Source organism: Microcaecilia unicolor, chromosome 5, assembly GCF_901765095.1.
Source record: "Microcaecilia unicolor chromosome 5, aMicUni1.1, whole genome shotgun sequence".
In the NCBI taxonomy this organism is placed as follows: Eukaryota; Metazoa; Chordata; class Amphibia; order Gymnophiona; family Siphonopidae; genus Microcaecilia; species Microcaecilia unicolor.
In genome coordinates, this window is record NC_044035.1 from 233,624,887 (window position 1) to 233,913,244 (window position 288,358).

Here is a 288,358-nt window from a genome sequence, read left to right on the forward strand (position 1 = left end):
TCTTCTCTGTTTCCTTAGAGACTGCTGCTGCTGGAACTGGAGCTGAGGGCAGAACAGAAGGTGAAAAGTCAGAGGCCTCCTTTACACTTTCCCTGCCTACTGTACCTGTGGGATATTCTTGGTCGTAGAACTATCCTTCCTACTTCTTCACCACTTAGAACATAAGAGTAGCCATACTGGGTCAGACCAATGGTCCATCTAGCCCAGTATCCTGTTTTCCAAACACTGGTCAAGCCATGTCACAAGTACCTGGCAGAAACCCAAATTGTGGCAACGCTCCATACTACAAATCCCAGGTCAAGCAGTTGCTTCCCATGTCTGTCTCAATAGTAGACCAGTGGCGTAGCCAAGGGTGGGCCCGGATGGGCCCAGGCCCACCCACTTTGGGCTCAGGCCCACCCAGTAGCAGCACACCTATGATGTGGCTGGCAGAGATCCCCAAGCCCCACCAGCCAAAAACTCCCAACAACCGTCCCTCCTGCATATCATGTAAATAGCAGATCTTTGCCTGCAGTGAGCAGCGACTGATACATACTGGTTTCACCGGCCCCATATCCTTCCCTCTGATGTATTCCCACCTATGTGGAAACAGGAAGTTGCATCAGAGGGAAGGCTGTGGGGCCAACATGAGCAGTGTGTATTAGTTGCTGCTCGCTGCCACTGAAAATCTGCTATTTAAAAGGTATTTGGGGGAGGGGGGATGTTTGAGAGACCACATGGCATGCAGGCGAGAGAGGGAGAGACCAAATCACTTGTGGGTCAAGGCAGAGTTTTGCCCACCCATCTTGGGCCCAGGCCCACCAAAAATTGGGTATCTGGCTACGCCCCTGTAGTAGACTATGGACTTTTCCGTCAGGAGTTTGTCCAAATCATTTTTAAACCCAGGTCCCGGGCTTTTGGACGTTGCTGGAAGTGGGACATGCGGTGATGGTGTCTCCCCTGCTGGAGCCACGACGAAGGAATTGAGTACTGGGAAGGGCGTGAAACTGTCTCTCCCCATGGTGGTAACACTGGATGGCCTCTGGAAGGCAATTGAGAAGTCAAATACTTCTGTAATGAAATCAACTCAAGAGACTGTGAACCTGGTTAACACAATGGGACAGCTTTCTCAGTCAATGGACCAGTTGAAATTGGATTTTGTGGATCAGTTACAGAAATCATAAGCTGATATTACCACCACTTTTAAAGATAATGTAACAGTGCTTATGAAAGATAATTTAATAATTCATGTGATCTGAAGGGTTACCTTCAAAAGCTAATCAAAAAATGTATTGTTAGTCCAATAAAAAAGGTATCTTATTTTCTTTTCTATAATTTATCTTAAAATTGAACAGATAGAAAATTTCAATAGATGTTTGAATTTAGGATTTTGAATTTTGAATTTCCCAAGGCCTGCAGGAGTCCTCCCTTTGGATTTGTTTAAGAAAATTCTTATTGAAAACTTAAAATTTTCCCCAGAGCTTATTCTTCTTATTAATAAAATAATTTCTTTGTAGGCAAGTAATATATCAGAGAGGCTCCTGAAAAATGTGAGCAAGGTCAGGAAGAAGAAATTAATGATTTAAAAGATATCTCTTTGGTTTGGGAGGACTCATTGTCAGATGTCCTTACTAGAATCACGTTACTTCTTTCGTGGCTCTATTAGGGACATCCGACAATGAGTCCTCTAAAACCAAAGAGAGATCTTTTACATCATTAATTTCTTTTTCCTGACCTTGCTCCAAATCCAGGATTTCAACATGGTTCTGAGAATGTACTTTAAACATGCATAGCAAATGCTTTGTGGGCAAAAGTTGTGGAAGTTCCCAGATGTTACCAAGTCCACCCAGGACAGATGGAAGCACTTCCTAGATATGAGGGAAGAAGTTAAGACACTGGGGGTGACATCTTAGAACATAAGAAAAGCCATACTAGGTCAAACCAATGGTCCATCTAGCCCAGAATCCTGTTTCCAACAGTAGCCAAGCCAGGTCACAAGTACCTGGCAGAAACCCAAATAGTGGCAACATTCTGTGCTACCCAGGGCAAGCAGTAGCTTCCACATATCTGTCTCAATAGCAGATTATGGACTTTTCCTCCAGGAACTTGTCCAATTTTTTTTTTTGGGGGGGGAAACTTATCCAAACATTTTTAAACCCAGATATGCTAACTGCTGTTACTTTTCTGAGAAATTCTGAGAGAAGAGGACATTTATGTAGGTAAGTGACATTATTTTATTATGTGATTGGTAACTTAAAGGTTGGGTTTAAAAGAGGCATTGTAGGATATTCATAAACACAGCTAGAATTTAAAAAAAAAAGGCAAACTTTTATTAGCTAGTCTCCATACCCTATTCCCCATAGTTTTAAAACTTAAATTTTCTGCCACAGCATTAACAGTAGGGCCTAGTTCAGTCTTAAGAAAAAAAGTTAAAAATAAAAATGAGAGAAGCAAGCATTAACTAGTTTTCATATAGTACAACCCTTTCCCCTCTAGTTTTAAACAAACTTTCTCTAGAGGTAGAAATTTAACAGCCAATAGTATAAAAAGGGTAGTAGCAAAGCTTAACTCTCCTAAAAGAAAGATATTTTCTGTTCTACCTGCTGGAGAGGTAGCACTGCTACTGACTTGAATTAGGTATTAATTAAGGTGTGAGGAAATGAAATATTTGCAAAGGTTACCAAGGGCAATCTGATTATTGGACTAGCTTCAAATCCAAACCATATAGAGAGGGAAGGTCCCACTTAACGTTCTTTCTGAGAAGTCTGAGAGAAGAGGACATTTCTGTGGGTAAGTGACATTGTTGTATTCTGTGCTTGGTAACTTAAAGTTTGAGTTTAAAAGAGGAATTGTAGGATATTGATAAACACAGTTAGAATTAAAAAAAAAAAAGTAGTAGACTTTATTAACTAGTCTCCATATCCTTTTCCCCATAGTTTTAAAACTTGAATTTTAACAGATAGGCCCTACTATGCCTTCTAGAGACTATTTTGGTCCTCATTCCCACCTACCCCTAGCTCAACTCTTCATTTATAGTCAATTATTCTAATTAGGACAACAATAGGGGAATTTTTATTAGTGTTTTAATTACATTTAACTAGTTTGTGAGAAGCAAACACTAAATAAAGTACTTATTACACCAAGCTTCAGGCTCTTTATATTCATCTGATATCCCTAGTACCTTAAGAAGTTTTAATTAAAGAACTCTATAATACTAAGATGCAGACAGTAGTACAGTAGCAAGAGGGGTGCTATCCAGTCTTTTGCACTGAGTGTCACATGTATGATTACCTCCCAGTTGGTGAGAGATCATATGTGTGTGCTCAAGGCAAAGAGCTCCTAGCTCTCAGAGAACAAGTCCTTTCTCTTGAGGCTAGATTAGCACACTTGAAGGAGCTGAGAGAGACAGAAAGGTACACAAAAGAGGCCTACAGGGAAGTTGTAGAGAAGGCAGGAGAGAATACAGATAAACTGTCTGACAGGGGGTGTGTAAGCAACACAGGCACCTTGAATGGATACACCCCTGAGGGCTGAATATCTGCATTTATCTGGTTATGTGCTGGCTGGCCTGACATTTAATATCTGGGCATAATTTCAGCAGCAGTGGTCAGTGTTTAAAAAAGCTGACTGCCATTAGCTGAATATTATCCCCTTATTTACCATATACAGTACTCTGATCTTTTGGAAATTTCTGCTGGGTAATGGACTGCTCCTATTTACAGTCAAATAAACCCATTATTCAGGCACATATTCCACAGGGGGCGTAGAAGCAATTTTCTTTTTGGTTTATACATTTTGACGGTAAGCAGCAGTATTAGTACTCCCAGGTCTTTGAATGCTCTGTTACAGACATCATATACCAAGGACTAAGGTGACGATGCACTAAATTTAACAAGCCATTAACGAGCAAGTAGTAAACCGTGGCATGCACTAAATGCTTCTCTGAACCATTTTCTGATCATGGTAGCAGCTAACGAAAACGGAATGCAGATGAGCAAATTAGTACCCCAATGTGCATAAATCGTATTGTAATGAGATGCACTACCGTTTTCCGATTGCCTAACCGTGGAAAATCTAACGGGAGGTCTGTACCTCTCGTTGGGGCTGCGCAGCCTCTAAAAATTTCTATTAATGTAACAAACAAAAAAAAATCAGGAAAAAAAAAGTCCAAGTACTATTCAGGGACGTCTAACACAAGCTGGACGTCTTCCTGCAGCTTTTGTGATGTGTGTCCTTCTTGGACGTGTTTTTCTTACCTGCAATTAGGAAGGACTTCTCTGAAGAAGAAGAAGAAAAAAAAAGGACATCCCTGTTTTTCTTACCTGCCTGAACTGACCACAACCACAATTCTTTCAACAGTCCCCTCCAAGGTTGTTTTCATCTTGTGCCCCCCCCCCCCCCACAAGATCGGGACATGCGAGGATGTCCAAATTAAAACATTTTGGATGTCCCTCCCTCCAGGTCTCTCTCAGCCAATCGCAGTGCGCTTAGCTATTACCAGTATCAGCCAATACCACTTTTTCTTCTATTTATAAGCCACTGCCAACAATGGTGGGGTGGGGGAGCTCATGGCTCTCTAGAACACAGTACATGTATATGCAGCTCAAAGTTGAGCAGTAGGTATCATTGAGTTTTGCTAATTTTTATTGATATATTGTAAATACCAGTTATTGGCCCCCAAACCTTGTTCTGGTGGAGCAGGTTTTTAGGATATCTGCAATGAATATTCATGAGATTGATTTGCATGCAGTTGCCATTGTATGAAAATTTCTCTTATACATATTGTGTGAATATCCAGAAAACCTGGCTGGTTTGGGAACCACCAACTTCAATGAATGGATTACAAGCCAGTTTCTTAGACCTTAAGCACACCAGTCTTACACCACCATTTTGTAAAGTCAGGTCTTTTCCCCTTGCCTAATAGCTTTTGAGTACAGCTTCTGTAGCATCCTCCCATGGATTAGAAGCCAGGCCAAGAAACTGAACCCAGATCTGCATGGCAGCATGCATTCAGTTATCAAGGCTTGAAAATAGTAGTGTTAATCATACACCAATTCTCTGAATGAGCTGCTCTTTTATCATTTGGTATCAGGATTTTCTTCATCTCTGTATAATTCCTTAAGCCATGGGCTGATGCTCAGAACTCTGACACTGTAGAGAACAGTGCAGCAAAATAGCTTGCCCCTGCTCAATACTAATAGGGAAGTTAAGGGGGTTTGAACATGCCTGGCACATGCGCACAAGTGCAGTAAAAGCACAGCTCTTGTGCACATACCCAGTCAAACTGAGGAGCAGGGAGCCCATGCACAGAAAACAGACATCTGCAACAGCTTATGGGAACAAAAGGACCAGACCTACAAGACATTCTTCAATGGGATTTCATGGAAAAATTTTTCAACCTGAGGCACAAGGAAGTAATTCTCTTAATAACCAGTTTATTTTCAAAGGAGATTATGCCATTTTTGTGCTTCTGGACTTATAATTCTCCTTTGATAAATCCTCTGTTGAAACAACCCAACGCCAGCTCTGAACTGGCATTAAGTTTCCAGCATTAGGGCAGTGGATTTTTGTGTACTTTTTCTCTGAGCATTATAGAAGGGGGGGGGGGGGGGATAGCTGATAACTGAATCTGACTACATTTTAATACTATTTTTGCCATCTTTGGCATGCACAGTCTCCAGCATTGGTGACCTCTAAACATCCTGCACACCCTAATGCCAGAGCTAATCTGGCGCTAATCGGCTCTAGCAGTGGTGTTAGACTGAACGTGCTTCTCAAACCAGTCCTGGGTCACACTTAGTGTTAAAATCTGACAGGCTAAGGAGGCAGTGCTCACAAATCTCTCTCATACATACTCATTGCGAATATCCTAACAAGCAGACTGGGTGGGTATGTTCAAAGGATCCAAATCTCAGTATCATGTGGATGAAAAGATCTGTGTGCTAACACAACTCCTCAATCCTTCGCAACTAAACCGTGTGAGAGACTGAAATCCTATGCCTACCCTGATGACCTAGAAAAGGATGTGTTCATGCCATCCCATTATGAAACCCGGTGTCTTTACAATAAAAATTTTCTGATGCAAGGCAATCCAAGCCAATAGAACCTCCAGCCCCATCTCTGCTGCTTCTATAAGTCGTTTCTCTAGTTGCTAATTCTTTAGGTATCAAGCAAGGTTTATGCCCTATTTAAGGAATTTCAACAATAAACTCAAGACTTTAGCTCAGCAGTTATGGTCCATTTAAAGATATCTTCCGGCTAAACTAATTAGACATGTATCAATAAAATGCAAGTTTAAAAAAAAAAAAACATGGCTATTTTTCTAGTTTGCCTCTGATTAACTAGAGGCAGCATATTGCAGAAATTGTATGGATTAGGAGGAAAGTTGTGGGCTTTTCTTAATAGTAGGAAAGAGTGGCAGAGAAACCTTTACCTGCCTAGTTTTACCATGTATTTTATGTTAAATTTTGTCCTTTTATGATTATGCTAGTGCAGTCTATCTTGAATCAGAGTGTTCTGGATAAAGAGTAATATAATGACTATTTCAATAATAAAAGTTACAGTTTATGATATTACTTTAAGTTTAATGCAGTATCGCTCACTTTATATTTAATTTCTTTATTAATTTTTCATAATTACAAAGACATAAATCTTTGACTGATATACCAATATTACATAAAGCCTACTATGTTATTTAAACACAAAAATATCATATTTATACAAGAAAAATATTGGATCTTGATAGTCCACAAAAATATCGCTCACTTTAAATGGCTAGTATGCCTGCATTATTCCCGCCATGGGAATTAAGAGGACAAATTGTTTGCTTTATTTGTTCTATTTGGTTTTGCAAGTACTTCTGTCCATGATGTTGCTTGTATGTTATCTGCACCTTCATGTTGCTTTGCTTTTATTTACAGACAGTGCTTTGATAGTCTGACCCTAAGTGGGTAAACAAACACCACCTTTGAAGTGCAATTAAATGCACATGCTTTTAGTCAGAGAAAGGATCTTGCAAAATAGTTAAAACAAGGAAATGCAGGAAGGGAAAAAGGTTACGAGATCAAGCTGGTTTGGAAAATGGCAAAATATTGCACCTACAGTTTCCCAGAGAACCTCAGAATTGCTTACATCAAACCACCTATGACAACACCTCTAACTAAACTGTATTACAGTGCATAAGTGATGCTTTTATGGAGCCAGAACCCTTTGGCCTTCATAAGAATACCTCTGCAAGATAATACCTATACTGGTAAACAGCTAGATAGGCCCTTCATAGGTGTAACCTGCTGCAAGGAATCCATCATTAATGCCTTTAAACAACTTCCCGAAAAAAATCCAACAGCACCAGCCAAGTCTGAACAATGCCACTCTAATTTGCCCTCTTATGAAACTAACTCTCCTTTTCCAGGTGACTCAACTGTACCTGAATGTGACTCACCTTGAGCTACTACTGAAAAAGGTGTGAGCAACAATCTAAATTAAAAAAAAAAACAAAAAAAACCCTTTACCACATGTTGCCAGAATTGTGCAAGCAGCAATCTAATGACTAGCCTATGGGAAGAAAAAAAATAATCAAACTGTGGAACAGTTTTGTGTTCTCATAAATAGATCAATCTCCTCTCTGCATGTGGAAGAGAGAAACTGCCCCCACTTTACTTGGGGTAGTTTACCATGGTGGAGAGGGTTGGGATGAAAATAAATACCAAGTAATTATTTTCTCCTATGTCTCATTCCTTTCCTTCCCACAGCATGCAGAGAACTCAACACTACAGCCTCCAATTTGCCAAGAGTGTGCACATACAGGTGGATTAGATAAGTGGAACTAAGTGATTTATATTTCAACCCTATGGATTCTGTGCTTATTAGATTATATCAAACATTATCTGGTTATCTCATACATATAGTCCAGTTGAACCTCCCTAGAACAAGTCAACGGCCTAGGCCTCATTACCAAAGCTATCACTCTAGAGCTAGAAACATCCTAATATCTTAACTTGTCAGCAAGCTACAGTAGGATCCTTAGCAGAAGTAGGAGAAAACCTCCAGAACTTGACCTATTAAATTGTTGCATCGCATCAGACTAACAAGGACTAACACTGATATTTTCCTATCAAAGTTACACAAGATGTCTAGAAGATACATACTGGTTATCAGCCTACAAAAATTCAAGAGACTTTTATGAGGCAAGGCTATTCTTTACCACATCTGAGAATGAAAATATTTAGTCCAGTGCTGTCTTGGGTCAATGCAACATAAACCATCTTTTCCACTCATGCACCTTTCTAGGCTTGTGTTGTGTGTGTGTGTTGTTTCTCAGCCATTTGAAGGCTTTTTAGCACATTTTACTTAATACTGCCAACAGCAATGACCAAATGAAAGCAGTGGTAATACACTGGTTCAGAGCTAATTTCTTCATGCAATACTTTTGGTAATACACTGGTTCAGAGCTAATTTCTTCATGCAATGCTTTTTGTTCATAAGTATATAGATAGCTTGTGTCCGAGGGTAAAATGTAGCCCGGTTCATTTGTAACAAGAACATCCCATGAGAACAAACAGAATAAGGCATAGCAAGTCATACATTTCTGTAACATTTATTTCAATTTTTTTTTTTATTTAGGCCAGAGCCAATATAAAGGCATTTGTTTTTACAATACTTGATATCACAAAGGTCCTGTACAGCACTCAGTCTGAGTGCACAGCACAAGCTATAGAATTTCAACTTACATATAGCATGCTGGCTATTTCTTTTTCATCCTTCAAACTAGTCAGATTACAGTTTTATGAACATTTTGGTTTTTGAGGCATGCAGGTGCAAATAAAGATTCATGTTGCCAGCAACTGTCACTCTACTACTGTGCTTAGAGTTGCACAAATAATTCAGTCTTTATGCGCCCTGATTTACTGAGGTACGTGAACAGGTCATCTTCAAAGTGGTTCATCCCTTTCTCAGGAATTCCAGTCTAATGCAGCCTCCACCCCATAGAACAGTCTTTGCTGGTGGTTTGACATCTTGCCTATTATTATTATTATTATTAGACAAAATATAAGGCTAACACTTCAAGCATACTACATGCCAGTTCAGAGTATGCCTTATTTTGGGCAAGAACCAGATTCAAACATAAAGTCAGGAAACCTGGTGACTCCCATTTGATTCTCTTCTTTTTGTGACTTCCAAGCACATGGCTCAATAGGATTATGCTCCAGATAACCCAGTTGTACATCTTACAGCAATAGGAACACTTAACAGTGCCACATAAAGATTAAACAAAAGACCATAATTTTATATTCGTATAAACTGAAAACTTGGCTGGCAAACTCAGAACATGCAGTATCAACCCAACAGGTTAATTCAATTGTTAGGTGACATACATCACAAGCTAAAATGTCATGGGATGGCATGTTCCAGCAACATCTGCTGTGGGGAGTACAGAAGTAGCAATAGGTTACTCTAATAACCTCAACAAAAAGCATATCAGGAACAATTCCCCATCTTTGCCCTAAAGCACGACTTTTCAATAGTGACCCTCATGTGTAGTTGGAGTCTCAGGATATCCATGGTGAATACAGATGAGAAATTCTCAATCAAGAAGACCCAACATATGTAAATTTCTCATGCACATCCACTAGAGGCCTTTGGCCATTAGGAAAGACTAATATTCTGTACTTCTGTCAGCTGCTGTTGACCACCTGGAGATGCTTATGACTGATGATTATTTCACTTTAATAATGTTAACATTTTTGTATGTGTTATTAACAGGCCTGTTTGGTACATAATATAGTATTACACAATAAGGTCGACAGATTATTTTGTTTTGCGATTAAATTTGAAAGAAAATTTTTAGAATTCACAAAATATAGATTCACAAACTGTGGACATTCTGAAAACCAAACAGGCTATGGGAGTCACCAGGCCAGGTCTGGAGAACCCTGTCCTATGGCATTGTACTGCAGAGCAGAAAGAAAGCCCCGTCAGGAACACCACAGTTCATTCTGATACCTTTATGTACAACTATCAGCAGCAATACAGGGAATTCTCTACCCTACACAGCATGCATACATCACCACCTCCTCTGGAGGAGTGCACATCATTCTATTGCACATTTATGAAGGAAAAGGATTTAAAAGCAGCAATGCCTCTTACTTGGAGCAACTTGTATTTTTATATATAAAGCCATTGCACTCTCTAGACATGGTGAATAATCTAAAACTCAGTTCCAATATAATTACTGAAACTAAGAAAATGTCCTACCCCATGCCACCACCCACCAACTGAATGCAGAGTACCACAATAAAATACAACACCCAACTTGCTCCAAAAATTTTACATTTTGTTCAAGTCTGAGGCATTGCAATTCTAGGTGTTAGGCAAACAAAAGCAAAATGTTCTTAAACATTTCCTATTCTAACTCCTACTTTAACATGTTATCTGGCTCCCAGTCAACGGCTGCCTATGCACAACACTGCCAGAATGCTTTTTGAAAACTAGTAACAGCTAACTTCGGTTTATTGAGATATATATATATGTATATATATATAAATAAAAATATATATTCCCCAGGTCACACCATTCTATTGAATGGAACACGCTAAACCTTGGAAAACAAGTTGTTCTCTATGGAATGCATGCTTTATTATTAAATAAATTTATGGGCTACTTACAAGTACCAACTCCCTACCCCTCCCCCCCCAAACAAAAATCCTAAGAGAAAATCCCTAAAATCTCTGCTACTCCCCAAAGATTTGGTTACATGCAGTAAACAGGGGTGCAATAAGAGGCAAATTGGTTGCAGTGCATTACTGAGCTATCTCAAACAGAATGAAAAACTGTCAGTAGCATAAACAAGGGCCAATGCTTCTGTCAGCTCAACGCAAACCTGAGTGCGTTACTTTACCCAATACCACCTCCCCCACTCCTTTCAAAAAAGAAATCAAGGGGCAGTTTAGAGGCAACAAAATTATGGTACTATGTCTGAAGGAGTAAAGTTGCCCGTGTTTTGCAATGCCTTTGTTGCACCTTACTTGCCAAAAATACTTCCCACTGTACCTATAAACAAGCACAAGCAATTCAGGGTTGAGAACGCTTCACTATTCCCCTCTCCCACCCATATATCTGAATTTTGGTCAGTCATCACCCAGTGTGTCACTAAACCCTTCGCCTCCCCCCTTTATGTACTAGCAGGAGTCAGGCAATCATACAACAAAAAGACTATTCATACAGTTCAGCCAAACTGAAATGTGTTGTCGGAAAGACACAACTATTAAAACAGCATTCATCCCAATTAATGAGGCAACACAGCTGTGTTTTATAAACATAAATACACAACCAAAACAAAAAAGCATACAGTTATAATCCAACTTTATTTGTAAAAATCCAGATATAAAATGTATCTTTCAGTTTCTTTCCTTTTACAAAACAAAAAGGCACATAAAAATGTTACTCCCATAGACTGAAGTGCTGGACACACTGTCCAGGTTCCAGCAGACCTCCCCATGCTGCTTTGCTCCTTCGTTCTGGGCCAGGATTTTGAGCTCATAGGCTAAAGTACACAGAGGGGAAATAGGAGGGAGGAGTGTTTGTGAAATGTTGAGACGTACAGAAGTCTTCAATAATAAGTTTCCCTTTCCACCCAACCTGCAAAGGAAGGAGACATTTAAGATTAAACATGACACACCCATGTACATACCAGAGGCCTTGTACATTTTCACTTAAATGTGACACAAGCATTGGTAAATTTTCCAAGATATTTTTGGATTTCATATTATTGGGAATAGAAATAAACTAGATTTATTCATCTCGGATACAAAACAGCTTTATAGAAGTGGTGACCACACATACATATTCAGCACCACATAGCAATGCTGAATATACATAATACTGGTGCTTAAATTAATCTGCTTACAGCAGTGTCCGAAAATTGACCATTAAGCATTTGCCTTAAACTGGCTTTCCCTGCCATTTTAACAGTTTGTGGTTAACATTCTGCATATAAGCAAAAAAAAAAAAAAAAAAAAACCAGCACAAAGGGCCTTTAAAAACACAGGGAACATGGTTCCTTCATTTAAAATATCCTTTAATAGTAGATATTTTATATGAAAGAACCGTGTTCCCTGTGTTTTTAAAGGCCCTTTGTGCTGTGTTTTTTTGCTTGGACTCTTTTTGTACTTAGCTCCCTCTCTTTGTCACATAACATTCTGCATATAGCATATGCAATATGTGGCTTCAAATATGAGACTAACTATGAAAACCACAAATGACAGGATTTAAGAGGCAAAGGCTAGCAATGAAGCTTATGTATAGTTACTTCTTTCTGCGCTTTGAAATCAATAAGGCACTGTCATTCTTTGACAATTCCCTTGCAACATCATGGTCCATGTTTGTTAAATAAAAATGTATCAAACCAGAATGAGTACCTTCCATTCCTCCTGTAGAGTTTAACCAAACAGAAGGTGTAACCTAAGTTCCAGTTGCAAGCCACATTGTCTGGACATCACCAAGAGGCCACTTTTTCCCTAAACAAAATCCCTATAGGGGATACTTTATGAACTTAAGAGCAACTGGCTGAGGCGTTTCCTCCTAGCCATCTCTATAGTACAGCCTGTCTTCTCTGCTGGACTTAGTTGTAAATTTCTCAAGAGAAACCACCTTTCCTTGAGATGCACAGAGTAGTTACCTTAAATAAACAGATGGGGGGAGTAAAGGGTAGGGGGAAAAAAAAAAGTTCAACTTACCACCAGGACTACGTCTGATAATCAACTTTCGGATTTCATCATACACGAAAATTATTAAGGAGTATGGAAAGGCACAGAACCACCAAGACGGCCTGTTGAAAGGGGAATAAAATTGCATTAGATGTACATGTGAAACAGCAGATGCATAATAATCTAGGTGCTGAATTATGAAGAGGTACAACTAGACTGACATGACGACTTAATTCTCAATTACATTACTTTGCACATTCTCACACAGGCAATAGTAGGTAGTATTCATGTGCTACAGTTAAGTGCTCTCCTTCCCTGCTCCCAAACAACTTGATAAAACAATGTACTCTGAAGTGAAATGTACAGCTACTGAATCACAAAGGTTCTGAGATGTCTGTTACAGACCAAGCTTAGACAAAACAGATGTTATTTTGCATCAGTATGCTTTTGTCAGACTGAATGTGTCGTCTTCCACAGACACTAATGGATTGGTACCTTAAGCTGTCAGCAAAAGAAAACCAAGCACAAACACAAGCATCACTCGAACTTGGAGCATAACAATCTCTCTATTGAAGGTACACTCACATTCATATACACAAGCCATGATCTTTGGGAAAGAAATCCAGCAGTAAGAACTGTTGTTCTACACTCTACTTGTGTTGGAGCACTGCAGCCCAGGAACAGTAATTCTGCTTTAAAAGCAAGCACACTGCACATGAAATTATTTCCCAACTGCAAGAGCTACAGTAGCACAAAAGCAGGAAAACTACAAGACTAACTCACATCTTTTAACCACTACTCATTTGGGAAAAGCAGGAAAACTTCAGGATCTGCATCTACAACAACACTAAAACTGTTCAATCATAAAATCTGCTAAGAATTAATACAAAAGTGAGGATGTAAACTTTAAATGGTTAACTATTTAAAGGATAACTATGAATACATAACCTTAAGCCAACTGTATATATTCAGGTATTTATATACCAACTTTCAAGAGACAAAGCAGTTTACAATTTAAAACAGAAGAACTACAAAATCAGATAGGACAAGAGAAAATCCATTCAACAGATAGGGAGGTGGATAACAGAGAAGAGGAAAGCCCAGTCTGTCCCTACGTATGGAGACACCCAGTACTTATCACAAGCAAACTTGAGCAGGTCCCCAACTCCCTACAGTAGTGCAGGAAATATTCTAGAGTTAACTGGAGATTAAGCAATAAAAGTTACTTACTGTTTAACAAATGGCTAAATGATTAAACATCTTATGCACAAAGACATGAAAGAAAGATATGCTGTCAGACACCCTGCCTTTTAATCTGAGAGCCATACTATAGTGCAGTGTTTCCCAAGACAGTCCTGGAGTACCCCTTGCCAGTCAGGCTTTCAGGATATCCACAGTAAGATAATCTCCACCCAGGATGTCATCGCATGCCTTGTAGAATTAGCAAGATAGCTCTGAGGACCCTGCTTCCCCAAAGTAAATAAATTGACGTGATAGTCTCCTTCAGCCATCTAGCAATTATGGGCTTGGAAGCCATGAGGCCAAGCCTCTGCTTACCAAAAAAGCATAGTCTAATTTACGAAACTCAATTGTGACTTCCAGATATCTAATGAGGACTCTAGACACATTGAGAAGCTTCAAGGAATACTGAGCCTTTGTCCTCTCAGCAAAAGGATGACAGCTCCAGAGACTGGTTGAGAAAGAAACATAGAAACATGGTGGAAGATAAGGACCATCCGGCCCATCCAGTCTGCCCATCCTCAATAACCACTAACTCCTCCTTTTCCTAAGAGATCCCATGTGTCTGTTCCACGCCTTCTTAAATTGACACAGTGTCTCCACGACCTCCACCAGGAGGCCATTCAACACATCCACCATCCTTTCCATGAAAGAATATTTCCCAAGATTCGTCCTAAACCTATTGAGCCTGCCATGAGTGGGAAAGCGCAGGGTACAAATGTAACAATTACCTCTTAACTTCATCTTATGCCCTCTCATTGCAGAGGTTTCCTTCATTTGAAAAAGGCTTACTGAAATGCTGATACCACTTTTGGAAGAAAGGAAGGAACTGTGAACAGGGAGACCCCGCCTCCAAAAAGTGGAGAGGGTGATCCCGACAAGAGAGCCTGAAGCTCTGAAACCCTATGTACCGATGCAGCAGCAATCAAGAATGCTGTCCATAGTGCAAGATCTTTCAAGGAGACCTTCCAGAGTGGCTCAAAAGGAGGCTTCTAAGATACTGAAGGACTAGATTAAGGTTCCACTCAACACAACGTGTGAAAGGGATGCCGCAAGTGGCCCACTCCCTGCAAGAATTGAATGATAGCCAGGTGAGCCGCAAGAGACATCTTCTTTAATCGGCCCTGCAACAGGCCAAAGATGCAACCTGAACTTTAGAGAACCTGATGCTAATCCTTTCTGAAGGCCTGCCTGGAGAAACGCTAGGATGTGTGTGGTCTGAGCACAGAAGGGAGAAAGTTCGTGCTCAGAACACCAGCCCTCAAACGTCCCATCACACCCTTGCATACGCAATGGTTGTAGAGTGTTTCCGAGCCTGAAGCAAGGTAGCAATGACCGAATTGGAATAACCATTTCATCTCAACTGAGCCCTTTCAATGGCCAAACCGTAAGACCAAAGGGGCAAAGATCCTCCATGAGCACTGGACCTTGCTTCAGTAGGCTGCGCACTGCGAAGGACAGAGAGGATCCCTTCCAGCAGTTGAATCTGGGACCACAAGAATTATTCAACCCCAGTGCAATGCAATCCTTTTCAAGATTCAGCTTACCATGGGCCAAGGAGGAAAGACCAGTAGTAGATAAGTCTCCGGCCAGGCCAGCAGTAGTGCCTCGATCCCCACTGAGCCCGGTTCTTTCTGATAGCTGAAGAACGTACACACTTTGGCATCCCTTATTGTCGCCATTGTCAGGATTGCGGGAGGTCAAAATTATTGCTGGACATACTTATATTAATATGAAACCGGCTTGACATACTTAGATTAATAGTAGACCAGCTTCTGACCTCTGAGAACTCTCCCCCTCCCTGAGGAAGCACTGAGGATGGCACCAAATGGTGGTCAGAGGCCCGATAGCCCTTTGGTTTCTCAATTACTCTTGATTAACATACCTTTTGTTCCATCTCGGAGCACGGCTTCAGAGCAACCAAAGCCAGACAGTGAGGCTCCATGACTAGTAACTTCAAACAGGACAACCTGTGAAAGTTGTCACCTTTCCTGACTTCAGAAAGTATCTGGAGTTCTGTAAAGGAAATAACTGGGAAGGAGAGAAGTTTTTGATCTCTCTCCGCTCCTGTTCCCGCTCTCTGTTCTTAGTAGGTATAAAGCAGAGCACAGGGGGGCACTTCTCGCTTGGTCTCTGAGCCCGCAGGGCACAGGACTCTGCTGGGCTGCCTTTGTTTCTTCTTCTTCTTCTCTCTGCACACCTCCATCTTTAGCCACCAGAACACAGAACTCTGGTGGCTGGCAGCTTCTCTCGCTTCCTTTCCCTCTGCAAACATATATACCTCTTGCAGCACAACTCCAAGGCTTCTCCCTTCCTCTGAACAAACATCCTATCCTTTCTTTCTCTTCCTAAACACACACAGATACAGCCCTGTACCAGTTACCTGTACTAAGTGCTGTGAGCCAATACATATATGCAAATATAATATACTTTATATATCCAAATCCGTGTGGATTGCATATTCTTTGGGAACCCACTGCCTCTGTGAACTGGACCCGGGGACCACCCTAGACAACGATTGCTGACAGCCATCAAGTCAGGAAGCAGAGAACCCCATTAGTCCACTATCAGCTAGTCCCAGACCCTGGGCCTGCCTTGAATGACAAAACAAATCCGTTGAACCAGCTTCGACCTCCTGGGTTCCGTGAGGAAGATCCTCTATTTGACACAGCAAGGGAGAACGTTCTCCTCGAAATTGAGCACCCAACCCAATGACTGCAGATAATGGAAAACCTTTGTCCATTGCTGCCACGCTGTTCGAATAGGACAATGCACAAATGAACCGGGTTGTTGAGATACTGGTGAAATAATTCCTTGACACTGAAGAAAGGCCACCACCAACCATAACCTTGGGAAACATTCTTGGTGCCATGTTATTTGGTCTTCCTGTTTTATTATAAAGATGCATATATATGTATATATTTAATATGCTTCAGCATTCTGTACCTGTCTCATAACAGAGGTGCATGTTCATAGATACAGTTGTGCAAGCATTTGGCTCCATTTAGGTATTTTGTTTTGTTGTTATCCTCACTGTATCTAGACATCTTTTTTGATCTTTTTAAATCAGTGTTTTTCCAACCAGTATGCCGTGGCTGCTCCCCAGGTGTGCCACAGGAGTTTGGGCCCGTGACACTGCCTGATTTTTTTTGTTTGTTTGTTTGCAGCCACATCTTATTGCCCTCATGCTGCATTTCTCCCTCCCTCCTCCCTAAGTGCGAGTCAGCAGCTCTTCTGACACACCCCCTCCTCCCCAGGTCCAAACACCTCTCCCTCTTCTTCCGACACCCGTGGTGCTTCACACTTTTCTCCAGCAGCAATAAACACATGCTTTCTGCAGTTGGCACTGGAACATTTCCTCTGCATGTCCTGCTCCCTGCTGATGCAATTTCCTGTTTATGCACGAGCTGAGACTTGCAGAGGAAAGAGTCAGCTGCAGACAAAGTGTGTTGATCACTGCTGCAGCAAAGGGAAATGTTTGAAGTCCTGCAGGCATGGGAAGAAGTGGGAGAGGGGCGCATCAGAAGAGCTGCTGACTTGCACTCGGGGAGGAGGGAGCAAGGAGAAGCACCACAGGGCTAGGTGGGGGAGGGACAGCTACTGAATTTGCGAGATGGGGGAGGGCAGGAGAGATGCTAGACTGGCAGGGGAAGGGGACAAAAAGAAAATCTGGACCGGCAGGGGCTGGGGAGGGGAAATGCAAAGCTACCCAGAGGTTGTGATTAACTAACAGGGGCCAACTGGGCAGAGAGGGGGAGATGCAAAACTACCCAGGGGGTCCTAGAGAGAGGAAAAGATGAGATGCCATAGTGGGGAGAGATGTGGGACTGTGGTCTGTGGGAGATGCAGGGAAGGGGGGGCATGCTGGGCAGAGAGAGAAAGAAGCTGGACATGGGGAGAGATAGGGACACAGAAGGGAGATGGTGGGCATGGAGAAGCATAGGGACAGAGGGTCAATGCTGGATAGAGAGAGGGTGGGACACAGAGAACCAATGCTGAACTTGGGGGAGGGGTGGTTAGGGCCACAGAAGGGAGCCTATGGTCAGGGAAAAAGGGTGATGCTAGACATGGGGGGATACGGATACAAAGGGGAGACAAAGAGGGGGAAGGGATACAGAATGGAGATGTTGGGCAGCGGAAGTGAGATGCTGAACATGGGGGTGGGACAGGAACACAAAAGGAAGATGGATAATGAATATGGAAGAAAAGAGGGGAGGCAGGCTGCACATATAGGGAAGAGAAGAGGGGAGGCAGGCTGCACATATAGGGAGGGGAGACGGGAAACGGGCTGCATATGTAGGGAAGGATAGAGGAAGATCCTTCTGTAACACTAAATATCTATTTTCTAATGTATTTCCACTATTCATGATGTATTGTAAGCCACATTGAACCTGCAAAGAGGTGGGAAAATGTGGAATACAAATGCAATAAATAAATAAAGAGGGGAGACAGACTGCACATGGAAGGGAAGAGAAAAAGAGACAGGCTGCATATGAAGGGAAGGGAAAAGGGGAGACAAGATAAATCCGAGGCGGCGGTAGAGAAATTGAAGAAAGCTGAACGTGAAAGGTAAGTGCCAGACATAGGGCAGGAGGTGAGAAAAGAAATTGCAAATAGAAAGGAGGACCTAGAAACAGAGTTAAGAGGAAAGCAAAACCAAAGATTGGGAACAAGATGATTTGAATAATAAAATCACCAGACTACAAAGGTAGGAAAATGATTTTTTTTTCAATTTAGTGATCAAATTATATTGGTGTTGAGAATTGGCATGGGTCGGTTTTATTTTGCACTGTACAGGACACACATTTCTTTGTTTCTCTGGTGTTGCACAACATGCAGAGTCCTATTTCTCTGCTTTCACTTTGTGTGTGCATGTTCCGTATTTTGTATCAGGTGAGAGTCGTGTTCTGTACTTGCAGCTGAGGTAAATGATTCTGCTGGCATGTTGTGTCTGTGTAGGTCCATCTTGTTTCAGTTTCCCAGTAACAGGTATACTAGTGCCATAGGAGCCAACTTTTCAAAATTATTGGGGGTGCTAAACCCAGTGGAAATAACCCCTCCCTGGACACATACAAGGAATTTTCTCAATATTGGGGGTGCTCAAGCACCCACAGCACCCACAGAGTCGGCTCCTATGACTAGTGCTATAATGTATTTCAGTAGCATATTTAAATGAAATAACTACTTCTGACGGTTACAGGTATGGGGATAGAATGGATCTTACCAGGGACAGGTAGCTATGGGTTAGATTACAGTGGTGTGCCTCAACAATGTTTGTACCTTGTAAGTGTGCCGCGAGATGAAAAAAAGTTGAAAATCAATGTTGTAAATAGATCACTTTTTACTGTTTCCTTGCATTTTTTCCACATTTTATTTACATAAACTTTCACATTCTTCTTTTTACATATATTTTCCACATATAGTTCATCTTTTCTACAAGCCTCACAATGTGGTTCACATTTGTATCACATCTTTCTCAAATATATCCTATGATTGATAGTAAATATACTATATCACAAATATAAAGTGTGTAATAGTATTTTATGTGTACTCACATTTATACTTGCTATTTTCACACACACACACATATATATACAGTGCAATCTGCTTAAGTGCAAGGGTCTGGGACCAAAGAAATACATGCAGTTAACTGGAGCGTGCACTTAACCGTTGTGACCCAAAGAAGCTGGACATCTGATAAACATATGTACAGTACTGTTTATTATACGTACAGTATACAGTCTCCGTTAACTGACGTTAGGCTTACTTGAAGTAATCAGTCAGACCTCTGTACACTATTGTGTATGAGTTCCATAGACTATGTCTGCTAGATGGTAAAAACTGTCATAGAACTGACATCCAGTGCATATATTTGTGTTATGGTTTTTATTATTTATGTTTATTTTCATGAGAACCCCTAACGAAGGCCACCGTGCTGAAAAATGGCCTGTGTTGGGTTTCACCTTTTATGTACCATTGATGAATATTAAAGAACCGAAAGAAATCCCACATAGAACGTAGTCAGTAGACAAGAGTGGGAAGTTGGAGAGGGCTTGAAAAAAACCAGGGCTGCAGGACTATCAACAATAATAAAAACACTTTACTGCCGATACATGCAAGATCATGCAATGCCATTGATGAAGGAATAAACATATTGGAACATTAAAACTGAATGTCCTTGGAATTTGTCATCTTTGGACTTGTGATTTTGGTGTTTCCACACTTTTTGGCTTGTATGGGCAAAGGCTAGTCTCAGAACAGCCTTGGGAAACACTGATTTAGGGCAATGCCCCCTTTCCAATGGCAAAGTGGTCTTAGTCACTGCCATAAGAAGGGAGTCCACCCAGGGAAGCTGCGATTTCTCTTTCTCCTCTGGACAGAGGCAAGGGCTCTTCCTGCTCTCAGCCCAGTATCCGATGAGACCCATTCTGTTATAATTGGCTCTTGAATGTCTGAATGCACTGGGAAGGCCTTAGGACCTCTAAGCCCACTCAAGATTGACAAAGACGGATCTCCTGACACCAAAGAAGAAGGATCCTCAATGGAAAGCACCGCCAAAGCATCAGAAATAAGAGTACTAAACTCCTCTTTAAGAAACCACCTCAGTACTTTCAGTATCACCCTCCTCCTGAAGAGAGAGCTCCCCCTCTTCAAACAGCTCTTTCAATGATGGCTCTGCTGAATAGACTGCCACATCAGATGAGGGAGAAGCAGACAGACCTCCAAGACTGGACAGATGAGGCTAAACAAGATCTCTTAGAAGCTGAAGGGGCAGTGGGGTGAAAAACAAACATTCTGCAACAACTGACTGCCCCTGCTTCAGCAAATAGGTCTGGTGTAAGATCAATATGAACTCCAGAAAAACACAAAGATCCCGATGCAGCTGAATGCTCTGTTGGGCCCAGAGGTTGCAAAACAGCAGCTGTGCACTGCGTGTAATCAGACTGTTCCTTACTGTCAGTCGGCCCTGACAAAACGGCATTTGTTCCCATGCTCTCCTGCCTCAAACTGCACACCAGCCCTGCTGGAGAGCCTGAAGTCCTTGGTATATTTGGATGCTGCACCAATTCTAAAGACGTGCTGCCGGTGACCATTTCCCCCACATCCTGCAGAATTCCTGGCTTGCACGCACTGCCCCGACACCAGCCAGTGGGTCCCACAGTGGGAAGACTGCTTAACTGCCTCTGCGGGAGTTGCCGTTCAACCTGAGTGGCAACGGCAGAAGCACAAGCACACAGAACAGTCCCAAGTGGTAAGGATCCCTCTCCCGCACCAAGTAGAACCTCCAACCCTCCAAGCGGTTCCGAGTCAAACTTTTGTTAGACTTAACATTGCCTGCTGCTCCTCCCAAATTCAGTCTCTACAAGTCTTACACCAGATGAGAAAGAATCAGGACCGATGCTCTGTCCCATTTGTCCAGAAACTTTTTTTTTTTTTTTTAAAGGTTGCTGTGCTGGAAAAGGAGGGAGGAAGTAAGTTTATAGGACACCAGATATGACCCTGCAGACTCAAGCCACCCACAAAGTTCAACTGAGAACCAGTTGACCAACTGGACCAATTGAACAGAGGCTGAAAAGTGTGACCATCCACCTACTGGATATAGAAAATACTGAGGAGCTGGACTGGATGCCAAGAGATGCCTCAGCTCAGTTTTCACTTCTATCTTCAACTGCTATCAACTATTCCACAGGTTCTTGAATAGTGGGAAGATACGTCATGGAAAATGTTTAACATATTCTAATCTACTAACAACCCCTACTCTGAATTTGTGTGTGTGTGTGTGGGTGTGGGGGGGGGGGGGGGTCAGGAACAATGCCAAGCCTCCTCTGATAAAAGAACACAGATGATTAGGCTCACTGATTCTAGGTGAATACCTATCCCAATCCCGCAAGTATGTCCAGTACTTACTTAAGAGGGTACATCCTAAGGGCCACATCCATTCCAGGACAGTATGACAGAAAAGCAGCAAGGGCAGTCTCTTCAAAGAGGCCAAATATCAAGATCTTGTTCCTACATAGAACAGATGAAATATTTCATTAATGAATAGCTGTGATAGCTCAGCTACACACACTATCTCCATCAGTATAATTTGTAAAATACAGTGGTTACTACATGTCATTCTAGCTGTGTGCAAGGTGCTATTTTAAGATTAAATTCTAAATGCACTGAAATCTTAAAAAAAAACCCAAAAAACAAACAAAAAAAAACAACCTCTAGTATTTATCAAAACTCCCCACAGCCAAACTGATTAAATTACATCTTAAAAACAAAAAAAAAAAATACATAAACACAAAACTCCCATCAATCCTGGGCTCAGAAATAATGGAACAAATGTCTAAGTCTGGTTTTAGTGCACACATCAATCAATTATGCAAGTTTGTGTTGCTCAACTCAGAGGATGGGAAAGTAATCATTTTTGACTCAGCAGTTTCCTCCTTCACATTTATATTTTCAACCCATTTGGAATCAGAACTGAAATCTAGTAGTAAGCCTTCATCTGCCCCTATTTTATATCTACCTTCTCTCAGCTCAGTCACTGAGCTGGCCCTGACCCAGGATCCATGCCAATCACAGGCCTTAAATCCAAGCACTAACCCCTAATTCTATAAAGCACTTAAAATTAGTGGAGGAGTGGTCTAGTGGTTAGAGTGGTGGACTTTGGTCCTGGGGAACTGGGTTTGATTCCCACTGCAGGCATAGGCCGCTCCTTGTGACTCTGGGCAAGTCACTTAACCCTCCATTGCCCCAGGTACAAATAAGTACCTGTATATAATATGTAAGCCACATTGAGCCTGCCATGAGTGGGAAAGCACGGGGTACAAATGTAATTAAAAAAAAAAAATTGGGGCATGTACCCAAACTGCACATGCAATTCAACTGAAGCTAATTAGCACCAATAACTGGCTTTTGGCACTAATTAAAGTGGCCATGTACTCGCCTAAATTTTATATATGGTCTAAAAAAAAAAAAAGGGAACATGAAAATGGGTCATGGACCTTTTGGGGCAGATTGGGGGTGTGGTTCAGTTATACATACAATTACAGACTATGGGGGCTACGCGCATAAATTTAAGCACAGGCATTTGTACTAGGTATTCACTGATACAAATGGCTACGCTTAAGTTTACATGCAACCCCTGTGCTGTTTATAGAACAGTGCTGTTTTCTGCTCCATATATAGAATTCACCCCTAAATGTCCTCATTAGAATTCAACCTCCTTCTTCCTAGCCTGGAGGCCTAACAAATGTTACCACTGCAGCCTCCTACATCCCTAGCGATCTGGGCAACAGAAAACTTGTTAGGAATCTAACAGGCCCCTGTGCATGAAATACACACATTAGTACCACTGAAGTAGCTTTGAGCATCAACATTCCAAAATCTACAAATGTCATTCCATGATGTGGCAGAGGTGGTAGTAAAGTAGGGTAGTTTCTTTCAAATGCAGATAGACTCTGCAAGCTTGTTTGATTATGCAGGAGATACTAACTTCATTCCTTGCTGGAAGACAGAGTTTCTTCTGGTCTTGCAAATAATCAAGTCAGCCCACTGTACCACCACGATACTGACAAAGAAGGATGTGTGGCAAGTGAATTCCACAATTTTTCTCTGTTCATAGGTCTGAAAAAAAAAAAAAAAAAAAAAAAAAAAAAGGAAGGAAGGTGTTAAAGGTCATTTATGATTTTTAAATCCTTTACAAGCTGAACCTTACAAGAGATCTTCTATACAGAGGACAAGTCTTAGCCTAAACACAGTTTATGCAGATTTCCTAAGCACCAGCACATCACAGATGACAACCATGAGCTCTGTATGCCAACATGTTAACTTAAGTCTACAACCAGATTTTAACTATACTTGTAATTTATGGGTAGATGATCAAAAGCCCCGCACTGTTCCAAGCAGCGCTCTAAAAATAGCGCTGGAACAGTGCGGGGGCTTTACCGCACCTATGATCAGAGATAATTGCACGCAAATTTAAGCACACAATTCTCTATAATCATGGGGAAAGGGAAATGGGACTGGATATACCGCCTTTCTGTGGTTTTTGCAACTACATTCAAAGCGGTTTACATAGTATATTCAGGTACTTATTTGTACCAGGGGCAATGGAGGGTTAAGTGACTTGCCCAGAGTCACAAGGAGCTGCAGTGGGAATCGAACTCAGTTCCCCAGGATCAAAGTCCACTGCACTAACCACTAGGCTACTCGTAGAAGTATGGGAGGATTGTGCCTGAGCATGTGCTCAGGCCCAATCCTCCCGCACTTGTTTGACAGGTCTGGGCTGTCAAACGCCCAGACCTGTCAAATACAGGGGCTGGAGGTCCATGGGACCACCAGACCCCAAGTACCCCCGCCCTGAGTCAGGTGCAACAGGGGCCAGCAGACCTCTGGTTCCTCAGACCCCCCCCACCCCAACACAGATGTCCCTGGTGGCCCAGTGGGCCGCGGGTCAACCCCCCCCCCCCCCCACACCTGGGGGTCTAGCGGCCCTTCCCCACCCGCCTACCTTCAGTTGGAGGTGGCCTCCCCTCCTCTTCCATCAGCACTGCCTGGAAAATGGCGGTGCCCAACCCAGTACATCCTGGGATGCACTAGGCAGGGCTTCTCCCTTATATTGCGCTTACAACAAATTGTATATTCTTCTACAACTTTGTAATTCTTTATATTGTTACTATGTAAGCCACATTGAGCCTGCCATGTGTGGGAAAGCGCGGGATAAAAATGTAATAAATAAATAAATAAATATGGTGTGAAGCCCCTTCCCAGTGCATTCCAGGATGCACTGGGCATGGCTGGGCACCGCCATTTTGCAGGCGGTGCTGACAAAAGAGGAGGGAGGCCACCTCCTTCCTCCAACAATGCAGGAGGGTGGGGAAGGGCCGCTAGACCAGCAGGTTTGGAGCCACCAGGGACATCTGAGGGATGCTCGGGGGGGGGGGGGGGGGTGGAGACCCTCCGGATCTCCAGCCCCCCCCCCCCCCCCAACAGGGCTCACCATTCCTCCCCAATGGTCTGCAAACACTAACGCCAGCTCTGAGCTGGTGTAGGGTTTGCCGCGGCCAGCAAGCCAATCTTTGGCGCGCTGGTCGCTGATTTTTGGGGCTGAATAGGTTTAGCATGTATTTGCATGGTACTTGCGCTAAGAGCCCTGTTTTGCATGCATTTCCATGCTAGTTGCGTTCAGAGCCCATGAACGCATTGTTTCACGCGCGCGGGGGCTCTGATCATAGGACGGTACCAAAAGCAGGTGCTAGCAGCCTCTACCGCTTGCTTCTGATCATCGGCCCATTACAGTTTAATAGGCTGACCTTATTAGTCAAGTTCTTTCCTCTGTTTGAATGCTGGAACCAAGTTATAGTCAGACCACACGGCAACACAGATACCAATGAAAATATTACTCTAATAATCCTCATCTATTTCAGTTTAGTTATAACTACTATGAAGCAACTTCCAACCATCTACTCAGCCAATGTGGCAACATGCTGCTTTCTGAAAGCCCACTTGCTCAGTGAATACTGGATATTTAAACAGCATTGACATGTTCTCTTTGTATACTGGGCATAAATGGGTTGAATGGGCCCCCTATGAGTATATGTGCAAAGTTTTAATAAAACTTCAATACATAAGGGTAAGCTATTCCTAGCACAGCTGTTGCAGGGTACATGGAAATAATGCTCCCGCTTTTATACACAGAACTTAACGTGTTCCCCCATTCTCACAATGTATTCATGTTTGTTGATAACATGCAAACACATACATACAGCTCAGCCTGAGTTTCTTACCCACTGCTGTCCATAGCTATCCTCCACATCATTCATCCATCGGTCATCCCAATTGACTCTTATCCCCAGTAGAGTCCAAGGAAGGAATCCATTCTCCGCTAGAATCACAAAGTAGGTGAAGAAGCCACCAAGTGCTTGAATCATACCTGTGGAACAAGAATGTATACCATTTTAGACTATACAACTAACAGAGCAACAGAGTCTGAATAAACCAGAATTCCTAAGGCTGCTTTAAAAATTGAGATCAGCAGCAGCACTTTATACTCCAAATGTCTTAATCCAGCATTTCCTAAGTCAGTCCAGGAGTACCCCAATTCCAATCAGGATTTCAGAATACCCATAATGAATATGCATATATACAAATCTCTCATGCACATTCATTGCAGATATCCTGAATACCTGACTGGCATCAGGGTACTCCAGGACTGAATTGGGAAACACTGTCCTAATCAACGTCTGGATTCACTGCTCGCAAAGTTCATATGCTTTCAAACTATCACATCCTCTTACTTTGTATATTGTTAACTGTCTACCAGTAAAATAAAATTAGCTTCTTATTCCACCCAGGCTACCGCTTCATTCTTTCCATTCTAGGGCAATTTGTTTTATGGTGATTACGTGGTGATAAGGTTATGGAAAACATAGCAAGACAACGTATTTGACAATAGAAAATTGTTTCATAGTAGTGCTAGATTGTTGCCGCAAATATGCAGATGTATCAAATCATGTGCCTTCTGTATCTTTCACACTTCATCCTTCTTAGTTTGTAATTATCATTGTATTGTACACGTAATCTATACTGAATTAGCATGTGCTTTATTATGTTAATTTTAAAGGTAAGATATTTATCTGTGGGGGGCCAGAAAAGCACCATGGCAACGGCAGATGTTTGGCTCTGCACAATTTAAAAACTCTGCAATCTGCACTTTAACCGCTGCTGTTCCCCAGTAGGGAGGTTGCTGGAACGGAACAGACCCTTTGACTCATCCCTACAATGCCATCTAGCCAGATAAGTATCAGGGCACCTGAAATAGCATATCTAAGGGACAGTGCTTGGTGAATGATAGAGGGGAAGGGTGGGGAGGAGGAGATTGTTAGGAAATGATTTTTGGGGGAGGTGTTGGTGAGTTGTAGCTTTAATGGTTTTTCATGTCTACTATATAAATGAAGAGTGACCGACGTGCCGCACATCACACATCTCTCCCGACGTAGTTAAACTTAGCAGGTGAACGACGGCGAGCACTGGGCGGGGATCGTCCGACAGCGCCTCCGTGACCGCAGACCGGCCTGGGAGCCGGCACTTCCCTCTGCAACTTTCCTGGGCAGGGGCTTGGCTGGACCCGGCGGGGCTCAGACTGCTTTCTTGACGGTGCTTCTTTTGCCCGTTTTAATGGGCTCAACGGCTTGTTTTGACTATATTGGAAAAGGGTCTATCAAGGAGGTTACAGGAGCTCAAATGAATGCCAGTGGGGTGTAATTGGAGGAAAGGGTAAACCAGGGGAGAGGACTGCAAAAAGGGTGAATTGGGAACAGAAAGTGATTGATATGGTCTCATTGCCTACAGCAAGCAGCAAAAACAACATAGAAGTACTAAATGTGCCTATATTAATAAGTAGTAGTAGTATATATGTGGCTAATAAATCTATATTTATTAAGTATGTGATACAGAGGTGATGGGGGGGGGGGGGGGGGGGGGAAGTGGTTATGTTTAGGTTGATTCTTGGTCTGGTGAAATTAACGATTGAGAACTTGCCAAACTAAGAGACTAATATGTAGTTGGATGAGCTAGCTTACTCCATTACAGTTAGAAACACAAATGAGTCAGTTTTGGCCCGACACTAAGCAGATTCTCATACCAAATGGCACAGATTTGGTTATAAATGCCAAACAGTTGAAAGAGGAGAAAAGGTGTCTCAAGCAGAAGTATTAGTATTAATTTGGTCGTATCTCCTGCTAATTTGCTTGTTGCAGGGTAATTTGTGGAAGCAAATATAGAAGTATCATACTAAAGAATTTAAAGAAACATGCGAGAAAGGTGGTCATAACTAATATGGCTCAGTCTTCAGAAGAGATGTGGGAAGGATTAGGAAAATAAAGATGACCAGCTGCTAACATGAAAAAGTAGAAATGCTGTGACAACTGCCCAGATTTTATTATCCGATGTAAAGTAGTGTGATAGCTGTTATTAGTCCACTTTTAAAGTAGAGAATGACACGGGGACCCACAGTAACCACAGGGATGGGGGCGGGGACAGATCCCCTTTAACACTAGACTGGAGAAGCAGTAGGAGAATTTGGTACCCAGGAGTGTCTTTCACATAGAAATCCCTATGGCCCGCTTTATGGACTCCAGCATATGAAAGAAAGGAATTTAAAGAGTGGAGTAATGTATTGAAAATATGGACTAACCATCAACAACACTGAGCAAAAGTAAATTTATGCACTAGAACTTCAGAGATCTGGTTTATGTTTATAGTCTTGTTTCCTACATGCCATGAAGACCTTATTTTGTTCCATCTCTCCAATTCGTAAAGAACAGACCTATAACACATTCTGCCCTGTTGCAGGCCTTAGGAAGGGGTTTACATTTATCTTTGGGCCTAGATTAGGCAACTGGCATGCAGTACTGCAGTAGTTAGACAATTATATCAAGCAGAATAACCCACTGTGCACGCTCCATTCTAAAAGTACTGTGTAATAGTGCAGACTCAGGACATATTTTGCATGATTTTTTTCCTCAGATACTTTTGCTTACGTCTTCATAGAAAATACCTTGAAAGTCTTACTGTGGTTATTTCTTGTGTTATATCCCTCTACTACTGTACTGTGTCACATGGGTTAAAAGTTGTTGCTCTGGCAAACAAAGCAGCTCCAGCCCTCGTCTAAGGCAGTTTTCCAAGAAGAGTAATTAAAATTAAAGAAAAAGCAAAGCAATGTGTCTCAATGTGCCCGAGGATGGCATGCACACTATCCCAAAAGGGTCGTCTGCTTAATGAACAAACCTCTGCCTACAAATTAAAATGTGCAGCTTATCTATCTACACATATAAATCTATAAATGCTCTTGTTCGCAAACTGTTATTTTAAACTTGCTAACATACCATTCCAACTACAAAACTATCATAGCAATTTACAATCTATACAAAACATAGCATCAGCTATTTCCCTTCCGTGCGGAGAAGTGAGCAAAAGCCCCAAAGATTTTTTTTTTCTCAATCATGCTGGCAAAGCAACCTACACAAACACTAGTACGACCTGTGCCCTGAGAAAGGCAAGGACAATCAAATTCAGGTATACATATAAAGTATCACATACCATGGAAAATGAGTTTATCTTGTTGGGCAGACTGGATGGGCTATACAGGTCTTTATCTGCCGTCATTTACTATGTTACTAGTACGTTACTCTTCCTCGGACCAGGATTTAATACTGAATATTAAACAGTTAAGTTACCATGCAGCATTTAACTTCTGGTCTGAGGTGGACTAACACCCCCCCCCCTTCAGCAGATTACTGTGTCAGCATGACTGAATTCACCTACTTCTTCCAGAAGTAGATAAGCAAGTCAGACCCCTTTCCAACTCCCAATACAAAAATATATACCCGCTGAGTGGGGTCCCCAATCCCTTACACTTTAAAAGGTAGCAGGTGAAGTGGATCCCCGTCCCCAATCCTCAATATATTAAATGTCCATCAAGCTCAATGGGGAGGAGAGGCCAGTGGGCTGAATGTTAATGCTGTTTAATATTCACTGCACCTTAGTGATGGTTGCTCTCTTGTCAGTAAAGGGAAATCATTGCTTTGACACAGTGAATAAACTGACGTGTGCAGAAAGAATAGATGCAGAAAGCTGTGTGCATGTTATCACTGGCTGCTTTGTGTACACATTCTTATAAGCCATAGTAACTTGCACATCAATCAAAATATCACAGCATAAACCAGCAATTGAAATTTGAATTTTCAATTGCTGGTTTATACTGCGATATTTTGATTGAGATTTAAGAGCTCTGTGCTTCACAAAATTAGATTGCTGCTACCCCCCCCCCCCCCCCCCCCCCCCCCCACAATATAAGAATTTGTTTGTTATTACCATATTAAATAGTAACATGCATCATAATTTTCTTTTAATTGTGCCTGTGAACTGATTTTTCTGAGTACATTCTTAAACCCACAGCTTATTACATCATCCCCTGAGAATAGGGCAGGGCAGGAATGAGATATTACTTACCAATCTGCCCATATGCCATGCTGATCAGTCTTTCATTCACCAGCTTATCTGTCTTGGGGTTTCTAGGTTGCCTTTTCATAATGTCACTTTCAGCTTGCTCATAAGCCAGCGAAATAGCAGGAACCTTGGTAATTCAAAAAAATACTTACTAGGCTTTTTGCAAAAAAACAGTCGACACCACCCCACCTCATACCTGTGTCAGAATGAACACAAATGACATTTTGGTAGCGTAGAGCTTTCAGTGATCTCAGAAAACAGGAAATGCATGGATACAAAGACACCCATGACAATTTCAGTGCCTTTGTGTTATCTACACTTTTGAAATTTTAGCTTCTTGGTGTGACTGTTGATAGCTTAGTGAGAGGCCTGCACAGTTGAAGTGCAGGCTTGCGCTTACCATATCAGTGCCCAAGTCAATGCACAGGATAGTGACTGTTCCCAAGGGTAGAGGAATGTTGGCAATGATGAAGATCAGGAATGGTGTAATCTCAGGGATGTTACTGGTCAAAGTGTAAGCAATGGACTTTTTCAGGTTATCAAAAATTAGGCGACCTGAATAAGAAACATCAGAAGCTGTAGTCAAAGTGTCTCAACATACAGATTAGAATAAAATCAGTAAGAAGCAAAGGTTCCTTTCAAGTCAGGGAACAGCAGGAGTGCAGAGGCAGACAACCTTTTGACCTATAAGCCACCCAGTCATGAGCGAGTTTTATTTCCCGTATTATCCAGTTGATCTAAATAGGTAACACACATAAAACACGAGAAATAAAAGAAAAAAAAACCTAAAAAGAAATATAATAAACAAACCAACAATCAGCCACATCTGATACAAACCGCTTATCCATAATACATTTTAAATACGCCTTTTGAAATGTTTTAAGTTGCTTTCTGAATAGCATTAGTGAAGATATCTGCCATAACTCAACGGGAAGATCATTCCACAGAGTTGGGGGGGGGGGGGGGGGGGCACGTGGAGGTCTAAAAAGGCTATATGTAGTCTTATCTTTCAAGCTGCTCAAAGTTCCACACAGAGCACACACACCGCTTTAGCAGATCAGGTATGGTCACAGCTGCCTGTGCTCCTTTCCACCCCTCTCCCCCCAAAGCTGTGAAATCAGATTGGGACCCAGTAATCCTATTCAGAATGCCTCAAACTTGTTACCCAGCAAGATATTGTGTTGCCCTACAATTCCCATTGCCAGTCACAGCTCTCCTATGGAGCAATCCACTTTCTGCAAACATTGCAGTAAATGCTGGTGCCACAACCCATCAAAGAGCAGCACACCAGTGAGCCTCATGGTCACTGTCAATGTAACTCAGGGCCCAAATGTCCACCATTTAGTGATGTACCAATATTGTACGTCATTAAAAGGTTGTCATTTCAGGTTCTGGGTGATGTCAGCCAATGGAGCAAAATCTAAGCACCTAAGACTCAGATTTGGGTTAGAACAGTTGTGTCTATGGGCCCTTCACAGCAACCGTGGGCCATGTACACTTTTTACATTATTTCAGATATACACTGCTTCACAGCCTCTATGGCCTAAAGACAGAAGAAAAACTCGGGCCATGTCCATAACTACATATAAACAGATTAAAGCCAATTCAGGCACCGTTTGTTCTTTTTACTGAAATGTATACTGCACAACTTAGGTGGCCAATATCTTTCACTAACAGTGGACATGGGCCACTTTTGTTCTCGGGGTCTCAAATGGCACATGTTATTACTCAGATTATCAGCTTGGTTTATTGGCTTCATCCCTTGGTGAAAGCAGGCTGGTTATACAGAACACAGCAGTGATAGTTTATGGGACAGCTGTTAACATGTGGTTTCACTCCAAAGATTAGAATATGTATTTGCCAGCATTCTATCACCCAGGATTTTGAATTTCTGTAATTAAGGGAAAGAAAAATAAGTCAAGTTACCGTCTCTACTTGCCTACCTGATGGCCATCAGATATCCCTTTAAAAAGGCTTTCAGATAGGATTATAAAATAAAGGAACTCAGTTGTCCTAGCTTTTTAGAGTACTTTAGAATGATTGTGCTAAAAACAAGAGGTGATGAGGCTTAATTTAGGTGGGCAAAGAAGTAACCTATGAAAGCACCTACTCAAAAAAAGGATGCTGGATGGACAGAACTTCTTTCCATTCAGGGAACAAGAAATTAAAATCGAGACTGGCACATACATTGCTTAGATGCACAAGGAAGGATAAAGACAGACCAGTAAGTGTGGTATTGCAGCAGGCCTAGAAAACGGACTTGCTGTCATTAAATTTCTGTATGGCTTTTACCAGGTGCAAAAGATACGTTACTACTTACACACCTTTCAAGATGTTTTATCTTTCAGATCTTATCTGGCAAGAAACAGATATGCACAGAATGTCATGCCGAGACCCTCACCTTCTTCTACACCAGTTACAATGGAGGCAAAATTGTCATCTAACAGGATCATGTCAGCTGCCTGTTTAGAGACATCCGAGCCAGCGATGCCCATGGCAATGCCAATATCTGCCTTCTTCAAAGCAGGGGAATCATTCACACCATCACCAGTCACAGCTACAATGGCACCCTACAAGAAAAGCATCGGTTGGTCATAAGAACAGATGGTCCTAGATATATACAGTGGTTCTCACCTATGCTTCATTTATAAGAATCAAGAATGTTGCTTTCTTTTATTGCAATGTTTCAACTTTTTGGGAACCTGTTAACAGTTCCCAGTACTAACCACTCAATCAGAACTTTTACAACAACACGTTGCTTTAGAAAGAACTGACTTGTGAGAGGAATATGAGACACTCAGAACCGACCACATAAACCTCTTCCCTTCTTTGAAGTGACGAGTTCTACCAGTCTGACAAAATCAAAAATAGTGTAGTAGCTGAAATTCTATGGATATATACAGAGGACAATTCTATAACCGAGTGCCTCCAATTAGGTGCCCAAGCAATTCTATATTGGAACCTAGGTACTTATGTTCTGTTATTGATACCAGTTACAGCTTAGGTGATCGCATTTATGCCAGTGTAAGTGTGTGAACCTAAGTGAAGAAGGATGTGCCTCACAGTATTCCTCAAGTTACATACTGTACCTGGGAGCCCCGCCTATGTCCCACCTTTCCTCCGCCCCTGTGAATGCCCCTTGCTTGTTAAAAGTATCTGCAGATAGCACAAGTAGAGTAGCAGCCTAAGCAGGCAGAGAATTAGGGATGCTTTGTTCAACTCACTGTGGCTCCTTGTGTTCTTGGGGAAAAAAAATCACCGCCTGAGGCACAAGCTTAGATTGTAAGCCCTCTGAGTACAGGAAAAATACCTACTGTACCTGAATGTAATTTGCCTTGAGCTACAACTGAAAAAAAGGCATGAGCTAAATCCAAAATCCCTTTCCTTCCCTTATCTTTTTGAAGCTGGCTCACAGGAGAGAAGCTGCTGGGTGTCCTCTCACAAGGTTAAGGGTCGCTATGTTACACAAGCCAAGCATGGTACACATGGATTTTATATATTCACATTACCAAAACATTCATAGATTGTGTCAGGAATATATGCAACTGTAACACTCCCCCCCCCCCAAAAAAAAACAAACAAAAAAAAAAAAACAAAAAAAACCCCATACATTCACCTGTTTTCAAATCAGGAATGCAGGCATATCTCAGCAGTTTCTTTTCAAGTTTTGAGCCACAAAAACCCAGGATAGACTCCTGGAATAAACAAGCCTTTCATCCTATTCATCCCTCTCCCTATACCTGTCTCTGGCAGCCTTCCACAATGATTAGCTTCTGCTGGGGAGATGTCCTGGCAAAGACAATCTCTGTGTGGTGCTTCAGGATCTCATCTATTTGATCAGGGGACATGTCCTTCAGATCAGTACCATGAATCACACAGGCTTTTGCATCCCTGAATTGAGGAGGAAGACATTGCATTATAAACCTCGGTTAACCTTTATCTGGAGAGAATCCATTCTTCTCTATGCATAAAAATGCATCATGAAATTAATTGCTAAAATTTATGTACATCCAAACATTTTACACATTTGACTACATGGAGGTTTTGACCTTGTGAATATCAAAAGTATGAACATACGAACAGCCGTACTGGATCAGACCAATGATCCATCTAGCCCAGTATCCCAGTAAACTGCCATACATTTTTACACTCCAGGAATTATGCAGTGATGTGCATTCATGCTTTCACACATGGTGCACACGTAGGACCCGACATAAGGAAGCTGGTCTGAGCCTCATGGATGGCTACAGAGCACAGCAGGGATAGATATGTCTAGCTGTTAAAAACCAATCAACCTGCCAAATGCTCCCACTGGTATTGACAAAGGACTACCACACAATACAGCAGAGTAGATGTGGAGCAGGGGGAAGAGGCAGCCCCAAGGAAGTGCTCCAGCTGCCATGTGAGCATGCCCCAATGAGGGAGGGTTACTAAACCCATCTGCTGTGGAGACCCTTGGAGCCAAAAAGTGGGTTGCATAAACTGGATGCTGGGGGTGGGGTGAGGGAGAAGAGAAGGTATTCTGATGGCAAGGGAACCTGAAAGAGATAAGGTGCTGAAGGGTGGGGGGCCTGGATTGAGGAAGAGGGATCTCTGCTGGGAAGGGAGAACCTGATGGGATACGAGAAAGGGAAAATGGCTTTAGGGGGCAGCAGGCATCAAAGTCTCAGCGTAGTTGAGGTACCACAAGTAGTGGAAGGAGGGCGAGAATAAGTCATACTTTGGGGTGCAGAGTGAGCAGAGAAAAAAAAGGTGGCAGCTGCAAAACACACAAAAGCAGCTTAATCACTGTCCCAAGACATTCACCCACTTTGTCTCACTCACTTTAAACCACACACACAAAATACCCAAAACTATACTCGTCAACTCCCACCCAAACCTACTGAACTCATTTACCTTCAAACACCCTACCCACTCACATACCTGATGGTCACTCTGTGTGCATACAGCAGTGATTCACTACCCATGCAGTCACATTCACACATTACACCCACTTCTCCAGGTTGTCTCACTCCCCTGCACTCTCTTTCACATGCATAAGTAGATCCCAAAACACTGTACACAACACTAAGTAACCATCCCTCCACCTATGCAACCCTATACTGTCATACTTTTAGCTTGACCATGTACTTTTCCAACTTTTCCTATGCAGGGTTATTCTGTGGATTTAAATATGCGTATTTTAAGCTACTCAATGTTTGCGGCATTCTTGGTTAGAACTCTAACTGTAATGGCAAATTGTTTTGGTTAAACTATAGTTCCACATTTACTGGAACATACTTGAGGCATCTAGTTCCAGAATAATGTATTCTCATAATTGCTACAAAAGTACCTGCATCCATTTTGTAAGCAAGTTCTAGACAGGTCAGAAATTTAGTTTATTGTGTACAACACTTCATGTGTCTAGATGCACTACAGAAATGACAGGCAATAGTGGTAAAAATATATAATTTCCATACAATTTTGAATTTTTTGGATTGTAATTCCCTGAAGAGTAACAAGTCACTAGGAACGGCGCCAACTATGAAGTATTTGCGCAGAGAAGATGAATTCACTGAAAAACTTGCTCACGAGGAAGCTTTTGAATTATAGTTGAGCTCAGATTTTAAAATTTCCACTTCAAATCTGTTTCAGTTCTTTGGTCCAGTTTCCAACTGCACAGTAAATTTTAATATGAGGGATTCCGGTCTGCAATGTAATTCAGGTGTCTGAGGGAGACACTCATCTCACTGTACAGTGGATTTGCAGTCCTCCCTGCTTCTTTCAAGTATCACAACGAACCAGAAGTGAGGATAAAATTGGAGGCTACTCAATCACAATGGTAAAAAATCTTCCAAATACAGACAATCCATTGCATGATTAGAATGTGTGCTCTCATGTCTGCAAACATTTTTGTGCAGGTCCAATTTATGCATTAGATTCTTTTATGTTAGGGAAACCTGCTTTTGCATAGGGCACCCTCAAAATTGTGCAATAAAGCCCAGCTCACTTTGCAATGCCTAGCACACTTTTTGCACTTGTCCCAGTGTGAATACCAAATCTGAATTAACTTCTGGCTTAACAGATACAGCCGTCACTGACCTCTGACAGAGGACACAGACGTTAACTACACACTTGTTTGGTATGCAGTTTAAGGTTTAAACACTTAAAAATCAAGGTGACTACAGAAACCTGAAATTTTGGCTATGAGAAACCCTGCATGTCTAGAGAGGTGCCATGTAACTTTCACATTTTCACTCTGGTCCAAACTTGAAAGGAAGGAGGAATTTTTCAGGCAAACTATACCTGGCGTTGACTTGATTGACAGGAATGTTCAGGCGAGCAGCAATGTCCTCTACTGTTTCATTGCCTTCTGAGATGATGCCTACTCCCTTTGCAATGGCTTTAGCTGTGATTGGATGGTCCCCTGTTACCATGATGACCTATAAAGGTGACAAACAGGGACGTGAGGAAGAAACACTAAAGCACCAGCTTGCTTAACAGGTGGTAATGCTGTTTGACGTGAACAGGCAGAGGGGTCATCGGAAACTCACCTTTATTCCAGCACTTCGACACTTGCCAACAGCATCTGGCACAGCAGCACGGGGAGGGTCAATCATGGAGATCAAGCCCACAAAGCAGAGGTTTTCAGTAGGAAAGTTCACATCATCTGTGTCAAACTGGAATCCTTCTGGGAACTTGTCATCTGGCATTGTCAGATGGCAGAAACCTGAGAAGAGACAGTTATATTAATGGCTGCTGTCAAAGCTGCACACTTAAGCATTGTTACTTGAAGTGACATTCTCTGTTTATGGAAAAAGAAAGACAAGCATGTTCATGATTGGAAGATGGACTCACAGAACAGATAAACACTTGTACAAGGAAAGCCTGCACTATTGCTATCTTTTAATGTGCCCTATCCCCACCAAGGTTTTCTTGGGTATAAAAAGCAAATACCAGTTAAGAATTGTGGAAATGCCACCTTAAAGAACAGGGGGGTGTACAACCCCCTCCCTCTCCCCCTCAAAACTGTTCTCTATATTGCTACAAACTAGTTCAAGTCAAAATTCTTGAACCACTTGTAGGCTTTGATGATCCTAGCAGAATTCTAGGCAATGCCTAATTTTGCATAGGGACCAGGATGTGGCTGCAATGGCTCCTACAGCTCCCTTCCCCCTGAAGCAGCTGATGTACTCTCAAGCACACCGTATTTCCTGTAGCTATCCAGAGTCTTATGGTCCCACTGTGGGAAAGAGAGAGAGACAGGGACTGAATTTGGTGCAATGGTGCACAGAGATAAATTTTGAACCCATCAAAAGAACAAAAGAGTAACCACAATGGGTCAGACCAATGGTCCATCTAGCCCAGTATCCCGTTTCCCAACAGTAGCCAAGCCAGGTCACAAGTACCTGGCAGAAACCCAATTATTAGCAACATTCTATGGCTACCAATCCTGGGGAAAGCAGCTGCCTCCCCATGTCTGCCTCGATAGCAAACTTTGGACTTTTCCTCCAGGAAGTTCTTGAAATCTTTTAAAAACCCAGAAACACTAACCGCTGTTATCATACTCTCCAGCAGAGAGTTCCAGAGCTTAACTATTTGTTGAGTGAAAAAATATTTCCTCCTATTTGTTTTAAAAGTATTTCCGTGTAACTTCCTTGACTGTCCCCTAGTCTTTGTACCTTTGGAACAAGTAAAAAAAAATAGATTTACTTCTACTTGTTCTACACCATTCAGTATTTTGTAGACCTCAATCCATATCTCCCCCTCATCCTTTTTTCCAAGCTGAAGAGCCCTAATCTTTTTAACCATTCCTCATACGAGAGGAGTTCCAGCCCCTTTATCATTTTGGTTGCTCTTCTTTGAGCCTTTTCTGATTCCGCTGTATCTTTGAGATATGGCAACCAGAACTGAACGCAATACTCAATGTGTGGTCGCATCATGAAGCAATACAGAGGCATTATAGTATTTTTGGTCTTATTCACCATCCTTTCCCTAATAATTCCTACCATCCTGTTTTTTTTTGCCACATCTGCACAAGATTTCAGCGTATTATCTACGACTACAGCCGGATATTTTTCTTGAGTGCTGATCCCCAAGGTGGACCCTAGCATCAGGTTAACTATGATTTTTAAGATTGTACTATTATTTAATTCTCTGTGTGCCACATTGCGCCTGCATGAGTGGGAAAATGTGGGATATAAGTAACGAATAAATAAAATAAATAAATAAATAATTTTGATTATTCTTTCCAACATGCATCACCTTGCATTTGTCCACATTAAATTTCACCTGCTATTTGGTTGCCCAGTCTTCCAATTTCCTAAGGTCTTCCTGCAATATTTCACAGTCCACACGTGTTAACAACCTTGAACAGTTTTATATCATCCGCAAATTTAATCACCTTATAGTTATTTCCATATCATTTACAAATGTGTTAAATAGCACCGGTCCCAGTATAGATCCCTGTGGCACTCCACTGTTCACCCTCCTCCATTGAGAGAAGTTACCATTTAACCTTATCCACTGTTTTCTGTCCAATAACCAATTCCTAATCCACACCAGAACCTCGCCTCTTATCCCATGACTCTCTAATTTTCTAGGAGTCTCTCATGAGGAACTTTATCAAACGCTTTCTGAAAATCTAGATACAATACATCAACCGACTCACCTTTATCCACACGTTTATTCACGCCTTCAAAGAAATGAAGCAAATTGGTGAGGCAAGATTTCCCCCTGCTGAACCTATGCTGGCTCTCATTAAACCATGTTTGTCTATGTGTTCTGTAATTTTATTCTTTATAATAGCTTCCACTATTTTGCCCGGCATTGATGTCAGGCTTACTGGTCTATAATTTCCTGATTACCCCTAGAACCCTTTTAAAAAACTGGTGTCATGTTGGCCAATTTTTAAAAAGGGTTCTAGGGGTGATCCAGGAAAGTGTTCACGCTGACCCACACTTGTAACATGATCCTCAAAGAAGGGGGAAATACTGGTCTCCTTTAAGGTCATGTTAAGAAGTTTCCACAACAGGTTAGACCAAAGTAGAGCTTGCAATGTACTTCTTTCAGTTCTAACCCAAGCCTTTGGTTGAAGTTCATACCAATCAATCAGCCCTTTAAACTGACACACCCTATAATATTTTAAAAGCATCAGAACTCCCAGGTCTGCCTGATGTCGCCTATTGTAGAGAGTTACTTCAGACACCCTTGGAGGATGTTTCTTACAAATATAGGAAAAGATTTGCTTTTGCACCTATTTCAGTTGTTGAAAAAAGAGAGCAATGGGCAACGCTTGAACTAGATACAGAAATGTTGGTAATACCATCACTTTGTATATGGCTATCCTTCCAAACCACACATGAGTCTATGCCAGCCATCTAAAGATTGTAAAACCTTTTGTGATCAATGTTCCATAATTCAGTTTATATAGAGCTTGCAGGTTAGACATTTATTTAACTCTTAACTACTGAATATAGTCTTTGGCCCATACAAAAGTCTAGACTTGAGACCTGTTCAGGTTCCAAAGTTATATTGAGCATCTGATTTGGCCCAAAAAAAAAAACAAAAGAAACTAGTCCTCGCAAAAAATTGACACCACCACAAAACAGCGAAGATGACCCACAAAAAAGGGGAAACAAAAAAAAATGTATAAAATGAAAAATAAAAAAATGATAAAAATAAAAAGTAAAAAATACAAAAAGTAAAAAAAAAAAAACAAAAAAACAAAAAAAAAAAACTCAAGACGACACACAAAAAGATAAAAATCCAAATTTTATTGAAAGGTGATATGACTCGACAGCTGTGTTTCGGCCCAACTGGCCTGCGTCAGGAGTCTTTACACCATGTATGTGTTCTCTTGTCGTTTGGAAATCTATATGGAATGTTCTGTCAAACAGCTGAACCTTATTAAACAAGCTGAACCTTTATAATCATACTGTGTAAACAGTCTTTCAAACAGTCAAAAATGCAAGGAAGACAAGGGTCCATCAAACAGCGTCTGTGGGAAACAGTTTTCCCCATGCTAGAAGCACAACAGCCTGTTTACACAGTATGATATAAAGGTTCAGCTTGTTTAATAAGGTTCCGTTTGATAGAACATTCCATATAGATTTCCAAATGACAAGAGAACACATACATGGTGTAAAGACTCTTGACGCAGGCCAGTTGGGCCGAAACACACCTGTGTCGAGTCATATCACCTTTCAATAAAATTTGGATTTTTATCTTTTTGTGTGTCGTCTTGAGTTTTTTTTGCATCTGATTTGGTGGCATTCATTTTGACACCAAATCACCACGTTTGTTTGGAGCTCTTCCACTATGTGTGGTAAATTCTGTTCAGCATTACCCCCTGTTAGTAAAGTGTCATCTGTGAAAAGGGATATTTCATACTCCTCCACCGACCACTGTTATTTCTTTAACTACTGGGTTTGTTCTAATTTGGGTCATCAAGGGGTTCTACTACTAGGGCGAACATGAGGGGAGTTACTGGACATCCATGGCAGGTCCCTCTTATTACATGGAATATAACAGAATAACCTGTATTAACCCTTATTTTAACTACAGGGTCCGAATAGAGGAAGGAGATATAGGCACAGAAATTACGGCCAAAGCCCATAAGCTTCAACACTGCTCCATTTCACCCTATCAGAGCGTTTTTTCACTATGGCCAAAAAGACTACTGGTTTCTGCCTAGATTTGTAAACCACCCCGATGGCCTCCATAGGGTGGGGTAGTAAATAATAAACTGGGAAAACAGATTTGGACTGCCAGGTTAAGTTCGTCTCACATTATCTCCTGTTCTACCAGGCACAAATCCAGATTGATCCTCCTTCACTAAATATGGTAAAAATTGAATTCTGGTAGCCAATATTTTAGCCAGCAGCTTGAAATCTAGATTTAATAAGGATATTGGCCTATATGAGGTGCAAAGGGTGGGATCTTTTGCCGACTTTGGAAACACTTATCCTAGCTTTCAACATGGATGGCAGTAAGACAGCGCCCTTAAAATGAAGTTATATGTTTCAGCCAAAATCAGAGCTATGAAATTTGAGAATGTCTTATAAAATTCTGCAGACAATAAGTCTAAATCCTGGTGATTTTCAGAGTTCAGCTAGCTCTCTGGACTTCTTTTAACATCAACTTCCCTGTTAAGTTGTTGAGCATCCAGCTCACCAAATTGCCTTAATTGGATTTTTTCATTTTTCCTGAGGAATATCTTGTACTTCTGAAGTATATAATTGTTTTTATAAAAATGTAAGAAAGCATCGTCTCAATTGACCAGACTCTCTAACAATGTCCCTCATCATTTCTGATATCTGTGTCTGTGCTTGTTTAGCTTTTGCCTGCTGTGCTACCAGCTTGCTGGCTTTGTTGCCTTCTTCAAAATATTTTTGGTTAAATCATATCTAATTCATGTTGCACTTTCCCGGTCCACAGGTTTTGCAGTTTAGACAAATTTGGTTTGCAATTGCTTAGTGGGCTGTCTAAATAATTCTTGTTCACATTGTTCTATATCTTGGTGCAACTGCATATCTTGCTGATTACGTTGTTTGTGCAGTCTGCTGGCCCATTTAATAAGATGCCCTCTAATGAAAGCTTTAAAGCCATCCAAAATAATACTCAAAAGATATGTCCTGAGTACCGTTATTAGAAAAATATTCTGGTATCAATTGAAATAAATCTGCAATTACTTGAATTACTTCTTTTTCTAGCTAGTATACTTTCAGGGTCTCCAGAACTAATTTTTAAATCTAATTTTCCCATTTTACAAGTGAGCCTGGGGCATGGCCTGATCACACTATAGATTCAATCACCAAACTGGACACACAAGACAATATCATTATCATCACAGAATATATAGTCTACACAAGAGTGTGTTTGTGAGGGGCTGAGTAAAATGTATATTGGAGAGTGTTGGGATTAAGTTCCCTCCATACATCCACTAGGCCCAAGCTATTTAGAAACAACTTAAATTATATGATTTATTTTACGATATTGTGCCTAGGAAGTGTTGTCCAAGTTGGAGGGAAGTGGGAGGTGAAGAGTCATTAAAATCTCTACCTATAATCCATTGTCCTGCCCGATTGTAACAGATTTTCCAGATCTAGATAACTCCTTCTGTTTCTCATTAGGTGCGCACACTGACAATATTGTAAAGACAACCCTGTGTATCAGTATGAATGCAAGAAAACATCACATGAGGTCAATTACAGTTTGTTTGTTTTTTTACCTGGACTTGAGCTCCCTTCATAATCAATATCCCTATGCCCCCCTTTTTTTCAGTGAGAAGCTAGTATGTAATCTGCAAACTTTTGAGCACGTACCAGTCTATTCTCTTCAAAATGTGTCTCCTGCACTAAACAAATTGTTGCAAGTCTCTCTTAACTTCTCTAAGACACTGGTGCCTGAGAGGGGAATTCAGACATTTAACATTGAGTGGTACTACCCTAAAACCCATGTCTTATCAATATAAGGTACACAATTTTCACCCCATAACTTCAATCCCCCCACATCCTCCTTTCCCCTCTACTTCCTTATCTCAGCTATCACCCTCACTAAAAAAAAAAGTGATAGACAAAAATCAGAGGAAGGGCCCCGCCTCACTTTAACCAAAACATGCAATCTGCTAGCCAATTGGAGATTGTGCGTTGGGATCAAAGCACCAAAACAACTGGGCAGACTGTCTTGAAGGGCTTTGTACGCTCCACATAATAGGCCAATGCTCCCTTGCAGTCCCAAGCTGCTTTCGCCAGGGTGGGCGTGAGGACGGGGAAAAAATGTTGGCAAGACAATCGAATGGTTCAAATGGAACTCCGACACCACCTTCGGCAGGAATTTAGGGTGCGTGTGGAGGACTACTCTGTTGTGATGAAACTTATAAGGTGCATCCACTACTAGGGCCTGAAGCTCACTGGCTCTTAGATCTAGGCTGTCGAGATGCCGGAGTGTACCTACACCTAGCATAGGAATAGGGAGCACTCCGCTTCATAGGAGCCAACTTTTCAAAATGATTGGGGGTGCTGAAAATTTTTTTTTACAGATGGTGCATTCCCCACCCCCCTTCCCTCTGCCCCTCCCCCTCTCTCCTCTCCCTCCGAGTTCCAGTCCCGCCCTCTCTCCCAGTTCCAGTCTCCCACCCGTCCTCCCTCCGAGTTCCAGGCCCTCCCTCCCTCCGTCCGAGTTCCAAGGCCCCCCTCCCTCCCTATCTCTGTCCGAGTTCCAAGGCCCCCTCCCTCCCTCCCAGTTCCAGGCCCTCCCTCCCCCTCTCCCCTCTCCTTTCCCTCCCTTCGAGTTCCAAGGCCCCCCTCCCTCCATCTGTCTGAATTTTAAAAGCCCTATTCTTACCTCGTCAGTGAAAAGAATGCACTGCAGGCTTGGCGTTCAGCCTTCCCTTCTGTCTCTCAGCTCTGGTCCCGCCCTTCATTTCCTGTTTCCGCAAGGGCGGGACCAGAGCCAAGAGACAGAAGGGAAGGCTGGCTAGAATCACTAGACTGAACCGGAAATGAAAATGAACTAAGGTTGTTTTAATGTATTTATCTCAGGCCTTTTCAGTAGTAGCTCAAGACAAGTTACATTCAGGTGCAGTGATTGTCCTGTCCCTGAAGAGCTTATGATCTAAAAGGAAACGTCTATAATGGGCATGTGCAGTTATGTGCAACCTGGCGCAGCTTCAGCGAAACAAGAGGCCACTTGGGTATTTTATCCACTACCAGCTGGACTGCATGCATGTATGCACTGAAGACTTCGGACTTAAGTTTGCTTTTTGCATAGCATGTGTTTTTGTGTTTCAGACCACTCTCCTGGTACCGTTGGCTTTTGCATGCACACTGGCTTGTAGTGACTTTTTTTGTTTGCCATAATGTGACCGTTCACACTTTTATGGTGGAGCTTTTTAATGTGGTTTGGCTTTTTTCTCCACCTGTATTGTATTGTTTCATGGTGACAGCTAGTTTGCCTGCTGTAGTCTATTGTTGAGACTTTGTCTTGGAGGGGCTTTTAGCTTTGAGGCTGTACTTCCTGTATTTTTTTCTTGCTTTTTTCTTCTGTTCACTATATTTGAGTTTGTGTATAGGTCACATATATGCCAGCAAGTTGAGCAGGGAATTTTATTTTTGATTGTATGGTAGTTTGCCCAGCTTCCTCTGTGGATGGTATATTTTCCTTAATTCTCAACCAGCTGCTCTAACAATTCCATGCACAACGCAGCACATATACATTTCAAGCCACCTAGCAGATGGCCAGGACTTTTCCTGCTACATGGCTCTGTAAACATTGCTTTCACAGCAGCCTCTGCCCCTGGCCAGTCCAAGAATCAGAACCTGAGGCAGGGGAATGAAACCCAAGTCACCTGCATAGCAAAGCTGCAGATTTCTCAGCACAATTCAGATCACTAACATCTTTATTTCCCTTGAATTATAGGCATCCATGTAAAATAAGACCTTCACCAAGTACTTGAAAACATTTGGTGATTGCACTGCCTTCTACTTAGGAAGTATCTACCATTTTTGTCTCTCTTATTGATAAAATTGATGGCTGAAATGTTAGGAAATGTGTAAAGAATAATTCCTTGGGGCACGTGGAATCAGTTTACATAAACTAAAAGGTCTCCTTAGAAAGGACGTAGCTAAAAAGGAATTTTATACAGTGGAAAACAGACTGATAAAAAAAAAAAGGTGATGAGAAATGGGAAAAAAAAGATACAGCCAGCTCCATTCCAAACTGCAAGATGCGTTTGGCAAACTCCTCTCGTTCTTCACAACCGGGAGGTGTTTGTTTTCCCAATGTCTATTTAATACAACATAGAGTTCTATAGGGATAATGGCTGTAATACTCCTCAGATGATGTTTAATGTGAGCAAGTGCAAGTCCATCCAAATTTTAAAAGCCCTCTTCTTACCTCGTCAGTGAAACTTCAGCCTTCCCTTCTGTCTCTTGACTCTGGTCCCGCCCTTCATTTCCTGTTTACACATGGGCGGGACCAGAGCTGAGTGACAGAAGGGAAGGCTGAAGTTTCACTGACAAGGTAAGAAGAGGGCTTTTAAAATTCGGACGGAGGGAGGGACTTTTAAAATTATGGCTGGGCTGCAAGGAAACTTCGGGTGCGTAAAATATTGGGGGTGCTCGAGCACCCACAGCACCCACGGAGTCGGCGCCTATGCTTCACTTCCCACCAAAAAACCTCCTAGTTGAGGAGGTTGTAGCAGAAGGCACCTTGCGAGAGAGAGAGAATCCATAGCATCATTATGCTTCTTGATCTGGTCTACAAGGTCTTCCTACCTTCTCTTCAAAAAAGGTTATTCCCCCGGCAAGGTACATCCGCCATCCTCTGCTGGACCGAATGATCCTGGTCAGAGACATGCAGTCATGAGAGTCTGTGCATCGCTATACCCCGATCAGCGATTCCGGATGCCACATCAAAAGTATCATAAGAACCCCTGGCCAGGAATTTACGACACGACTTCTGCTATCTGACCACATGGTGAAACGGCTCGGCCTGCTCTGGAGGGAGGGCATCGACCAAGGTAGACAGCTACCTCACCGAGTTCCGCAAGTGAATGCTCGTGAAGAGCTGGTAAGATTGGATATGGGCAGAGAACATAGCGGCCTGATACGACTTTCTCTTAAAGAGTCCAAGGTCCTATCTTCTCTGCCTGGGGGTGCCGAGGCATAGTCCCTAGTACTCTTGGCTCTTTTGAGTGCGAAGTCCACCACCACGGAATTGTGTGGTAACTGAGACCTCATCAACCCAGGTTCACCGCGGATCCGATACTGGGAATCAGTCTTCTTCGGGATCACGGGAGCAGACAGAGGAACGACCAGTTTCGCATAAGGCCTTCTTTGAGTACCTTATGCAAAGGAGCCGTCACAGCCTCCTTAGGTGGAGAGGGATAATCCAAGACATCGAGCATCTCAGCCCCGAGCTCATCCTCCACCGTCATAGGGAATGGATAAGCAGTAGCCGTTTCCTAGACAAAAAGATGTAAAAAGAGAGGCTCCCAGGAAGAGAGAGTCTCCTTCCAGGTGGAGGGGAAGGTTCAAGGGAATCCCAAAAGACTCATCGGAGGAAAAGTATCTGGGATCTTCCTCTAACTATCATGAACGCTCCTCTTCAGCATTTCCCTAAGGAAACTCAGACTGAGCCTGCCTTGATGCTGAGGAACGATGTCCTCAATGGCGATGTTCAGAAGCAGACGCCTGCATGGACTGCGGTGAAGCTTCCTCCACCGATGTCGAAGGGGAGTAGACCTGGGTGGCAGCCAACACCGGGGACGGGGACCTCTCCACAGGTGAAGGGCCAGATGCCGTTGCAGCAGACAGCACAGAAGGCACAAGCACCCCCGACACCGAAGCAGACTGGCGCAGCAGTTCTGGAAGCAGGGCCCCGATGTACTCATCAAGAGCCGCCATCGGAGAAGACTGCAGGGCCAGTGGAGCAACCGGAGGCATAATCTGCCGAGGTTCAGGAGCAGGTACCGGGCTGCCAAGAGGCCCACGCATCGGCACCTCCTGTATGGAGGGGGAGCGATCCTCTCGGCCCTGACGCTTCTCGGGTGCCGAATCCTTAAGACGCCCCAGAGCTCCTGGCACCATGTGTCGAAGATCAGTGACTGGATTAGGAACTGGTTGACGGACAGGCGCCAGAGGGTGGTGGTGAATGGAGTTCGCTCAGAGGAGGGAAAGGTGAGTAGTGGAGTGCCTCAGGGATTGGGGCCGATTCTGTTCAATATATTTGTGAGTGACATTGCCGAAGAGTTAGAAGGTAAAGTTTGCCTATTTGCGGATGATACTAAGATTTGTAACACAGTGGACACCCCGGAGGGAGTGGAAAACATGAAAAAGGATCTGAAAAAGCTAGAAGAATGGTCTAAGGTTTGGCAACAAAAATTCAATGCGAAGAAATGCAAAGTGATGCACTTAGGGAGTAGAAATCCAAAAGAGGCATATGTGTTAGGCGGTGAGAGTCTGCTAGGTATGGATGGGGAGAGGGATCTTGGGGTGATAGTATCTGAGGATCTGAAGGCGATGAAATAGTGTGACAAGGCGGTGGCCGTAGCTAGGAGGTTACTAGGCTGTATAGAGAGAGGTGTGACCAGCAGAAGAAAAGAGGTGTTGATGCCCCTGTACAAGTCGTTGGTGAGGCCCCACCTGGAGTATTGTGTTCAGTTTTGGAGGCTGTATCTTGCTAAGGATGTAAAAAGAATTGAAGCGGTGCAAAGAAAAGCTACGAGGATGGTATGGAATTTGCGTTACAAGACGTATGAGGAGAGACTTGCGGACCTGAACACATATACCCTGGAGGAAAGGAGGAACAGGGGTGATATGACACAGACGTTCAAATATTTGAAAGGTATTAATCCGCAAACAAACCTTTTCCGGAGATGGGAAGGTGGTAGAACGAGAGGGCATGATATGAGATTGAAGGGGGGCAGACTCAAGAAGTATGTCAGGAAGTATTTTTTCACGGAGAGGGTGGTGGATGCTTGGAATGCCCTCCCGCGGGAGGTGGTGGAGATGAAAACGGTAACGGAATTCAAACATACGTGGGATAAACAAAGGAATCCTGTGCAGAAGGAAGGGATCCTCAGGAGCTTAGCCTAGAATGGGTGGCAGAGCTGGTGGTTGGGAGGCGGGGCTAGTGCTGGGCAGACTTATATGGTCTGTGCCGGGGCTGGTGGTTGGGAGGCGGGGCTAGTGCTGGGCAGACTTATACGGTCTGTGCCAGAGCCGGTGGTGGGAGGCAGGGATAGTGCTGGGCAGACTTATACGGTCTGTGCCAGAGCTGGTGGTGGGAGGCAAGACTGGTAGTTGGGAGGCGAGGATAGTGCTGGGCAGACTTATACAGCCTGTGCCAGAGCTGGTGGTGGGAGGTGGGGTTAGGGCTGGCCAGACTTATACAGTCTGTGCCCTGAAGAGGACAGTACAAATAAAAAAGTAGCACATATGAATTTATCTTCTTGGGCAGACTGGATGGACCGTGCAGGTCTTTTTCTGCCGTCATCTACTATGTTACTATGACTGTGCTTCTTCGCCTTCGCTTGATGCCCGTCACAGACTCCTTGGTACCAACGAGGACAATATGGAATCCTCACGTCTCCTCGGGGTCAGGTCAGATGATGGTTGGTCCCGGGGGGGCCTGCATAGCAGGTCTCGAGACAGGTGGAGACCCACTCGACACCTCACTACTCCCAGCGCGACTTAGCCTCTCAGCAGCCATTACCTCTGCTCCTGACGTCGATGCGTCCCTCGATGTCGAAGTCGTCGACCTCGGTACTGATGCCAAAGGACCGGACTGAGCCCAAAAAAGTTCCTTGCGTTGGGCTTCTCAAGCTACTTGGGTCCGCTTCTTCATACGAAAACACAGAGCACAAGTAGCTGGGCTGTTGTCAGGCCCAAGGCACTGAATACACCAGGAATGGGTATTGGTACCTGAGATGGTCCAGTTGCATCGAGTACAACGTTTGAAGACACTGGGTCTTCGATGACATGGAAGGAAAAATGGCTCCAGTGAAATCAAAAGACTCGATTGTGTCAATAAAAAGGGCACAAAAAGGAGGAGAAACCCGTCCGCTTCGAAAAAGAAAGGAACTTATAAATGAGGAAAAAGATTAAGGATTTACACAAAAGGAAACAAACTTTTTTTTTTTTTTTTTTAAAGAAAACAAACGTACAGGAAAAACGAAGGGGGGGGGGGGGGGGGGGGGGAAATCGCTCACAGAAAAACTTTCCCAGGCCAGTACGAGAAGCACAGGAGGAACCTACCGCACCTAGTCATACACAGAAAAAAAAGTAACTGAGGTATGTGCTCATGCAGTGGGTGGGAAGTCAGTCTGCACACGCACCAGAAGACTCTAGCAAAGTTTTTTTGGTCTTTGCTATGGCAAAATGCTGGTTCCCAGGCCGACGCAGACATCGACCCACGTGTGAGAATAATGCAGCCTGTTGTCCTCAGAGAACTACAATTTACCCTGTTTTGGTAAAAAAAAAAAAAGGTAATAAAAATTTAGCTAAGACACTGATTTTCCAGTGATGGTGAGGAGCCACAGGATTAAGCTTCCATTTGGCACAGTGATGTCTCTTCCTCCTACATATGGTTTCTAAGATTTGTTTTGAAAATTCATGTAAAAGTATTTATACATTTAATTTGCTTTATACTCTGGCACTTTACTTATGCTGGGGGAAATCAAACACACAAAATTACAAATGGAATGTGCAGAATTTATGCAAATTTCCCCCAGGAGTTGATACTACCCTGTTTCCCCGAAAGTAAGACATCCCCCGAAAATAAGACCTAGTAGAGGTTTTCCTGAATTGGTAGATATAAGGCCTCCCCCGAAAGTAAGACCTAGCAAATTTTTGTTTGAAAGCAGGGCTGCTGAGAGCCGGATAAGGCCGCCCCCGGGCCGCCACCCCCCCATTCGAGGTCGCTGGGCCCCCACTCCACCCACTCTCCGTCGCTCCCGGAACTAAGCTTAAACGCCTCCTTTCACCTTCGCAGCAAGCAGCAGCAGGGCAGACCTCTCCTTCCTTCCATGCCCCGCCCTCGCGGACATCACGTCAGGCGAGGGCGGGACACGGAAGGAAGAAGTGGCCTGCCCTGCTGCTGCTTGCTGCGAAGGTGAAAGGAGGCGTTTAAGCTTAGTTCCGGGAGCGACGGAGGGCGGGTGGGCCAACCCCGATGTTTCCCCCAAAAATAAGACAGCCCCTGAAAATAAGACCTAACGCATTTTTGAGGGCAAAAATTAATATAAGACTGTTTTATTTTCGGGGAAACACGGTATATACTTGGTATCAGTATCAGGCAAGGTCCCACCTAGACAGTTCCCACCTACCAATTCCACCCCCCCCCCCACAACAATTCCCCACCAAGGACTTCTTCCCCCACCCCCCGTCATTTCCCACCCTCCCTAGCCTTTTTTTTTTTTTCCCTTTTTAACCCACTGCAGCTTCTTTCTTGTATCAGGTCTGGAACAAGAAAGAGCAGCATACGGATGTACACAGAGGACATAACAGAATAACTTTTCATAGGTAGAGTAGTAATTTGTTATAAAACGTAATCAGTGTGTCATTTTGAGGGCTGAATTAGGTTAAAACCTAGTTTGGGAACTGCAGTTTGAATCTATTTATTTATGACATTTAGTTCCCAGATTAAACATGAATTAGGTTGAAACTTATTGGGGGGGGGGGGGGGGGCATAGGTAGAGTAGTCATTTGTTATAAATTATAATCAGTGAATCGTTTTGAGGGACTGAATTAGGTTCAAACCTAGTTTGGGGAGTGTGTGTGTGTGTAGGGGGGTATTGTCTCTCCCCCATGAACTTCAGTTTGTATTTACCTATTTATTTACTTATTTAAGATATTTAGCTCCCAGATAAAAATGAATTAGGTTGAAATCTAGTTTGGGTGTGTGTGGGTAGGGGTAATTGCCCCCCCACATGAACTTCAGTTGGTTATCTATTTATTTGCTTATTTATGACATTTAGATCCCGGATTAAACAAGAATTAGGTTGAAACCTAATTCATGTCTGGAAGGGGAAAGGGATGTGTAAAAGATAATGTTGTGGGGGAGGAAATGTTGTGGAAGAGAAAAAGGAGGGAGATTACTTGCCTTGTGTGTTTCCTATTTTTTGGGTTATAGGTGGGAACTGTCTGGTGGGAACTGACCTAGAACCCTTGGTATCAATCAACTGGTTAATTTTATCCAAATTACAGCTATGCAGTGCTGTACAGTATCAAAATTTCTGAGGATAAACATCTGCTCCCAGTTGAAATCATACGACTGGTCTCTCATAAGTGAGCTCACTATTCAGTTGCAACTAAAACCATGGAAAATCAGAGTGATTATATAAAGAAATGACATGACAAGTCACACACCACAGGGAATCGTGCCAGAATAGTGAAAATTATGCATAAGCAATTGCTATAATTGTTTTACATTAAAACAGATTATTTCAGTATTCTTAGAGTTATTTTAATATTTTACACTAGGTAACAAGGCTTATATCAGTCTGAACACTTCTAGGAGCAAATGCCTCAAGCTACTGTCTACCCTGCTCACCTCTCATATGTACACAAAATCTCACACACTTCCATCTGGCTGTTATGAAGCTTCTGCACCAACATGATGCCTCAATGCTATCACTGCACACAAGAAAAAAAAATCCTGTGTTGCACTGAGTCTTTCCCACTCCCACAGCCAAGCTCTTTCCCAATTTCTTTCCACAAGTTCTCCTACGGACTTCTCTCCATCTCCTGAGCCTACAAGCACCCCTTTGTTCTCAAAGTTTCACAAACAGCACAGGACTGTATTACATTACAACTGCTCAACCTGATTGCTACTAGAGTTCCACGCTTTCTCCTTTTATATATTTTACCTATCGCCATTTGAAATTCATTCTCAAAGTCTAGGACCCTCAGCTTGAATTCTCTGATGTTTAATATGGAACCACACAGATACTTCATGATAAACAGTATTAATACTTCCATTTCTGCAGACCACATGTAGTCTCTCCTTGGTAGGCCTTTCTACTAGTTGGGAGTACCTTGCTCTATGTAGGCTATTCAGGATTCCAAGTTGCTCAAGTGAGCTCAAGTCCACATCTGGCTGAAGTCACCTGAATGTGAAATGTCCTCTTCACCAACCACCATGATAATGCCTCCTGTCTAAATTAAGCTCTTAACTGTGCTGATATACCAGCACCACATTCATACAGAAAGTCAAGTTTTTCTATAGTAAAATTTAGCTTCTCCTTGCTCTTCACACCAGCAGTAAAATTGTACATACCCAACACTCTCTCCCCCAGGCCTCCTAACTCAAGGTAAGCATTCTGAAAAGCATCTTTCAGCTCCTCATCCAGAGGCTGTTCCTTGCCCTGCAGAAGGATAGTGGAGCACCGGTCAAGGATTCTCTCAGGAGCACCCTTCATGACTAGCAGGTACCGGGACTCAGACGGGTTGGCATTCTTGTGGACTGACAGCTGGAAAAACAAGGACATGAGGTTGATGTTCTCTAATAGGACAAAAAAAAACCCCTCTAAACTTGAGTTACCTCCAAAAGCAAACAAGCTTTTAGAACCACCCATTAGAAACTATTTAGATCAATGCTGCACTCCATCTCCTTCTCCCAAAGCGAATGCTACATACCTGTAGAAGGTATTCTCCGAGGACACCAGGCTGATTGTTCTCACTGATGGGTGACGTCCACGACAGCCCCTCCAATCGGAATCTTCACTAGCAAAAGCCTTTGCTAGCCCTCGCGCGCCGATGCGCACCGCGCATGCGCGGCCATCTTCCCGCCCGAAACCGGCTCGTGCCGGCCAGTCTCATATGTAGCAAGACAAAGAGAAGGGAAGACACAACTCCAAAGGGGAGGCGGGCGGGTTTGTGAGAACAATCAGCCTGCTGTCCTCGGAGAATACCTTCTACAGATATGTAGCATTCGCTTTCTCCGAGGACAAGCAGGCTGCTTGTTCTCACTGATGGGGTATCCCTAGCCCCCAGGCTCACTCAAAACAACAAACATGGTCAATTGGACCTCGCAACGGCGAAGACATAACTGAGATTGACCTAACAATTTTTCCAACTAACTGAGAGTGTAGCCTGGAACAAAAAAACATGGGCCTAAGGGGGTGGAGTTGGATTCTAAACCCCGAACAGATTCTGAAGCACTGACTGCCCGAACCGACTGTCGCGTCGGGTATCCTGCTGCAGGCAGTAATGAGATGTGAATGTGTGGACAGATGACCACGTCGCAGCTTTGCAAATCTCTTCAATAGTGGCTGACTTCAAGTGGGCTACCGACGCTGCCATGGCTCTAACATTATGAGCCGTGACATGACCCTCAAGAGCCAGCCCAGCCTGGGCGTAAGTGAAGGAAATGCAATCTGCTAGCCAATTGGATATGGTGCGTTTCCCCACAGCCACTCCCCTCCTTTTGGGATCAAAAGAAACAAACAATTGGGCGGACTGTCTGTTGGGCTGTGTCCGCTCCAGATAAAAGGCCAATGCTCTCTTGCAGTCCAATGTGTGCAGCTGACGTTCAGCAGGGCAGGAATGAGGACGGGGAAAGAATGTTGGCAAGACAATTGACTGGTTCAGATGGAACTCCGACACAACCTTTGGCAAGAACTTAGGGTGAGTGCGGAGGACTACTCTGTTATGATGAAATTTGGTGTAAGGGGCCTGGGCTACCAGGGCCTGAAGCTCACTGACTCTACGAGCTGAAGTAACTGCCACCAAGAAAATGACCTTCCAGGTCAAGTACTTCAGATGGCAGGAGTTCAGAGGCTCAAAAGGAGGTTTCATCAGCTGGGTGAGAACGACATTGAGATCCCATGACACTGTAGGAGGCTTGACAGGGGGCTTTGACAAAAGCAAACAACTAAAGGCTGTCCCGAGATCGGCTTACCTTCCACACGGTAATGGTATGCACTGATTGCACTAAGGTGAACCCTTACAGAGCTGGTCTTGAGACCAGACTCAGACAAGTGCAGAAGGTATTCAAGCAGGGTCTGTGTAGGACAAGAGCGAGGATCTAGGGTCTTGCTGTCACACCAGACGGCAAACCTCCTCCATAGAAAGAAGTAACTCCTCTTAGTGGAATCTTTCCTGGAAGCAAGCAAGATGCGGGAGACACCCTCTGACAGACCCAAAGAGGCAAAGTCTACGCTCTCAACATCCAGGCCGTGAGAGCCAGAGATTGGAGGTTGGGATGCAGAAGCGCCCCCTCGTCCTGTGTGATGAGGGTCGGAAAACACTCCAATCTCCACGGTTCTTCTGAGGACAACTCCAGAAGAAGAGGAAACCAGATCTGACGCGGCCAAAAAGGAGCAATCAGAATCATGGTGCCTCGGTCTTGCTTGAGTTTCAACAAAGTCTTCCCCACCAGAGGTATGGGAGGATAAGCATACAGCAGACCCTCCCCCCAGTCCAGGAGGAAGGCATCCGATGCCAGTCTGCCGTGGGCCTGAAGCCTGGAACAGAACTGAGGGACTTTGTGGTTGGCTCGAGATGCGAAGAGATCTACCAAGGGGGTGCCCCACACCTGGAAGATCTGTCGCACTACACGGGAATTGAGCGACCACTCGTGAGGTTGCATAATCCTGCTCAACCTGTCGGCCAGACTGTTTACGCCTGCCAGATATGTGGCTTGGAGCACCATGCCATGACGGCGAGCCCAGAGCCACATGCTGACGGCTTCCTGACACAGGGGGCGAGATCCGGTGCCCCCCTGCTTGTTGATGTAATACATGGCAACCTGGTTGTCTGTCTGAATTTGGATAATTTGGTGGGACAGCCGATCTCTGAAAGCCTTCAGAGCGTTCCAGACCGCTCGTAACTCCAGGAGATTGATCTGCAGATCACGTTCCTGGGGGGACCAGCTTCCTTGGGTGTGAAGCCCATCGACATGAGCTCCCCACCCCAGGAGAGACGCATCCGTGGTCAGCACTTTTTGTGGCTGAAGAATTTGGAAAGGACGTCCCAGAGTCAAATTGGACCAAATCGTCCACCAATACAGGGATTTGAGAAAACTCGTGGACAGGTGGATCACGTCTTCTAGATCCCCAGCAGCCTGAAACCACTGGGAAGCTAGGGTCCATTGAGCAGATCTCATGTGAAGGCGGGCCATGGGAGTCACATGAACTGTGGAGGCCATGTGGCCCAGCAATCTCAACATCTGCCGAGCTGTGATCTGCTGGGACGCTCGCACCCGCGAGACGAGGGACAACAAGTTATTGGCTCTCGTCTCTGGGAGATAGGCGCGAGCCGTCCGAGAGTCCAGCAGAGCTCCTATGAATTCGAGTTTCTGCACTGGAAGAAGGTGGGACTTTGGATAATTTATCACAAACCCCAGTAGCTCCAGGAGGCGAATAGTCATCTGCATGGACTGTAGAGCTCCTGCCTCGGATGTGTTCTTCACCAGCCAATCGTCGAGATATGGGAACACGTGTACCCCCAGTCTGCAAAGTGCCGCTGCTACTACAGCCAAGCACTTCGTGAACACTCTGGGCACAGAGGCGAGCCCAAAGGGTAGCACACAGTACTGGAAGTGACGTGTGCCCAGCTGAAATCGCAGATACTGTCTGTGAGCTGGCAGTATCGGGATGTGTGTGTAGGCGTCCTTCAAGTCCAGAGAGCATAGCCAATCGTTTTCCTGAATCATGGGGAGAAGGGTGCCCAGGGAAAGCATCCTGAACTTTTCTTTGACCAGATACAGTGGGGGAAATAAGTATTTGATCCCTTGCTGATTTTGTAAGTTTGCCCACTGACAAAGACATGAGCAGCCCATAATTGAAGGGTAGGTTATTGGTAACAGTGAGAGATAGCACATCACAAATTAAATCCGGAAAATCACATTGTGGAAAGTATATGAATTTATTTGCATTCTGCAGAGGGAAATAAGTATTTGATCCCCCACCAACCAGTAAGAGATCTGGCCCCTACAGACCAGGTAGATGCTCCAAATCAACTCGTTACCTGCATGACAGACAGCTGTCGGCAATGGTCACCTGTATGAAAGACACCTGTCCACAGACTCAGTGAATCAGTCAGACTCTAACCTCTACAAAATGGCCAAGAGCAAGGAGCTGTCTAAGGATGTCAGGGACAAGATCATACACCTGCACAAGGCTGGAATGGGCTACAAAACCATCAGTAAGACGCTGGGCGAGAAGGAGACAACTGTTGGTGCCATAGTAAGAAAATGGAAGAAGTACAAAATGACTGTCAATCGACAAAGATCTGGGGCTCCACGCAAAATCTCACCTCGTGGGGTATCCTTGATCATGAGGAAGGTTAGAAATCAGCCTACAACTACAAGGGGGGAACTTGTCAATGATCTCAAGGCAGCTGGGACCACTGTCACCACGAAAACCATTGGTAACACATTACGACATAACGGATTGCAATCCTGCAGTGCCCGCAAGGTCCCCCTGCTCCGGAAGGCACATGTGACGGCCCGTCTGAAGTTTGCCAGTGAACACCTGGATGATGCCGAGAGTGATTGGGAGAAGGTGCTGTGGTCAGATGAGACAAAAATTGAGCTCTTTGGCATGAACTCAACTCGCCGTGTTTGGAGGAAGAGAAATGCTGCCTATGACCCAAAGAACACCGTCCCCACTGTCAAGCATGGAGGTGGAAATGTTATGTTTTGGGGGTGTTTCTCTGCTAAGGGCACAGGACTACTTCACCGCATCAATGGGAGAATGGATGGGGCCATGTACCGTACAATTCTGAGTGACAACCTCCTTCCCTCCGCCAGGGCCTTAAAAATGGGTCGTGGCTGGGTCTTCCAGCACGACAATGACCCAAAACATACAGCCAAGGCAACAAAGGAGTGGCTCAGGAAGAAGCACATTAGGGTCATGGAGTGGTCTAGCCAGTCACCAGACCTTAATCCCATTGAAAACTTATGGAGGGAGCTGAAGCTGCGAGTTGCCAAGCGACAGCCCAGAACTCTTAATGATTTAGAGATGATCTGCAAAGAGGAGTGGACCAAAATTCCTCCCGACATGTGTGCAAACCTCATCATCAACTACAGAAGACGTCTGACCGCTGTGCTTGCCAACAAGGGTTTTGCCACCAAGTATTAGGTCTTGTTTGCCAGAGGGATTAAATACTTATTTCCCTCTGCAGAATGCAAATAAATTCATATACTTTCCACAATGTGATTTTCCGGATTTAATTTGTGATGTGCTATCTCTCACTGTTACCAATAACCTACCCTTCAATTATGGGCTGCTCATGTCTTTGTCAGTGGGCAAACTTACAAAATCAGCAAGGGATCAAATACTTATTTCCCCCACTGTATTTGTTCAGGGCCCTTAGGTCTAGGATGGGACGCATCCCCCCTGTTTTCTTTTCCACAAGGAAGTACTTGGAATAGAATCCCAGCCCTTCTTGCCCGGATGGCACGGGCTCGACCGCACTGGCGCTGAGAAAGGCGGAGAGTTCCTCTGCAAGTACCTGCTTGTGCTGGAAGCTGTAAGACTGAGATCCCGGTGGACAATTTGGAGGTTTTGAGGCCAAATTGAGGGTGTATCCTTGCCGGACTATTTGGAGAACCCACTGATCGGAGGTTATGAGAGGCCATCTTTGGTGAAAAACTTTCAACCTCCCTCCGACTGGCAGGTCGCCCGGCACTGACAGTTGGATGTCGGCTATGCTCTGCTGGAGCCAGCCAAAAGCTCGTCCCTTGCTTTTGCTGGGGAGCCGAGGGGCCTTGCTGAGGCGCACGCTGCTGACGAGAGCGAGTGCGCTGGGGCTTAGCCTGGGCCGCAGGCTGTCGAGAAGGAGGGTTGTACCTACGCTTACCAGAAGAGTAGGGAACAGTCCTCCTTCCCCCAAAAATCTTCTACCTGTAGAGGTAGAAGCTGAAGGCTGCCGGCGGGAGAACTTGTCGAAAGCGGTATCCCGCTGGTGGAGCTGCTCTACCACCTGCTCGACTTTTTCTCTAAAAATGTTATCCGCACAGCAAGGCGAGTCCGCAATCCGCTGCTGGAGTCTATTCTCCAGGTCGGAGGCACGCAGCCATGAGAGTCTGCGCATCACCACACCTTGAGCAGCGGCCCTGGACGCAACATCAAAGGTGTCATACACCCCTCTGGCCAGGAATTTTCTGCACGCCTTCAGCTGCCTGACCAGCTCCTGAAATGGCTTGGCTTGCTCAGGGGGGAGCTTGTCCACCAAGCCCGCCAACTGCCGCACATTGTTCCGCATGTGTATGCTCGTGTAGAGCTGTTAAGACTGAATTTTGGCCACGAGCATAGAGGAATGGTAGGCCTTCCTCCCAAAGGAGTCTAAGGTTCTAGAGTCCTTGCCCGGGGGCGCCGAAGCATGCTCCCTAGAACTCTTAGCCTTCTTTAGGGCCAAATCCACAACTCCAGAGTCGTGAGGCAACTGAGTGCGCATCAGCTCTGGGTCCCCATGGATCCGGTACTGGGACTCGATCTTCTTGGGAATGTGAGGATTACTTAGTGGCTTGGTCCAGTTCGCCAGCAATGTCTTTTTTAGGACATGATGCATGGGTACTGTGGACGCTTCCTTAGGTGGAGAAGGATAGTCCAGGAGCTCAAACATTTCAGCCCTGGGCTCGTCCTCCACAACCACCGGGAAGGGGATGGCCGTAGACATCTCCCGGACAAAGGAAGCGAAAGACAGACTCTCGGGAGGAGAAAGCTGCCTTTCAGGAGAGGGAGTGGGATCAGAAGGTAGGCCATCAGACTCCTCGTCAGAGAAATATCTGATGTCCTCCTCCTCCTCCTCCCACGAGGCCTCACCGTCGGTATCAGACAAGTTCGCGGACCTGTGTCTGAAGCCGTGCCCGGCTCGACTCCGTGGAACCACGGCGGGAGCGTCGAGAGGTAGACTCCCTCGCCCGCACCAGCGAAGCTCCCTCCGCCGACGTCGTCGGGGAGCCTTCCTGGGAGGCTACTGCAGTCGGTACCGCAAGCGGCACCGATGTTGGAGACCTCACCCCGGGCAAGGGGCCAGCCGGAGCCTCACGGTACCGGAGGGGAAGGGCGCAACAGCTCTCCCAGGATCTCTGGGAGAACGGCCCGGAGACTCTCGTGCAGAGCGGCTGTGGAGAAAGACATGGAAGCCGATGCAGGTGTCGATATCAGAGTCTGTTCCGGGCGTGGAGGCTGTTCCGGGCTGTCCATAGTGGAGCGCAAAGACACCTCTTGAACAGAGGGTGAGCGGTCCTCTCCGTGCCGATGCCTACTGGGTGCCGACTCCCTCGGCGACCCTGAGCTCTCGGTGCCGACACGGGAAGGGGACCGGTGTCGATGCTTCTTCGACTTCTTGGGACGAAGCATGTCACCGGAGCTTCCCGGCACCGACGAGGAGGACGTAGAATCCAACCGTCGCTTCCTCGGGGCCGAGGCCGAAGAAGGTCGGTCTCGGGGGGGCTGTACCGCAGGAGCCCTCAGGGTAGGGGGAGACCCACCCGAAAGCTCACCGCCACCAGCAGGGGAATGGACAGCCCTCACCTGCACTCCAGATGAAGCACCACCGTCCGACGAAATCAGCAGACGAGGAGGTCCCGGTACCACTGACGCCGACGCAGCCTTCCGATGTCTCAGCCCCGATGCAGAGGGTCGATGCCTCGATGCACTCGATGCAATCGCGGCCGAGGATGAAGGTCTGGACGCTGGCGACGTCGATGGACTCGATACTCCCGGTGCCGATGCCGACGAAGAGCCCGAGAACAAAACGTTCCACTGGGCCAATCTCGCTACCTGAGTCCGCTTTTGTAAAAGAGAGCACAGACTACAGGCCTGCAGGCAGTGCCCAGCCCCCAGACACTGAAGACACGACGCGTGCCTATCAGTGAGCGAGATTACCCGGGCGCACTGGGTGCACTTCTTGAAGCCGCTGGGAGACTTCGATGTCATGGGCGGAAAAATCGCGCCAGCGAGATCAAAACTCGTAATGGCGAAGATGGCACCACAAAAAAGGGGAAGAAAAACTTCGAACCGAGGCCTCCAAGGGGCCTACCCCGACGACGAAAGAAAACTTAAAGGGGCAAAACTAGAAATATAGGAAGGGGAACAGACCGAAAAGGTCTCCTTCCGAATGTTTTTTTTTCGTAGCAGTCCAAAAAAGATGCGCGAGGTCGACTTTCGGGGCGCGAACGGCGTAAACACGACCGTACTGAGTGCGGACAAAAGAAGACTGGCCTGCACGAGCCGGTTTCAGGCAGGAAGACGGCCGTGCATGCGCGGTGCGCATCGGCGCGCGAGGGCTAGCAAAGGCTTTTGCTAGTGAAGATTCCGATTGGAGGGGCTGCCGTGGACGTCACCCATCAGTGAGAACAAGCAGCCTGCTTGTCCTCGGAGAAAGGACAGAATCACATATTTACCTGGTACTTGTTGGTGGAGTTAAATGGGATTTCTGCCACTTTAGTATTTTTCTCTCTCATATCTTTGACAGAGCCACAGCAAAGCTCAATACATTTCAGCAAGGCAGACTCTGATGCATCACCAGCAACATCTCTCTGTTACAAAAGAAAACAAACACACTAAGTCAACTTCATTTGGATTTTAAGTGTATTGATTACGAAGTCTGTTCTAAGAAAAAGCCTCCAACAAATTAGGAAAGACCTAAGCAGGGTTGGATCAGATGTGCTAGGTGTAAATAACATAAGGATCATTAACCCTGAGGAATATCTACAGTCTGACAGCTAGGATTTTAAATACTCAAGAAAAGCTGGGTCATGCTATTTCAGCTATAAAGGAAATTCAGAGGAAAGACTAAATACAGCAAAGGGTCATGAATTTGATACTGCCTTTCTGTGGGTACAACCAAAGTGGTTTGCATATAGTATATACCTAGTGGGCTCACAAATCTAAGTTTTGTTTTTTGTACCTGGGGCAATGGACGGTTAAATAATTTGTCCAGGGTCACAAGGAGCTGCAGTGGGAATTGAACCCAGTTCCCCAGGTTCTCAGCATGAAAGTGCGACATCCGGATATGATCATACGATCTTAAGGTAGTCATCAAATAGGTAGATACTGTAAGCCAATAGCCAAAACCAGAAGGATGCATGGGTGCAAAGGGAGGAATGTGCTCACAAACGTCCAGGTGGGTGCCCTTCTAGGCAATAGTGATCACCACAAGAATGAAAGCAGACTGCAGATGCACAAAACTCAAAAGTACTGGATTTCAGATGTGCCGATTTTGTTAAAATGGGGGAATACCTGAAGGCGATGAAGGCAAGGGTGGGTATTGGAGATGTGGAAAAGCGAATGATAGCAGGTATTCTCCAAGGACAGCAGGCTGCTTGTTCTCACGACTGGGTGATGTCCCGCGAGAAGATTTTTCCGGTTGGAGGGGGCTGCCGTGGACGTCACTCAGTCGTGAGAACAAGCAGTCTGCTTGTCCTCGGAGAACACAGTGGCACAAGCTAAAATCTTGTACAACGAAAGTAAAACAAGAGAAACAGGAAGCCTATATGGTTCTCTAAACAAGTGGCTGAAAAAAAATAAGGCAAAAGAGGCTGTGTTCAAGAAGTACAGAAGAACACAAGAGGATCGTGGAAAGATTACAAGAATAAACTCAAAGAAGTGAAGAGGAAAATACAGCTAGCAAAAGCACAGGCATAAGAAAAAAATGGCTACAAAGAGGCGATGAGACCTTTTCAGATATACTAGGAAAAGGAGAAAAGCTAGGAATAGAACTGGAAGACTGAAAGGTGTCAAGAATAGCTATGTGGTGAGTGATGAGGATAAAACAAATGTGCTAAATACTTCTCTTCGGTGTTCGTGGAAGAAAATCCTGGAGAAAGACAACGGTCGGCTGCGAGGGTGTATCTGGTAATGGAGTGGATATTGCACCGTTCATGGAAAAAAGTGTTTCTAAACAACTTGAAAAATCTGGAAGTGGTCAAAGCTATGGGGCTGGATGGGATACATTCCAGGATACTGAGGGAATTCAGAAATCCTGGCGGGACCTCTTAAAAATTTGTTTAAGACCTTTAGAGACAGGAGAGGTTCCGTGGGAGTGGAGATGAGTGCATGTGGTCCCTCTTCACAAAAGAGGGGATAGGGAAGAAGTGGGAAACTACAGGCCAGTAAGCCTCATATTGGTGGTAGAAAAAAAAATGGAATCACTGCTCAAGGAAAAGAGCTTTCTAGACTCCAACAGGTTGCAGGATCCAAGGCAACATGTCTTTACCAAAGGAAAACCCTGTCAAACTAATCTGATCTTTGATTGGGTGACCAAAAAACTGGATGAAAGACATGCGCTAGATGTAATCTGTTTGGATTTCAGCAAAGCCTTTGATATGGTTCCTCACAAAAGACTCATGAATAATCTGAGAGGGCTGAACTTAGGACCCAAAGTGAACTGATTGGAAACTGGTTGACCAACAGGAGGCAGAGGGTTGTGGTAGACAATCTGCTTAATGGAAAGGAAGGCGAGTACTGAAGTGCCTCAGGGGTCAGTACTGGGGAAGATTCTGTTTAATGTATTTGTGAAAGACATTGCTGAAGGGTTAGAAGAAAGTTTGTTTTTTTGTGGATGACATGAAGATAGCCAATAGAGTAGAACCATGAGAAGAGATCTCCAAAAATTAGAAGAATGGTCAAAGGCAAAAACGTAGAGTGATGCACTTGGGGTGCAGAAATCCAAAGGAGATGTACCAGATTAAAAAAAAGAGATTGATGAGGACAGCTCAGGAGAGGGACCTTGGGGTGATGGTGTCTGAGGATCTCATGATGATGAAACAGACAAGATGGTGGCCATGGCCAGAAGGATGCTAGGCTGCATAGAGAGGGGTATAACCAGCAGAAAAAAAAGGAGGTGTTGATGCCCCTTGTACAAGTTAGTAAGGCCCTACTTGCTATCATGTTCAGTTTTGGAGGTTGTATCTTGCTAAGGATGTAAAAAGATGAAGCGGTTCAGAGAAAAGCGACAAAAGTGGGGTTAGAATCGCTGGATGGACCGTACAGGTCTTTATCTGCTGCCATCTATTATATTACTATGAATGGCCAGCAGGAAGAAAGGACAATGCTTCTATTTAAGTCTCCGAGATCCCATGTGGGGTACTGTATGTAACTCTTGAGGACATACAACTCCTTCCCCCCTTTAAAAAAAAAAAATTGATGAGTTCATCCAAAGGACAATTAATCATAAACCATACCATATAGGTACAAAGATCTAAATACAAAGACTTGGGAAGAGACAGGATACAGGAGATAAGACTTTTAAATACCTCCAAACTATAAATGCATAGGAGGTGCAACACTCAAAAGGAAGCTCTGGAATATGGGGTCAAAATGTGAAAGGCTGTTTATTTCTATAAAGAGAAGCAAATGTATGAACAGCTTCCCAACAAATGCTGTGGATACAAGCACAGTATTTGAGTACATGGAAGCAAAGGACAAGTAGAGGATCTCTTCAATTCTATAATCCCTTTCTCTCTCACGAGTGGTCTGAATAGCAGACTGGACAAGCTCTGTGTTTACGACTGCAGTCAGGTTTTGTGCTTCTAACTGCATTAAGCACCAGCAGGTTCTTCCTATGCAGGTACAAAAGATACATGACTGACTTGACATTATCAAAGACTAAGGTGTGGATCCAAAGTTTAAGAAAATCCAGTGGGTGATGATTTGCTATCTCCAATTTACCATGAAAACTAGATCACAAAACCTTGAAAAAAAAAAAGCCACAGAGGTATTTTGTTATATCCATTCTAGACAATAGATTAGATGAGGCCAAATGGCACCATTCATCAATGCTTTTCATATGTAAGCAATGTTCTGCGATACAGATGAAGACAGACAAGAGGTGCTTATTTGGCTTTGTGGTAAAGGAGTGTAATTAGCCCAGTGTGACAAGGAATGGCATAGAGAACAAAAGGAACATACAAGGAGCACCAGTGTCTCTATTTGTGGCATTTACCATGCCGTTGTACACTTTAACGTCTCGTCTACAGATTATGTAATCTTCTAGCTTGCTAACACTTTACTAATACTAATCATTTCTATAACACTACTAGACATACACAGCGGTGTACATATTATATGCAGGTACTTTCTCTGACCCTAGGGGGCTCACAATCTAAGTTTTTTTGTACCTGGGGCAATGGAGGGTTAAGCGATTTGCCTAAAGTCGCAAGAAGCTGCAGTGGGAATCGAACCTAGGATGACAGGATCAAAGCCCACTGCACTAACCATTAGGATACTCCTCCACACCACTTTAAACTGGATATTACTTAAGTGTGAGACCAGCTAATTGTTTTAATTTCCCCTCTTTTAGACCTCTATCTGACTCCTTCACACGGGGGACTAAAGGTACTTATTCCATATAACAGGTTCTGTATAGTTTCTCTGACCTCCATTGTCACCCAATCCCAGGCTTATTAAAAATCTGTCTAAGTTTCTGTAAAGACTGAGTGTCACTTGTATGTGATCTACCTTGTAGGCTAAATGTTAGGTAAAGAGAAGACAGAATCTATAAAAATAGAGACAGAGAAAGGTTTAGATAGATAGGTACATTTTATTTCTTACCCAAAGACAAGTCTTCAAATTGGTACAAATACAGACATCAGATTCTGGTTTCAACCGCACAGAGCTTCGCCGTCTGACAGAAGCGTTGGAGAGGAGTCCTCTACTAAGGCAAACGTCTCCCCTCTTTTATACACAAACCTCTCCATAGAAGTGAATGGTGAGAAACCTAGCTCCTAATATGTCTCAACTTCCTGAGATCATACTTTCCCATGCGATCTGCTATCTGATGTGCCCACCTCCTTCCGTTCTCAGCTACTGCTAATTATCAACATGTTTTGGGAAGCGTTGAGATAACAGTTTCACATCTTCCGGCTGCAATACTTTTCATACCTTTCTCATGAACTCTGTATTACCTCTGTATCATTGTATACCAAAACTAATAAGCTCCATTTTATTCATCTGATCTTTCATTACAGGTGCTATATTTGAATTAAAAATTGTACCAATTTGTGGCAGGACTCATTGTTCAGACCTGCTTTTTGCAGATTCTCAAATATTAAATCACTTACTTGTTGTTTGGCCTAGTCAGTACTTTTTCAGTTGTTTTTAGGCTGCATAGCTTTGGCCAGCAATATTCCAGTGGTAGCCTTAAAGCTAGGCCATATATTAACATAATGTAAATCATTAACAGCCATGTTTCAACTTGGTTGACAGTTTTTAACCACACTTCTGTACAAGTCTGAGCCTCAGTGCAGAGAATAAGGGATCTCAATCTGCAACCATCATCTTCTGGCTTTAAGACAGACTCAGCGCTGAGTGACAGCAGTAAGTCCTGTAAAAACCTTGTGCGAGTCCTGGGTCTTCCCTTTACTGCACCCTGCCTCCTCTGATGCAATTTCCTATGGGCAGGACATGGCAGAGTGAAGTCCCAGGGCCTAGGTGAAGGTAGCCTGTTTTCAGGCTGCTGCCAGAAACTCACACAATTTATAGGACCGTGGGGGGAAAAAGGAGCATTCCTGGTGGGGGGGGGGGGGGGGGGGGGGTACTGGCTTAACTGTTTCACCAGGTGACACCAGAGGCTGGGAGTTTGGTGCCCTTTAAAAAAATTCTGCTGGTGTCCTGAGCCAATACCTCACCTGGTCCAATGTTTAAGCTGGCGCTGATGATTCCTAAAGTTTAACATGGAAAATAAAAGGAAAGTTTATTTTCCAAGTTTGCAGCTACAACTTGCTCCCATCACTGCTATTATGCCACTTGATCTCATCTGCAACACCTGATTCAGACAGCAAACGTTAAGCAGAAGTGAGGTGGTTCAGGGTCATACTCACTTTAAGGATCGGTACGTTTTCTTGGCCTGCCTGGAACACAGCACGATTGCAGAGACCAGCAATTCTAGACAGTGCAGTCCATGTAGCAGAACTCTTGTCGAAGGATGCACCTGCAGAAAATCAAATCAATGGAAATAAGATTTTAAAAATTTAAGTCAGTTGTTAGAATTTGACAATTGTACTTGAATTCCAGGCAACCTAGGCTCCTTGATGCAACCTCACCTTGAGTACTGAGTGCTACCCTGATCACCGTAACAAAAAAGAGCTAGCAGAATTAGAAAAGGTTCAAAGAAGGGCAACCAAAATGATAAAGGGAATATAAGAATAGCCATACTGGGTTAGATCAGGAAAAGTTAATGAGGTTAGGGATCTTCAGCATGCAAAATACAGCTTGAGGGGGGATATGATAGAAGTCTACAAAATCCTGAGTGGTGTAAAACGGGTAAACAAATCGATTTTTTCACTCTTTCAAAAAAGTACAGACTAGGGGACACTCAAGAAGAGCACATGGTACTACTTTTGAAACGAACAGGAGGAAATGTTTTCACTCAATGAACAATTAAGCTCTGGAACTTGTTGCCTGAGGATGTGGTAACAGCAGTTAGGATATCTGGGTTAAAAAAAAAAAAGTTCCTGGAGGAAAATCCATAGTCTACTATTGAGATGAGACATAGGGGAAAGCTACTACTACTACTACTAAACATTTCTAGAGCGCTACTAGGGTTACGCAGCGCTGTACAAATTAACAAAGAAGGACGGTCCCTGCTCAAAGGAGCTTACAATCTAAATAACGAAATGTCAAGTTGGGGCAGTTTAGATTTCCTGAGTAGAGGTGTAGTGGTTAGGTGCCGAAGGCAACATTGAAGAGGTGGGCTTTAAGCAGTGATGTGAAGATGGGCAGGGAGGGGGCCTGGCATATGGGCTCGGGGAGTTTGTTCCACGCATGGGGTGAGGCAAGGCAGAAAGGGCGGAGCCTGGAGTTGGCGGTGGTGGAGAAGGGTACTGAAAGGAGGGATTTGTCTTGAGAGCGGAGGTTACGGGTAGGAATGTAAGGGGAGATGAGAAGTAAGGAGGGGCTGCAGATCGAGTGCATTTGTAGGTTAGTAGCAGAAGCTTGAACTGAATGCGGTACCTGATCAGAAGCCAATGAAGTGACTTGAGGAGAGGGGTGATATGAGTGTATCGGTTCAGGCGGAGGATAAGACGTGCAGCAGAGTTCTGAACGGACTGAAGGGGGGATAGGTGGCTAAGTGGGAGACCAGTGAGGAGTAGGTTGCAGTAGTCAAGGCGAGAGGTAATGAGAGAGTGGATGAGAGTTCGGGTGGTGTGCTCAGAGAGGAAAGGGCGAATTTTGCTAATGTTATAGAGGAAGTAGCGACAGGTCTTGGCTATCTGCTGGATATGCGCAGAGAAGGAGAGGGAGGAGTCGAAGATGACATCGAGGTTGCGGGCAGATGAGACGGGGACGACGAGGGTGTTATCAACCGAGATAGAGAGTGGAGGTAGAGGAGAAGTGGGTTTGGGTGGGAAGACGAGGGTGTTATCAACCGAGATAGAGAGTGGAGGTAGAGGAGAAGTGGGTTTGGGTGGGAAGACAAGAAGTTCGGTCTTGGCCATGTTCAGTTTCAGGTGGCGGTTGGACATCCAGGCAGCAATGTCGGATAAGCAGGCCGATACTTTGGCCTGGGTTTCCGCAGTGATGTCAGGTGTGGAGAGATAAAGCTGGGTGTCGTCAGCATAAAGATGATAGTGGAAGCCATGAGACGAGATCAGGGAGCCCAGGGAAGAGGTGTAGATTGAGAAAAGAAGGGGTCCAAGGACAGAACCCTGAGGGACTCCAACAGATTGCGGGATAGGGGTGGAGGAAGAATCATGAAAGTGTATTCTGAAGGTACGATGGGAGAGATAAGAGAAGAACCAGGAGAGGACAGAGCCCTGGAACCCAAAAGAGGACAGTGTGTCGAGAAGTAAGTTGTGATTGACAGTGTCAAAAGCGGCGGATAGGTCGAGGAGAATGCTTTGCCCTGGGATCTGTAGCATGGAATCTTGCTACTAATTTGGGATTCTGCCAGGTACTTGTGACCTGGGATTGGCCACTGTTGAAAGCAGGATATTGGGATGGATGGACCATTTGTCTGACCCAGTATGGCTATTCTTATAACTCGGCACAGTGATCCCAACAGAAAACTTGTCAGTCAAATGGGGGGGGGGGGGGGGGGGGGGGGAAAATAACCTGGATTCCTCACTTCTGATGACTTCTAAAGCAGCCTACACAGAAGTTTCATCAGAGGAGGTAAAGCCCCCCCTATGACACACAAGGTTGCCTGTTTGAATCGCAGCTGGAGTGGATTCATAAACCAAAATAAGGAAGACTGCAGTGACAGAGAAAGAGGAGAGTGAACAGCAGGGAGCCCAAAGGCAACAGCCCTACTGCTGGCCTAAGTGGGAAAGGATGCTGGGGAGGAAATGAGAACCACAAAGTGGGAAAGGGAGAAGATGCTGGTGGTGCATGGAGGACCTGGAGTTGGGGGGGAGGGATGCACAGAGGTGCGCCTGGGTTTATAAAAATACACATTTAATGTGCATCTTATATATGTGTGAATATACAGTAATCAGGCATACAAGCAGGTACAACATTGATGGCACCAGGATAAATTCTCCCAAAGCTCAGAACTGGTGTAAAGTTCTGAGTATGTGCAACCTTACCCACACATCACAGCCCACTGAATTTAAAGCTCTGAATCATGTCTTGGGGCAAAGAGTGAAACTGTTTAATTGCCGTCTATGGGGAATACCTGCTAGAGGAAGAGTTGCTTACCTGTGCAAGCAGGACTGAATTATGGCACACAAGTGGGAGCACGAGTACCTGAAAAGTTTTCCTTACTACTGTAAATGGCTCAAGAGTCTGGGGTCTTTATCCCATGGCATACTGGTATACTCCCCACATTTAGCTTCACTGCCAATTCAACTGCAACAGTTATGTGAAGTTGTGTCTTAATGAATCTACAAATTGGTTACAGATTATACTTAAAAGGTTTGATTTTTTTCAAGAGGCTGGCTGCACAGGCACACAAGTCCACTACATATGAAGCCACTTTTCTTGTAGTAAACCACAGATCTAAATTTATAGAAGTTCTAAAGATAGCAGTATCAGCTCTAGGGTCTGCCTCCTGGTGCAGCAGAAAAAAACAACCTCCCTTGGAGATCCTCACTATAAACCTGAGTTAAGTTGTCTTCATGAAGAGATGAGTTTTTTTTTTTTTTTTTTGGGGGGGGGGGGGGGGGTAGATTTGAAGTGATTCATGTGATGTCTCTCGGGAATGTTCTGCAGATTTCTAAACTTTACAATACTGCCCGAGAACACTGAGGAAAAGGAAGTAAAGTCCCCATCCTGTGACTCAGGATCTAGATGAGATCACTGGTTCCTGAGAAATTATGGCTCTTTCTGCAACAGTTTAACTCACTCTTGTGGACTGAGTTTTGTGGCATAGCAGGACCGTGATACTCTCCTAAAATAACCTTTCAATATCCTTTGACAAGCTTATTTCACTGAAATGAGAACATTCTGGTATAAAGCAAACTAAATAGACTATCCATCACCAAAGTAACCAGAAATAGGTTAGCTGCTTTATCACGGATGACTTTGGAACCTTCTAGCACAGTAGTATTATGCCAATTAGCAGCTGATAGTAGCAAAGGGAGAGAATCACTGCAGGTGCACTTGAATATGCATCACAATTTGATGACTGCACTCGTCAAGAAGGGCCTCAATAGGACACTGGAGTTTTATTTACATCAGAAGTGTGAGAAGCTTATGAACAGATACACTATTTTCAAACTTCTTGAACTCTGGTATGACAACGATTATGGTCTTCTTCACTAAGATGACAGTGCTGTGCAACCACTATTTGTGGATTTTTCTAGTTCAGACCACTATGACCGCACTGGGAACTTCTGTGCTTCCAGTTATTTCATGATTGAACTTTGAAGCCACTGCATGAGGGGATGGAGGCAACACTGAGGAAGGACCATTTGCTGGACTGAACAGATGACTTTCATACTGAAGATTTTCTTCATTTTTAGGAGCCTCCCTTTTGCTTCCGTGCTCACAAGCTAGTCAAGACTATTATTCAGCTCATCCCATTTACAGCCCGACTAAAACCAATGGTTTGTTTCTGGCTGAAACTGAATCTGCAGCTGAAATATGTGGTTTGTTTTGGCTGGAACCAAAGCTGAAACCAAAAACATCATGCCTGGCCATGTACCAGAAGTCACCCCCCCCCGTGAGCATCCGTGGGCCCTACTTTAAGCCCTAGTGGTTGTCGCTTTGAGCAGCAGGCAACAACCCCACTGTTTCCTGCCCAGTGCCACTGCTGCTTTAAAATGGCTGCCAAGACTGTTGCAGGAGGTCCCAGCAGCCATACTAAGATTGGCACTAGAATAAGCAAGAGCAGCACCAAGCAGGACAGAGTAAGACTCTTTCCTCCTCCACTACATATATCACCAGGACAAGCCTACTGATGGTTATGGAGGTGGGGGGGGGGGGGGGGGGGGGGGGGACTCATTTCCATCGGGGGTCAGGTGGCTTGGGGGGAGGGGTGGAGAGTTTCAGTTTCAGCCAAAAATGCATCAGTATTTTTCAGCCAAAACCCAAAACTTGATTTCAAGCTCTGCACCTTAACGCATAAAATTATTTACGGTCTAGCTCTGGAATACATGATTCCTTTAATAGACCTCCCACCTAGAAATGCCATCAACACAGCCCGCATCTATCTCCAACTTCATTATCCGTCTTGCCGGGGTGTCAAATACAAGCTTCTTTTTGCCTCTACTTTTCACTACTCCAGCCCGAAGACTTGGAATACTTTACCTCTGAACCTAAAATCTCAATGTGATCACTACCTTTTCAAGAAGATGTTGAAAACGTTCCTTTCTGAAAAAACTTACTCCATTAGTAATTCTGCTGTTTAGTCACCCTAATTGCTGTTAGTGTTCTCTCCTAATTCTGCTGTAAAATTCTTGTGTTGTATTTCTCTACTTTTGTAATTCATGTAAGCCACATTGTGCCTGCATTTGTGGGAAAATGTGGGGTATAAATGAACCATAAATAGATAAATAAACAACTCGGTCAGCCTCTACATCCATCTACACTCATAACAGTCCTCCTGGTGTTGAACTAGACCCATACAAATACACAATATGTGGACCTCATTGCTGTCTCTCTTGCAGTGTGAGCAGGCCTAAGTCTGACTTTGCATGTGCCACAATCCTGCGATCTCAAAGCAGGAAATACATTTAAAAACAGATGATTTTAATAAAAATGTTGAGAAAGCTTTGTTTTTATGTGACTGTCAGGCAGATGATCAAAAGCCCTGCGCTGTTCCAAACAGCGCTCTAAAATAGCACTGGAACTGCGCAGGGCGCTATTAGACCTATGATCAGAGATAATGCATGCAAATTTAAGCAGCGCAATTATCTCTGATCATGGGGTAGAAGTGCGGGAGAATTGTGCCTGAGCATGCGCTCACACAATCCTCCCGCACTTGTTTGACAGGTCTGGGCTGGAGACCAATGAAAAGAGAAGAAAGCCCATCTTTAAATCGGAAGATGGAAGTCCTCAACTGCCCTTGTTGCAGGGACGGCCAAATTTCAAGGGCGTGTCGGAGGTATAGCGCCGGGGCAGTTGAGGACGTCTAAAATTTGGACGGTTCTGTGACGGGGCAGTTAAGGACATCCAAAATTAGATGTTTCTACGTCTTTCTCATAGAAAGATCCAAATTTTGGTTGTCCTTAACTGCCCATTACAGAAACGTCCAAAATTTGGACGTCCTCAACTGCCCCGTCACAGAACCGTCCAAATTTTGGACGTCCTCAACTGCCCTCGCTGACAGGTTTACTGTAGGGGGGAATGGGGGCCTGCCAGCATGCTGGACAGGGCTCACCATTCCTCCCCAATGATCTGCAAACCCTAACACCAGCTCGGAGCTGGCCTAGGGTTTGTCGCGGTCAGCGACCCAATCTTTGGTGTGTGTCGCTGATCACTGGGGGTGAATGCGTTAAGCGCTGATTAGCATGCATTTGCAAGCTACTTGTGCTAAGAGCCCTGTTTAGCATGCACTTGCATGCTACTTGCGCTAAGAGCCCTCGAGCGCGTTGTTTCATGCACTCGAGGGCTCTGATCATGGGGCGGTAGCTAGCAAACGCCAGCGCTAGTATGGCGCTAACAGCCTCTAGCACCGGAGTTTGCTTTTGATCATCTGCCTGTGAGCGATTGTGGGACTGCTATTTGAAAGAAGGCAGTGCGTGTTCAGAAATTTACACTAGTAAGGTTTAAGATTTATTGGAGCCGATTGACTATATTTCACTAACAGGGTTGTTTATAGTAACAGCAAATAAGTTCTGGAGAGCTGTTTTGTTCCGGTGTCGAACATCATCCACTTGTGTGCCTCATCAAATCCTTCTCAAATGGAGATAGTAGTATTTAATAGAAAATAAGATATCTAACAGGTTTCAATAAATACAAATACAGACGAAGGGCAAGAGATGAAAAAGGACTGGTGAAAGATTTCACAGAGTATGGTGGACACCTGAAACAGACTTTAGAGGCCGACTGAAACAAAACCAAAGTCGTGCCTACCCCCCCCCCCCAACGATGAAAGCCGCAGCCTCTTTGACAAATGAAAGATCACTGAGGGCCACCAGTCCCCCCCTTCGAGCAGCGCTGGTGCCAATCTCAATAGGGCTGCCGAGACCTCCCGTGACAGTGTCACGAGGCTAATGCAAGAAGTTTCAGCAGCTGTTTTAAAAAAGGTGGTGAAGGCAGCGGGCAGGAAATAGTGGGGGGTTCTGTCCGGCCTCTGAAGAGGCCTCTAGACCAGTTTTCTCTCAAATCTGGTCCTGGAGTACACCTTGCCAGTCAGGTTTTCAGGATATCCACAATAAATATGCATGAAAGATTTGCATAAAATGGAGGCAGTGTATGCAAATCAAGTTCATGCATATTCATTGTGGATATCCTGAAAACCTGACTGGCAAGGGGTACTTGAGAACTGGACTTGGGAAACACTGCTCTAGACCACCAGGGCTTGCCTACTGATGCTTGGGAGATCTTGGGGAGGGAGGGGGTTGTGGTTTTGGTCAAAATGCCCAGCATTTTCACCCAAAACCCAAACCTGCATTTTGGGCCATGCCAAAACCAAAACTTGGTCGGCCTCTAAAACTTCCAGAGAATAATGGCAGAATTCAAGCATGTATGAGGACAAGACCTTAATGGCATGAGAAAGTAGGAACTACCACTGACAGCACAAGAGGCAGACTGGGTGGACTAAAGTTTTCTAGGATGTACATTAGACATCTTATGCTTAGATTTTAAAGGGAAAAATAAATACTCAGAAACGGATGATAAAAATGAACTATTCCAACCTATATGCACAGAAAAATAGGAATACAGTAGAAAAATTTAAACACAAAAACTAAAGGAACGAATTTAAGAACATTAGAGAGGTAGCATAGTTACACAGCACACTGGTAAACGCCAATAAGATATCTAATATCCCTCCTAAAGAAAGTCAATTGTTCTTCTCAGTTTTCCTATCTACTTCAGTCTCTATAGCCGTTATGTTCTTTTATTAGATTGTTTTGTACACTGTTCTGATGTATCAAAAGGGGATCTGTCAAATTATGTAACCTGAATACAAGCGTTCACTTTGTACCCTTCTGCTCGGCACCTTCATTTAGAAAATGAAACTGCATGCTGTGATGTAGCAAGAATTGTAAAGGATTTCTTTTATGTCACATGGCTCAGTTGCACTACCAATTGAATCTCCAGTGTACGCTGCTCATGGGAAAAGTGTGGCATGTCAGAGCTGTGTTTACCTCCCTGCCCTTACCACTCTGATTTTCTGTGGTGTCTGCTTCATGGATCTGGTTGTCAAACCACATGTGGGCAACTGTCATTCGGTTCTGGGTCAGGGTTCCAGTTTTATCAGAACAGATTGTGGATGTGGATCCCAGAGTCTCCACAGCTTCCAGATTCTTCACCAAACAGTTTTTACGAGCCATACGTTTGGCAGTTAGTGTCAGACATACCTAAGAGACAAAGCACACTAATGCAAAAATTGATTCAGTGGAAACCTTCAATGAATTAATTTTACTAGCAAAGCTTAACTATGAAAATTAAGGGTCTTTTTACTAAGCTGCAGCAAAAATAGGCTTTAGTGTGCCTTTTCTTGAGCCTTTCCCACGCACTAAGGCCTTTTTACTGTGACCGTGAATACTTCAATTTTTTCCTAAATGGCCATGCACTAAATGTCAATTAGCATATGGCTTTTTTTTTTTTTTAATATTGCAGGGGCACTTACAAACACCTATTTTATAGGTGGTAAGGACTCCGGTATTATCTGTGCGCTAACCAGTTAACAAGTGGTAATGTAGATGGTCTAACTGGTTAGTATAGGAACATACACACCACCCCTGAAACATCCCTCAAAAAAATACAAAGAATTATTTAGTTCTTCATTATGCATGCGCTATTCTCAAAATACCATGGGACACTGTAGTCTGTTCCACAGTACTCCATTTTCTGCGAATTAGGCACACCTTAGCACCTAACGCAGCTTAGTAAAAGGGCCTCTAGATTTTGACTATAGAGTGTAATTTATCAGAGGACACCATTGCTTCCCCGAGTTATCTTCAGAACTGAGGCTCACTTTGGTCTCAACACTACAGCACCCATGAACAGCATGTGAGCATAGTAGAAGAAAAGAGAGACCATAACAACTGCTGTCTGAAGGCTTTTACCTGCAGTACCCAAAATAAGCTACAAATAAGATGTGCAAGAGCTCCACAGTAAGTGTTAGGGCCATAGGTGCCCAGTATAATAGGCTTGGGAAGAGCCCCAACTGTGACATTTCCCAGTTCACCTCCCACTGCCACTGATGCAGAGCCCAGTCTCTTCCCAGGTCTACGGCAGCACACCGGAAAAAGCAACGTGAAGAGGTGTGGTACCAGTTTCCTGCTCGCTGCCGCTAGCTGACAGTCACCTCCCTTGATGTAAACTTCCTGCATCAGACAGGTGTGAGACCGGGAGAGCTAGTAGAGGCGCACGTAGGAAGCTGGTCCCATGCATCTTCACATTGTTTTTGCCATTACTTCCAGTCTTTCCCCACTGAGGAAGGCTGTAAGAGGAAGAAAGTAGAGATTGACAGCAGGTGATGCTAGATTGGAGGGAGGGATGAAGAAAAAGAGGAAAAACATGGGGTAATGCTGGATGGGAGAGGAGAGACAATAATGGGGTAGTGATGGATGGATGGGGAGAAGACAGAGAAACAGGATAATGCTGGATGGGAGAAGAGACAAAGAATAGGGTAATGTGGCTAGAGGAAAAGAGATAGTAATGCCAGAAGGGGGGAAGAAAGACATGGGTGATGTTGATTGGCAGGGTGAGAGATACAGAGAGGTGACATTGGATGGCAAAGGGAGAGATGGAAAAGTAAATTAAAGACTGGGGAATAAGAATGGGAATGGGGGGCCTGGGTGAAGGAAAAATGCAGTAGATGTAGTGGAAAAAAGGCGATTGAATGAAATCAGAATCGACAGAGGCAGAAAAATAGAATACAAAGAAAAAGATCAGCGTCAGAGATGAATGCAATAGAGGAAGTAACGACAACAGGAGAGAGAGGAGAGAGGAGGAGAAGAATGACGGACATCATAGAATGAATGAAATCATAATGGATAGAAATCTGAAAGGACAGAGGCATTAAAACAGAACACAAAGAAAGATCAATGCCAGAGATGGATGTAGAGTGGAGGAAGCGAAGATGAAAGGAGAAAGAGAAGAACAAATGAACAGGACAACCTAGAATGAAATAAATCAGAATGGAAAGAAATCTGAATAGACAGTGGCAGAAAAAGATCAGTGTCGGAGGTGGATGCAGTGGAAGAAGTGAAGACGACAGGAGAGAGAACAACCACCAATGAACAGGACATCCTAGAAAGACATCTTAGAAGACAGGAAAGAAGTAACCAGAAACTGGGCCTTCACGACTGGAAAAAAAGTGACCAGACAACAAAGGTAGAAAAGAATTTTGTTTATTTAGGGTGAAGTATAAATTAAAATAAAAGCAAAACACAGAAAATAAGAGGATACCTTTTCAATAGACTAATTCAATACATTTTTGACTTGCTTTCAGAAGCCTAAACTTGACCTGAGGAAGGTGGTTTTGGCCTCTGAAAGCTAGTTAAAATAGGTGTCATCCCCCCACCCTATTTAACTAGTCTCACCATGCCACATCCCACCCCATCCTAGCCCCAGTCCCACCTTCTTTAGTCTCCCCAAACGTCCGAGTCACCGACTGTCTATGGCCCACACTTCTGCCTCGACAGTAGTGTCATAGCAATAATACAAATGCTTCTTGAAAAATCTCATTGTCTAAGACCAGCTCCAACATGTTTCAAGTTATATACAAGATATTTTTGCAGCAAGCCCAGTTTCAAGCAATCCTTCCATCTCAATGGGAGGAACCACTAGCTCATTTGTAACTTACGATACAATAAATACTTATGTTCTGCTGCAAACCAAAATAGCTGAGTGTGGAAAATAAAACTAGCTAGATCTAGAAAATTACATAACATTAAATATGTACCAACTTTCTAAACCTCTAGTAACAAATCTTAGACCTAATACTGAAAGGAAGGATGTTATGCTGTTTGATAAAGTATGTGGTGTAAAATCTCAAATTTTACCGACAGATAGCAAAGAGTCATAATCCTTGACCAAAAGGATTTTTTAAAAATGATAGCTCTACAAATTGAGAGAAATACCCTGTGCTTGACCCTGTAAGATTTTATGTGCTTGAACAGGAAGCCAACGCAGGCTGATCAATCTACATACTCCAAAAATCATCTTACACTACTACATTCTGCTTTATTTGGGTTGCTCTAAAAAGCCTATAGATACTATAGAATGTGACAGCTGTGGAAGAATGAATACTTGAAGAACAAGTTAAAAATGCTCTTACAGAAGTGTTTAATTCAATAAAGTAGACATTCTAAAAAATATTTCCACACTAAATATGTAATCTGCAATGTGATTTATAAATGTGGATCCAACAATCCCCAACACTCTCAAAGATTCCAATACAAATTCATACGTAATCTTAAATACAAGGATCCAAAGAATCCTACACAAATACAAGAAGGATCCACAAAGTTTTTAGTCTTTTAGAGTTAAGCTTCAACCAAAAATGATTTGCCCAACACTCCATCTTCCGAAAACAAGAATTTCTAACACACTGTCAAAGATACTGGAGAATGAACAAGTAATGTTATATCATCTGCATATGAATATAGGCTAACTTCAAAGGAAACAATCCCTTGAATAGAATTGGTTGAACATAATGTGTTTTATGTGAATTGTTTTTTTAGTATCAGATTTTTTATCGGATTACAATGTATTAATTATGATGTACTCTGTTCTAGGCAGAATATAAAACCAACCATAAACCACAATGCCTATTCCCCCTTACCGTGACTGTGGCAAGAAGTCCCTCTGGCACATTAGCCACAATGATCCCAATGAGGAAGATGACAGCCTCTAGCCAGCTGTATTCAAGTATGAGGGAAAGGATAAAAAAGAGACGCCCAAGAAGACTGCCACACCAGTGATGATATGAATGAAATGCTCAATCTCAATAGCAATTGGTGTTCGGCCACCTTCCAGCCCAGATGCAAGGGTAGCAATACGACCCATAACAGTGCGATCTCCAGTGTTAATGACAATACCACGTGCAGTGCCTGAAAAGAAGGAAAAGCAGATTCACATCAGTAATAACTGCTGCATGGCTCACATTCACTATAACTGCTGAAGATCAGTACATGTGATGATCATTCTACTGCAGTGTGAATGAAAATCTATTATATTTATTCATTCAGGTTAACTGCTTTTATGAAGAGATTCACACAAGGTGGTGTACAGCAGGTACAGTTTAACAGGAGAAAAAAAAACAAAAAAAACTTAGTTTTATTAACAGCGTAACATAGTAAAATGACCAAAAAGCATAAGTCAATGAGGTAAACTTCAAAATGGCAAATTAAAACCTATTAATAGGACTAACACGAAGCAGTATCAGAAAGATACACATTTAACAGCACTGTAGAACAAGAGGCTGATCACATTTCAGTTTTGGCGCCGAAAAAGATTTGATCTTTCAGTTTCAGCCAAAACGCTGGTGTATTTTTGACTGAAACCAACACTAATGTGCAGTCTACAATCCCCATTCCTCCACTCCTAGACTACCACTATAGGCCTGAGCGCCCCCCCACCCCACTGCCAGGCCTGCCATATCTTTGGTGGTCTAGAGGATCAGTAGCGATCCACAGTTGTTGCCTTGCATGTCAGCTCCAATTTCAAAATGCTGCTGGACCTCAAGCAATAGGCCCCACGAGATGGCTACCGGGACCTCCATTGGCAATTCTGTCAGCAGAGCTGGTTAGGTGCAGGAGAGACGAGGATGCTCCTTCTCCCTTTGACCAACAACTGGGGGCAGGGAGCGGGCAGGCAGGGCCCTTAGACCTACATCTAGGTTTCAAGAGAGAGCGGGGCTTAGACCTAGCCATTGTACTAACCATTAGGCTACTCCTCCACACAAATGAAACACCTTACTATGTAGCTGAGGGGCCAAGTGCAGATTATAAAGAAAGTCAATTGAGATAAATAGATGGTTAGCTAAACCGAAGGCATGAAGCTGGTCAGAATAGCAGCAGCACCACCTTCAGAAGAAATGTGACAAGCTGCTTAATTCTGATAGTTAAAACCTGAGCCGTATTACCCACCTTCCACACAGTTGGTAGAGAAGAAGGCAATGTTCCTAGTCTCCAATGGGTTTTCATTTGTGAAATCTGGTGAACGGGTCTGAGGCTCTGATTTCACCAGTAGTGAGGAGTTATCCACCTATTGATTAAGAATGTTGGAGCAGAGAGGCAAATATATTATAGGTAAAATACCATCTTGTATTTTCTTCTCTCATCCCACAAACATACAATTCACCCAATACCTATTAGTCCCCTTTTAGGTGCAAAATTTTGCTTCACTGCCAATTAAAAAAAACAAAAAAAAAAACACAAAAAAACATCAGCTGAAAACAACTACTCTACAGAATAGCCCAGAGACAGGTTGTGCATCATGAAGTTCATGTACCTTGCAACCATGAGCAGATACGATCCTGAGATCTGCTGGTATTCTGTCTCCTCCTTTAACTTCCACCAGATCACACAGCCACAACTGCCTCTGCGTTGATGCACATCTTCTCCCCGTTCCGGATCACAAGAGCTTGCTGGGAAGGATGAATCACACAAAGACTAATATTTTTCCATTTACTCACTCTTCCATCCACTCATTCATTCTGGCCCACCATGGATCTCTACTTCAATGCCAACGAAGACTAAGTAGTAGCCCACAATTTTTATGAATTGCTCCACTATTAAGTTACACGAAGTGCCAAAAATATTTCAAACTAGGAAACACACGAGTATTAACCATTATTTTCCCATTACAGAAGCCACATTATATAATTCTTATGTCAACCACTGCTTTACAAAGGAACTATTGAATTGACATTTTGGTGCCTTTGGGGATGGATAAGTGTCAAACGCCCACAAAGAATTAATGCTCATAAGGATGAGATTTGAGTTTCATTTGGAAAACGAACCTCTACCTGACAAACTTCCACTGAATGGAGATGGTTAATACGTTTGCCAAGAATACTTTAAACATTTGCCATGCCCTTTACTTTCAGCTCAACCGAGGGTACCAGGTTCTTGAAAGATTCCATGATCCTTGAACTCTTTGCTTCTTGGTAATAAGAGAAACATCCAGTGATGATGACAAACAGCAGCCAACACAACTCCAAGATACAACTGCAGGGAACAGACAAAACTGTATGAGAATTATTCATGACCAGGTGTTACTTAACCAGAAGAGGAAGCAGCAAGAAATGTCTTGCTAGTTAGGATAGCACAGACTGTACTTAATAGCACAAATGTTTACATCCAATGGTTTCAAGATACCAGAAAGCGACAGTAGTAGCAAGTCTTTCTGCCCCCTCTCACCTACCCCCTACTGTCTAAGAGAAAAATGCATTGCCTCAGCACATCCCACTTAGTATTTAAAAATAAAACTGCCAAACAGGAATTACTACTCAGTATTGTGCAGCTAACAGGCTACAGAATGTTGTCTAGACAAAAAAAAAGTGACTTCACTTTAGGGATATCTATATAAATAATTCTCACCTCCAATTCTGAAGCTCACTGTGTGGCAGGGAAACACTGAAGCCCTGTACTGTTGTAGGCTGTCAGCACCACTCACTTTCACTCATACACCCGCCCTCAGCCACGCCCCATCCAGACATAATTCGCAACCCCAACGTTCTAATGAAGCCCCAAGCTCCTCCCCACTTCCATGAAGGGTTCGTTAGTTCGTGGTGGTGAAGCCTCTCCACTGACCATGTCTCTCTGTCATGTCCTCGCGTCGAACGTGATGACGTCGAGGGCGGAACAATTTCGATGACCGAAGGAACGCAATGGAACGGCAGGAGTTGATGACCGAAAGGAACGCAATGGAAGGGAGGAGTAGGGAAACACGCGGAGCCTGTTTCCCTACTCCTCCCCCTGCCCTGACACTCAGCTGCCAGTGCGCCGACGAAACCAAAATGGCGCCCAAAATGACCATACAAAAACGGCACAAAACCGCTTCGGGGGGGGGGGGGGGGGGGGGGGGGGGGGGCAGGCAGCCAGAGAGACTCAATGTCGGAGGGTGCAATGGAGGGACTTACACTCATGCCGTCCCGCCAACACCTCAACATGGATGCCAGCGCCTCACAGGTTTGCCTTTCTTTTGAGTGTATGGCCATGACAGCTGCGCGGGGCAGGGAAACAGAAATTAACCAAATTGCCTTCCTTGCTTACACTGCACTACTATGCCTTACGTGTCTACAGAGGGAAGGGAGGACCACATGCAACTCGGAGGGCACACAGGGAGAGACCGGGGGAGGGGGGAACCTTGCTAGCGCCCGTTCATTTCACACAGAAACGGGCCTTTTTTACTAGTCAACAATTCACCTCAGAAGAAATCCAAAACCGAGCACAAGTACCATGATCAGAGTTTTAAAACCTGCTTAAGAGCACTGCCACTTGCCATTTCCTCCAAACACACTTACATTATCATTGAGGGGTCTTCTTCAGTTGCAACTAGAATACCATAAGCCAGAAAACAGAGGACAGCTCCATCCACAGAAGCATGGAGAAACCGCCGAACAGCTGTTTGCAGAATTTGATCCATTCAGGAGTAGTAGGAGGAGGGGTGAGGGCATTTGGACCATCCCGAGCCAAGATCTCTGCTGCACGAGCAGTTGTCAGACCCTAAGGGGCAGGGGGGAAAGGGGGGCACGGGTAGAGAAATACTTTATTCAAATCAACAAGACAGAATAAAAAAAAGTGTTTCCTGGGTTATATGATAGTATCTGTTTCTAGTTCAAGTCGATGAAGATACAACCATCCTCTGAGATTAGATAACTGCTAGGTTTGTGATCTCATTTGATTGACAGATTCGTCAAACTGAAGAGTTTCAAGCAAACCAACACCATACAGAAGCAAGGTCAGTCTACCAACACCTTACCAAGATAACAGCAATACCAGTGAAAAGAGTAGAAGCAAGAGTTAGCACAGGAGCTATGGACCTAAAATTTCAAAAGCAGTTTAGTTTGAAATTAAACTCCTTCATGTGTATATTGGACGCATTGTGTACAGATATATTTTAAGCTTTACTTTTGCACATTTTTTAGGTCCATGGGAATCTGTTTGAAAACATGGAGGAAAGCACAAAGCACATGGGAAAAGCGGGCTTCTGAAACACTTCCACAATGGGATCCCCAATATGGCGCAGAGCTGAGGTCATCTATCAATGAGATGAGGAAGTTCTTCCGTCATAACCAGACAACCAATTCTTACTCTCATCTGCAGAAAGTTCCCTCATGACCAGAGAGTCACCCTCCTCCAGACCTCAAAACTATTCACTCTCTCATGCTGTTGCACCCCAGCCCCCCTGCTATGGAAGGAGACTCTGGACCAGGCACACAGCCAGACCCAACTTGGGGGGTGGGGGGCACTGAGCCCAAAGTGTATAGGCACATTTTGCACCTGCTGCTCTCCACCCCCCACCTCAACCCCACAATACCTGGGCTGGCGGGGTCCCCAACACCTGCCAGCAGAAGCCTTTCTCCAGCACTGCTCATTACCACGTCGCCTGCCCAGTTTCCTCCCACGGTGTGTGAACAGTATGGAGGAAAACTTCTGCTAGCAGGGCTTGGGGACCCCCACCAGCCAACCAAGCAGACCTTGGGGGGCCCAGGCCCCCAAGGCCCTACTGTGGCTACCACTGCTCTGGAACCCATACTGCTCAACCATGCTCTTTTTGCCCACCCCCCCCCCCTTTTTTTAACAGGTTTTTTTTTTTCTTCTCTTTTCAGGGTCCTCTGCAGTGGTCCTGGGGTGGGGGGGGGGGTTGAAAGAAGAGAGGGAACCCCCCCCCCCCTTTAACTGCCAGAGACCCTGAGAAAAGCTGGATCCCTCTGGACTCAACTAGGGTAAGGTCTGTGAACTAAGCCCTAAGAGCAAATACTGGCCTAAAGGACAACCTCATGGGATGCAGGCCATAGCCTGTTCCCTGGGATCAGGCTTGCAAGAAGAAATCCTGCTGCAATCCAACTTGCACTATCTGCTGGAGGTAGAAAAATAATGAAAAGTTCCAGGCTGCAATGATCCTTATACTGGTGATTTCACTGAAGAGTTCAGTTTCTCTACCTCCATCAGTTGGAAGGAGGGCACAAGCCATTGGTCTAGGACTGGGTTAAGAAACCCTACTCTCAGGGAACCCCAAGCCAGTCTGGTTTTCAAGATATCAACAATGAACATGTATGAGATAATTGCATAAAATAGAGGCAGTGCATGCAGATCTCATATGCACATTCATTGTGGATATCTTGAAAACCAGATGTATTATAGACAATTTGGTGTATCATGAGACTACACCAGTCATTCCCAAACCTGTCCTGAGGAAACTCCAACCAGTTAGGTTTTCAGGATACCCACGATGCCTCCTTGGTATGCAAACCTCTCATGCATATACTACACAGATTACCATGCTCTAAAACGTCTTTGCCCAATACAGGAAAATTTGTGGCAATGCTTGCTAATTATTCAGTCATTGCTTCTATAAAGAGGATGATAGTGGGCTGTTTCCAAGAATCCTAGTAAAAGTTACAATTAGAGAAAGGCTTTAATACGGGAACACAGGTTTATTCATACACCCAGTCTAAAACATGCATGTATTATAACTCAATGGAACAGGCATATAAAACTTTTCAAACAGATTCTAAAAGCAAAAGGTACATAATACACTCTTTGTGGCAACTTTTAACATAGTAGCCTAATGTACATACCCGACTCAGGTCAGTCCCAAACTTTCGGTGGAGCTCATCTAGGGAGAGTTTGTGATCTTCCTGTAAGATGGGAATGAACAAAGTTAGAAATACGTCATTTGTTACGTGCACAGGAAGGCACTGGGGTTTAAAATCTCTTGAAATTTTACAAATCCACATAAATGATGCAGAGGAAAGAACTGCCTCAAAAGCGACGACAGCTGACCAGAGAATTTTAAAGTAAAAGTTGTCTGCTTTGCCTTGTTTCTGTATTTCTTGCCACCATTTGGCATTTACCGACTCTCCCACAGTGACATACAAATCCTTTTCTGACTTTAGTTCACATGCTGGGCCCCTTGTGACATGAGACATGACAGCAGAGGTGGTCCACCAGTTCACCCAAACATTTACAATTTAAAAGGAGAGTGGTAAAACTAGGAGGGAAAAGTTCATTAAGATAAATGGAATTTATCAAGTGCAGGAAGGGATGTTAATTCACAACATTACTTTTTTTAGCCTATGAAAGTAGCTTGGTTTATGCTTCAATATGTCAAGCTAAACAGATTAGTCCCAGTAATTAATGTAACTCACGTCAAACAGATTTATTGTACTTGAATACTCATAATGCTGTAAGCTGCCTTGAGCATTACTTAGAAAGTAGGACTTGAAAAATCAAAAAATCTAATTATAGAAATATGAAAATCGTTCAGCCTTTAATAGTCTGTTGCTGGAACATCTTGTACATTTAACACGGAAGCCCTCACCAACATTTTTCTCCTTCCATCTACACCAACACATCAGGCCAATGATTTAGCAACCACACCATCTTGGACTCTCAACAGCAGCTGATCCAGATCACCTGAAATACTTGGCCGATACTAATGGGGAGATCTTCTCCCAACTGCTCACTCAGAGCCGGTGATCCTTAAGATTATTTGGATCTGTCTTCCAGAAACAAGTTAAAAGGAGAAATTAGACCTTACCTGCTAATTTGCTTTCCTTTAGTCCCTCTGGACTGGCCCAGGATTGGACTGATGGGTTATGCACGCCTACCAGCAGGTGAGACTGAGAAAAACTCTGACTCTGGTGAGCCAATAAGAGCCCTGGTCATGTGACTGTAGCCTCAGTATTTGAATAACAAAGCAGAAAGGAAAAGAAAAACCTATATTCTGTGCCATAAGGAATTCAAGCAGCCAGAAAGCACAACATAAACAGGCTTGAACTACGACATAACTGTAACCGTGGGCTCACCAACAACTCGGAACAGAGCTGAGGTATGGCCAAATATGTACAAATGTATGCAACTCTGCAGTTGTTTAATTGCTTCAACTTTTTTTTTTTTTTTTAACCACAATATAAACTGAATACAGTAATACAGCCTTTAGCTTACAGAAGCAGAATTTCCTTAAACTGTCTAACTTGCAGAACAGCTCTGTAGCGGACAGTTGAATATATGTACACAGTAATGCTGGGAATAAATCAAGGGAGGGGGGCCTGGGCCGGTCTGGAGGAACTAAAGGAAAGCAAATTAGCAGGTAAGGTCTAATTTCTCCCTTACTTAGCGTCCCTCCGGACCGGCCCAGGATTGGACTGATGGGACGTAACAAAGCAGTAGTCCTAAGGGAGGGACCCCAGCAACCCTGCCGTAAGTACTCGGGATGCAAAGATCGCCTCCTGGCGCCGGTGGATATCCAGCGGTAATGCTTAGAGAAAGAGTGGAGAGAAGACCAAGTCGCCGCCTTACCAAATCTTCTCCGGCTGGCACCAAGGAGCACTCCGCCCACGAGGCTGCTTGCCCTCGTGTAGAATGAGCTTTAAGCGCCTCAGGAACTGATCTGCCTGCTAAAAGATAAGCAGACGCCTATCATCTGTTTGATCCACCGCGACAACGTGGGCTTAGAAGCTGACAACCCCTTGTGGTGACCAGCAAAAAAAAGAAAGAGACGATCCGAACGCCGGAAGTCCTTTGTAACTGAGATATCGCTTCAGAACCCTCTTAACATCCAGAGTACGCAACATCCGCTGCTCTTGCGTTCCCGAGGCTGATCCTAGAACCGGAAGAAACACTGACTGGGCCATATGAAATCGAGATAGCACCTTAGGCAAAAAGGAGGGAACCGGCTGAAGCACCACTCGCTCTTTCGAAAATTCTAGAAATGGAGATCTGCAGGAAAAAGCCTGCAACTCCAAAACCCTTCGAGCTGACGCAATAGCCACTAGAAACACTGTCTTAAGTGTCAAATCCTTTAAAGAACAGTCTTGTAAAGGCTCAAATGCAGATTTCGTTAGGGCCGATAGAACCAGATTAAGATCCCAAGAGGGAAAAATCGATCTGACTGGTGGACGAAGAAGGAGAACCCCCTTCAAAAACGGGTTACCTCGGGAAGACTCGCCAAAGACTTCCCCCGTATCCTACCTATGAAACAGGAAAGAGCTGCCGCTTGAACCTTCAGAGAAGAAAAAGACAGCCCTTTATCAAAACCTCGCTGTAGAAAATCTAAGACCTGAGCCACGGTCGCAGGAAAAGGTACAATCCCTGTCTCTGCACACCAATCCTCAAAAATTCTCCAAGTGCGAATATAGTTCAGAGACGTGGAGCGTCGACGAGGACCGCAGCATGGTGGAAATCACTGTCCCCGAAAAACCTTGCTTAGTCAAACGGGCTCGTTCAAGAGCCATGCCGTAAGACAGAAGCGAGTTGGGTCTGGATGTGCCACTGGACCTTGTACCAGCAAATCCTGGTGCACCGGAAGGCGAAGAGGAGACACCACCGCCAGACGTTGTAGATCCGCGGACCAAGGACGTCGAGGCCAGTCCGGAGCCACCAAGATGACCGGCCCCACGTGCTCCTCGACCCTTTGCAGGAGACGACCTATTAGTGGCCATGGAGGAAACGCGTAAAGAAGGTCGGAGGGCCACTGCTGCAACAGGGCGTCCACTCCTGCCGCCTTTGTATCTCTTCGGCGACTGAAGAAGCGAGGAAGTTTTGAGTTGAGGCCGGAGGCAAACAGATCTATGACTGGAAGTCCCCAACGTTGTATGATCAACTGAAACGCCCAATTGCTGAGAGCCCACTTCCCGGGATCGAGAGTGTGGCGACTGAGGAAGTCCTCTTGGACGTTGTCTACTCCTGCTACATGTGCGGCTGAGATGGCCGTGAGATGAAGTTCCGCCCACGCGAAGAGTCTCCGCTTCTCGAGACAGAAGACGACACTTCGTTCCTCCCTGACGGTTGATGTAAGCCACTGCCGAGGCGTTGTCCGAGAGAACTCGAACCGCTTTGCCCTGCAAAAGAGGACCGAAATGCAGCAAAGCCAATCGAATCGCCCTGGTCTCCAGAAAGTTGATTGAACTGCTTCCAACGGAGACCAGAGTCCCTGAGTCCATTTGTCCAAACAATGAGCTCCCCAGCCTCGGAGACTGGCATCTGTCGTTAACGGTATCCACTGAGGAGGCTCCAACGGCATCCCTACTGTGAGATTGTTCCTTCGTAGCCACCAAAAGAGAGAGCTGCGCTCCCGGGTGCGCAGCTGCAACTTCGTCAGAAGAGAATCTGTTTGAGCCGACCACCGAGACAGAAGGGACCACTGAAGAGGTCTCATATGAGCCCTGGCCCAAGGAACTACCTCGATCGTGGCTGCCATAGAACCGAGAACCTGAAGATAGTCTCGAGCACAAGGCACCTTCCGATGCAACAAATTCAAAATCTGAGACCGGAGCTTTAGAATCCTGTCCTGTGGTAGAAAAACTCGACCCCTTGCAGTATCCAAGGTGACCCCTAAATAGTCTAGTGACTGAGAAGGAACCAACCGGCTCTTGGCTATGTTTACTACCCAACCTAGGGACTGCAGGAACGATACCACTCGCTCCGTTACTGGACAACTCTTCTGATAAGACTTCGCCCTTATCAACCAGTCGTCCAGGTAAGGATGAACCAGAATCCCTTCCTTCCTGAGGGCCGCTGCCACTTCAACCATCACTTTGGTAAACGTGCGAGGAGCCGTTGCCAGGCCGAAGGGCAGGGCGCGAAACTGATAATGCTGTCCTAGAATCGCAAAGCGTAGATACTTGTAATGAGCCGGACGGATAGGAATATGTAAATAGGCCTCTGTCAGATCTAATGCTGTTAGAAACTCTCCCTTGCGAACTGCTACTAGGACTGATCGGAGGGTCTCCATTCGAAAACTGGTAACCTTGAGAGCGCGATTGACAGCCTTGAGGTCCAAAATAGGACGAAAGGAGTCTTCCTTTTTGGGAACCACAAAATAAATGGAATACCGGCCTTGCCTGTATTCGGAAGGAGGAACCGGAGAAATAGCCTGAAGATCTAAAAGCCTCTGGAGAGTCTCTAGAACTGCCCGCACTTTGAGAGGAGAGCGACAGGGAGACTCCAGAAAGGCATTTGAAATAGGCCTTGCGAATTCTAAGGCATAACCGTCTCGAACAACTTCCAAGACCCACTGATCTGTGGTAATGTGGGCCCACCTCTGATAGAACTGCGAAAGACGAGCTCCTACAGGGACCAGAGGAGAGGCCCGCGCACCTTCATTGTGAAGCACGTGATGGGGAGCAAAAAACTCCCACCTGAAATCTTCCTGCTCTGCGGTAACAACCAAAAGGACTGAATTCTGTTAGAAATCAAGACCTCTGAGGAGGCGGCACTCTATCCGCTAGAAAACTACGAAAAGGTCTGAATCTACCTCGTCCAAACAAGGCCCCTCGCCTAGAAAAACGAGGCCTATCTTCCGGGAGACGAGGTACCTTGGAATCCCCTAGAGAGTGGACTAACTTATCTAAATCCTCACCAAACAAAAAAAAAACCCAAAAAGGAAACTTACTTAACTTAGACTTGGAGGCCGCATCCGCCGATCAACCTTTTAACCAAAGAGAGCGGCGAGCCGCAACCCCCAAAGCCAAAGATTTAGAAGAAGCTCTCAACAGATCGTATAGAGCATCGGCGAGAAAGGCAGATCCTGTCTCAATCTTTGCCACTTCCAAATCTATAGTTGAAAGATCATCAGAGGATCTATCTAGAACTCTCTCCGCCCAACGAAAACAGGCCCTAGCCACCAATGAACCACAAATAGCCGCCTGCACTGCCAGAGAAGAAACCTCAAAGCTATGCTTCAAAAGGGAATCTAACCGCCTGTCCTGGGTGTCCTTAAGCGCCGTGCCCCCATCCACGGGAACTGTGTTGCGCTTAGTAACCGCCGAAACCACAGCATCCACTACCGGAAGCTTAAGAAACTCTCTACCTCTGGTCCTGGATAAAGAGAATTCATAGATCTCGTTGGACGAAAAGCAGCATCCGGGACCTGCCACTGCGCTTTAATAACATCCCAAATGTCCTCATGCATGGGAAAAGATTTAGTGGCAGCCCTAAAGCCCTTAATTAACAAATCAACCTTACGAACATGGGAGGGAGGAGGCTGGTCATCAAAATGTAAAATGGAAGAAACCATGTCAATCAGATCTTGCAAATCTTCCTTATGAAATATTCTAGCAACCGAGGGATCTTCCCCTTGAGACCCAGGCAGGGTGTCAGGGTCTAAAGCAGGAGAAGACTCCTGTTCAACCAAATCAGCAAGCTCTGCCTCGTCCTCTAACAAGGGCATATCTAGATTCTGGCCTGGAAATACATCTGCTTGTAACTCACCCACTCTAGGCCTTTTAGATGGAGGAACAGCACTGACAGGAGCCCCTGACATTGTGGGAGCAATAGAAGCCCCTGACGGAACTGCCCTGGAGCCTCTCGCTGCATCAGAAAGGCCTGGTACATTTGAAGGACGAACTCAGGGGGAAACCCCCCTACCTGAGTAGCGTCGGAACGTACCAGGGCCTCCGCATTCGACTGCCCAAAAAGCGCTGAAGTAAAGGGGCCCGACGCGCCAGGCGAGGCAGAAGGAGCAGAAGACAAAATGTCCGCCGTTCGCGCCTCTTTTGCAGCAACCACATCCTGACAAGCTCCCGAGGTCTCCGCACTAGGCGCAAGCGACTGCGACAGCGAAACTGTTGAAGCAGACACCAAAACCGGCGGAGGAAGGGGACTTTCGGGAACGTCAATCGCCGTACAAAATTTACAAACTCCAGCAGCGTTGACCCCCCTACGCTGACACACTGCACAACGCTTCAGCTTTTCCGCCATCCCGGACCGCGGCATGCACGCGTGTGCTAGCGCCAACGCAGTTCGCGCCTTTTTTCTTTTTTAACAAAAGAGTCGTCCGACGCTCAAGAAAATTAGAAAAATATATACCAGACCAAGGCTTCGCTTTAGAATCTCTTTTTTTTTTTTTTCCTTTTAAACCACAGACACAACAGTACTCACCCAGAAATTGAAATCAGAGCTGCTTGCTCGTTAGGTCAGAGGGGAACCACACTTGCTAGACTTTACTTTGATATCTTCTCTTTTTTTTTTTTTTTTTTAAATTACTGGCTGCCTCTCCCAGAGGTCATACACCTTTACAGTGAAAGGGTAGCCCTTCCCTTAGATATTGAAATTTAACCTGAGATTACAAAAGGGAGATGGGGAGGAAAAGGGGGTAGGGACTTGAGACACCCGAGTTTTACACCCCAGAGGCTGCAAGCACAGCGTCTAAAATCCGTAGTTATAAACAGAATTTCCTTAGCACAGAATCAAGAAGAAAGAATAAAGATTATAAACCAAAGCTATCCCACAAAGAGAGACTAATGGCTCACGTCCTACCTGCTGGGAGACTGAGAAAATACTGAGGCTACAGTCACATGACCAGGGCTCTTAATGGCTCACCAGAGTCAGAGTTTTTCTCTGTCTCCCCTGCTGGTAGGCATGCATAACCCAACAGTCCAATCCTGGGCCGGTCCGGAGGGACGCTAAGGAAATGGGTTTTGACACCACTATAGGGCTAGCTTTGACCAGACTTTTCAGCAACAAATCCCAATAATGTATTTATGCATGAACACAAATTGATTTTAAAAACTGGTGCCAGTTTCATGAAACTTCTTTCTTTGACCTTTTCTAGTTCTGCTGTATTTCAGATAGGATGACAAGAACTGTGCAGATTTAAGGTGTAGTTAGACCATGGGATGCAAGCAGAGGCAGTTTTTGCATTTCTTTTCAGGTAATTCTTAACTGTATTTGCTTTGACTGCTGTTGTACACCAAACAATGACTATATATTGACAATGATTTCAACATCCTTTTCCTCTGTAGTAACTCCTCACATGAACTCCACATTGTTTGCATATAGTTAGAGATATTTTTCTCCTTGTACACTTTGCACCTGCCTATGTTACAGGGGCGTAGCCACGGGCGGGCCCGAGTGGGCCTGGGCCCACCCAATTTGGGGTCAGGCCCGCCCAGCAGCACAGCGATTCCGGAGGCTCCGGTCCCCATCATCATCCCTTCCCCCGTGGCGTGCTGCAACTTTCATCCTCATTTTCCCTCACCCTCACAGGTCCGCCCAGCAGCGATTCCGATCGCAGGCAGCTTCTTCGGCTCGCACACGCTGCCTGCCGGCTGCCGCTCAAATCTCCTTGCAGCTACTAGCAGCGCTAACCCGGAAGCCTCTCCTCTGAGCTTCCGGGTTAGCGCTGCTAGTAGCTGCAAGGAGATTTGAGCGGCAACCGGTAGGCAACGTGTGCGAGCCGAAGAAGCTGCCTGCGATCGGAATCGCTGCTGGGCGGGCCTGCGAGGGTGAGGGAAGATGGAGGTGAAAGTTGTGGCACGCCACAGGGCAAGGGATGATGGGGAAAAGATGTTGGAATGGGGGAGGGAAGAAGGGGACAGCAGCTGCACGGGGGGGGGGGGGGGGGGGGAAGGATGGAAGGAAAGATGCTGCACAGGGAGGAGGGAAGATGGAATGATGAGGCATGGTGGGTGGGGGAGAAGCTGCATGGGGAAGAAGGGTGGAGGGGTCAGGAAGGGAGAAGTCTTGGCTGCATATGAGGTGGAGGAGAGGGAGACATGCTGCATAGAGAGGGGATAGGTGGTGAGAGGGGGAGAAATGTTAAACATAGGGGTGGAGAGGAGGGCAAAATGGTGGGCATAGGGGTGGAGGGAAGGGAGAAATGTTAGACATGCTGGTAGAGGGGAGGAAGGTAGATATGCTGTATGGGAAGGGGAGAGAGACGTTGGACAGTGGGAATGAGAGGGGGAGATAGACATGGGGGTGGATGAGAGGTACACAGTAGGTGGTGAGGGCCGGGGGGAAATGCTGGGCCATGGGGGAGAGGACTACTACTATTACTATTTAACAGGAATGAAGAGAGAAGGGGCAGGAAAACATAAGGCTACCATGGTGGGGTGGGGAGGGGATCAGATGCTGGTTAGAAAGGTGGAAGGAGAAGATGATGGGAATGGTGGAACCCTGTGGGAGAGGGCAAGGAAATGAATGAGAGAGAGTGATTACAGAGAGTAGAAATATGGTAATGGGAAGTAGATTAAAGATAAAAAAGAGAAAGTAGAGATGGGGAGGAGTAAGATGGGGAATAGGAGAGCAAGAAAGTAGAGATGGGGAATGGGAGAGCTAGTGGGTGAAAGAAGATGGAAATTTGATAGGTAGTTGAAAAGTAAAAAGGAGACAAAGAAGGGTGACAGAGAGGCAGAAAAGAGCTACAAAGGAATGACCAACATGTCAGAGGCAGGAATAGTGAGGGAACAGACAGAAGAGAGGAGAAAAGACAAATGGACTACAGCCGCTTGAAGAAGAATTAGCAGACGGCAGAGAGGAAAGCAGAAAAGAGAAATTGGAACCAGCAAGATGGAAAAATAAAATGTCCAGACAACAAAGGTAGAAACAAAGCATTTTATTTCGAATGTTTTAAATGGAATATCTTAGCTTTTGGAAATGTGCATAGGAAATGTCTTTGTATTGTGTTCTGTAGAAAAGGAAATGCATGTTTTGTGTCTCCAGTGTTGCAGTAATGCTATGTTTAACTTCTTGGGGTTCCTTTTCAATTTTTGTCTAAATATTTTTATTTCTAATTTGTGATCCCTTGTTCTGTATTTGGTGAGGTTCTGTTGGTGTGATAGTAATGGCAGGTGGGAAATTGGAAGGGAGGCAGAGGGAATTGGGGAGGGGAGCCCTCCTTTATTTTCTGACCTGGGCCCAAGCAGGTCTAACACCAGTCCTAACCCTTGCTGTATAGCTGGTGAGGATTCCCAGACATCCCCAGCTAAGGAACTCCTCCAAAGGCGGCCAGAACTCCCTTCTACCAAGCTCTCCCAAGAGCATCCTTGAGCCATCAACAGCTAAGCATGTGTGGGGTGCTGGCATCAGTGGCTTAGGGTCATTGCTGCTGTCTGCCAAGCTTGGTAAAAGAGAGTTCTGGCCACCTTCAGAGAAAGTCTTCAGCTGACTGAGCTTGAGGATCCTCATTAGCTAAAGTATTTATATTTTGAGGTGGAGGTAGGGCGGAGCAGAGAAAATTTTGTGCCCCCCCCCACTTTGGGCTCAGGCCCACCCAAAAGTGGCTGTCTGGCTACGCCACTGCTATGTTAAAAGAAAGGACGATATAGTAGATAGTGTAGATGGGCAGACTGAATAGGCTATATGGTCTTTATCTGCCATCACTTTCTACGTTAAATTTTGTCTCCTATTTAAAAGGCCAGGTTGCTGGTTTCATAAGGTCCTCCTGCAATTTTTAGTCTACTTTAGACTACTTTGAATAAAGCAAATTTGATTTATCATTGTTAACTTAATGATGTGGAAGAGGTAACACTTGTCTAAATATAGATCCTCAAGGTACTCCACTAATCACTCTTCGGTAGAAACCCAGACCATTTAATCCTACTATACAATTCTTTTAGTTACAATTTTATTTTATTTTTGTTACATTTGTACCTCGAGCTTTTTCCCACTCATGGCAGGCTCAATGCGGCAGGCAATGGAGGGTTAAGTGACTTGCCCAGAGTCACAAGGAGCTGCCTGTGCCGGGAATCGAACTCAGTTCCTCAGTTCCCCAGGACCAAAGTCCACCACCCTAACCACTAGGTCACTCCTCCACTCCACTATCCTTTTAACCTTGCTATCCTAGGTTTTAGTTTCCTCAGCAGTCTCATCAGGGACTTTATCAAGTGTCTTGAAACCCACTTGACTGGTTTATTTTAACAGTGCATTTACAATGTCAAATAAATCTAGTAGAGATATGGCTTCCATTTTCTAAATGCATGACAGCTCTTTCACATTAAGGCATGCTTATTCTACCTCCAATGTTTAAATCAAATTTGACTGCATCGTGATCACTACCCAGCTCCATCATTACCCCTTGAAAAAGGCCCTTTACTCCTCTTGCTGGTTACAAGACCAGATGCTCCATGAAGCAACCATTTATGGCATTTAGAAAGTTTACATCCTTAGCATGCCCTGAGACAGTCAGTGAATTGATAATGGTCCTTTATTTCTGCCATTGTGTTTCCAATTTTAGTAGCCTGTCTATTCTCTGCAAGCACCGTCGCATTGTTTCACTATACTGGTCAGGAAAAAAATAATGTACACCCACTTCAGCACTTTCCTCTTCACATGTGAAAGATTTTAAAATGCAACATTTCCTGCAAAAATATTATCCTACTTGACCTTGTGCTGTCTTTAGTACACCATCAGCTCAAGCTTTCATTTTGATATACTTGGTGTCATTACTCCACTGGACATCCTCTTAGGAGGTCTCCCAGAAACTTTGTCTATTTTCATTTAGAGTCATAAATTTTAACTTTCCAATCTTTTCATACATCTGGCATTTACATATAAACACCTCAGTGTATTCAGTATGTCGTGACACACCAGTCTACCCACCGATTACCTGTTTGTCAGATTCAAGGTTAGAATTCCATCCTTTGTCCATCATGCTCTGCACAACAGATCTCCAGTGTACCACTTGGACCTGGCAATTCTTTATATTCCATTTCAGATATTCTGGTCTACTCTGAGCAATCTCGTCCATACCCCACCCCTCCGCCAGAGGTAGCCTTCAAATAACTCCTGGAACACTACCTCAACTGCTGAGAACAGAGTTTGTATTTCTCTTTACATCTGGAATAAAGACCTGTTTTTTTCTCACTGGACTTCAGTTAGTCAGAGAAGTAGTGCTGGAGATGGTCTCGTCTCATTTTGACTCAGTTTATGCGTGCACACAACTGTTTGCAAAAAAGGCTTCTACCCTTTATAGGCTTTTCTCTTCCCCCCCCCCCCCCCCCATCTTGCTTCCTCTATGATGCCTTTTCCTTCACGTTTTTATATTTGATATGCTTTATGTTTATTCATAGTAACTGAATATATATGGCCGCCCTCGCTCTCAGTAAAATACAGGTCAATGGCTCAGGCTAAAGAGCTAGGCCTCTACAAGCAAATGGCTCATAATAAGAGCTGGGCTTCTCTTAAAAATCCAAAGTCATCTCTGATACAAAACACATTTTTCTGCAGCTCAAGCTGAACTGATTTATCAGGGAGCTGGCACGGGAGGGGGTCCTTTGCTCTTGTAAACATGCCTGGGAGTGGCATCGGTGAAGAGTCATGAGAAAGATGTTTTGGGCTAATGAATGTAGATAAAGGGGTAGATGTACCTAGTTTGAGAGTACTCAGAGGGAGGGGGGAGCTGAGAAGAGCAGCGTGACCGATGAAGTCATCTCGTCAGCTGTGCTTTGCACCCCTTTTGTGTATAGTTAGAACCTGGGACCCAATGAAGTCACCCTTATCAGTTCCTTATCAACTGATAAGGGATAGCAAGTTCTGCTGACAAAGCTGGATCCCATTGGAATCAATTGGGTTGAGACAGTATAAAGGAAGCACCCCGAGAGGTGTAAGATGCAGATGCTGATGGAGGAGAAAGACAGAGAACTACAGAGAGCTGGTGTGTCGTGTGATTCTGTTCCACTGTATGATTGACTGAATTGCTGGTATCCTCATTATTGGGTAATGTATCAATGCTAATTAATACTAATAAACTATATCTCTTTAGCTAATTAAAACTGGGTTCCTCTTTAATTCCAGACTTAGCTACGGCTGAGTCTGTACCGAACTGCCATGAGCAGATTCAAGGTTGGGAAAGCTAGATATTTGGAGGGCATATGTAACTTTGCCCAGAGAGATGAGACAGGCCACTGCTTCCGCTGCCTGATTAGTAAAGGCAGATTCTAAGGAAATAAACATAACATAGTAGATGACGGCAGAAAGACCTGCATGGTCCATCCAGTCTTCCCAACAAGATAAACTCATATGTGCCACTTTTTGTGTATACCTTACCTTGATTTGTACCTGTCTTTTTCAGGGCACAGACCATATAAGTCTGCCCAGCACTATCCCAGCCCCTCAACCACCAGCCCCGCCTCCCACCACCGGCTCTGGCACAGACCGTATAAGTCTGCCCAGCACTATCCCCGCCTCCCAATACCGGCTCTGCCACCCAATCTCAGCTAAGCTACTGAGGATCCATTCCTTCTGAACAGGATTCCTTTATGTTTATCCCACGCATGTTTGAATTCCGTTACCGTTTTCATCTCTACCACCTCCCGCGGGAGGGCATTCCAAGCATCCACTACTCTCTCCGTGAAAAAATACTTCCTGACATTTTTCTTGAGTCTGCCCCCCCTTCAATCTCATTTCATGTCCTCTCGTTCTACTGCCTTCGCATCTCCAGAAAAGGTTCATTTGCTGTAAGCCACTGTAGTATATGCAGAATAAATGGCAGTAAATCAAATTAATTCAACTGCCACCTGGACAGCTGAGTTATATCAGCAGGCCAGAGGTAATGCACATTTACCTAATGTGAGCAGAACAGTGAAAAAAAAAATCTGGATGACCAGCTCTGGCTAATGAGCCATAGTTTGGCTATCCCTAACTTAGATTAAAGCTGCCAAATTACTAAGCAACAGCGTGCACCGTACCCTTTTCAGCAATGCTCATATGTTAACAGTCAAATGTTCTTACCAGTACTAATTCCTTCTTAAGTTCATCCATATCTTTGTCTTTCTTCCCCTTCTTCTTACCGCCATTTTCTGAAGTGGCAGCCGGCTCATACTTATCACGCCCGGTCTGTTGGAAAAATTAAAAAAAGGTTATATTTTCTGAAACCACCACTCAATGCCCACAAACCAATACTATTTAAGGAAGCATGCATATGCAATCAAAAGATGCCACCTACAAAGATTAAACAGAAGGCTTGAGTTGTAATGTTTTTCTTAAGCATATGCATACATTTTAAGAGCTGGAATTTGGATTCCACACAGTTCCATACCCTAGACATTCTAAAGGACTGGACTGCCCAATATTGTAATACTCACAAGGTGTGGAATGGCACAAAAGAACTTCATTTGATATTACAACAGGAGCCAGAGCACAGGTGATAGGGACCAAGAATGGCTCTACTCTGTCACATTTCATACAAGCACTAAATTCTTGACAATACATTGCTCCTGTTTATCTTATGGTTCTTTCTTAAATCTGAAGAACCACCACAGCTTTGTACATAACTTCATTAAAAATAAGAAAATATAGGAAAATAAATACCAAAAAGCACCATTAAGTCAACTACACATATCCCTGTCCACCCAGTAGCCCTCCTCCTGACAAAAAAGGCAAAAATTACCCATGCTTTTAAAGCAGCTTTGAATTTTTATGTATGAAGACTTCTCCCTAAGAAAATAGGAGTAAAGAAAATGAGCTAGAGGCAGAATGCCTCATGCCCTTTATGTGAATCTTAGATGGATGCAGGGAACCAGCAGAGACCGACTAAAGCAACCATATACGCAGACGATGTCACCATCTACATAGTGTCACAGAGATACTGGATAAGGCCTAAAAAAAAAAGGACTCAACCTTGTGGGGAAACTGTCAAACTCAAACTGAACAGAGACAAAACCGAACTCCTGGTTCTATTCAGCCAGCACAATCCCACCACTTACTAAAACTTCACAATACATCAACAATCTTATACAATCAAAACACAAATAAAAATACTAGAAATCATTCAACATCTGACCCTTGAAGACCAAGTTGCTGTAATCACATCAAAAAGCTTCAGAACACTTTGGAAACTGAGAAGAATCAGACTATTTCCCAGTCATTCCGTCTTATAGTGCAGATGCTAATATTGTCCTAACTAGACTACTGTATGCAGCATATGTAGGCTGCAAAGAAAACCTACTATGATCATTGCAGATCATCCAAAACATAGCAGTGACATCGACATTTGAAAAGTTGAAATATGATAGAGCAATCCCACTTCTCATAATGCTACACTGACTCCCGATCAAGGCCAGACTATTTTTCAAAACTAGTACAATCATCTTAAAAATACTGTTTGGCATGTCACCAGACTACATGCTGAACCACATCAAACTATCACCAAGCAATGCAAACCCAGGAACCAGAGGTCACCTACTACTTCACCTGCCAAACTACAAAAACATACTATACAAATCCACACAGTAGGATTTAGCTACCTGGGCTCAAAATGGTGGAACTCAATTCCCATAGTTATAAGAAGAATCATAGACTACCTCCAGTTCAGAAAAGACCTAAAGACATACTTCAGAAAATTCTATGAGTAAAATATGCACTAATCATTCTGGAATACACAACCTCTAAATAAAACACATCTTTTCATTTAAGAAAAGAACTAAGACATACCTTCTCAAGAAACCCAATGAGTATTCCAAACACACTGTTATCTTGCCAACCACTATAAAACAAAGTATCATATAACCTTGTAAATGTAAATGAATCAATGTAATCTCTAACAACTGTTAAATGTAAGCCACATTGAAGCAAAACTCATTTTTGGATAATTGTGGGATACAAGTATGAACAAATAAAAATAAACCAACTAGGTCCATATGGTATCAATAGATCTGCAAAAAACATGATTCCTATCTAGAATTTCCATGTCTCAAAAGTAAGATTTTGAATTTACTACTGTATTCTAAATTGCAAATCTCTTAACTCCTGAAGACCTTAGTCCATTATACAGAGCATTACAATAGTCTACCATATATAAGATCAATGCCTGCATAAAGACTTGTAAATCTTTTCTTCACAAAAATAACTCTCTCATAGGATGGAGAAACTAGCATATTACAAAAAAAAAAAAACCTCTTTGGTCAAATATTAATGCAAAGTATTAAGGTACACCCAATCTTTTAACCAATGCAACACATCACTACAAGATTAGAAAACATGCTTCTATGCCTTTGGGCTTCTTCCACCTTGATACTCTTCAGGAAACTCCTGGATTTACATGAGTGATTCCCATTGCAGTTCCTTGCAACTCTGGGCAAGACACTCAACCCTCTAATGCCCCAGGTACACAATAAAACCCGTTTACTAAGCAGCGTTATAGGTGTGTTAGCATCTTTAACGCAGGTTAACCATTTACACGTGTTAACTGTATACGTGCCTACATGGTTAGCACGCACATTAATGGTAGGTGTGTTAAAAATGCTAACACACCTTAGTAAACAGGGACCTAAGTATCTGTATATAATATGTAAACTGCTTTAATTTTAACCATAGAAAAAGGTAGTATATCAACTCCCATCCCTTTTACAAAAATTAGTCAAGGAACAGCATGTTTCAAAAATCAAAGAGCCACCAAAAGGGTTATTTTACAAATCACATAGTAAACCCCATTGTAAGGCTTATTCTAGGAGAGCTCAGTATCAAAGTAAAATTTAACAAGGTCTTATGCGTGATAACATGGAATTTGTTTCCAGAACATTTTAATGCAGTCAGATTCTTGATAAAAACTATTTCAATGAACATTATTCCATTATTCTCTACCACACATATGAAAGATGCTAAAATAAAGCTCCATCGTTACCAACTTGAAAGGGCAAGAAGAATTAATTTCTCTCCTTAACAGATGTGTCAAACTTGTGGCCCACAAGGAACATTCTGTGCAGCCCGCATTACAGTATCTATGTGCACTGTAAAATTAACATGTGACCTTCTCTGAGAAAAGGTCACTAAAGTCACCAGAATCAAAAAATGAGGTTTTAATGAATTCTGTTAGAGCAATCTGTAATACAACAGTCCAAACCTCATTTAAGTGAAAATAATAATAAAATGTTACAGAAGTTCAAACATGTAATTTTTGCATACTGCTAATGAAGCCATGACTTGAAACAATGGCCATTCTCAACTTTTATCCGCTATTTCAGTCACCTTTTACTAGAAAAAAATTTCTATAGTGCTGGTCATACTCGGTGCTGTACACATTATGTGCAGGTACTTTCTCTGCCCCTAATGGGCTCACAATGTAAGGTGTTTTTTGTACCTGGGGCAATGCAGGGTTAAGTGACTTGCCTGGGATCACAAAAACCTTTTCTCAGAGATCTCGCATGATTACCTAATGTAAATTTGCCATCTAATTGTAATAGGGAGAATAGTGAGGATGAATATTTTAGTGGCCCATCAGCTCCTAAGAAATTGTAATGAGGATCGAGAACATGGGGACAAAGTCTATCCCCCCCCCCCCCCTCCATGGGCTCTGTCCTCATCGGCACAAGCCTTTCAAGTATAAAAAGAATAACATTCTAGTGCAACTGTCATAAGCCACAAAGAGAAGCAATTACAACCAACTATAATAACCCACCACCCTCTACCCTCCGAACTATAAGGATTTCTACTACCCCAAGGAACCCTAATCCATTTCCAAGAGAGCAAAATACAAGCTGCTCTGTATGCTCTAGCAGGGGAGACATTTATTTAATCTGTGGATGAATAATAAGTCATCAACAATCTCAGGATTCAGTCTAGCTCTGTCTTCCACAGTCCTTTCCTTAAGAGAAAATATCCTCTCAGAAGATGTGCTGGTAGCAGGAATGCACAGGATCCCCCGTACAAGTTTTGGCCAGTACTTTTCTGTTTCAAAAAAAAGCAAAAACCAAGACCGCCATTTGCATCACTTGAACATAAATAACTGTCCAAAGGAGGAATTGTTCCATAACAGTTGCTCATAAAACTGATATCCATTTTCATTCTTGTGGAGAGGGGCTCTTCCACAGATGTGACACTTCCTGGGAAAGTGGACTGTGGAGGATCCAGAATTATTGATGTTGGACTCGAGCCTTCCATTTCAATCTGGTTTTGGTACAACTGTTTTTACATCACCTGGGAAGACAGTTGGATTGTCTTTCAGATGTGGATGTAGCAGAGAATGAAGAAAATAAGTGTCAATTAAGTGTTAGAAATGCTCCTTGAAGCCAGCAACAATCTGTTGAAGTAAGAGTAAGATGCTTGAGCAACTGAAGCATGTGATGGAAGGACAGTGCAGATGGTAGGAGTCTGATCAGCAGAAAAGACTTGTTAGAATATAACATCATAAGTGTTGCCATACTGGGACAGACCGAAGGTCCATCAAGCCCAGTATCTTATTTCCAACAGTGGCCAATCCAGGTGACAAGTATCTGGCAAGATCCCAAAACAGTAACATAGATTTTATGCTGCTTATCCTAGAAATAAGCAGTGGATTCCACAAGTTCATCTTGCTTATGGACTTTTCTTTTAGGACATTATCCAACCCCTTTTTAAACCCTGCTAAGCTAACTACTTTTACCACATTCTCTGGCAACAAATTAGATTTTACACACCGAGTGAAGAAATATCTCCAATTTGTTTTAAATTTCTACTTAATAGCTTCACTGTGTGCCCCCTAGTCCTAGTATTTCTGGAATGAGTAAACAAGCAATTGACATCCACTTATTCCATTCATTTTATAGAATTATATCATATCTCCCCTCAGCAGTCTTCTCCAACCTGAAGAGCCCTAGCCGCTTTAGCCTTTCCTCATAGGAAGTCGCCCCATCCTCTATCATTTTCTTCACCCTTCTTCTGTATCTTTTCTAATTCCACTATATCTCTGAGATATGGTGAATTGCACACAGTATTCAAGGTGCAGTTGCACCATGGAGTAATACAAAGGCATTATAACATTCTCATTTTTGCTTTCCATTGCTTTCCTAGTACCTAACATTCTATTTGTTTCCGCTATACATAGAGCAGGAAGTATCATCAATGTATCACACCAAAGGCTGACAAGACAAATGTCATTTAACAGTGCTACATGCAAATCCCAAAGCAGCTTCTGCAGTTTTTTCAATGTTGAATTCAGCTGCCAGTTGTCTAAGATGTGTTAAGTTTTTACATTGCAGGTATGTAAAATCACATTCTCTCTCCCTATCAGTTTGTCCAGTCATGAATGCTCACCCTCCAAACACAATCTGCAGATACTTTCAGACTTTAGGGCTCTGGAATACAAAGCTTTCTTAGGACCCGTTGAACTTGGAACTTTAGCTGCAAACAAAACCATATTCTCATCTATTGACAAATAGTGCAGGCTATTTTTAATAAATGTAGTGTGCATTTTTTCAATAGTGTGCTACAATAATTTCCATTTTAAAATCAAGCTAAAAATAGTCACATTCTTGATGACTTTATCAAGTCAACCACCAGCACTAGAACACTCATCACTGACATTCCAGCAGAGGACACTGTACAGAGGGAAAATGTTAGTTAACAGCACCTAATAAGCAGTAACTCCTACACCAAGTCTCTAAAGTCCCTCAAAATATGTACAGACACTGCCTCATTTTTTCCCTGGTTAAAAAGGATGCAGATTTTAGCCTTTGAGCCCCTCAAGACTGCTAGGTTTTTCTAGGGATAGCCTAGTCTATAGGGCTGGCAGGATTGCTTAAAGTTACATGGCGGGGGGGGGGGGGGGGGGGGGACGCGGGTACAAGATAATACTGATTTGTATAGAAATGCTTCTGTAAGTAATGCAATTCTCTGTGGACAGAAGGAATCATTAACAATGCCAATTGGACTCCTCTAGAATAGCTCAGATCACTCCAATGTGGCAGTGCATCTCTGCCTAAAGGTATAACCCTTATGAGCCTTTTCATCTACTCAGTGAACTCAAAAAAGGATTCTACTACTTCAGAGCTTCTTGTTAAATTCAATGTCTCCTCTCAATTGAAACTAGCTCTCCTGTTCCCCATAGCAAATGAGAGGGGAAAAATAGTAAAGCAGGAATCAAAAGCTAGGTTAAAATGAACAAATCCATGTCTTGAAGACTGTAGGCAACACATGTGCTCACTGCTTGGGGCCTGAGCATGTAGTGGCCTGGGATACACACACACGTGTTTGCAGAAGCTGCAGCTACATCAAAACGGAACCCAAAATGGCTCTGTCTCTACCCCTAACGATCCATGCTTCGGAAGCTCCCTAACATGTTTCTGGACCCTCAAAACACAAGGTGCCCCTAATTTGTATCTCACTGGCAGCTTACAGACCAAGTTCCACCTGCACCAAAATGCCCACATGAGGCTTCCTCTTCCCTTCAGCACAGGGGCTACAATGCTGAAATATCAGCTTGGCACAGACATCATTCTTCCCAGTTCAGCCATAACTCCAGCAACTTCTATGTGTCCCAACTAAGGGATGCAGAGCAGAAAGCATGCCAACCCCAAGCTTAGTCTCTTGCTCCCGCCTCCCACTACCACTTCACACAATAGAAGGCACCTCAAGTCAGAGCGCATACATCGCCCTGCTAAAGGAACTACTCCAGGGCTACTAGAAGTCCCAGCCAAAGATGTTAGGAGTGGCCTAGTGGTTAGGGTGGTGGACTTTGGTCCTGGGGAACTGAGGAACTGAGTTCGATTCCCACTTCAGGCACAGGCAGCTCCTTGTGACTCTGGGCAAGTCACTTAACCCTCCATTGCCCCATGTAAGCCGCATTGAGCCTGACATGAGTGGGAAAGCGCGGGGTACAAATGTAACAAAAAATAAAATGTTACACCATCCTTTCAGTGTGGTGAAGAGCACCTACATCATCCTTTCAGTGTGAAGAGCACCTACCTCCTTCTTATAATTCCTTCCTAAAAAAAGGGTGTCTACTTTTTGGAAGTGGCAGTGATGGGGAGGTCTTCAGACAAGTCTTTCAGATGTGAATTGCAACCAATTCTCCATATCCAATCCATTAGGAGAGATGATCTTCTCACAAGCCCACAAACAGGATGTCTCTCTAGGTTTACCATTGTGACCATCTCCTGAATCTATACAACCAGACCAGCTCTTGAGGATTTATCCTATCCAAAATTCAGTCAGAAGCATGCCAAATTTCCTAATCTTTCTCCACAAGCAGATCTCAGAAATTTCTTTGATTCCCTAAAAGGTCCAGTTGCCTTGCTGATAAAAACCCTTTTCAATCTTCAGTTAGTAATTTGGCAGACACCTCTTATTAGCATCTCAGATACAAGGTTCAAGATGCACCTAGCCATGACACCACAGCTTCTGCATTAGTCACTCTGATCTCAAGAGGGCAATGAGCACCTAAAAACATTACAACCAGAAGCTTCTCCTCTCTGTAGGCAGGAAAAGCTTCCAGGCAGCCATGATTGCCTTATTGCTCACCACTTTCAAGTTTTCAATACATCTATGTGCACTTGCAGAAAATTAAAACTGTAAAGCACTTCGCTCAACAAGGTCAAAACCTGTCTCTACAAATCCAAGATGTTAAGTGCATTGAACACCTCATATGCATGGCAACATTAGCATTAGCTTATGATAAGCTATCAGTGCTCATAGGCTGGCTTGGCCAAAAGCCTTCAGGATTCCTTGAAGAGATGCATGACCATCTTGCCAATATCACTTGAAAAGAAGTAGTATGGACCACTGCACCACCATTAAAAACCTGTTCTCTGAAGGAACTGATAACCCTATTACTACAAGAACAGCCTACCCTTATCAGAACTGGAAGCCCTATTATATAGACAGCAGTCCATGCTCCTACAATCGCAACCAGAACCCCAACCAGTCAGATTTTCAGTCTATGTGCCATGAATACTCTGGAGATTGATTTGCCTGCATTGCTTCCATTACATACAAAATTTCTCATGCATATTCAGTGTTGATATCCAGAAAACCTGACTGGATGAGGTTCCCCCAGGATAGGTTTGGGGACCACTGCACTATACCCTCACATAGTAGTAAACATATTTGCCTGGCGAAGACGACCACAGATCAACCTCTTTCCAATCAATAGAAAACTCCATATACCAGTTTGTCTGCTTCAAAACACTCAAACTTGAACAAAATGGATATAGATGCTTTTGCAATTTAAACAGCCCATTTCTTTACACTTATTCCTCCATTCTGCTGATCGCCACAATAATTCAGAAGCTACTCAAGAGACTGCAGACTTTGCAGAATATAGCAATCTGCATCCTTTTTAATCTATGGAAATTCGATATGTCTTGCCTGCTTTGAAAGAGTCATCACTGGTTACCGGTGACCTATCGTATTCAGCTCAAAACGTTCTTGACTTTCAAAACTTTCTCGGAAACACCCTGTATCTCATCTTTGAGCATATCATATTCCTCAGTACATGTATTATGATCCATCAACGATCATCGCATGGTATTACCAGGGCCTTGTTCCACCCAACTAGAAATCACGTGAGTGCTTTTTTGTTGCTCCACAACTTTGGAATTCTATGCCATTGTTTATATGCAGTGAAGGAAACAAAAAAAATGTAAAGCACTTTTAAAGGCATGGCTTTTCCAAAAGGCATATTCCAGCGAGTGAGGCAGCCTGGGAGACTATAGGTATAAATGTTAGCTCCAAATTTGGATGCTATTTTATTTTATGTTGTTCTCTTGAATGCATGTTTTGTTTTCGTTCATATTGCTAGTTCTTATGCTTTTTGTTTGCTAACCTCTATGATCTATCAGCTATAGCGATATATGGGAAAATTAGGTTCTTACCTTGGTAATTTTCTTTCCTTTAGTCATAGCAGATGAAGAAGCCATTATGTATGGGTTGTGTCCATCAACCAGCAGGGGGAGATAGAGAGCACTCAAATTTCACAGTGCCACATGGTCAGCCAGCTCCACTGCCTCTTCAGTATTTGAAGCTTCCAAAGCAGTATGGCAAACCGCAATGGGAATAACATGAACTTTCCTCACAGCACAAGGGCATGAACTCAAAAGGAGGGAATGAACACATCCTTCTGGAGGGAATAAACTCGTCCTCCTCTTTGTATTTATGGAGGGAATATACACATCCTCCTGGAGGGAATGAACTCAACCTCCTACACATGAACTGGAGGGAATGAACTCATTCTCCTATAAGTGAACAAGAATCCTGAAGACTGTTTTCCAACTTTCTCCCAAGGAAGAATTAGAACTTCAGGAAACAACAGAACAGAACCTGAAACAGATTCACATCATACAGAATCATACAGGGAGGGCTCAAGGCTTCATCTGCTACGACTAAAGGAAATAAAATTACCAAGGTAAGAACCTCATTTTCCCTTCCTTGTCATCAAGCAGATGAAGCCATTATGTATGGGATGTATCAAAGCAATCCCTATATAGGGTGGGAACAAGTCACACCGCGCGCTAGCACTTGTGCTCCAAAACGCGCATCCCTCCTAGCAGCCACATCCAGCCTGTAATGTTGGGCAAATGAGAGCTTCGAAGCCCATGTTGCTGCACTGCAAATCTCATGAAGAGAGAGTGCTCCAGTTTCAGCCCAAGAGGAAGAAATCGCTCTTGTAGAATATGCCTTAAAGGCTACAGGCGGAGGCCGGCCGGCAAGCAGATAAGCTGAAAAGATAGCTTCTTTGAGCCAGTGGGCAATAGTGGCTTTAGACGCTGGAGACCCTGATAGTCAAACAAACAAATGATCAGAGGTCCTGAAAGAATTAGTAACTCGCAGATACTGCAACAGAGTCCTGCGCACATCCAAAAGGTGCAACTGCCCAAAGGATTCTGGAAACTCCTCCTTAACAAAAGAGGGTAGAAAAATAGGCTGGTTTAGGTGAAACGCTGAAACCACCTTAGGCATGAAGGAAGGCACGGTACAAACCTTGACCCCGAACTCTGAAAATTGCAGAAATGGGTCTCTACAGGAGGCCTGGAGTTGACACCCGTATCGCCGAAGTAATGGCCACCAGAAAAACGGCCTTTAGTGTCAAATCTTTCTCTGAAGCTCGCCGTAGCGGCTCAAAAGGAGAACCCTGCAGAGCCTTCAAAACTAGCCCCAGGTTCCAAGCTGGACAAGGTGCCCGCACGGGAGGACGGAACCGAAGCACCCCTCTAAGAAACCGTGCCACATCTGGATGAGCAGCTAAAGACACGCCTGCAACCTTACCATGAAGGGAGGCCAATGCTGCCACTTGCACCCGCAGGGAATTATAGGCCAAGCCTTTTTGTACACCATCCTGCAAAAAGTCCAGAATCGGCGAGACAGGAGCCCGCATGGGTGTGATCACTTTTGAAACACACCAAGCCTCAAACTGGCACCAGATCCTGGCATAAGACACGGAAGTGGACCACTTGTGGGCCTGCAGAAGAGTGGAAATAACATGATTGGAATAGCCTTTGCCTCTCAATTGCGCCCTCTCAATAGCCATGCCGTGACCAAAACGGCAGGCGTCCTCCATGGCCACCGGTCCCTGCGACAACAGGTTAGGTACCAGAGGTAAAGGAAGGGGAGCCTCTACTAGCATCTGTCGGAGGTCCGCATACCAAGGCCCCCTGGGCCAATCCGGGGCGATGAGAACCACTTCTCCTGGGTGAAGCCGAATCCGCAGGAGCACACGCCCTATCAAGGGCCATGGAAGGAACACATACCAGAGGCCAGGGTTGAGCCAAGGCATCCAACCCGGCTGAGCGAGGATCTCTCCGTCTGCTGAAAAGCACGGGACTTTGGCAGTTGAGCTTGTCGCCATAAGATCCATTACGGGCTTGCCCCATTTGGCACATATCTGCAGGAATACTTCGTCTGCCAGTTCCCATTCTGCTGGATCGATTTGATGCCTGCTTAGATAATCGGCTTGCACGTTGCTCTGACCTGCAATGTGAGCTGCCGACAGAAACTGTAGATGCAGCTCGAACCAGTGGCAAATCTGTTCAGCCTGCACGGCCAGCGCACAGCACTGAGTGCCACCTTGTCGGTTTATGTAGGCCACTGCTGTCGTGTTGTCCGACATCACTCTGACAGCCAATCCTTCCAGGGTCACTTGAAAGGCCAGAAGCGCCTGAAACACCGCTTTCAACTCTAGGCGATTGATGGACCACTCCGACTCGTCGGGTGTCCAAAGATCCTGGCATGCTTCCCCTTGCAATGTGCGTCCCAGCCCTTCAGGCTGGCATCTATCACCACTAGGCACCAATCGGGGAGCGCTAGCAGCATTCCTCGCTGCAGCATGCTGTCTGAGAGCCACCACTCCATGTTGAGATGGGCCGCAGGGAGCCAAGAGAGTCTGCATTGATAATCCTGAGATACTGGAGACCATCGTTGAAGCAGGGAATACTGCAGAGGTCTCAGGTGCGCTCTCGCCCAGGGCACCAAATCCAAGGTGGCCGTCATCAATCCCAACAGCTGGACAATGTCCCAAGCTCGCGGGCGGGGCATCCTTAGGAGCAGACGGACCTGATTCTGAAGCTCGCACCGCCTTTGCTCGGGTAGGAATACATATCCCGAGTCTGTGTCGAACTGTGCCCCCAAATATTCTAGAGATTGCGAGGGGGTCAGGTGACTTTTGGTTACATTGACAACCCAGCCCAGAGATTGCAGTACTGAGACCACGCTGGCTGTAGCTTGATGGCTCTCTGTTGCGGAGTCCGCTCTGATGAGTCAGTCGTCTAGGTACGGGTGAACTCTGATACCTTCTCACCTGAGAAAAGCAGCTACTACCACCATTACCTTGGAAAAGGTTCGGGGAGCTGTGGCGAGGCCAAAAGGCAAGGCCTGAAACTGGAAATGTTTTCCCATCACCGCAAACCGCAGAAATTTCTGGTGCGGGGGCCAAATTGGAATGTGCAAGTAAGCTTCTTTCAGGTCCAGAGACGTGAGAAACTCTCCTGGCTGTACCGCCGCACTGACGGAGCACAGGGGTTCCATGTGAAAATGCCGCACTCTTAGGGACTTGTTTAATTCTTTTAAGTCCAGAATAGGGCGAAAAGACCCACCTTTTCGCGGCACCACAAAGTAAATGGAGTAGCGGCCGCAGCCGAAATCGGCGGGAGGCACCGGGAGAAACCGCCCCAATGTGAATCAAGCCTTGTAAGGTCTCCTCTACCGCCGCCCGTTTGGCGGCAGAACCGCATCGGGACTCCACAAACACGTCTCTTATCGGGGCATCGAATTCTATTCGGTATCCTTCTCTGATCAGGTCCAAGACCCACTGATCTGAGGTAATCTTGGCCCACTCCTCGAGAAAGAGAGAAAGATATCCTCCTAAAACAGGAATCGAGGAGGGGGCCGGCGCACCCTCATTGAGAGGGTCGCCCTTGAACTCCAGGTCTTGAGCCTGCTGCTGCAGAACGTTTGTCCAAGCAAAAGGAGTTCCTCTGCTGAAAACCGGCCACGAGAAGTGGACCCAGCAGAATGCCCCGGGCGGCACCTTCTAGCTTCACAGAAGCGAGGTCTATAAGAGGAATGAACCGCCTGACCCTTGGAGGGAGGCCGCGGCCTATCCTCGGGCAAGCGCTGGGGTTTAGCATCTCCCAGGCCTTTCACAATTTTCTCCAACTCCTCACCAAACAGGAGAAGGCCTTGAAAGGGCAACTTCACCAACCTTTGCTTAGAGGCCATGTCCGCCGCCCAATGCCGTAGCCACAGAAGATGGCGAGCCGCTACTGCTACAGCCATCTGTTTAGCCGAAGCTCTGACAATATCATAAAGGGCATCAGCCAAAAAGGACAAGGTCGACTCCATTCACGGAGCCACTTCAGACAAGGGCTCCGCTCCATCACCGGACTGTTCCACTGCCTGTTGCAACCATGTCAGGCAGGCTCCAGCAGCATAATAACTGCATGCAGACGCCCGAATAGTTAGACCAGCAATTTCAAAGGACCGTTTAAGTGCTGATTCCAGTCTACGGTCTTGCATGTCCTTCAGGGCAACACCTCCTTCAACCGGGAGGGTAGTTCTCTTTGTCACAGCTGTGACTAGGGCATCCACCTTAGGCATTGCAAAGCAATGAATAATTGCCCCATAGCTCTGGAAATTTTCAAAGGTCCTTCGGGGTCAGCCCATTGAGCTGAAATAAGCTCTTGGATGGAGTCATGCAAAGGAAAGGCTCGAGCAGGCTTTTTGGTACTTGCCATCCTCAGATTTCCAGAGGAGGCCACGCCACTCCCAGGATCTTCAATAGAGAGGACCTGTAAGACAATCTGAAATAAGCACTGGCAGCTCCTCGCGGTGGAAAATCCTCACCACGGACGGATCATCTGGATCTAGTGGCCCTTCTGCACCTTCCTCTGGCCACGAGGGCCTGCCAGACCCCTCAGAGTCACCACTTCCCAACCACGGGGGGGGGGGGGGGCGCCACTCTCTGAAGGGGAATTTACCCTTCTGCGCTTCTCTTGCGGCCAGCTATCAGGGAAAAATGCCTCAGAGGGCAATCCAAGGCCTGCATCCACCGGAGGGGCAGTAAGGGGGGCCGTAGAAAACCCCTGTGGCTGAGCTCTTTTAAGCATATATGCATTATGAAGCAATAATACAAAGTCAGGGGAGAAAAACTCGCCCTAGGCACCCGGTTCCAGTCTGGGGCTAGTAGCTCTTTGGCCAGCCTCAATTCGAGGGCCCCCTCCTGTCTCCAGACCCTCCACCTCAGCGGGGGTCGCGCCATGTGGTGCTTTCAAAATGGCGCCCGATGCCAGCTCCACCGAGAGGAAAGAATCATCACTCGCCATGCTCGGGCCGTCTCTTTCGCCTGAACAGCACATTTTACAGAGCCCCGCTGCTGATCTGCGCTTGCCACACTTGGAACAGCGCTTAACACTCTCTGCAGCCATCGCCGAAAAACGGCAGCTTCGCGCCAAAAACGTCCCATCGCGGGCCCTCCCCGGATGAATCAGAAAACACTCTTACCTCACTGGACCGAGTATACAAGCTCCGGTCACGCTGTAGAAACTGAAGAAAACCTCTTGTTTTTTTTTTTTTTTTTTAACGCTGTGAGGAAAGTAGAGAAAATAGCAAAAGAGGCAATCAAATCAACTCCGGAGGTACAGAACAGTGGGAAAGGCGAACCAATGTGCCTGCATCCACCAAGTATAGAGTGGGAAAGAGCAGGGAAAAGTGAAACTAATGTGCTCACATCCACTGGGGGGATGGGTAAGGCAGGGAAAGGGCTATCCTATGTGCCTTTAAAGTGAAGCTGCTATAGCCTCTAACACCCCGGCTAACAACTGGCAAGCCAGGAGCCATCCCCAGGCAGATTTTTTAAGGAGCTTGATCAAGCTGCAACCACCCTGCCAGGGTTGCCAGGTGGAAAATTTTTTTCCAGCCCACTGGAGCCCAAAAAACAGCCCAAAAACCGCCCAAACACAAACCCCGCCCCTGACACCCCCACCCCCGCGTCATCACCCCCGCCCCCGCCGTCAACAACCCCGCCCCCGCCGTCACCGGCCCCGCCTCCCACGTCACCGGTCCCGCCTCCCCGTCATCGGCCCCGCCTCTCACGTCATCGGCCCCGCCTCCCCGTCATCGGCCCCGCCTCCCACGTCATCGGCCCCGCCTCCCACGTCACTAACCCCGCCCAAAACGTCATTAACCCCACCCAAAAACGTCACTAACCCCGCCCCCCCGCGGCCGAAAAAACCGCCCGAAGCACAAAAACCAGCCCAAAAAACCGCAACCCGCCGCGGGCAAAAATTTCCCGCGGCGGGTCGCGGAAAACCGCCCAATTGGGCGGTAAAACCGCCCACCTGGCAACACTGCACCCTGCTTGGGGAGATAGAGAATACTGAAGAGGCAGTGGAGCTAGCTGACCATGTGGCACTGTGAAATTTGAGTGCTCTCTACCTCCCCCTGCTGGTTGATGGACACAACCCATACGTAATGGCTTCATCTGCTTGATGACAAGGAAACAATTTTGAATAATAATGTTGAAAAAGACAACATAGTGATACTCCATTGTCCCATACTGATCGGCAAGTAGGATTCCCATTTCTTCTGCATCTAGTAATCAATGATCCAATCTGCCTACCACTTCACCCCAACCTGTCACACAGAAAAAGAGAACCCCTCCTACATCAACCTTCAGCATCTAGGGCTGTCAGCATGATCTCGAAAACAAATAATCTGACCTGCTGCTCAACTACACTGCAGAAGTCCTTGATGTGTTCAGAAAGCCAGCCATCGGGTGGCCATACAATCTCAAGTAGAAAATGTTCTCACTCTGGCACTCAGCCCATGACTATGCCTTCATATGATCCCTGCCTTACATTCTTGAATTTAAATTTTTATATTTTTACACAGCTGTCTCAATCATATTTGAAAACCAATTCAATCAGATCTCTTCTCGCTGTGCTTTCAGCATTCAACACTCTTCTTCACCTTAAGCCCCTCTCTAGAAGACACTGGTAGCTCAATTTATGCAGCAATTCATTAACATGAATCATTATCAAATCATCTTCTACACAATAGGACCTTAACATTGTACTCTGCTCATGGGGGCCCCCTGCAAACCACTGGCAAACCATCTGAAATTTGTAACATTTCTGGTCAGCCCAACACAATGGCAAACTACAGATCCTGGTGCATTAGTCAACCTTACATTCAAATTCTCCATGACAGAGTGATCATGAGAACCATCCACATTTATGAACTGGAAAATCTGAAGGCAAAGCCATGGTACCTGATGGGATTCATCCCAGGATACTGAGGGAGGTTCTGGTGAGTCCTCAAAGATTTGTTTAAAAGATCTTTGGCGATGGGAGATGTTTGTTTCATTGTTTTGGAGGAATGGATACGGTTCCTCTTCACAAAAGTGATGACAGAAGTGGGAAACTACAGGCTGGTAAGCCTCACTTTGGTCACAGGAAAAGTAAAGGCACCGCTACTAAGGAAAAGAATCGTGAATTTCCTGGAACCCAATGGTTACAAAATCAAAGGCAACAGTTTTACCAAAAATAAATCTGATTATATTGACTAGGTAACCAGAGAACTGGATTGAGATGTAATCCACTTGGATTTCAGCAAGGTCTTTGATACTGTTCTTCATAGGAGGCTCTTGAATTAACTTGGCAGGTTGAAGTTAGCAACTAAAGTAGTGAATTGTATTAGAAACTGGTTGACAGACATCAGAGGGCGGTGAATAATAGAAATCACTTGAAGGAAGGAAGGAAGGGTGAGTAGTGGAGTGCCTCAAGGATCATTTCTGGGGCCAATTTTATTCAATAAATTTGTAAGCGACACTGCCGAAAGATTAGAAGGTAAAAGTTTGCCCTTTTGTGAATGATACCAAGATTTGCAGAGTGGACAACGTGAAAACTTATCTGCAACAGTTAGAACTGTCTAATGTCTGCCAGTGAAAATGTAATGTAAAGAAGTACAGCAATGCACTTGGGGAGTAGAAATCCAAAGGAGCTGTATATGCTAGGAGGTGAAAGCCTGATATGAACAGAGAAACCTAGAGGTGATTTATCTGACGACGTGAAAGCTATGAAATAGCATGACAAGGCAGTGGCTATAGCCCAGTGGCTCCCAAAGCTGGTCCTGAAGGTACCCCTGCAAGTCAGGATTTCAAGATATCTGAAATGAATATTCATGAGAGATTTGCATGCAGTGGAGCGCAATAACTAAATTCTCCATATTACACCAATCAGGCTTCAGAACTCAATACTAGAGAATGACGCAGGTACAAAGTTTGCCCCCTGCCCACAGAAGCCTCAAACAGTTGATTTTATATTTAAATCTTATTACAGTATAGAAAGGAATATTCTGAACCGTCATTTATAAAGCAAAAATAGAAGATACATCTCCTCATCTTCCCTCCCTCCTCCTCTTTCACAAACATCCCCTCCCTGCCCCACTTACAAAGGTACCAGAAAGGGCCTGAGCTGTTATAGCTTTTCCAAGCACAGCCACAGCAAACAGAAATCTAATTCCAACGAGCAAGCAAAAAAACTTCTACAGACTCAGAGTACATCCAGAACAATTTTTATTTTCACATTTCCATATTCCAAAATTCTAGACAGCAGATAAACAAGTCAAACACAGTTTATACCTAGTTATTCAACCACCCTTAGGATTCACCTTTGGGTTTAAAAAGCAAAACCATGTGCATATGGACTGAATAAATGAATTAAAACAAAATTTAAAGCAAATGCCATTAATATGTAATACTGGTGGTAGCAAGCAGTGAAATATTCACATAATTAGCACAGCCTGAGCCAACAGATTTATTTTCCACTGAACATAATTAACTTATGAACTGGACAATGTTGCCACTTTTTAGACAGACTCTCTGAACTACATCTTGAAGGATGCCTTTCCCTCATTACCTCTCCATGAAATAGTAATTAAAAAAAAAAAAAAAAGAGGCAAGAGCATTTTTATAATATACCACTGCATTCCACAAAACAAAAGGAGCAAGTTTCCCACATGATGCCATTAAAATTAAAACAGGGAAAAAACACATTGCCTAAATACTAACATCTCCATACAATAATGAACGCTTCACAAACATCACCACCAGGGGAACTCACCTCCCACTAGTAGACAAACTAAAAATACTAGCAATTACCATCGACTGTCATCTTTCCTTCACTGACCAGGTTACAAACACCAAGAAATGTTCCATACTATATGGAAACAAACGTATTAAAAAAAAAAAATCTCCCCAAAGATGTATTCTGCACACTTGTCCAAACCATGGAACTACTGCAATGGAATACATCCAGGATGCAAGGAACAAACGTTAAAAATAAAAACTACAAACAGAACAAAACAGCAGAAAGACTAATATTTGGAAAAACAAAAACCATCAAAGCACGAATACACTTTAAGATTATGTACACTAGCCCATAAATCTATGGCCTTGCTCCAGAATATATGACAGGCCTGATTTACCAATACACAACATAGGCAAGAATTCAAGATACTACTTAACACTACACTATCCTATGTCAAGGCCTAAGATGCAAATCTACACTTACAACCAGGGGCGTATCTGAACTGCGGCGGTAGGGGGGGCCAGGGCCAAAGAGGGGGGGCACATTATAGCCCCCCCCCCCCCGCCGCCATTGCCGATCCCCCTCCCCCCAGCCGCTGCCATTGCTAACCCTCCCCCTCCGTTGCTCGCCTACCTTCGCCAGCCGAGGTCCGCGTCCTCCTGCCGCTGCCGGCTGCCTTTGGTCCTTTCATTCTTCCATTGAAGCTGGCGCCGACGAAAAAGTTTCTTTTGAATCTGACGTCGCTGCACGTTGCACGTTGTACGTGCAGGACGTCAGACTCAGAAACAATTTCTGAGTCTGACGTCCTGCACGTACAACGTGCAGCGACGTCAGACTCAAAAGAAACTTTCGTCGGCGCCAGCTTCAATGGAAGAATGAAAGGACCAAAGGCCCCCAATTCGTACAGATGTAGTTTTCACCAAACAAGCATTGTTACACCATAATGCCTATGAAAAAAACGTATATGAACAACTGGATATTATCAACAATGACATACTTGAGGAATACCTTGAGTTTCAAAATTCTAACTAAAGTAATTTTGCAGATAATAGCAAAAATGTAAGCATGGGGGCCTAAAAGGCCCCCAATATGCGTTCTAGGGTTAATAAAGCATACCACAAAGATCAACAAATGTGAATATGCACAACTCGCCCATCTATATTCAGAACTGTTTCACAATATCTGCTTGTATACTATTACTTTGTTTTATTATCATCATGCTGACCAAGATCCTGCAATACTAAATGTTTATTTACTAACATTCTTCCACTACTCATGATGTATTGTAAGCCACTTTGAGCCTGCAAAGAGGTGGGATAAGGTGGGATACAAATGCAATAAATAAATAAATAAATCCAGTATTTTATATCACATTTACTATTGTTTTAATCATGAATTGATAAGTGTGACTGCTGGGTAGAGTGGATGGGTCATCATCTACTATGTTGCATTTCTTGTCTAATGAGGTAACAGAATTTCACATTAAACCAATCCATCGTTTGTCCTACCTTCTATCCGCCACCATGTGGATGCTGTGAACATATACTCCTCCATTTCAACAAGTACTTTCCTGAAAAGGCATCTCAGCTCTTCATTTCCTATGACCTGAAACGTCCTGCATACCAAACAGAACCATATCTCTATGGATTTCCATTTGCACAGAGTTCTATCATAAGAAAGCTCACAATGATCTGTGTGGCAGGGTCTTAACTCACCAGTTACATGCAATGCCCATGTTAGTTCACCTCCCTCCATGCTTTGTCACTATCAAATTTTGCAAAGCAGCCATATGGTTCTCTATCCACACTTTCACTACCCACTATTGTTTGGGCCAAATAATGAGCACGGACAATACTTATCCTGTCTTGTAATCTATCTATATTTGCAAAAATAAACATTGGTCCTCATGTTTTGTTTCTCCTTTTTGAATGCCTCAATCTACCACAGCTAGCAAACAAGTTGAAATGTGTGTGGTTGAGATTTCACTGTATCCTTACACCTTTAACTTAAAAATCACCTATGTGTGGCTGCCTTATCCTACTTGTATAGAGAAATATGAGCTGCGTATCTGTAACAAAAGTTCTCTGTGAACAGTAGGACATGCCAGCCACACAACCCTTCCCCCACCTTCCTCTGCGGTTGAAGCCAATATCTTATAGTTATTCTTCAAGCTTGAGAACTGGCAAGGATGGCAGGTAGGGAAAACCTGGCATATGTTTAAACTATTCCAAGACTTGAGCTCTAGGTGAGCAGATCCGAGGTGGCTAGCTTACCCTTCTGTCCACAGAGGATTTGTTTTCTTGATATTTAGATGTTGATTTGACATGGTATATGATGAGTTTCAGAGAAAGGACATGGACATGATCTACCTCCTGTGTTTTTGTTTGTTTGTTTGTTTTTTTGCAGCTACGGTCAAAGCTGTTTACATATTATATCCAGGTACTTATTTGTACATGGGGCAATGGAGGGTTAAAGTGACTGATAAGGATGAAGGAATTTTAAAATAAGGTCAAAGTGAAATAAAATCGCTGTGGAAGTGTGGTCCTCATAGCTTTACAGTCAATACTTCCAGGAGTAGTAACTATAATTCCCCCCCCCCCCCCCCATTTCTCTGATCGGGCTGCCTTAGCCAATGTCAGTAACATTGATTGGGATGGGGGTCAGTTTACAGTCTGTCTGGCCCATTAAGGGCGTCCTGGCATTGGAGTGCTGTAATGTTAGGTTTTTTGAGGCAATGATTGAATTCCAGCCTTTTAGTTTTTGTTCAGGGGGTTATCCGAAACAGGTGGTGTAATTGGAGGGGGTGGGAGAGAATAACAATTATGCACCTTCTTGGAGCCCTGTATCATGGGCACGTCGAGACGCGCTCTTCCCTGCAAAGGACAACTGGACAGACGTCTTCCTATTGACGGGAAGGACTGATCCAGAGGAGAACATCTCTGCTAGCGAACTGCAAAGCAGTCATGGAGTGCTTGGCAATTCCCCTACCTGGGGAAAACGAGCCACCTCCGTGTGTAGGGTTTGAGACATTGGCCTAAACTCAAGGGAAACAAGGCCTATACTCCCACCATAGACAACAAGTAAGCGTCGGGCACAGGCAGCACGGAACATTACAAGACAGAAAATTACTCTAATGCAAGCCGGAAAAAGGAAGCTGACCTTCACCGGCAGGATCACATTGATGGGGAGGGTCTTTCCGTAAAGGCTAGCAGCCGCAGCCCCCAGAGGATATCCCACTCCTTGAGACTCCCACAGCAGACCCTCATATGTGTAATGCAGCTAATCAGCAAGGAGAGGTGTGTTGGAACACAGTAATGGGCTTTTACACAGGCCAACAGGTGTAGTACTGCGAATCAGGGTACAGACTAGAACTGAAACTCCTTTCTGATGCCACAAGGAGCCATCCCACTGGCTCACAATCGGGAGTAGGCTGGTGAAGCATTGCCTCAAAGCAGTTCCCCCTAGTTAACGCCCCCTTTCTGTTTCAGGGTTGCCTACCGGCAGCGCAACAGGGCAGTTGGTGGTCTATCCAGATACTAAACAAGTAAATCAAGAAAGCCATAGGATAATAAGCGCAGAGAGCATACCTAACCTATTGGAAAAGCTGCAGCTGCTTGGGGTAATGCACAACATACCCCTGTGGCCAACAAGTTTTTCTACGGTAACAAACAATATAGCAGACTCTTTTGCTCGAAGCAGGCCCTCGGGGCGGGCAGCTGGCACAAGGGGCAGATACCAGGACAGCGGCAATCTCAGATCACTTTTGATGGAGAATAAACCAGAAACAGGGGATGGGATCAATTTGCCAGTCTGTCACTCTGAGCTCCTGGACAGTCTATCCCTGTGGGAATCAGAGGCAAAGCAGGAACTATGGAGGGAGCATGGACAGAGAACAGGTTAGCGGTCCATCTCTCATGGAAGCAGTGCAACAGCTCGCTCTGGGTGACAGATCTCACAGCTAGCACCAAGAGTGGGTGTATATGGGGCTAGCCATGCCCGAGGTAGGGGCATGCACCTTTGAGCTGCATCTGTCCCTACAGTTTGCTGGTAGACTATTCTGAGCACCCACTCACGTTCCTTTTTTATGATACAGCAAAATGTGCTCAGTTGTAATACACATTCTCTGAAGAAGTCAGCATATTAAAATACATGAGCAATATCCTTGCCACTCAGCACCAAATGCTGTCCAAAGTCTCTAAGGACTTCTTATAAACCCATGTGAATGCATACTCTTAGCATTCTGTTTGCTTTTTTGGCCGCCGCCACACACTGGGCAGAAGATTTCAGTGTATTGTCTACAATGAGGCATATTTTCAAAGCACTTAGCCTTCCAAAGTTCCATAGGTTTCTATGGAACTTTGGAAGGCTAAGTGCTTTGAAAATATGCCTCAATGACACCTAGGTCTTTTTCTTGAGTGCTAAGTGGACCCTAGCATCAAGTAACTATGACTTGGATTAATTCTACCCAATGTGCATCACTTTGCATGTGTCTACATTAAATTACATCTGCCATCTGGATGCCCAATCTTCCTGTTTAAGGTCTTCCTGCAACTTTTCACAATCCGCATGCATTTCGACAACTTTGAATAGTTTTGTGTCATCTGCAAATTTAATCACCTCACTCTTTCCGATTTCCAGATCATTTATAAATGTTAAATAGCACTGGTCCCAGTACAGATCCCTGCAGCACTCCACTATTCACCCTCCTCTATTGAAAAAAAAAATGAACATTTATTAACCCTACCCTCTGTTTTCTGTCCAATAACCAATTCTTAAATCCACAGGACATTGCTTCCTTTCCCAGGATTCCTTAGCTTTCTCAGGAATCTCATGAGGAAGTTTGTCAAAAGCTTTCTGAAAAACTAGATATACTACAACTGGGGCTCACCTTTATCGACCTCTTTATTCACGCTTTCAAAAGAAATGAAACAATTGGTAAGCAAGACCTCCCATGGCTGAATCCATGCTGACTCTCTCCCATTAAACCATGTTTGTCTACGTGTTATTCTTACAGTTTCCACTATTTTGCCCAGCACTGAAGTCTGGCTTACCAGTCTGTAATTTCCAGATCACCCCTGGAACCCTTTTTAAAATCAGTGTCACATTGGCCACCCTCCAGTCTTTAGGTACTACAGACGATTTTAAGGACAGGTTACGGATCACTAGCAGCAGATCAGAAATTTCATGTTTGAGTTCTTTCAATACACTGGGGTGTATACCATCTGATCCAAGTGATTTATCACTAACTTTTGTCAGTTTGGCTCAGTATATCTTCCAAGTTCACCAAGACCTTTCAGTTTCTCCAAATTGTCACCCCTGAAAACCATTTCTGATATAGATAGATCTCTTATATCTTCTTCTGTAAAGACAGAAGCAAAGAATTAATTCACTCTCTCCACTACGGCTTTGTCCTCCCTGAGTGCTCTTCCTGCTTCTCATATAACTGAAAAAAAGGAAAAAAAGTGTTACTACGAATTTTCGTCTCTCTTCATATTTTCTTTTAGCCTTATTTATCAATGCTTTGCTTCTGGCTTGATAGTGCTTATGATGGTTCTTATTGTCTTAATTTGGATACTTAATTTGGATGTTCTTTTGGCTCTAAATAGCCTCTTTCAACTTATCTTTTAACCATGCTGTTTTCCACCTTTGCTAATACATGGAATATATCTAGTCTGGGCTTCCACAAAAGTAGGTTTAAACAACCTCCATGCCTGAATTAAAGTCCTAACCTTTGAAGCTGATCCTTTTTTTTGTTGTTGTTGTTACATTTGTACCCCGCACTTTCCCTGTCATGGCAGGCTCAATGCGGCTTACATGGGGCAATGGAGGGTTAAGTGACTTGCCCAGAGTCACAAGGAGCTTCCTGTGCCTGAAGTGGGAATCGAACTCAGTTCCTCAGGACCAAAGTCCACCACCCTAACCACTAGGCCACTCCTCCACTCCACTTTCAGCTTTTGAAACCATTTTCCTCATTTTGTCATAGTCGCCCTTTCGAAAACTAAAAGCTGCTATACTAGTTTCTTAGTGACTTCACTCCAGATACCAGTTCAAATTTGATCATGCTATGATCACCGTTTCCCAGAGGATCCAACACAGTTACCTCTCATACTGTGCCCTGCATTCCACTAAGGATTAGATTCAAAATAGCTCCCCCTCTTGTCAGTTCCTGGACCAGCTGCTCCAAGATGATGTCATTTATTACATCTAGAAATTTTACCTCACTAGCACTACCTGATTTAACATTTATCCAGTCAGTACTAGGATAATTGAAGTTGCCCATTGTTATAATGTTGCCCAATTTGCCAGCTTTCCTAATTTCTGTAAACATATTTTCATTTGTCTATTCATTCTCTCTGCAGACAGTAGTACAGCCCTACTAGTACATTCCTTCCCTTCACCAGGGCCGCCGAGAGTGAGCCGGGCCTGCCGCCACCCCCCCCCCCCCCCCCATCCCTACCACTGTCACCTCCCTCTCCTGCTCCCAAGTTGCCGGCGCTGTAGTCCCCAGTCTCACCTGCCCACCCTCAGCTCCGTAGATAGCCCCCCTCCATCCGCCACCGTGACCAGGCCCCCTGCATTCAAACCGGCAGCACCTCACCTCCGTGTGAAAGCGGCAGATCGCCTCCCTTCGGGCCCTCCCTCACAGTGCCCCGCCCTGAAACAGGAAGTGACGAGGGTGGGACACAGTGAGGGAAGGCCCGAAGGGAGGCGATCTGCCGCTATCACACGGAGGTGAGGCGCTGACAATTTGAATGCAAGGGGCCCGGTCACGGTGGCGGACGGAGGGTGGCTATCGACAGAGCTGAAGGTGGGCAGGTGAGACCGGGGACTGCAGCGCTGGCTGCCTGGCAACAGGAGGAGAGAGACCCCGGCGCCAGACCCCCTTGGAGGCCCAGGCCCAGGGAATTTTGTCCCCCCCTGCCCCCCCCCCTCGGCGGCCCTGCCCTTCACACCTGGAATTTCTACCCATAAAGATTCCATGCTGCTCCAACATCAATTGTACAAGTGGCTCTGTCTTAGACTTGTTCTTGTGAAGAGTCCAAAATAGCTGATATATCCAAAGATGATTGCTGATTTTCCCCCAATACTTTAGTTGGCAAATTAACAAGAGGAAACAAATCTTACAGTAAAGATAAGAACTCCAGGTACTTTTAAAATGTGTCCAAATACCAATACCTTTGGAAAGTTAAATAATCAAGTTCAGATGTCAAAGCTGATTCTTATTATTGTTCCAACTTGTGGTGAATCAATACTGTCTTTCAAAGTTCACACATCAGCATTTGCTTTCACAGATTTCTCCAGATTTTCTAATCTCACACAAGAAGGCTCCAAATGACACCAAGAGTTACCTCCCCTGAAGACTGGAGAAATTAGGTTACCTGATAATTTTCTTTCCATTACTTCTTCACACTATTCCAGGACAAGTAGGTAGTTATGTCCATCGACCAGCAGGTGCCGATAGAGAATATAGAACTGAGCACCACTACATAGCTCCCTGCTAGCAGCTCAGCTCCTCAGTATCTGTCCTCAAGCAAGGAAGAAAGCACACCCAATCAGGCGCATGGTCAGCAATCAACATATCCAGCCCCAAGAACCATTCAAAGATAAGGCCCCTGGAAAACAGGATACAAAGACAGTACATAGAGCCACCAAAAAAGGCGTCACACCACAGGAGGGCTCCTGGAATAGTGTGAAGAACTAATGGGAAAAATTATCAGGTAAGACCTAATTTCTCCTTCCATTATGTTCATTGCCACTATTCCAGGACAAGTGGGATGTTCAAAAGCTATCCTTACGAGGGTGGGAAGCCGAATCCGCCATGCACAGAACCAAAGTCCCAAATGTAGCTGCTGCTTGAGCGGCCCCGGCCATTCTACCATACTTACTGAAGGTATGCAGCGAAGTATACACTGCTGACCTACAGATAGCCATCAGAGAAGAAAACGAAGCCTCCACCCAAGACGTAGCCACACGTCCAGGAGAGAGAGCCTGGAGAAGTGCCTCCCAGGATACAGGCTGAGACCACAGCCACCTTCACCCACTGGGCGAAGAAAGCCTTGGGTAACATGAGACCCCCCCTGCTGTTTACCAAACAGCCAAATAGGACCAAACAAATGGCAAAAAACATTGGGAACCTTGAAATACAAGAACGCCCTGCTAAGACCAGAAGCTTCCAAAAAAACAGACCGCTGACTAGGGAAAAAGACCAACAAACACTAAGGCAAGCAGCATGGTACTGCCCCAAGTGATACCCCTGCCTCTGAAAAATGGATAAAAGGACCTTCCAAGAGAGAAAGAGACTGAAGTTGCAAGAAGCAACAGGTTGACAGAAACACCTCAAAGAACACCGTGGACAAAGAGAGAACTAGACAGGTGCTTCAGCCAACTAAGCCATGGTGCCATAGAATGACGGCCACCTATCAACAGGTTCAAACGGGGAGTGCTGAAGCACCCGAAGGACCAGAAAAAGAACTCAGTCCAGAAGGAGCAGCTAATGAAGACTCCTGCAAGCAGCCCTGAAAGCAAGCCAGGATCCCCACTGGACCTACAGCACTAGCCCCATGAATTTCCCTCCTGCCAAAAAGCCAGAAAGTGGCCCAGAGAGGACGCAACGGCGACCCAAAACCTCACAGCACGCCAGACTTAGAAACATACTCTGGCAGACGCCAATGAGGAAGAGCGCTTCCCAGCCCAAAGCAGGGAAGCCACCACTGAAAGCGAATAACCTTTCTTCCTCAGCCGCTTTCCTTCCCCTCCCCCCCCCCAAGACCAAGACACAGGAGGCGCAGGAGTTGAGCACATCTGCAGCGGGGTTCTCACCTTCCCCTTCTGTTTGTGCAGCATCCAGGTAGGAAAATTCAGCAGAAATGAAAATCTTCTATCTTAAGTAGAGACTAAGAAGAGCAACCTTCGAAAGCTAATGAAGAAATGTATTAAGTTATGTCCAATAAAAAAGGTTATCTTATTTTCTTTTCCATGTTTTAATTTTGTTTGATTTCTATTGATTACCTAGCAGAAATGGAAAAAACTTGCTCACGGAGTTCTGCCACTAGATCTTGGGCGTCTCAGCGTGCCACCATCCATTTGTGACAACATAGTATACGGTACACTGGACTTCAATACCTACCAAAAACACAATTTACTGCTGCAAGAGTATATGCAGGGCAATGAAGTAGAAAATGCATCCATTTCCCCCCTCATGGAAAAGAATGAATTAAAGCGCACACAGCTACTAGTGTTCAAAACTGTTGCACATGCCCAGAGGTTTTCAAGAAATTCTTGAAAAGCACTGAAAACATTTATCAGTGTTAAGTAGCAATGTCATCCACACTCAATGGGTGGATGATTCACGTAACAGAGAAATATGCTGAATTACATTTAAAAAGGAAAACCTGAAAAGAATGTAAGGTCATAGGATTCTTTTGGCAATGATATCGCCATGGTATATGGCCATAGCTTACATAAAGCAATATATTAGAAAACTTAGAAAAAGCAGAATGGAACAAAGCAATTGGATCTATCCTGACTGATCTGGATCGTCTATTTTCGATGAATTATCAGACCTTGTTAAACTCGAGTGTTTGCGGATTTGGACCGCTGGGATGGGCTTAGTCCCTCTTGGGTGGGGAGAATTAGTGTGGTGAAGATGAATGTGCTATCCCATTTTTCATATTTCACATGCCTCCCATTACCCTTTCCCAAAGGGTTTTTGATTAAATTGCAAAGGAAAGTGTTTTATTACATTTGGCAACAGAAACTGCCTGGAGTCGTACGTATGTGACCAAAGAACAGGGTGGAATGGGGGTACAAGATTTTTTCACTTATTAGAGCATCTCAACTCACGGCCCTTTTTGAGTGGCATGCATTTCCAGATAAGTGCTGCTGGAGCAGGCGATGCAAAGTGAGATGCCGCTACAATAAATACTTTGGCTCTCCTTGCCTCAGCTGCGCTCCAGATCTACTCAAGCTTCTTATGGGGCATCCTGTACTTTAGCCCTCTGGTACTCCATTAGGTTGTCTCTTTTCCCTAAGCAACAATATTTCTGAGCTACTCCAATAGTGCACACCTCAGGTTCTGATGCACTGGCCCATACCGGGGGGCCTTCATAAGCGGGAGAAGCAAAGTTGTAGGACGTTAGGTCAGCTAGTAGTTCAGGGGACTCCGATTCCATTTTCTGTGCTTCAGGACAGAAATGGGCTGAGGGAAGGAGATCATTTCTTCTATGGTCAGTTATATGATTTTATGAGGAGAGAGGTCCTTCCAGATTGGGAAAAGGGAGATGGGAAAATTAGGTTCTTACCTTGGTAATTTTCTTTCCTTTAGTCATAGCAGATGAAGCCATTACGTATGGGTTGTGTCCATCAACCAGCAGGGGGAGATAGAGAGCACTCAACTTTTCACAGTGCCTCATGGCCAGCCAGCTCCACTGCCTCTTCAGTATTTGAAGCTTCCAAAGCAGTATGGCAAACCGCAATGGGAATAACATGAACTTTCCTCACAGCACAAGGGCATGAACTCAAAAGGAGGGAATGAACACATCCTCCTGGAGGGAATAAACTTGTCCTCCTTATTGTATAACTGGAGGGGATACACACAACCTCCTGGAGGGAATAAACTCATCCTCCAAAACAAACTGGAGGGAATGGACTCATCCTCCTATAAGTGAACATGAATCCTGAAGACTGTTTTCCAACTTTCTCCCAAGGAAGGAACTTCAGGAAACAAGAACAGAACCTGAAACAGATTCACAGCATACAGACAATCATACAGGGAGGGCTCATGGCTTCATCTGCTATGACTAAAGGAAAGAAAATTACCAAGGTAAGAACCTAATTTTCCTTTCCTACGTATGGGATGTAACAAAGCAATCCCTATATAGGGTGGGAACAGGTCACACCACGCGCTAGCACTTGTGCTCCAAAACGCGCATTCCTCCTAGCAGCCACATCCAGCCTGTAATGTCGGGCAAAAGAGAGCTTAGAAGCCCATGTTGCTCCACTGCATTATCTCTTCTGTGAGGAAAGCAGAGGTAATAAGAACTCCGGAGGCTCAGATGAGTGGGAAAGGCAGGGAAAGGCGAACCAATGTGCCTGCATCCACTGAGTGGGAAAGGACAGGGAAAAGCAAGCTAATATGTCCACATCCACGGGGGCATGGGTAAGGCAGGGAAAGGGCTAACCTATGTGCCTTCAAAGTGAAGCTGCTATAGCCTCTAACACCCCGGCTAACATCTGGCAAGCCATGAGCCACCCCCAGGCAGATTTTTGATGGAGCTCGAAGAAGCTGCAGCCACCCTGCTTGGGGAGATAGAGAATACTGAAGAGGCAGTGGAGCTGGCTGGCCATGAGGCACTGTGAAAAGTTGAGTGCTCTTTATCTCCCCCTGCTGGTTGATGGAACCCATACGTAATGGCTTCATCTGCTTGATGACAAGGAACAGCTTTGCTTAAGATTTTTCATATGGGGGTAGGGACTGGGTTAATTTCTAGACTATACCTAGCATTATTGCTTAGTAAGCCAGTAGTTCAATTATATGAAAAATGATGGGAGGCATGGATGGGTGTTTCTTTATCAACTGCACACTGGCAAAGTATTCAGAAAAAGACTCGCACAAGTTTCCATTGCATCTAATTATAATGAACATGATTATTCCAATGGTGGTATACCCCGGCTAAATTACAGAAGATATTTGGAATTGGAATAGGATATTGTTGGAGAGGATGTGATGTTGAGGGTTCTTTTGCACATATTTAGTAGTTATGTCCAAAAGTACAGTCTTATTGGGAGATGGTCTCTAAGATTCAAGAGATGTTAAAGTTCCCATGTTCTCCACCATTTCTTAGCTATTTGCTCAACGACTACCCAGTCCAGTGGGAAGCCATTAAAAGTTCACAACTGTTAGCCACGGTGGTACCCGTGGGTTGTTTTTGTGTGGCGGCCGCTAGGCAACAGCTGGAACTTCCTACCAAAGACCATTTGTTACTAAAAATTGACAATTTATATTTAATGTCAAAACTCACTGCCCTGAAATATGATCATATGGGACATTTCCACACTATATGGAAGCCATATTGCCAATGGAGAGATACTTTTTGAGAGATTCTTGAAGTATATGTTCTCGTTTAGAGAAACTACTAAACATTTCTAAAGCGCTATTAGGGTTACGCAGCGTTGTACAGTTTTACAAATAAGGATAGTCCCTGCTCAAAGGAGCTTACAATCTAAAGGACGAAATGTCAAGTTGGGGCAGTCTAGATTTCTTAAATAGAGGTATAATGGTTAGGTGCCGAATGCGACATTGAAGAGGTGGGTTTTGAGTAGGGATTTGAAGATGAGTAGGGAGGGGGCTTGGCGTATGGGCTCAGGGAGTTTATTCCAAGCATAGGGTAGGTGAGTGGGGGTGGATTATGTTGTTTGATAACATCGTTGTACCATTGCATTTCCTTACGTTATTTTTAATGTTTATAATGAAAATAAATTTGTGCTTAAAAAAAATTAAGTCTTGCCACCATACGAATCAGTCGCTATTTATGCACATTTTTAGACTTCCCTTCATTCTGCTTGTCATGCTTTTTTGATCTCACATCTAGACTATTGTAATTCTGTGTATGCTGGTTTACCATGCTCCTACAGCATGCACTTACAAACTTTACAAAAACAAAAACACTGCAGTTAGGCTGCTGTATAAAGCCAAGAAATTTGACAATATCACTCCCCTCTTTTTGTATCTTCTCTGGCTGCCTTTACAATATTGAATCTGAATTAACACAGTCCCGTTTCGTCACAGTGAGTTTCATGTTTGAGACCTATAGTGTTTTACGACACTTTTCCATTCAATGCATTCCCCCTTCTCTAGCCAGCAGGTGGTGTCTGTCCTCCGCTTTATAGCTGTAGCAAAGGTCCGTTTTTCCCTTTCAGCTTCTCTTCCCCAAAGAAAAAGGAAAACTCCTGGGGGAGAGTAGCCTGCAGTGTCATTGGCCAGTAACTCTTTAGTGTTAGTGCTCTGGGCCCTGAAGCCCAAGATATAGCCAGAATGTGCTAGAATTGTCCAGTCTCAGAGTAGGAGTGTGGAGAGTGAAGACCTTTGCACCAAAACCTTGTTTAAATCCTATGAGCTGTTATTTTTCCTGAACTCCCAGGTATTACTTAGGTAGTAAGACCGTAGTTTGCTAGTTTTAATATTGATTCCTGTTATTTTACCTTTACTGTTTACACTTTTTCACCATTCACTGTCTACCTTCCCTCCCCCACATTGAGTTATTTTTTTTTTTAAGGTTACACAATTTTTATTCAGGATCAAAAGAACCTTAGAGCAGATTTTTTTTTACTCCTAATTCTGTCATTCCACATCAATTGATATGTCTTGCCACCTTACAAACCAGTCGCTATTCACAAACATTTTATGACTTCTCTTCACTCCATTCTGTTTGTCATGCATTTTTGAGCTCACATCTAGACTATTGTAATTCTGTGTATGCTGGTCTACCATGCTCCCAAAGTATGCGCTTACAAACTTTACAAAACAAATGTGGCTCGACTGCTGTATAAAGCCAAGAAATTTGACCATTTCTCATATCAAAACTTGGATACATTATATTGATGACATGTGCCTTCTGTGGATAGGATCTGAAGAAGATCTTAATGCTTTTCACGAATGATTAAATACATCATACCAATATACAGTTTACTCTCACATACCATCCTTTTCAAATATCCTTTTCAGATGTAAAGGGTTTAATAAAACAAATCTGGCTTTGAAACCACTGGTTATAGAATGATGACAGATCGTAATAAAATTTCTTCATTTTTCAAGCAATCACTCTCCAGCTTTGAAAACATTTAGCCAATTTTTGAATTACAGAAGGATTTGCAATGGTACAGAATGTTTGCTCTGCAGGGGATACACGTTACTTAAGAGCAAGATTCCAGAATAGAGATTATTAGAAAAAACAGACTTCTATTACAGAGAACACAGCAACATGTGTTCTTACCTATACTCCAGGTAAAAGATTCTAAGGAAGTATTGGTGTTTGATTTCAGGTTAATCAGCTTTTAAGGATATGAAATTAAAGACAGCCTTCATTAGAAATCGGAACTTAAAAGAATTACTCAGTCCTTCGGACATAAATAAAAATGAGAATTTTGGAGTTGTACAGGGCAATCATCAGTGTCGCGCATGCAAACTATGCGGTATTCAAATGGATTTGACTGCATACTTTATACACCCGATTTCACATATTACATTATCAATAGAAATCAAACAAAATAAAACATGGAAAAGAAAATAAGATGATACCTTTTTTATTGGACATAACTTAATACATTTCTTGATTAGCTTTCGAAGGTTGCCCTTCTTCGTCAGATCGGAAATAAGCAAATGTGCTAGCTGACAGTGTATATAAGTGAAAAACATTCAAGCATTGCTATGACAGTCTGACAGGGTGGGAGGATGGGGGTGGGTAGGAAGTATGCATGGGGACATCAAAGTATATCATTGGTATTCTAACAGGGTGGGTGTGGACAGGTGAGGGGAGGGTGATCAACAGAGACATACAGCTTTATGGTTTATAATGGGCTAGGAAGCCCAGGTCCTTGTTAAGTCCTTTCTGTTGGGTGTTAAAATATTCAATCATTCTGACTTCAAAGGTCTTACGTTCTTGTATGGTTTTAAAGTTACCTTTGAGGATTCTCACTGTGAAGTCACTGGTGCAGTGTCCTGGTCTTGTAAAATGTTGCCCAACAGGCGTGGGAACCCTGCTGGCACCAGCATTGTTTATATGATGTCTATGTAAATTGAATCTTGTCTTAAGCATCTGGCCTGTTTCTCCAATATAGCATCCTTCATTACATTTTTTACACTGAATGATATATACCACATTGGAAGATGAGCAAGTGAAAGATCCCTTTATGTTGAATGTCTTTCCTTTGTGGATGACTTTGGGGTCCTGTGAAATATTTTGGCATAGTTTGCAACTGGATAAATTACAGGGAAGTGTGCCCTTCTGTTCCTTTGCATACTTCCTACCCACCCCCATCCTCCCACCCTGTCAGACTGTCATAGCAATGCTTGAATGTTTTTCACTTATATACACTGTCAGCTAGCACATTTGCTTATTTCCGATCTGACGAAGAAGGGCAACCTTCGAAAGCTAATCAAGAAATGTATTAAGTTATGTCCAATAAAAAAGGTATCACCTTATTTTCTTTTCCATGTTTTATTTTGTTTGATTTCTATTGATAACCTTAAGAGTGGACTAACACGGCTACCACACTCCTCTACATATTACATTAAAAGTGACACCACATACTTCAGATTTTGTTTATATTTGATCTGTCCATGTCCTGCCATTTTAAAATTTGCCCTGAACATAAAAGTTGTCTTAAAAGAATGAAAAGGGAAGCTCCGATAGTAGAACATTTATTTAAATGACATGATTTTTCAGAGCTACCATGTGCGATAGAGCGAATACCAGGGGGATTCATTAACCATAAGAAATGCTTGACACAGCAAGAACTATTTTGGATACACACATTTCACGAACAGAAGAGGTACTAAAACAGATTGGGCCATGCTTTGCAGTAAGTTATAGGCTTAATAAAGCTAGTTTGCTTTTCTGCTTCACTCCACCCCTATTATGATGTCAGCTCAGAGTGGATTTAGGTGTCTCAGCGCCATGTTTGGAGACTGGTGACGCTTTTAATCTGAAGATGCTATATATAACAAGTTGGCAAGTATTTTGTTTTTAATCATTTGATAACTACAGTTTTTAAGAGGAAATAATTTTGAGGGAAGATTAACACATTGAACAATTTATATTCTATGTGTTTTATTTTTTGAATATATTATTAGCACCTTCACCCAGCAATTTTGGGCGAAACTTTGGCCAATCGGTATTAACAGCTTAAGTTTGAATGTCTTCTTGATTTTGTCACCTTATGTTTCGATAGATCCTCAATAACTAGTTTGGAACTTTAGCAAATTTTTCCCAGGGTTTTTTTTTTATGCCAGTGACGTGAGAGCACCCTAAGTAACCCTACCATAACTTTCTTCCGTTACACGGAAGAGGACAGGGTTCTAAGGCTTTCCCCTCCCCTGAGGATTTTTTGTACTCCAAACAATGTGAGCTATTTAAATACTGCCTGCTATTCTGATTTTGGCAAGAGTTTTCATATAGAATTGTACATCGTTTCTCTTTTCTCCTCTATATTAATTTTTTTAACTTAGAATCAAAAGAACCATACAACAAACTGCTGAATAATAGTACTAAGAAAATGCAACAATCACAAAGGAATCATAAGATGGAAAAGAAATGGAGTAGATACCATAAAGCATACCACAATTTATATAAGCAACTTACCACCACCCATCCTCCAACCCCATATCCTGCAAAACACAAGGATGGCCTGATGTCTGGACTTATGACTTTGGGCCATCTGATGAAAAACAATGCCCAGGATTCCCTACCCCCCCCCCAATCCCCCCCCCCCCCCCCATCCACCCCCTCCCCCCGGCAGAGGACCCTATAACAGCTTATGTGAGGCAGTAAAGAGTAGTTACTTACCTGTAACAGGTGTTCTCCGAAGACAGCAGGCTGCATATTCTCACAAGTGGGTGACGCCACGTCGGCCCCGGAGGATTTTAAAGCAAAATCTCAAAATCTCTTTACGGCGTTCCGTCGCGCGAGCGATCGTACTGCGCATGTGCGCACACCTATTCCCGCTCGCCGAGCGGACACGCCCCTCAGTTATATCCAAAAGATGGAGGAGACAACTCCAAAAGGGGAAGGTGGGAGGGTTTGTGAGAATATGCAGCCTGCTGTCTTCGGAGAACACCTGTTACAGGTAAGTAACTACTCTTTCTCCAAAGACAAGCAGGCTGATATTCTCACAAGTGGGGTATCCCAAGCTTTCAGGCTTACACAACAAACAGTGGTCAATAGAGTCTCGCAACGGCGAGGCCAGAATAAAAATTGACCTGAAAAGAAGAAACATCTAAATGAGTGTAGCCTGGAACAGAACAAACATGGGCTTAGGAGGGTTGGAGTTGGATTCTAAACCCCAAAGAAGTTCTGCAGCCCCGACTGCCCAAAACCGACTGACGCGTCGGCTATTCTGCTGAAGGCAGTAGTGAGATGTGAATGTGTGGACTGATGACCACGCCGCAGCTTTGCAGATCCCTTCAATAGTGACTGATTTTAGATTAGTCACCGATTCAGCCATGGCTCTAATTTTGTGAGCCGTGACATGGCCCTCTAGAGTCAGTCCAGCTTGGACAAAAATGAAGGAGATGCAATCTGCCAGTTAAGAAAAAATGATGCGGTTTCCGACAGCAACTGGCATTAAAAGAAATAAACAACTGGGCGGACCTTCCGAGGGAGCTCGTCTGCTCCACGCAAAAAGTGCGCAGCTTGCTTTCGCCAGGGCTTGTAAGATGAGGGAGAAAGCATGTTGGCAAGACAATTGACTGGATCAGATGGTACTCTGATACCAGCGCCAGTAAGAACCTTGGCTGCATGCGGAGAACTACTCTGTTAAGATGAGAAGTAAGGTAAGGAGCTTGAGCTACTAGAGTCTGAAGCTCACCGACCTTTCGAGTTGAAGGAACAGCCACCAAGGAAAATGACCTTCCAGGTCCAATACTTCAGATGACAGGAATCCAGTGGCCCGAATTGAGCTTGCAGCAGCTGGATGAAAACGACATTGAGACCCCAAGATACTGAATAAGGAGTGATAGGGGCTCTGACCGAAGCATAAGAGCCAACTGTAAAAATTATTGGGGGTGCTAAGCCCAACAGAAATAATCCCCCCTAGACACATACAAGGAATTCTCTCAATACTGTGGGAGAAGTAAACGTCATGAAGTGGACAGCTAAAGGCTGACCTTTTACACGTTGATGATAAGCTCTTATTGCACGAAGATGAATACTGACCGAGTTGGTCTTGAGACCAGATTCAGACAGGTGTAGAAAGAACTCAAGCAAGGTCTGTATAAGACTAGAGGCAGGATCTAGGGCCTCGCTGTCACACCAGACGGCAAACCTCTTCCATGAAAAGAATAACACCTCTTTGTGAAATCTTTTCTGGAAGCAGGCAAGAGTCGGGAGACACTCTTCTGGAAAAGTCAACGAAACCTACACTCTCAACATCCAGACCGTGTGAGCCATAGATTGGAGGTTGGGATGTAGAAGTGCCCCCTCGTTCTGCGTAATGAGAGCTGGAAAACATTCCAACTCCAGAAGAAGAGGGAATCGTATCTGACGTAGCTAGAAAGGAGCAATCAGAATCATGGCTCCACAATCTTGCTTGAGAATCAGCAAAGTCTTTTCCACCAGATGTATGGTAGGATACGCATACAGAAAACTTGTCCCCCAAAGAAGGAGAAAGGCATCCGATGGTAGTCTGCCGTGAACCTGCAGCCTGGAACAGAACTGAGGGACTTTGTGATTGAACTAAGTTGCTCAGCCTGTCGGCCAGACTGCTGTTTACGCCAATTAGATAAATGGCTTGGAGAAAACAAGCCGCGTTGGCGAGCCCACCGCTACATCTGCATGGCATCTTGACTTAGAGGACAAGATCCAGTACTCCTTTGTTATCGAGTACATCACAACCCGATTGTGTGGTTGATTAAAATAATTAGGTTGGATAGCCAGGAGGGATGCAACCTTCGTCAGCAGCTTTTGACTGAGTAAGGTGGACTGGACACCTCAGAATCAAAATGGAGAGAATTAACCACCTCTGAGGGGAATTCCGAAGACTGGCGAACAGTTGGGTTACATCCTCTAGATGTGCAAAAGTGTCAAGGGAGTGACGTGAACTGTGGAAGCCATGTGTCTAGAAGTCTCAATATTACTGTGCTGTAATCTGTTGAGACGGGCAATCAACGTGTTAAGGGAACACTTGTACTCCCAGTCCATGAAGATACGCTGCAACAACAGCTAGGCACTAGGAAAAACATACTCTGGACGCAAAGTGAGTAGAAGTATCTTGTAAGTCCAGAGAGCATAACCATTCGTTTTCCTGAAGTATGGGAAGAAGGATGCCCAGGGAAATCATCCTGAACGAAATCTGTTGAGGCCCCTTATGTCTATGATGGGACGGAACCCACAAGGAAGGACCTGGGATAGAAACTCAATCCTTCTTACCCTTGTGGAACAGGCTCGACTGCATTGGTACTGAGAAAGGCAGAGAGTTCCTCTGCAAGTACTCACTGTTGATGGAAGCTAAAGGATTAAACTTCCAATGAACAATGTGGAGGGTTTGATTCCAGATTGAGAATGTATCCTAACCGGACTATTTGAAAAAAAACCCCCGGTTGGAGGATATAGAAGTCACCTGTGGTGGAGAAAATTTGAACTTCCCCCCGACAGGCAGATTGGCTGGTACGGACATTTGTTTTTTTTTTTTTTATATATATAGTGGCTATGCTGAATTGGAGCCACTCCAAAACCCCTCTCTGGTTCCTGCGGAATAGCTGCAGGAGCCTGATTAGGTGCACGCCGCTGACTAGAACGAGCGTGCTGATCTCTTTAAAGAAGTTCCGAGATGAGGAAGTGTATGCACAGCATATCAACAATTTTCTGCTGAGTCTCCTCCTCCAGGTGAGAGGCACACAGTCATGAGAGTCTGCGCATCACCATACCTAGAGCAGAAATCTAGGTGTTACAATACAAGTGATGAAAACGCCATTGGACAGGAACTTGCGACACTTGGAAAAAAGATGTAGCCTACTCCGGTGGGAATGCTCATAAAGATCTGGCAGGACTTGGTCTTGGACGCGATCATGCCAGCCTGGTACGCCATTCTCCAAAGGAGGCTAAGGATGTATGCTCTGGCCTCGGGGGCGCCGAAGCAAGTTCTTAGAACTGCTATCAGTTCTGAGTTGAAGATGGTAGTCCAGGACCTCGAGCATCTGGCATTGGGCTGATTGACAATCTCCATTGTAATGTGTCAAGACAAATAGAGGATCTAGAGGATTCTCAGCAGAGAAAACCCCATGACCTTCATGTTCATCAGATGAACCATCATTGAACTGAGCCAACTACTCAAACAGAGCAGCTCAGATGCAAACATTGACCAGTATAGAGCAACTGTCATACATACAATTCTACAGAACAGCTATGGAAAAATATGTTCTCCTGTAGCAAAATGGCTGTTCTTAACATGCATTTCTGGGCCTGGAAGCCAAGGTATGGAGGCGCGGTAAGTTCTACGAGCGAACACCCATACCAGAGGCAGCATCGGTGAAGGAGACCAGTTGAAAAGCTAGATGCCGCGGGAGGCGGTAGCATCCATGGCATCCAATGGTACCCATGGTCTCGAAGCCAAGGACAACATCTGGCAATGCAAGGGAATCGAAACCAGACTGCCAGATGACTTCCATAACAGAGATGTGACCGATGGTACTGACAGTACTCATGGCACCGACGGTGCCGATGATACACATGGTACCGATGACCCCCGGTACCAATGGAACCCATGGTACTTGGTACCGATGATAGTCATGATATCTGGTATCGATGGTACCCATGATACCCTAGTACCGAAGGGACCCTTGACATGTGGTACCGATGTACCCATGATATTCGGCACCAACAGCACCGACGGTACCTATGGTACACATGGTATCGACGGTGCTCAAGACACCTGGTACCAATGGCACCCATGGTACCGATGGTACCTGGTCATGATATTTGGTATCGACGGTACTCATGTACCGACGGTATCCATGATACCTATCCATGGTACCGACGATACCCGATACCGATGGTACTCGTGATACTCGGTACCGATGGGCGATGATACCTGTGATCGATGGTGCCCATGATATCTGATGCCGATGGTGATACCTGGTGCCGACGGTGCCCATGCACCGAAGACACTCGGCACCGATGGTACCCATGGTACCGATGATACCCGGTGCCGACGGAATCCATGGTACCGATGGTACTGGTACCGATGGGACCCATGGCACCGACCATGGTACCAATGTTCCCGGTACCGATACTCCTCGGTACCGACGCACCGGTGACATTCGGCACCGACGGCACCCATGGTACCGATGGCACCCATGGTACCGATGATACTCGGTACCGACGGTACCCATGACACCCGGTACCGATGATACTCGGCACCGACGGTACCCATGACACCCGGTACCGATGATACTCGGTACCGACGGTACCCATGACACCCGGTACCGATGATACTCGGTACCGACGGTACCGATGATACCTGGTACCGATGCGGTGTATCGACGTCCAATGCCAGGATACCTCCATAATAGAGGGAGCAACGCTCTCAGCACCGACTGATGTCTGAAGCCCGAATACCTCCATAACAGAGGGAGCAAAGCTCTGGGCACCGATGGTACCGACACCCACTGATGCGCCCGAATGACCTGCCAAGCAGGAGGCGCCGAGGCAGGTGGAGACCTACTCGATGCATAACTATACCCAGCGTGCATCGGTCTCTGTCGGACTCCAGAAACTCCTTTGGGCATCCCTGACAAGTAGCATAAGTCTCGTCTTTGAGACACTACTTGCGCTTCACAGGGAGATGATCCGGTCCTTTGGGCATCCCTGGCAGAGTAGAATACGTCTCGGTACTTTGAGACACTACTTGCGCTTCACAGGGAGATGATCCGGCCCAAGACACTTCCGCCGATGCGTCCGAATGACCTGCAGAGCAGGAGACGCCGAGACGGGTGGAGACTCACTTCAAAGGTTACACCACTGATATTGTGTCATCAGGCTGCCCATTCAGTGGCTGACCAGGGATGCACCTGCTTAGGTTCCTGGTTTTTCCTGTGACATACACCTTCACCACTTGTGAGGCTTAAAGACAGTAGTGTGCTGAAGCAGGCTCTCACAGCTCTCGAGAGCAATTTGTTTAAGTTTTAATAAATGGATCAAAAAATGTGGGCTTGTTTTATTTGCTGGCTAGAGAGAGCCCACAGATAACAATATACCAGCACTTTCAAGAAAAAAGAAAAAGAGAAGCTTATATGCTTCGTTGAGGCACAGCCCCTTGTGACTCTGGCAATTACTTAAATTTTTTCTTGCCTCAGGTACAAAAAATACCTGTATATATAAGCCACAATGAGCCTGCCATAAAAAGTACAAATGAAAAAATAAAAAAGAGATTTACTCCGAAGACCTGAAGAAAACACGAAGCCCTAACGAACTCCGTGTCTCCTCAGACGCGGAAAAAGAAAAACTGAGGGGCGTGTCCGCTCGGCGAGCGGGAATAGGTGTGCGCACATGCGCAGTACGATCGCTCGCGCGACGGAACGCCGTAAAGAGATTTTGCTTTAAAATCCTCCGGGGCCGACGTGGCGTCACCCACTTGTGAGAATATCAGCCTGCTTGTCTTTGGAGAACCAACTCGACACTCCAGAATTCATTCAGTACTTCAGCCTTGCGAGAAACAGTTTGTAAATAGCTGTTCCAAACAGACAAAAAAGCCTTTTATCATGTCAGATGAGCCTGGGCAGAATGTGCCTCCCATAACATTAAGACATGAAATCATTCCTCCAATACCAAAAGGAGGGAGGTACTGCCTGGAGCCAATGATTAAGTATACATTTCTTTCCCAATGTGTAGGCTTTCCTAAGAAACAAGCGAGAAGCTTTATCAGAAGTCCCATAAGCCTTCCAAATAGCCAAAAGAACTCCCTTCCAAGTAAGGACTAACCTTTTTTATGATAATAAACTTAATAGTTTGTTAGCTCTGTTGTCCTGGACTAAGAATCCTGCTGGTTTGTGCTCTTGGTCTGTGGATGTTTTCTAGGAACTGTGGGACCTCTGGGATTGTGGCCCCAGTGTCCTTAGAAACCACTTGGGAAATAACTTGCAGGTGGGAACTCGCCCAGAGCCAAGTGGGACCCAGTGCGGTGGGTGGAGGGGTATGCCAGTATAGGAACAAGTGCACAGGTGCGAGCGGGCCTAGGCAGTGCTGGGACAGACCCTCTAGATGGCCACAGAGTTAGTGCCAAGTGGGTGCTAGGGGTAGTGCTTAGGCGTTGTGTGACACTAACACATAGATCATACTACTTCGGGGAACCTTCCTACTTGTCTTCTTTAACTATTCCTTATACCCTTAATTCAGCCTTTACGCTCTGTGGATTCCAATCGATTAGTTCTTCCTAACCATAAAATGGCGCATCAAGAATCTGTCACTCAGCTTTCTTTTTTCTTGCACCTAAGTTATGGAATGACCCTCCTCCTACAATTTGTAATGAAGCTTCCTTTCCCAGTTCAAAATTTTCCCCATTGCCTTCTCTCCTGAAAGCTAAGGGCCATTGGTGCCTTGCTATTACCTTCGAGAGGAATTGGGTATGTGGATATACTGCAAAGGGTTAGAAAACTATTTGTCAATTTGAATGATCTTGTTTTGTTTGTGGTCTCTTTTCTAATTTATCTATGGCATTTTGCTTATATTTTGCATGTTATTAGATTATACACCGCTTAGATCTGTCAGTGCAAGCGGTATAGAAAGTTTTAATAAACATATGAAAATATGACATGTGACAAGTAACCAAATTATTAGAAACTGTGTGTATAGGTTCCAAGAAAGTGGCAACAGTAGGAGAGCGAGTACATAAATTTTCACCTCTGACTTTCATCCACCTGAGGGAAAAGAAAAGTCCTTAAGAAAAACAGATTTGACAGTTCTTCAAAAATGTTATCCATTCAGAACTATCCTCCGAGGTTTACACCACCACCCTTTCCCAAATGCCACTCACTAGGGCTGCACTGGCCTTTACTACAAAGCCTACAAAGACAATAAACAAGAAGAAAAACAAATCATGATATAAAACTGGTCTGGAGATCAGTTTTACAGCTGACTCACATTTCCTGCTAAACTGAAGCAATTACTGAAACCTCTGCCACAGTTAGTGATAATATTATCAGTTAAGCAAAGCCTGGGTCAATCATGTGAGTTATCTAGAAATGGCTTTTATAACAAATCTGTTCAGATGAACTAGTCTATTTCTTTAATAGAATGTTTAAATATTGAAATACATAACTGAAGGTCAAATCCATGAGCTTCATGTCTGTTCTGCTAACTATAAATTACAAATCATTTTCCTAAACAAAGCTAACATGAAGGAAGTGATTTAAGTAGCAGCATATGTACTAAGGCTTCTTGTCATCTGTCTACTGGAAAAATCTTACCGCCCGATATTCAGCACTATTTAACCAGCCAGGTTTAGTTTCTGGCCGGTTAAAGAGAACTTAACCAGCTGATTATCACCCACTAAATATTTGCATCAGCACAAAGCAGCTAACCACTATTATCATGGGATATAGTTGTGAAATAGTAGGCCCATCTTTGACCGCTATAAAAACTTTTCTGCCAGCACAGAATATTACATAGCTGGTTAAGTTTAAGCAGGCCAAACAAAGAAAAACCCCAGATATTCAATGCCATTCACCAGAAAAAGCCCAGCATTAAATAGATTTAGCGCAAGTATCAGGCAAACAGCAAGCTGCCCGGCGCTGGTTGAATATTGGCCTGTTAATGACTAAAGCCTTAACAGTCTCATGCTTAATATGCTAAAAGCTGTGGCCCTTTTGATTATGAGTCAACCCTCCCATCAGTCTGTGGTTTCCACACTACACAGTTCCCCAATGACCTTGACGGAATCCAATATTAAGCAATGATTCTAGATTCATAGTACAGTAATCCCTCAATTTTCAAATCTTCTCAATTGTCTTGTTTCTTGACATTATATCCAGTCTCTTCGTACCTATTTAAATGACAACATCTATACTACACTTTATTCATATGATGTCCAGGCTGGACTATTGTAACATTTATGCCTACCTTCCTGCCATTCGCCTTAAAAATTACAGACTGCCCAAAAATACATCTATATGATTGCTTTCCAATGCCCACTGACACGATCACATTACTCTGCTTTTAATACACCACTGGCTTCCCATTATCTATCAGATCCAACCTAAGATTTTTACACTGACAAAGGTCCTATTTAAGGATTCCCTCTTAGTACCCCCTGCCCTGCATTCCTCCACTGAACACCATCTCACTATTCCTTCTTGTCTATCATACTAGACCAGGGGTTCTCAAGCCAGTCAGGTTTTCAGGATACCCACAATGAAGTATCATGAGAAATTTGCATACAATGGAGGCAGCATATGCAAATTTCTATAATGCATACTCATTGTGGATATCTTGAAAACCAGACTGACTTGGTGTGTCCTGAGGACTGGGTTGAGAGTCCCTGCTCTAGACTGGAGTCCAATGCATCACTCTGCCTTTACTTTTTTTTTTTTTTTAAACACATCACACCTTCTCCTCTGAACTCCCTCTCCCCCAGATATCTGGGCTGAGCAATCATATCCGCAATTCACAGTCACTTTGAAGACTTATCTCTGAAGAAAAGTGAACTTTGTCCTTCTGTGGTGGATTGAAGCTCTGATTGGTTGTTCGCACTGAATCCTTGTCCTTTCTACCTAGTATTTACCACCTTCTCTTTCATCTGTCTTGTTAACTGTAGTTCTTTACTTATGAGTTTTTGTTTTTAAACCATTTTAATTCTTGTCTGAAAGGCAGTATATCAAGTACTCAAACATCTACACATGCTGCTTTTCTGAGCCTAAATATTAGCATTATAAAAATGATATGCACAGAATAGCACTCCAGCACAGATGTGTGCACAAGGAATTGATGGCGCCAGAGCAGTCCTATGTGCACATGCATATGTCCAGTATGCACTCCCATGTTAGACCTAGTGTAAAAAATGTGAGCTATCTGCATAGTATTTGATTGGTTCATTGTAGATCAAAACTGGAATTAGTCTTAGGAAGCTGTGCATTAAGAGCTGGGACCAAGATTTAAACACAAAATTTCTGCATCAGCCCCAGTGTTTTAAAGGTTAAACAATGAACCAATTTCACAAATGAGGTACTCAAAAACTACCACCTTCTAGCCACAAATGACCATGAACGTTTCCTTTATAAGTCAACTATTAGAAAAATATGGAAAGGCTGCAGGAATCCCATGTCACTTTTGTAGCTGACAAGGAATTTCATACAAGTAACACTCATAGATGGACTGGAGTAGCCACCTAATAATGGTCAGTGCAGTGGGCTTTGATTCAGGTGACTTGGGTTTGATTCCCACTGCAGCTCCTTTTGACCTTGGGCAAGTCACTTAAACTGCCATTGCCCCAGGTACAAAAACTTAGATAGTGAACCCTCTAGGGACAGAGCAAGTACCTGCATATAATGTGTACAGTGCTATATAAGTCTAGTAGCCCTATAGAAATGATTAGTAGTAGTAGACATAGCCCTATTTGTCAGATGACAGCACCCAGAAGAGTGGCTGATTTTATTCTGTTGACAGATCGTAATTTACTAAACAGCCCACAAAATATTTCTTCTCTTGCATATATCTGTGCAATTTAATTTGCATGTCAAAGTTCAGATATATATCATTGCTCCATATAAATGAAATATTGATACAAGCAGTCTAAAGACACGAATCATTTAATATGGTTGTATGAATTAAACATTCTTATTCTTTACTAAATCCAAGCTTGAGGCAAGTTACAAACAGGTTTGCAAGTTATTTCCCTTTCTAAACGGGCTTACAATTTAAATTGTACCTGAAGCAATGGTGAAGTGACCATTTCACTATCACAAGGAGAGACAGAGAAGCAGATCTGAATCTTGGCTTCCCTGGTTCTTAGTCTTCTGCTCTAATCACTAGGCTAATCCTTCCTTACACATAAAAATGATTCGCCCGGGTTTTTTTTTTTTGTTGGGGGAGGGGGGGGGGGGGGGAAGAAAGGATATTTGTTTCAAGACCTCACCTCCTCCTTTGGACTTCTACTTCAAAGTGGAAGAACGGTTGGGAACCAACTCTATAATTCTTCATTGGCAACTATCCAGAATTTTCTTATTTTAATGTTACATTCAAAATGAACTCACTTTACTTTGTCACTGCAGTAACATCTTTGGCCATGAACCATAAACCAGAGGTCCTTCGAGGATACAGCAATCATGAGCCTAAATCTGATTAATAGGTGCCATCAATCACTGCACAACCATGAGTCTCCCCCCCCCCCCCCCCTCCCCCTCAACAAAGACTATGATGTTTTGACTAAATAGCATCACGATCAACCCACAAACCCATTTGGAAACACTGTTCAGATCAGGAATAACTGAGGTTCCTCCATCTGGCAGTGCATACTATATAAGTACATAAGTAATGCCATACTGGGAAAAGACCAAGGGTCCATCGAGCCCAGCATCCTGTCCACGGCAGCGGCCAATCCAGGCCAAGGGCACCTGGCAAGCTTCCCAAACGTACAAACATTCTATACATGTTATTCCTGGAATTGTGGATTTTTCCCAAGTCCATTTAGTAGCGGTTTATGGACTTGTCCTTTAGGAAACCGTCCAACCCCTTTTTAAACTCTGCTAAGCTAACCACCTTCACCACTTTTTCCGGCAAAAAATTCCAGAGTTTAATTATACGTTGGGTGAAGAAAAATTTTCTCCGATTTGTTTTAAATTTACTACACTGTAGTTTCATCGCATGTCCCCTACTCCTAGTATTTTTGGAAAGCGTGAACAGACGCTTCACATCCACCTGTTCCACTCCACTCATTATTTTATATACCTCTATCATGTCTCCCCTCAGCCGTCTCTTCTCCAAGCTGAATAGCCCTAGCCTCCTTAATCTTTCTTCATAGGGAAGTCGTCCCATCCCCGCTATCATTTACTGCTATTGAGCCAACCAGATAGACTTCAAACACTTGTGTCAAAGGAGAAAATTAAAAAACAAAACAAAACCCTCAAACTCCCACCTCCTGAAGGAGATAACTGTACTGTAAGCAATGCAAAATGTGCTAAAGGCTGCGTGGCTGACTGCAGTCTGTCGTCTTGTTGTGTAAATTTTAGTTACTATATTCATGTTCCTGTTTTTCACTGCATCTACATAGCGGGTTAGGAATAACTACATTCTGGCGCATTAAACATCTGAAACTCCCAATAATTTATGTCATCAGTTTTTCAACCCATCCAACTCACCTGAATAGGAAAAGAAAACCAGACTACTTTGAGTGACCAACTATCTTGAAAACAGCCATATGCCTAATTTCACAACTACCCCAATGGTTTACATCAGGGGTAGGCAACTCCGGTCCTCGAGAGCCGCAGGCAGGTCAGGTTTTCAGGATATCCACAATGAATATGCAGGAGATAGATTTGCAAGCACTGCCTCCATGGTATGCAAATCTATCTCCTGCATATTCATTGTGGATATCCTGAAAACCTGACCTGCCTATGTCTCTCGAGCACCGGAGTTGCCTACCCCTGGTTTACATTATTTGGAATTAAAAGTGTAGCTACATGAACGAGGTTAGAAGGACAATATGAATTTTGCTGACAACACAAAGGTTAGCACAGAAATAAGAAATGATCTATAAAAATTAGAAGTATGGACTAATGCTTGTCAGTTAAACTAATGTGAAAAATGTATTGCGATGCCTTTGTGATGCAGAAATCCAAAAGACCTGTATGCAAGAAGCAGAAGGAAGCAAGGGGCTGATGTAAATGGACCAAGAAAGATCTCCGGGATCACAGTGCATGAGAATCTTAAGGTGGTGAAAAAAATGCAATAAGGCAATGGTCAAGGCCAGAGGGATGCTTAATTGCATAGAGAGGGGCATAACCAGTAGAAAGGAAGTAATGATACTATTATACAAGTAATTGGCAAGACATGGAGTACTGTACCTTGCCAAGAATTTACAAAAAAAAAAAAAAAGACAAATATATATACCCTTGAAGAGAAGAGAGGTGAAGTAGATATGATAAAGACTACTTGAAAGGATAAATATTTAAAGGACATGAAATGCAGCTACAAGGAGGGAAACTGCAAAGCAATATCAGGAAATACTTTTTCACAGAGGGGGTGAGGGGGTGGATGCCAGGAATGCTCTTCCATGGAAGATGGTGGGAACAAAAACCAATGACTAAATTCAAATAAGTGTGGGATAAACAGTATTCCTAAGAAAAACAGCATTTTTTAAAAACCCCAGTATTTCCACTCAAAGCAAATGAAGAACAAAAGCATGGGTAGGTAACCTGTACCGAGTGACAGGTGAAACCCTGGTCATCATGCTGGTCTGTGTCTGCCATCATCCATATTACCATGCTAAGATCCCCTTTACAAAGTTGAGTACATAACATAATAGCCATACTGGGTCAGACCAATGGTCCATCTATCCCAGTATCATGTTTTCAACAGTGGTCAATCCAGGTCACAAGTACCTGGCAGAAATACAAATAGGTGCAACATTCCATGCTACCAATCCTGGGGCAAGCAGTGGCTTCCCCATGTCTGTCTCAATAGCAGACAATAGACTTTTCCTCCAGGAACTTGTCCAAACATTTTTTTAAACCCAGATATGTTAACCGATGTTAGCGTATCTTCCAGCAACAAGTTCCAGAGCTTAACTATTCTTTGAGTGAAAAAAATATTTCCTCCTATTTGTTTTAAAAGTATTCCCATGTAACTTCACTGAGTGTCCCCTAGTCTTTATACTTTTTGAAAGAGTAAAAAATTGATTCACTTCTACACCTACAGTACACGTAGGATTTTGTAGATCTCAATCATTTCTCCCTTCAGCAGTCTCTTTTCCAAACTGAAGAGCCCTATCCTCTTTAGCCGTTCCTCATACAAGAGGAGTTCCATCCCCTTTATCATTTTGGTCACTCTTCTTTGAGCCTTTTCTAATTCTGCTATATCTTTTTTGAGATACTGCAACCAGAACTGAACACAATACTCAAAGTGAGGATGCAACATGGAGCGATAAAGAGGAATACTATTTTTAGTCTTACTTGCCATCTCTTTCCTAATAATTCCTAGCATCCTGCTTGCTTTCTTGGACGTCACTGCACACTGGTCAGAAAATTTCAACGTACTGTCTACAATGACACCTAGATCTTTTTCTTGGGTGCGCCCCCCCCCCCCATCCCCAAGGTGGACCCTAGCATCAGGAGTTAGTGGTTACAGAGGATGGGCAGACGATGAGACATTTGGCCCTCATCTGCCATCATGTTTCTATGTTTCTAACTATGATTTGGATTATTCTTCTCAATATTCATCACTTTGAATTTGTACACATTAAATTTCATCTACCATTTGAATGCCCACTCTTCCTATTTCCTAAGATCTTTCTGCAATTTTTCACAGTCCACATGTGTTACTTAGTTGATTCATGGGATACTGAGGAGTGAGATATTGAGGTATCCAAGGAGATGTAATGGCTGCAGCAACTGCAGAATAGTGCCTTTTTTGGAAAAGCCCTACCCAGGAAAATAACCTCACAAAACACACAGTTATCTTTTGCATACTTGACTATATATTTCCACCAGCATCTACTTATGCAACCCACGAGAAGAGAGGTAGTTGGAGCTTGAGTGAAACTACTGGAACCTCTGTTCAACAGTCTCACCAACAATTTACTTGCAAGTAAATTGGAGAGCAGAGGAGCTTAACATTAGGCAGACAAGTCAGTTGAATACAGCAGCACACACAGCAAACAGCAACTGTGTCAGATTAAAACAAAATATCCTGACAGCCACACAACTAAAAGCAGCATCACTGTGTACTTTTACTGGCAGGGTGGGTAGGCAATTATCAAATCTCCATTTACCCATTAAATTGCTTTTGGAAATTTACCCTTATATACAAAGGTATTATGCATTTTTATAGAAGCTTTGGCAGGAGTGGTGGTGGTGGTGGCAATGATCATTGCATTGAGTCATCAAAATCTCGAGGGGGGTGTAGGAGCAGCTAAGTGCAAGAAAGTTGGCTTGAGGAGCGCACAGGTTTCACCTACGGCAGCGATTCCCAAACCCGGTCTTGGAGGGACCCCAGCCAATCAGGTTTTTCAGGATATCCACCATGAATAGTCACAAGCCAGATTTGCATGAAGTGGAGGCAGCACATGCAAATCTCTCATGAATATTCTTTATGGATATTCTGAAAACTTGACTGGATGGGGTGCCTCCAGGACCAAGTTTGGGAATCACTGACCTAGAATACCCAAGAGCCTTGTACCAGTCCTGTGCAAGAGATGCAAGAGGACAGAAAAGAATCCCCCCCCCCCCCTCCAAAAAAAAAAAAAAGCAACAGTACAGTTGAAAAGAATGTGGAGGGAGCACTGCTGTTCTTAAGGGAAATATCAGGTGGCTGTATTTATAGCCCATGAGAGTTCCACAATAGCCCCTAATGCACAGATACTGGACTCAGGACCACTGTTGCAATGACCAAGTTATGAACAGAGGATATGTCTGTTGATATAAGTGGAAAAATCTCTGGTACTAGAGAACAAAGACTCATGGCACCAGACTCCTAGGCCTGGTTAAAATTAAGCTTGAAGAAAAGAGGAAACTATTGGAAGAAACTCACATGGAGAAAGTTCTGGGCATTGTATCCATGCATATCTTCAAATTTCCTAAAATAGTAATCCAAATTTCTCAGCTAAGATCTGAATGAGCAATGCTATCTGCTGAAATAACCACAGTGCTGTCTTCATTATGTCAAAGTCACCTTCAAATGTGCCCTACTAGCAACACAATCTTGAAAGCAGATGACCACTGTACTTCGTTCCAATCTATCCTCAATTCATTCACCATTACTTGGATCTTGAAATGGCAGGAGGCACCCATTGGTCCCAATTACATAGGTTAATTGCCAGATGCAGTTTGGATGCTCAAAACTAAACATTTTTAAGCACAAGGTAAAATGTGCTGTGCTAAGCTCTGAAAACAAAGCTCAAGAAAGAAGTAGAAAGGTTTGCATTTGGCAAGGAAGTACAGTTAATTGTGCAAACAAGTAACACTGCCACATTATATGGCAGTCTGATCTCAAGTTAGATCATTAAAAAGATTGCCCAATAGTAAACACTAGTTAACTGTCCCAGAGACTAGCTTCAACAGAAATCTGATTTATGAGTCATTCTGAACATGCCCACTGAATGAAAGCAACACAGTGCAAACAAAAAAAAAAGTACATCAAATTTGCAAATACAAACCCATTCTACTGTTCTGTACAGACCAAAGTGCAGTACGTCAAGAAAAAACTAAACTAAGTGTGAAAAAACAAAATCCCTCTTGTGCTAGCTACATCATCACTCTTTTACCTAGTGTTGAGTGCCAGAGGCGATGCCCTGAGTCTTTGTAATGGTGGTAGATCATATCACCAAAAAGCAGCAATGCTGCAGGCAAGGTGCAATAGCAGCAGAAACCGGTCAAAGCAGTTTCTTCATCACATTGAACGTTTGAGGCCAAGAAGCACAGGCCAATTCTAACAGTCTTGAGTTAAGAATAAGAGGGACTACCACATCTGTCCCAGAGACAGAAAGCCCTAAGGGAACCACACCACTGGCCATTTGAGACATGGGTAAACCCACTGTCTCTTCTTACATCCAGTTATCTCGAGTGTGCAAAGCTCTGAACAGGCTTCTCTTGAACCCTTCCTGCTCTCACCTCCACTTCAAGGCTATTTTGCGGGTCTTGGGCTTTCATTCCCAAGCTCTGTCCCTGCTTCAACTGTCAGTTCCCAGCTTATTGGAACTTTAAGGCTTAATTTTTTACATTCCAGAATTCTGCTGCCAATCCTTAAAGGGACAGACACTGAAAAGTGGCCAACCACATTGCCAGTACTTTAAAAAGGTGGTGGGGAGGGGACAAAAAAACCACACCGTGTGAATCATAGTCAGTAGGCAATCTTTCAACCAGCAGCCTCAGCCCTAGGATAGAAAAGAGGACAAAGTCCCTATTTATCTGCTATTTAGTTTGGCAAATCAGATTTTTTTTTTTTAATTAGGAAAATTCCTCACTGTTTGTGGAACAGTGTTTTCCTACTCCAAAAGAGGAGCGATGTGCTCTGCACTGATGCATCTTAAAATGATACTAAAATACTTTAAACAGTATGAAATGAAAAGTTCTGATTTCACACACAAAATAGACCATGTGAACATATGCAACTTTAAAGGTAATGGTAGTCCCCTGCACACAAGTATATGGGGCCTGCCAACTGAATGACTACCAGTAGGGTACTTGCCATTGCTTTCCATATCTTACCCTGAACTAAGTACCTTTTGAAAACTTGAGCCAACTAGATCATTCAGGTGTTGATACACCTCCCTCACGTGATCATACCTTTGCACAATACAGTCAGATATAGCTTTGGTGTCAGAACTTATAAAGCACTAATTGAACATGAAGTGTGTTGATGCTTTAGGGTTTGTGAAGGTTCTAACAGTCTCTCAACACTGGAGGTGGCTTTTATACAACAGGTAACAAAACACCTATTAAATAATCAAACCTCCACCAAGGTAGTAGTTTGTTCATGCATAACAACCTTCTGTAACTAGTCTGGTTCACACAACCCCATAGGAAGCATCATAAAAATACCCTTTGCTCAATCTAATCTCCAAAAGCATTTCTAAAAATCCAGGCCTCTGCTTTCTGGAATGCCAAGAACTTCCCACCGAGTCACACTTTTTCCAATCCATAGGGCCTACACGAGAAAATCCATTGTCCTTGGCACAAAAAGTAGAAATACTTTTCACTGGAGGCAACAACAGAATTGCCATGTGATGTGAGTGAAGAGGTCTTCCTTGGAGCACACCTTACAGTATATGTTCAGCCAGGTACTCAAGCAGCCTGAGAAAGAAACTTGAAAATGTAACTAGTTATCTTGAATGCCACCTACAACTGGACAGGCTATACTGGGAATATTAAAACTCAAAATTCTGAACTCTGCACAGCTACTAGGTTGGCAAAACTTTACCTGTTCAAAAAGATCAGCAAGCATGTTGTGTAGCTGTTTAAGACAGTCAAGGTCCACTGGTTTTTATACATATATTCTAAAAGTTCATTTTATAAAACATGAGATCTTGTGTAGCCAAAAAAAATATATATTACTTCTTTACAGACAACAGTTGTTCATGTACTTGTTTTAAAATTTAAAGATGGTGAAAGGAAACAAAAATTGGCCCTACCAATAAGTTTCCTTTTGATATCTGTCAAAAGCTGTACCACCTCATGAGAATTTTGCAGAAGGCAGAACATTAAAGTTTTTTTTTTAAACAGTGGCTTCATGATCAGAAATCTATGTTATGTGTGGGTTGCATGAATATTTTAGCCTGTTGTATTTATACTCATCAAATCTGTGAATCTCCTCTGAAACTGACTTCATACCCACCAAATAACACTGTAATGCTTCAAAATCATGCTTACTAGCTAATTAGCTGCAAATTTCAAGTGGGCCACATCTCAAGGTCAGACAGACTGCACTCGGCCTACAAGCCACAAAGCAAATAGTCCTGTCATTAAGGCAACTGAACAAAGCAGGTAGGGAAGCCAGAGTTAAAGCACCACATTGCTTGGGAGTGTAAAGGGAGAAAACTGTGCACCAGTTCCATCTTGGTGATGAAGAATTAGGGTACTGCACTACAATATTATCTGGCATCAGTAGGGTTTGACTAAAAAGTCATAAGATTTGAAGTCACTGGGCCTCTTCATGTGGTCTTAAAAGGTCAATATATCATGCTGATCTTGTCTGTCACTCTTACCATCTCTTTGATGAACCATCTAGATCAGCGATGGGCAACCTCAGTCAGGTTTTCAGGATATCCCCAATGGCAGATCACTCATCTCATGCACAGTCTTTGAGGATATCCTGAAAACCCGACTGAAGCTGCAGCCCTCAAGACCGAGGCTGCCCATTCCTGATCTAGGTGCTCATCAAAATTATCTTTCATTAAGGAGTCAGGGTAAAATGTTCCATCCCCCCACCCTCATAACTTTAGATGAGGGAAGAAACAGTGTCTTTTCCCTTTCCACCCCTTCCCTCAGCCACAAGTGACCCCTTTCCTTCCCTTTTCTCAGCATTTTCTACAACCTGGCGCTATGTGCCATCATCTCGGCCTAGTCTCCCAGTGGTCAAGTATCAAGCCTGCCATACTAGCCTGCCTCCAATTTTTAAGCACCCAGGTACTTGGATTATTCCAGCACTGCTTTAAAAATGCATCACAAAATCCATACAATTAGCAGAACTGCACTATGACATACTGAGTGACTCAGACTGACAGATGAATTCTGCCATATGATCAAAAGGGAGTTATCACATAGTAGCCATTCAAATCAGGCAACAGTCTTACCTCTATCACTGCCATTAAGAAAAGTAAACAGAGACCAACAAAATGTGGCAGAAATATATAGATATGTCCCATCATACTTGGGGGAGGGGGGGCGCAAAGAATTTATTAAGGGAAAATTAGGTTCTTACCATGATAATTTTCTTTCCTTTAGTCATAGCAGATGAAGCCATTACGTATGTATTAGGTTCAGCTTTATTTATTTACTGCCTTGTTGAAGAAATTCACTCAAGGGTGTGTACGGCAAGAATAAGTCAAACATAAGCAATAGACAATTACAGCAGTAAAAATACAAAGTATGGCATACTATGCTACATTACACAATGTTAGCACACAATAAAGCTTGCAGTGATCATACTCCACATACCCTAGGGCTTAGGAGTGAGGGCTGTTACTATCATGGTTATGCATAAAACCCTTAGAGATACAACTCTCCCCCCTCCCCCCCAAACAAACCCTCTGAATGGGAGAGGTATACCTGAAACAAGGCCAACACAACAAAATGCCATTATGGAAAATTTCAGGTGTGCTTATATTACTCACCATGATAATTATTCCAGCACAACATCCATTAAACCTTAACTTACTATAAACCACTGAATTAAAGTGAAGTTGTTGGCTCAGTCAATCAATGCGAGATTGCCACTCAAAGTGTGCTAGGCAACTCTGAGGATTTAATTTCTACTAAAGACCTTTCACTAGTGTCTCTCCATCTCTCTCTCTATGTATATCTTATATGAGAGAGAGCGAGAGAGAGAGAGAGAGAGAGAGAGAGAGAGATGGAGGGGTCTTCCTCCTGAAATACTATCCTTTGCCACTTTGAAGTGGCAGCTCTCAACCCTGCAAAAAGGTACCAATATCATTCCCACCCTCTAGCATCTCAAAATTGTAGATCAAAATGACAGTGGTGAACTGATGCACCATCGTATACCCATAAATTTAATTATAATATTGCATCCAATTAAGCTACTGAAGGAAGGCAACACAATAGAAAAACACTGCAGTGTTCATTAACTGTCATGCTAAAGGAGCTTGCCCCATTTACAGACTGTCACCAGAAAACTCACAACCTTGTAAAGGCTATTTTAAAGGCAGATGCAACAACTGGAATTAACATTTAACCCCTGGTCCAGAAACCAACTACAAAGTGCAAAATATTGTTTCATCAAGTGAAGCCATTTGTCATTATCATTCTTAACTCAGCCACAGAAAAGGATATTTAATAAACGGTTTTGTATAACCACAACCATTTCATGCTATCATGCGGAGTGTCAGCGTACAAAAAAAAAATGTCAAAGCACGCTAGCACAATCTCCTACGCCCTGTATCTAAAGGGGACCCCCCCCCCCAAACGACTGTTTTCAAACCAGGGAAAAACAAAAGCATCTTTCAGGTAAAACAATCTAGTATAGAGTGCATGCACAGAGCACCATGAGAACCACAAAAGAAAGTAAAAGCAAAGGGAAAAAATATCTAATGCAGATTCCTTGCAGAGCTGCCTACTATGAATCATACATGGGCACCATTTATCAACATCCCCCACCTCCATGAACAGAGAATGGGAGAAAAACCTAAGGGCCAGGCCTATTGCAGTGTTACTATAACACCAATTTCTTTGCTATGCACCACTTAGATGCTTAGTGATAAAATATTTTTTAAATATATTTAGATTTAACTCACACCTTTTCATTTGCAGCTCAAGGTGAGTTACAGTCAGGGTATTTATTTTCCTTGTCCCCAGAGGGAGCTTACAATGGAACACGAAATGACTTTGCCCAAGGTCATAAGGGGCATCAACAGAGTGCAGCATATGTGCCCAAACAGGCAATATAGAATACGATTTAGGAGTCTGAGGAATCATTTAAAATGATGATTCCCCTACAGTACTTTAATTTTAAAATAGCTAATGTAAAAACAAGTGTCAAGTACTAAAAACATGATTGGCAATAAATACACAGCAGTCAGAATATTAACCCCATATTTCCCACAAAGACGTTTGTGAGGATGTACAGAAGACGGAAATTCTAGTGTTTTGGGGGACACCAGCATTTCTAGTCAGTGTTCTTTGAAAGCACTAGAGTAGTTGAATAGTTGCCCGTGCAGCTTAATGGGATCCCAGGCCTGAATGGAAAAATACAGTATGCACACCCTACAAGCCTTGGGAAAGTAACATTTCTTTTCCATATGAATACTTATCGACTGTTGGTTACAGCATTTCAGTAGATCAGCACTGCACCAAAACCCCAACATCACTAAACCTTTTAGCAGGAATGACTGAAAATCACATTTCATCAAGCAAAACTTAACGCTTTCCCTCTTTCTCCCCCTTCCTCCCTCTAGCCAACTTGCTATTTGTGCCAAGTTTCACTCTGAAATGTAACAATACTATTAAAAAAAAAGTCTCGATTGTTCGTCTCAACCCTCAGTAAGACTACCCCCCCCCCCCCCCCCCTGAGTACTTCCTTATAAAATGCGATATGCCTTTCTGCCATCATGAGAAAACATCCACATTTGCCAGGCTGATTTTGTTTCACATCTTTATTTTGTGCCTTGCCGTTACCTAGATACTTAAATTTCAGAATGGAGCGGAACCCAAAGCATGTATGATACAACGAACATGCCATTTAACATTTAGTTTACGCTTTTCACTGTAAAGAGCCATATCCCAGCCTTACAAAATGAACCTTAAGGGTTAAAGCTTTCCCACCAATAAAAATCCTTCAAATCTCCATCTGCAATGGCTGAACACTGCATTTCATCTGCAGTCGCTCAATGCTTGTTAGATCTGTCAGCAAGAGATTTTTTTTTTTTAAGTCACTGGGTAAAATAAAACAGCCAGTAAGTTAGAACCCGATTGTACAGCAAGAATACACGCTTCATCACAGAAAAAGAAAGTGGGAAAGAAAAGGCTAAAGTAAAAACCTCGTCTTGTCTTTTCCAGACATTTTAATTAATCTAGGATTTAAACTAAAGGGTCGAGGCAAGAGCAAAGAAGCACTTTAGCTTCCTCCTAATTGTATTTTCTGGCCTCGAGACAAATAATCTTAAAGATTGCTCAATCCATAGCTATAAAAAAAAAAAGTATTTCTGTTTTAAGGGCAAAACAACTTCACTCATAAATCCGTTCTACATGAAGACAAGATGCCGGAACCCTCGTGCTACAGGCAGAAGAGGGAACTACATTACACTGGATGAACTTTAAAGTATAGAAATAAGGTTCATATTTCACCAAAAAATTAGGGCTTGAGGAAGAAGGGGGCGCACATGATGTCCTTGTTCCATTCAGGGAACAAATATGTTCCAAACGTTCTCTCCGATCTATTCTGGACGGATTCCAATATCCTCTTTAACCTTCCCCCCACTTGCATAAACGGGAAGAATTTTTACGTCAGTAACATTATCACTTTTTTTTTTTTTTTAGCAGTGCCTTTAGGCTTGCTACTCAGTGAGAACTGACATGGAACCGCAGTGTTTCCCTGCGTCTCCCACATCTCTGCAGTGCACCCATCATCATAGGCGCAAGGTGCCGGCCGGTAGCCGGCACGGGTCTAAAGTGGCAATGCGGAAGAAACCATCCACACCCGGGGGGAAGAAAAAAATGGGATAGAATGAAAGGGTGAAAAGGGGACTAGAACGTTAGATCAGGAGTAGCATCTTATACTGTCCATACGCTTGAGCCGTCCGAAAGCGCGCGCTAGGGAGCCTCAGGCACTCCTCTTCGCGCCACCTATGCAAGCCGGCGCAGTACAGGCGAGTGCTAGACACTTACCCCGTAGCCCATGGTAGCTCTGCGTGCTCACAAGAAACCTTCTGGGGGTGGGGGAGAGCAGCAAGAAACAGAAATTTAAATATTAAAAGACTTTTTAGACACCCCCTCCTCCTCTACAACTTGCCACACGTCCCCCCGGCCTCCGCCAACCTCTCCCAGCTGTTGCTATCGCCACTGAAAAACGCGGCGCTTAGAACGACTTCCTAAAATACTCGCTAGGCTCCATCCCGCCCCTCTGTGACGTCAACAGGCGAAAAGTCGGTGGTGTGCGCTACGTAGTGTTTCCGTGAGCGACGACGACGGGGCACTTTTTGGCAGGGGGCGGGGACACTGGCGGCGAGAGGCAAGGCAATCCCTACCTGGACTGCGAGGAATCTGGAAGTGGAGAGGTCACAGTAGGGATGATTATAAATAGGTTTCTACTCTGTTTATCCCCGGGAGGTAATGGTCACCTTTTAAAGGGATTTACATTATGGGATTTCATTTTCTCATTTTTGCCATGTACTGGTGTTAAAACTGAATAAAGCCTAGCTCGGCCTTTGGAGGGCGCCAGCTTCCTCTTTTAAGCTCCCCTCCAACGTTACCTTAATTTTTTTTCCCTTGCAGCGTTCGATGCATGCCCTCGGTATTCGGCAGTGCTGCTCCAAAGCAGTCCTGCAGCCCGCCTTAGTCGAATATGCATGTTAGGATTTATTTACCGGTGTACAGTATGACTAAAAACACAAGGAATAGACAATTACAGCATGAAAGGCAATGCATGCAAATCATTCCTACATAATGAGTACTGATATCTTGACAATTTGAATGGCGGCCTAGGCATTTCTACAGCAGGGGGCCAGTGCAGTATAATACCTCAGTCAACAGCCGAACCCTTTAAGTTCTGCTACATAATTTTAAATAATTGAACCATCCGCTATTATAGACTCTAAAGTTCTCTCTACAATGCTTGCCTAGTTCAAGCAGCAGCTAGCTCAACCACATAGAACTCCTATGGGTGAACGACTAAGTTTACCTGTTAAGCAGTCCTAAGTGTAGACATAGGTATAGGGGAGGGTTCACACTGCGAATGCAGGAACTGGAAGGAAGCTGAGGAGGGGGGTGTGAATCTAAAATAACGTGCCTGGGGTCCCAGCACATCTAACACCAGCCTGATTTGGGGGGGGGGGGGAGGTTTCCTCCACATCTACACTGGGACCGTTAAAGGGCTGCCACCTCAGTCCTGCAGCATTTTTTTTAAACAAGCATAATGGAACAGAATCCTGTAATGTTATCTTTGGAACCCTTCATAGTTCAAGCATTTACAACACCATGACTCAAACAGTGGCTGTTTCAATTGCAGAGCCACAGGAGTTTAGATGCAGTGGGAGTTATAAATACAGGGACAGAATAGGGGCTCCAGCGAGAGAAAAGTTAAGATAGACCCAGTGAATGAAGGAGGGAGAAGAGCAGAGGAAGGCTTTGGGGATGGGTATGAGAGCAAGGGAAGAATTAGGGACATTTACGAAGAAAGCTGGTACTCAGATTGGATGGGAGAGTGAGGACTTTTAAGAACTAGGACTAAAAGGCTGAGTAGGAACTGGAAGAGGGAAGATGGTAGGGTCCTGCTAGTTGGGTAGGTCTGAAGTGGAAGGGTGGTAGATGAGTGGGGAAGTATGTGTGAAGATGTGGAGGAGTAACCTAGTAATTAGTACAGCAGACTTTGATCTTGGGGTTCAATACGGACAACACCAAAAAAACAGAAGGAAAGATCACAACACACACACACACACCATCCAAGGAATGACAACTAACAAAAATCCACACATCATCAAACCTAGCAGCCCCATACCAAAATATCCAAGTGGGCTACATTATTGCTAGGTCCGTAGTCAAAAAAACAACAATATCAGACTGGATCAGCTCTGAAAACCTCGATCTTATCTTCATCAATGAGGCATGGATCCACTATCAAAAGGACCCCATAATCCTTGAACTGTGCCCTCCAGGTTACAAAATTACTCACTGGACCAGATCGGGAAAGAGAGGTGGAACCTAGCACTAATTTACCAAACCCAATTCATCACCGAAACTATTGCCGAACCCATAACACCCCAACTAGAAATTGTTTCATTCAGAATCCATAACAAATCCCTGATCGATCATCTGAACTGCGTCCTGTTTTACAGACCACCTGGCAACTGGAACGAAAGCCAGCCTATCTTCACGGACTTCATCTCAAACACTTTTGTAAACAACTCTCCAATACACTAATACTAGGTGACATAAACCTTCACCTAGAAGACTCCAACTCCACCAACACACATGAATGCAAAGACTTCCTACAATCCTGGGATCTAAAATGGCCTCACATGCAAGCTACCCACACCAAGGGACACACACTGGACCTCTTATGACACAAACTGTCCACGGATTGTAACCTATCTATATCAGACATCAAATGGACAGAAACACCTTGGACCAACCACTACAAACTGAACCTATCCCTAGACTGGTGGAGAAAGGGATTAAACCGTACACCAGAACATACAAATTACACCACAAGAGGGCAAATAAACCCACAAGTATTCTGGCAACTGATATATGATAACGAATGGACAACACGAACGGATTCCATACATTATCTCAATCACTGGGAGGATAGATGTAGAAGCGTACTAAACGAAATAGCACCCTTAAAGACAAGAATATCAAGAAGACAAAACTCGATACCATGGTTCAATGACAAATTTAAAAAACTCAAAACACAAACCAGGAAACTGTAACGAGCATGGAAAAAAAAAACAAAAGATGAACATACACTCAGTGCATGGAAACAAATAAATAGAAAATACAAATATGCAATAAGACAAACCAAGAGGTCCTACTACAAAACTGAATTAGGACTGGATTACAAAGATCTGAGGAAACTATTCCAACTCAAATAAGTTACTAGACACCACCCCCATCACCACAACCAACACAGACATCCCACCCGCAGACAAACTTGCTAACTACTTTAACGAAAAAATAATAAAATTACGTAGCACACTTCCTCAGCACAATACCGACATCGAAAAATTCATTAATGACCTAGACCTAATCCCTGGTGGTTACCCAGCTGACCGTATCTGGACAACATTTACCCTCCTCACCATTGAATCAGTTACACAAGCGACTCATAGATTCGCCAACACCCACTGCAAACTGGACATATGTCCCAGTCATCTACTTAAATCTGCCCCCGTCCACTTCATAGCAGACCTCACATCTCACTTCAACTTCATGCTACAACAAGGTCTCTTCCCCGAGGAATATGGTAACATCCTACTCACCCCAATACCAAAAGACACTCAGAAAAACACAAACGACCTCACCAATTATCGCCCAGTTGCGTCTATCCCACTAGTAGTCAAACTGATGGAAAGCTTGGTGACCAAACAGCTTACGGAATACATGGACAAGTTCTCAATACTACACGACTCACAATCAGGATTCCGTCCCCACCATAGTACTGAAACTGTCCTAGTCACTCTCCTGGCGAAATTCAAGCAGGAAATAGCCACAGGTAAAAGCATACTCCTCCTCCAATTCGACATGTCGAGCGCATTCGACATGGTAAACCACAATATACTACTAAGACTCCTTGGCCACTTTGGGATTGTTGGAAACGTACTTAATTGGATCAAGGGTTTTCTAACCACCAGAACATACCAAGTAAAATCAAACTCAAACATATCACCACCGTGGAAAGCAGCCTGCGGAGTACCCCAAGGAATCACCACTATCACCAATACTCTTCAACATAATGATGATCCCACTGTCAAAGTCCCAAACCAGTCGAGGCCTCAACCCATTCATCTATGCAGATGATGTTACAATCTACATTCCCTTCAGACATGATCTAACAGAAATAGCCAATGAAATCAATGATGGCCTAAACATCATGGACTCTTGGGCAAACTCATTCCAACTGAACACTGAAAAAACACACTGCCTCATCTTATCTCAACATAACAAGTACAAACCCACAATCATAAATACCCCAGGACACACCCTCCCTACCTCAGACAGCCTAAAAATACTCGGAGTCACAATCGATCATAACCTTACCCTTGAGAGCCAAGTAAACTCTGTAATAAAGAAAACGTTCTACTCAATGTGGAAATTTAAATGATTAAAGCCTTCCCAAGAGAAATTTTCCAAAACCTAATACAATCAATGGTCCTAAGCCATGCAGATTACTGCAACAGAATCTACGCGGGATGCAAAGCACAACTCACAAAAAAAACTCCAGACCGCCCAAAACACAGCAGCTAGGCTGATATTTGGTAAAACACGATTCGAAAGTGCCAAACCCCTCTGAGAAAAACTGCACTGGCTCCCAATCAAAGAAAGGATCATCTTCAAAATCTGCACTCTGGTCCACAAAATTATCTATGGCGTAGTCCCAGGATACATGTTAGACCTCATAGACCTACCAACCAGAATCAGATCATCACGATCATACCTAAACCTACATTACCCAAATTGCAAAGGACTTAAATACAAAACAACTTACGCATCCTACTTCTCCTACATAAACGCACAACTATGTAATGAACTCCCAAAAGCTATGAAAACAATCCATGACCATATTCAGGAAATCACTAAAAACCAACCTCTTCAAAAAGGCCTACCCCACCGATCCACCGTAAATGAAGATTGTATTTTGTTCTGTATGATCAATATACAATCTTCATTCCCCTCGACCCTCGTGGTACCTAATACACACCTACCTCATTAGACCACAATATAAGCTTGTATTTGTTATCTACCGACTTAGCAAATGCCATTACGGTACTATGTAAGCCACATTGAGCCTGCAAATAGGTGGGAAAATGTGGAGTACAAATGTAACAAATAAAAATTCCCACTGCTGCTCCTTGTGACTTGCCCCGGGTACAAATAAGTACCTGTATATACTATGTAAACCACTTTGAATGTAGTTACAAAAACCAAGAAAGACCAAGTCCCATTCCTAAATAAGAGATGGGAAAGGAAAAGTGGGGAGAATTTGAGGCTCAGTATGAACAATGGAGGACCAGAGAAAGGGTAAGAGGCAGTAAATTTAAAATCGCAAGCTGATCACCATCTTTTCAAGAAGTTGCTGAAAATGTACCTTTTTGAAAAAACATACTCCATTAGTAACTCTGCTGTTTAGTAATCCTAATTGTTGTTAGCGTTGTATCCTTATTCTTCTGTAAAATTCATATATTGTACTTCTCCTTTTATAATTCATGTAAGCCACATTGTGCCTGCATTTGTGGGAAAATATGGGGTAGAAATGAACCATAAATAAATAAAATAGAGACAAGAGCAGCACATAGTGGATGTGAAGGGATGCATGACTGTAGGCAGAGACTCGTTGAAGAGCCTTATTTACATAAAGCAGTAGGGGCAAAAAAGTAAGGGCCACATGTTTAGAAAAGGGGTAACGGAGTGGTGGCGATGGCCCTGGAAAGGGGTAGTGTGCAGGCGATATGAGCGAGGAAGAAATGAATCTCTGTCTTTTTGTGTATGGTGTACAGCGCTGTGTATGCCTTGTAGCGCTATAGAAATGATAAGTAGTAGTAGTGCTTCATGTTCCGGTTTTGCCTTATACATGAGCAAAGGAACTAGGCTTACCCAAAACTCTTCTGCGTATGCTCCAAACACGTCCCCCCCCCTCCTTGTTTTTAAGAGCGCACATATGAGTTGCATACCATTTCCTTTGAGCATTGGCAAGCTAATTTTCTGCGCTGTTCCAGCAGTATTGTTTCTGGGCTGTTGGCATACTGTGGCAGGTCAGAGTATTGGGGCATCAGAATGTTGCAATATGCTGAAATTTCACAAGGGGGAGGGGAGTATAGGGTAAACCAAATGCTGTTATGTCTAGCACAGATGTGGAGGGAGGGGTGGGAGGACAGACACCTTGAATACAAGATAAAGAAGACTAGAGCAACAATGCTCATTCACACCTTCCTTTCTCACCCTTGTCCTCTTCACTCCCTCACTCTTCCAGGCCACCTCTCCCACCATTCTTCTGTAGTGAAGTACTACTGTAGCTCATTCTCAAGTGTATTCCCCAGGGTCACAGAGTAGCAGAAGGGGGGTGGGGAGCTGCTTCCAGGGACAGTTGGTCAAAACTCTGGCGCTGTTCATCAGTAGAGCGCTGGAAAAATACCACATAGTAACATAGTAAATGACGGCAGAAAAAGACCTGCATGGTCCATCCAGTCTGCCCAACAAGACAAACTCATATGTGCTACTTTTTGTGTATACCCTACTTTGATTTGTACCTGTCCTCTTCAGGGCACAGACCGTATAAGTCTGCCCAGCACTATCCCCGCCTCCCGCCACTGGCTCTGCCACCCAATCTCGGCTAAGCTCCTTAGGATCCATTCCTTCTTAACAGGATTCCTTTATGTTTATCCCACGCGTGTTTGAATTCTGTTACCGTTTTCATTTCCACCACCTCCTGCGGGAGGGCATTCCAAGCATCCACTACTCTCTCCGTGAAAAAATACTTCCTGACATTTTTCTTGAGTCTGCCTCCCTTCAATCTCATTTCATGTCCTCTCGTTCTACTGCCTTCGCACCTCTGGAAAAGGTTCGTTTGCAGATTAATACTTTTCAAATATTTGAATGTCTGTACCACCACAACAACACTGCAACACAGCTCCCAAATTCTGGTACAATGTTGGAGCTGACCATTAGGGAGCTGTTTTGTGTTCTGACAGACCTGGTGGTCTAATTTACTCCAGACTTCCCATCCTCTCAAGCACATAAGGGCCTGGTGGTCCAGTAGATCCCAGACCTCCTGAAAATAAATAAAATGCTGGTAGTCCCCTGGCAAGGACCTCCTTCTCTGAAGACTAGCCCAGCCCTGGTGGTCTAGCGGTCGACCCCCCCCCCCCACACACACACACACACACCTTGAAGGAAGAGGAACTAGGACTCCTCCTTCCCTCTGCCAGGCGCACCATCAAAATGGCAGCACCCTGCTCCCGCACCGGGCAGGGCCTAATACCATGTAATATGGGAGCTAGGTCCTGCCCAGTATATCCCAGGATGCACCGGGCAAGGCACTGCTCTTTTGAGGACTGCTCAGCAGGAGGAGAGGCTGGGGGGGGGGGGGGGAACTGTCAAGCCACCAGAGCTAGGCTTCAGGTGAGGGGGGGTCCTTGCTAGGGGTCCCACTGGACCACCAGGCCCTTGCTTCTTTGGAGGGATGGGGAGGATCTGGGGAGCTCCAGGACTGGTGACAGCCAACAGCACCAGTCTCCCTATTCTTCCACTGCTGGCCACAACCCCAACACCAGCTCCAAGCTGGTGTAGGGTTTGCTGTGGGAGAAGCACCTTCGGCGCCCTTACTGCTGAGCATTGGGGAGGAATGCAGGAGGCCCTCTTTTGCATGTACTTGCATGCTCATTTTGCTCAGAGCCAGAGACACGTTTGACAGTTCAGAGCATTCCACGGGATCTAGTCTAGTGCTAATATCCTTTAGCACCCACATCAGGGCCTCAGTACAGACCACACACAGACCCTGCTGATGTTGCATCTTTCCACACTCCACCTGTTCCTTTTCACCGGGGGCTCATACTGCTGTGTCCTGTCTCAGACATGGCCCTGCCCCCCGTGGCAGCATAAGCTTAGAGGCCTGCTGCAACACCAACAGCAGGAGCAGGCCAGGCAGGGGGAAAGAGTTGAGATGGGGGGGGGGGGGGGGTCACACACAGTTGAAAGTTTATCTAAGCCAGTATCATATATTTGTGAACCAGCCATTCTGCCCCGTTTCACCTTCATCTCATAACGTCGTAGGCTACAAAAAAAAGTGAGATCTAAAAATATCCCCCTCCCCCAAAATTAGGGCTAGCCATATCAGATGAAGTCAAGTGCAGCCCTACCACTAAGTGGTCAGCTAGTCTAGCAGCTTTTTCTTTCCGGGGGGGGGGGGGGGTAGTCACCCTCCCTGCCTGCTGCTTCACTGCTCAAAGTGTTCACATCCCTTCCCTAGGAGATAGTCCCTCAACTCCACCCTCTGTTAAGTACTCCAGCTTGCAGCGCAATAAACATTTGCAGTACCCAGGCAAGTCATCCTTTTGCCAATTTCAAATTGGTTTTCCTCAAGTCTTGCAAAATCTACCTGTCCCTGCCAGTGGCCCAGACCTAATATTTTGGGTGGGCACTATGGATGTAGTTAGAAGTAGTGTTTCTTGGGTTACTACAAAATAATGCATTAGAATGCACTGAATGCTGGATTTCTAAGTAGTCTGCCCAACAGCTACCCTTCATCAACATAAACCACATACATACTTAATGGAAAAGCTCCCATATCTTAAACTTGACCAGACATAAGTCCACTATAATGGCAAACATCTCAACACAGATGAAAGGATCCTTCAAACTTGCTTTATAACATATAAATTATTGATTAAGCTAAGGGATCCACTGCCTGTTGCAGTGGTGGTGATGGTGCTGCTGCTTAACAAGCATGAGATAAGGTAGGGAGAGGGGAATTGGGAGATGCTAGGGAAGGGGCAAAAAGACAAAAGTAGAAACCAAGGACTTGAATATAGTAAGAAAGCAGAACACAGCTACAAGACTTAGAAAAGCATGGGCCTTGGCAGCAAGTGGACAGTTTGAACTAAACAGCTGGGAGAAGAGAAGGGAAGATTAGAGGACTGGGGTGGGAAAGGATGTTAAGAAGAGAGGAATAAGGAAGAGGCTTGCTAGAGTGTGAAAAAAGGTAGGGGAGAGTGAGTGACAAACAAGGAACCAAGAGGTAGGTTAAGGAAAACAAATGAGGGATGGTAGAGATATGATTAGGTAGGATGGGGAAGGTCTTGAGAATGGGTAAACATTGCAATATTAGATAGATAAGTACTTAAAAGGGAAAGTGAAGACATGTCACAAGAAGTTTTAAAATCTACCTGCAGGGCCGGTCTTAGGCAGGGGCAACAGGAGCAGTCACACAGGGCCCTGCGCCTCCAGGGGCCCATGGCGCTTCCTTCCACTCCCTGCCATTTGATCCTCACCTGCCCACTCTCAGCTTTCCGACAGCTCTCCTTTCCTTCCAGCCGCCCTGTGTTTAAAAAGTCGCAGCAGTGGCAGCAAAAGCAGCAGGCTCACCTCTAGCCTTCCTTTCTCTCTGTGTCCCGCCTTTCTCTGATGCAATTTCCTGTTTCCGCGAAGGCAGGACACAGAGAGAAGGGAAGGTAGAGGCGAGCCTGCTACAGTCGCTGCAACTTTTTAAATGCAGGGCAGCTGGAAGAAAAGGAGGGCTGTGGGAAAGCTGAGGGCAGGCAGGTGAGGATCGAATGGCAGGGGTTGGAACTGAAACTCGGGGACTGAAAAGGGGGGTAAGTTGGGGGCTGGGCTGAGTCACTGGACATGGAGGGGAGGGCAGAGGAGAATTGCTGGACATGGATGGGAGGAGAGGACAGGGGGCAAAGGAGAATTGCTAGACATATATGGGAGCGGAGGGCATAGGAGAGAGGAGAGATGCTGGACATGGTTGGAGAGGAGGGCAGGAGAAATGCTGGACATGGATGGAGGTGAGAGAAGACAGGAAGGAGGTGCACATGGATGGAGGGGAGGGGAAGAGGAGAAATGCTTGACATGAATGGAGGGGAGGGAAGACAAAGGAAGCGATGCACATGAATGAAGGGGAAAGGAGAGAGGAGAAATGCTGGACATGGATGGAGGGGAGAGGGGACAGGGGAGAGGAGAAATTCTGGACATGGATGGTGGGGAGGAGAAATGCTGACATGGATGGAGGAGAGGGAAGAGAGAGGAAGGAGATGCATTCTGACAGCGATGAAGGAAAGGGAAAAGAGGAGAAAAACTGCACATGGCTGGAGAAAATAGACAAAAGCTGGATCCACTCTATACCTCCTCCAATCAAGTCCGCAGAGGACCCAGCTTTTACGTATGGATATAGAACAAGAATTGAAGAAGAAAGGAGGAAAGTAAAGAAACAAATGGAAAGGAAGCCCTGGAAGTGGAGTTAAGGGAGCAGATAGAGAGCAGCAGAATCAGAGACTGGGAACAACATAATTAGAAAAACAAAGACAACAAAGGTAGAAAAAAATCATTTTATTTTCATTTTAGTGTTTGGAATATGTCCAATTTGAGAATTTACATCTGCTGTCTTATTTTGCAATGTACAGCAATGTTCTGTTTTTCTGGTATTGTGCTGCATGCAGAGTCTGTATGCTAATTTGGTTTGTGTCATTTTGGGTATACTGGAGCTGTAACAGCTTACAGAAATTAATAATGAAAAAAATTATTTTTCTTCTGTACTGGTGTAATATTTTCAATAATTACTGTTTATATGTGCCATGGCTTGTTAAAGGGTGTGGCTAAATGTGCCAACATTGTCCAGTTTAGCACACTATTAGCAGCCAAGTTCATACAAATTTAATTATGTTCAGTGGAAAATAAATCTGTTGGCCCAGGCTGCTTGTTACCTGAATATTCAATCACTGTTTCATTATTGCTAACAAGTATTACATATTAAGCGGATTTGTTTTAATTTATGTATCCAGTCCTTACATGCACATGGTTTTGATTTTTAAATCCCAAGGTTTCCTATTATAGCATTTTATATGTTTGAATTAGTTTTTCTATAAAAGTTTTGCTTGTCTTTATTTGAAATAAAAGAAAATGTTTAAAACATATCTTGTCAACAAGGAGTGGGGCTAGGTGGGGGGCCCCAGCGAACTGGTCTGCACAGGGCCCCACAATTCCTAAGACCAGTTCTGTCTACCTGAGTTACAGACAGATGATCAAAACCTCGCGGTCCAAACAGCGCTCCAAAAATAGCTCTGGAACAGAGCGGGGCATTATTAGACCCAGAATCAGAGATAATTGCATGCAAATTTAAGCATGGGTAGAAGTGCAGGAGAATTGTGCCTGAGCATGCGCTCAGCACAATCCTCCCGCACTTGTTTGACAGGTCAGGGCTGTCAAAGCCCAAACCTGTCAAACACAACAGCTGGATGTCCATGGGACCACCAGGCCCCAACTACCCCGAGCAACAGGGGCTGGAGGTGCAGCGGACCTTCAGTCCCCCGATAATCCTCCCCCCAAGTTCAGGGAGGGCTGGAGATCCGGTGGGTCTCCAGCCCCCCCTAACTCCTCCAGCAAAGGTTCCCTGGTGGCCTAGTGGGCGACCAACCAACCCCCCTCCCCCCCAGCAACGGGTCTGGAGGTCCACTGGACCTCCGGTCCCCCCGACAATCCCCCCCCCCCCAGGTTCAGGGAGGGCTGGAGATCCGGTGGGTCTCCAGCCCCCCCTGATCCCCCAGCAAGGGGTCCCTGATGGTTCAGTCCCCCTTACTCCCCTAACTGTGTGTTGGAGAAGTGAGGGTAGCCTGCCTCACTCCTCTTCCTGCGATGCCGCAAAATGGCGGCGCCCAGCCCTTCCCAGTGTATCCTGGGATGTGCTGGGCGGGGCTATACACCATATAAGGGAGTTTCTCCATTATATAGTATATAGCCCCACCCAGCGCATCCCAGGATACACTGGGCAGGGCTGGGCGCCGCCATTTTGCAGCATCACAGGAAGAGGAGGGAAGCAGGCTACCTTCCCTCCTCCAACACACAAGGTAGGGGGGTAGGGGGGACTGGAGCACTAGGGACCCCTTGCTGGGGGACTAGGGGGGGCTGGAGACCCACTGGATCTCCAGTCCTCCCTGAACCGGGGGGGGGGGGGGGAATGGCGGTCCAGTGGACCTCCACCCCCCATCGCTGGGGGTGGGGTTGGTTGGTCATCCACTAGGCCACCGGGAACCTTTTGCTGGGGGAGTTAGGGGGGCTGGAGACCCACCGGATCTCCAGCCCTCCATGAACCTGGGGTTGGGATCATTGGGGTGGGTGGGGGGGTGGGTGGGGGGGGGGGGGGAAACCAGAGGTCCAGTGGACCTCCAGCCCCCCCCCCCCCCGTCGCTGGGGGTGGGGTTGGTTGGTCATCCACTAGGCCACCAGGGACCTTTTGCTGGGGGAGTTAGGGGGGCTGGAGACCCACCGGATCTCCAGCCCTCCCTGAACCTTGGGGGGGGGGGGACCAGAGGTCCACTGGACCTCCAGCCCCCTGTCGCTGGCAGGTTTGCTGTTGGGGGGAATGGGGTCTGCCAGCATGCAAATGCATGCTGGACAGGGCTCACCATTCCTCCCCAATGAATATGTTTAGCCCTGTTTAGTTGCATTCAGAGCCCTCGAGCACGTTGTTTCGCTCGCTCAAGGGCTCTGATCATGGGGCCTTACCAAACACCGGCGCTAGTATGGCGCTAACAGCCTCTAGTGCCGGCGTTTGCTTCTGATCATCCCCCTGTGAGAGAGGCAGAGGGGAGGGAGGGAAGATCATCATCATCACAGATATAGGAAATGAAGTATGTCAGAGAAAAAGAAAGGGACTCTAGAAAAGGATAACATAAGTTTGACAAGGAAGGGGGGTGGATCTAGGACTGATCCTATCTCATTAGAAACACTTTTTGAATTGTTAGCAGTTGGAATGTCAGCTTGGGGAATGGATATTTCTTATATCTTTGTTATGTTGCTCAGGACAGGAGGAAATGTAGTGATTTGAACCAGAAGGCGAGGCTCATGCCTGGATAATATCACTCAGCCTGTCCCAGGTGCTGATAGTCAGTGGTACTCTGCCTAGTGCTGGGGCAGACCTATCCAGTCACACGGGACTGCAAAAATAACTATCCAGCCATAATGAGGACAGCAGTTCAGGTAGAGGGTGACCAAAACTGAACCAGCAACTAAACAGTTCAGTTTCAGCCAAAACAGATCCCCCCACTCCCCTCGTTAGCACCCAAAGGCCCTCCCCAGTCCTACCTTTTCTTGGTGGTCTAGTGGCTCAAGAGCAAAAGCAATCTCCAGTCGCATTTGCTACTGCTGGTGCTACAGCCAAAATGACTGCCAGGACTTCCTGCAGCAGCCTCTCGAGACTGGCATGGGATGTCCCAGCAGCCCTTTTGAGTTTTGGAATCGGCCTAAGAGCAATGTCAAAATGGCTGCTGGTGGCAATCTCACAAGGCTGCTGCAGTAAGTCCTGGCAGCTATTTTGACTGTGGCACCAGCAGGGGCAAGTGCAACTGGGGATCGCGCTTGCCCTGAAGAGTCTCTAGGCCACCAGGAGATTTACAGGTAGAACCTGGGAGGGTGATGGGTGGGCATCAAGCATGATCATGAGGGGAGGAGGGGGGGTTGGTTTCAGCCAAAAATGCAGTGGCATTTTCAGCCAAAACCTATACCCAGATTTTTGGTCCATTTCAGTTGTCCTCTAAAGTCAGGTGCAAGCCAATATTGTTTTTAGTTCTGGCATCCGGATCACTCCAGCAGTTGCCCAAGATCTGGATAGACAAGGCCAATGCCTGGTTACAGCTCAGCACTGAATATCCAGATCTAATTCAGCCTGCAGTGGTCACCATTTATGAAAACACTGACTAAATGTGGGCTAAATATCTATCCTTAAGTACCTGAAAGAAGGTATCTGTGGCCTGAAGTTTCTATGAAACATATTTTATTGACCCTTTCCTTTCAAAAGTAGGCTTAATCCTCCAGGTTTGATTAGCGGCCAAATAGTTTAGGGTTCTTAGTTTAAATGAAACAAAGCTAGTCCTAAAACCATAAGGCTGCTTCACGATGGGCAGGTGTAAGAGTATTAAAGATGCTAAAGATGCTCTCAACCTCGTCCTCAGGACACACTTAGCTGGTCAGGTTTTCAGGATACCCACAATGACTATTGGGTTCATTTTTGAATGAGAAGGCCGCCCATCTTTCGACATAAATCGGAAGATGGACATCCTTCCAAATCTGTACAATCGAAAGCCGATTTTGGACGTCCCCAACTGCACTCTGTCGCAGGGACGGCCAAAGTTCAAGGGGGGGGCGTGTTGGAGGTGTAGTGAAGGCGGGACTTGGGCGTGCCTAATACTTGGACATCTTTGACCCCTAGTGGAAAATAAAAGGACGTCCCTGACGAACACTTGGACGTTTTCACCTGGACCTGTTTTCATTATGAATAAGGCACAAAAAGGTGCCCGAACTGACCAGATGACTAACAGAGAGAATCGGGGTTAACCTCCCGATACTCCCCCAGTGGTCACTAACCCCCTCCCACCCTCAAAAAACATCTTTAAAAATATGTCATGCCAGACTCAGATGTCATACTCAAGTCCGTGACAGCAGTAAGCAGGTCCCTGGAGCAGTTTTAGTGGGTGAGTGCACTTCAGACAGGCGGACCCAGCACCATCCCCCCCCCCCCCCTTATGTTTGTGGAGGAAACAGCGAGCCCTCCAAAACCCACTGTACCCACATCTAGGTGCCCCCCTTCACCCGTAAGGGCTATGGTAGTGGTGTACAGTTGTGGGTAGTGGGTTTTGGGGGGGCTCAGCACACAAGGTAAGGGAGCTATGTACCAGGGAGCAATTTATGAAGTCCACTGCAGTTCCCCCTAGGGTGCCCGGTTGGTGTCCTGGCATGTCAGGGGGACCAGTGCACTAGAAATGCTGGCTCATTCCACGACCAAATGGCTTGCATTTGGTAGTTTCTGACATGGACGTCTTTGTTTCGAAAATCACTGAAAATCAGAAATGTCCACGACTAGGGCCGTCCATTTCTAAGGATGACCAAATTTAAGGATTTGGACGTCTCCGACGGTATTTTCGACATGAAAGATGGACATCCATCTTGTTTCGAAAATACAGGTTTCCCCGCCCCTGGATCGGGATGTTTTGCAAGGACGTCCAAATCGAAATGTGGATGGCCCTTTTGAAAATGCCCCTCCACGTCTAAGAGCATGTACAACCTCTATTCTGTGCAAGAATCTCTTGTGCGTATTAATTGTGAGTATCCTAAAAAAAAAAAAATAGCAAAAACAAAACAAAAAAGTGTGACTGGTAGGTGTATCCTGAGGACTGGGTTGACAACTTCTATACTAGGCCTAAATGACCTTCAGCCTTATGCACCCTGCTTCCCACACATGTATATACAATTAGCTTTCAAAGATGAATACCTGTATTTATCCTAACTGATTTTACATGAGTAGTGATATTTAAAAAAAAACAAATCAAAACCCTGCAACACTAAAAGATATTGAAAGTACAGTCTTCTGACCATGTGTTTTTTGTCTTCTGAAGTTGATTAACCTTTAAAACAAAAATTTGTAATTGTGTTTTTATATTATACCAACATGTATTGCTATTGTGACAACCAAAAGAATTACTGAAAAGCCAGCAAAGCAAATACTTGGCAACATTGTAGAAATTATGCCATAACACACAACAGTAACCAGTGCTGCTTGCCCTACTGTGAAGAAAGAACAAGCCAATCTGCAATCTCCACACAGGATCTACGAGTTCACCATGAAGAATCGTGCTGGCACACAAACCCTTAAAGACAGAATGAGGGCCCACATGTTAGAAACAGAAATATGGAGATAACTGAACTAGAAACCCCAGTCTGTATAGCACTTTATATTAAACAAATATCAGCCAGTACAGGCTATGAAGGATGCAGCACTGGTGTACTTTACTTGGAATAAAAAAAAAAAAGTCTACAAAATCCTAGCGTGCCAAAATGTTTTTTTTTTTAGGTCATAATGAAATCTCTCCTCCCACTTTTTTTTTTTAATGGAAGGCTTGCTCAACTAGGTTATCTCTCAGCAATATGTAAGATATTCAATTCCCAGAGGTAGATACTCAGAACTGAAACTCATATTCCAAGTATGACACACAGACTTTATAATGAAAAAAAAAAAGTAACTGAGGAGAGAGTGGAAGCAAGGAATAAGTTTATACTCTTCAGCAGCACCCAGCATTAGATCCATTCCTGCCTTAGTTTTTCCAGTTCTTACATTGAAAGAGGAAAAAAAAAGTGAAAGGATATTGGGATTAAACCATTTTGAATTACTTTTCTCATGGCTACGAGTGTCAGACAGACATATAGCAAGCAAATGGAAAATACAGATCAACAGCATAATTTTGGTTGAGAGTTAAGGATCAACTTTCCTTTCTCTGAGGGTGAAAACACTTATTAAAGCAGTGTGGACAGAACCAGATGACTTCTTGCAGTCTGAAGGTAGATAAATTGTAGGGTCCATGGAAAAATCAAGACCTGTTATTGTTAAAGACAACAGTACACTACAATAATCTAGATTTAAATCATGACTAACTACATAGGAATAGAAAAACCTCTCATTTCACTGGCGAGATCTCACGAGAACAGCACAGGAAAAACCCCCAGAACATTTCCCAATGTTCAACACTAATAGCATGCAAATTACATGTACACTGTTACAGGGGCGTAGCTAGACAGCAGATTTTGGGTGGGCCTAGACAAGAAGTGGGTGGGCACCAAGTGTTCCACCCCCTCCCCCACCAACTTAAAATATATCTCAGCTGGCGGAAAAACACTGCTCTCCACCTTGGCAGCAGGCATGCACCGAAAACTGCTGAAGTGGAGAGCAATGTTTTCAGCACCATCAGGGGGAGGTCTTCAACTGGCAGAGCTTGGGATCCCCACCAGCTACCACTAAATGAGTGCTGCTGTTAGGTGGGCCCCAGGCCCACCTGTGGCTACGCCACTGCACTGTTAGCATTGAGCATTGGGAAGTTAAAGGAGAGCAATATGCCTGGCACGTGCGCAAAACTGCAGTAGGCACAGGTCTTGTACACATGTCCAGTCAAACTCGGGGGGGGGGGGGGGGGGGGGGGGGGGGGGAATCCACACATAGTCCAAGATAAGCATCCAACTGTAGCTTTTCCCCCTAAGTTAAAGTTTGAAGGTGATGCAACACTGAAACCCTCCTTTCAAGCACCCTACTGCCAGCTCAGAGCTGGCAGTAGATTTCCAGAGTTAGGGGGCAGCGTTCTTTCTTGCGCTGTTTTCAGAGCACGCGAGGGAATACCTGATAACCCTTTTAACTATCATTTGTGCTAATTTTTGACAGGCAGGTTATTTCTGGCACTAGAGCCCTTTGAGCATTGTGCACAGCTTAATGCCAGCACTATTCACCTTTAGCACCAGCCCCTCAGGTTGGCGCCATTGAAGAAAACACTACCTGGTTGCTTTAACATTATTTTGCCATGAACATATTTTTGCAACAACAATCACAATAACGACAGTAATCGGGATTCAAGTCAGTAGCCATCGAAAAGGCTAATGCATAAGAAAAAGAATACCTCATGCCTAGTGGAGTAACATTTTCAGTGCATATTATTATATTTGAGCAAGAAATACGCCCTTGGGAGATGAAATGTACCTGTTGTGTTGCTTTAAAGTGTAACCCTCCCATGTATAATTTTGACCAGAAGCTGATTTGGGGTATTACTTTATCAAAACACGTATATACTGCCAGTATATTTTCTCTAGTGAAAAAGGTGCTGGTACTCAAATGCCAGGTCACCCTTCAGGGGTGGGGTGATCACTGAGGGACCCACCCCACAATAGCCGGGCACCCTGCAACCAGTCACAGAATCTATGACAAGGCAGAATGTGTGTGTAGAGCCTGAGATCTTTCATTAAAAGTTGGGGGCCATGGGTCAGACAACGGAAAAGGTGCCGGTACTCAGTACCCCCTCAAAAAAAGTCCTGTATACTGCTATACTACTACTACTTATCCAACATAAATGTTTGTTCAAAATGGTTTACAAAGATCTTACCTTTCAGAGCTGGTCTATATGAGATGGGGTGGGGGCAGTGCTCTTTGTTTGACTTTTCTGTACTTTAATTTTTAGCCCCTACTTTTCCTTAGTAGCACAAAGCAAGCTCAGATAGCTTATAATATAAGCAATTTAAGTTTATACCCGAGGCAACAGAGTGAAGTGACTTGCCCAAGATCACAAGGAGCTTCCTCGGTTCTCAGCCCACTGCTCTAATCACTAGCTTACTCTGTAACTGGTAGGCATGTAATGATATGTTCAACTTAATAGTAAAGTAGAATCTAATTGATTTGTAGTGCTATCTAGCCAGTGTCCTTTTCTAAGCCTAAATTAGTTTAGTAAAGAAAAACAAAAGTTAGGTCAGACTAGTATACTCATTTATATTATTAACAATCACATGAAATTAAAACATAGGATGACTGAAGCTTTTTAAAGTGAGTCAAATGTTACTCAAAAGTGAAATGATTTAGGAGAATGAAGAGAGCACTTTGGCGAAGATAAGAAAAACTAATCCTAGTCATCACCTGAACCCAGAAGTAAAAATCTTACAACTAGTGATAAGCCAGCACAGCATTTGCTTAAAATACTCCTCTTTTCCTACCAGTTACATTGACCCATAAATCTCTTGTAGACTTTAGATAAGATAGCAGTATGCACAAGATTTTATGTGTGGAGGTGGCTCAAAGTAAATACCATGAAAGCAGCTAGCTCATTGAACCAGGTTAAAAACAATTAAAAACAATTGTTTTAAAGGTTAATTCACTTACAGAGGACACAAAGAACACATGGTTGGTAATTGTATTTAACAGCATTTCCATTGAATTCCCTGGGCCTAATTCAATCTCTGACACCCCTTGCTGGGGTTTTTCTGCTGTCCAGCTCTGCACCTTACTGATAAGGTATCTGGATTTGGTTTAAATACCATAATCAACTCATCCTCTTTAAGGAAATCTGAACATGAAAGTAAGGAGAGTAAATACAAAATAAGTTTGCCTTACTGGCAACTTTTTTTCTTTCTTTTTTTCTTAATGATAAGATGCCTTTGGAATTTGGGAAAATCAGTGAATGATGGCACTTTAAGGAAGGTGTTAACATAGTAAATGAAGGCAGATAAAAGACCTGTATGGTCCATCCAGTCTGCCCAGCAAGATAAACTCATTTTACATAGTATGTGATACTTTATAAGTATACCTGAGTTTAATTTGTCCTTGCCCCAGTGGGGTCCTGAATGCCTAATGCAGATTCTTCTTTATCTGCAACATTTCTGCTGTTCCAATATGGAGCTTCACCAAGGTCTTTAGGAATGTTTCTGCTTCTAGCAGAGATGCCAAGTTACCCAGTTCCAAGCTGGAGATTTTGGGAGGATCCTGGATTTCAGACCATTTCATCATGGTGCATTATGGGACTTGCAGTACTGATTTCAATGGGCAGAATCTGGCACTACAAATCCCATACTGTTTGGGGATGTAAATTCAAAACTAGGACTGGTCTAAAATCTCCAACCTGGAACTTGGCATTTCTGTTCTATTGTATGCATGCAGGGGGTTCTCAACCCAGTCCTTGGGACATTCCAAACCAGTCAGGTTTTTAGGATATCCACAATGAATATGTATGAGAAAAATTTGCATGTATTACCTCCATTGTATGCAAATCTATTCCATGCATATTCATTGTGGGTATCCTGAAAACCTGACTGGTTTAGAATGTCCCGAGGACTGAGTTGAGAACCCCTGTATGCATAGAATAGCAGTAGGGTTGTCAGTTGAATCCACATTCTCCCAGCAGGATTGATCCTGTCCTGGCCTTACCCCCAATGCATGCAGGGACTTGTAGACTGGCTTTTCTTAGGGAATTCAATGGGGAAATCAGAACTACAAGTCCCTGCATGCAGTGGGGTAAGGTCAGGATGGTATCCAGTGCATTTTTTCTAGCAAAAAAAGATGCCGGTACTCAAATGCCAAGCCACCCTTTAGGGGTGGGGTGATCATTGAGGGACCCACCCCAGAATAGCCAGGCCCCCTACAACCAGTCACAGAATCTATGACAAGGCAGAATTGGCGTATAGAGCCAGAGCTCTTTCATTGGAGACCATGGGCCAATTTTAGCAGACAGTGGAAAAGGTGCTGGTACTCAGTACCTCCAAGTACCCCCTCAAAAAAAGCCCTGACTGTATCAATCCTAATGAGCAAATCTGGATCTAGCTGGCAACCCTAAATTGTAGATTTGATTCCCTTTTGACAAGGATTCTCAACCTAGTCCTCAAGACACATCTAGCCAGTCAGAATTTCATAATATCCATAGTGAATATGCATGAAATACAATGGAGGCAGTGCATGCAAATCTCTCATGCATATTCATTGTGGATATCTGAAAACCTGACTGGGCTGAGAACCCCTGCCCAAAGAAAAACAGAACTACATCTCCATGCATGCAATAGGGTGGAGTAGAGCTAGACCTGCATCAGCCTCCCCAGGTTGAACTGAATGAGCTGGAAACTTCTCCAACCCTTTCTTCAACTCAGCAGCATAGGAGCCAGCTTAGTGGGGGCCAAGCACCCCCAATATTCAGTAAGTTCCTTCATCATGTCCAGGAAAGAGTACTTTGTTTGGTGTTTGGCACCCCTAATCATTTTGAAATGTTGGTGCCTATGTTCAGCAGTAAGCTTAGTTGGGTTTTAAAAGGTTTTGAACATGTTCTTGGAAGAAAAATCCATAAGCTCTTTCTAAGGTAGACTTGAGGAAAAGCACAACTTATCCCTAGTCATAAGCAGTGTGGAATCTATCTATCTACACCCTGCTAAGTACTTGTGACCTGGATTGGAAACACAGTAGCGGGCTTGATGGACCTTTCATCTGACCCACTATGGCAGTTCTTATGTTCTCACATAAAACAGAGTCGTTACAGTCATTCCACTTGTGACTAAGGGATGGACCATAGAGGTTTTTATTTGCCGTCATTTACTATGTTACTATGTTACAAGAAAAGCTTAGGAAACAGATATGCCCCGGAGTCTCCCACTTCAGATCCTCAAATTGGTCACTTCTGAAAGACTGAAAACGTATAGAGTTGCCAAAACGATTTAAGAGATGTGTATGTGATGATAGGTGCAGAAGCAGAGCAGTGGAAAGGGATGGTTGTGCTAGAGATTTTCCTACTACTGTTGATAAGGCTGCCATAGATCTGATGATATTATACACTAACCCACTGCGTCAGCATGTTCTTTGGCTAGAAATGCTGAACAGCTTTGAAAAAAACTGCTTGGCAGCAGTGTTGCTTTTAAATGAGCTCTTTACACTGGGGAATACAGAGGAATAATAATGTATGGGGACCAAGAGAACATATTATCAATCACATTTCCTGATAAATTTATTATAATATTGTTTGTTTTTTATTTAACATCATCATTGTACATAGCATCATAGAAACATTATTATTGTTAATCAAAGTAAACTTTATTACTAAAAAATATAATTTTGTAATAGCAATTATTTAATGCAACATCTGATACTGTGTATTGCAAGTAAGAAAATCAATTATTTTGCAAACAGATTACATAAAGCCATTAACATAATGATTAGTTGTGTTAGAACTTTTAATTCACAGTGTCACAGTTATCGACAGAATTATTGCAGTTAAAGAATAGCTGTACTATGTTATAGCCCCCAGGAAGGGCCCTGGGGTGACCTGCTCAGACCGACAGTTACAGCCCTAAACAACAGTGGTAAGACTGCATCTGGGGCAATATCTCCAAATGAGTTTGTTTTGCAGCCATAAGAAAGCATTGGGAGCCCATCCCTGCTGCATTTTGTTTGGAATAGATATAAGAAGAGGTTTAAAAGATCCAGTAGAGGATATGGGCAGAGGGGAAATTGATGTTGGGTCCCACTGGCTGTGATCACTTGCCTTTTGAAGTTGATAGTGTGCTTACTGAATTTATGCATCTGAAAATTTTATATGTATATGAAAAGTATTAAACCTGTGGTGTTTAGCTTAATGATGTTAGTTAATGGATTGGACCAATGATTAAGGGCTCCTTTTACAAAGCCGCAGTACTGATTCCCCCTGCAGCAAATGCAATGAAGTCCATAGGAATTGAATGGGTTTTCTTGAATTTGCCGCACGGGAATCGGTACCTTTGCTTTGTAAAAGGAGCCCTAAATGAACCTGAGCTGTGATATGGGCAAAACAATGACAGAACCTCTTTTTTTTTTTTATAAGAATTTAAATTTACAAGCAATAAAATAACTTGCCAGAAATACAGAGAAACTAATACACAAGAATTATTTCAATCAGGTAATTAATTCTATACTCTTCCTTAGACCACAAAGTAGGGAGAGTGAAACAAGACAAGGAGATCAATTAAACAACAGTAAACAGAAAAAACATGGTATTAATCTGATTATCCCCAGTTATTATTTATCTGAATCATTATTCCACATTGATCGTCTGGTTGGCTTCTTCAAACCCAAAATGTTGTATATTCAATTTATTTCATTGGAAACATACTTATTATCCAATATTAGTAGAAATAATACACCTAATTTCATTTTTTCTCTTTTAAAACCAGAAATTATTTAACAATGCGAACACTTGAGTCTCTAATTCAATTCCCACTGATTAAGGTAATCCCAGTTTCACAGGCTTCATTCCTTTTGAATTAATATTACTAAGTAATAATTTATATTACTAAAAGGAATCATTACAAAGGAAAATAACAAAATTTTCAGGAAATATTTCTGAGGAAATCTTTAGGAGTCATACCTGGAACTCTGGGAAAACAACAATCTCAGTATTAATCATCTGTAATAATATTCATTTTGTTCAAATTTCTGGTCTATTATCATTTTCAAAATCTTAACCATTTCCTACTCCTGTAGAACTTCATGATGTTCCTCTTAAAGTAATTTTATCAACCATGATAAGTATTTCAATTAATTTAATTTCATATGTACTGCCTGCAAGCCCCAAAGCTGTTGAAGTAGTGTTCATTCAGATAAAGTAGGTAATTTTCAGTCCCTGGAGGGTTAAATGACTTGCACAAGATCACAAGGAGCTGCAGTGAAATTTGAACTAGGCTCACTTGGTTTTCAGCTCTCTGCTCTAATCATTTCAGTAGTGAGGAGATGTTTTTGTGGTAGATGTTTTGATTTTCCTGAAACCTTTAGTAGAAGTGTTGTGGTATCTAGGGAGTTACACTTTTGGCACCAGTCCAGTTATCCCATGACTTACGGGGTCCCAAAGATTTAACTGTTCAATTGTAGTCTTCACTATTTATCCTCTTCCTTCAGCCCATCCATGATGGTGTTTTCATGCAGAATGGTCTCAATCAGTTTGCAGTAGGTTTGGATGAACATTGCCTTCCTCTAGAGTAGACCATGAGGTTGTTTTTGATAGTGAAGAGCATATCCTTTTATAGAGAGAGGAGCTGCAATCATCTTGGCTGACTCAATGTGTAGATGTCTTTGGGAACAGTAATCTTCATTGAAAGGTCTATGAGCCCATGGGGGCTCCCATTGTTATAATTAAGCCTCTTTGCTGAAGGGCTTGGTGAGGCTGAATGCGGCAAGAAGAATCCTGGGTGTCAATAACCAGACCAAGGCTAAATCCCAGTGCTATTATAAGGAGCAACCAAGCCTAGAGACACTGCTGGAGACTCAATCTGCATACAGTCCTCTGTTTCCAGGCCCTGTCTCCCTTATGGAACCTAGGAAGGGACAGGGTCTGGGTCGGGTATGGAATAGCAACATGCTGATTCAGTCTCTGGCTCCAGCATGTTTAGACTTTGCTGAATCTGATTGCAGTAGAGGGACTGAAACTTGAATTGACTCCTGGCACCCAGGGCTTTTCCTGTATTCAGACCTCATTGAACCCTTGAGCAGAGCATGGTTTCCTAGAGGGGGACCTAGGTAGGGCAGCCAAAAGGCAAATACAGATTGGGCCCAGAGAGAAAAAGAGATATTTATAAGTCGTTATTTGGTATGAATTCTTTAACTTTTTCCTGGATGAAGCGTCTTTCAAATAATTATTCTTTGGTTCGTACCTCCATTTTCTTTAAAATAAAAGTATCCCACAGTGTATAAAATTTAATTTAAATCTATTTTACAACATTCTTTTCATTATCAGAGTGTAAAAATTGAACGAATTGCCATTAGAAATAAAATCTGTTGCTTATTATTATTTCATAAAACTGTAAAGACATGTTTGTTCTCAACAATAGGCTAAGATGTTTTTTATTTATTTAATAATTTTGAAATTGTCTATAATTTCTCCCTAAATATGATGGGGATCTCTTTTTTTTTTTTTTATATTTTGTGATCTGCCTTGAATCCAAAGGACACAGGCAGAATAGAATAGGAAATAGATAAGGAGACAGAGGCATCGATAGACACGCTGGATCCCGGGGAAGAAACTGGGAGGAAGCCTCAGTTGCAGGCAGGCTTGGAGCACCTTCTACATGGGGGCCCAGGGCATTTTCCTTGGCTGTTAGCCTCTAATGCCAGCCCTGGAGGAAGGGAGAGATTGATAAGGAAAGAGGGAGAAAGAGAGAGAGAGACACTGGTGGCATAAGTAAGAGGGAGTGAAAGAGAGACTGAAAGGAATTTTATACTAGCATGCACTGGTAAGCAGGAAAATTTTTACTGGCTCTCCTTCAGCCCTTTTAGATTCAAAGTGGCTCCTGCTTAAAAACGAGTGAAGACCTCTGCTATAATTGATTAATGGGTATATATTTACTCAGGATGCAGTTTACACATTTTGAGTCCATTGCCTTTAAATTCTGTGCCAAAGGGCACTCCCAGAACAAGCGACCCCTGTGTCAGGGGCTTATAACATTAGTTTGCTTTTAAAGTGCTATTATGCATTTTGTTATATAAGATTTTAGTTCCATTTAATTTGATATGTATTTTGAATTATTTGACAGTTATAAGCCCCTGACACAACCTCTACATAGGTGAAACGTGGCCTCTCAGGCACTATTTCATCTCTTCTGTTATTAATAAATTGTCTGCTGCTTTCACCACTTGTTGCGTTTGGTCTGCTCTTTATCTTCACTGCATCAGCACTTGCAAATCAGCGCCTCTTATCATCTTGCAACCATTTAATATAGCTGTTCATGTGATGCCTGTGCTGATTCTTCAGTCTCCTGAACAAGGTAATACATACACGGTCTGACATTCAGAAGCACTAGTCCAGTAGCAACACCTGTTAACCAAACAAGTGTATCTGTCCAGAGCCATCCATTGATTTTTCCATGGCACTATCCAGATAATGCTGCTGAAAATCATTAGAGAGCACCATGGTGCTATCCTAATAGTGCTGGGATGGTCCTTGAGTTGTCTTAACTGGATTCAGTTAGGTATCTGGATAGTGGTCTAAATATCACTGCTATCTGGATAGCTCCAGCACTGGCTGCATTGAGTGGTATGTGATTCTGGCCCTGTTAAAGTGTGTACATACTGTAATATCCAGACAGTATAAACCCTGCACTTCAACATTCACAAGAAGACTCTCTGGCCAATATTCAGCCAGCAGCACTCGGCATTTTTTTTAAATACTGACCACTGCAGGTAGAATTAGGCCCTGATATTCAATGCTGGGGCCATGTCCAGGCACCGGCATTGAATATCTGGGCCATTCTGGCATGTGCTGGCCACCAGATGTTATGCATGGCCTGGCTGATATTCAGTCGGGACCCGTATAAGATAAAGTACAGTCTCGATAATCTGGCCTTTGTGAATCTGACCATCCAGCGTATCCGACAGACCCCCGGTGACGTCATGCAGCTTCTCTTTACGTTTTCCAACCTGGGACCCTACTTTTACCATCATTGTGAGCCAGGACCCTGATTTACTGCTTTTTGCTTCTGCATTGTTTGAAGGGTTACCATTGTTTTCTATATTAGCTGACCTTTCATTTATCCAACAACAGGTCATTCCCATTTAGGCTGGATAATCGAGACTTTACTGTAATATCAATTGCCATGATACTGCAGCTAGAGGTCACAGTGACAATTTTGAGGACAGAGCTATGACAGGCAGGAGTGGGCATTTCTCCTGCCCTTAGGACCTCCTAGACCATCAGAGATATCAAAGATAAGTCCAGGAAGAGGGAGAGGGCACTAGAAACCCCTAATGCCACTACCTGGAACTTAACTGGGCTGATATTCAAACCGATACCCAGTTAGCTTGGTGGCTAAAGATTTTACTATCCTAACTTTAACCATTCACTTAGGGCCTCTTTTTTCAAGCTGAGCTAGCGGCTCCCAGTGCAGTAAAGCCGACAAAGCCTGTTCACTGTGAATGGGCTCTGTTGGCATTGCCGTGTAGGGCCCACTAGCACGGCTTGATAAAAGATGCCCTTAATCAGTTAGCGGTCAGAATATTGCTGCTAAGTGGTTAAGCATCAGCTCCTCCCAAGATCCACCCACAGACCACCCCTAGCACTCTCCGATTAAGCGCCCCTGAATATCAGCAGATAGGCAGCCACAAGGGATTTAACCTGCCTGGTTAAATTGCTTTGAGTATCATCAGTGCATATGTTTTTTCTGAATTTTCGACTGTTTATTTGCATGATAAATATAGGCAATTTACTTACAGTGCCTAGCTTGCTGCCCTAGGGCATGAGCCTTTGAACTGGTAATCACTACTGTTGGGAGTGAAAGTCAAGTTCCAAAGAAGTGTTTATTAGAAAGGTGGAGATATTCAGTAGAATTGAAGGGTGAGAAGTAAGATGCTTAGTTTGTGCATATGAGTGAAAAAAGGAGGCTCACCTTTAGGGGAAGAGAGATAGAGAGAGCACCATGCTCTTGAGACAAGATGGAGAGTCTCCCTTGCAGAGGAAGGGAGGAGCTGGAGCAAGAAGAAACACCCACAAGACCAGAGGGCAAGGAAAGGGGACCAATAAGGTCAGAGTCTGAGACTAGGGACACATGCATCTGCCAGCCAAGTTCACAGTGCTGGGTGGGGGGAGGGGGGGAGGGCGGCGGTGGGGAGACAGGCCAAAATGTGCCCCCCCCCCACCTTGGGCTCTGGCCCCCCTCCCTTCGAGGTCTGGCTACATCCCTGATCTGCGCCTTTTAAATATAAGTTTTTTAATATTTTCTTTACTTGGAAGGCTTATATTTAAATGCAGGAAACAGAGGATGTGCTTGGCGCATATGCAGAAGAGTTTTGCGATAAGCTCAGCTCCTGTGCACATGCGCCAGGCAAATCCGAACATGAAGCACACATTGGCGTCTGTTTTCTGCGCTTTTTAAATATAAGCTTTTCACTTTTTTTTTTCTTTTTACTTGGAAGCCTTATATTTACATGCAGGAAACAGGCACCAATGTGTGCTTTCACTTTCGGGTTTGCTTGGACTCATGCACATTTGTTTCTGACTGCTGGCGCTTAGGGGCTTGCACAGGCTTCCTTCTGCTTCAAAATTAAAGAAAAAAATGGCAGATTTTTAAAGAGAGAATCGTGAGAAATCCTCTTTTCAAACACCCTAATGCCTGCTCTGAGCTGGTGTTATTTTTTCAGCAATAAGGGAGGCTTTGTTTTGTGTGCTGTTCACTTGACATTGGGAGAGAATAGGAAATGAACTCATTAAAATCTGTTTGACTACATTACTACTACTACTATAAATCACTTCTATAGTGCTACCAGTCGTACGCAGCGCTTTACAATTGAACATGAAGAAGACAGTCCCTGCTCAAAAGAGCTTACAATCTAAATCAGGACAAACAGACAGGACCAAAAAGGATAAGGGAAGACAGACAGGACACATAAGGATAAGATAAAATTTGCGCTAATGTTTGGTGTGTTCGTTTCCACCGCTAGAGCCTCTGAGCATTCTGCGCTCACTAACATGGGAGCTAGGCTGGCGCTAATGGCCTCTAGCACCCGCGTTTGCTTCTGAGCATCAGGGCCATAATGCACTGCAGGTGAAGATTACAGACTAAGCAGGAAGTAACAGCAGTAACATATTAGACTACATTACAAACAATGCATTGCACTAACAGTTCCTAAATACTGAAGCTGAAGTTTGCACAATACACACATATTGTGGAGGCAGAACAGTATGTTTATCAGTAGTGCAGTATATAAACTTGCTTTAAATAAAAAAAAAATCTGGATATTCAGCACTGGCCATTGCAGTCAGATTTTTTTTTTTAATGCTGGCAAAATGCTTAATAAAAGCTGCTTAAATTCTGAAAGCACTAATAAGCAGAGATAAAATATAGAAGCTAAATCTAAATACTGTAATTATTACCACAGAAATACCATAAATAGGGATTCTCACCCACCATTTGTATTTTGTCATGGGAAATGAGGTGTGGAAAATGCTGCTTACTTGTTTGGATTTCAGTTTCTAGCCTTGAATGGAACAAGTGCAGAAACGGTGAGATGACTGAACTGTTATTCATCTTTGGGTAGTCGCTTATCCTGTCTCAAGTCTGGATTCATTAACAGTATACCTGAGTGTTTATAATTGTTCCATGATGAGAGGTTGTGTGTACCTGAGGGTTTTGGCCCTGTGAGAGATCTTAGACAGTCCTTCCATGATAGATTTCCAAAGGTCTCCAGATGCTGTTATAGCAAGCCTGGTGGCTTTGCAAGAGGCATCTCTCTTTCCAAAGCTGTTAGACTCTGTTGCAGCTTCGCCAAGGCATTTTCTTCTCTCTAAGAATGTACTGAGCCAATGACCCACCATGATGTTTCAGGTCTTCTGAAATAGCCATTTCCCAAATGCATTGAAACAAGAGGTTTGACTACTAAAACTCCCAGAGAAGTAATAGCTAAAGAATAATTTCTTAGCATCCAGTGGTTGTCAGCCAGTGTGTCCTCAAGAGATGGGAGGTGTGTCAGAAAATGTTTGGTGTAGACATCAAGCCTGTGTTTCCTTTACAGCCGTCACTGCCTGCAAGCTGGGAAGACCATCTTGAGATTCAGGTTCTTGAAATCCCTGTAACTGGTCCCTATTTCTGCATCCCCATGACCCCCAATAATAGCTGCTGCCTCCATCCCCAACTGAAAATGTTGCAGGTCTGCTGTCCATAGATTCTGTTTGCTATATAGTTTGAATAGCATAGTTGCGGGGTTTTGTGTTGTTTCACAGTATCTGGCAGTGGAGGGATTTGTGTTCTATTACTTAGGTCACACCAGAATTTGAATATATATTTGTTTTGTTGTATGACAAATAAGAAATCTGAGAGTGATGTATTGCATACAGCCAGGGCCGGTCTTAGCAAGTGCGGGGCCCTATGCAGACCAATTTGGTGGGGCCCCATCCTAGCCCTGCCCCTACTCCAGCTCCACCCCATTGATAATATTATTCAATTTTAGAAAAATTTTTATTTATGAAATTTCAAGTAAAGACAAATGAAGCTAAACTTGTACAGAAAAACTGATTGAAATAATAAGCACAATGCTATCATGAAACTCCCCCTCCCCAGAAATTATTCAGTTCAAGTCCACTACAAGTAGTAGTTCCAATTCTCATAACCCTGGGGGGGGGGGGGGGGGGGGTCAGAGGTGTGGACACACAATCTCTCCACTGCAAAACACTATACACAAACTTGTGCAAAAACACACTCATAACCTTACCAAACCATAACAGCACTAATTCCAAGGACAGGATGAGAACAACCTTATGCGTGGAAAGGCAGAACTGTAATTATACCAGGCTCTAAAACACCAATACACTACCTCGTAAAAAAAACAAGACAAAAAGGGCTGCAAATGCTACACGCTAGCAGGATACTGCACCTTGATCACACATAAAAAACACATGACACAACAGATATGAAGGCAAAATACTGAACTGGAAAGTTACCTCAAGAAGTCAAACTCAGCATGCAGCAATACTAGAAAAATTGAAACTTACATGCAAAATATCACAGATGCACATTTCCAAAAGCTGACATATTCCAATTAATAAATTCTGAATAAAATACTTTTTTCTACCTTTGTTGTCTGATCATTTGGTTTTTCTATTCGCTTTGGTCCCAGTGTCTTCTGTTTTATGCAGTGTCTTCTTTCCATTTGATATTTTTTCTCTCACCATGTCCACCATCCTCCTGTGTCCTTATGTGTCCTGTCTACCATCTGTAGCCCTGTCCCTATCCTTTCTCGAGTTTCAGCATCTGCCTTCAAAGTGTTCCGATCCAGCCCTTAAATTCAGCAATTTCCTCTCCGTTCATATCCAGCATTTTTCCTCACTCCCCTCCTTCCATGTGCATCTACTTTCCTCCCCTCCCCTACATCCATGTCCAGCATTTCTCCTCTATCCCTCCCCCTCCATCCATGTGCAAATCCTTCCTTTGTCTTTCCTTCCCTCCATTTGTGCCCAACATTTCTCCTCTCTCCCCTGCCCTCCATGTCCAGCAATTCCCCTCTCTCCCTGAGCCCTGCCCTCTCCCATCCATGCTTCTCTCCCCTGCCCCCTCCATTCATCCCTATCCAGCAATCCCCCTCTCTCCCTGAGCCCTGCCATCCGTGTCCAGGTCCTCTCTCCCTTACCCTCCCGCTCCCATGTTCAACTGCCTGGCTGCCCTGGTGCCCTCTTGTCCCCCCAACCAACAAGGATCCCTTTTCTTTTAAATTTACCCTCCATCGCTGACTCGCTGGAATCTGACTGGACAGCACAGCAGGCAGCGTCGCTGAAAGCACTCCTCCCCTCCCAAGTGCCCCCGACGTCTCTAGCAGAACGCAGAAGCTTCCTGATTCGTTCATTCTCAGTGTCCCGCCCTCGAGGGCAGGACACTGAGAATGAATGACTCAGGAAGAGCTTCTGGCCTGTTGCCTCAAGTTTGAATCACTGATTGGAGACAACTGTTAGGATTGTCCACAGGCATTCCACTGATTGGGCTGGGAGGGTTGTTCCCCTCTTCAGCCCCCAGCCTCAACCCACGGGTCTAGGCTTGGATGGCTCAGCTGGCAGTGCCCCCCCCCCCCCCCATGACATTGCAGCCTCTGACCTCTGGCTGGGGCTGTAGGTATAGTTCCTTAAGGGAAACTTCACTTTTCCATCTCTACCTCTGTTTGCCCTCCCATCTTACTCCTATTCCCACCCCCTGAAGCTGCCTGGTCTAGAATTAAAAAAAAAACTACGTATTGATACAAGGGGTTTTGATTTAGGACCCACCAAAAAAAAAAAAAGAAGAATAGGAGCACTGAGTATTTGGTTTAATTCAGTGAGCAGTAACAGTACATAAGTACATAAGTAGTGCCATACTGGGAAAGACCAAAGGTCCATCTAGCCCAGCATCCTGTCACCGACAGTGGCCAATCCAGGTCAAGGGCACCTGGCACGCTCCCTAAACGTAAAAACATTCCAGACAAGTTATACCTAAAAATGCGGAATTTTTCCAAGTCCATTTAATAGCGGTCTATGGACTTGTCCTTTAGGAATCTATCTAACCCCTTTTTAAACTCCGTCAAGCTAACCGCCCGTACCACGTTCTCCGGCAACGAATTCCAGAGTCTAATTACACGTTGGGTGAAGAAAAATTTTCTCCGATTCGTTTTAAATTTACCACACTGTAGCTTCAACTCATGCCCTCTAGTCCTAGTATTTTTGGATAGCGTGAACAGTCACTTCACATCCACCCGATCCATTCCACTCATTATTTTATACACTTCTATCATATCTCCCCTCAGCCGTCTCTTCTCCAAGCTGAAAAGCCCTAGCCTTCTCAGCCTCTCTTCATAGGAAAGTCGTCCCATCCCCACTATCATTTTCGTCGCCCTTCGCTGTACCTTTTCCAATTCTACTATATCTTTTTTGAGATACGGAGACCAGTACTGAACACAATACTCCAGGTGCGGTCGCACCATGGAGCGATACAACGGCATTATAACATCCGCACACCTGGACTCCATACCCTTCCTAATAACACCCAACATTCTATTCGCTTTCCTAGCCGCAGCAGCACACTGAGCAGAAGGTTTCAGCGTATCATCGACGACGACACCCAGATCCCTTTCTTGATCCGTAACTCCTAACGTGGAACCTTGCAAGACGTAGCTATAATTCGGGTTCCTCTTACCCACATGCATCACTTTGCACTTGTCAACATTGAACTTCATCTGCCACTTGCACGCCCATTCTCCCAGTCTCGCAAGGTCCTCCTGTAATCGTTCACATTCCTCCTGCGACTTGACGACCCTGAATAATTTTGTGTCATCGGCGAATTTAATTACCTCACTAGTTATTCCCATCTCTAGGTCATTTATAAATACATTAAAAAGCAACGGACCCAGCACAGACCCCTGCGGGACCCCACTAACTACCCTCCTCCACTGAGAATACTGGCCACGCAATCCTACTCTCTGCTTCCTATCTTTCAACCAGTTCTTAATCCATAATAGTACCCTACCTCCGATTCCATGACTCTGCAATTTCTTCAGGAGTCTTTCGTGCGGCACTTTGTCAAACACCTTCTGAAAATCCAGATATACAATATCAACCGGCTCCCCATTGTCCACATGTTTGCTTACCCCCTCAAAAAAATGCATTAGATTGGTGAGGCAAGACTTCCCTTCACTAAATCCGTGCTGACTTTGTCTCATCAGTCCATGTTTTTGTATATGCTCTGCAATTTTATTCTTAATAATAGCCTCCACCATCTTGCCCGGCACCGACGTCAGACTCACCGGTCTATAATTTCCCGGATCTCCTCTGGAACCCTTCTTAAAAATCGGAGTAACATTGGCTACCCTCCAGTCTTCCGGTATTACACTCGATTTTAGGGACAAATTGCATATTTCTAACAGTAGCTCCGCAAGTTCATTTTTTAGTTCTATTAATACTCTGGGATGAATACCATCAGGTCCCGGTGACTTACTACTCTTCAGCTTGCTGAACTGACCCATTACATCCTCCAAGGTTACAGAGAATTTGTTTAGTTTCTCCGACTCCCCCGCTTCAAATATTCTTTCCGGCACCGGTGTCCCCCCCAAATCCTCCTCGGTGAAGACCGAAGCAAAGAATTAATTTAATTTCTCCGCTACGGCTTTGTCCTCCTTGATCGCCCCTTTAACACCATTTTCGTCCAGCGGCCCAACCGACTCTTTGGCCGGTTTCCTGCTTTTAATGTATCTAAAAAAATTTTTACTATGTATTTTTGCTTCCAACGCTAATTTCTTCTCAAAATCCTTTTTTGCCCTCCTTATCTCCGCTTTGCATTTGGCTTGGCATTCCTTATGATCTATCCTGTTACTTTCAGTTGGTTCTCTTCTCCACTTTCTGAAGGATTGTTTTTTGGCTCTAATGATTTCCTTTATCTTACTGTTTAGCCACGCCGGCTGACGTTTAGTCTTTTTTCCCTTTTTTCTAATACGTGGAATATATTTGTCCTGAACCTCCAGGATGGTGTTTTTAAACAGCATCCACACCTGATGCAAGTTTTTTACTCTGCGAGCTGCTCCTTTCAGTCTTTTTTTCACCATTTTTCTCATTTTGTCGTAATCACCTTTTCTATAGTTAAACGCTAGCGTACTTGATTTCCTAGTTTCACTTCCTTCAATGCCAATATCAAAACCGATCATATTATGATCACTGTTATCAAGCGGCCCTCGTATCGTTACCCCCTGCACTAGATCATGAGCACCACTAAGGACTAAGTCTAGTATTTTTCCTTCTCTTGTCGGCTCCTGAACTAGCTGTTCCATGAAGCTGTCCTTGATTTCATCAAGAAATCTTATGTCCCTTGCGTGTACAGATGTTACATTAACCCAGTCTATATGCGGGTAATTGAAATCCCCCATTATTATTGTGTTGCCCAGTTTGTTTGCGTCCCTGATTTCCTTTAACATTTCCGCATCCGTCTGTTCGTCCTGGCCAGGCGGACGGTAGTACACTCCTATCACTATCCTTTTCCCCTTTGCACATGGAATTTCAATCCACAGTGATTCCAAGGAGTGTTTTGTTTCCTGCAGAATTTTCAATCTATTTGATTCAAGGCTCTCGTTAATATACAATGCTACCCCTCCACCAATCCGATTCACCCTATCACTACGATATAATTTGTACCCCGGTATGACAGTGTCCCACTGGTTATCCTCCTTCCACCAGGTCTCAGAGATGCCTATTATATCTAATTTTTCATTTAGTGCAATATATTCTAACTCCCCCATCTTATTTCTTAGGCTCCTGGCATTCGCATATAGACATTTCAAACTATGTTTGTTGTTCCTAAGTACATCATGCTTAGTACTTGACAGTATTAATTGGCAATCTTTTGTCTGATTTTTATTGTTATTTAAAGATACCCGATCTACTACAATCTCTTTTGCAACCTCACTATCAGGATACTCTATCTTCCCTGTTATGGTGATATCTTTGAAAGATACCTTATCCCGAACCATGCTCTTTTGAGCGACTGTCGGCCTTCCCCCCATTTCTAGTTTAAAAGCTGCTCTATCTCCTTCTTAAACGCCGATGCCAGCAGCCTGGTCCCACTCTGGTTAAGATGGAGCCCATCCTTTCGGAATAGTAGATGTTAGCAGATAAAGACCTGTACAGACCGTCCAGTCTGCCCAACACGAGAAACCCATTACACAAGGTATGATGTGATTCTCCATATGCACACACAATTTGTCCCTGCCATTTTCAGGGCATAGACCATAGAAGTCTTCCCGGCACTGTTCTTATTCTAAAACTTCTGAAGTTATCATTGAAGCCCCTAAAAAGGATGGCATCAGTGGAGGTCAAGGCAGTGTCCAGTTTGGAAACAGGTCTGCTGGTCTGGATCTCTGAGAAGCAGAGAAGGCTATGAGTGGCTGCAAGGAGAGGAATGCTGTCCTGACAGTTGTTGGGACTTTATTGCATGTGGCAGCTGAGCTGAGGCAGCAAGACCTGTGGGCCATTTGCCATGTTGCTCCAGGAAGGTGTGCTGACTGAGAGCAGCTTTGCTCCCATGCATGAGAGCAGCGGCCATCTTGCCAAGCTGGATAGCATGCCGGCACAGCCTAGTAATATAGGGCGCAGTTCTTGGCCTGAGTCTCCTCCTCCCTATCCCTTGAAGGATAGGTTTGTTTTCCTTGTTGACTAATTTACTAGTTGGTGAGGTCAGGGTCCTATGCTTAGCTATCCATTGTGGCTTCTCTGTGGGCAGATTGTCTTGTCCTCCCCTGCCTTGAATATGATTTTATGGATTCAGGGGGCAGTGAAGCTTGTTCTCATGGGTTCCCCATGTGTGTGTGTGTGTGTGGGAGGAGGGGAGGATGGCTCTGCTCAGTGATTATATAACTCTTTTGGTCAGATTAAAATAAAAAATAATGAATAATTCCAATGTGGGTTGAGCTCTGGAGGATAGGGGGGGAGAACTCTGCCTGTGGGTCAGATCTCAGCTTCTAGTTGGCAGGCACTGTAAGCATCTACACCAATTAATTTCTGAAAGGGGCTCCCACAGCTAGACAGTCAGACATGTGGTGAGAAGTGCCCTGTAGGTCCTAAAGAGAAAAGAAACGACTTGGTGATGACCACAAGAGTCTGTTAACCAGAGTGTCTAAACTTCAGATCCTGAATCTACCAATGCCCTTTACTTTCTAAAGCTTGACCATGGGGTAACCCTTGATTCCGCTGGTAGGGCATTCATTTCCTAGAAGTTGATAGGTCTTTCTTCCCCTCCCCCCTTGCTTTCTGTAGCTGGAGTTGAGGATCTCCATTGGCTAGGAAGCTGCATTTTAGCCTTTGGGTGACCAGTACCTGGGAAGCTGGATAGGCCTGGAGTTACAATCTCCTCATTCAGAGTTGTCTCCTTTTTGCCTTCAACAACCTTGACCAATGGGGTATGACTTCCTGGTGAGGAGAAGTTTATGGTGTGGGGTCACCTAAACGGGTGTCCTTCTCTGGTAAGCTCAGGGTCAGTGGAGAGCACAATCTTCTGGGGTTTGTTTGGCTCAGCCGGTTGGGTTTTTAGCTTTTTACTTGCTGTGTCTTAGTCTCTGTCATTCCAGGAAGCTTCAAGGCGGTGTGCATTGGGGCCACTAGACCACCAAGTACTTTATTTTTTACTTTGGGGGGATTGCGTAGGGTCAAGGAGATGGAGGGATTGAGGCCGCCAGGGGCCCTGCAGAAAGCTAGGTCAGAATGCCAGCAGGTTTTTTTTGTCTTTATTGTCAACCTTTGCTGTCAGTGCCTTAGCCATTCTCCATTCTGGCACTGACAGGAAAAGTGACATTTATCAATGTTAATGTGGAATTAATTTACATGTTCATTGAGTATAGGATGCTGCAGTATTTCTTTTAGTGGTAATGTTGCAGTAGAATGCAGGCTCTACCATAAAGCTTTCTGCATGGGCCCCAAGGAAACAGAATTAGCAGGTAAGAACAACTTTCACCTTAAGAAGAACTTTGGATTTTCCAGCTCACACTACCCAGTTGCTTGGGAACAGGAAGAGATATATTATTGCCTCATTATAGCTATAGGTCCAGTGGATGAATATATGGCAATATTCACAAGGGATACTTCATTAGGGAAACACCACTTAAATAGTTTGGAGTTGGGGGAATTTTCTGGGGGAGTTGGTGGGGGAAATGATGATATTTTTCTCCAGAAAGCATATAGGTCTTGTTCTTGAAGAAGGACAGCTGGCAAATTTTCAAATGCCCATCGTATGTATACATAAACATCCAGATTCTGGTTACAGTTAGTCAATGTGCTTCAGTCTGTTCCTCACTCTCAGAAGTGAACGAGGCTTTAACAAATAAATAAGCTATTTTCTCCAGAACCGGGGCTTTGTTCTTAATGCTGCCTCTTATCCAGGAACAGTCTGTGGGCGTATGCACAGGTTCCACTGGGTGATGGAGCACTGCCAGATGGTCATACAGCTATGTAAAGCAACTTCTTTTTAAGAGAGAAAAATAAGACCGTTTTAATGTTTATTCAGTTTTCAGTACACATGGAGAATACTGTTTGATTACATTGGTAAGACTCAGCTATTAATTCAGGAGGTACTTTTAAAAGACATTCCTAAAGCAAATCCAAAATGCAGAAATAGCTTTTTATAAAATTTCTCAGCCTATATCCCGTAGGGGTCCTTTTACTAAGGTGCGCTGAACAATGGCTTACGGTAGTGTAGGCGCGTGTTTTGGGCGCACACATATCCATTTTTCAGTGTGCCTGCAAAAAATGCCTTTTTAAAAAAATTTTGCCGAAAATGGAATTGCGGCAAAATCTAAATTGGCGTGCGTCCATTTTGGGTCTGAGACCTTACTGCAAGCCATAAAGTCTCATGCGGTAACTGGGTGGTAATGACGTACGCATGTCAAATGCCACTCGGCACGCATCCAATATGCACGTCTGAAAATAAACAATTTTCAGTTGCGCATATCGGATTTGCGCCAAAAATGAAATTGTCGCAAGAGCCATATGGTAGCTGGACGGTAACTCCATTTTGGTGCACATTGAGTGCACGTAGACGCTTATGCGGCTTAGTAAAATGGCCCCTTAGATCTTTCATCTTACTGCCTCAATGTAAGTACCCAATAGTGCACTAAGGTTATAGAATGGAGTAGAGTGGAGGAGTTATTTAATGGTTAGTGCAGTGGGTGCTCCATGCTGATTTTTTTCTGGCACCAATTTTCCTGCACTTTTTATAGAATACACTCAGAGCCTGTGTATATTTAGGTTTATCTAAACTTTTCTAGGGCAAGATTGGGGAGGGTTTAGCTTTTACAAGCATACTTTATAAAATACACATTTTTGTGTACAAAATAAGCCATAACATTTGTGCATACGAAATGGCAGGTACTTGCCATGGGGTAATTTTCAATGGGAAAGTATGCACATTCTTTCCCTTAGAAAACTGGTGTAACCTATGCATATAGCTGCTGCACAAGTGAAGCTTGTTTACAAAAATTACCCTCTGGGTGGACATGGACCTGCAAAGTGATGTAGGTGGGAAAGAGGAACCCAAACTATAGCTACTTGATACAAGGTTCAACAATAGGAGTCACCGCCCAAGAAAAGGATCTAGATGTCATCATTGATGATATGTTTAAACCCTCTGCTCAGTGTGCAGCGGCATCTAAGAAAGCAAATAGAATGTTAGGAATTATTTGGAAAGGAATGGAAAACAAAAATAAGCACATAAGCACCGCCATACTGGGAAAAGACCAAGGGTCCATCAATCCCAGCATCCTGTTTCCGACAGCGGCCAATCGAGGCTTCAAGAACCCGGCAACCCCCACCCCCCCAAAAAAAATTTAATAATGTTCAATGGACTTTTCCCTCAGGAATCTGTCCAAGCCCCCTTTAAATTCCTTTGTATCGCTCCGTGGTACGACCATACCTTGAGTACTGTGTGCAATTCTGGTTACCATTTCTCAAAATAAAATAGCGGAATTAGAAAAGGTACATAGAAGGGCGACAAAAATGATAAAGGGGATGAGATGACTTCTCTGTGAAGAAAGGCTAAAGTGGGTAGGGCTCTTCAGCTTGGAGAAGAGACCACTGAGGGGAGATATGATCAGTTCTATAAAATACTGAGTGGAGTGGAACAGGTAGCCGTGTATCACTTGTTTACTGTTTCCAAAAATACAAGGACTAGGGGGCACATAATGAAGCTACTAAGTAATAAATTTAAAACAAACCAGAGAAAATATTTCTTCACTCAATGAGTAATTAAACTCTGGAATTCGTTGCCAGAGAATGTGGTAAAAGCAGTTAACTTAGCAGGGTTTAAAAAAGGTTTGGATAATTTTGGGAAAATCCACTGCTTATTTCTAGGATAATCTGTTTTACTGTTCTGGGATCTTGCCAGGTACTTGTGACCTGGATTGACCACTGTTGGAAGCAGAATACCGGGCTTGATGGACCTTTGGCCTGTCCCAGTATGGTAATGCTTATGTTCTTATGCATCTGAGTGTATGTGCATGTTTATATATGAGTGGGGCATATTTGTATATAGTATGTGTGAGTTTTTTTGTTTTTTGTTTGTTTTATTTATGTCATTTTTAGTCTGCCTATTAACTAAGCCGGTACCAATGAAACATTCACAATAAAATCAACAATTATACAATTCAAACAGTCTGCACTGAATCCTTGTCTCTAAAGCAGTTTTCACATCAGCACTATGTTCTTCCACATTAGCCTTCACACAGGTGAGTATGTGTGTGCATGTTTCTGTTTGTCCACGTGTGTAGAGAGAACCCACTAACGTGGAGAACTCAGTAGATCCCACGGGGTTTGTTTACCCCAGTGACCAGACTCCTGATGTAGGCCATCCGGCCGAAACATAACATTATGTTGAGTCATTTGAGTCATTTTTTTATGTACAATTGTTTTATTATTATTTGTTTTAAACTATTAAACGTCATATATTTTAAGTTTACCCGGGTTTCAGTCTTTGGATAGCCTGGCTTATACTCCCACCTTTTGCATTCTCTGCCCACGTGTGTAGCCTCAGAAGAATGTCTGTGCATGTTCATGCATGTGGGAGTTTGCTCATATGAGCTGAGAGCAGGGGCGTAGCCAGACTTCGGCAGGAGGGGGGTCCAGAGCCCAAAGTGAGGGGGCACATTTTAACCTCCCCCCCAGCGCCACCGACCCCCCTGCCGCCGCCGCCACCACCAACAACAACTTTGACCCTCCCCCCCTGCCGACGACCCTCTCGACCCCCCTCCTGCCGCCACCCCTCCGTTGCCGTCGCCTACCTTTGCTGGCATATGTGAAATCTAGTATGTAAGCATTTGTTTTATATATATATATATATATATATATATATATATATATATATATATATATATATATATATGTATTTCATTTTAATTTTAGTTACATTTGTACCCCGCGCTTTCCCACTCATGGCAGGCTCAATGCGGCTTACATGGGGCAATGGAGGGTTAAGTGACTTGCCCAGAATCACAAGAAGCTGCCTGTGCCTGAAGTGGGAATCGAACTCAGTTCCCCAGGACCAAAGTCCACCACTCTTATCTACAGAACTGTATATATATATATATATATATACACTAGCCGTTAAGCCCGTTAAACGGGCGAGATTTCCAGCTACCCTCCTCGCCGCCACCCCCTGCACTCACCTGACAGCACCTCTCACCTGCGTGTGACAGCGCTGCAGGTAGCAGCAGATCTCCTGCCTGCAGTGCTTTTACACTGAGGTGAGAGGCGCTGTCAGGTCAGTGCAGGGGGCCCGATACGGAGGAGGGCGGGAGCGGCGGCAGGGATGGGGGGAGGGTGGAGGTTGGTGCGCACAATGTTCGTTTCCAGGTGGCAGTGTCCGACAGTGACTCCGACTCTGTTTCCCTCTCTGTTCTGCCCTCTCACATCATCACGTCTTGACGCGAGGGCGAGACAGAGAGGGAAGTCTGTACTGCACATTTGCAGGTGAGTCGGTCACTTGCCGTTTATATGTTTGATATATATATATATATATATGTGTGTGTGTGTGTGTGTGTGTGTATGTGTTTAATAATGATAGCAGAGGATATATGGCTTGGATTGAAGTGTATGATTCCTTTCATTAGATTGTAATCTCAAACGTGTCAGTATGAACAATTTAAATCAGAAATGAACCAGAGGCCTGCAGAAGAGTACAAAGGTGATTTTATGATAAATTCTAGGGTCAATGTACTGGGGAAAGAGGATTTTCAATCAGTGACTTACAATTTTCCTAGTTCCTGGCCCACCTTCAGGCTGATGAATTCAGTACAGTTCTGTAGATAAGGGCTGAACCAGGGCAGAATTTAATATGTCAGCAGCCAAGAGGATCCTGACAAGGAATATTTTGGGGGGTTGGGGGGCACTGTATATGCATGAACACACATTGTGGATATTCCAGAAAGTAGATTCCATTAGGTCTCCATGGAACCTTTTTCTCTATAATACTTGTTGTCTATTGCGCTCCTTGTCCCAAAGGGCAGGAATCTTCCTTTGGAACTCAAGTTGCTGAGGGGGTCTGCCAGAGACTGGAAAGCAGTTGAAGTGTGGGGACAGAATGCTAGGGTGGTAATTCTTTGAAGTGATGGCTGTAAAGTAAATGGAGAAAGGCTCCTTTTTGGGCCTGGGTACTTGGTGCCTTCAGTATTATACAGTTGTCTGTGTTGCCTCTACCTAAATGTGAGCCTAGGCTGACTTTTAGCAGCACTTTTTCATCATTTAGGGGCCTTTTTACTAAACGATGTCAATCGCTAATGTTTGCTTAATGAAGGAAAAAAGGCTTACAGCAAAATGCGTAAAGAAAATAAGATGATACCTTTTTTATTGGACATAATACATTTCTTGATTAGCTTTCGAAGGTTGCCCTTCTTCGTCAGATCGGAAATAAGCAAATAAGCAAATGTGCTAGCTGACAGTGTATATAAGTGAAAACATTCAAGCATTACTATGACAATCTGACAGGGTGGGAGGATGGGGGTGGGTATGCATGGGGACATCAAAGCATATCATTGATATTCTAACAGGATGGGTGTGGATAGGTGAGAGGTGGGGTGATCAACAGAGACATACAGCTTTATGGTTTATAATGGGCTAGGAACCCCAGATCCTTGTTAAGTCCTTTCTGTTGGGTGTTAAAATATTCAATCATTCTGACTTCAAAGGTCTTATGTTCTTGTATGGTTTTAAAGTTACCTTTCAGGATTATCACTGTGAAGTCACTGGTACAGTGTCCTGGTCCTGTAAAAATGTCAGCTAGCACATTTGCTTATTTCCGATCTGACGAAGAAGGGCAACCTTCGAAAGCTAATCAAGAAATGTATTAAGTTATGTCCAATAAAAAAGGTATCATCTTATTTTCTTTTCCATGTTTTATTTTGTTTGATTTCTATTGATAACCTTAAGAGTGGACTAACACGGCTACCACACTCCTCAGCAAAATGCGTTAAAGTGTTTTGCAGTAATGTGCCTAGCAGTGCATGCTAATCATAAGTACATAAGTATTGCCATACTGGGAAAGACCAAAGGTCCATCGAGCCCAGCATCCTGTTTCCAACAGTGGCCAATCCAGGTCACAAATACCCGGCAAGATCCCCAAAATGTACAAAACATTTTATACTGCTTATCCCAGAAATAGTGGATTTTCCCCAAGTCCATTTAATAACGGTCTATGGACTTTTCCTTTAGGAAGCTGTTAAACTCCGCTAAGCTAACCGCCTTTACCACATTCTCTGGCAACGAATTCCAGTGTTATTTGTTTTTTTTCAGGAGGAGGTGTGTCATGGGCAGGGAATGGGCATGGAAGCATTATCCAGCTATCACATTCACATTAGCGTGAGCACTGTCGCGCTCCTCCCGGATAGTCCGCTCCCCAGTTCCTCGTAGGGGTGGACGAGTGTCAACCAGAGTGGTATCACACTCCTTCCTCTCTGCTCTTGGCGGTGTCCATCTTGGAAGGCTCAGTCGGAGCAGTGCCTGAGCAGCGGCCATCTTCGATGGCTCATGATGGCGGCCATCTTGGATGGTGCATGGAGGGTGGCCATCTTGATAGGCTTTTTTATGCTAGTTCTTGGAGAACAGCCAATGAGGTTCCTCGCTGTTCACCTGTGCCTAGGTTTCTCTGATGGGAGGACTATTTAAGGCTGTTTTCCCCCTCAGTAGTTACTTCGGCTTCTACCTTGGTGGATTCTGTGGCGATTCTCCTGACAATGTCTTTCCGGACCTGACCTTTGCTGGAATCTGATTTATCTCTGCTCGCTGCCTGCCCTGATCTTTGCTGGAACTTGACTACTCTTTGTTTGCTGCCAGACCTGACCTCTGTTGGATCCTGACTTCTCTGGTCTATCTTCTGCCCTACTGTTGCCGGAGTCCTACCACTCTCCGCTTCTGGCCCCGCAATCCCTGTCCGAAGCCCTTTAGGCTGCCCGCACCTGGGGGCTCAACCCCCGTGGAACGGTGGCCTTCCCAGGCAAAGATTCAGGGTTGCTCGGCCACCCAGTGGGACACAGACTCTTGGACCGTGCTCCGACTGGGCACAAGGGCTCACGAACATCCCAGCACAGTACAAGCACTTAGGGCCCTCTTTACTAAGGGGCACTAGCATTTTTATTGTGCGCTAAATGCTCAAGTTGCCCATATGTTCCTATGGGCGACTTAGCGTGTGCTAATCATTAGCGCGTTCTAAAAATGCTAACACGCACTTAGCACAGCTTAGTAAACAGGGCCCTTACTGCCTCTTAAATAGCAAACATTAGCATACAACCTGAAAAATTGATAAATGCCTTAAATACTGCTGTGTCAGAAAAAGGGCTTAATGTGTGGGGAAGTCCCACGTTAAAACGTGTTAAACCCATTTCCTAACACAATTTAGTAAAGGAGCCTCTTAGTCTTTAACTTTTTATTTTCATTTCACATTATTTTTCACTGGCAGATCATGTGAAAGGATTGATGTGTTTTGGTAGGGAGCTGGGTCTGTTATAAGGGAAGCTCCTCTGACTTGAATAATGCAATCCTAAGGTTGAGTTATCTTGCTTGAAAACCCTCTGCAGTGCATGAGAAGAGCATGGAAAGAGCTGTCTCTGGCTTAGGTAAACCAACCCATGCCTTGAGGGTTCAGGAGAGTTGCAATTAAATGTGAGCCTGCTTGCCCATCCCTAGCATGTGTGTATATTGGCAGGGTTCACTCCATTCCATCATTCACAAGGTACTCAATGTACAGAAGTCCAAAGCAACCCTAGGTTTCTATAAAATTTTGTGTTCCCCTTTGCCTCCTCCCATTCTCTGCTTCTCATTATCAGATTTCTTGCATCCTTTAAAGCTGGGATTTCTCAGCTTTACAGACAGGTTTGGTTAGTCCTGCTGTCTGAGACCAGGGCCCATGCAGGAACCTCCAGAGCCGTTAAAGGCAGATACATCTAGTTTAAAGTTCCCAAAATTTAACCTTAAATGACTCCTGCATTCCCATGCTATGTGAATGTGTAAGGCAAGGCCACTAGGTTAGGGGTGGAGAGAGGGTATAGAACCTGTTTCTCATTTTATTGTGTACTCTGTTCTCTCAGACCAGCCTGTTCAGTTCAGCGCAGAAATGAAATCCCATATCACATTTCCGAGTATTTTGATTCCTTACTAGTCTGGCAGAGCATTTATTAGGAAGAAACATGCCGTACTGTTGACACATTTTAAAAACAGATGTCACGCCTCTCTGTGCAAGATGATACCTTCAGTGCTTTCATTTGGAGCAGTGAGATTTTCAAACATCTCATGTAACTCTGTGGACTGATTTATGGCAAAGTTTAAAGCATCATTTAGCATAGGTAAAATACTTCCACCCCTCATTAAACTGCAGACAGGACTAAAATTAACATGTATCTTATTGTAGACACTTTCTGCAGAAGGCATTGCTTTGTTGTGGCCTGATCTCTGGTCCTTACACAATGGCAGATCATCAACTCATTGTTTGTCCTGCAGAGAGGGTAGGAAATTTAGCACACTCTAGTCCACTGTTCCTTAAACTTTTTAGATTGCACTTTTTTTTTTCTCCAACTATCTAATGAAAGAAGGCTTATGAGATCACCATGCCTGTGTCTCCCTAATAACTTCCACTTGGCTTGACTTTACACTAAGCACTTGATATAGTGCACATTGCCTAACCATCTGAGTAGTTTATAATACAAACATCAGAACAATAAAACACTATGAATACAAATAAACAAAATGACATCTTAAACAACTGAAGATTTTTTTTTCTGTCTTACCCCATCCAGGATCTGACTCCCTCTATAGTATTTTATTAATGGCTTTTTCTGTTCACTGTTTCTTCTTTTAGTAAAGGGCTCTTCGCTCTGATTCCCTTATCCCATCCTGTGAACCTCAAGGCAACCTTGTAAACCATTTTATAAGCACTGTAAGCCACATTGAACCAAACAAGTTTGGAAACTGGTGGGATATAAATGTTGTTATAGGTAAGTATTTATTTTATTTTTATTTATAGCTTCCTTCCCTCCTGTAATACTGCTCACATAAAAAGGCCTTCTGTTTCTGACGTCCTGCATGTTGTACGTGCAGGACGTCAGACTCACAGAACGAAGCCTTGCAGATCAGCTGAGGCCTCAATCTGTGAGTCTCGATCTGTGAGTCTGACGTCCTGCAAGTTGTACATGCAGGATGTCAGAAACAGAAGGAAGCCTTTTGCGAGAAGAAGAGGACCTCGGCTAGCGGGGGTTGGGGTCCCCCGCCAGCAAAGGCAGGCGACGGCGGGAAGGAGGGGTTGGGCGGGTCGTCAGCAGGGGGGTCCAGGACCAAATCTACAGGGGCCCAGGCTCCCTGGCCCCTACGTAGCTATGCCACTGCTAGACACACACACACACAATAACTGAGATTATATTCATGCACCTTTCTGACTTCATGTGCAACTTTCTTTAAATTAGTCCCCTTGTTGTCTAAATTCCAGCCAGTCAGTTTTTCAAGATATTCACAATACAAATTCATGAATAGATTTGCATGCACTGCCTCCTTACTAAGTGGTAAATGATTTTGATTGTATTAATGCATTCATTGTGGAATCCCCAAAACCTGACTGGCTGGGTGTGCCCCAACAGGACTGGGTTGAGAAGCAGTGGCGATCCTAGCGGGCATGACTCCGGGGCGGAGCGCCGATGCGCCCCCCCTCCAGGTGCAGCACGGCCCCCCCCCCCCCCCGGCGAAATGACACCCCCCCTGGGTGCATGCCGCTGGGGGGGGGTGCTGCGGCACGCGCCTGTCAGCTGAGTTCGCTGACTTCGCTAACTTCGCTGCAGCTCCCTCTGCCTGGGCCGGAACAGGAAGTAACCTGTTCCGGGGCAGAAGGAGCTGCAGCGAAGTTAGTGAACTCAGCGAACTCAGCTGACAGGCGTGCGCCGCGGCACCCCCCAGCGGCATGCACCCGGGGCGGACCACCCCCACCGTCCCCCCTTGGTACGCCACTGTTGAGAAGCACTGCTCTATCTTATCTTTGTAATATGTTCCATCGTTGCTTATACCCTATGATGTCTACTCAAATGTTTTATTGTGTTGACATTATAAAACGCATACTATGTACTATTATTTGCTTTTGATTCCTAACCACTGCTCACTTGCCCTGTCCTTTTATCCTCACCTCTATCCCTTACCCTTAATTGTTCTGTCTGTCTGCCTGTCTTATCTAGATTGTAAGCTCTTTGAGCAGGGACTGTCTTTTCGTGTATGGTGTACAGCGCTGTGTATGCCTTGTAGCGCTATAGAAATGATAAGTAGTAGTAGTAGTAGTATTTGAATATTTTTACTGCTGTAATTGTCTATTATCTGCGTTCAACTTATTCTTGCTGTATACCAGGGTACTCAGTCCTATCCTAGGATTCCAAAGGCCAGTCGGGATTTCAGGATATCCCTAATAAATTTGCATGAGAGAGATTTGCATGCCCGTCATCTCCATTATATGCAAATCGCTCTCATGCATATTCATTAGGGATGTCCTGAAAACTCAACTGGCATGTAGTAGAGGCCTACCAAATTTTGGTTTCGGATTTTGGCATCGAAACTGCCCCAAAACCCAGGTCTGGTTTCTGCCAAAACTGCCTGTACACTTCAGCGGCAGCCCAAAACTGTAGCCCTATCCCCTGCCGCTGCTACAGACCAGCCTTCCCTCACCCACCCTGACAGAAAACATGTCTGCCCGCCACTCCACCCTCCTTGGCCGCTGCTACAGACCAGCCTTCCCTCACCCACCCTGACAGAAAACATGTCTGCCCGCCACTCCACCTTCCTTGCCTCCCTCCCCCCCCCCCCCCCCCCCCCCCCCCCACACACACACAGTAGGCCTTTGTAAAGGCTCTGGTGGTGTGTTTGAAGCAGGAGCATCCCGAATTGCTCCTGCCCCCTTCTTCCATGCTGAAAATATGGTGGCCACAACTTCCCACAGCATCCTTGCAAGACTGCTGTGGGAGGTCACACCCACCATTTTGGAATTGGAAATGGTCTGAGCAACTCTTACTGAGGCCATTCCCAGTTCCAGAATGCCACGTGAGTCAAATGGGTGGCAGTAAGTGCACATGTGGTAATTTCTTTTAATGGCTACGCGTTAGTGGTAACATTAGCTCATGGCCAGTAATACAAAAAATGGGAAAAGGCCATTTTTTTCCAGCTGTGGAAAAAATTGCCTTAGTGCCGCAGAAAAACCTGCATAAGGGCACTCTAAGGCCATGTTTTACTGCAGCTTAGTAAAAGGACCCCTTAGATTGTAAGCCCTCTAGGGACAGGGAACTACCTATTGAATGTGTAACTCACCTTGAGCTAATACTGAAAAAGGTGTGAATTCAATCTAAAAAATAAATTTATGTGTGTTCTTTAACAATGTGATCATGAGCATTTACATCACCTCTATGGCTGGTGTAAGTGTTTATGCCTAAAATACAGGCACCTGTATGACCTGTTATGCTAGTATTCTATAAAGAAAAGTATGCACTGACTTTTCTTTATGGAATAGGCTCCAAATGGATGCATTCTTGGCAGCTAAAAATAGACACCCTTTCTAGAAATTACCTTCTTGGATATAAGCACTGAGGGCCCGCTATACAGCTAGCACCGGGTAGCGCGTTTGCTGGCCACCGCCGCCAGCATTAAACACAAATATTTAATACCGGGCTATATCTGGCGACCAGCATTGAATATCCAGGTTTATTTTTGTTGCTAAAAAGTTAACCAGCTATGCCGCTATTCAGTTCTAATCGGTTAACTTTTTAGCGGTCAAAGATAGGCCTGCTATTTTGACCGCTCAATATAGCCAGTTTGGTGCTGAATGTCCATGCCTAACCAACTATGTCACGCGCTATAGCCAGTTAGCCACTAACCGGGATATTCAGCAGGAGATAATATCCACTGTTATGTGCTTAAACTCTATTAACCTGCTATGAACAGCTCCTGGCTAGTTAATAGTTTTGAATATCGGGGGGGGGGGGGGTGAGTGCTTTTCTTTCTGCACCCTGGCTCTGCTCCTGCCCACTTTTTAGGCACTTAAATTTAGATGCTTTGTGCAATTAGTCATCTAAAATGTTATTCAGCTCCAGTTAAAGGAACAACATTAGGGGCCCGATATACAGACCGCAGGAGGTAGCCTGGTTGCCTCCCACGGTCAGCACTGAGCCCGGATATTCAATGCTGGGCTGTTTCCAGGGACTGCATTGAATATCCAGTTTATTTATGGCCACTAAGAACATAGTGGCCAAGCCGATATTCAGCGCTGGCTGCCTAAGTTCATAGCAGCCAAAGATAGACCTGCTATTGACACAGCCAGATTTGCCCGCCAAAGTTAGCCAGTGATATGCTGAAAATCGGCAGATAGCCACAATATAACCAGTTATCCGCTAAGTGTTAACTGGGAATTTTCAACAGGAGACATCTGGCTATCTTCTGCTAAGTATCAGCAGATAGCCAGCTAAGTACCATTTAACTGGCCAGGTGCCATTTCTGGCCATTTAAATGGGTTTGAATATTGGCCGGAAATTGCCTAATTTTTCAAAAAATTAGGCGCACAAACCCTTTGAAAATTGGCCTCTGTGTTTAGCATCCTATCCACTCCAAATTTTCAGGAAATACCAAGGGGTCCAAGAGGATCCTGATAGTAGTATTTGAGGGGAGAGGGGAACCCTGTATATGCATGGACACATATATGTGTATTTTGAAGTGTAGACTCCAAATAGGTCTGCATGGAACTTCTTGCTTTCCCTTTTTGCCTCCCCTCCCGAAAGGTTAAACTATCTTAATTAAAGTGGCAGTAGATTAAAGATAAGTCAAACCTAACATCTCATCTCCCCTCCCCACAATCCATTCTCTGCCCTCTGTGGGCACCCACTCTAGTCTGAGAACCACTGCTCTTGACAACTTGTATTCTCATAGTAGTGTTGTCGACTATCACTCAGTTGAAGAGAGCTGGAAATGAGGTTAAGAATATTTCTGGCTATGTTGTTCAGAGGAATAAATTTTCTGTCACCTAAATCAAACTGTTTCAATAATTCGGCACCAGTCCAGAATCCTTCACTTATATAATTACAAGTCAAACCTGGTTTAGGTATCAAAATTGCATTTTACCATTTAAGTTTTATTCTTCTCTGTTCATTCACAATATAACTGTACCGGATATCAGCACTGTGACACACCTCAGAGTACTGTTTGACTATTTTTTATATTGTGGGTGCGAGGCAGTGGAATTTGTTGCCCTTTAATTTAAGAGATATGACTTCACTTCTTCAGTTCCGTAAACATTTGAAGGCTTTCCTTTTTGCCCAAGCTTTTACAGTGGTTTAAAGCTGGGTGTTTAAGCTCTTTATTGTTTTAGAGACAGGTTTGTTTTAATCAGGACTCTTTTATTTCATGTGTGTGCTTGTCTTTTAAAATTATATTTTGTATGTTATGCTGTGATCTGCCAAGAGTTGTAGGATCGTGCAGAATAGAAATTTTTTTAATAAATAAATGCCCTCATTAGCTTCAAGCCTTCATTGGTGACATCATCTTTGCAAACTTCTTCATCCATACATCATCTAGCTTCATAGATATCAGCAATATTATCTTCTGAAAAAAAATCTGAATTTCTCTATTATAAATATTATGAGAGAAATCTAACTCTTTATTAGTATGTTCACTCCAGCTGTACCTAATTGATAGGTACAGTGCCTGTTGTGTTCTAATTATTCTTATTATAAATCTCTTTATATCTGTTTTGAATGTTTGGCTTAGAAATGCCTTCACAGCTCCCAGTTTCCTGTGCCAGATCGCAGTAGGTTCTGTAGCAACAGTTACAAAATTCCTCTGCAAGTCTGTGGCTCATTTGAATGTATTTGAGTTCAGATTTGTTTATTGCTTTTCTTTGACAAGAAATAATACAACAATATAAAAAGCATAACAACAATGGTTATGATAGGTATTTGTCTTGTCTCACTGTACATGGCATGGAAATGAGGGGAAAGAAGGAAGGAGAGATGCTGCTTGGCGGGGGGGGGGGGGGGGGGGGAGTAGAGAGAAATGTTAGACTAGGGGCTCAAGGCAGGGAGAGAGAGATAGTGAACAATGAGAGAGAGGGAGAGATGTTGGACATGGAGGTGGAGGAGAGGAAAGGAGAGATACTGTACAAGAGGGGGGAGGGGAGAAAGAGGGAAAATGGAAGCTGGACAATGGATGATAGGGAAGACAAAGGGAGAAATGCTGGACGATGGAGGAGGGGAGGGGAGAGAGATGGAACAGGAAAATGCTGGTGGTGGGGGGTAGAAGGGACAGGAAGATGTCAGGCTACGAGGGTGAGGAGGGGAGCAAGAGGGAACAGGTGCTGAGCTAGAAGGGTGGGAGGCACTGGGAATGGTGGAAACCATGTGGGAGAGGCCCAGGGAGTGGAGATGGCAAGGAAATGAATGAAAGGATAGTGAGTACAGGGGGTAGAATTATGGTAATGGTGTGTAGATTTAAGATTGAAGGGAATGGAAAGCTGGGAAAGAGAGAGTAGCGCTTTAGAAATGCTAAGTAGTAGTAAGTAGTAGTAGATGGGGAATGGGAGAGCTAGTGGGTGAAAGGAGATGGAAATGTGATATCTGAAAAGTAAAAAGAAGGAAAAGGTTTAGAAAGAGGATGAAATTTGAGTGTACAGAGGCAGAAAAGAAAAGAAAAAAAAAAAAAGAAAGGAAAGATCTAAAATGGAAAGATCAATATTTCAGAGGCAAGTGTAGTGAGAAAATGAAAGGAGAGGAGAGAAAAGACAAATGGACAGCAACTGCCTGAAGAATTAGCAGAAGACAGACAGGAAAGCGGGAAAGAGAAATTGGAACCAACATGATGGAAAAATAAAATGTCCAGACAACAAAGGTAGAAAAATCATTTTATTTTGAATTTTTTAAATGGAATACAGCTTTGAGAAATGTGCAAAGCGGATGTGTTTTTATTGTGTTCAGTAGAAAAGGAAATGCATTTTTGTTTTTATTTCTCCAGTGTTGCAGTACATGCTGAGGTTCCTAGTTCAATTTTTGTCTATATACTTTTATTTCTAATTTGTGAAACCTTGTTCTGTAATTGGTGAGGGTCTGTCAGTGTGACTTTTACGGAAGATGAGGAGATTGGAGAGGAGGCGGAGAGGGAATTGCGGAGGGGGGGGGGGGCTTCTTTATTTTCTGCCCTGGGCCCCAGTATGGCTAACAGCAGCCCTGACCCTTGCTGTAGGTGGTGGTGTCCCCAAGCCCTACTAGCTGAGGATCTCCTCTGAATCTGGCCAGAACTCCCTTCTACTGAGCTTGACAGATGGAGACAGCATCCTTGAGCCACTGACAACTAAGCATGTATGGGGTGCTAGCATCGGTGGCTCAAGGAGTTGCTGTTGCCTGACAAGCTTGGTAAAAGGGAGTTACTACTACTACTATTACTTATCATTTCTATAGCGCTACTAGACGTACACAGCGCTGTACACTTGAACATGAAGAGACAGTCCCTGCTCGACAGACCTTACAATCTAATTAGGATGATAAAATAAGGGTTCTGAACAAGTGAATAAGGGTTAGGAGTTAAAAGCAGCATCAAAAAGGTGGGCTTTTAGCTTAGATTTGAAGACAGCCAGAGATGGAGCTTTGTCCATCTTTAATGGAAGTCTTCAGCTGACAGAGCTTAGGGATCCTCATCAGCTAAAGTGTTTATATTTTGAGTTGGGAAGTGCTGGGGGAGGGGGTAGAGAGTAAATTTTGTGGCCACCCACTTTGGGCTCAGGCCCACCCAAAATTGGCTGTCTGGCTGCGCCACTGTAACCGAGGACATACAAAAGAAACAAAGTACAGACTTATAAATGGCACATCTCAATATTAAAAATAAAACAAAAAAAAAAATGCAAAAGCCAATTCCAGTTAGCACTGAGAGCCATAATGAGGCATATTTTCAAAGCACTTAGACTTAAAAAGTTGCATAGTAACCTATGGAACTTTGTATGCCGCCTAAGTGCTTTGAAAATGAGCCCCAGAGTCACTAAGGGAGCAATTCAGAAATCCACACCGTTGAGTCTTGTGCTGATCGCTGAGTGCACAACTCCTACCACTGCATTAGCAAGAAATTATTCCACGGTGATGCAGTAAGCTAATGAGTTGCAAATTCAAAGCATACAGAGGAGTGGCCTAGTGATTAGAGCACTGGTCTTGCAATCCAGCGGTGGCTGGTTCAAATCCCACTGCTGCTCCTTGTGATCTTGGGCAAGTCACTTAACTCTCCATTGCCTCAGGCACAAACTTAGATTGTGAGCTCTCCTGGGACAGAGAAATATCCAGAGTACCTGAATGTAACTCACCTTGAGCTACTACTAAAAAAAGGTGTAATCAAACTAAATAAATAACTTGAGCACTACTCAGGGAGAGCCTGCTGGACACATGCACACAAAGGTTCTGCAGCAAGGGCAGCACTGTACACACATCCAAAGAAACTGAAAGCACCAGCACACAATCTTCACCTGAACTAGAATGTTGTTCTTTCCATAAATATTAGCCTCACAAAAATGTATTGCACATTGGCCTTACAAAAATGTTATGTGCAAAACAACATGTACAGATGTGTGCTGGTACTTTCATTATCATCATCTATGTGCACGGTGAAGCAGCTGTTATTTCTGTCTTATAAACTTGCAGGTATAGTCATAAAAATAAAATAGAAAAATCTTGCAGTAAATCCCCAAATCTGTCATAGAAATCCTCTCGACTAACCTTCTATGCTGCTATAGACCTGGCAGTGAATTTCTTGTGTTATGTGCGGGTTAAAATCCCGTTTACTTCTGAACATTGTGGAAGAATACTTAATGGCCTCATCAGCATTCATTTTAATATACTGTGTGCTCATGTATACTGGGGGGGGGGGGGGGGGGCTTTTACCAAACTGCGGTAAAAAGTGGCCTTAGCGGGTCCTTACGTAGGTCATTCGGGCATGCTAAAGCCATTATTTTCTGCAAGGGTAAAATGACTACATAAGTACACAAGTATTGCCACACTGGGACAGACCAAAGGTCCATCAAGCCCAGCATCCTGTTTCCAACAGTGGCCAATCCAGGTCACAAATACCTGGCAAGATCCCAAAAAAGTACAATACATTTTATGCTTGTACATCGGTATCGGTTGCTGTTGAAAACTATATGCCCTTGAGAAAGCAGTTGACCGCGAAACAGGGTCCTGTCGGGCACACAGTGATACCGGAGACTTTATGTACATGGGATATATTGGACTCTGGCAATGTGACAGGTTCCAGCCCCCAGGAGATAAGCTCTAGTCCAGGATGACGGCGAGTAATGCGTAGAGCTATCAAGTTAAGTGGATTTTGCATTACCAGTAAATTTACTGCAACAATATTTAATTTAATTTTTTGACAGTAGTGCACACCAAAAATCTTTTTTGAAAAAAATATACATGTTGTTGAGTACACAGATGGATACGTAGAGATTTAGGTTTGCACAAGACGCAGTTTGTGTGCACTATTGGTTGGTAGGAGGTGGTCTATGATTATACTAAGTCACTAGCTGGCGAGCTTGAAAGCAATTTTGACATTAATATGTCTTTGTGACGTTATGAGACACCTTCAATAATCAATATACACTTGTTGCAGTACATGTGCTTTATCCCAGAAATAAGCAGTGGATTTTCCCCAAGTCAATTTAATATGGTCTATGGACTTTTCCTTTTTTTTAAACCCCTCTAAGCTAACCGCCTTTACCACTTTCTGTGGCAACGGATTCCAGTGATTAATTACATGTTGAGTGAAGAAAACTTTTCTCCTGTTTGTATTAAAATGTACTACATTGTAGCTTCATCGCATGCCCCCTAGTCCTAGTATTTTTGGAAAGAGTAAACAAACGATTCACGTCTACCTGTTCCACTCCACTCCTTATTTTATAAACCTCTATCATATCTCCCCTCAGCTATCTTTTCTCCAAGCTGAAGAGCCTTAGACGCTTCAGCCTTTCCTTATAGGGAAGTCGTCCCATCCCCTTTATCATTTTCGTCGCCCTTCTCTGCATCTTGTCTAATTCCACTATATCTTTTTTGAGATGCGGTGACCAGAATTGAACACAATATTCGAGCTGCGGTCACACCATGGACCGATACAAAGGCATTATAACGTCCTCACTTTTGTTTCCCATTCCTTTCCTAATAATACCTAACATTCTATTTGCTTTCTTAGTTACCGCAGCACACTGATTTTTTTATTTTTACTATTAATGATCACACGCTAACTTTCCCATTAGTGCATGAACCCCTACCGACAATCATTATGTAGGTGGTAAGGGCGCACGCGCTAATCAATTAGCAAATGACAATATAGCTGCACTAACGGATTAGCGCAGAACATGTCCACTCTTCACTCCCAGCTCCAGTGCATGCACATGCAAAAATTAACATGGGATGCCTCAGTAAGCCCTTTTTTGCTGCAGTAAGCATGTGTTAGTGCTTACCACAGCTTAGTAAAAGGACCCCTGTGTGAGTTTACTGCCACAGTGAATCCCTTTCTGCACTGTGGGGCCAGTAATGTGCCCCCAGAATGCTTGTTAACTATGCAGTTCTTCCAGCTTTCTGTATCAGCCTCTAAAAGAGTAATCATCATAACTGGTTGAATGATAGTTTTCCAACGATGAGTATGCATTCAAATATGATCCTTGCTGGTTACCTTGATTTTCTTTCTTAGCCATGGCAAATTTATTTATTTAAAAAATTTCTATTCCGTACAATCTAAAATTCTTGACAGACTGAAAATAAAACATACATAATGACATAACATGGGGCATTTTCGATGTGACATCTAAATCCGGTTTTGGATGTTTTGCTGAAAATGCCCAAAACTCAAGTGGCAAATATAGCGATTTCTGAATCGGAAAAACATCTGTCTTTTTGATTTGAAAATGGCCATTTGGTAGATGTTTTTGTGCTCAGTGCATCTATCGTTTTGGACAATTTATGAAAAAAAAAAGGCCAGGGGAAAGACGCAGAAATGCAAGCAATTGGTCTGTATGGGGTATCAACATTCTTAGTAGACTGGCCACACAGACATCCCAGCAGAGCAGGGAACACTGCAGTGGACTTCACATAAAAGGTCCCAGGTACACATCTCAATATTAGCCCCTTATATTGTATGGTGAGCCCTCCAAAACCCACCAAAAACCTACTGTACCCAACTGTACACTACTACAATAGGTCTTAGTCCTGCAGGTGTTACCTATATGGGGGTACAGTAGGATTTTGGTGAGTTTTGGAGGTGGCAACAGGGGTGTTCGCACAGGGTCTCATGCTTCCAGGGGCCCCACGGTGGCCTTAGCATCTCCCTCTTTCTCCCTGCTTTAGCCATCATGCCGTTTCCTGTTCTCAATCTAACCGCCTTGGTCAGCTCTCTTCTACTCCCTTTCGGCTCCCTGCACTGCTGCCTTCTTCAATCCGGGCTGCCGGCAGCATCAGTGAGGTAAACACACTGCCTTCAGTGGCCCAGAATCTTTCCCTCTGCTGCAGTTTCCTGTCCCGCTTAGGTGGGACGCTGCAACAGAGGAAGAGCTTCAGGGCCGCTGAAGGCAGTGTGCCTACCTCACTGATGCTGCCAGCGCCCCGGAAAATTGAAGAAGGCAGCAGTGCTGCGAGCCTGCACTAAGGGAGCGGGTAGGAGAGAGTTGAAGGCAGTTAGATTGAGACGACTGCTGAAGCCCATGAGGTTGGTCTCCCTTTCCCTCTCCTCTGTGCACCCCTCATCCCCTTTTCCAAACAAAGCAAGCAAATCTATGAGCTGCTCTATCCACATTGTCGTTCTTTTATTGGACCTCACTTATATTTGTTTATTGAAAGCAACTTTAGAATCAATGATAATATTGAGGTACTAAAAGGAGTCACCGGGCAGATGAGTAGATCGAAGAGATTAAATAGTGCAGTCCAAATCAATCAGTCCAAAGCTCTGCTGCGCGACTCATTTTCCTCCAGAGTCGCTTTGCTCACATTACCCCTCTCCTCAAGTCACTTCACTGGCTCCCTATCCATTTCCGCATTCAATTCAAACTTCTCTTACTGACCTATAAGTGCATTCACTCTGCCGCTCCCCAGTACCTCTCTACTCTTGTCTCTCCCTACGCCCCCCTTGGGTACTCCGTTCTGTGGATAAATCTCTCTTGTCTGTCCCATTCTCCTCTACTGCTAATTCCAGACTCCGTTCCTGTTATCTCGCTGCACCTCACGCCTGGAATAGACTTCCCGAGCCTGTATGTCTAGCCCCGTCTTTGGCAGTTTTCAAATCCAGGCTAAAAGCCCACCTCTTTAACGCTGCTTTTGACTCCTAACCACTACTCACTTGCCCTGTATCCTTTTATCCCCACCTCTTTAATTCCCTTACCTCTTAATTGTTCTGTCTGTTTGCCTGTCCTATTTAGATTGTGAGCTCTTTAAGCAGGGACTCTCTTTTCATGTATGGTGTACAGCATTGTGTATGCCTTGTAGCGCTATAGAAGTGACAAGTAGTAGTAGTAGTTATTTTATTCAGTGATCCTGAGATCCAGCAAGCAGTAGTTTTTGAAGAATAAAGAACGAGCTTATATGATGCTTAAGCAGTTTGAGAGAGATGATAATGCAGTCTGATGTGGGGTTAAATTCAAGGAAAAGGGAGAAGTAGGATAAATTTAAGAGAATATTGTCTGCATAAAGAATCGGATGTTATAGTCCTGCAAAATCGTTATCAAAGGACTAATGAAAATATTAAACAGCAGCGCCTATTCTCTACCCCTGATACACAGATGGCAAAATTAGCACAGGACACTTTAGCGCATCCTGCATTAGGCCATCTATGCTGCATTAGGTGTGCATATTAGTAAAAGGGCCTCTAAATCATTAAGCTTACAAATCTGTCACGCACTGTTAAGAATTATGGTCAAATTAGCCTAGACAGTGCTCAGTGTAGCCACTTGGGAAGTTTAAAGTTTTATCCAAGTCCAGGATGGCTGGCTTCCCATATAAAGGTCAATTCTTCAACTGGGTGCCTAAATTTACACGATGGCGAGAAGGAGCAAGGATTGGGAATGGGGCAATAAGGGGGAAAGATCAGGACGGGGAAGAGAGGGAAGGGAGATCGGGACGGAGGAAGAAAAGAAATAAGGTCATGATGAAAGAGAAGAAAAGGAGGATAGGGAGATTGTGACCTTGGAGGAATTTCATAGAAGTTAACTTTTCAAAATAGGGATGCTCCCTCCCTGGATGCAGAGAAGGAGTTTGTTCAATATTGGGGGTGCATTAGCACCCACTGCATTCACAAAGCTAACACCTACAGAGATACAGTGAGAGGAGAAAGAGGTTCTGGGATTTTGAGTAGGGTATTCAGAGATGGGAGAGGAAGATGTTCAGTCCTGCCCCCCCAACCCTACCTTCCTCCCTTCCTCTCCACACTTCCAATCTGTAAACTCTTTCCCTCTATCCACTTTCTTCCCCTCTTTACCTCTCTCCCCACCTAGCTCTTTTCTGTCCTCATCCCAGGTATCCCTTCTGTCACACAATACACCCCCCCCCAACCAACTCCACTATTCATAACTCCCCTAGCCCTTTTATTACATCCCATCCCATCCCCTGGCTGTCCCTTCTCTTTCACAAAACTCCCCCATTTTATTTCAGTCCTCATCCTGTTTTATACAAATCTCACACCCCCTCATTTCCTAGCCCATCTATGGCATAAGTTCCCACACCTCAGCCTCTTTATCCCCACTCCTTCCCCCAACCCCCTTCCTGGTTCCATCCAAACTGATCCTGTGAGGAGAAAAGGAGGAAAGCAGTTGCATGTCATGCCACATCTTCCTTCTCTGCAGCCTGATTTGAATGGAACTGGGCACAAGACAGGCTACAGCTCCCAAGGTTTAAATTGGGGCTCTGGGTAGGTGCGAAGGAGGATGCAGTCTGATGATTTTGCTGAGTGATTAGTATGGGGAATGAGATGAAATGCACATTCACCACAGAACAGCTGACTCTTCACCTTCCCGACTTCACTAAAGTCAGGCCTTGGTCTCATGAATTGATTATGCAGGTATCAACAAATTTCTTGGGAAGAAGTTGATTTTGGTTTTTCCCACAGCTGCGGAATAGTGGGGAGACTGAGAGAGGGAGGCCCGCTATTAGCCTGTAGAAAGTAGGTGTTGTTGATGGAGTTGTACAGTGCTGCGCTGCAGACCTGGGCTTGATTCTCTAGCTAAAAGCTACAATGATTAGGCTAACTGGAGGGGGGAAAATTGGGCAGCAAGTCTCCTGATAGTTATAGAGTAAGGCTCCTGGTCCCATGGCCACAACTGGAGCCAGTTCTGACTGAGTAGAAAGTTAAAAAGGATCAAGAGGAAACATCCAGGCCAAAAGATAAAAAAGACTAGAACTACACGCTGGAGTAAATTTAGCCTTTCTCTCAGATTCCAGTATTTTCCTGCTACTCTTTAATGCTCTGCTTCTTTGCTCCCTAGTTTCCTTGTCACTCCGATTAAAATGCAGTTTTAAAATACTCGATTGTACTATTTTTGCCTGGATCCTGCCCACCCTCTGCCTGTAGCACTGACTTCACTTGATCACATCAATTACTTTGTATTTACATTGGAGGAGTTGTTTATTTTTTCATATGAAGTGGTCTTGCATTGCTCTTCTACACTACAGAATTTTAAAAATATATTTTACAGTTAAATAAGCAGTGCTCTCTCAGACATCTCTCAAAAAAGTTGTTAAAATATTTTTCCTCGGATCATTGCCGTGGCTTGGCTGCATGAATCTTCCATCTGATGGGGCCGGGGGGGGGGGGGGGGGGGGGGGGCTGAGAGCACAATAGCACATCTCAAGCGTGGAGTGCACTTGGTACCAGTTTCTATATATGGTGCCAAAATAACCAGAGCCAGAAAAATGCCCTTATAGAATACTCGTAGCCCGTTCCCACAACTGAAATTTAGGTGTGACCATTTACATGATCTAAAACCTGGTGTAAATGCCCATGCCTAACTTAGGCGTGGATTTGGCATATTCTGTAGCAGTGCGCATAATTTTTAGCAATGCCCCCAACCCATCCATGGCCATGCCCCTTTTTGAGATATGTGCATAAGAATTTACGTGCACTACTTTACAGAATATGCTTAGAAAGTTGGTTGCATAAATGCTAATTAGTGCTGATAATTGCTTGTTAGTGGCCAGTTATCAGCGCTGATTAGCTTGTTAAACAATTAAGTTCCACATGCAATTTGGCCATGTGGCCAAACTGCATGCACAACTTTAGTTGCCATATATAGAATCCGGAGGTTGTTGAACAATTCTATAACTGGGTGTCACATGTTAGGCACCCCAATTCAACCCTATAGGAGTCCTGGGAGACAAAGAGGGGCATAATCGAACGGGGCACCCAAGTTTTCCTGAGGACGTCCTCGCAGGACGTCCCGGCGAAGGGGCGGGGAAACCCGTATTATTGAAGCAAGATGGGCGGCCATCTTTCGTTTCGATAATACAGTCGGGGACACCCAAATCTCAACATTTAGGTCGACCTTAGAGATGTTCGTCCCTGGTTTTCGGCGATAATGGAAACCGAGGACGCCCATCTCAGAAACGACCAAATCCAAGCCATTTGGTCATGGGAGGAGCCAGCATTCATAGTGCACTGGTCCCCCTCACATGCCGGGACACCAACCGGGCACCCTAGGGGGTACTGCAGTGGACTTCACAAATTGCTCCCAGGTGCATAGCTTCCTTACCTTGGGTGCTGAGCCCCCCAAAACCCACTCCCCACAACTGTACAACACTACCATAGCCCTAAGTGGTGAAGGGGGTACCTACATGTGGGTACTATCAGGTTCTCAGGTTCAGAGCCCGTGGGGCCGGGCTCTGGAGCAAACGTGAGCCCTTGGGCTGCTGACGAGGAGCAACAGCAGTAGGCAAAACCCACCAACCAATGCTGGGCAAGCACACCGGCACCAGCAGGGACTGCAGGCACCGCCCAGTGAGTCGGAACACATGGACTGGAATCCCCCGGACTGGAGGACACAGAACTGGAACACTGGACTGGAATCTCCCGGACTGGAGGACACTGGACTGGAAAACACAGGACTGGAACACTGGACTGGAGCACACTGGACTGGTCCGTACAGCTTTACCTGTGCTTAGCCACTGCCCCCCATGGGTTGAGCCCCTGGGTTCGAGTGGCCGGCAGGACTTACCGGATACCGGATGACACAGGGACCAGGACTAGAACAAGCTGAAGCAGGAGTGCTCCAGGTACTCAACTAACTGAAGTGCTCCTAAAACTTAAACTGACAAACCTAAGCCCTATCCTACCAGGGGTGCTCCTAAGCCCTGCACAACAAAGGGACTTCCTAATCCTAAGCCCTAAACTAACAGGAGCTCCTAAGCCCTGCTCAACAAAGGGACTTCCTAAGCCCTAAACTAACAGAGCAGGGAACTAAACACAAAGCTAACACAGGTGCTACTAAGCACCAAGCTACAAGCAGTGCTCTACAACTCTAAACTAACTAAGGTGCTCCTATGCACCAAACAACCAGAAGTGCTCCTAGCACTAAAAGGGACACCGGGGAGTCACAAGGGAAAAACAAGGAAGAAAAAACACAAAAACTAGCAAAGGTGCTTCCTAAACACCAAGCTACAGCTGTGCCCCACAGCACTAAACTAACCAAGCACTAAACCTACAGAAGTGCTAGTAACAGAAAGTAACAGGGGAACAAGGGGAGCCACAAGGAAACAAGCAGGGAAGCTAAACACGAATCAAAGTGCACACTGCACTAACACTAACCTGGACCTTTAGCAAAAGCAAGCAGGGAAACTAGACACAAAGTCAGAAGTGCACACTGCACCACACTACCTCAAGCAAACGTTGCAAAGGCCCTGAAGGAAAGAACAGCACTTCCTTATCAAGGCCCCCCCAGATGATGTCACACTCCCTAGACCCAGGCATACAGCACACTGAAACCCAGAGAAGCCAGCTAAGAAGCTGACCCCCAGGAAAAGGTAAGTTTGAGAGGGGTTCTGACCACAATCATAACAGGTACAGCGGGTTTCTGGTGGGTTTTGAAGGGCTCACATTTACCACCACAAGTGTAACAGGTAAGGGGGGTATGGGCCTGGGTCCGCCTGCCTGAAGTGCACTGCACCCACTCAAACTGCTCCAGAGACCTGCATACTGCTGTCAGGGAGCTGGGTATGACATTTGAGGCTGGCATAGAGGCTGGCAAAAAATATTTTTAAAGTTGTTTTTTTTAGGGTGGGAGGGGGTTAGTGACCATTGGGGGAGTAAGGGAAGGTCATCCCGATTACCTCCGGTGGTCATCCCCGATTCCCTCCGGAAGTCATCTGGTCAGTTCGGGCACCTTTTCACAGCTTGGTTGTAAGAAAAAATGGACCAAGTAAAGTCAGCCAAGTGCTCGTCAGGGACGCCCTTCTTTTTTCCATTATTGGCTGAGGATGCCCATGTGTTAAGCACACTCCAGTCCCGCCTTCGCTATGCTTCCAACATGCCCCCGGGAACTTTGGTTGTCCCTGCGATGGAACGCAGTTGAGGGCGCCCAAATTGGTTTTCAATTATGCCGATTTGGGTGACCCTGGGAGAAGGACACCCATCTCCCAATTTGTGTCAAAAGATGGGCACCCTTCTCTTTTGAAAATGAGCCCACAGGTGTCGTTATACAATGTTAACATAACCTGGTATCGGCGTGCCTAACATTTACAAACCTACAGTTATACCAGCCATAGACCTGGAGTGTAATTGCAGGCACCTAAATGTGTCAAGGATGCATGCATAACTGGGAGCCCCGCCTATGTCCTACCCATGCTCCTCCCACGTGTGCGCCATGCTTGCAGATAAGTGTTGTAGCACTTAACGTGCATCTTTATAGAATAGCTGTTAGAGAAGTGCTAATTTTTTGTGCAACAACTCACTCTCACTGTAGAAAGTCCGAAAGGACTAGTCTTGAAACAGTCTGTTGGACTTTCTTCCAGCCCTCAGACCAGCAAAGGTTTCTGGTATTAACCAGGCATGCTGTCTGGTGCAGGGAGAAAAAGGAGAAAAACAAAGATTTAAAAAACCTTTTTCAATCCCCAGAATGAAGTTTCCAGAATTGTTTATTATTATTATTGTTTTTCATGTTTAACTTTAGAGCATTTTCCTTGTCCTGATCAGTTCTGCCTAGGGCTGGTTCTGCAAGGCTTCTTTCTTTGTTTCAGCTCAAAGTATCTGCAGTGCAGTAAATTTGGACATTGATTAATCTGTATCCCTTCCTCTCTTCATCCTTACCATTTAGCCAACAGAAACTCATTCCATACATCGCAAAGGGTGTGGCTACAAACTGGAGAAGGCTAGGAAATGCAATGGTAACCACATTTCATCTAGATCCTTAAATCTATTCTTTAAAGTTTTTTTTTTCAAATAATTGTGAGATACAACTGGCTGGATTACTTAGCCTTAAGGTTAGAAGATCACTGCATGGTTTAGACTGCCTGAGCAGGAGCCATTGTTTTTATACAGTTAAAAACATAATCTTAAAAGGATGACTTTGAGATGTGGCATGATACCAGTATAACTCGCTGTGTAAGTGGTTTAGTAGCTTGCAGGAAGTATTATCAGAAAATAATGATATGTAAAATGACAGATGGTCTTTGTCTGTCTGGTTCTGAATGAACAAGTGCTCAGATTGCTAAACTTAAAACCACTGCTCGCACTAATTTGCATTACTAGTGGTCTCAACACAGAGGCCAAGGAAACCCTTAGAACAGGGGTGTCCAACCTCTGTCCTTGTCAGTTCAGGCTTTTAGAATTTCCACAATGAATATTCATGAGATCTATTTGCATACAGTGGAGGCAGTTCATGCAAATAGATTTCATGCATATTCATTGGGGAAATCCTGAAAACCTGACTGAACTGCGGCCCTCGAGGACCGAGGTTGGACACCTCTGCCTTAGAGGCTGGCCCTCTTAGTTAAAGGACTGATTCAGACACACTGGCGAGACAGTGACGGGAAAGCTGGATTGACTCACCCAAACCCAGAGTGCAGCTTCTTGGACTAACCAAGGCTGAGAACCTAGTCGTTTCTGCACACTGTCCCTAGAAGTCTCCAATGGTTACTGCACAGTGAATCAGGTAATGAGTGTGGGCTTAAACTCATGGGTCCTTGGTGCTCATGATATATGAATCAGAGCTGAGCCATAACTAGACATTCTAGCACTCTCCTCCACCACCCTGTCCTCCAGTAAGGGCTGGCTTAACCTGATCCCCAGTAAAGATTGGGAAGCTAGGTGGTTGCTGGGGTGCAGCAGCCAAAGCAAAACAAGAGATCCTCATAGCCAGACAACTCAAAGAACCATCATCATCATCATACTTTGACCTGCAGGAAGAATAGTTAATTTTCAAATAGTCATTTACCTGGTAAAGGGCTTTTGGAACTTGCCCTCATTATGTGTTGTGCATACAAAAGTGTAATATGTAAAAGTGTGATGTCCATCTACACATTTTTACAGGATTGTTTTGGGATGGGGTAGTGTTGAGGTAATCATGATCGTTGAGTTTAGTTCTGAAATGAAAATCTCTGGTGGGGGGAGAGGTGCTAGGGGCATGAACAGGCCCAGATGTAAGCATAACCAACATAGGCAACTGCCTCTGATGATGCATTTTGATGAGCGCCAGAGTGTTGCCACTGTACCTCCTTCTGGGCCTGCTTTGTCTTTCCAACTTTCCAACTTCTGCCCTGGGAAAATAACAGAGAATTCAAAGTACAAATTCAGCATAGGGTCTACCTGCCCTTGACAAGCTCTGTAACACCCCACCACTCACACAGGCCGCAGATCCTGTGAAGAGTGCAAAGGCAGGCAATCCTACTTTGAGCTTTCTGCTACTGCTGCCAGGGCAGTCATAGGAAACCCAGGGACAGACCTGAAAGTGAGGGCAAGACCAAGGGAACGATCTGGGCAGTGATGGTGGGGAAGTGGGAGATTCCCCCCACCCCTTCTCTATGTCTGTGTGTGTTTACAATTTTAATCCAACATTGGGCATGAAAGATAATTGGGGGGGGGGGGGGGGGGGAGACTGAACGTTCATTTATGACATCTAATACTTTTGCACTGGCCTTTTCCCTGGTTCTCTCTCCCTCCCCATCTCATTCTGCCCCAACCTCTCTCACTGCCACTCTGGTTTTCATATTTCTCTCGCCCTTTAACCCCTCCCCCCCATTCTACCCATGCAATCCTGAATGCTGACTCCCTTTGTCCTCACCACTCCTTCATAGCAATCCCAGGTACTCCCCCCCCCGGGGGTCAGGGTTCCTGCTCCTGGGGGGGGCAGTATTGGGGAGAATTGGGGGCCTGCTAGCATGCAAATGCATGCTGGACAGGGCTCACCATTCCTCCCCAATGGTCTGCAAATGCCAGCACTGAGGGTTTGCCGCGGACAGCGTGCCAATGTTTTTGGTGCGCTACTCGCTGATCATTGGGGAGGAATGTGTTTAGCATGCATTTACATGCCACTTGTGCTAAGAGCCCTGTTTAGCATGCATTTGCATGCTGGTTGCAGTCAGAGCCAGCAAGCACGTTGTTTCACGTGCTCGGGGGCTCTGATCATGGGGTAGTAGCAAACGCAGGCGCTAGTATGGTACTAATAGCCTCTAGCACCTGCGTTTGCTTCTGATCATCGGCCTATTAGTATGGCAGATGAGGGGAGGAGAATGCTTACCTTTAGACAGCTGTGAATGAGTTTGTGGCACCTCAGGCTTCAGCTCCCTCTCCATCAGTACAAGTGGGACTTAGGTGCCAATTGGGCTGGAAGCCCAGAAGTCAGATGAAGCTTGCCAGATGGATGAAAAATAGCTGTCAGTTTTGTTGAGATGATCACACGGTGAAGCTGAAAGCTCCTATTTGTAGCAGCTAAGGCAAGATCACATCTTTCATTGCGTAAGAAACATCATAGCCAGCATCTCTGAAATTATTATAGCACACCTATGAGATTTTTATTCTCGGGCCTTTTAGAACATTCTATTTTTTATTAGTTAAAAAAAGGGAGCTAGGAGAAACAAATTGCCCCACGCTGTCCAGTTACTGTGCACTTGTCACAGGACATTGTATATAGCACGAGAAGGGTGCATGCCAGAAGATTTGCATGTGTGATTTTACTAATCACCCTCTAATGCAAAAGTGTCCAACCTCAATCCTGAAGGGCTGGACACCATTTAGGTTTCCAGGATATCCCTAATGACTGTGTATAAGCTACATTTTCATGCACTATGCAGCTATATTTCATGCATACCCATTAGGGATATCCAGAAAACTAGACTGGTTTGTAGTTCTCCCGCATTGGAGTTTGACACCCTGTTCTAGTGCTTTGTTATTCCCTATCAAGCCCTTTTACCACTAGCATCACTAAAAACTAGAACTGGAAAAGGAGTGAACTAGCCAGCTTTGCACCCACGGACACATGTTTTAGCCTGTTGGGATTCATCCGCAAGCACAGATGCCTGGCTGTATGTTCTCAAACAGCCATTATGGTATTAGGCTGTATCTTTCTTTTTAAATTGTTGACTGGGAAAGACAGATGAAGACAAAGTCCTGTTTTAACTGGATCCCCTGGGAGGTAGCAGGATACATGGAATGTATTCAAAGGGAAACAATAGAATACTTAACATCATAATTATATAAACAGCTAATCAAAGCATTTACAATAATGTTTACTTATCAGATATTCCTTTAAGGCAGCTTAAAAATTGCTAAAAGTTGAACATGTTTGTAGGTTGTATTCCTTTATTTCCAAGAAGCTGGGCCAGCAATTAAAAGAAAAAAGTTTTTTTTTTTACCTAATTGAGGGTTAGATGCACCAAAGGGCATGTCTATGGGAGTGCATCTGACTCTCTGTGTTTTGTGTCTGCGGGTACCCAGTGGCTAAAGCCTCTCCACGAATAACAAGAAAGATTCCTGGAATTTCATTGCTCCTCAGACTGCAGGTCTGGTGTCTTCCTCCTGCTGAGCTAAACTCGCTGTGATTGGCTCAGAGTCTTCCAGGTCTCTCAGCTGAGTGAAGCACGGCCAAAAAGGACGCTTTTATTATTCTGGGGTTGAATGATGTCCAAAAAAGAGCCTGCAGCATCTGAGCCTGTTTGATTTTTTTTAAATAAAACTTTGCTTAAAAAAAAACATCCATTTTGGGCGGCCTCCCCCCCCCCCCCCCCCCCCTGCAATAATAAAAATGTCCTTTTTGGCCATGCTTCACTCAGCTGAGAGACCTGGAAGTAAGGGAGGAACATCCAAGTAAGTAGAGTTGTGGCCAAGTGGTCTTGTAATCCAGAGGTGGTGGGTTCAAATCCCACTAATAGTTTTGTTTAAAAAAAAAAGGACGAGCACTTGGATTTTTTTCCACTTTTTTAAGTTGTTTGAAGTCTTTATTGAACATTTATCAAAACAGCATAACAAAATACAGCACTCCAGAACAAGTAAGTAATAGCATAACTGATCAGCTACAGGTCTCTCTCAGCCAATCCCAGCTTGTTTAGCTGTTACCAGTATCAGCTAAATGTGCTGTGATTGGCTGAGAGAGACCTGGAGGGAGGGACGTCCAAAAAGTTTTGATTTGTGTCCTCTCCTCTCACGTCCTGATCCTGGGGGCGCAAGCTGAAAACTGCTTAAGTGTCGCTTGCCTTTGTGCCAGGCTGGAAGGCTCCTCCATATCGTCAGATTAGTTTTTATTCTCTTGCCTCTGAACTGTACATCAGGGGCGTAGCTACGGGTGGGCCTGGCTGGGCCCAGGCCCACCCAATTTCAGCCCAGGCCCGCCCAGCGCCAGCACCAGCACCCATTGCCGGCCACTGCTGCTTTTCCTGTTGAGCAGCAGGGCCGGCGCTACAAAAAGAAGAAGCGCTAACGGCGCTAAGGACCGTAGGATGAGAAATGTTTAAAAAAAAAAAGCACGGCACCGGCAGGCACTGTCTCGGCAGCCTTGAGGCATTGGCTGCTGGCTCGCAGGCTCCTCCCGTCTGCGGGAGGAGCCTGCGAGCCAGCAGCCAATGCCTCAGCAGCCAATGCCTCAAGGCTGCCGCTGCCGAGACAGTGCCTGCCGGTGCCGTTAGCGCTTCTTCTTTTTGTAGCACCGGCCCTGCTGCTCAACAGGAAAAGCAGCAGTGGCTGGCAATGGGAGCTGGCGCTGGCATGCAGGGCGGGCCTCGTCGAAGAAAAGAGGGAAAACATGGAAGGATGGGGAGAAAAAGAGGGAAAACAGATGGAAGGATGGGGAGAAAGAGGGAAAACATGGAAGGATGGGGAGAAAAGAGGGAAAACAGATGGAAGGATGGCAGAGAATGAGGGAAAACATGGAATGATGGGGAGAAAAGAGGGAAAACATGGAAGGATGGGGAGAAAAGAGGGAAAACAGATGGAAGGATGGCAGAGAATGAGGGAAAACATGGAAGGATGGGGAGAAAGAGGGAAAACATGGAAGGATGGGGAGAAAAGATAGAAAAGAGATGGAAGGATGGGGAGAGAAAGAGGGAAAACGGATGGATGGGGAGAGAGACTGGATGGAAGGATGGGGAGAGAAAGGGGAGAGACTGGAAGGATGCAGAGAGAAAGGTGAGAGACTGGAAGGATGTGGAGAGAGAAGGGACACTGAACAGAAAAGGGTAGAGTGATACAGAGACACTGGTTAGAAAGAGGGAGAGAGACATTAGATGGAAGGATCAGGAGAGAGGGTAGATGGATGGAAGGATGGGGAGAGAAAGAGGGAAGACGCTGGATGGAAGGGTAGGGAGAAAGAGGTGACACTGGACGGAAGGATGCAGAAAGAAAGAGGGGAGACTACTGGAAGGATGGGGAGAGAGAGGGGAGACTGGAAGGATGGGGAGAGAAAGAGGAGAGCTGCTGGATGGAAAAGGAGAGTAGTGAAAGACTGGAGGGGCATGGGGAGAACAAGGGTGAGAAAAAGATGAAAAGCCATAAGTAGATGAAGGAAATTAAAGAATGGATAGTAAGAATGAATTAAATCAGGACAGAGAGAGAGAGGCAGAAAAATATTGAAGAAAGCAAAGAAAAAGGAGAGAAAAATGAGAAATGGCCAGGAAACCGTGGCAGAAGAGTTAAGTGAAAACGAAGGAAAGCAGAATCTAGAGACTGGGAGCGACACAATGAGAAAAAGTAAATGGCCATACAAGAAAGGTAAAGAAAATAATTTTATTTTTAATTTAGGATAAAGTAATATGGTACCTGTGTTAATGAAGTTTCAGAGACCAATACTTCCTTCCTTAGGTCAGGCGAGGATACCGTAACAGCATTATACTGACCTGAGGCAGGAGGTTTTGGCCTCTGAAAGCTCATTGAAAAGGGTGTTAGGCTATTAAATAAATTTTCTGAAATCTGATGCACTGAAAAGCAGCACTTTACCCTGTGTGACAAATGCATCTGATTAGCGTGACTAAATTTTGCTGGGGGAGGGGGGTAGAGAGAAAATTTTGTGCCCACCCACTTTGGATTCAGGCCCATCCAAAATTGGCAGTCTGGCTACGCCACTGCTGTACATTAGCTTGTAGCCTGTAAAAAGAACGTCTTTTTAGAGGGAGTTTTTTTTATAGTGAAGGAGGACGTCCTTGGCATGCGCAGAGCAGCCAGCATAACGCTTGGCTGCTCTGAGCATGCTCGACCGGCTGATTGGCCGACTGTTTAACGATGGAATAGAGAATGCAAGTGAGCTACAACGATAAGGGAATCGGTAAGGGAAGGGCTCTAACAATTGATTAGTGTATCCAGCCCTCAGTCTCAAAACTGAGCATGCACGGCCTGAGGGCCCAGCAGCTGCTAGGCAGGCAATGCAAGGGGGGCCCAGCGCCGGAGTTTTCTCTCTCCTGCTCCTGTTGGGATGCGATCACCTGGGTCCCATCAGGAGCAGGAGAGAGGGACTCTCCTGTGCCGGGCCCCCCCTGAAGCCCTGGGCCCAGAGAATTTTGCCCCCCCCCCCCCCCCCCCCCCCGCCTCCCTTCTCGGCGGCTATGCTCCAGCACATGCGCAGAGTATGCAATTCCAGATGTCAATTTGCACACAAAGGTATATCTTCCACTAACACAGACTCGAGTGCATATGTGTCCTATGTGTTCTACCATGTTAACATATATTTTTTTGCATGGGACCAATTTGCCTATTATTTGGTTACTGCACTGAGCAGCAAAACTTTATTTATTTATCAAATTTATATCCAGCTTATCTAAACAGGTTACAAAGAGGGTGCCCATCTCCGTGGGTGGCCATGCGAAGGGGCAGGACAAACCGTATTTTCGAAAAAAGATGGGCGCCCATCTTTTTTTTTGATAATACGGGTTGTGTGGGGCAAATGCCTAGGATTTGGGCGTTTTTGAGCTGGGCGCTATCGATTTCAGCGATAATGGAAACCGAAGGCGCCTAGCTCAAAAACGAACAAATCCAAGGCATTGGGTCATGGGAGGGGCCAGGATTCGTAGTGCACTGGTCCCCCTCACATGCCAGGGCACCAACTGGACACTCTAGGGGGCACTTTTACAAATTAAAAAAAAAATTAAAATAGTTGCCAGGTGCATAGCACCCTTCCCTTGTGTGCTGAGCCCCCAAATTCCCCCCCCCAAACCCACTGCCCACAAGTCTACACCATTACCATAGCCCTAAGGGGTGCAGGGGGCACCTACATGTGGGTACAGTGGGTTTTGGGGAGTTTTGGAGGGCTCAATATTAACCAGCACAAGTGGAACAGGTGGGGGGATGGGCCTGGGTCCGCCTGCCTGACGTCCACTGCACCCACTAACAACTGCTCCAAGGGACCTGCATACTGCTGTCAGGGAGCTGGGTATGACATTTGAGGGTCGCATACAGGCTGTCAAAAAAGTTTTTTAAGTTCTTTTTTTGTGGTGGGAGGGGGTTAGTGATCACTGGGGGAGTCAGGGGAGGTCATCGCTGATTCCCTCTGGTGGTCATCTGGCCAGTTGGGGCACTTTTTTGGGCTTGGGTCGTGAAAAAAAAGGGTCCAGCAAAAGCGACCCAAATTCTCGCTTCTGCCACCCTTTTTTTTTTATTATCGGCCGAAGGCGCCCATCTCTCCTCAGCTGATAAACACGCCCCAGTCCTGCCTTCACCACGCCTCCGACACGCCCCGTCAACTTTGTTCGTTCCCGCGACGGTGTGCAGTTGAAGACGCCCAAAATCGGCTTTCGATTATACCGATTTGGGCGCCTTTGCGAGATGGGCGCCCATCTCCTGATTTGGGTCGAAATATGGGCGCCCATCACTTTCGAAAATAAGGCCAATAGTACTGTAAGGCTTTCGCCAAATCTGGTAAGAGCAAATACAATGTGATCATGGGCGTAGACTGGGGGGGGGGCGAGGGGGGCAATGCCCCCCCAAACGACGACGACGTGACGGCACCAGTAGTGAAAAAAAAAAAACCAAGCAGGCACGCGCTCGTCTCCGTCTGCTTCGCTTCCCTGCCCTCTCTGCGTCCCGCTCGAAAGGAAATGACATCAGAGGAAGGCGGGATGCAGACAGAGAGGGCAGGGAAGCGAAGCGGACGGAGACGAGCGTGTCTGTCTACCCCCTCTCTTCCTCCCTCCCTCCGGCGCAGGCAGCAGTTTTTTCAGCTTTTCTGTGTTCCTGGCAGCGGTAGCGATGTACACGCTGCCTTCAGCTCTGCCCCGAAGCCTTCTCGTCAAGTTCCTGTTCCCGCATAGGTGGGAACAGGAACTTGAAGAGAAGACTTCCGGGGCAGACCGAAGGCAGCGTGTACGTCGCTATCACTGCCAGGAACACAGAAAAGCTGAAGAAGACTGTTGCCTGCGCCGGAGGGAGGGAGGAAGAGAGGGGGTAAACGGAGTCATGATCCTGGACCTCGCGGGGGGGGGGGGGGTAGCAGAGGGAAGATGGATGGAATTGGGAGGGGTGGGGAGCAGAGGGAAGATGGATGGGACTGGGAGGGGTGGGGAGCAGAGGGAAGGAGCAGGAGATGGATGGGACTGGGAGAAGAGGTGAGCAGAGGGAAGGAGCAGGAGATGGATGGGACTGGGAGAGGAGGGGAGCAGAGGGAAGGAGCAGGAGATGGATGGGACTGGGAGGGGTGGGGAGCAGAGGGAAGGAGCAAGAGATGGATGGGACTGGGAGAGGAGGTGAGCAGGAGATGGATGGGACTGGGAGGGTGGGGAGCAAAGGGAAGCCTACTGGAAAGAAGACACTGCATAAAACAGAAGACACTGGGACCAAAGCGAATAGAAAAACTAAATGATCAGACAACAAAGGTAGAAAAAGTATTTTATTCAGAATTTATTAATTGAAATATGTCAGCTTTTTGAAATGTGCATCTGTGATATTTTGCCTGTAAATTTCAATTTTTCTGGTATTGCTGCATGCTGAGTCTGACTTCTTGAGTTAACTTTCCAGTTCAGTATTTTGCCTTCATACTTTTTTATTTCTAGTTCCTTGTGTCATGTCTGTTGTGTCATGTGTTTTTCATGTGTGATTAAGGTGCAGTATTCTGCTAGCATGTAGTATTTGCAGCCCTTTTTGTTTTGCTTTTTTTCACGAGGTAGTGTATTGGTGTTTTAGAGCCTGGTGTATTTACAGTTCTGCCTTTTCACGCATGAGGTTGTAGCTCGTCCTGTCCTTGGAATTAGTGCTGTTATGGTTTAGTAAGGATATGAGTGTGTTTTTGCACAAGTTTGTGTATAGCGTTTTGTAGTGGAGAGATTGTGTGTTGGCCTTACTGAGGTGGCACCAAAACATCAGAAAGGGTGTAGAGCCTAAATCGTGACACACTACCTCTTGAAGGATCTACATATAGAGCCTATGCATTTCTAAGGTCAACACTGTTATGGTATGGGAAAGGGGGTGGGGAAATACTACTGGAGATGAAGAGAGAGTGCTGGGTAAGCAGGAAACAAGGAAGGAAGGAAGGAAGGGAGGGAGAAAGAGCTGGCTTGATATCTCATACATATTCATTATGGTTATTCCCCAAAAAGCCAGTTCTTTTTCCCTTCCTTCCTCCATATTAGCATATTCATTTGCATATGTATGCAAATTAATATGTTAATATGCTCCGCCCCATCCTTTGCCCCCCCGAAATGAAACAGTCAAACTACGCCTATGAATGTGATATTGAGGTAGAATGAGGTTCATGTGTTATAGACATATTTGGGAATTATAGAGAGGAGGAGTTATGTCTTTTACTGTTTTGCTAAATTAGTCAATTGATGAATTTCCAGAGGAAGAGTGTTTTATGTAGTTGGTTCAGCTATGGTGTTACTCTTTTGATAATAAGCTGTGTGCTATTAGTGCATAGCAATAATGCAAGCTTTCTTCATCTGCCTCAAAGTTTGTACCTGGCCAGGATCAAAGAAAGCATCAGTGAGATTGGAACTGTGCCTTCTCAGCTTGGTGCTTTAGTCATTAAGCTACTCCTCCACAAGACCCCCCTATATATGACATTGGCCCTGTGCAACCTTTGTACGGTATAGCGACAGTTGCAAAGCTACAGTCAGAATTCAGAGTAAAGGTGTTGCGTATGTGCCCTTCTTGCCTGATTAATTTTTAGGCTGTCTTGTGCATCTCTACAATCCAACCATATCAAAGCAGTAAGCATTCTGTCCCTGACTCTTAAAAAGGAGATTTATGTTTTATTTCTTCTTATTTTTTCAATTCAGTGTATTTGTTATACCGCAAAATTTTCAGATTAGAAATCTAAGCAGTTTACAATATATAAATTAATTAGGGGAGAATAAAAGAGGCAACACAAGAATAACATAACACAGATTGGAATACAAGAGGGAAATGGGAGAAGGAAAGGTTACATCTTGAACAAGACGGTAAAAGAAAGGAGGGAAAGAACAATAGGAAGTCAGGTGCTGACTGCTCACCTGGTAAGGTCACAAACATATAAAGGAGTTTCACGGCAGTGTTTTGTATCAGCTGCAAGTGATTCAACTGATATGCTGGCAAACCTATGAGGAGAGAATTAGAATAGTCGAGTTTGGACAGTATAAGTGAATGAAGAAAGATATGTAGAGATCCAGTGTCCAGGAAGGGGCAAATAGAATGCAGATGCCTAAGCATGAAGGAAAAAAGAAGAAATCAGTCTCAAGATGTGAGCGTGAAAAGAGAGAGGTTATTCAATATAATGCACAAGATCTGAGCAGAAGAGGAGTACCCTGAATAGTGAAACGGGAAGGATCCAAGACAGGAGAACGAGAAGAAGAGCTCATAGCTACTTACTTAATTGAATTAAGTTTTAGGTGATTTCAGTTTGTGATAGAGTCTAATTTAGTAGAAATTAAGGAATAATCTGAGATGGAACCAGAGTGAAAAGGAAAAAGCTGTATATCATCTGCTTAGATTCTTTATTTATAAATTCAAACAACAATTTACAAGTGAAACACTTGAGAAACCAATTTGGATAAAGATAAAGCACAATAAGCCAATATAGGAAATATAAGATTCAAATATCAATCCCCATTAGACCACAAAAAGAAGGGGAGTGTGTAAAGAAAGGATAAGGCGGTCCAAAAACGAAGAAAAAAACCATTATAGAAAAGGCCATTATAGAACCCCCCCCCCCCCTCCACCATTATTCTATCCCAACACTATTAAAAGTTAGATATTTCCAATGACTAATTTCTTTGTGTCAATTGCTACAGGCCCCCCCCCCCCCCCCTACATATTTCACTCATAAATATTTTATATATATTTACAAGGGTTTGCTAATAAATAGGAAGCACCCAGTGCCAAAGTCTCAGATTTCAAAGCAAGAACATTTGTTCTTCTTTCTTGAGTTTGCCTTGTGACATCTGGGTAAATCCAAATCCTTTCCCCGCAAAATAATGATTGTAAGTTGCGGAAATAAAGTCACATCACTGAATTCATTTCCTGCTCAAAGACAAACAATTCTATCAGTGTTATCCAATAGGAAAGACTCCAATAGTTCAGACATGTTCAATGAATCTTGCTTATTTGACTCTCAAACTCCAGTTCCCGAGGTCTCCTCTGAAACTGTCTTAAGAGGAATACATAATATATTTGGTTTAAGAGAGGAATAGAAGGGAATTTTAATACCTCAATCAGATACTTTTTAAAGGCATCTAAAGGGGTAACACCTGGAGACTTCAGGAAATTCAAAAGATGAAGATTCAACCTACGATTATAATTTTCCATTTGTTAAATTCTATGAAATACCAGTTTATCCTTCACAATAGCAGCAGTAAGGTCTTGTAAGAACTTAACATCCTCTTTGACTGTCTTTAACTCTTTCGTAAATTCCACCTTAGTCCCATCCAAAGATTTAGAAAAGTTATCCACAGTACTCATGAGGGTGGAAATCTCCTAGGTAGATTTACTCACTGAAAAATCCAGTTGCTGGAGAGCAATCCAAATGCTCTCTAAAATCACCACCTCGGTTTTCAACTGCTGGGCACTAGGTCCAGAAGCAACTCCACTGTTGTTCAAATCACTGTGTCACAGTGATTCCAGCCCCCTGAATACAAAATCCCTTCCTCTGTTTCTACCTCCTGAGTAGGCCTCTGCAGTGTCGCTATTCCATTCAGATGAGGTGGAGGGTTGGGAACCAGCGGGGAAAGAGTGACGTCAAGTTCCAAGTCGGTGGACTCTTCTCCCAACCCAACAGCTGGGCCCCTACTGGAAGTTTGTGTGGGGGTTCTGGCAGTGAACCTCTATCATCTGCTGAAAAAGAGAGGACATCCTTGCCATCAAAGGAATGGCTTTGACAGTCCCCTTCATTTGGTATTCAGCATTAGGACGGAGAAAAAAATGAAGAGATCTCAGCACGCTACCAGCAGCATGCCACCATGTTGACATGCCCCTTAGTCTCCTATTCTTTACTCAAGTTTTATTTTTTATTAGTCTTTCCAAAACATAACATCATATAAAATCCATACATCTAATAAATATGCTTACAAACAACAAATGACAAATAAGGCCCTACTTTATAAGTATAGACAACTACAAAAAGGGTAAAAGGAAAAAAAAAACCCAAAATAAAGAAAAACACAGGGCAATTCTAGAAACTTATGTCTAGAGATATGCACCACTTATGCAAGACAAAGGGGGCCATTAATTGACAGGCGCCTATGTGCACTAGACACTATTCTATAAGGTGGTGCCTAAGTGCCATAGTGCTTAACTGCAAGAGGGATACACATGTGGGTTGACCATGAGTTTGTCTTCTAGCTACACATTGTCACAAAATGCCTAGCCACCTGCTGTCGCGCCTCTCGCGCTCGCCGCGCTCTCGAGGACCTTGGCATACCTTCAGGCTTCTTCCCCGGGAGCGCAGAGTTTGTGAGTCCTTAAGACAAAATCACCCTCCAGGTAGACAGGAGAAAAGACTGGGCCGGAACTCCGGACTGGAGTTGTACACCGGAACACTCGGAACTGGAACGCACCGGACTGGTGCGCACTGGAATGGGGCCCACTGGACTGGACACACTGGAGTGGCCCCACTGGACTGAAATGTACAGGAGTGAAAGCCGCTGGACTGGAACACACTGGAGCGGAACCCGCGGAACTGGAACACCCTGGATCTAGGCTTCACCTACACTTGACTGCCTTCTCCCTCGGGTTGAGCCCTCAGGTTCTGGCAGCCGGTAGGACTTACAGGAACAGCAGGAATGAAGATCCAGGAGTGCCCCCTGGTACCTAGGCGAAGGCAAGGCAGACAAGCAGGAACTGTCCGGGTTCTGGCAGTCGGCAGGAATCAACACAATGACTAGTAGACTGTACCCGGGCTAATAGAAACACTATACCCAGGCCAACCAGTCATACACAAGAACATACACAGAGCAGACTCAGGAGACTTGGAAAGCTATACACCAGCTAACAACTAAGCTGTGCCTCAGCTAACAAGTCATGCCCTGGGCCCAAACGCAGAAGACTAGCAAGGCTTGACACAGGCTACAAGCCAGCGGGGCCTAAGCTGGCTAGTCTACACTAAGAACAAACACAGTCTTGGAATAGTGGCTAGCAAGGGCGGCTAGTCTAACAATAGAACCAAACACAGACTTGGAAATGGCTAGCAGGACGGCTAGCTGACACGAGGAACAAACATGGTCTTGGACATAGCTTAGCAGGACGGCTAACTGACACGAGGAACAAACATGGTCTTGGAAATAGCTTAGCAGGACGGCTAGCTAACACAAGGAACAATCATGGTCTTGGAAATAGCTTAGCAGGACGGCTAGCTAACACAAGGAACAAACATGGTCTTGGAAATAGCTTAGCAGGACGGCTAGCTAACACAAGGAACAAACATAGTCTGGGAATAGTGGCTAGCAGGGGTGGCTAGGCTCACTCTAGAAACAAGCATAGGAAACTAGCAGAGCTATACACAGACCACAAGCCAGTCAGTGCCTAAGCTAACTAGTCATACCTTGGAAACAAACATAGAGCACTAGTAAAGCTATGCACAGGCAACAAGCCAGACGGTGCCTAAGCTAACTAGTCATACCTTAGAAACAAACATAGAGAACTAGTAAAGCTATGCACAGGCAACAAGCCAGACGGTGCCTAAGCTAACTAGTCTTACCTTGGAAACAAACATAGAACACTCACACAGAGCAAACACTGACACTGGGTACAGAGCACTCTATACACCAGGACCTTTAGATGAGATGTGATTAGATACAAAGGCCCGGACTGTAGTCTTCAGGTGACTAATAAAGCCCATCAACACCAGAGCCACAGGTGCAGCAATCACCTTGCAACCAAACAGAGGCTTGACACTCAGAGCAGGCATCCCATAGAAAGTAACAGTGGGAGCCATCTTGGATACTGGCAGAGACGAAGAGGCGGCAGCCATCTTGGATACTGGCAGAGACGAAGAGGCGGCAGCCATCTTGGATACTGGCAGAGACGAAGAGGCGGCAGCCATCTTGGAAGAGGCATAGCCCACACAGGTGAGGTTCAGTAGGGCAATCAGCACACAGAGCCAGAGAGAACCTAAGACAGACACAGACACAAAGACAAGCAGAAGCCAGCACAGACACTGACTCCCAGAAACAGGGTAAGTCCGAAGGGTGGCACGGCCACAAACGGGACAGTATCCCTTCCTCAAGACCCCCCTCTCGGTCTCCCGGAGATGGTCGGGTATCCAGGGGTAACTATGATGAAACTTCCTGATAGGTCTCAAAAGCCAGACATAGATCACAGGGCTGGAAGTCACAATGAAGTTCAAAACTGGCAAACAAAAATAGAACTTGTGACCAGGAAGCTCCTTCGAGTCACCACGGGGCAATCTCAGGAACCTGGATGCATCAAGAGGAACATAATTCAAAAGTAACCCTCCCCTGAGGGAACCCACAATGTCCTGAACCTCTTGACAAGTCCAGGAAATGACAGGAACAGGACTGGAGTCACTACCCCAGCTGACATTAGAAGCTGGGCTGAGGCTCAAGGTGGCATTCCCCTCTTGGCATGAGCTAGAAGTCTGAACAGAAATGGATCTAGACCTAGCATCTGGGTTGGCCTCCACCCCTTGACTGGAACTGAATTCAGGGGCCTGACTGGAACAAGAACTCAACAGAAAGTCAGCCTCCTGACGGACACTGGAACTTAGGACGACCTCAACATCTTGGTCGGACTTGGAACTAGACACGGACTCAGCCTCCTGGCTGGAACTAGAACTCGGAACAGGCTTAGCATCTTGGTTAGAACTGGGACTTGGAAGAGATTCAGCTGCAGGGCTGGACGCACCCCTCTGGCCGGACTGGGACGTCTCTCTCACCTTAGCTTCAGGCGGCGTCTGCCGAGCAGGGTTCAAGAGGAGACGGCCCTGGTATCCCCAGGGCATGCTAGCAGGCTGAAATGCAGAAAATGGGGTTCTCCGGGCCCCAAGCCGTTGAACACCCCTTCTCTCAGCTATTGCTTCGGAGGTCTTCTCCCCGGCTGAATCAAAACAAGGTCTCTCATAGTTCTCTTGGAACGTCATCTCGTCCTCAAGAGCAGACTCAATTTCCTGGCTGACCTCTGCACTCGGTGCAGATTCAGCATCTTGACTGGACTTGCAACTCGATCCAGACTCAGCATCTTGACTGGACTTGCAACTCGAGGCGCCCTCTGCCTCCTGGCAGGGACGAAACTTTAACTGCGGCTTGGCCGAACACACCCTTAGGACAGGGATCGGTCGCTCGATCCGAAGCGCCCCTCGAACTGGGCTTCGGAGCTTGCTTGGAGGTGCCCTCAAGACTGGAAGCGGTGGTGCCACCTGAACCACCCTGTGGACTGGCACCGGAGGCTTGGTTAGAAGCCCCCCTCGAACTGGACTCAGTGGCTTGACTGGACGGGTCACTTGAACAAGAACCGGAGACTTGACCCGAAGCGCCACTTGCACAGGAATCTGAGGCTCCATCGAAGGCTTCCCTCGGACTGGACTCGGAAGCTTCCAAGGGCGTGCCACTTGAATGAAGACTGGAGGCTCGACCTGGAGCGCCATTTGCATAGAAATCTGAGGCTCCATCGAGGGCCTCCCTCGGACTGGACTCGGAGACTTCAAAGGGCGTGCCATTTGAAGAAGGACTGGAGGCTCGACCTGGAGGGCCACTTGTACAGGGACCTGAGGCTCCATCGAAAACCTTCCTTGGACTGGACTCGGAGACTTCAAAGGGCGTGCCATTTGACGGAGGACTGGAGGCTCGACCTGGAGCGCCACTTGTACAGGGACCTGAGGCTCCATCGAAAACCTTCCTTGGACTGGACTCGGAGCCTTAAACTTCCTCGTTACTTGGACTGGAATGGGAGGTTCAGTATGAAGCATCCCCTGAACTGGACTCAGGCTCCTAGGTGGCGTCACTACTGGAACTGGAGTCAGAGGCTTAGTCCGATGCCTCACTCGGCCTGACCTGTGAGGCTGCTGCAGAGCCTCGGGCGGAGGCATCCCACGGCGCCTTCTTTCGGCCCTAGCCTCAGGAGTATACCGCAGATCTGGCCTCCCGCAAAGTTGGGAGCGGTAAAAGAAGAGCCTGGTGGAGGGATCCATAGCAGAAACTGGGTCTTCAACAGACCGTCGCTCTGAAACACGCTCTCTCTCCAGGGCTGCCTCAGGAGTATTTTCCAGGGCTGGATCAGACAACAGTTCTACCCGGTATTCCTGGAGAGTCATCATCATATCCAAACTAGAAACTGGGTTGTCAAGGTCATCGTAAGAATCCGGAGTTACTCTACCAGGGTACCACCGGCTACTCGGCCTCGGTGGTTGAAAAGACCCGGTTGGAGAACATTCCCGGCGTCCTCTTTCGATCTCAGACTCCGGAGTATGCCGCAGAGCAGGGTCTTCCCGAAGTCTGAGGCGGTACTCACGGAGCGTGATGGCTGAATTCATGTCAGAAACTGGGTCAGAGTGGCCAAAAACTGGGTGATAGTGGCCCAGACTCCGGTAGATACGCCTTTTCTCCGCTGCTGCTTCAGGAGTATCCGTAAGGGCTGGATTCAACAGAAGTTCCTCTCGGTATTCCTCCAGGCTTAAATCGGGATCCAAACTAGAAACTGGACTGTTCTGGGAATCAAAAAAAATTTCAGAAGTTCCCCTCGGATTGTCCGTGGGGCACAAACTTATGGGCATGAAACCCACCTGGACTGATGATCTCGCCGAACTCATGGCCTTTGTATTCTGTCGCGCCTCTCGCGCTCGCCGCGCTCTCGAGGACCTTGGCATACCTTCAGGCTTCTTCCCCGGGAGCGCAGGGTTTGTGAGTCCTTAAGACAAAATCACCCTCCAGGTAGACAGGAGAAAAGACTGGGCCGGAACTCCGGACTGGAGTTGTACACCGGAACACTCGGAACTGGAACGCACCGGACTGGTGCGCACTGGAATGGGGCCCACTGGACTGGACACACTGGAGTGGCCCCACTGGACTGAAACGTACAGGAGTGAAAGCCGCTGGACTGGAACACACTGGAGCGGAACCCGCGGAACTGGAACACCCTGGATCTAGGCTTCACCTACACTTGACTGCCTTCTCCCTCGGGTTGAGCCCTCAGGTTCTGGCAGCCGGTAGGACTTACAGGAACAGCAGGAATGAAGATCCAGGAGTGCCCCCTGGTACCTAGGCGAAGGCAAGGCAGACAAGCAGGAACTGTCCGGGTTCTGGCAGTCGGCAGGAATCAACACAATGACTAGTAGACTGTACCCGGGCTAATAGAAACACTATACCCAGGCCAACCAGTCATACACAAGAACATACACAGAGCAGACTCAGGAGACTTGGAAAGCTATACACCAGCTAACAACTAAGCTGTGCCTCAGCTAACAAGTCATGCCCTGGGCCCAAACGCAGAAGACTAGCAAGGCTTGACACAGGCTACAAGCCAGCGGGGCCTAAGCTGGCTAGTCTACACTAAGAACAAACACAGTCTTGGAATAGTGGCTAGCAAGGGCGGCTAGTCTAACAATAGAACCAAACACAGACTTGGAAATGGCTAGCAGGACGGCTAGCTGACACGAGGAACAAACATGGTCTTGGACATAGCTTAGCAGGACGGCTAACTGACACGAGGAACAAACATGGTCTTGGAAATAGCTTAGCAGGACGGCTAGCTAACACAAGGAACAATCATGGTCTTGGAAATAGCTTAGCAGGACGGCTAGCTAACACAAGGAACAAACATGGTCTTGGAAATAGCTTAGCAGGACGGCTAGCTAACACAAGGAACAAACATAGTCTGGGAATAGTGGCTAGCAGGGGTGGCTAGGCTCACTCTAGAAACAAGCATAGGAAACTAGCAGAGCTATACACAGACCACAAGCCAGTCAGTGCCTAAGCTAACTAGTCATACCTTGGAAACAAACATAGAGCACTAGTAAAGCTATGCACAGGCAACAAGCCAGACGGTGCCTAAGCTAACTAGTCATACCTTAGAAACAAACATAGAGAACTAGTAAAGCTATGCACAGGCAACAAGCCAGACGGTGCCTAAGCTAACTAGTCTTACCTTGGAAACAAACATAGAACACTCACACAGAGCAAACACTGACACTGGGTACAGAGCACTCTATACACCAGGACCTTTAGATGAGATGTGATTAGATACAAAGGCCCGGACTGTAGTCTTCAGGTGACTAATAAAGCCCATCAACACCAGAGCCACAGGTGCAGCAATCACCTTGCAACCAAACAGAGGCTTGACACTCAGAGCAGGCATCCCATAGAAAGTAACAGCGGGAGCCATCTTGGATACTGGCAGAGACGAAGAGGCGGCAGCCATCTTGGATACTGGCAGAGACGAAGAGGCGGCAGCCATCTTGGATACTGGCAGAGACGAAGAGGCGGCAGCCATCTTGGAAGAGGCATAGCCCACACAGGTGAGGTTCAGTAGGGCAATCAGCACACAGAGCCAGAGAGAACCTAAGACAGACACAGACACAAAGACAAGCAGAAGCCAGCACAGACACTGACTCCCAGAAACAGGGTAAGTCCGAAGGGTGGCACGGCCACAAACGGGACACCTGCCTGCAGCAGTCACCCCATGGCTACTTAGAGGGTCTATCCCCAGCACAGCTCAGGTCCGCCTGCACCTGCTGCTTGTGCTCTACACTAGCAACCTCCTCCCACTGACTGGGCCACAACAGCCTCTGGGCGAGTCTCCTGCTACCAAATTATCCCCAGTGATTTTTAGGTTACTGGAGGCCATACTTCCAGTGGTGCCACAGTTCCCAGAAAGCACTTACAGACCCAACACATTATCAGTCCAGACAGGCAATAAACTAAATATTGTTTATTGTCTTTTAAAAATCAAACAGTGGAACAAAATAGTGCAATCAGCAAACAATAACAGATAACTGAAATATGGATCAATTATAACACTAAATAAACATTTGGTTACTTCCTTAAAAGTGCCTGTGGAGATCAGGACACATATAGCTGTTCACCAGTTATCAAATATAACTGTTTTTTTACAGGGCTTCAGCAAAGATCTCTCTCTCTCTCTTCTCCCAGGCTGAAACTGGAGAAAAAGCCAGTATAATCTAAATGAAAAAAGCTCCTGGGCCAATCAGAACCCAGTCTACAACAATATTTGAGAAAAGCTGGTTACATCACTCAGGCATTTCCTTATCTGTGTTAACTAAAGAAAGAAAGGTCAGTTCTTTGTACCAGCTTAAAACGTAACATGCACCACCTTCTGATCAAACTAGAGAAATACACTTCAAGATTAATTTAGGCAGTTTACAGGCTTAAAACATACTGTTCTGTCACACGCATGTAGGGTTCGTTTTACAAAGCTAGCGATTCTGGCACTCCAAATGCAACCAAGCCCATAGGAATTGAGTGGGCTTCGTTGCATTTGCCGTGCTGGAATCATTAGCATGGCTTTGTAAAGGGAGCCCATCCTCCTATATAATAAAACGCACCGCCAGCATTCTGAAGCTGACTGCATGGCTGAGGCATTCCTGCTCTCTGTATCCATCTCCTGAATTGATATCATGTACTTTCGGGTTTGTCACAAGCAGAAGTGACCAACCACACGAGGTTTCTCGGCTTCAGAATGTTGGAGGTGCATTCAATTAAATAGGATTGGTCAGTTCCTTGAAGCACAGCTAGAGCTCAGCGTCCTGCACAGTAACGCTCAGAGAGATAGAGGTGGAGCCTGACACCACCCAGTTTTGTTTCAGGCCCACCCAGCAGTGGAGGCAGCGGAGCGGAGGGAGCAGGCTGAGCTCCGATCCCGCATCTGCCTCCCCAGCCCGCCACTGCCCCAGCCGCCGCCGCCCGCCATACCTTTAAATATTACAGTTTTGCTGGAGTCGCGGGCAGCCGGCATTGAAGACATCGGCAGGCTTACGCCGGTTCCAGCAACCTTCCCTTCCCTCGTTGCAAGTCGGATGATAGCTCCGCCCTCTTCTGACGTATTTCCTGTTTCTACGAGGGCGGAGCCATCATCCGACTTGCAACAAGGGAAGGCTGCTGGAACCGGCGTAAGCCTGCCGATGTCTTCAATGCCGGCTGCCCGCGACTCCAGCAAAACTATAATATTTAAAGGTACGGGGGGGGGGGCCCGGACCGGAAGGAAACAGGGCAGACAGGAGAGGAGGGTTGCTGCACATGGTGGAAGAAGGGGAGAGGAGAGGGCAGGGGAGAGGAGGGTTGCTGGATGGAGGGAAGGGGAGAGGAGGGTTGCTGGACATGGTGGAAGAAGGGGAGAGGAGAGGGCAGGGGAGAGGAGGGTTGCTGGATGGAGGGAAGGGGAGAGGAGGGTTGCTGGACATGGTGGAAGAAGGGGAGAGGAGGGTTGCTGGATGGAGGGAAGGGGAGAGGAGGGTTGCTGCACATGGTGGAAGACGGGGAGAGGAGAGGGCAGGGGAGAGGAGGGTTGCTGGATGGAGGGAAGGGGAGAGGAGGGTTGCTGGACATGGTGGAAGAAGGGGAGAGGAGAGGGCAGGGGAGAGGAGGGTTGCTGGATGGAGGGAAGGGGAGAGGAGGGTTGCTGGACATGGTGGAAGAAGGGGAGAGGAGGGTTGCTGGATGGAGGGAAGGGGAGAGGAGGGTTGCTGCACATGGTGGAAGAAGGGGAGAGGAGAGGGCAGGGGAGAGGAGGGTTGCTGGATGGAGGGAAGGGGAGAGGAGGGTTGCTGGACATGGTGGAAGAAGGGGAGAGGAGGGTTGCTGGATGGAGGGAAGGGGAGAGGAGGGTTGCTGGACATGGTGGAAGAAGGGGAGAGGAGAGGGCAGGGGAGAGGAGGGTTGCTGGACATGGTGGAAGAAGGGGAGAGGAGGGTTGCTGGATGGAGGAAGGGGAGAGGAGGGTTGCTGGACATGGTGGAAGAAGGGGAGAGGAGAAGGCAGGGGAGAGGAGGGTTGCGGGATGAAGGGAAGGGGAGAGGAGGGTTGCTGGACATGGTGGAAGAAGGGGAGAGGAGGGTTGCTGGATGGAGGGAAGGGGAGAGGAGTGTTGCTGGACATGGATGGATGAGAGGGAAGGGAGAGAGAAGAAATGCTGGACATGGATGGAGGGGATGGAAGAATGAGGAAGGAGATGAGATGAGGGAAAAGGAAGAGAGGAGAAAAACTGCACATGGATGAAGAAAATAGGCAGAAGCTGGATCCACTAGACAGTCAAGTCTGCAGAGGACCCAGCTTTTACTTATGGATATAGAGCAAGAAATGAAGAAGAAAGGAGGAAAGTAAAGAAATAAATGGAAAGGAAGCCCTGGAAACGGAGTTAAGAGGACAGATAGCAGCAGAATCGGATACTGGGCCAGCATGATCAGAAAAACAGTCACCAGACAACAAAGGTAGAAAAAAAATCATTTTATTTTCATTATAGTGTTTAGAATATGTCCACTTTGAGAATCAGGTGCTCAACATTAAAAGTTTATATTTATTTACTTATTTATGGCATTTTATCCCACATTAAACATGAATTAAATTGGAACCTGGGATCATTTAATTTTTTTTTTCCTGGAGACAGTAATGCATTGCCCCCCCCCCCCCCCCCCGGCTCTCTCCCCGGCTATAGCCAGCTCTGCAATTTTTAAGGGGAGGTGGGGGGGGGGGGGGGGGGGAGGTGGACGGGCGCAGAGGTGGACCGGGGAGAGAGCTTGTTGTTAAACATTTACCAGCACACCACTGTCTAGTGCCCACCCATCCAACCTGTTGGCCCACCCAAAAATTGACTTCTGGCTACGCCACTGCAGAGGGGGGAGGTATCTCTGTCACACACACACTCTCTCTCTCTCTCACAGTCAATGTCTTTTTCTCTCTCACACACTGTCTCTCACACACTCTGTGTCTCACACTGTATCACATTCACTCTCTATGTGTCACACAGCCACTCACACATTCTCTTGGTCTCATACACTCAGTCTCACAGAGAGTCTGTGTCTCGCACACACTCTCTCTCTCGCACACACTGTATCTGTGTGAAACACACTCTCTCACACGTGTCTCACATACGTACTTGCACACACTCTCATTTTACTGGTAGTTTATAAAATACTATAAATTATGTGCATCACTTGGAACACTTGGACATACCAATTTATGCCTGCTGTTGATATGGTGTAAGAAGGACAAGTCCATAAACCGCTACTAAATGGACTTGGGAAAAATCCACAATTCCAGGAATAACATGTATAGAATGTTTGTACGTTTGGGAAGCTTGCCAGGTGCCCTTGGCCTGGATTGGCCGCTGTCGTGGACAGGATGCTGGGCTCAATGGACCCTTGGTCTTTTCCCAGTATGGCATTACTTATGTACTTAAGAAGGTGTGCCTAAACATGGGCATGTGAATGCCGACATATTCTAGTATTCTATAAACAGCACCAAGATGCCATTATAGAATTGGCACTATGTGCATGGCATTGGGGCACCTAAACTGAGGCGCCAATTCTAGAATTGTTCCCTTAATCCCAGTCAGCACATTACTCAGTGAAACAAAGGTCCAACTGATCCACATGCATTGTTTCATACAAAAGTGTATCAATAGCAGGCATATAAAAGCAGTTGAGCACATATTCTGCTGTTTAAATAGAGGATTTTTAGAAGGCACAATAAAGGTCCTCATGATAGACTCCTTATGAAGCTAAAAGGTTATGAGATAGGAGGCAGGGTCATACTGGGGTAGGTTCTGTATAGGGCACCCACATGTAGACGCTGGGAAGGGTGCGCTAAGCGGCTATTCTGTAATGGAAAGTACACCCCCATTTAGGTACCTCCACTTACATAGCTCGAAGGCTGGTCTAAATTTGGGTGCCTAAATAGGGCATTTTCGATATGATGTCTAAATCCAATTCTGAACGTTTTGAGGAAAACATCCCAAAATCAAGTGACGAACACAGCGATTATCGAACCAGAAAAAGTCTATCTTTTTGTTTCAAAAACGGCCATTTCCTAGATGTTTTGTAGACATTTTGTGCTGTTGGGACGTATTGGGGGGGGGGGCACAATTCTTAGTAGACTAGCCACACAGACATCCCAGCGGAGCAGTGGGGCATCCTAGGGGCACTGACACAACTGTTTTGTGAAGGACGGGACAGTTCAGAGAGGAAATTCAGTGCAGGCAACCTATGAGTGCACCAGTGCAGCAGAGATGATTTTAAGGTGCAGGGGAGATGGTGCACTGGGGAGACAGGGGCGCATGGGGGAGACAGGGGAGGCATGTGGGAGATGCACGTCCTGTAAAAAAATTTTTAAAAATCCTGGCTGTGCTACTGATGGCAGAAAAACATCCAGGTTTTGGAAATGCCCAAATCCTGCCCCTGACATGCCCTCTTGTGATTTGGATGCACTGCAGACGAACTGTATAGAAAAACATCTTAAAATGTATTTCAAAAATAGTGATTTGGACGTTTTGGAAAAAGAGTCCATCTGCCACTTTGTACTGCTTTTTGGATATTTCCCTGTTTCAAAGATGAGCTCCTAAATGTGCCAAATGAATGTGTAAATGCAGGTATTCTGTAGTCTATGTGTGCATATTCTGGGCATGCCCCTGATCTGCCCATGCCCCTCCCATGTCAATGCCCTTGAATTTATGCACCCAGGTTACAGAATAGCAACTAAAGGCAGTTGTGTGTAACTGCAAATTAGTGCCAATTAACTCCAATTATTACTAACAATTGAATGTTAAATTAACAGTCATTTATATTAATTTGCACATTCATACTGCCCTTATTCTATAACAGTGTGTGCAGCTTGGGATGCTAAGCTTCAATTTGTGCACTCTTTTTTTTATAGAATCTGGGGAGATTGTAGTTAATGACAGGAAGTGAAGAATAGGTTTAATTGTCAGTTTTCCCAATGGAGAGAAGTAAATAGTAGGGATGTGCATGTCATTTCATGTCCTTTTTAGCCCACAATGTCAGGAAAAAACCTTTCTGTGTTGGTTGCAAACAGTGAACACTCTTTTCCATTAATACACATTATTGGAAAATAGTGCATGCATGTATACAAGGGTGTACTCCTTATGAAGAGTGCACACTTTTTACAACATTGTCCCCAAACCAAAAAATTAAACAAAATGAAAATTCCCTAAATAAATGACATGGGAAACTAAACCAACCAAAAATTGTTGGGCTTCACACTCGTAGTAAATCACAGAGTACCTCAAGGATCTGTGCTTAGACTGGTATTGCTTAATTTATCCATTAATGGTCTGGAAAAGGGAGTAATGAGCGAAGTGATCAAATTTGCAGATGACACAAAATATTCAAAGCAGTTAAAATGCAAGCAGATGGTGAGGATTTGTGGCAGGACCTTGCCAGATTGGAGAACTGGGCATCTAAATGGCAAATGAAATGTAATGTGAACAAGTCCGAAGTGATGCACATAAGGAAAAACTACCCTAATTATAGGAGTCACCACCCAACAAAGGGGGATGTTATCAATGTGAGCTAGCATTAGGATGTACTATTTTACTGTTAACCCACTGTTGTTTGTTAGTAACTACACAGTGAACCGGGTCCCCTTACATTTTTTCAAAATACTTTGCAATTGTTTAAACATTTATGGCCTCTATTATGAAGTTGCATTAGTGGTCCCCAGTGCAGCAATGCCAATGAAGCCCATTCACTTAACCTTGACACATTCATAAAGTCTTCAACGCTACTGAGCTGTTGGCTCAATAATTTCTGGGGTTTCATTAATTAAGAGCTCAACAGATAACAGATCTATGTAAGCCACATTGAGCCTGCAAATAGGTGGGAAAATGTGGGATACAAATACAATAAATAAATAAATAAAATAAACTTTTGTGAGCTCGATGTGCTGGAGCTCCATCTATGTATCCTGTTGAAAAATAAAGTATTCAGAAATGTCTTGAACTTCAGGCAGAGGTTTCTGCTGGAATAGGAAGTTTTTGGGTTATTTGAAGGAATCTGTGTTTCTACTGAGCTTCTGCAGACCAGAAAAATTAAGTTGGCAGGCTGGGTTTTGGCCAAACTAGCAAGAGAAAACTCAGTCCTTTGACATATTCTTGTAATCGACAGATTCAAGAAAATACAAATACATTATTCTAAATCTTGAGATTCTGTAGTTCCATATTCTTGCTCATATACATCAAATCACATAAAAGCAAAGCATTAGCAAATACTATAACATTTTCTCTTATCCCCTACCGTTGAACTGTGAAGGATTAAAAACACATTAGACAACGGAATTTACAGCTCTCACAAATCACATAGCTTAGAATCATTTTCTTCCGTTTCACCTACAGATTGCTTAGCTGAATTCAATTGCAAAGCATGGCATGACAAAGTCATTCTTTTAACACTTCTTGCTAGGAGAGAGGTACTTCAAGACAATATGTTAACATTTCATTCTTACTCTCTCCTTAAAATTCTACAGATTTAAATATAGCCCAGGGTTGTCATTTCTGCTACAGAATTTGTATTACTTCCTTTCCTGTCCCACTGAGAGGGAGAGACAGACACTTGAAAAAAAAAAAAAAGAGCTAACAAACCACACAAATGAACAGGACATTGTCTGCAGACATAAAATTCTGAGCAGATTTTTCAACTTAATCAGGAATATTTTACAGGCTGGGCTGAGTAAAGAATATAATTAGTTCTGCTCCCTCTGTTCATAGATATTCAGTAGATGGGAATCCTCCAGTATTCCCTTTAAAGAACACAATTTAGAATGATTAAAAAAAATCTCACTTGCAATGCATTGTTTTTTCTATAATATTCATACTTGTTTTCTTTTCAGTTCCACTACAGTTTTAACAAATAGCAGTGTAAGTGAAACATGTCCCTGAACTGAATTACCATTTTTAATTAGCAAATCAGAATTCCTAATTTTAGTGCCCTCAAAAACATTTTCAGCTCTCCTTCCATATCCATGTGGTTCCCTGTCACCACAAATTCTACCAATCATGGCTTTTCCAATTCCTTGCATGATACACAGACTGCAGGGTTGCAAGATAACAAATCCAGCTGTTTTCACCCTTGCAAGGCATAAGAACAAGAGCCTTCCCATGACTGACTAACTCCGATGGGTCCTAGCCACCTCTATCCTTGTGGCTTCATTAAATAACTTAAAAGTTACTACTACTACTACTACTACTTAACATTTCTAAAGCACTACTAGGGTTACGCAGCGCTGTACAATTTAACATGGAAGGACAGTCCCTGCTCAAGGAGCTTACAATCTAAGAGACAAATGTACAGTCAATCTGATAGGTCAGGCAGATTGGGGCAGTCTATATGTTGGAAAGGTTAGGTTCCAAAAGCAGCATTGAACAGGTGAGCTTTAAGCAAGGATTTGAAGATGGGTAGGGAGGGGGCTTGGCGTAGAGGTTCAGGAAGATTGTTCCAGGCATAGGGTGAGGCAAGGTAAAATGGGCGGAGCCTGGAGTTGGCAGTGGTGGAGAAGGGTACTGAGAGGAGGGATTTGTCATGTGAGCGGAGGTTACGGGCAGGAACGTAGGGGGAGATGAGGGAAGAGAAGTAGTGAGGAGCAGCAGAGTGAGTGCATTTGTAAGTAAGGAGGAGAAGCTTGAATTGTATGCGGTATCTGATCAGAAGCCAGTGAAGTGACCTGAGGAGAGGGGCGTTATGAGAATAACGGTTTTGGCAGAATATAAGACGTGCGGCAGAGTTCTGAACGGATTGAAGGGGGGATAGATGGCTGAGTGGGAGGCCAGTGAGGAGTAGGTTGCAGTAGTCAAGGCGAGAGGTAATGAGGGCGTGGACGAGGGTTCGGGTGATGTGCTCAGTGAGGAAAGGGCGAATTTTGTTGATGTTGAAGAGGAAGAAGCGACAGGTTTTGGCAGTCTGCTGGATATGCGCAGAGAAGGAGAGGGAGGAGTCGAAGATGACTCCGAGGTTGCGGGCAGAAGAGACGGGGAGAATGAGGGTGTCATCAACCGAGATAGAGAGTGGAATGAAGAGGAGAAGTGGGTTTAGGTGGAAAGACGAGGAGCTCGGTCTTGGACATGTTCAGCTTCAGGTGGCGGTTGGACATCCAGGCAGCAATGTCGGATAGGCAGGCCGATACCTTGGCCTGGGTCTCTGCTGTGATGTCTGGTGTGGAGAGATAGAGCTGGGTGTCATCAGCATAAAGATGATACTGGAAACCATGAGATGAGATTAGTGAGCCTAGAGAAGAGGTGTAGATAGAGAAGAGAAGGGATCCAAGGACAGATCCCTGGGGAACTCCAACAGATAGCGGGATGGGAGTGGAGGAAGATCCATGAGAGTATACCCTGAAGGTGCGGTGGGAGAGATAGGAGGAGAACCAGGAGAGGACAGAGCCCTGGAACCCAAATGAGGCCAGAGTGGCAAGAAGTAAATCGTGATTGACAGTGTCAAAAGCGGCGGAAAGATCGAGGAGGATGAGGATAGAGTAGTGGCCTCTGGATTTGGCCAGGAGCAGGTCATTGCAGACTTTAGAGAGTGCTGTTTCTGTTGAGTGGAGAGGGCGAAAGCCAGATTGGAGTGGATCGAGGATGGCATGAGAGGAGAGAAATCGAGGCAGCAGCTGTGAACGGCGCGCTCAAGTTCCTGTAGCAGTTTACTTTAAACACCAGAACCAACCCATGGTCCTACCTGAGTGAATGCGTGTGTCCATTGGCAACTCCTAGAGGGAAATCCGAGTCATGGCAAAAAACCGATTGTCTGGGACCCTGCCCAGAATAGGAACAAACCTGGCCCTTTATTTTCAACTCTAGGAGGCCAAGGGGAAGAAATCCACATGCACAACACTAATAAATTAAAAAATATATATAGATCAAAGGCATATTTAGCTTTCACTCCCCTATTCTTTCCAAACATGCATGTTCTTAGTGACACTTCCCAGCATCTGAACAAAACATTTATTACGTAAGCTTGCGGAAACTGTTAATTCAGCAAGTGTCAGCATACTGTAACTAGGTTAAATGCATCTGTCCTGCACTGTTTTAAAATTATCTTAATTTCACATTTTTTTTTTTATGTTTAATTTCTTTATTGATTTTTCATAATTACAAAGACATAAATCTTTGATAGATATACCAATATTTACACTTAGCTACTATGTGTCAAAACACAAAGGAAAATATACTTATACAAACAAAAAGAAAATAAAATATTGGTTTATAGTCCACAAAAATGGAAGATCCAAGGTTTCAATACTGGAAGCTGAATTTTTAACAACAAAATTATAACAAGGAAATAATGAGTAGGTGGTTTTCTTTATATCTTATAGTCCAACTAAATTCTATCGGTCAGTCTACTTGCTATCTTGCATATCCAAAAAGGCACCCAACTGTTCTGGCTCATAGAATATATATCTATTTTCTTTAAAAGTAACCAAACATTTACAGGGAAATCTCAACTGAAAAGAAGCACTAATCAACAAAGTTCTTTGTCTCATTTCCAAAAATTTCTTCCTTCTATTTTGTGTCCAGCGGGAAATATCAGGAAAAATCAGTACTTTGCTTCCCAGAAATTCAGGTTTAATTTTTTTTGAAGTATAAACGGAGCATCGCTTCTTTATCTTGCAAAAATACAAATGTAGCAATTACAGTTGCTCGTGTTTTAATTTCTTCTGTAGTTTGCTCTAAGAAGCCTGACAAGTCCAATACCTCAGAAGAAATCTCCCGTTGATCTAATATTGCTTGTGAAGAAGTCAACAATTTCTTTTTAACTCCTAGGTAATATATTTTGTGTAATGGAGGCAGGGATTGTTCTGAGTATTTAAATATGTCTTTCAGGAATTTATTAAACATTTCTCTAGCAGACATATAATTAGTCTGAGGAAAATTTAACAAACGAATGTTTAAATTCCTCACTGAGTTCTCCAAATTTTCAATTTTCCTGTTATACAACATTCGATCTCCTATTATCTGTGATTGTTGTTCTTTTATGTTAGCCAAATCTGCTTCAAAAATTACGTGCTTAGAGGAAATTTTTTCAAGTTTATCTTTTATTTCTTTTACTTGCGTTGTAGAATTTAAAGAGGCAGTAATAAACACAGTACAGACCTTATGCATTGCCTCAAGCGCTGACCATATAGATTCCAGAGTTACCTCTTGAGGTTTCACCAAAGGTTGTATTTTCATGGCTTGCAATAAAGTTTCCTCACCAGAGTCAGCATTCTGGCTCCCCTCGATCGATGTTTCTCCTCCCGCCATGTTTGGTGATCTTTCCCCCACCTCTTCGATAGCAGCTGACGCCACTTCCCTCGACGGGGTCTGCCGCCCCTTCGAGTTATCGCTTTCCGCACTCGGAACTCCGACGCCGTCGGGTTGTGGCGGTGGGGGGGTAGTTGGGCCTAATGGGCTAAGCGAAGTCTCGCCTTCCAAGCCAGGACTCTTCCCGGTCGCGGCTAAGGATTCGCCCGTCGGTGTAGAAACCATATACGCTACGATGGACGATTGACCAGCAGAGACAGGTTGTTGCCTTAGGAGGGGAAGTCCCTTTGGTTTACCTTTTCTCTTTGGCATTTCAGCGGATAATAAGTAATTTAATTAGTATAAGAGGGGAGCGTTCCATCCATGCGTCCTACCCGATCGCCATCTTGGATCGTTACCTAATTTCACATTTTTAATGCTTAACTCTTGATATTCCCTTCTGAGCTGGGGGTTCTATCATTTTCATAGTACATCCTTAACATCATCAGGTACAGAGAAAGGCAATCAAAATAATAAAAGGATGGATTCCTTGTGAAGTATGACTAAACATCTTGGAGAAGAAAAGACAGAGAGGGATATGATAAACATTTATAAAATCATGAGGAGGCTGAACAGGCAAATAGAAAATAGTTATTTACTCATTCAAAGTGCTTAAGGTCAATCACTCTCCTTTGTCTCACAAATACCTGGCCTACCCAGCTCACCTCCCTCCTCCCTTCTTCATTGCCTGCAGTAATTCCAAACCAGCAAATTGAAAAAGAGAACTCTGCATTTGTAACCTTCTGTCAAACAGCAAACCAAGGAAACTGACGCATCTATGAAAATGAGAGCTACAGTGTGGCCTGTCGCCCGCTCTAAACTATCCCCTCACAAATGTACGACTGTCTGTGGAAGAACGGCAGCCTGAAAGAGAAACCCTACCTAATAACAGGGAGGTAAACACTCTTTTTTTCATGGAACCTACCTAATAACAATGAGGCATAAGTTTCATGGAGATGTAAAACAAGCACTGTGGTAGCTTTTTCATAACTGCATTCCAATCTTAAGGTCAATTACTTCCCTTTGTCTTACAAATACCTATCCTGCTCAGTTCGCCTCCCCCTCCCCTCCCCTCTCCATTGCTTGAAGTAATTCCAAGCCTGCGACTTGAAAAAGAGAACTGTCTGCATTTGTAACCTTCCTTCAAACAGCAAACTAAGGAAATTGTCAAATCCATGAACATGAGAGCTACACTCTGGCCTATAGCCCACTCTAAACTCTCCCTTCACAGCTGCATGACTGACTATGGAAGAATGGCAGCCTGAAAGAGAAACCCTACCTAATAACAGGGAGGCAAACACTCTTTTCTCATGGTTTCTGTATCTAGCTCCGATTGACTATGGAGCCCCTTAGATACAATAAATCTGATTCCTGTCATAAGTTTTTTGTTGCTTGTTCTGTCTTAGTCTTTTTAACTCACAATTTGCACCATTGTGCATCAGGGAAAAACTGTGGAATAAAGACAAATTTACTAAGCAACTTGGTAGACCACTGGTGGCTAAAGCAATTAACCCTTAATTACCACCATTCTACCACAAGTCCTACAAAATATGCCGTTATGGCCAATATTAGATCATGGTTTTTCTACTACATCATAATATTATGGATAACGGGGTTACAAGCTGCCTCAATCAACGAATGGAACAAAATCCTCATACTTATTAAAGTAAGATGATGCCCTCCTAACCAACTGGAAAGACCAAACTATAAAAACCAAAACAAACCAGAGATCAATATTCTAAACAATACCAAAAAGATAAGCATAAATAACAATCACAATGGCCACAACATCAAAAAAGATAGAACGCACAGACATTTACAGTCTGTTAAGTACACCAACATTAACATTGATACATATATACCCATTCATATAAGTTACATAAATGCGAGATCAGCTGTTAACAACTGAACCATAATTAGAGACTGGATTGAAACTGAGCAATTAGGCATACTATTCATAACAGAAACGTGGCTACAAATGTGGGATGACCCAGTACTGCTTGACTTATGCCCACTGGGATATAAAATAACACACATCAACAGAACTAAAAAGAAAGGAAGCAGGGGTTGCCTTAATATACAAATCCTTCTTTACAGTAGAAACCATAGCTGAACATATATCCCCTGTGATTGAAACTAAGGCATGCAAAATCACAGACTCAACATTAACTGATCAATTGTGCGGTATACTTTTCTACCGCCTGCCTGGAAGATGGTCCAGCGCTCAAGACAACTTCATGGACTTCATATCAAACATATGCACAAACTTCTCAAATGTCCTTCTACTAGGTGGTATCAATCTACACCTAGACAAGCAACAAGATGCCAACACTAGGATTCTAACAAATTTCCTGAACCAATAGAACTTCAAAACGGCACCAGCCACCTCATCTCATATAAAAGATCACCAATTAGATTCTCCTGGGATGGGGGTCTCATGTAGATGGGCTTCACACCCAAGGTGTTTGGTCCACCCAGGAAATGAATCTTCAGATCAATCTCCTGGAGCTCTGGGTGATCTGGAATGCTCTAAAGACTTTCAGAGGTCAGCTGTTTCATTAAATTGTACTCATTCAAACAGACAATCAAGTTGCAATGTATTACACCAACAAGCAGGAGGGCACCAGATCACACCCTCTTTGTCAGAAGGCTGCCAAGATGTGGCATTGGGCTCTCCAACATGGCATGTTCCTTCAAGCCACTTATCTGGCAGGAAAAAAAAAATACCCTGGCTGACAGACTGAGCAGGATAATACAACCACATGAGTGGTCTTTCAATATAGGCATAGCCCGCAAGATCTTCCAAGCATGGGGCACCTCCTCGGTGGACCATTTTGCTGCTCAGATCAACCACAAGGTCCCTCAGTTCTGTTCCAGGCTTTAGGCCCATGACAGACTAGTGTTGGATGCCTTCCTCCTCAATTGGGGGACAGGTCTTTTGTATGCATATCCTACCATATCTCTGGTGGGGAAACCTTTGTTGAAACTCAAGCAAGACTGTGGAACCTTGATTCTGATCACACCGTACTGGCCGTGGCAGATGTGGTTCCCTCTGCTTCTGGAGTTATCCTCTGAAGAACTGTGGAGATTGGAGTGTTTGCTGATCCTCATCATGCAGAATGAGTGATCTCTTCTACATCCCAAACTCCAGTCTCTGGCTGTCACAGCTGGGATGTTGAAAGCCTAGAATTCACTTCCTTTGGTCTTTCGGAGGGTGTCTCCTGGGTCTTGCTGGCTTCCATGAAAGACTTCATTAAGAGGTGCTACTCTTTCAAATGGAGGAGGTTTGCCATCTTGTGTGCAAGGAAGGCCTTGATCCCCTTGCTTACCCTACACAGACCCTTGCTTACCCTACACAGACCTTCTACACCTATCAGAGTCCGGCCTCAAGACCAACTCCGTAAAGGTTCACCTTAGTGTAATTAGTGCTTATCATCAACGTGTAGAAGATAAGCCCATCTCTGGACAGCCTCTAGTTGTTCGTTTCATGAGAGGTTTGCTTTTGTCAGCCCCCTGTCAGACCTCCACCAGTGTCATGGGATCTCAACGTCATTCTCACCCAGCTGATGAAAGCTCCTTTCGAGACACTGAATTCCTGCCATCTGAAGTACTTGACCTGGAAGTTTGTTTTCTTGGTGGCTGTTACTTCAACTCATAGAGTCAGTGAGTTTCCGGATTTAGTGTTGGATGCACTTTACACTAAGTTTCATCACAACAGACTAGTCCTCTACATTCACCCTAAATTGCTGCTGAAAATGGTGTCGGAGTTCCCTCTTAACCAGTCGATTGTCTTGCCAACATTCTTTCCCCAACCTAATGCCCATCCTGGTGAAAGCACCTTGCACACCTTGGATTGCAAGAGAGCATTGGTCTACTACGTGGAGCGGATCCCAACAGGATGGGGGATCACCATTGGGAAATGCACCATTTCTAATTGGCTGGCAGATTGCATTTCAGGCTGGCATATCATGGCTCATAATTTCAGAGCCATGGCTGCATAGATAGCTCACTTGAGGTCAGCCTTCATTGAAGAAATGTGCAAGGCTGCGACATAGTCTTCAGTCCACACATTCACATCAGACTACTTCAGTCCACACATTCACATCACACTACTGCCTTGAGCAGGATACCTAATGAGGCAGTCAGTTCGAGCAGACAGTGTTGCAGAATCTGTTTGAGGCCTAGAATCCAACTCCACCCTCCTAGATCTGTTTTATTCTGTTCCAGACTGTACTCTTATTCAGATTGTATATAGTTTCAGGTTAATCTGCATTATGTCCTCGCCATTGCAAGGCCCAATTGACCAATGTTTGTTGTTTTTGTTGAGCCTGGATGCTAGGGATTCCCCACTTGTGAGAATTAATAACCCTGCTTGTTCTCAGAGAAAGCTAAGGTACTTACCTGCAGCAGGTGTTTTCTGAGGACAGCAGGCTTTATATTCTCACAATCCCTCTCACCTCCTCTTGGAGTTGTTTCCTCTATTATTTTACTTTATTGCTGTTGTAGTATTAAAATGAGGAGACCACGTTCTCGCGGTGGGCAGAAAGGCATGCGTGCATACGTGGTGGAGCATGTCTCACCCTCCACAAAGCTCTAGGTATACTCGTTATATATCCCGGACTTGGCGATGCAGTTCGGCGTCACTCACTTGTGAGAATATAAAGCCTGCTGTCCTTGGAGAACACCTGTATCGTTAGATGGTGCAACTGCACCTTGAATACTGTGTACAGTTCTGGTCACTGCATCTCAAAAAAGATGTAGTGGAATTAGAAAAGATACAGAAAAGGGTGACGAAAATTATAATGGAATGCCTTCCCTTTGAGGAAAGGCTAAAGCAGCTAGATCTCTTCAGCTTGGAGAAAAGATGGTTGAGGGGAGATATGATTGAGGTATATAAAATACTGAGTGGAGTGGATCAGGTAGATGTGAATCAATTGTTTATTCTTTCCAAAAATACTAGGACTAGGGGGCACGCAAAGAAGCTACTGAGTAGTACAGTGAAACCTCGGTTTTCATCGATAATCCGTCCGAAAACAATCGGCGAAATCCAAAACTGATGAAAACTGAGGCAATTAACGAGGACGCCCAAAATTGGGAGGAGAGCGTCCATCTTCTGATACAAATTAGGAGATGGACGTCCTTCTTTTTCGATGAAATCCGAGGCAAACGACGAAAACCGAGACAAATTTCTAGTAGAAAAAAATCAACGAAATCCGAAACCAACGAAAACCGAGGTTTCGCTGTACCTTTAAAATGAATCGGAGAAAATATTTCTTCACTGAACGAGTAATTGAACTCTGGAATTTGTTGCCAGAGAATGTGGTTAGTTTAGCAGGGTTTAAAAAAGGTTGGACTTGGGGAAAATCCACTGCATATTGTAGGATAAGCAGCATAAAATCTATTTTCCTGTTCTGGGATCTTTCCAGATACTTGTGACCTGGATTTGCCACTGTTGGAAACAGGATACTGGGCTTGATGGACCTTCGGTGTGTCCCAGTATGGCAATGCTTATGTTCTTATGTAATTTCCTTGAGAATTCTAATGATGTTATTAACACAATGGCTGCTCTCTTTGTTGCATTCTCCTCTGAGAAGCAGAAAACAATGGTACTGAAGGCTTTCATTAAAAAGAAGGATATTATTTTGTAAAACAAAGATTCAGATTTTTCCAGATGTGGCTCAATCCACATAGCTGAGAAGGAAACAATTTCTTGAATTAAAAGGGTGAGTACTTTATTTAGGAGCCACTTTTTTTATTATTAGGTTCCCATGTAAATGTTTGATCAGTTGGCAAGGGAAAATGTCTTTTTTGATCCTCAATTAGAAATTCATTTGGAAAATAAAAAATAATAATTTAGTATTTACTGTAATGGGTTCTATTAAGTTCTCTGTTTTTGGATATCACTCCTAGAATAGATTTAGAATAGATCTGTCCCAATTGTGTGACTAGACTGAGTTAGAACATAAGAGATGGGTCTTCAGTATTTTGCGGAAGTTGGTTAGTTCATAGAGCATTTTTAAGTTGCACGGCAGTTCACTTGTGCTTACTGATTACGTGCATGTCCTGGGAGTAATGCTTTAACAAGGCATATCACAAAGACCAACAAATATCCAGAACTGCCTTACAAAATTTGCTTGTTAAACTATTAGTATGTTCTATCATTATCATGATTGCTTGTTAAACTACTATTATGTTCTATCATTACCATGTTACCCAAGATCTTTCTATAATGCTAAATGTATATCTTCTTATATGCTTCCACTATTCATGATGTATTGTAAGCCACATTGAGCCTGCAAAGAGGTGGGAAAATGTGGGATACTAATGCAATAAATAAAATAAAATAAAACTGCCCACGAATTGAACAGGTACAGCCAAAGTGCAGGGACCAGAACTGCTAAAGAGAATACATTTATATTTCTCAGGATTAAGGTGCAACCTACGTTGATGAAGCCAATCTGCTATTGAGTCAAGTTTGTGTGATTAAAGGAGACAATAGTCTGTGCATCTGGGTGAAGGTGAGCCAAAATCTGAATATCATCAGCATTAGCAAACACAGCCCTCAAAACTCTATAAATGAGAGAAACAGTGACAAAAAGATATCAAAAAACAACAGGGGAAAGGGAAAGTGGATGGGACTTGATATACCACCTTTCTGTGGTTACAGTCAAAGTAGTTTACATATCATATACAGGTACACATTTTGTACCAAGGCAGCATGGTTTCACTAGAAGCAGTTCTTGCCAGACAAATCTGATTCATTTGGCTGAGACCAAGGACTTGGATTGAGGGAGACTGCTAGATGTGGTGTACTAAGATTTTAGCAAAGCCTTTGGCACAGTTCCACATAGATAACTAATAAATAAACTTGGTGCTCTCAGTGTGTGCCCTGACTGGGTTAGAACCTGGCTGAGTAGAAGATGACAGAGGGTACCCTCCATTGCCCCAGGTACAAATAAGTACCTGTATATAATATGTAAGCTGCATTGAACCTGCTATGAGTGGGAAAGCGCGGGGTACAAATGTAACAAAACAAAAAAAAATAGAAGTAAATGGAGCTCACTCTGAGCAAAGGGATGTTACCAGTGGTATGCCACAAGGTTCGGTTCTTGGGCCAGTTCTTTTTAACATTTTTGTAAGCAATATTTCTGAAGGTCTGTCTGGTAAGGTTTGCCTCATTGCAGATGAAACAAAAATCTGCAATAGGGTAGATACACCTAATGGTGTGAATACAGGAGGAAGGACCTAGCAAAGCTTGAAGAATGGTCCAGAATTTGATAGCTAAGATGTAATGATAAAAAATTCAGAATCCTCCATTTGGGCTGGAAAAACCCAAGGGAATGGTACAGTTTAGGGGGAGAATAACTTGTTAATGAAAGAAGAGTGAGACTTGGGTGTGACCGTATGTGGTGATCTTAGGAGACCAAAAAGGTAGAAAAGGTGATAGCAAAAGCTAGAAGGATGCTTGGGTGCATAGCATGAGGAATGGCCAGTAGGAAACAGGAGGTGATGATGCTTCTGTATAAGACTCTGATGAGACCGCATTTAGAATATTATGTACAATTCTGGAGACCACACCATTAAAAGGATATAAATAGGATAGAATCAGTCCACAGGGCGGCTACTAAAATAGTCAGTGGTCTTTGACATAAAGTGTATTGGGACAGAGTTAAAGATCTCAATATGTATAGTTTGGAAGTAAGGCAGGAGATAGGACAGAGATGTTTAAATACCTCCATTGCATAAATGCACAAGAGAGTCTCTTTCAGTTGAAAGGAAGCACTGGATGAAGGTGAAAGGGCACAATAATAAAGAGCACAAAATTAAAGACCAGATCGAATTAAAAAAAAACCAGTTCAGTAGACAAGTTCCAATCAAATCCTGTTGGTACTTTCATTAGCAACAGATGTAGAGGGGTAGAAAGCTGTGCCTGACTTGACCAAGTTTTGCCCGAACAAAGGGCTTTCTCAGGGGCTCTCATCCTATATAATAACTAGTAAAAAAAGGCCCGTTTCTGTAGGCAAGGAAACGGGCCTTAGGCAGGCAATCCCCCTCCCCCGTGCTACGGCCCCCTCGAACCCACCCCCTCCCGCGAACCTGTCGATTCCCCCACCCCGGAACGCCGAAAACTGCCGCCACCGTCGCCGCCGTTGTTGTGCTACCTTCCCTTCCCTTCCCGTAGGTTGTTCAATCATCTTCTTAGAAAGTTTAACTCCGTGCGTCTGACGTCAGACGCACGGAGTTAAACTTTCTAAGTAGATGATTGAACAACCTACGGGAAGGGAAGGGAAGGTAGCACAACAATGGCGGCGGCAGTTTTCGGCGTTCCGGCGGGGGCGGGGGGGGAGGGGATCGACAGGTTCGCGGGAGGGGGTGGGTTTCGAGGGGGCCATAGCGCGGGGGGGGGGGGTGACAGCTGATTCCGAGGCAGTAGGAGGAGTAGGGAAACACGCTGCGCGTGTTTCCCTACTCCTCCCCTTGCAATCAGCTGTGTTGACGTCAGTGACGTCCTGCGTGTCTGCCTCACAGACCACTTGCAGCCAACTCGGAATGAGCCACGGTCCCAAGCATGGAACGTTGGAGGTGAGAATTATTATATAGGATTGTCACCTCCAACGTTCTGACTTGCCTGGGACCGTGGCTCATTCCGAGTTGGTCTGCTAGGCTCCATAGATCAGGCTGACATCACCGCAGCCATTATGATGTCAACTTCAGAACCCAGGGGAAAAAAAACATGCCTCACAGCTGATCCGTGTCCAGAGGAGGGTCGCTGGATATGGGTGGCTAGAGGGGGGGCAGGGGAGAGAGGAGGGTCGCTGGACATAGGTGGCTGGAGGGGGGGCAGGGGAGAGAGGAGGGTCACTGGAGATGGGTGGCTACAGGGGGGGGCAGGGGAGAGAGGAGGTTCGCTGGACATGGGTGGCTGCAGTGGGTACAGGGGGAGAGGAGGGTCACTGGACGTGGGGGCTGCAGGGGAGTCGAGGAAAACCTTGCTAGCGCCCGTTTCATTTGTGTCAGAAACGGGCCTTTTTTACTAGTTTCCAATAAGAAGTAGAGGAGTGTGGTAACACGGCTACCACACTCCTCTACTTAAGATGGAAGATACTGCATACAGCCGCATGAAAAAGCAATAAGAAGTAAAAAGCAAACTTGCACCAGAGCTGGCAAAAAATGCTGCACTTGGAGTAACATTTTAGTATATTCAGTACTGGTGCCCAGACATAGCCTGGCATTGAATATCCAGGAATAACGTTGTTGGTGGCTAAAAAACACTGTCTGTTGCCAGCTGAATATTTACCCCTGTGGTCCTTATCCAGATAAAAGAGCTGTGTGAAAATTACCCACCTGAAAAGTACATGCAGGTTTCCAATGCATTTATAGTGATATTAGGCGGAAGCATTCCTGGGAGTGTGCTTAGTGTGTGTGTGTGGGGGGGAGGGGCAGAATAATACTCAAAAGAAAAAGCTGATGTAAATAACCATGCAAAGTTTGTACTGTAATAATTTTCAAAATGAAACACCTTGGGTACTTTGCCTTTGAAAACTGGCACAAATACCACGGATAAAAAAAGTAGCTTCAGACATAGCAGCAATGTGGGTAGTATAAAATTTACCCCATAAAGTGTTAAGCTAAAGGGTTGCCCTGTAAAAACAGGAAGGTTGAATTTCTGCCAGGGCCATGAAGTTGATCCTGGCACAGAATCTCCGTCAGTCTGCATCTCCCAGCAGGTACAGTATCTGTTGATGCAATCAGATATATATATCAATTATCCATGCAGTTCTCTGGCGGCCTCCATCAGCTCCAGCAGTGCTGTAAAGCTACCAGTTTCCATCTGCATCAAGTTTCCAAGCATCCCTCCTGCTTCATTTGACTCTGAGGTAATTCTGTTATGCTGAAAGTCTAAATCAACCTAATCCTTTCCTCATCAAAATGTCAGAAGCAAGCCCCTGTAACACACCTCAGAATTAGCTCTATAGCTGCATGAATTACCAGAGGGTTTCATGTGGGGGGGGGGGGGGGGGGGGGGGGGGGGGGGAGGGTGGCATGGCAAAAGCTTTCAGAAGGGATCATGGGTTTGTTATATCACCTAAAAGGCTGAGTTCACTGCTGAGTTCACTGCTAAGGTAATAATGATCATAATAATGATTCATTTCAGTATTTATATACTGCTTAGACCTAAGCAGTTTACAGTTTCATTTTATAGCTACTGGGTCTGTCCCTAGTGGGCTCACAATCTAAGTAGTACATTGTACTATTGTTGTACCTGGGGCAACGGAGGGTTAAGTGACATGCCCAGGGCTACAGAGGGAACTGAACCTGGTTCCCTAGGATCTCATTCTCAACCCACTGCACTAACCATTAGGCCACTCCTCCACGGGTTCTGTTGTTATTATTTGATCATCTTTAATCTGATCTTATATACTGTAGTTCCTTTGCGAGTTATCTGATTGGTTCATGCAATGTGTGTGTTGTCATTTGTGATATCATAAGCCATATAACAGTAGCCATATCAGTCTTGGCAGGGCCGGTCTTAGCAAGTGCGGGGCCCTGTGCAGACCAATTTGGTGGGGCCCCATCCTAGCCCCGCCCCCACCCTAGCTCCGCCCACCCTAGCTCCGCCCCATTAGTAAGATTATTCCATTTTTAGAAATTTTTTTAAATTTATGAAATTTCAAATAAAGACAAATGAAGCTAAACTTGTACAAAAAAACTGATTGAAATAATAAGCACAATGCTATCATCATGAAACCTCCCCTCCCCAGAAATTCAGTTCGTCAACTACAATTAGTAGTTCCAATTCTCATAACAAAGGAGAAAATAAGGAAAAATATTAAGAAAAGATCCAGCACAGTGCTACAGTGTACAAGGTATGCCAGGAATGCTTTATCTGCCTATGGCTGGAGAGAGGTTGAGTGACTCGATGTGGTCCCGGTCCGGGTCGGAACGGAGGCAAGAGGCAGAGTCGAGGCACACTGAGCGGGGCCCCCTTAGGCGCGGGGCCCTATGCGGCCGCCTTGGTCGCCTCTGCCTAAGACCGGCCCTGAGTCTTGGAGAAAACTGTGTATGTGTGTTTTTGGGGTTGGGGGAAGTTGTTTCACCTTTTATTGGACCAAATAAGAGTTAGCTAAAGATTTTACATCAGAACTTTTGAAAACATAAGTATTAATAGAAAATTGTTTGTTTGTTTTTTTTCTGGTTGGGCTCTGCTTCTCTCCCCCCTTCGTCCCCAGCCCAGAAACAGCAAGCCTGAATAGCTAAAAAAAAAAAAAAAACCCTCATCAGCCCCAAGGGTGTAAGGGGTCAGGGCACCCCTTTGAGATGTGCTATCCTTGTCACTCATTGACTGGCACAGTAGTGTTAGATGGCTTCCCTCCCTCTCTCCCTGGGCCTGAATGCACCACAGAAGGGCAGGCCAGCTATGAAGAATGGGAGAACAACCCAGATCTCTCAAGCAGAGCACTATGGCCTGACTCATTGGCCTGTTACAAAGTTCACTTTTTTATGAACTTATTCTAAGCTTTGCATTTTAATAACTGTGTTCTTTCTATAGTTCTGTAGCAGACGATGTCAGCTGTAGATGCTCTCCTTCCTCTTAAACACCCCCCCCCCCCAACACACACACAGACATACACACACAAGACAAAGCTTTAGCTTTGTATTCCATGCTTGGGAAGAATGTTAGAGTAAAATAGTAAAAGAGGGCAAGCTGCACATGGTGAGAACCAGATGAGAATGATTAAAGGGAAAAAGCATCTCAGGGGAAGATACACACAATTAAATAAACACAGCCTAGAACTGGTCAGATTGTGTTAGCTACTGTTGGGCAGACTGGATGGACCGTACAGGTCTTTATCTGCCATCATTTACTATGTCACAATGTTACTAGGCAGGATAGCTGAGTGAAAAAAAAACATATCTTAACCTTATATTGAAGTGACTTGAGCAAATTACATGTTTTGGTGAGAGAAAAAGATTTCAGGAAACAAAAAAAGTCAGCAATCTTATAACCATGGTTTTAAGATGCCAGGTCTTTTTAAGTGTTCTGTCTATACCACTGTACACACAGTAGCTGATGTGTGTATGAATGAGTGTGTAAACAGATATGTCCAGGAGGTTTCAGTTGCACTGCAGACATCAACAGCTCATCAATTAAGGAGGAACAGCAACCTCCCATCTCCTTATGGGTCTATGCATTTCTATGAATTTTCGTGGGAAATAGAATTTTCTTTGTAGCTCCTTTCGTCCACCATTATAAGGAACCCTAACCCTAAAAGGGTAATTTGCTGGGAGATAGGAGTAGGATATAAATTAATTGGCCAATATTCAAAAGGGTTTAACCATACAGGAGAGGCTCCTTCCCAAGGTAGCCAGCTGCTAATATTTAGCAGCAATCAGGTAATGCTGCTGAATTTCACCGCTAACCGGCCATTCCCTAACTAGCTACAGTAGGGAAGGGTTGGAGCAGAGTTAGGATGGAGCGACAGGTTAGGCAGTTTGTGACAATATTCAGTTCATTAACTAAGTAAGCGCATAAAGTCAGGACAGCAACATGGGCGTAGCCAGACACCCAATTTTGGGTGGGCCTGGGCCTAAGATGGGTGGGCAGAAGAACTCTGCCTTGTACCACAAGTGATTTGGTCTCTCTCTCTCTCTTGCCTGCATACCATATGGTCTATCAAACATCCTCCCCTCCCCTGCATACCTTTTAAATAGCAGATTTTCATCGACAGCGAGCAGTAACTAATAAACACTGCTCATGCTGGCCCCAAAACCTTCCCTCTGTTTTCGCATAGGTGGGAATACATCAGAGGGAAGGCTGTGGGGCCGGTGCGAGCAGTATATATCAGTCGCCGCTCACTGCAGGCGAAGATCTGCTATTTACAAGTTATGCAGGAGGGACAGTTGTTGGGAGTTTTCGGCTGGTGGGCTTGGGGATCCCTGCCAACCACATCATAGGTGTGCTGCTACTGGGTGGGCCTGAGCCCAACGTGGATGAGCCTGGGCCCACCCTTGGCTATGCCACTGGACAGCAAAGCAGCTGTCTTAACTTTATGTACCAAGTTAATCAGGTACTAGTTTCGATATCAGCCAATACCCAGTTAACTTCCAAGTTTGCAGATATACCTGGATAGTCAATGCCAGGAGCCATATCTGCTCTGGCATTGAATATCCAGAGCTAAGTCAGCCCACAGCTGAAAGAGGGTTAAAAGCCACTTACTGGTGTGGGCTGAATAGCGACCCTTAAGGTTTCTCCTCTGATGGTACGGTTTCCCAAACTAAGATAGGGTAAAGGGGAACTTGGAGAAACATAGAATATGCAGCAGATAAAAGACCCTAAGGCCCATCTAACCTGCCCATACTCATCTCTCCTCCCACTCAGCATTACTATCCCTTTCCCTTCCTCAGAGAACCTCTGTGCTTGTCCTGCACCTTCTTAAACTGTTCTACTGTTCTTGTCTCTACTCCCTCTATCTATCCACCACTCCTGAGTTTCCCCCTTTTCATCCTCACAGGGATGTCAAGGAGGAACAATTTTTGAGAGGAAAAGTTTAAGTACATGCCCTCCCTGCCTCACTCTGCCGCTTAGCTCCACCTCCTGCCCACCTCCACTCCATAGTAATTTCATAAAGTACCTTATTTATACTGGTGCCAACAGAAATGGATAAGAACAACAATAACCATGTTCCCTGCTCTTCTTGTGATCTCTCACAACCCTTCTGATGACCCCAAAATAACACCTAGAAGCCAGACTCTTGCATCTTGATATTGAACCATGGTTGTCTGTTGTTTAGAAAACCACTGGCCAGCACTGTTAAAATGAAGCCATATATTTAGCATTGGCACCCAGACATCAGCCAGCGCTGAATATCTGACAGCTTAGTCTCCCTATCAATCACTTTCCTGTCTTAATATGTAGGAATTTTCTGAATCCTTGTACGCACTCAAAGCTATGTTTCCCTCCCTGTCAGATCTTCTTCCTCAACCACACCAGTATGCCTTCTCCAGCCATGCAGCTGCCTTTGTAAGAGGAAATATTCCAGTGTACTGTATTACACCTATTCCTCACCAACCAATCTTTAAAAAAAAAAAAAAAAAAAAAGCTTATAATAACTTGGCAAAAGTTTCACACAGTTAATTAGCTTTATCTTCTTAATGACAAGTCCTCTACAGTTGCCTATCTAGCTCTAGAAAGGAGAGACTTTGTAGGTTTAAAGGTTTGGCAAGGCTTGGGGTTAATAGTCATAATGCTAGATAGAGTCCTATTCAGATTGGGTTGAAAATGAGTCCTATTCTTCTGAATCATGCTAATTACCTGTTTGTCATTGACGTTAGGCCTGGTTCTGCCCCATTCTACCTCCACCACTCTGAAAAGTCTATGGAACCTAAGCAAATTAGTGCCTGTAACCTTTAGCTGGTCAAGATAACTCCAAACTATGTGCATCTGGATGTACTGGAAGGTTTCACCATCATAAATTTGAACCTCTTGACTTGCATCCATGACATCTTTTGAAATATCTTCATCATTTAAGAGAGGATAGTCTGTGAACTATTCTGTAATTTTTTCTACATTAGACTGGAAAATTCTAGAGGTTCAGAGCACCTTCCAACAAAATATTACATATCACTAATTGATACATCTTCCCTTTTGCTGAAATCAATGAAACAAACATACTGGAGTAAATTATGTTTATTTATTTATTACATTTGTACCCCACGCTTTCCCACACATGGCAGGCTCAATGCGGCTTACATAGTAACAATATAAAGAATTACAAAGTCATAAGAAGAATATACAATTTGTGGTAAACGAATATTAATGGGGTTAACGGATAAGTAAATTGAACATAGGAGGAATTGTGGAAAGGTCAAAAGTATACTGAACTACTATGAAGAAGTTCCTTGCCCCAGAGTAGATGTTCTTTACCTGTTTCTGAGTCATTTTACTCTCATTTCAAGCTTCTGTATGGTTTACCTTGTAACCATACCAATATAAGGAGCATCATTTGGTAGATGCTTATCTAGATCTTTGAAAGGCACTTCAAGAAGAAAAGGTGAATCAGTGTTCTGATCTGTATAAACTTTTGCAATAGCTGAAGACTACCTTGAAACAGCTTACAAGCGAAACATGGGTCTATGACAACTGGTCTCCACCATGTACTGCTGATCGTAGCTAAAAAGCTAAGTACTCTTTTGAATTAAAGAGATATTGTGTCATTTCTTTATAAATGCAAAATACAAAGAAAGACAAGGATGTTTTTGAAAAAATAAAAAGTATTATAAGAAACGTTTTTGAAAATAAAACAAGGTCTAATATTAAATGGTTTAAAACTGGATTGATGAGGATTGTGGTACCGCCCCTAATTGTATGCTTGGCTCATTGAATTATTCAGCCAAAGAGGAGGCAAGTATGCTTAGCTGATGGATCCTATTATGACTCCCCTACTCTACTGACCTTTGCAATATAAGGTAGAGAATTATCTGAGAAGCAGAGCACATTAATAATTTTTTGTTAGCACCTGATTGACTAAATAGTTTATGCACACATCTAAGCTCTGTGTCCAAATTTGGGCGCCCAGGTTTTGATGACATATATAGTACTTGGGGGTATAGGCTCTCCATACTATTATTAGTGAAGTGTACAATTCATAAGGTAATAGTTTTTTCTTTGTTTTTTTTATGTTTGTGTTTGATATATTTTTTCTGTTTTGTTTATTTGTAAGTGGATGTGTATATGTATCATCAACCTTACTGACAAAGATATAATTGTCCTCGATGCAGGAGATTATGTCCCAAAACATGTTGGGCTGAAGGACAATTGTAAAGAAAAAGTCCAGACACATATATACTTAAGGACCACGTTTTTATTCTTTTCTAAATAAAATTTGGTTGAGACAACTGGCTTTCCAGCTGCTTTTATTTTCACTTGTAACTTTTACTTCAGCATGTGTGTTCTTTTTTGAGATGGGATCTTCCAGTGATGCAAAATTCATTTTTCCTTGACTTTCCTCACTTTCAGTTTTCTTCAGATGAGATTTCAACTTTACATACCTCCTAATTCATCTACCCTGTGTGCACAACTGGTATCCATATTGCATGTAGTATATCAGAAACTGTATACATCTGCTTTGGCAAGAACTACAAAGTTCTATTATTTGGACCAGTCTTGGTGGAATCTGGTTCTGTATGTATATGAACCAGGATATTTAGTTTTTCTCTTTTTCTTAGCAACACCTGCTATCCACCTGTCTGGTTATTTTATTTTTCTAATTGTGTTGGTCCTAGGCTCTGGGTTTTGCATTCTTCAGTCTTTTTTCTTAACTCTGTTTCCAGGGTCTGCGCCCAATTTGCCATTTTTTCTGTCCATTCTCTAAATATCACCTGTCTGGTTATTTTATTTTTCTAATTGTGTTGGTCCTAGGCTCTGGATTTTGCATTCTTCTGTCTTTTTTCTTAACTCTGTTTCCAGGGTCTGCGCCCAATTTGCCATTTTTTCTCTCCTTGTTCACTTTCTCCCCTACATCCATTCTCTAAATATTGATCTCTAACTTCCAGCTTTCTTCCATTTATTTTTCTGCTTCACTATCCAGTTTTCACTTCTTACCAAACATTCCTTAATATCCCTGTTTTTATAGCACCTACCTATAGCTTTCTCTTTCTCTCATTCAAGCCCTCTCATTCACTATCACTGTCTCCTGCCCCTATCCTAATTCCCTTCACTAGTCTTCCAGTGCTCCCCCCCAACTCAAAATGTAAATACCTTAGCTGGCAGGGATCTCAAACCCCACCAGCTGAAGACCTCCTCCAAAGGCACCCAGAACTCCCATAGTCTTTTATTTCATCTAGAAACTTTACCTCCCTAGTATTTCATGATATGACATTCAGTCAATATTGGGCTAATTGAAATTATCCACTATTAAAGTGTTGCCAGTTTTGTTAGCTTCCTCAATTTCTACTAATATTTCATCATCTGATTCTTCATTCTGGTCAGGTGGATGGTAGTACACCCTCACCACTATTCTCTTTCCCATGATACATGGAATTTCTATTCATAAAGATTCAACATCACAGTCTGTATGACTCAATGCCTTCTTTAATATATAACATCATTCCTCCTCCAATTTGCTTCACCCTATCATTGCCATATCATTGCTCCATGGTTCATGATGTTTTGACCACGTTTCTGCATTGCTAATTACACAACACTGGCTCCCAAATTCAGTGTCTAAACCCACATTCAGTTTAAACTTCTGATATTGGTACACAAAGGGCTTTTTCCTTCTGCTCTAGACTATGTTTCAAGTTTCCTGGTTTCATATATTCCCTCACAAGTATTACAGTGATCACAAAACACCCTCCTTCATCTTCCTCCATCCACTCACTTACATCTGGATATCACTCATGAAACAACATTTGTACTATGCAGGACCAAAACTTTGGAACAGTTTGCCATTAGCGACCAGAATTTTAACTTTAAAAAAACAGGTTAAAAGTCATTTTTTCTGTCAAACTTGGCTGCTGTCCCTGTCCACTTTACTTTCCCTGTTTCTCTCTGATATACAGCCCTTCTCCTTTCCTCTGTAAATTCTCCACTACAAATTCCTTTTCTTGTTTGTAAACTTCTTTGCTGCATTTCTAATGCAGTTGGCAGTATATCAAGCCTGTATAAATAAATAATGTGTTTAGTCTGTGCTGTACTTGGAGGGTGGGGATGGGGCAGGTCAGAGGGCATTATCATATCACATTAGACATATAAAATCTTGAAGAACTATTAAAGCATCTGTATATATGTTGACAGAGTTGGTTTTATTACTGTTTAAAAGTACTTAAGTAAAAAGTAAAAGTACTGCCTTCAAAAGTAGTGAAGTAAAAGTAAAAAGTCTTACTACAATGTGTAGTACTACAAAGGAGTGGAGGAGTGGTATAGTGGTTAGAGCACTGGTCTTGCAGTCCAGAGGTGGCTGGTTCAAATCCCACTGCTGCTCCTTGTGATCTTGGGTAAGTCACTTAACCCTCCATTGCCTCAGGTACAAACTTAGATTATGAGCCCTCCTAGGACAAAGAAATAGCCAGTGTACCTGAATGTAACTCACCTTGAGCTACTACTGAAAAAGGTGTGAGTAAAATCTAAATCATGTAAAAAGTATTCTTAAGTTAGACCACAGAATCTAGTATGTTTACAAACTAACTTCCAGAGGGTCATACAAGGTCCTTCCTAGAAAAAAAACACCCTGAACATTGCAGTGGGGAGAAGAATATTAATACTCCTATGGGAAAACAAAACAAGCTCAGGACTCCTTTTACAAAGCTGAGGTACATGCAACGAAGCCCATAGGGACTGAATGGGCTTTGTCACATTTGCTGCGTGGGAATCAGTACTGCTGCTTTATAAAAGGTGCCCTGAATTAGTATAGATCAGTCCTACACAGACACTTGATGCAAACAGAATACCCAGCCTTTTTCACACATGTAGTCCCTCATGATGTATAGAATAGAAACTAAAAATAGGAATATGTAAACTGCTTTGATTGTAACTACAGAAAGGCAGTATATCAACTCGCATCATCTTTCTCTTTCTTTCTTTCTTTCTTTCCAGTCTGGTCACTGCAGCAACAGTTCAAAGGCTAGGAGCGATGTACCAGGGACCTTTCCTGAACCCTGTATTTTAGGTTATAAATTCAGTCAGCGCAGGCTTAAATATTAGGCAAACTAGGCAGTCCCCTAGGACAATAGCTTTTGGGGAGTAGCAAAGAGCAAGCTGCAATCAAGATAGCACAGTGTGTTCTGATAACCACACAAGGAACCATTAATGTGTACTCTTACCCACAGGGAGGAAGAGCAGTTTTCAAATAGACCATTTATCTGGATTAACAGTCATTTACCTGGGTAAGTAACTTTTGGAAATTGCTCTCATTGGATCTGATTTTATAACAGGACACCTAAGTAACAAGTCCAGAAAGGTTCCTGTGGAGGGGCATAATCGAACGCGAACGCCCATCTCCATGGGCGTCTATGTCCGAAAACGGGTATGTGAAGAAGTGGGACAGACCGTATTTTCGAAAAAAATGGGCGTCCACCTTTTGTTTCGAAAATATGGTTTGGACAGACCAAATGGCATGGATTTGGTCCTTTCTGAGCTGGGCGGGTTTTTTTTTTTTTTGCGATAATGGAAAATAAAAACGTCTAGCTCAGAAACGTCCTAATCCAAGCCATTTGGTTATGGGAGGGACAAATGTACAACACTGCCATAGCTCTTAGGGGTGAAGGGGGCAACTACATGTGGGCACAGTGGGTTTCAGAGGCCTCTCATTTACCACCACAAGTGTTACAGGTGGGGGGGGGGGGGGGGATGGGCCTGGGTCTGCCTGCCTGAAGTGCACTGCAGTACCCACTAAAAGTGCTCCAGGGACAGGGCTTGTTGCTGCTTTATAACCTTGGCAAACCAGTTGACACCTGAAGACTAATCTTGCTGAAAATGTCCTTTATTTGAATAAGCACGTTTACTCACAGTTAACTGCAGATCAGAGGTTGTGCCCCACTGGCAACGAGTCTCGCAGTAGGTCCGAGCTGGCAGAATGGTGTACAATGCCCTCTTTCATTCAAGGTAAGAACTAAGTGCTATAACGTGGCTAACACATGAACAGGATCTAAAACTGGCTTACAAAAATGGCCACTACCTCATGGACTACCAGAAACAAAACAGGGCACACTCTGACCCAGTAAGAGCAAAAAGCACCATGGGAGTATAGCCTACCAACTACCAACATCGTGAGCATTTAACACAAGCTAGTGGAATCACGGAGCCCAATACCCTACACCCACCACAATGCATTGCTGATGTGATTTTTTGGTGGGAGGGGGTTAGTGACCACTGAGGGAGTCAGGGCAGGTGATCCCCGATTCCCTCCAGTGGTCATCTGGTCAGTTGGGGCACTTTTTTGGGACTTGTTCGTGAAAAAAAAGGGTAAAAAAAAAAGTGACCCAAAATCGCGGTAAAAATGCCTTTTTTTTTTCGATTATCAGCTAAAGATGCCCATCTCTCCTCAGCCGATAATCACGCCCCAGTTCCGCATTCGCCACGCATCCGACACTCCCCCATCAATGTTATTCATTCCTGCAACAGAGTGCAGTTGAAGATGCCCAAAATCGGCTTTCGATTATACCGATTTGGGTGCCCGCGAGAGAAAGACATCCATCTCCCGATTTAGGTCGGAATATGGGCGTTTTTCTCTTTCGATTATAAGGTGGATAGACACCTAAGTACCTTTATAAAATAGGCACCTTGAAACAGCCCTCAGTTGTGCAAGATGCTGACACAAACATTTACACTTGCTCCAGAACTTTAGCAATACCACTGGGCCCTGAAGTGGTAAATCCCATCCTCTTGCCAGATAATACATGCCAGGTTTTGCTTTTAGTCTGAGGATCAGAGATCTGGAACTAAGTGAGCACCTAGTCCAAAATGAGTTCCCAGAAGAGAGGCTACACTACACAGCTAGGAATTGCTAGGGGTGAAATGAAGTTCACAACAAAACTGTCAGATTACAGGCTCAGAGAAGGGTATGGGCATTCAGGCTGACTCAAACAGTGACTAGGAAACACACAGGGGTCAGAAGTTGTATTTGGTAGACAGAGGCCCAGATTAGTAAGAGCTAGAGTGGAACTAATATTGGTGCTTATACTTGGCTAGATAGAAGCAAAGACCTGACATTTACAGGTAGTAAGAGCTGGAGTGGAACAAGAGTTGGAGCAAAGCTTCAGATGTTGAAATGGCAGGGCCAATGCCAGGGTATTAGAAGGCATATTTTCAAAGCACTTAGCCTTCCAAAGTTCCATAGTAGGTGTCCTAGGTTCTAGGGATTCTGTTTGTTCTCATGTATTTTATAAACTACATGTGTACATCTCAACTCTGCCCCTGCTCTGTCCAAACTAGGCCTACGTAAATGCCTACACATGGTGGATCTATAAGTACAAGCCATCTTGTCTGCAGGGACTTAGCTACAGATCATACCAGTGAGTGAGCCCGACAAAAAGCCCAGGGCTATCCAATGATAGGGGCTGCCCGCTGTCAAACTAAAGAGCTTTCTATCTGGCATCTCTCTCTCTCCCTTCCTCTCCAAACATTACGCCCCCCCCCCCCCCCGCACACACACACACACACTTTTGGGTCTAGCATCTGTCTCTGACTGCCCTTCCATGTGGGTCCAGCATATCTTTCTGCCTGCCCCCCACCCCTCACGTAGGCCAAGCATCTCTCCATCCCCCCTCTCTATGGTCCTCCAAATGTGCAGCGAATGGTTGGCAGAAGCAGTACTGAAAATAGCCTGCCTCCAGCTGGTCCCACTAGGGGATTTCCTCTGCTGGGATGAATGGAGAGATGCCAGATCTGTGCAGAGGAAGAGAGATTGTGGGCCTACTTGTGGGGGGGGGGGGGGGGGGGGGGAGATGGAGAGCCTGTGTGTGTTTGGGGGGAGGGGGATAGAAGATGTCAGACCTGCTTGAGGAGGGGGAGTTGGAAAGGTGTTAGACCTGGGGGGAATGGAGCAGGGGCGTAGCCAGACTTCGAGGTCCCCATCCCCATGCCATTCTCTACTGCTGTCAGCTCTTTTCTCCCTCCCTTCCTGGGGCCTGCTGGTGCTGCTAACCTAACTTGTTCGCTGCTGTAGAGGCATCACAGTGATTGAAAGGAGCAGCCTCGGAGCCTTGGTTCTTCCCTGTGACAACCATGCGGAACATGAAGTTGCATCAGAGGAGGCAGGATGTGTCACAGAGATGAACTGAGGCCCTGAGGCTGCTCCTTTCAACTGAAGTGAGCAATGCAGGTTAGCAGCACCAGTGGGCCCTGGGGAGTGGAAGGGAGAGAGAAGGAAAGTGAATAAATGCTGGACCTGCTGGTGAGAGGGAGGGACAGAGGTGTTTGGGCTCTGCTCTGCTCCATGGGGTGTTAGGGGAGGGAGGGACAGATTGGAAGAGGCTCTGGACTGGAAGGGGGAAGGGAAAGGGATAGATGCTAGACCAGCTTGTGGAGGGGGGTGGAAGAGAGAGAGAGAGAGAGAGACTGGGGGAGGGTAAGAAAGGGGAAAAGATACTGGATGGAAGAGAGAGGGACCCATGAAGGAGTCATACTGAACTGTGAGGGGGGCGGAGAAGAGAGAGGGAGAGATGCTGGCCCCAGGGTAGGGGGATATGGGAAGAAGGAAAGTGACAGGGAGACAGAGAAGAGATGCTGCACACTGAAGGAGCATAGGTTAAGAGAAGAGGTGCTAGGCATGGAGGGAAAAAGGATAGGGACCTAGAGTGACAATGCTGGATACTAGAGGGGGGCAGATAGGGACACAGAAGGGCTATGCTGGACACGGAGGAGGGGATAGGGACCTAGAAGGGCTATGCTGGACATGGGGGGGGATAGGGACACAGAAGGGCAATGCTGGAGAGGGAGAGGGACACAGAGAGGGAAATGCAGGACAGGACAAGAGACACAGTGGGGACATGCAGAATATAAGGGCTATATTGGGACACTCAGAGGGCAGATGCAGAAGCTTGAGGAAAGATAGGAATAGGGACACAGAGGGGAGATTTTGGACAGGAAGGATAAGAATGCAGAAGGAGGATGGTGGACAGGAGACTGTGCAAAGACAAGAAAAAAACAGAGAAATGCAGAAAAGAGACACTGGGACCAAAGTGAATAGAAAAATAATGTAACCCTAAGGGGTTAAAATAATCTTTCCTGAGAAAAACAATGAGTTCTATAGTGACATCAGGGTTCTATAGTGACATCACCCCGGGACAACAGCTGCGCAAGCTGAGTCCTGGTCGCCTTGGCAACGGCTTGCTGGACGGGTGTTGAGAGAGTGAGTTTGGGTCTCAGAGAGTGAAGAAGCGCTGTGTTGTGTGTGAGTGAGAGAGGAGTAATTTGAGTGGAAAAAGGAAGGAAAATTAATTTTAAAGGTAGTTGGGATAATTGAAGGTGGGGAGAGAACTAGGAGAAGTATCTGTTTAAAGAGGGGAGTGTTTTTGCTATAATTTATGTGTTTGGAGGGGTTGGTGTGTGAAAGGTTTGTGTAAGAGCTTAGTTAAAATTTAATGAATGTGAGAGGGAGGTTAAGTAGGGGGGGTTGAGTAGGTTTAATACATTTTTGGGGAAAATTATACATTGTAAGGGAAAAAGAATTTTAAAAGGCTGTGTATGTAAGGTGGGAACAGTGAGTGGAATGTTCAGAGCTGTGCTGCTGGTGGAATGTTGAAGCTGTGCTGCACCACTGAGAGAGACCAAACGCTCTGATTGAGGCTTGGGAAGAGAAATTAATAGATAGGCGCTGGAAAGAGAGGGAATTCTACTTATTTTGATTTCATTTAAATAGAGCCCACAGTTCCGCTATTGAAAGCACTACCTATTAAAGATCCTTTAAAGAGGAAAGTAGGAAGAGTAAGGTTTTGCTTCCAATTATTTTAATTAAGAGTGAGGTGTAGGAGGAAGACCGCAGAAAAGGTGAAGAACACCGGACAACTCATGAGCTCCAACGCAAGCAAGTCTGCACCCGGGAGAAAGCAAAGAGAAAACTGCTACAGCTAAGTAACTGGTGACATTTAAACAAAGAGAAATTAGTAAGAAACTCAAACAATTATACATGAGAGAAAATTAAAAAATATACTTACCATCCTTGTGAAGAAGACGTTACTGGAAACCTGTGGAAAGAGAGGAAAAAAAAACAGAACAAAGAATCAAATTCTTGGTAAAATACATACTCATGACACACAGTAACATTAGTACTCCTATAAAAGGAAGTTAAAGAAAAGGGACACTTATCTGATAGTGATATAGATGAAAGTTGATGCTTGTTTTCCTGTAAAGGGACAAAAAGTAAATTAAAAAGAAGTTATTAGGTATTTTGTTAAAAGGGTATTAACCAAAGCTTATTTATCTTTAAGAGTGAGTTGAGTTAATGTTTAATTTAAAAGTTTAAGCTGCAATATTAAAATTGTTTAACTATTTTTAAAAGAAAAACTGAGTTTGTTCTCCTTTATCAGAAAAATCCTGAACTTTAGTTTTCATTCCTCTTCCGTCCTTTGAGGGCAGAAGACGAGGATAGTATCCTGCACTAGTCCCCTAATCCTGAGTGTGCTTTCTGACAGTAGCCACGACTATAACATCGCTGTCCTGAGACCACATCTCTGGGAAATAACCCTGTCTGGGGGGGGGGGGGGGGGGGGGGGGGACTAGCTACAATAAAAATACTCACACATAAGCACATAAGCACCGCCATACTGGGAAAAGACCAAGGGTCCATCAAGCCCAGCATCCTGTCTCTGACAGTGGCCAATCCAGGCTTCAAGAACCCGGCAACCCCCCCCCCCAAAATAAATAAATAATAATAATAATAATAAATTTTCCCTTTTTTAAAAAAATAATGTTCAATGGACTTTTCCTTCAGGAATCTGTCCAAACCCCCCTTAAACTCTGTAAGGCCAGCTGCTTTCACTACATTCTCGGCAACGAGTTCCAGAGTCCAACTACACGCTGAGTAAAGAAAAACTTTCTCTTATTTGTTTTAAATCTACCATATTCTAGCTTCATCTTGTGTCCCCTGATTCTATTATTGTTTGAAAGTGTAATCAAACGCTTCACATCTGTCCGCTCTACTCCGCTTATTATCTTGTAGATTTCTATCATATCACCTCTCAGCCGCCTTTTCTCCAAGACAACTGTAGACAAAATTCTGAATTTATTATTTGGAATATATCAGCTTTTGGAAATGCACGTCTCTGATATTTTGCATTTCAGTTTCAATTTCTCTTGTATTGCTGTATGCCATGTCTGACTTCTTGAGGTTCAGTTTTTGTCTTTACATCTCTAATTGATCTCTGGTCCCTTGTGTCATATTGAGTCATATCAAATCTCTTTTAAGCCAACAATTTGCAGCTTACTTGGACAAAGTTTTGTGTCTGCATTTTTCTCAGTTTGTTTTTCGTCCAGCACACAGTACAGAAAGGTTATTATTAGTTTCCACCTCTTATGTACAGAGTCAGTTATTGGCCTGACAAATTATTTTACTTCAATATGACATCTCTGCAGCCTTTGATGTCATAGACCATGGCCTCTTGTTAGAAATGTTGAGTGGTATTGGCTGAGACAGTTTTTAGCTGGTTCCATGAATTCTTAATCAATTGGAACTATTATGTTAGGAAAAAAAACCTGTTTTCTCGGTACTGGTTTCTGGAATGCAGTGTTACACAAGGGTTGCCGCTTTCCCCTATGCTTTTCAATCTATTTATGTCCTCGTTAGAAGCTATCAATCTAAAAGCAGATGAGTTGCTTCTCTCGTATGCAGATGGTATTTTTCTGTTATTTCTGGTAGCTAAGAATTTTACTGACATTATTAAGAAATTAATTTCTTACATGCAGAAGGTCCATGATTGGGCTTTGAGTAACAAATTAAAACTGAATACCAACAAAACGAAAATCTTATGGTTTAGAAACCATGGATTTGCTGTTCCTGATATTGTCACCCTTCCATCAGGTAGTTCTTTTCCTATTGAGGATAAGTCCCGGGTATTGAAGGGTATTCTTGATTCAGCTCTGTCTCTAGAATCCCAAGTAAATCACCTGTGGCAGAAGACTATTTTCAAATGACCCTATGTGTCTGGCAAAGTTGGGAGTCACTAGACCTGGGATTTCCTTGATGGGGCCTGGTGTAGTTGATGGGGGAGGTGGGAACCCGTCGGAACTTGTGGATGTGGGGGATAGGTTCCAGCTCCCATGGTTTTGTGAGCAGATTTGGGGGGGGGGGGTGCTGTATCCAACAATTCTATGAGCTGTATTGATGGAGATTTTGAAATGTGGAGTTGCAGAAGAAGTTGAGAGGAGGGTAGAGTGGAGTAATTTATGATTGGGGGTTTTTTTTGGCCGATGGGGAGGTGCTGTTCTGTGGGTCTTGAAGCAACATTTAGTTTGGACCGCAGGCATACAGAGGCTTTTTCCTTGATGATCGATTTCTAAGTATACATTCTGTCCTGAATCAACATAAAACCTATACATACTTATGGAAATTTTGTAAATACTGACATTTTTTAATTATCCCATAATTTAAACTTTGCCATTATAGTAGACATGTGTCTGGTCAACATCTCAATACACATCATAGTATGCTGCAAAATAACTACCACAATGGCACTTATCCTTCAACTTTAAATAAATATAAATTTAATATAAAGCTGTATTAATAAAATAGGTAATACCATTGAAGTAGCAAAAGGGTTTGGACGGGTTCTTGAGGGAGGGGGCCATGGGCTGCTATTGGGGTGCATATGGGAAGGTCACTGCTTATCCCTAAGGTTGGCAGCATTGGAATCTTGTTACTTGTTGGGATTCTTATGTTCTTATATAAAGCATAAAAAGGACAGCTCTCCAGGAACTCATAATATTACTTAATATCCACTCCACTCCTACCCTAGCTGAGATAATATTTAACCATCTCTCTGACCTCATGTGCAACTTTCTTTAAATTAGTCACCTTACTTTCTAACTCTTCTTACTCTACCTATATGTTCCATCTTTGCTTTACCCTTCACTATCAATTAAAATGTTCTATTATGTATCATGTTGACATTTTAAGAAGTATACTATGCCATACTTTGTATTGTTATTTGAATATTTTTACTGTTGTAGTTGCCTATCAGGGGCATTTTCGAAAGAGAAGGGTGCCCATCTTTCGACACAAATCTGGAGATGGGCGTCCTTCTTTCAGTGTCGCCCAAATCGGCATAATCGAAAGCCAATTTTGGGCGTCCTCAACTGCTTTCCGTTGCGGGGACGACCAAAGTTCATGGGGGCGTGTTGGCAGCGTACTGAAGGTGGGACGGGGGCGTGGTTAAGAGATGGGTGTCCTCGGCTGATAATGGAAAAAAGAAGGGCATCCTGACGAGCATTTGGTTGACTTTACTTGGTCCATTTTTTTTCACGACCAAGCCTCGAAAAGGTGCCCGAACTGACCAGATAACCACCGGAGGGAATCGAGGATGACCTCCCCTTACTTCCCCAGTGGTCACCAACCCCTTCCCACCCTAAAAAAATTAAAAAACATTTTTTGCCAGCCTCAAATGTCATACCCAGCTCCATCACAGCAGTATGCAGGTCCCTGGAGCAGTTTTTAGTAGGTGCAGTGCACTTCAGGCAGGCGGACCCAGGCCCACCCTCCCACATGTTACACTTGTTGTGGTAAATGTGAGCCCTCCAAAACCCACCCGAAACCCACTGTACCCACATGTAGGTGCCCCTCTTCATCCCTAAGGCCTATGGTAGTAGTGTACAGTTGTGGGGAGTGGGTTTTGGGGGGCTCAGCACCGAAGGTAAGGGAGCTATGCACCTGGGAGCAATTTGTGAAGTCCACTGCAGTGCCCCCTAGGGTGCCCGGTTGGTGTCCTGGTATGTGAGGGGGACCAGTGCACTATGAATGCTGGCTCCTTCCATGACTAAATGCCTTGGATTTGGTCATTTTTGAGATGGGCGTTCTCGGTATCCATTATCGGCGAAAACCGAGGTCGCCCATCTCTAAGGTCGACCATCTCAACATTTAGGTCAACCATCTCTAAGGTCGACCTAAATGTTGAGATTTGGGCATCCCCGACTGTATTATTGAAACGAAAGAGGGCCCAAAGTAATATTTGCAGTGCTGCCTTTTCACAAGTACGGTTGTTGCTTTTGAGTCCTGGGAGTTAGTGCTATTATGGTATGGTAAGGTTCTGACACCCTCATGATCAAAAGCAAACGCTGGCGCTAGAGGCTGTTAGCGCCATACTAGTGCCAGCATTTGCTACCGCCCCATGATTTGAGCCCTTGAGCGCGTGAAACAACGCGCTCGAGGGCTCTTTGCGCAAGTAGCATGCAAATGCAGCGCATTCATCCCCAATGATCAGCGACCAGCACGCTAAAGATTGGGTAGCTGGTCGTGGCAAACCCTATGCCAGCTCCAAGCTGGCGTTAGGGTTTGCCGATCATTCGGGAGGAATGGTGAGCCCTGTCCAGCATGCAGTTGCATGCTGGCAGGCCCCCGTTCCCCCCCAAAGCAAACCTTCCAGGCTGCCAACAGGGGGCTGGAGGTCTGGTGGACCTCCGGTCCCCCCGACCATCCCACCCCCCCAGGTTCAGGGAGGGCTGGAGATCCTGTGGGTCTCCAGGCCCCCAAACTCCCCGAAATTGGTCCCTGGTGGTCTAGTGGCCGCCGGCAAAATGCCCTCCCACCCAGTGAGCGACGGGGGGGGGGGAAGCTGGAGGTCCGCTAGACCTCCAGCCCACCCCAACTCCCCCCCCCCCCCCAGCGTTCTCCGAGCGATCCCTGGTGTTCCAGCATAAAGACAGCTCCCTCCCGGCCCTCCTACCTTAGTTGGAGGAGGGACGCAGCCTTCCTCCCTCCTCTTGGTTGACGACACAGCAAAATGGTGGTGCCCAGCCCCGCCCAGTGCATCCTGGGATATGCTGGGTAGGGCTACAGACCATGAAAGGGATCCCCGTCGCTCGCTGGGTGGGAGGGGGTTTTGCTGGTGGCCACTAGACCACCAGGGACCGATTTTGGGGGGGGGGGTTGGGGGGGCTGGAGACCCACCAGATCTCCAGCCCTCCCTGAACCTGGGGGGGTGGGATCATTGGGGGGACCGGAGGTCCACTGGACCTCTAGCCCCCGTTGCTCGGGCCTTGTTAGTTGATGGGACAGGGTGTTTGACAGGTTTGGGCTTTTGACAGCCCAGACCCGTCAAACAAGTGCGGGAGGATTGTGCTGAGCGCATGCTCAGGCACAATTCGCCTGCACTTCTACCCGATGATCAGAGATAATTGCACTGCTTAAATTTGCATGCATTATCTCTGATCATCGGTGCAGTAAAGCCCCGCGCTGTTCCAGCGCTATTTTAGAGCGCTGTTTGGAACAGTGCGGGGCTTTTGATCATGAGGGCCTGAGTGTGTTTTTGCACAAGTTTGTGTACAGTGTTTGCAGTGGAGGGATTGTGTGTTGACCTTACTAAGGTGGTATAGTAACATAGTATATGACAGCAAACCAATGAAAACTTTAATATAATTTTAGTTTGTCGTATCATTCTGCAGGGTTTTATGGTTTAAATTATGAGACACTGCCTCTTGAGGGTTCTTTAAATACAGTTGAATTGTTTTCATAGGTGTGTTGGCTAAGGGCAAATGGAATTTGTAAGAGAAAAGAGTAGCAGACAGACTGCAGGCCTCCATGGAAGTGTAGGCATCATCTACAAACACTTTTTTTCAATCCTCTTTATTTCAATTGCCTAAGAAACCTATATATAACTATTGAAGTTTACACTGCTTAATTTTCTTGCCACTTTATTCTTTGGCATTTATTACATATATTTTGCTGGCCTTTCTTTCTGCATGTTGCCAAATGATTATAGACTCGGGCTCTGCTCTTAGCCCCACCCACTTTAGCCTCCCCAAACAGCTGATCCACCGACCACCTAGTATGCATGATTCCTTCTTGTCCTCCCAAGGGATGTGAGTACTGCCACTGCAGCATCCCAAGCCTCATCCAACCTGAGGTGCAGAAGACCTGATTCAGGAATGGAACTGGGGATGTTCTGCATTTGAAGTGCTACATGCTGACACTATAATGAAGTTTTGTTTTCGCACAAACATTTTATAGCTCAGTTCTGATAGCTGTTCTCCTATTTTGTGTACATCTGGATTTCATTGTTCTTCAGTTTCACCTAGCAAACTTCATTTGCAGTCCAAGTGTTTGAGCTTTTCTGGTTTTACACGAGTAGCAACTCATGCAAAGGGATGGTCAGTGCCTGGAGCAGCAATTATAATCTTAGTGAAATGCTTGCTTATTTCACAGACTCTGGATTGAGCAGGTTCCATCGCAAATTATTTCCACACAGTTTGATACATTTGAACGTCAGGTTGATGAATCTGCTGTGTCTCGGTTTTGGATAGGACTTGCCAGATCAGTCTGGTCTGTGCTGGCTCACAGAGGTGCAGTGCCTGGCTCTCTCCCATGGCTTATCTGCCCTGTAAGCCTACAACAGGTTGTATCAGTGCACTGAGCTCATACCGCTCCTCCTTTTATGTATATAACGTTGGTCTGCATTCCTATGGCACATTCCCTGGATAGCAGGGTCATCTAGAGTCACTGAGGCCCTCATGATCAAAAGAAAACTCTGGCGCTAGAGGCTGTTAACGCCATACTAGTGCCAGAGTTTGCAACTGACCCATGATCAGAGCCCTCGAGCGCCTGAAACAGCGCACTCGAGGGCTCTCAGCGCAAGTAGCATGCAAATGCATGCTAAACAGGGCTTCTAGCGCAATTAGCTTGCAAATGCATGCTAATTGGCGCTTAACGCATTCATCCCCAATGATCAGCGACCAGCGCACCAAAGATTGGGTCGCTGGCCGCAGCAAAATCAACGCCAGCTCTGAGCTGGCGTTAGATTTTGCGGATCATTGGGGAGGAATGGTGAGCCCTGTCCAGCATGCAGTTGCATGCTGGCAGGCCCCCCTTCCCCCCAAGGCAAACTCGAACGGGGGGGCTGGAGGTCCGGTGGGTCTCCAGCCCCCGAAACCCCCAGAAATCGTTCTTCCATCGATGGGGGGGGGGCTGGAGGTCCGGTGGACCTCCAGCCCACCCCAAATCCTCCCCCCAGCGTTGTCTTTAAATTCCCTGGTGGTCCGTGGTGTCGTGACACCCCCCTGACCCTTCCCGGCCCCCTCCCGGCCCCCCTACCTTGTATTGGAGGAGGGATGCAGCCTGCCTGCCTCCCTCCTCTTCCAGTCAGTCAACGCCCAAAATGGCGGCGCCCAGCACCGCCCACTGCATCCTGGGATGCACTGGGCGGGGCTACAGACCATGTAAGGGAGACCCCCCCCGTCGATGGAGCAACGATTACTGGGGGTTTCGGGGGCTGGAGACCCACCGATCCTCCAGCCCCCCCCCCCGTCGCTGGGTGGGAGGGTGGGAGAGGGTTTGGCCGGCGGTGGCGGTCACGACGTTTTCTGGGGGTTTGGGGGGGGCCTCATTGTTCGGGCCTCGGGCCAGGCTGTTTGACAGGTTTGGGCTTTTGACAACCCAGACCTGTCAAACAAGTGCGGGAGGATTGTGCTAAGCGCATGCTCGGGCGCAATTCTCCCGCACTTCAACATGATAATCAAAGATAATAGCGCTGCTTAGATTTGCATGCATTATCTTTGATCATCGATGCAGAAAAGAATCCTCCATGTCAAACAAATTATAAATGATAAAATTATAAAATAAAATTAATAACCTACAAAACAAAATTGAGCTTCTAGTACTGTTTTGTTTGAAGCCTGTCAGCGAGGCCTTACATTTTTGGGGATTGACTTTTTTTGCTAGTTTTACATAAGTTCTAGCAGCATGGGTGAAGCAATAATAGTGTTATTTTGGGACAGTACATCAGAGGTTCCCATCCTTTTTGGTTATGTGGATCCCTTATTAACTTCCAGAGCTGGCCCAACCATTAGGCAATAGGCAGTTTGCCTAAGGCAGCAGCTTCTGGGGAGTGCCAAAGGGTAGCTGTAGTCAAAGTACATTTACTCATATTATTCTGGGAAGGGTGATATTAGTGTGATTATGGGTGTTGGGGGATTAAAAGCCTAAAAGTTCATTCTTGGGGGGGGGGGGGGGGGGAGGCTGAAAGTTTGCCTAATAGCCTTGTACCAGCTCTGTTAACCTCCAAATAACTCAGGGGCTCCCTGTTCATCCCCTCCACTCTTTCTATATCCCCTCCCTTCAATGTCCCCACTCTCCACTAGCTGTCTTTCTCTCCTTTCCTCTTCCTGACTTCGCTAATATCTCATTCTCCCTTCCCCCAGCCAGTCCCCATCAGTTTCTTTCTCTCCCTCTCTCTCCCCCTCCTCCTGCAACCAGTCCTCACCAGTCTCTCTTGCTCCCCCCAACCAGTCTTTCTCTTCTCTTCCAGTCATTCTCTCTTATTAGTCTCAGTCTTTCTCCCCCTCCCTCTTTCTAGCTAGATCCTACCAATCTCCCCCCCTACCCCCTGCTAGTTCCTAGCAGCCTCTCTCTCTCCCCCTCCAGTCAGCCCCTCTCTTTCCCTGCAGTTAATCCCCACCATTAATGTCTCTCCCTCTTCTCACCTATTGATTTTGCACTGCTGTTCCTCTGGCACTGCAGGCTGATGCTGATCCCAGTTGCTCCAGCTTCTGGCCTCCACAGCTGCTTCTGATTACACTCTGGCTGCCACCACTTCTGGCCCCATTGTTGATCCCATCTCTGCAAGTGCTGCTTCTTTTGTTTCCCATTGATGTTAATGCTGATCCTGCTTCTATAGCAGCCTCTGTTTTCTGCGTGCATGGATTACAGCAGCATGAAAATATTGTTTTTCCACTTATGTTCTGTGAACCACAAGTTTGAAACTACTGCAATATTTCACATGTTCCAAGAGGGATACTGTCCCAGCTGCTGGCTGTCTCTTCACTGACAGACAATTATTTCACATCACACAGAATATAGATGGTAAACTTTGAACAAGTCATTTCTGAAAATACTGTCAGACTCATAGCTGGTTTTATACGAGAGATGATATCATGTTTTTTTTTCATTGAAAGGCAGAATCAAAAAACACAAACTCTTCTAATTCCAGATAAGCTGCTGCCATCCTCACCAAGGGGCCCTTTTACTAAGCTGTGGTAAAAGGGGTCCTGTGATAGCATCAGCAGTCATTTTTGCCGCACACTGAGGCCCACTAAAAAGTGAACTGATGACCCTGGCTATTCAATGCTGCCTGGGCCATATCCGGCATTGAATATTTGGTTTTAGTTTTGTCCACAGCAACTTAACTGGTTAAGCCGATATTCAGAGCTAACCAGTTAAGTGCTTAGTGGTTAAAGATAGGCCTGCTATTTATGTGGCCTATTTTAACTGCTAAACTTAGCTGGTTAGTGCTGAATATTTGTGCTTAACTGGCTCAGTTACGGGACATAGCTGGTTAGCGGCTAGCTGCTACGCATTAGTATTCAGTGGAGATGACCGGCTATCTTGTGCTGAATATTAGCAGTTAGCCGGCTAAGCGCTATTTAACCAGCCAGAAGCCATTCCTGGCCAGTTAAACAGCGCTGAATATCAGACCCTGAGTGGGTAACATTTCCCAAAGGATGAGAGAGCCCTTGGACCGCGGTGGAACATTACTGCCTGCCTGCCCAGGGGACAGACTGTAGCAAGTGGTAGGCGAGTTCCTGCAGAAGGGATTGCTCAAGTAAAGGCATTGAGGGAAGCAGGAAGCTGTACCTAGAACTGGAAGCTGAAGCTGTGCTTGAAGAAGAAGCTGTGCTGAGCTGGAACAAGGATTGGAAACCAAAGCTGAGCTGGAACTAGGACTAGAAGCAGGAGCTATGCTGGAAGCTAAGGCTGTGCTGGAGCTGGAACCAGGACTGGAAGCAGGAGCTGTGCTGGAAGCAGGAACTGTGCTGGAAGCTGGAACCAGGGCTGGATACTGAAGCTTGTGCTGGAAGCTGGAACCTAGAACCAGAGCTGGAAGCTGAAGCTTGTGCTAGAAGCTGGAACCAGGACTGGATGCTGAAGCTTGTGCTGGAAGCTAGAACCAGGGCTGGATGCTGAAGCTTGTGCTGGGAGCTGGAACCAGGGCTGGATGCTGAAGCTTGTGCTGGGAGCTGGAACCAGGGCTGGAAGCTGAAGCTTGTGCTGGGAGTTGGAACCAGGGCTGGAAGCTGAAGCTTGTGCTGGGAGCTGGAACCAGAGCTGGAAGCTGAAGCTGCACTGGAAGTTGGAACCAAGGCTGGATGTAGATGCTGTGCAGGACACTGGAACCACGACGACCTGTTGCAAGGCAAAAAGGCAGAGAAAGCAGCAACTGCAGAAGAAAGCCCATGGTGATGATGTCAGCAAAGCAGACCCAAACAGTGGTAAATCCAAATCTAGCCTCCCCCAAAATAGCATGCACAGTTGCTGGCAGGCCGGAGGATGGAGCAGCGCGTAAGGCAGTGGGGCGCATCACACAGGACCCCTCCCCCGAACAGGAGTTGCCGCTCCTCATTGAGCCTCTCGATTGCCTCTCCCACCTAAGGCCCTCCTGAGCCTATTTTACAATCCCTAGTAGTCTGGGGGTGTAGTGGAGGCAGGAGTGGTCCCCAATTACTCCAGTCTATTCCAGCTCTGCTCTCAAAATGGCTGCTGCGACTGGGGTATCGCTCCTGCCCTGGAGTATCGCTCCAGTAAGGTAGTTTGGGGTGGGGGTGGAACTACTCTTTGTATTCTTTTTGCTTTTGTACTGTGATTGTAAGTAATGCAGTTATGATCTTGCATAATAGTTTATATACTAAATAGAGTTCTCCAAACTTTTAGCAGGAATTTAATTCTGTAAATTTGGTAAGATATGCTCCTTAGGAACTCTCTGGAGTTATGATGACTTTAGCTGTCACTCCGAGTATGGCACAAAGAAAGCCATTGTAAAAGCACTATGGCTTTTAGTTTCAGTTATTAGCTGCAGTTCATGTGTGTGGAGGCTATTTTGCTTGGAGGTAAAATACTGTATTTTGTTATTTACATTATTATATTATGCCTTGGATACTGTGGGTTGCTCTGACATTACCCAGCAGCCGTCACTGCTTCACATCCACACAACGAAACTTGAATTTTCGATTTCGGCTTTGACCAAAACCAGGTGATGAGTTTCAGCTGTAATTTCAGTTGCGGCCAAAAGCTTTCAGATTGTTTTGGTGACAGTTTCAATTTCTGCCAAAACTGAAAAAAGCAGTTTCAGTCAGTCTCTAATTTGACATTTCTTCTCTCTCTGTGTCCACAATACATCTTCTCTCTGCATCTCTATCAGCCCACCCAGCATCTCCCATCTGTATCCCTGTCCCTATCCTCCTCCTATGTTCAGCACCTGCCCTCTCATTTTCCCTATCTCGCCTGCCTATATCCAGCATCATCTCTCTGTGTCCCTGTTCCCCCTTGTCCAGCATTGCCCTTCTGTGTTCTTATTCCTCCATTGGTTCAGGTACAAATTTAGGGTGCAATTTACTAACCTGTGTTAATGCATTAGCACACATTATTACATTAAAAAATGTTAATCGTGATTAAAGGTATGTTATTTATTTAGGGGCCCTTTTACTAAGCTGCACTAAAAGGTGACCAATGCTATGACTATCAGGTAGGTTTCCCTGCGCATTGAGGCCACTTTTAGCACGGCTGTAAAATGGCTGATTTTTTATTCAATTAATGGCCATGCACTAATTTCCCAATTAGTGTGTTAGGCCTTACCAACACTTATTATGTAGGTGGGAAGGGCTCATGCAGTAACCATGCACTAATCAGTAGGTGTGCAGCAATGTAGCCTCGCTAACCGAGTAGCACTAGGCACTGCTACTCTCCACCCCTAAGTATTTTTGAGCATATGGGAAGCGTGCATAGATACCAAAACGTTCGCAGGATGCCTGAGCGCACCCTGCAGTAGTGCATTTTCTCGCATGGTAAGCACACATTAGTGCTTACCATCACTTAGTAAAAGGACCCCTTAGGTTTGTTCCCACTGCAGCTCCTTGTGACTCTAGGCAAATCACTTAACCCTCTATTGCCCAGAATAACAAGGAGCTGCAGTGGGAACAAAACTAAATAAATAACATACCATTAATAATTGTGATTACAAAATTTAATCAAAATGTAGCCTTAGAAAAATTAAAGAGTAAAAAGTAATAAAAATATAAGAAATACAAATACAAACGGAAAATTTACAAATGGAAGAATCTAACACAGCATGCAGAATAGCTATAAACAGCTTTACAGTTTTCACAGCCTACTTCAGTAATGCAGCCCTAATTTTAAGGAACATTTTTGCTATTTAATGCAAGCTCCATTATTGGCAGTGGATTCTATTTACAGATAAGACAGCAGTAATGTATAGTTTGTATAACTAGCCCTTAGATTTTGATTGACCACTGATGTATCACTACCATATTCCCCGGAGCATGACTTCTGTGGCCACCAAATCTTTACTCATTCTATATGGGGCCTAGTTACTAAACTGTGTTACATAGAGACAGGGGGACGTAGCTGCAATTGAGTGATCCTGGAAAAATGCACAGGGCTGCCCAATGGTAGGGACCACATGCTGTCCTCTGCTGTCTGATTCTACTATCTGCCTTCCTCAACCCAACTTCCCCTCCCCCCAGCATCCAGTATCACTCTGTTCCTCCCTTCCAGGTGGGTCCAACGTCTTCTTCTGCTCCCCTATAGCCTATAGAGGCACTGTCATAGTCCAGGCCACCTGTGGCCGGCCCCTGTTAGGGACTTTCCTTTGCCACATCCCACCTCCAGTGATGTCACTTCCTGTGGGCAAACATAGAAGGGAAAAGGCCCTATCAGGGCTGTGGGGGAGAGCAGAAGAATACATTGGACTAGAGAAATATGCCAAACCAATGCTGGGGGGTGAGGGTGCAGACAGAAATGCCAAACCTGTACCAGGGGGAGGAGTAGGAGACAGAGATGCTGGACTCATGCAGGTGGGAGGAGAAAAGACACACAGTGGTCCCACACAGGGATGGTGTGGAGAAAGATAGGAAGAGAGAGACTAAAAAAGTGGTGGGAGAGACGCTGGACCAATGGATAGAGAGAGAGAGAGAGATGTCAGACCACAGGGGGGAGGGGATTTTGGATGCAAGAGGGATAGATGCTGGCCCCATGGTTGGGGGGGGGGGGGGGCAGGGGTAGCAGGACAGATAGGAAGAAATGTTGGTCCCAGAGTAGAGGGTGCAGGAGTAAAGGAAGACAGGAAAGAAGCTGGACATAGGGAAGGAGAGGGATAGGGACACAGAGAACAGATTTGGGCATGGAGTCAGGGACACAGTGGGGTGATGCTGGATATGATGGATAAGGGATGCAGAGGAATAATAGATTGTAGATATAGCAAAGAAATGCCAAAAGGACAGAGACCCTGGAAAGAGACAAGAAAAAAAGAGACCCTGGGACCAAAACAATGACAACAAAGGTAGAACTTTTTTTTTTAATTTATGAATTGTAATATGTCAGCTTCTTGATCATGTTTGGCGAATGTCGGCAGGTGTATGGTGGCTGATAATAGGGGACATCCTTGAAAAAGCAATCCAGTGAAACACGTGCTGTGTCGGAGAAGAGTGCCCCTAAGCCGACTAGAACAAGTGTTATACTTTATAGATGAGTATTAAGTAGTATGAACAATATAAGACAAGTTAATAAAGCTAATGTCATAAAATGTTTGCTGAATAATAAAAAAAAAAAATTGCATAGGAAGGTGGCGGTTACTGAACCAATGATGATTTGAGTATGTAAGAGACAGTGCATGAGTGGACAAAGGCACAGCGTGTTACCACTGAGGTTCATTAACCAACATATTTACTCCTATTTCTTCAGTTGGCTTTTACGGGTATCTTGGAAGAGTATTTGATATCCGAGGTATGTTTGTTGAACAAATCCAACATCTACTTAAAGTGAAGCCATATCTATTTGGTTTAGCTTTGAGAAATGTACATCTTTGATAGATTACATTTCATTTCTATTTGTATTACTATGACAGATTTTCCATGTAAGTGTAGAATGTGTTTATTTTTTGCAGGGCTTATTTACTGAAACTCTGAAGGAGTTTCCCCTTCTCCTTCTCCCTTCCCCCATCCCTGACTACCTTGGGGAGAGATGTGTTATAGGGCGGGACTATCAATTTTTTTTTGCATGGGGCCCATTCAGTCCTAGCTATGCACTGCATATAAATATAGAAAAATGAAGGCAGGTAAAGACCATATGGCTTATCCAGACTGCCTATCCATGCCATCTACTATCCCTTCCTCCCCCCCTAGAGATCCTATGTACCTGTCCCAAGCTTTCTTGAATTCAGTTACAGTTTTCATCTCCACAAGGAGGCCATTCCACAAATTTCACTACCCTCTCCATGAAGAAGCATTTTCTCAGGTTACTTCTGAGTCTCTTCCTTTCATCTTCATCCTATGCCCCCTCATTCCAGATCTTTCTTTCAATTGAAAGAGACTCGCCTCCTGGGCATTTGTGCCATGGAGGTATTTTAAACATCTCTGTCACATCTCTCCTCTCCCACCTTTCTTCCAAAGAATACTGTAACCAGGTACCTCTAGGTGCAGCCAAGGATAGAACAATCTCCTCCAGCCACAGGCTCCTGGTACAGTCAAGAAATAAATGTCCACCAGCAACTTCAGTCTTAAGGACTTTATTCCATACAGGTTTCTAGTAGACCTGATATACAGTTCCAACAGCAGCACTCACCTTCAATCTTAAGCACATGTAAGCCCCCTGAAAATGTGTGGCAAATAGTTCCCTTTAAGCATTAGGCTATCAGCACATACCAGGATTCAATACAGGCTCACAGCCAGCTCCAGTCTGGGCTCTTTATCCAGTGCACAATAAACAGTAGTTCAATTCCCAATAGAAGCAGTTCATTCAGTTCATCATCACATAAATCACAAAGCAGCAGTTTCTGCCTTCTACTCTCTTTACCTTCAGGAGGGGTTCCATACTTTAGGGGTTTCTCGTACCCCAAGGGACTCCCCTTTACATAGGCTTCACTGGTAGATTCAATAGGGACCTCTATTACCCAAGGGTTTTCAGCCTGCAAATACTTTTGGGACTTTCTCACACCCAAGGGATTTCACCCTGCATCTGCTTCACTCTACCCTCTTCTCTCCTTCTGCTTCTCTCTCCCCTGGGACTCCTTCCCACCTGCCTAATCAATCCCTGGCTTCTGCTACCACAACCAATCATTCTCCTTCCATTAGCTTCCCCCACACCCATACCAACTGAGTTGAGCATTAGACTAATGATGAGCTCCTGCACACAGGGTTTCCTATCTCTCTTTCCCCCTAGTGGCAGCCAATCTACACGTCCTGCCAGTTTACACCCATGTCTTCCCCTATTACAGCTAGGAGTCCAGTCCGGGTTCTTCATCTCACCCCCTGGCTCCTTGCCTGCAATGCTTTCTGGGACTTGTATTTCAGACTGAAACTGCCTTAACCCAACTATCCTGGATGTGACTCTATCACAATACATATTGAGATATTTAAGTTTATCCCCATACGCTTTATGACAAAGACCACTGACCATTATAACAGCCACCCTCTGTACCACTTCCATCCTGCTTATTTCTTTTTGAAAGTGCAGTCTCCAGGATTGTACACAATATTCTAAGTGAGGTCTCACCAGAATCTTATACAGAGGCATCCTTCTAGCTTTCGCAGTTGCATTTTCTACCTGTTTGACCATCACCATAGCCAAGTCTTGCTCTTCTTTCATTCAGAAAAGTTCTTTGCCTCCTAAACTGTACCATTCCCTCAGGTTTATGTAGTCCAAATGCGCAACCCTGCATTTTTTAGCATTAAATCTTAGCTGCCAAATTCTGGACCAAGATTTGCTAGGTCCCTTCCTCATGTTATTCACACCATCAGGTATGTTTACCCTATTGCAAATTTTGGTATCATCCACAAAGAGGCAAACCTTACTCTGCCTTTCAGTGATATCGCTTACAAAAATGTTAAAAAGAACCGGCCCAAGAACTAAACCTTGCAGCATGCCACTGATAGCATCCTCTTTCTCAGAGTGAGCTCTATTTAACACTACCCTCTGTTGTCTTCCAATCAACCAGTTCCTAACCCAGTTCCTAACCCAATCAATCAGTTTTGGGCCCATATCAAGGTCACTTAGTTTATTTATTAGTCGGCTATGCGTAACTGTGTCAAGAACTTTGATAAAATGTAAGTACGCCACATCTAGCATTCTCCCTCGATCCAGCTCTCTGGTCACCCAGTCAAAAAAAATTAATTATATTTGTCTGACAAGACCTGCCTCTACAGAAACCATGTTGCCTTTGATCCTGCAATCCATTGAATTCCAGAACCTGCACTATTCTCAGTTTTAAAAGCATTTCCATTAATTTGCTTACCACAGAAGTCAGATTTACCAGCTTGTAGTTCCCAACCTTTTTCTTACTTCTGCTTTTGTGGAAGGGAACTTCATCTGCCCTTCTTCAGTCTAGTAGCATAACCAGGCTGGTTTTTGTGGGTGGGCCCACAGTTGGTTTGGGTGGGCCTTCCAAGCTAACCCCCTCCTTGTCCTGCATCTCTCTCCTTCTCCTCCATCCTCGGATACGGTATTTGCCCCGCCTGTGACCTGGCAACTCCCCTTCCCCTATGTACTCACCACATTTGCGAGCAGCAGCAGCAACACATAGCCGTTGCCTGCACTGGTCTTTGCAGGCTTCCCTCCGTCGCATCCTGCCAAAGGAAACAGGAAATGACATCAGCGAGGGTGTGATGCAGCAGAGGGAACCCTGCAGAGACCAGTGCAGGCAACGGCTGTGCGTTGCTGTTGCTGCTGCTCATGAACATGATGAGGTAGATAGGGAGTGAGTTGCCGGGCCGTGAACAAATCCAAGAAAGCAAAAAGAGGAAGCAAGGGGAGCCAGGTGGCCACCCCAGAAGTATGTTGGGAGGCCAGACAGGGTGGGCCTGTGCCCACACAGGCCCACCCATAGCTATGCCACTGCTCCAGTCCTTCAGGACCACTTCTGACTCAAGAAAAGCATTGAAGAGGTCAGCCAGTGGAGCCATCAGAACTTCCCTGAGTTCCTTCAGTCCCCTTGGATATTACATGTTTAATTTAGCTTTTTACATGTACTAATTTATAAACTGTGTTTACTGTTAGCATACACTAATATCTGTGTTAAACATCTAATGCAGACATTCCTGTTAGTGTTGTAAAATGAGTGAAGAATGGGCAAGGACTACACTTTGCAGTTAATGTGGAGATCGTTACCATCCATTAATTGTTAACATAGCAGATACCAGAGTATAGGTAGCTACATCTCCAGTAGTTAGCTAACTGCTTTCTCTGTTATCAGCTTTTCTGTTTTACACACAGTAGAGACCTTTGCTCTGCGTTAGCAGCATGGCTGATTTCCCCTAAGTGCCGGGAATGCATCCAAAAGTTATCATTGAGGTTTTGCAACTAAAGCATATTAAATTTGATCATTATCTGGTATTAACTACCTGAATATAACGCAGCTTGAGCTGATACTGAAAAAAAGTGTGAGTGAAATCCAAACTTTATAAATAAATGAGGGGCTCCTTTACAAAGGCACACCAAAAAGTGACCTGCGGTAGTGTGGACACGTGTATTGGACTCAAGCTGGACCATTTCTCCACCGCATCTGGGGAAAAAGGGGGCTTTTTGGGGGCCGGGAAATGGACGTGCGGCAAAATTAAAACCAGCACATGTCTATTTATGGCCTGAGCCCTTAACCCCACCCATTGACTTAGTGGTAAAGGCTCACACATTACCCACACGGTAACTGTCCGGTGGGCACCAACTGCCGATTACCTCTGGGAACACCCCAGCGGTAGAAAATAGAAAATTATTTTCTACCGCAGGTTTTTGGCACGCACCAAAGTCAGAATTACCACCTGGCGCATGCTCTAGCTGGGCAGTAATGCCAATTTGACGCACGCTGAATGTGCATAGGCCCTTACGTGCCTTTGTAAAAGGGTCTCTAAATAAATAAACAATCCATGCTCTTACTTCAGCACGAACATACTTAAATCTCCACTACCCAAGCTGCAAAGGACTCAAATACAAACTAACATATGCATCCAGCTTCTCCTACATCAGCACACAACTGTGGAATGCACTACCAAAAGCCGTGAAAACAACGTACGACCACCTAAACTTCTGGAAATCACTAAAAACGAACCTGTTCAAAAAGGCATACCCCGTCGACCCAACCTAGATGCCTAAACCTTGCAACACAAAGAAACCAAAGCCTGAAACAGACATTGCATAACTCTTCCTCTCTATGAATCCTCAACGTGTCTACAACGTGTCTATAACGTGTCTTTGACCACTATTTATTTCATTTGTACCCCGCGCTTTCGCACTCATAGCAGGCTCAATGCGGCTTACATATTATATACAGGTACTTATTTGTACCAGGGGCAATGGAGGGTTAAGTGACTTGCTCAGAGTCACAAGGAGCTGCCTGTGCCTGCAGTGGGAATTGAACCCAGTTCCCCAGGACCAAAGTCCACCACTCTAACCACTAGGCCACTCCTCCACTATTGTACTTGTTTCTCTACCGGAGATGGCGAATGCCACATTGAGCCTGCAAATAGGTGGGAAAATGTGGGATACAAATGTAACAAATAAATAAATAAATTGTGATTGTATTATGATAACCTGATTTTCTTAACACTATGATCAATTTCTTGTTGTAAGCCACATTGAACTTGAGGTTTCTTGGGATAATGTTGGATATAAATGTCATAAATAAATAAATAATTAGATAAACTGCAAAACTGTGTTTTCTTAAATTGCCCACTTTGTGTTATTACCTTGATCTAGTCTTGGAAGCTGTGCAATCTGGAATAAGCTAAAAAAAAAAAAAAAAAAAAAACCCAGGAAGCAGAGGCCAGTTCCCTGGGGAAATACATGTGAGAAAAAGAGATGTCACAGGTGCACAAGATATCATCAACAGAAAGTCCTGTGTTTAGGGAGCAGAGTCCTTGGGTTATAGCAAGAACATGAGATTTCAGGTTCCTTACATCAGATACATACATTCATGCAAGTAGTTTTTGATGCTTACATCATGAATGAACAAAGCCTGCATTAAAAGTCTGTCCCTTGATGTCTAAAGACTAAGACCAGACAAGAACCTATTGTAAAACTTAGGGATTGCCCAATATCATTTTGCGTAGTGAGTGGCTTTCTTCTCTCTGTGTTTAGTGTTGGGCAACCTGAGATTCTGTATGATACTGAGTCACTGCAGCTTGCCTATCTTGTGTACTTGCCAGCTTTCTCCATCTGTCACTTTCCTTCTAAAAATGCACTTCAAAATGTCCATGAAGGATTCAGAATTTCCCTTTTAAGTGACACTTCTGTCACATAAAACCAGAGCAAAATGTGCTGGATTCTATTTATTTGGTTTGAAGAAATGTATATATATATATATATATATATATATATATATATATATATATATATATATATATATATATATATATATAAAGAGAGAGAGAGAGAGAGGAGACTGGATTGAAGGGAGAGAGAGAGGACATGCTGAATGGAGGGTGAGAGAGGGGAGGCACTAGATGGAAAGGGAGATGGAGAGAAAAGAGAAAAGTTTGATGGAAAGAAGGAGCGAGATGGGGACATGCTGGATGGAAGGGGAGATAGAGGGGCAACATGCTGGATGAAAGGGAGGAGAGGATAGAATTAATGAAAGACTGAGGAAATGGGAGGGTTGGGATGAGGGAAAAGAGATAGAAAGCTGTAGGTAAATGCAGTAAAAAGAGGGAAAATGAAGCCTGCATAGTAAGAACAAATGAAGAACGGCAGAAAAATAAATGGAAGAAAGCCAAGGGGAAAACATCAATGATGGATGTCATAGAGGATGTGAAGACAGGAAGAGAGGGGAAAATGACAAATGGACATGAAACCCTGCCATAAGAGAAGATAGAGGAAAGCAGAGATTGGGACCAACACAGTTAGAAAAATTAAATGGCCAGACAACAAAGGTAGAAAAATGAATGTTATTTCTGATTTAGGATAAAGTAATGTGGTAGCCGTGTTATTCCACTCTAAGTAAAAAACAAAACAAAACATGGAAAATAAGGTGATACCTTTTTATTGGACTAACTTAATACATTTTTTTTTACTAGCTTTCAGAGGCCAGCATACCATAACAGTAGCATACGATCCTCATCTGAGGGAAGAGCTTTTGGCTTCTGAAAGCTAATTTAAAAATGTATTATGTTAGGCCAATAAAAAAATATCACCTTATTTTCCAGAGGGCCATGTTTCTCTGTTTTCTCTTTCTCTGGTGTTGCATTGTATGCAGAGTCTGGCTTCTTGGGGGTTCAGTTTAATTTCAGAAGTTCTTAAAACCATAATAGTGTATTTTTAAGAATATGGGTTGAAGAAGATTTGATTTTAATACTTTATATTTGACTGTACATCCTAGAAATGCCTAGTTATATTGCTATAATTATCTTCAAGGTTCGAGGAGGAGGAGTATTTTTGTCTATTTATTTCTGTTTTTAGTTTGTGCTTACTTATTCAGCTTGGAGAACAGACAACTGAGGTGAGATATGATAGAGGTCTATAAAATACTGAGTGGAGTGGAATGGCTAGACATGAATCGCTTGTTTACTATTTCCAAAAATACTAGGACTAGGGGGAGGCATGCAATGAAGCTACTAAGCAGTAAATTAAAAACAAACCTGAGAAAATATTTCTTCACTCAACGTGTAATTAGACTCTGGAATTTGTTGCCAGAGAATGTGGTAAAAGTATTTAGCTTAGCAGGGTTTATTAAAAACTATGGATAATTTCCTAAAATAAAAGTGGAATCACAGAATATTGCCTAACTGCACCAACATTTACACCAAGTTTCAGCAGGCTAAGTCTGGCGCCAAAAAGTTAGGTGTGGGATCCACACTAAATGTTATTCTAGAAAAGGTGCACCTTTTATAGAATAGTGCTTACTGCTGAATTTTTTCAGCGCCATTTATTGAATTCCCTCCTATGAGTGGTACTGGATTTTGGATTTGAATTTAGACCAGGCCTTTCTCAGAAGTTGCTCAAA

General features: G+C 44.3%; 1 protein-coding gene across 1 annotated transcript; it reads right to left on the reverse strand.

The window, feature by feature from the left end:
* Nucleotides 1-9,693: 9,693 nt before the first annotated feature.
* On the reverse strand, nt 9,694-152,255 carry ATP1A1 (ATPase Na+/K+ transporting subunit alpha 1). Its single transcript, XM_030203883.1, is given in 28 exon segments — nt 9,694-11,616; nt 12,714-12,805; nt 21,831-21,932; nt 23,410-23,540; nt 25,703-25,848; nt 29,928-30,051; nt 30,325-30,479; nt 32,326-32,494; nt 33,665-33,815; nt 36,210-36,346; nt 36,458-36,633; nt 51,687-51,879; nt 59,766-59,900; nt 65,184-65,293; nt 73,073-73,271; nt 76,709-76,809; nt 76,812-76,976; nt 78,015-78,132; nt 78,379-78,456; nt 78,458-78,514; nt 78,983-79,066; nt 79,068-79,097; nt 80,396-80,406; nt 80,409-80,465; nt 80,468-80,597; nt 82,676-82,735; nt 95,553-95,657; nt 152,067-152,255. Coding segments are annotated over 28 exon segments (3,057 nt in total). The 5' UTR covers nt 152,079-152,255; the 3' UTR covers nt 9,694-11,587.
* Between the last annotated feature and the right edge of the window lie 136,103 nt (nt 152,256-288,358).